The sequence below is a fragment of the Sminthopsis crassicaudata genome, chromosome 3 (genome assembly GCF_048593235.1).
Source record: "Sminthopsis crassicaudata isolate SCR6 chromosome 3, ASM4859323v1, whole genome shotgun sequence".
In the NCBI taxonomy this organism is placed as follows: domain Eukaryota; kingdom Metazoa; phylum Chordata; class Mammalia; order Dasyuromorphia; family Dasyuridae; genus Sminthopsis; species Sminthopsis crassicaudata.
In genome coordinates this window covers 625,349,238-625,637,595 of record NC_133619.1, presented here as the reverse complement: position 1 = coordinate 625,637,595, position 288,358 = coordinate 625,349,238, and the positions used below count along the sequence as shown (strand labels likewise).

The window sequence follows — 288,358 nt, the reverse complement described above, 5'->3', positions numbered from 1 at the left end:
AAAATAACAGTTTACATTCATTTCCCAGTGTTCCTTTTCTGGATGTAGCTGGTTCTGTCCATCATTAATCAATTGGAATTGGATTAGCTCTTCTCTATGTTGAAGAAATCCACTTCCATCAGCATACATCCTCGTACAGTATCATTGTTGAAGTGTATAATGATCTTCTGGTTCTGCTCGTTTCACTCAGCATCAGTTGATGTAAGTCTCTCCAAGCCTCTCTGTATTTCTCCTGTTGGTCATTTCTTATAGAACAATAATATTCCATAACATTCATATACCATAGTTTACCCAACCATTCTCCAATTGATGGACATCCATTCATCTTCCAGCTTTTAGCCACTATGAAAAGGGCTGCCACAAACATTTTGGCACATACAGGACCCTTTCCCTTCTCTAGTAGTTCCTTGGGGTATAAGCCCAGTAGTAGTATGGCTGGGTCAAAGGGTATGCACATTTTGATAACTTTTTGGGCATAATTCCAGATTGCTCTCCAGAATGGTTGGATTCTTTCACAACTCCACCAACAATGCATCAGTGTCCCAGTTTTCCCACAGCCCCTCCAACATTCATCATTATTTGTTCCTGTCATCTTAGCCAATCTGACAGGTGTGTAATGATACCTCAGAGTTGTCTTAATTTGCATTTCTCTGATCAATAGTGATTTGGAACACTCTTTCATATGAGTGGAAATAGTTTTAATTTCATCATCTGAAAATTGTCTGTTCATATCCTTTGACCATTTATCAATTGGAGAATGGCTTGATTTCTTATAAATTAAAGTCAATTCTCTGTATATTTTGGAGATGAGGCCTTTATCAGAACCTTTAACTGTAAAAATTTTTTCCCAATTTGTTACTTCCCTTCTAATCTTGTTTGCATTAGTTTTGTTTGTGCAGAAACTTTTTAATTTGGTGTAATCAAAATGTTCTATTTTGTGATCAATAATGGTCTCTAGTTCTCCCTTGGACACAAACTCCTTCCTCCTCCACAAGTCTGAGAGGTAAACGATCCCATGTTCCTCCAATTTATTTATGATTTCGTTCTTTATACCTAAATCTTGTACCCATTTTGATCTAATCTTAGTATGTGGTGTTAAATGTGGGTCTATGCCTAGTTTCTGCCATACTAATTTCCAGTTTTCCCAGCAGTTCTTGTCAAATAATGAATTCTTATCCCAAAATTTGGGATCTTTGGGTTTGTCAAAGATTAGATTGCTATTTTTATTCACTATCTTGTCCTGTGAACCTAACCTATGCCACTGATCAACTAGTCTATTTCTTATATGCTGTAAGAAATTACAAGCAGGTTGGTTTGGGGAAAACATGGCATGAAAACTTAAAACATGGTATGAAATAGTGTAGAGTGAATCATGCAGAACCAAGGAACGTATACAATAACAGCAGTATTGTTGAAAGAGTAACTGAGAATGAGCTCTTCTGAATAATAAGAACATTCAAATCAACTACAAAGGACTGGTGAGAAGAAGCCCTTCTGAATAATATGAACATTCAAAGCAACTACAAAGGGCTTGTGAAGGAAAATACTCTTCTCCATAGAAAGAACTAACATAGAGAAGTCTGTATTGTAAGGTACCACAAATAGAACTATAGCAAATATTGCCCTGTTCCAGTTCTGGTTGGGAGGAAAGGAGACAGCTCAGAACTCAAGATGTAACAGATATATAAAAACCTACAATTGACACATCCCTGTTTTCCACCTTAAAAACAATATGGGTAATACTGAATTTTTTTTTCAGGTTTCCCCAAAGGTTCTCTACGTCAAATGTGTTCTATTTCCTACCCCACTCTGGGATCACAGTATTAAATATGGAAAACGTCAGGTAACCTACATTAGAGATTGCATAAGTAGCCATGTCTAAGTTTATCACTCCCCTTCCCAGAGGTCATGGTCTCTGTCCTTCTCTGATTCTCATACTCAAGCAGGGGTGAGGGTAGGTGGAGTGAGGGTGGGAGAGGAGTGAGGGAAATGAGGACGTGGCCAGTTACAACTTTCACACCTGATTCCTAAAATAATTCCCCCAGGGTCTTCACACTTACATTGACCCCCTAGGCAGGAATCTAATAGCTTCCTGAAACTGGGAAAAGAGGAACCTGACTAGTTCCCAGAACCAGAAGTAAGTATCCTATGACTCCTAGTTAGGGAAGGGAAGACAGACCTCTCCTCGGCAAAGAGAAGGTCCTTAATTAAAGATTTTGGCCAACTCTGACAGCTTTTAAAATAATTTTACCCACAAGTGAATATTTCAAACAGTTCAAATATCTATGCTTAGCATTTCTGAAAGCTGTTGACCTAGAAAGAGACCAATTTTACTGGCAGCCTGTTTCCAAGATCCCACCCAAGTCACAAGATAAAGGGGAATGGGAAATTCCCATTGGAATTACATGGAAAAGCACTTGGAATCTTTCATTTCAGCTTGACAAATAGATTTTTTTTCAAGTCCATCAGAATTGTGGAAATACATAGAGAAGAATTTCACATGTTTAACATATATTGAATTCCTTGCCATCTAGGGAAATGGGTGGGGGAAGGGAAAGGGGAAACATTTTGCAAGGGTGAATGTTGAAAATCACTTATACATATGTTTTGAAAATAAAAGGTTTTAAATAAGAATAATAATTGTAAAAAATCATACATGTATAATTATATATGTAAAATATGTAAATAATAATAAATGTAAATTTAAATAAAGATTCAGCACTAAGCAATTGGGCTTTCCTTTTCTGAATCCTACACCTCTAGGACTTCCTAGAAGTTTGATTGAGATTTTGAGATATCCCAGAGATACTTTTAATACACCATAGTTTGCATTCACTCTCAGGATAATAACATTGGGTAATCTCTTATCGATGATTTCTTATTCTGGAAAAGAAATACAAAACAATGTGATCTGTAAGGATTAGCAACGTAGCCAAGAAAAAAATTAAGATAAAAGAAACCAGTAATATATGTTGTAAAAAATAAAAAGTAAAACATAATCGTGAAAAAAGAAAATAAAAAGCTTTAAAAGCTAAATTAAAAGTCTATCAGTCCACTCACCAGCTTTCCAAAGTCTCAGCAGTAGTGCCATGTACCAAAAGCTTAAAAATTACATCATCTGAGCTTCAGGTCACTTTCTTCCTTTATAGCATTTGGGGTTAAGTGACTTGCCCAGGGTCTCACAGCCAGGAAATGTTAAGTATTTGAGGTCATATTTGAATTCAAACCCTCTTGACTTCAGGGCTGGTGCTCTATCCCTTCCACCAACTAGCTGCCCTCCTCTCTCCCTTCATTCATCTTTCTAAATGCTGCCTCCTTTCTTCAATAGCTATAGCCTAATTTATTTAAAGGAAAGGGTGTTTAAGTCTCACTAAAGAGCAAAAGAAATGAGACATAATATTCGTGAAGGTCCGGTGCATGGATAGGATTGTGGGCGGCAAACACAAGAGGAGTATGGGAAGGGAAAAGTAACTTTAGTTGACAAGGGAAGAGTCACCTTTGGAGCCCAAAGTTAGGCCTTCCTCCTAAGCTGGGCACTGAGAGGGAAAACTATGGAGGGGGATGAAGGTTGAAGAATCGAAACCTTAAGCTGCTAGGCCAGAGAAGGACTCAGGGTTCTGTCAAGATCGCTTATGTGGGCCATTCTTGCCCAGCAAGTCCCGGGGGAGCCGGAATGGGAAGGGAAGGGGGTGGGGTGGAGGGAAAGGCGGGGAGGACAGGACCGGCGCTTTAAGTAGGCCGGAGCGTGACGCGGCAGAGAATAGTCCTGTGGCTACCGAGGCCGGGGGCTCGCCTCCCCGCAGCCAGAGCAGAACATTGCGCATTAGTGACATTTTTCGGTCAATTTTCCACCGTTTAAAAGCGAGTGCGCCACCCACATGAACCAGGCCGGCTCCAGGGAGGCCCCGGGAAAGGAAGAGGCCCACAATTGGAACTGGCTCTTCTTTCTAGTCTCTGGAGGGCTCGGAGGAAGGGCTGCGGGGTATTAGGGAAGGGGGGGTAGATGGGGGGAGTGCTCGAAAACGAAGGAAGCCGCAGCGGTTGGAGAGGTCTCGGTACATGAAAGAGCTCCAGTGGCCCACAAGCTTCTTGAGGGCAGAGCATGGTTTCTTTTTGTTTGTTTTTTGTTTTTCCCTCTCTGGTCGTAAAAATCACACGCCAGGAGTAGGAAGTGGAGCCAGGGACCATCTGGCCCAACGCTCTCACTTTAAAGACGAGGAACCGAGGTACAGAAAGGTTAGATGAAGTTGAACCCAGGTAGCACGTGGCAGGGCTTCCGAGGGCACACCCACTGCACCACTCGGCCTCTCCGGGGCCTAGCACATAATTATTGAATTGGATCTGAAAGAACTCAGCGGGATCCCTCACACACCTTTTGCTTTTCTGTGGTTGGGAGTGGAGGGGGATGGTTTTAGGTGGGGCTCGGGAAAAGCTAGCTCCTCACCCTCCCCCACCCCCGGAGGTGCCATCTGAGGCCAGAGGAGGAGTGCTAAGGGACGCTTTATGGGAGCTCTAATTCGGGAATGGGGGTTGGGGGAATATCCCCCTCTGGTCCACCCCCGCCCCCAAGGGCCTCGTGACTTAATAGCCCCTAAGCCCTCGAGACCCCGCTGTGAGGAGAGAGGCGCTTAACAAGCACCATTCGGTTGCTAATGGGCCCTGAGCTGAAAGCTCAGTTGGACCCCGAGAGGTTTATGGGGAGCGAGCTGTAATTAGAGGACAAATTACCCCCGCGCCGTTCCCTCCCGGCCCTGGAGAGAAGGGAAGGAGGGGCAGCCTTTCCTCTTAACACTTAGAATTAGGGGGTGGGGGCAGCCGAGGAAACGGTCCCACGGCCCCCCAGGTTCGAAGAGGAGGGGCGCACGGCTAGAGGCTCCCAGCAGCCAGCGGCCGCCTCTTCCCCAGCAGCGGGAGGGCGGGGAGGGGGTGCTGGCGCGCGGGCCTCCCGGCGCTCCAGATGTTTAGCAATTCAAACCCCTGGCCTGTGTCAGGCGCCTCGTGTTTGGCCACAAAGGCCGCAGGCTGAGGCTGCCTTTGTGGACGCCACACAAAGGGGCCTTTCCCACCCCAGTTCCCAACCCTCTCCTCCCCCTGCCCCGGCCCCCTTTTAGGGCCGGCTTCTTAACACTCGGCTACCCCCAGTGTCCTGTTAATCCGGGCTGGCCTTTGTGCCGCCCGCCCCGGAGCCCAGCCCTCCCGCAGACTTCTTTGTCTCGGGCCCGGGCCACAAAAGCTTGAACAACTTTGCGCCTAGTCCATAGAAATTCTCCGGGGCCCCGAGCGCGACCCGGCTCATCAAAGCGGCTGGCCACGTGCCTGGGGCCTCCTCCGCGCCCGCTACCTGGCTGGGCCCAACTCCCGCGGCTCTCACGCATCTCCCCCGGCCCGGTCCGGCCCGGCCGGGCCCCTTGGCCCCGGCTCAGGGGGCCCCCGGGGGAGAATGGGAGGGAGGCGCGGGGAGCAGCCGGCGGGGCTGAAAGGCGGGAGGGCGGTGCCGCGATTTTCCACGCTGTGAGGTGCAGTCCTGCCCGAGAAGGCCTGTGGGGAGAAGGGGGCCCCTGGGGTAGACAGGCCCCATCAATATCCCGCCCGAGTCGAGCCGGGAGGGGCTGGAGAGGGTAAGGGCGAAGGATCCCTCCGAAGTGCCAGATTCTCGGGGTTACCTCGGATCTCGACCTCGAGGATTTAGTCCCAAATCTCTCGATCCGAAATAGGAAGACTTTCAGCTCCCCGCCTGCGAAAAAGTTCCCCAGAGGCTGTTGCCCCGTTGCCCCCTCTGCGCTTGTCCCAAGTCAAAGCTCTCCTGCTTATCTTAGTAGAATCAGGAACTAGGACGATAGTGGCAGACTAGAGAAACTAGACAGACGTAGAGGGATCACTATTTCTTAATATCTGGTCTAATTCAATAGGCTTGGGTTTAGGTACAGGTAAGACTCTAACATGGCTGTCCCTGCATGTAAGAGGCATATTTACCAGTCCCTTTCTCTCTTCCTCCCTTTTCTCTGCCCCTCCCCCCTCCCGTGCCAGGAATACTCTTTCCCTCTTACTTCTGTTTTTCCCGGCTCGCTTCCTTCAAGACCCAGCCCAAAGGTCACCTGTTGCAAGAGGCCTTTCTCAATAATCCCGTCCTCCCAGCTGCAGTTTTTCCCTCCTAAGGTTACCTACTTTCTAATTATTACTTATGTATCATATAAACCTTATGTATCATTAAAAAACGATATCATAATAGACAGTGGTTTTTTATGTTTACATGTAATTTTAAACCACACTAGGACTTCTGAGACACAACGAAGATATAATTTTAGGTACATGTTCTCCCTCCCATTAGAATGATCCCTGAGCGCAGAGAGCAGTCACTAAATGCTCGCTGGTCTTGCCTTTTATCCTCTCGTGGTCCAGTGGAAAGATTCCCGGAGCCAGAGGCCCTGTATTCGAATCCTGACCTGACAAAGGCAAAGGAGAAGAGAGATAAAATGATGTGTATGAGGGACAGCAAGTGCATTTGATCATAGAAAGAATGCAGAGGAAGAAGAGGGGGGGGGGAATTGGGCAATCAACCTGTGTTGTCTTTGGGCGACCTCATTCACCTCTCTGAGCCCCAGGCTTCTCAATTAGGGTATTGAATTAGATCAGTGGTACTCAAGGTGTGATTCCCAAGAAGTTTCTCAAGATTAAAACTGTCTTCCTAATAATAGTAAGATGCTTTAATTTCTAATAAAGACTATCTATATACATATATATAAACACTACATTTTTTAAAATAAAGATTATATGTTTATAAACTATATTTTTAAAAAGTTCTTTGAGGGTTGTTATAAATTATTATTGAGGAAGAGAGGACTGTGGGAGCTGAGTGTGGACCACAACATAACATTCTCACGCTTTCTGTTGTTTGCTTGCATTTTGTTTTCTTTCTCAGTTTTTTTCCTTCTTGATGTTTTTTTCTCCCCTGAGGCTGGGGTTAAGTGACTTGCCCAGGGTCACACAGCTAGGAAGTGTTAAGTGTCTGAGACCAGATTTGAACTCAGGTCCTCCTGAATTCAGGGCTAGTGCTCTATCCACTGCACCACCTAGCTGCCCCATCTGATTTTTCTTGGCAGCAAGATAACTATGTAAATATCTATACATATGTTGGATTTAACATATTCTAACATCTAACATATATCGGACTAACTGCCATCTAGGGGAGGGGGTGAGGAGACGGAGGGGATAATCTGGAACACAAGATTTTGCAAGGGTCAATGTTGAAAAATTACACATGCAGATGTTTTGTAAATAGAAAGCTTTAATAATAAAAATTATTATTGAGGGATTCTGAGACCAAAAAGTTTTAAAACCTTTGAATTAAATGAGCAGCTCAGAATCTAGGATCTTACTTAATTCTTCCTATTGTCTAGATGAATGCCCTGGAATCTAAGCTTGTGAAAGTGGCAAGGAAGCTTGAAACAGCTGTTTGCATAGTTAGAATACACATTTTATTTCATTTGCTTCTCACAACTTTATGAAAAAGGCACTATTATTATCTTCATCTTATTGATAAGGAAGTGAGACACTGAGAAGTTAAAGGATCTATCCAAGTATTATCTGAAGTGGGACTTGAACTAACTCTAAGCCTATATCCAGCAGCCTATATCCAACATAGCCTCGGTTCTCCTCCATGGTCTAGAAAAGCTAAATTGGGAGAGGCTCTTTACCTGAGCGATTGCTTTTATTGTTAATATTACTTTTGGGTCACTGGAGTCCATAAGCAGCTGTCTCCTAAAGGATTGTCAGAAGGATTGCGGTATCACAAAAGGAGGGAGTCAGAGCAATGATGAAGTTATGACTTTTTTGAAGTTTGTAACGTCCAAACTTGTCTAAGTTTTTTTTTTTTTTTTGGGGGGGGGTCCAAGAGATGGCTCCACACACATCACATCCCTATGTGAACCTTATGTTCCAGGTTTTCTTGAACCCTTCTCCCACCGGCCTTCTAATTGTCCTGCTCTCTTATTTAATGCTTAAAGAAGAAAGAGAAAGAGAGACAGAGAGAGAAAAAGAGAAAGAGAGAGAGAGAGAGAGGGAGAGAGAGAGAGAGAGAGAGAGAGAGAGAGAGAGAGAGAGAGAGAGAGAGAGAGAGAGAGAGAGAGAGAGAGAGAGAACAACTTTATGAAAAAAAGTACTATTATCTTCATCTTATTGATAAGGAAGTGAGACACTGAGAAATTAAAGGATCTATCCAAGTGTTTATCTGAAGTGGGACTTGAACTAACTCTAACCCTATATCCAACACAACCCCGGTTCTCCTCCATGGACTAGAAAAAGACTTGCAAACTTTTGGAGGGTTACAAAGGGAGGCTTCCAATTATTTGTGAGGGATTCAGCCCAAAGTTTCCTCTTCAGTTCATCAACAAGTATTACGGTCCAGGCAGAGTGTATAGAGAGCAATTCTCAACCAAAGGATCTGGATTCAAGTTCTACTTGGGCTACATACTGGCCTGGCTATTCTGGGACAATTTGCTCAGAACGCCCAGAGCGTTCTCTAAGACTATATAAATCATATATATATATACATATATATGTATATATATTTATAATATATATTATATATATACTATATTTATATATATTTCTAATATGTTATATATACATTATATATATATAAATTGCAGAGAAGGGGCCAGGCTGCATTGGTAGAGGGAAATTCCTCATCTGGGAGTTTCCTAGTCCAGTAAAATCCCATCTCTGTTCTAAAAATAATGTCCAAGAACTTACCGATTGCCATTTGAAGATTACAATATGTTCACATAAGTAAATATCGGAAATTATATTATAATCAAGAGTCCTAGAATCAGAAGGAATAAAGGGAAAGAACTCCTGAAAGTGGTGATCCTGGAGTTTCTAACAGGAGGAGATTATGAGGGAGAATTTCTCTGGCTTGGGGAACGGGAGATAGAATATTGTGTACTGGGGGCAGCAAGTACGCCCGGAGACTCTAGGGTAATAGAGTAGGGTAACAGAATGAGGCCATAGAATAAACTAAGCCTTCCTTGGGCTGGGTGACTTTGCAAAGGGGAGGAAGAGGCAGCGGCTCTCGGTGTCAGGTCGGGGAGGTGGAGAGTGACGACCGGCCCGGTGTCTCAGCTAAGCAAACAGGAGGTGACAGAGTTAGTCACAGGCCAGGCAGGTGCCCAGCAGCGTGGGCTCAGGCAGAGGGAGGGGGAGTGAACACCGAGGTGTGAAGAGAGCCGGGTGGGGGTGGAGGGAAGCTTGTTTTGAATACAAACTCCTACCTCCTGAGTCCGCATTTGGGGCTCTCAGGAAAGTGGGCTTGTGCTGGGGCATTTGATCCTTTTGTCTCTGCGTTCCGGGGTGTCTTTTAATCGCAAAACGGGTTCCATTGAGCCCCGTGAAAGGCCTCGTTACTGGGAGAGCTAAAGGCACAATAAAGCAATCACGGGAGGACAAATTACTGAGAAAGAGAGAGGGGCTCTTGTAGACCCGCCGCCCTCCGTCGGGAGGCAGGAAGACAGATGGATTATGGTGTCCCCCATTCGTTCTTCCCAGGGCGCAACCCAAAGCCCGTGTGCGCAGTCAGCAGACCCGGAGATTCTGACAAGGGGGACGCAGAAGGAAGTGGGAATCGGAACTGTAGTCCTTGCTTACCACTCCCACCACCCTTAGGCTCCTTGAAATCTCGGAGCTATTGCTCAGCTTTCGGGCGGAGATCTGCTGAGCCTCTCCCTTTCTCTCTGCCCTGCGTTTATTTTTCCGCGGGAAAAATGTTCTTATATAGAACAGGAAGGGCAAATAATAATAATAATAATAATAATAATAATAATAATAATAATAATGATAATAATAATAATAATAATAATAATAATAATAGCCAGTATGGCTAGCTTCTGGAACCTCCTAGTTCTGTCCCTTACCCTCAGGGACCGACCCAGGTCGAGAGGGACTCTCTTGAGGCCCGCTGCCACGCGCTAAGGAAACAATGGGCTGCCTAAAAAGAACTGAGCCCCGTGGGAAGGAGAGAGGAAATTGTAGAGAAGATGATCCTAGAAGAAGCCCTGACATACAGCACACACATCCCCCCACCCATACCTACCTAGGAATAGGGGATAAAAGAGAAAGCTTTCTGCGAGTGCATACCAGCGGCGGCTATTAGCTGTTTATAGAGAGCCTGCAGTAGGGCTCTGTCAGTCAATCAGTCAACTAGTAAACAGCCTCCCAAATATCAGGCATTGTGCTAAACTCTGGAGATTAAACCACCCTTCCCCCCAAAAAAGTCCCAGTTCCACAAGGAACTCCACTCTAATGGAGCAGAAAGTATGCAAATAACTAAGTACAAAGAATACACACATTCTCTTTCTTTTTTTCTCTCTCTCTCTTTTTCTCTTTCTCTTTCTTCCTCTGTCTCTCTTTCTCTGTTTTCTCCTCTGCCTCTGTCTCTTTCTTTCTCTGTCTTTGTCTCTGTCTCTCCTTTCTCTCTCTCGCTCACACACATACACAAGATAAAATGTGGATAATCTCAGAAGGAAAGCACTATGATTAAAGAGTACTGGGGGAAGTTTTTCCTGCCGAAGATGGGATTTTATCCGACACTTTTAAGAAAATCCGGAGGTAGACCGAGGAGAGAGAGTGCCCTAGCCACTGGTGACAGCCCTAGACGTTGGCCACTTCTCCCCGCATTTCCGCGGCCTTGGGCAGGCCCCTCCTCCGGCTTCTCCCCCGGCGGCCACAAACAGCTTTCTCTGGCCTGCCACGGAAACTGAAGGCCATGAATATTTTGCCCAGGGAGGCCGTTCCGGGGGGAGCCGGGCCCCGCTTTCTGGGGCGAGGACACCTGCAGGCGGCAGGTCCGGGCCTTGCACGCTTTAATGAGACATATGTTATTTTATGTCTCAGTTAGGAGCGGGGAAATCGGGCCTTTCCCGGGCTTTGAATTGCCAGAGGCAGAAAATTGCTTTATTGTCAGGACATTAGGGTTACTAATGCGGCGTTGCGGGCGCGGCCGGACCGTGAAGCCAGGGGAGAAAGGGCCGATTCTCGGCCTCTATTGGCATCTTCATCTGGGCTCGGCGGGGGCCGCGCGCTTCGGTCACAGTCATTATCCACGGCCATTCCCGCGCCATCAGAGTTCCGCGGGGAGCGCTGGCTGGGGAAGGGGCGGCGGGCCGCGGCGCGCACAACTCTTTCCACGCGCCCCGCTCCCCTCAGGCCAACCTTTAGCCTCCCGGAGTGGCTTCCCGGGGTGACTTCCCTGGCAAAGAGGAGCAAGGGTCACCGCGAGGCGTGGGGAAGGTCAAAGAGCCCGAGTCCGGCCCACTGCAGAGAGTTTGATTTCAAATCTGCCAGTGGTCAGCAGGCCGCCAATCAGCGCGGTGTCCCGGCCTGGCCCACCGTCCTTCCCTCCCTCTTTCCCTCCCTCCCTCCCTCCCAGGGGGCGGGGGACCAGGACCAAAGCGCGGTATTGACATGTTAAATAAGGGCCCCCTATAAAGGCCGGGCCATCCTGCGTTTGTCGCGAGGACCCCACTGCAGCCGCACGGAATCCAGGGAGAAAATGGTTACCGATTCAGCAGCTCGGGGGAATCTGGCCGTCTGCAGCTTTCGCAAGGTCTTTGGGATCTGGGGTGTGGAGACGTGTGTCCCCCAGGGAGGTGGGGAAGGGGCCCCAGCTTTGCAACAGCTCTCTAACGACGGCTTCCCGGCTCTCCTCAGATATCCAAGCCACTAATGGAAAAGAAGAGACGAGCGAGGATCAATGTATCCCTGGAGCAGCTGAAAACTCTGCTGGAGAAACACTATTCGCATCAGGTAAGCTGGGCTCCGGTCGGGCTGGGGCAAGCCGCGTAGACGCGGCTGACGAGAAGCCGAGCGCCTTCCGGGAGGCGCTAGGGCATCGCCCAGCTAAGCTTCTGCCTCTCGCCTCTGGTCTGTCCCGCAGATCCGAAAACGCAAACTGGAGAAGGCGGATATTCTGGAATTGAGCGTCAAATACATGAAAAGCCTGCAGAACTCCGTTCAAGGTGGGTGCCAGAGGCAGGGGCGGGTTGTAAAGGCTGGGGGGGGGGGAATTGTCCCTCCTCGCTTCTTCTTCCCTTCCTCCTGCACCCCCTCCGCCTTCGGGAAGCAGGCTCTAAAACCCTCGTTCCCGAACTCGTCCCTCAGGTGTCCCTCCGGTGTTCACCAGCGCGGAGTACCAGGCGGGCTTTCGGAGCTGCCTCCACGGGGTGAGCCAGTTTTTGCGGCGCTCGGAGACAAGCTACGGCCTGCCTTGCCACCTGCTGCAGGAGCTCGCCCGCCTCGGCCTCCCGGCCGGCGCCCCGGGCTTCAGTACCACGGACAGCGCCACTCCCCCTTCCAACCCCGAAGCTCCGTCTCCGGCCTTCGCCAGAGGCCCCGCGGCGATGGAGCCTTGGGGTCCCTCTCCCGCCGCCACCGTCCCGCGGCCACCCAGACAGAGGCTTCTCCTCCCCACGGCCCCCAGCACAGCCCGCCCAGTCCCTCCCGAGAGTCCCCAGCCGGAAGTCCAGAGGAACAGCACCTCGGGATCGGGGAGCAGAGGGCAGAGTGTGTGGCGTCCCTGGTAACCCTAGGCCCAAGTACTGCCGAAGAAGAGAACTGTAGGCCCAGAGTGGACCCGGGCGGCTGTTGGAAGGCCGCGGCCCCGGAGGTTGGAGCCCCCGGGCGCCGTCCGTGCTTTGCTCTGGGGTAACTTGGTGGCCCTGACTTTGATGTCCCTTTCTTCTCTCCGCCCGGTGGAAAACCGCCTTAAGAGATCGTTCCAACGACTTCAGGGCTGGAGAAAGGGAAAAGGCTCAAGTCCCACTTGGGGGTGGGGCCCATTGTTGGATGCTATTTAAGAAGAAAAACAATGACAATTAACTCAGAGTTCGTTCTGAAGGAGTAAAGGTCCTCCCATTTTGGGGAGGGTGGAGAACTGGAATACAAAAATGATTCCGATTTTGGAGGGTGGAGAATAAGCTAGGAGTTTTTCCAGGAAAAGTGTCCCAGTCACTCCGGGGAGACCCTCAGCAAGCCCAGTTGTAATTCCCAGTAGCAGGGTAGTCAGCTCCCCTTTTCAGAGTTTGTACATTTCCTGCATGTGAAATAAATAGAACTACAAATTTATCTGTTGGTCTGTGTCTCTCTGACTGAGCGCTTCGATATGATGGGGACCCATCTGGGCTGACTCATCTAGGTTTCAAGAATGGACGCCAGGTCCCTGTCACTTCCTCTTTGTACCTGGCCTCCCAGAGGAGGTGGAGGTTGCTATTCATTTCATCTTGGCTGTGCTGGGTGGGCTGACTGATTTGTGAGGGGGAAACATAGATCCTATTACAGCACTCGTCATCCTGCCACACATACTCATGAAGAGGAGGCCCATGATCCTTCATCCCAATCAGAGATCCCCAATTCCAGCTAATTGGTCTCTCTGATCTCTTCCTCTAAAGCGGGGCCACTCTCCTTATATATTCCAGTTGTTCTGGGACTGTAAAGCACCTCGGCCTTTTGGTCCTGTGATAGATAGTCAGTGATCCTTTCCCCCTCCCCCAAGGGGAGAGGGTGGCTATGGGAAGCTGGTTCTCTGGCTGTAGCCCAGAGCAGACCCCTCACAGCGAGGAGAATCGCTGCCCCGCCCCTCCATCCATTCAGCTGCCCCAGACTTTTGGTTCCCACCAGCACAAAGCGAACTCCAGCCCCCTACCCCCAGAACTGTTGGAACTGAGGGCCCCTCCCCTTAAACCCCACCATCTCCTCAACCCCCAACTCCCAGAGCCTTGTCCGGAAGCTTGATTGAGAATGGTTTTCTAAATTTGTTTTGACCCCATGGAGAGGAGGAATAGCCTAGGAAAAGGGTTTTGGAAGTGGGGATGGAATCTGCCTCCTAGTACTTTGATTCTCCCTAACATATCCATCATCTTGCCTAATGGATCTTTGTCTGTTTCCTTCTCTGTCCTTTCAAGAGGAAGGCAACAGAATCGGTAAAATGTAAACTTTCCTCTTTGCCAAGCCTAACTCCAATATGTGTCCGGGGCCCCATTCCCTCTCCTTCCTTCCTGCTTTCTCTGGGATTTTAGACCATCAATTATTCATTCTTTGATTGCTCCTTTCCCTCCAGCCTCTAATGACTGGCTCAATTCCACTTTTCTATAGCTCTTTGTAAAATGGAAACTTCTTGATTATGTATATAATTGCCAGGTTGTTTTTTTCCTAGTTGGTGAGTAGGTAGGTGGTGGGAGTGAAAAAATAAGGATTTGGTCACTGAAAAAAAAATAGCTTAGAAATATCACCCCTTAACACAGTGTCTGGCACATAGCAGACATTCAATAAATCTTATTGTATTGTATTGCTCTTTCACCATTCCCTACACATAGCCTATCTCTTAACCAGATTTGCATTTTCCTATTACCAAGCTTTTTGTCATGTCCTTCTGCTCCTCGAATGTCTACCCATTCATCTCCACCTGTCAGAATTTTATATATCCTTCAAGGTTCAGGTCTCAAGCTATATCCAAGATGTCTCTTGCTATAATTGGATCCAGTAGAAAAAGAGGGAGATTTGCAGTTAGAAGACCGGGGCTTCAACACTGAATCTATCCATTATTCAAGTACATATTTTCTGTGACCCTAACTAAATGGCTTCAACTCTTCAGGCCTCAGTTTTCGCATCTGTAAAATGAAGAAGGTAGACTAGATGACTTTGAAGAGCCTTTCTACTTCTAATATGTAAAAGATCAAAAAGAGCCCATAAATTATATGAATATAATCACAAAATACTTTTCACACAGATAAAGTCAGATCTAAACAACTGTTAATGGGTAGACTGAACCAATATAATACAAAAGGCCATTCTATTTAATTAACTTTTTTGGTGTCATATCAAACTACAAAAAATTTATTTTATAGAGCTAGAAAAATAATAAAAATAAAGATCATTTTAAAAAGTGGATCCCTTGATTGAATATGATCTATCATTTTTCTGAACCTTCTTGAACTTGATACTTCTTGTTTGTAGATTTTTGTTTTGTTTTGTTTTTTTTGGTTGGGGCAATTGGGGTTAAGTGACTTGCCCAGGGTCACACAGGTAGGAAGTGTTAGAGACCAGATTTGAACTCAGGTCCTCCTGATTCCAGGGCTGATGCTCTATCCACTGCACCACTTAGCTGCCCCTAAACTTGAAGCTTCTTAACGAATTCTAAGTTCTGCATTTCTTGTCTTTACCTTTCTGATTAGATAGTAAGTTTAATGAGGGTAAATCAGGGTCTTTTCCCACTTATTTGTTCAATAGTTATCCACAGACCTGACACACAAGCAAGTCAAGATAGCATCCTCCAGATAGCATTAAACATCTTTGAGAATTCACTTGGAGGGTGAAACAACAACAGTACCTGAGTAGCTATAAAGTAGCTGCTCAATTGGTTTTAGTTAAATAGGTTTTTAAAGGCTTTCTCCATCTGGCTCCTACCTCCATTTCCAAACATTGCTTATTATGCTCCTTTCAATTGTTCCATGTTCAAACAAACAAGGCACTGCCATTCCATCTCCCATCCCAGGCCTTCACAATAGCTATTTCATTTAGACTGTGAACTCCATGAAACAAAGATCATCTTTTGTTTTTCTTTGTATCCCTGATTCTTAGCACAGTGCCTGGCACATAGTATTTACTAAGTGTTGACTATTTCATCCATCCCATTGTCTAGATGGATCTCTAATACACCCCCTCCTAAACTCTTTGGACTTCTTCAGCTGATGTCACCCTTTATTACCTTCAGTCTTCTAACCCTGGAATCTCAGCATTTTTATCTGCTCCAGTAACACACTGAATGTCACTCATCTCTCCTCTTCCACTAGTGGTCTGGATATCTGAGGGTTCCAGTTTTAAAATCCCTTCTGTCATCAGCAATTATCTTCCATGACCTCCAGTTTGTGGAGGGGCCAAGACAAGTCATCTTCATCCCCCTTCTAGCTATCTGGATTTCAATGAAATGCTCTTGCCTGAGTGCCTTCCCTTTCTACCCTCCTTTCAACTCCCTTTTAAATACAATCTTTTCTCACTAAAAATAAATACCTGCAAGGGAATGGCTGTTTCTTTTGCTTTTACTAGTATCCCCACTGCTTAGCAGTAAGTGGTTAATAAATGTTTGTTGCCTGCCTGTTGCCTGGGATCTGCCTTCAAAACTTGGGAAACTTATCCTGATTCCCTTAGCTGCTATGACTTTCTATCTATTTTCTTGGGCAGGTGTGTTTCCTCATTAGAATGTAAAGTTCTTGACTATGAACCACTACCCAATCCCTCTAATTTTGTCCGCCTGCATTTTGGATTTCCCTCACAGGTTAAATGTACACTATTTCAAAGTCCGATTCTTTTTGTACAGCAAAACAACTATTTGGTCATGTATACATATAATGTATTTAATTTATACTTTAACGTATTTAACATGTATTGGTCAACCTGCCATCTGGAGGGAGGGGAAAAGTTAGAACAAAAGGCTTGGCAATTGTCAATGTTGTAAAATTATCCATGCATGTATCTGATAAATAAAAAGTATTAAAAAAAAAAAAAAAGAATGTAAAGTTCTTGAAGGCCGAAATTGTCTGTTTCACTTTTTTTTGTCTTTTAATCCAAAGTATCTAGCATAGTTCCTGGCAGTGGATGATTAATAAATGCTTGTTAAATGAATGAATGTACATGGTCATCTAGGCTCAAATAATTGACTCCTTCGTCAACTTGACATCTGATCATTGGCCAAATCCTTATCATTTGACAACTGCAACAATTTTCACATCAATCCTGTTCTCTTCTGGAGGCCACCTGATTATTTCAGGCCCTTATTATATTTTGGTATAATTATTAGGACAGTCTCCCCCACCTCTAGCCTCAACCCAACTAGTAGTACAGCTGCCTTAATCATTTTCCTAAGACTCAAGTCTGACTCCTCAGATCTGAGAATTCCAGTGGCTGATCTGACTGCCTCTAGCCAATTAGTCAAATAGTATTAATTAAGAATCTGTAATATAGCCACTTCACAACTCTCAGATTGGTTGATGATAGGAAAAGATACTAATAAATGATAGAGGGGATGTGGGAAAACTGGGACACTAATGCATCATTGGTGGAGTTGTGAGAGGATCCAATCATTCTGGAGAACAATCTGGAACTATGCCCAAAGAGCTATCAATCTGTGTGTATATCCTTTGACTCAGCAGTGCCATTATTGGGTCTGTATTACAAAGAAATCACAAAGGAGGGAAAAGGACCCACATGTGCAAAAATGTTTGTAGCAGCTCTTTTTGTGGTAATAAAGAATTGGAAAATGAGTAGACACTCATCAATTGGGAATGGCTGAATAAGCTGTGATATATGAAAGTAATGGAATATTATTGTTCTATAAAAAATGATGAACAAGCTGATTTTCAAAAGGCCTGGAAAGATTTACATGAACTGATGCTGAGCAAAACAAGCAGAATCAGGAATACATCATACACAATAACAGCAAGAATGTGCGATGATCAATTATGAAAGACTTGGCTCTTCTCAGTGATTCAGTGATCTAAAGCAATCCCAATAGACCTTAGACTAAAAATGCCATCTGCATCCATAAAAAGAACTGTGGAAATTGACTATAAATCAACATGTGCTATGTTCATTTCTTTTTTTCTGTTTTTCTCTTTCATTTTTTTTCCTTTTGTTCTGATTTTTCTCTCTCAATATGATTCATAAAGCAATGGGTATTAAAATAAATAAATTAATTTAAAAAATAATCTATAATACTCCAGGTACTGTGCCAAGTGCTGGGGACACACAAAGCAAAACATAGTTCCTTCTCTCTGGGAGTTTACAGTTGAATGGGGGAAGACAACTAACAAAGAAACTATATACCAGTTACACTAGAAATAATCTACAGTTTCAGAATCATGATCTTTAAGCCCCATCCCCCCAATTTGACTCATCTATTTGTTCAACCATATGACTTAAATTGCCAAACTTTACATTCCAGTCAGACTAGACTCCACACATCCTCTTCCCTCCAACTCTATCTGCCCTTTGCTGCCTTTGTACATTTTGGAGGTTTTCCCTCATGTGCACAGCATGCTCCCTCCTCATGGCTGCTTTTTAGAAGCCTGACTTTCTTTGGAGGTTCACATTCAGGTCTGGATGGTGACACTGAGATGCTACATCCAAATTCTCCCTCAAAGCTTTCACTGGCTGATCCCACAGCTGGAACTTCTTGGTTTTTTCTTTCAAGCCTCAGCTTAATTTCACTTTCTACAAGAAGCTTTTCCCAGTCATCCTTTAACTTAGGGTTTTCTGAGACTACCTCGAACGTATTCTGGGTATATCTTGGTGGATTGATGTTTGCAAGTTGTCTCCCCACATTAGACAATGAAGACCATAAGAGTAGGTATTGTTTTCTGCCTTTCATTGCATCCCTGACACATACTAAGTACCTTCTCCATGGAGTCTTTATTAATTACCAACTGGAGGTCACCTTGCCCTTTTCCAATTTTGTATTTTGTTAGGAACCACTCTTTTGTTTCCCTTATACACCACTTTTTATTAGACTTGTCTGCATTTATATCCCATCTCCCTTCAGGATCTTTTAATTGGAATATAAGTTCCTTAATAACTTCTGCATTATTTATTTTGTGGGCAGCTAGTGCCTCACCTTTTAGAGCACTTGATTCTCCTTCATCACCACCCCATCACCCCAATCCCCATCCTTCCAAGTCCAGTCAACTTTACTTGCATAATATATCTCATACTCCCCTTAAGAGGCTGCTATTATATTCAAGCCTTTCACCTGCATTATTACCAGAGCTTCCTAAATGATTTTGAGTCTTCTAATTTCTTTTCTCTCCAAACCATTTTCTATGAAGACATTAAATTGATAACCCTTATAAAATACAGGTTCTTCTTCAATCAAGAAGCTTCAGCAACTTCCTATTGCCTCTAGGATAAATATAAACTCCTCTTTTTGGTCCTTCATAATCTGACACCAGTCTATCTTTCTAGATTGATTTCATACTATTTCCCATTCTAATTATTGTCCATTTCCATTCCTCTCCAAATAGCCGGTTTCAGCCAAACTCCCCAGCTTGTGGTTTCTCACTCATGGCATCCCATATCTTATCTCTCTGTCTTTGTCCAGTCTTGTCCCCTAAGCTGGAGTGTTGTCCTGACTCTATTCTACCTCCCGGTATTTTGATGTATTTTGTGATCTCATTCTGTTAGTATGCTCCCAAAAATAATTTTGAATTTACATAGAATTACTTTATGTACATCTCCCTGACTCCCCAAGTATAATGTGAGCTCTTTGAGGGCAGGAACTGTTTTGGTTTTATCTTTATGTTACCTCAGAATCTTGTACACTGTGTAGCACGTCAGATCCTTAGTGAGTACTGTTGAATTAAGTTAGATTATTATGTTTTTATTGAATCAAATATCTAGTTTAAACTCCTTCCCATGGGACAGTTTGGTGTTTGAGCAGTCTTCCTTCAGCTTAAAAACAGGAAGAACCATAGTAACTCTGGCTAAACCTTACATTGGTCTATGGCCTAGTCCTCATTCCTAAGTGAAGAAGCTGTGGCTGGAGACTGGACCTCCTGCTACCTCGATTTTGCCCTTTCTTTTGTGAGACTTCAAATAGCATGTCTGGAAGGCTGACTGACATCCCTGTGTAGAGAAATGAGATTTAGAACACGTAGACCTCTTCCAAAGGGAGAAACTTCTTTGGAGATGTTAAACATTAACCTGCTAGAGAATATCATCCCTGTGGGGACCCCCAGTCTACTCCAGTCATCAACATGAGACACAATGGATCTTTGTTCCTCCCCTGGACTTCAGGGAATGGAAAAGTTCCCAGATGTAAGTGCAGGATGATAAAGAATAAAGAAGCCAAAAGAAAGAACCCAAAATGACTTAGATTTGTCTAAAACCAGCTACATAAACTCATGAATCAGCTCCACTCTGGACTAGGAATCAGGAGGCTTAGATTATTTTATAAGCCCACCTCTGCTATGAATGTATCTGATCTTGAGTACATCCCTACCCCTTTCTAAGCCTCAAAGAATCAGAGGATTCAGTAGTACTTTATATTCTTCTTTGTGCCAGTCAAATCGACCTGCTCTTTGTACTGAACATTCTATTTCCTACTTCTTTCTCCTTAAATGAATACTATCTCCCCTTACCTCTGCCATTTAACATCCTTAGCATCCTTCAAAGCATAGCCCATCTCCTGATCCCCTAGCATTAGCACTTCCTGTCAGTCTCTGTGTCTCTGTGTGTCTCTCTCTGTCTCCGTGTCTCTCTGTCTGTCTCTGTGTCTCTGCTTCTAACTTTCCACTATCCTTCTTTCTGTCTCTCTCTGTTCCTCTTCCTTTCTTTCCTCTATCCTTCCTTCGGTGTCTCTTTTGTTCTCCCTCCTTCTTAAGTTGTTTGTATTACTTTTTACCGATTATTCCCATGCTTGTATTCCCTTGGTAGGAAAGAAGGAAACAAACATTTACTAATTGTGTTCTGTATGCCAGATACTGTATTAAATACTATACTAATATTATCTCATCTGATCCTCACAACAATATTGTGAGATAAGTACTGTTATTATTATCCCCATTTGACAGTTGAGGGAGTTGAGTTAGACAGAGGTTAAGTGACATTTATTAGAATCTGATCTTGGATTTGAATTCAGATGTTCTTGACTCCAGACCCAATACTCTCTCCACTTTGCCAACTCAATGATTCTGTACAATAAAATATAAGTTCTTTGAGGTAAGGAATCATGACATTTTCCCCTTATTTTCTCAATAACTTTCATATATTAGGCAATTAATACGTGTTTGCTGGATTTGAAGTAGACTCAGTCATTTTACAAATGAGGAAAATGAAACTCATAGAGGACAAAGGGCTCATCCAAAATTGGTCTTAAAAGAAGTAGTGGGACACAGAGTGATGTTTGGAATCCAAGTATTCTGATTCTAAATCCTTATAGGTAAAATCCAGGGGAGATAAAATGGTCCAGTTCTGAAATATTATCATCTTCTAGATAATCTCTTCTTTGCCTTCTTTGCAGGGCTTTTGAGAGACTCAAATGCTAAAATAGACATAAAAGTATTTTTAAAATGAAAGCTCAAATCTTAATTTGTCAAAGGTTATTACCTAGAAGGGATTCCCATTGGAGAGAAGGTCCACTCAGGGAAGGCAAGTGTAATTCACATTAAGATCACTGGGTGGCGACATTGATCACACACAAAGTCTCATACACTGTCATATATATACATACATACATATATATACATACATACATATATATACATATATATATATATATATATATATATATATATATATATATATATATATATATGTATATATTCAACTTCAAATTTGAAGCCTAAGAGAAAATAATGAGATGAGGGAGTGGTAGGGGAAGAGGGATTTCCTGATGGCCCTAGCAGAGAGAAAAGACAAGATAAACTTTACTGATTGTTTTTTTTCTAAACCCTTTCTGCTCCAGACTCATCCCTAAAGGGACTCCCTGAAGTACCTTGGGGAGTTGAAAGTTAGATTGAGAGCAGGACCCTTGGCTCTGTGAGAGCCAGAAGGTATAAAAAAATTTATCATTGACCCCCAACCTCTCTTTTTACTCTTTCTTGGATTTGTCCACTCCTTTTCACACCTACTTAGCTCCAAGTGCCTTCAAAAATTCCTCGCCTTCCCTAATATAGAAATCACTCTACAGAGCTCAAATTTTCGAAAACGGATAGTGAGCTGAATATCTCCAGCTTATTGACTCATTAGTGTATTAAACTCAAATTGCTCATAATGTAATTGATTGCCTTTTATTTTCCTCACTTCTCCATTCCTGTAGAGGGCCCCATTTTCTTTTCAGTTACTCAGTTTATAATCAAAAAGTGATATTTGACTCTTAGCTTCCCATTGCTCAAAATTTCAATCAACAGGGGTTTGTTAAACACCTACTATGTGCCAAGCACTGAGAATATATAAGTGAAAGAGATATAGGTCTTTCCCTAGCCCTCAAAGGAAAAGTGCTTGGTCATCCTCCTTCTCAAAGAGGACCAAAGTGACATCACTAGGTCCAGATCAAAGTACAGTGTGTCCACTGTGAATGATCAGATCAATACAAGCTCAAAAGGTTTTACCACAAATCAAACACAAATAGTCCATATAAACATTTGGATTGGAGATGTCTCTAATTTCAGACATCTCATGGTTCTGCAATTCTGTTTTGCTCATAGAGCACAATGCCTTCCTTGATACGGGTACATCATGCTGGGTGGTCTAGTGCCAGTGTCTCCCATGTGTCACAATTGATCCCAGAGAGACTTTGAGAGTATCCTTGTATCACTTCTTCTGACTTCTTTGCAAGTGTTTGCCTTTTGTGAGTTCTCCATAAAATAGTATTTTTAGGCAAAAATATATTTGGCATTCAAACAACATGGCCATCCAGTTGGAGTTGCGCTCTTTGCAGCAGAGTTTGGATGCTTGGCAGTTCAGCTTGAGAAAGGACCTCAGTGTCTGGAATCTTTTTAAGTCCATTCATATGGAAACAATTCAGTTTCCTGGAATATTGCTGGTAGGTTGCCCAAGTTTCATAGTCGAATGACAATGAGGTCAGCACGATGGCCCTGCAGACTTTTATTTTGTTAGGTAATCTAATACTCCTTCCCTTTCACATTTTCCTTTGGAGTTTCTCAATACTGAACTAATTCTGGTGATACATGTATCAATCTCAACATCTATGTGTACATTCCTAGATGCCAAATGCATTTGGCTATCTGCCAAATGTGGATACATTCTGCCAAATGTAAGTAAATTTATCCATAGCATTCAAAATATTTCCATTTCTTGTAACTGATGGTTTCATATATGGAGGGTGTGGTGCTGGCTGGTGGAGAACTTGTTTTCTTAATGTTAATTGTCAGGTCCTAATCACACAAGTGGCAGAGAATCAATGCATACTCTGTTGCATCTCAGTCTCAGAAGGTGCATTGAATGAATAATCATTTGCAAACAAAAGGTCACGCTCCAACTTTTCCTTTTTTTTAGTCTTGGCTTGTAGCCTTTTCAATTTACTTTACTGTCAGTGCAGTTGCTGACTTTGATGAACTTAATACACAATTACGAGCAAAACACATACATGGTGATTTGGGGGGAGGAGCTGCTTGGGGAATAAAGAAATATTCAATAACTCATACCCATGTTGGTCTCTCCATTCAAAGACCCTTCATGGGGCAGCTAGGTGGAACAGTGGATAGAGAACCAACCCTGAAGTCAGAAGGACCTGAGTTGAAATGTGGTCTCAGACACTTAACACTTTCTAGCTTCGTGACCCTGGGCAAGTCACTTAAGCCCAATTGCCTCAGCCAAAAAAACAAACAAACAAGCAAATGTCCACTTGGCCTCCTAGAATATTGCAGCCCTACTTATTATATTGCAACAGCTTCCTTTTTGCATTCCTAGATTGTGTTTCCATTTTCTCTTTTCTCAAATCTATTTCCCTTAAAGCTGTCCAAAGAATTTTCCTAAAGCACATGCCTGACCAGATGACTCATTTGCTCATAATTACTTGGGTTGATGCCTTTATTAAATTGCTTTGATATTGCATGGTAGCTAGGATAGAGTGCTGGGCTTAGAATCAAAAAGACTCATCTTTCTGAGTTCAAATCTGACCTCAGATATTTCCTAACTGTAACCCTAGTCACTTAACCCTGTTTGCCTCAGTTTCCTGGTCTGTAAAATGAGATGAGAAGGACATTGCAAACCACTCCATTTTCTTTGTCAAGAAAACCTCAGATGGCTTTTCCATGATGTGGAAGTTTTCTGACTTTGCACAGGATCGACTTAACCTAAAAAAAAAAAAAAATTAGCTTTTTCCAGATTTCATAAGATGACAATGAATGATAGGAATACCTTTAATGCTGGGACTTGTTACTTAAAGATCTAAAAGTGTTCCCAAAAATTAAAGTAAGATGGCTATAAAGATGGCTATTGAAGTGGGCTTCCAGCACATTGATGAGGATTTCCTATATGAAACTGAAAAAGAAGTTGGATAGGCCACTTGAGTGAAGATTGCAGATGGAATAGTGGCCAGTGAGGACATATTCTACACAGAGAAGCTTTGGAGTAAACCCCACTACTCTCATATTGGTCAAGCCCTAAAGACCCTCCAGCCAGATGACCTTGACCTCTATATTATTTATTAGCTTATTGCTCTTAAACCTGGCAAAAATCAGATCTCAACGGATAAAAATCACAAAATTATCAGTGATTCCATGGATTTGTGTGATGCTTAGGAGGCCACGGAGGAATATTAGGATATAGGTCGCATAAAGTCCATTGGAGTGTCCAACTTCAACCACAGGCAATTGGAGATGATATTGAATAAAACTGGAATTAAATAGGAACCTGTCTGTAATCAGATGCAATATTATCCTTACTTGAATGACAGCGAATTGTTGGAGTTCTGCAAGTCAACTGCTGTCATATTGGTAACAAACAGTGCTTTGGGATCCCACAGAGTAAATAAAAAGATTCCATTCTCCTAGGTGACTCAGTCCTGGGAGCCATTGCCAAGAATCACAATTGGACTCTAGCCCAGGTTATTTCCTGATATCAGATTCAGTGAGGGGTGGATCAAAGAGAACTTTTCAGTAGTTTGATTTCCAGTTGACTCCAAAAGACACGGAAGTTACTTTTGGTCTTAAGAAAAACCTGCCCCTGTCTGACCCTTGCTCAATTTAAGGAAAGCAGCAACTATCCTTTTAATGAAGATCTGATCTGAAGATTTGAGGTCCTAAGGCACTGCAGGTCCTTTAAAGGAATAGCTTACATTTTGTGGATTTTCATGGAAATTAAATTCAGTATTATGAATAAACCATGCTTCTACATGAAGGCATAGTTTGTTTTTTCTCAATAATATTTTATTTTTCCAAATACACATAAAGATAATTTCCAATATTCATTTTTATAAAATGCTGTTTTCCAGATATTTCTCACTCCATCCTTTATCTCCCTTTGCTCCAATATAGCAAATAATTCGATATAAGTTAAACAAGCACAATACTTTTTTTTTTTTTAATTAATTTTTTTTTATTATATATATATATATTTTATAATATTATCCCTTGTATTCATTTTTCCAAATTACCCCCCCTCCCTTATTCCCTCCCCCCGACGACAGGCAATACCATACATTTTACATGTGTTACAATATAGTCTAAGTACAATACATGTGTGTGAATATCATTTTCTTGTTGCACAATAAACATTAGAATCCGAAGGTACAAGCACAATACTTTTAAATATATTTTTATATTTGCTATATGCAAGAAAAATCAGGCCAAAAGAAAAAAAATAAACAAACAAAAAGGTGGAAATATTATGCTTTAATCCACATTCAGTCTCCATAGTTCTCTTGCTGGATACAGATGGCATTTTCCATCCCAAGACTTTTGGAATTGTCTTTAATTACTATGTTGTTGGAAAAAATCAAGTCCATCATAATTGATTATTACATAATCTTGCTGTTACTATATACAATCCACTCAATTTGCAGTTTCTTGCCACCACAAAAAGACCAAGTCATAGTTTGAAAGCAGTTGTGCTATTAAGCTCTATATAAAGCACCTTTATATAGCATATCAAAGTTAATCAGGCACTTTTCATGCAATAGTGCAAGATTTATCCACTTTTCCCCAAGAAAGGCAACTTTTACTCAGGTAAATACTCAATTGTATCAGAGCTAATATTTGGCTCACAATCTTCCTTTTTCTTCAAATTTTACCATTATACTAAATAATTCAACATATCTCCTCCAACATCTTAAATACTCAATTCCTTAATTTCTTCAACTCTCATGGACTACTTTTTCACTTCACCATCTACATAGTCATGAAGATGAGCTCTCCTAGAAGATCTTCCCTTCAGTTATTTTCATATCCAACATGAATACAGTAATTTCTGTAACTCTTCTGGGATATACTTTTTATGACTACTATGTGATACAAAAGAAAGTCAATCACATATAAAAAAACCTTTTTTTTCTGTTTAAATGCATCCTGGGAGTAGAAATCAATAATTAGAAATCAAGAAAACATATGATAGCCCACTCAAAACAAGGAAGAACACTAGCCATTTTAAGTAAGCTCTGAAATTATTCAAACCCCTGAGGCAAAAATAACATTTAAAAATCTGGGATATGTCTATAATAAAAAAGATTTAACTTTAACAATACTATTCTAGGCATACTTCATAATTTTCTTTTTTCCCCCTCCAAATTATTTTAAATAATAACTCTAAACAAACTTTAAAGCATCAGAACACCCAAAAAGACAGAGTAGAATATTTTCCAGTCTAAGGCAATTTAGAAGGCCAATGGAAAAGGTCTATGGAACCAGGATGGGAAAACAATGTGCCATCCCAGTGCAGCCCCAGCCCCAACTTCAGTCCCAGCACTAGCAAAGCACAGACTCTCTTGTTTTAGCATATTGAATCTTACAGCTATAGAGGGGCAGGGACAGTCCCAACAGCTCTAGGGCAGAAAAATGCTTGTGGTCAGATTCCTAGAAGAATTTCTGAAAACAGCTGCACAAAATTCCTGAAGCTTAGGACAATGCACCCTTAACCCTGAAAACAGAGCCCTTTAACAGAAACTTTTAACAAAGAGTTAAAAGCCAAGTAACAGGCTAGGAAAATGAGTAGATAACAAAAAAAGATGGTGACAAGTAAGCTCAAAACACATACTCAGAGGAAAATAATAAAGTCAAAGCTCATACATTGAAAATTGCCAAGTAAAATAAGAATTGGTCTTATGGAAGGGTTCAAAAGGGATTTTGAAAATCAAGTAAGAGAGATAGAGGAAAAATTAAGAAAAGAATTGAGAGTGGTACAAAAGGAAATAGAAAAAGCTAACGAGGAGAAAAATGCCTTAAAAAGTAAAATTGGCTTATTGGCAAAGGAAGTACAAAAGCTCACTAAGGAAAATAATTCATTAAAAATTAGAATTGAGCGAATGGAACCTAATGACTTTATGAGGAATCAGTACACAATAAAACAAAACCAAAAATTTTTTTTAATGTGAAATATCTTGTTGGAAAAATAACTGATCTAGAAAATAGATCCAGGAGAGATAATTTAAAAATTACTGGTTTACCTAAAAGTTATGCTAAAAAAAGAGCCTGAGCATCATCTTTTGAGAAATTATCAAAGAATATTGTCTTGATATTCTAGAACACAAGAGTGAAATAGAAAATGAAAAGAATCCACCTGATCACCTCCTGATAGAGATCCCAAAATGAAAACTCCTAGGAATATTATAGTCAAATTTCAGAATTCCCAGGTCAAGGAGAAAATATTGCAAGCCTCCAGACAGAAACAATTCAAGTAGAGTGGAACCACAGTCAATACAATACATGGTTTAGTAGCTTTTACATTAAAGGATCAGAGGGCTTGGAATATGATGTTTCAGAGAGCCATGAGCTAAAATTACAACCAAGAATCACCTGCCCAGAAAAAATGTTTTATAATTCTTCAGGGGAAAAATGAATATTCAATGAATAGAACCTTTTGATTCATGATGAAAAGACCAGAATTGAATGGAAAATTTGATTTTCAAATACAGGACTCAGGAGAAGCATAAGGAGGTAATCAGGAATGTGATATCATAAGGAATTTAATAAGGTTTGTCTATTTAAATTCTTACAGGGGAGGATGATACTTATAACTCATTGTAACGTGCTGTTGTCTTCAGAAGCTGCCGATCGCTCTCTGGAAGGAGATCTGTTGTGTCAACTCAAATCTCTCAGACAGATTCTTCTTCCTGTAGAGAGCCTGACTTCCCTTCCTGCAGAGAGCAGCCTCAAGTCTCGTCCAGGCAAAACTCTCTTTTCCTCCAGAGCTGCCCTCTTTTATCCTCCCAGAGAATGGGCATGGGATGATGCAAGGGCTTCTGGGAAGAATTACTTCAACTAATGAACTTGCTCCTCCTAAGCATGCAAGCTCTTCCCCAGGAATTCACAAGCAAAATTCCCAGTAAAGGCCTGAACTAGAGAATTGTCAAGTACCGACTTAGCACTTAGTAAGAACCTAATATCTCATTATCTCATTAGCACTTGGTAAGAACCTAACAACTCATCAGAACTTTCTCATTATTATGGCAGTTAGAAGGAATAAATATAGTCAGAAGGCACAGGTGTTAGTTGAATATCAAGGGGTAATGTCTTTAAAAAGGTGAAATTAAGGGATAAGAGAAGAAGAAGAAATATTACTGGGAAAAAGGGAAAGGGAGAAGTGGAATGATGCAAATTATCTACCATGAAAAGGAGGCAAGAAAAAGCTTTTACAATGGAGGGGAAGAGGAGGAGGAGAGAGTAAGTGAGTGAACCTTATTGTCATCAGAATTGGTTCAAAGAGGAAATAACATACACATTCAATATGGGTATAGAAATCTTTTTTTACCCTGCAGTAGAAGGAGAATGGGATATGGGAAGCAGGGAGGGTGATAAAAAAGAGGGCATATTGGGGGAGGGAGGGTCAGTAGTAAAATACTTTTGAGGAAGGACAGGGTGAAAGGAGAGAGAGAGAATAGAATAAATGCAAGGGGGAACACAGTTAGCAATAGTAATTGTAAAAAAGAATTTTGAAGCAGGTTTCTCTGATAAAATATTATTTCTCAAACATAGAGGGAACTGAGTCAAATTTATAAAAAAATAAAAGCCATGTCCAATGATAAATGATAAATGATCAAATGGTATGATCTATGCCCAAAAAGCTATAAATTCACATATATTCTTTGACCTAACAATGCCACTATTAGGCATGAATATCAAAAGAAATTTAAAGAATAAAGGAAAATAACTTTTATGTACTAAAATATTTGTAGAATCTCTCTTTTCCAGACCAAAAAAATTGGTGATTGAGGGGATGCCCTTCGAGGGGGAATGGGTGAATAAATTATATGTAATTGTCATGGAATATTATTGTTCTACAGGAAATGAAGAGCAGGATGCTCTCTAAAAAATTTGGAAAGTCCAACATGAACTCAAGCAAAGTAAAATGTATTATGTAAAAGGAATAGCAATATTCTGAAATGATCAGCTGTAAATGATTTTGCTATTCTCAGTAGTACCATCATCCACACCTACTCTGAAGCACTTATGATGAAAAATTCTATCCATATTCAAAGAAAAAATTGATTATGTATGAATACAGATTGAAGGATATTCTGTATTTCTATCTCTGTCTCACTTTTTAACTTTATTTTTCTTGAGGGTCTTTTTTATTAGGGTGGGAGATCTATGTTTTCTTTCACAATGTGATGGATGGAAATGTTTTGCATAGCTTCACATGTGGTTTCTTAATGGAAGCTAAAAGTAGGAATAAGGAAGAGAATCTGGAACTCAAAAGTTTTTAAAACAAATGAAAAGAAATTGTTTTAAGTGTAACTGGGGGACAGGATTCTGGAAAGATGGGATGAGTAGGTTAGTAAATTTCAAGCTCTCCTGATTTCCCTAACAAATAGAACAAATTTGCAGCTCAAGATTAACATAGATTGGTGGAAAATCAAGAAGACTTGGGGCAGAACAAGAGTCTTCCAGATACAATCCAAGAAAATCCTAAAAAAAGACGCAGGGCCAGATTAACCAAAGTGAAGTGCAAACACCTCTGGACTAGCTCACCAGAAACAACCTTGGGGATGGATGAGTGTGGCTGGATCCTCAGCAGGAACATAGAGACTTTCATTTCCTGGGATGTATGTGGAAATTGGATTTGAATCCAGGAAGACTGAAGGGTGAGAAGGAACCAGCACACCTGTGAGTGCAGAGGTAACAGAGACGCTGTTGGCTTCAAGTACTTTGTTGGGGGGATCTCTTGGTTTGAAGATCCTGGGTAGAGGGGAAAGCTGAAGTGAAGCTAGAGGGACTATTCCCCCACACCCTAGGATTAGAGGTGCTTACACTGATATCTTTTATTTAAAAAAAAAAAAAAAAGAACTGGCAAAGAAGAAAAAAACCACACTATGCTATGGGAACAGGAAAGAAATAAAAATAAGCTTCTACCCCAGAGTAACATGAAATGGCTTCCTGCCCAGAGACAATTTATAGAACTCAAAAAAGAATTTAAAAATCAAATGAGAGACATTGGGGAAAAACTAAAAAAATAAAAACAAAAACAAAAACCATACAAGAAAAACAAGAAGATTATGAAAAAAAAGTTAACCAACTAGAAAAGGAAGTAGAGAGTCTTAAAAGATGAAATAACTCCTTGAAATTTAGAATTGGGGAAAGGGAAGCCAGTGAAACTATGAGAGACCAAGACATAACAAAACAGATTATAAAGAATGAAAAAAATAGAACAGAATGTTAAACATCTTATAAGAAAAACAACAGATCTGAAGAACAGATCAAGAAGAAAAAATGTAAGTATAATGGGACTTTGCCTGAGAGTTATGACCCCCCCCCAAAAAAAAAGAGGATCTTGACACAATAATACAATAAATAATCCAAAAAGATTGTCCTGGAGTGATAGAACATGAGAGAAAAGTAGAAACAGAAAAAAATCAACCAATCACCACCTCAACCAGATCCTTTGTGGAAAACACATAGAAACATCATTGCCAAATTTCAAAATCCCCAGATCAAAGGGAAAATTTTGGGAGAAACAAACAAACAAACAAAAATTTCAAAATTGGAGATACAATTAGAATTGTTCAGGACTTATCAGCAACCACAATAAAAGACTGCAGGTCCTAGAATCATATCTATCAGCAATCAAAAGAATTAGGCCTGTGGTCAAAAATATCTTATCCATGAACAGACAATTCTCAGATGAAGAAACTGAAAGTATTTCTAGTCATATAAAAAGATGCACATTGTTGGTGGAATTGTAAATACATCCAGCCATTCTGGAGAGCAATTTGGAACTATGCTTAAAGAGTTCTAAAGAGATCTTTTTTTTTTTTTTTTCCCCTGAGGCTGGGGTTCTTGCCCAGGGTCTCACAGCTAGGAAGTGTTAAAGTGTCTGAGACCAAATTTGAACTCTGGTCCTCCTGAATTCAAGGCTGGTGCTCTATCCACTGCCCCACCTAGCTGCTCCCTCAAAGAGGTATTAAAGAAGGGAAAGGGACCTGTATATGCAAGAATATTTGTGGCAGCCCTCTGGTGGCCAGAAACTGGAAACTCATGTGGATGCCCATCAATTGGAGATTGGCTGAATAAATTGTGGTATATGAATATTATGAAATATTATTGTTCTGTAAGAAACGACCAGTAGGATGATTTCAGAAAGACCTGGAGAGACTTACATGAACTGATGCTGAGTGAAATGAGTAGGACCAGGAAATCGTCGTATACTTCAACAACAATACTATATGATGATCAATTCTGATGGATGTGGCCATTTTCAACAATGAGATGAACCAAATCAGTTCCAACAGAGCAGTAATGAACTGAACCAGCTACACCCAGCGAAAGAACTCTGGGAGATGACTATGAACCACTACATAGAATTTCCTATCCTTCTAATTTTGTCCGTCTGCATTTTGGATTTCCTTCACAGGTTAATTGTACACTATTTCAAAGTCCGATTCTTTTTTGTTCAGCAAAATAACTGTATGGACATGTATATATATATATATATATATATATATATATATATATATATTATTATTATTATTTAAGTTATACTCTAACATATTTAACATGTATTAGTCAACCTGCCATCTGGGGGGGGGGGCAAGGAGGGGAAAAATTAGAACAAAAGGTTTGGCAATTGTCAATGTTATAAAATTGCCCATGCATATATCTGGTAAATAAAAACTATTAAAATTTTAAAAAATACATCAAAGATTTGCTCAAGGTAGAGTCTCCTTCCATTAGTGAAGATATCAAACAAATTACCTCATGCCTTAGAAGAGTATCTTCTATTATGACTAAAAACAATGAATCACTATAACAATCTGCTAATGAGAATTTCTGTACCAGGGTAGGTTGATCAATGAATGAATGAATGAATTTAAATAAATAAAACATTTGATATCTATTCACAAAAAAATTCATATCCAGAAAACTTATCTATAATATTGAACAAGAAAAAATGGACAGTCAATAAAATAGCAGATTTCAGCACTTTCTATCAACCAAACTGGAATTTAATAAAAAGTTTAACATATAAAAACGAATATCAAACATAAATTTCAAGGAACTTAATATGGACAGATTGTTTATGTTTTTTAAAACATGGGAAATGAACACCATATGTTTAAGATTGATATCAATAATAGGACAGCTCAAAAGAAAGATTGGGGCAGAGTTAAGGCAAAAATAGTTATATAAATGAAGTGCAGAGGAAGAATGCTCACAGAAACACTAGAGGGGGGAGGAGGGCTCATAGTTCTAAAAACCTACTCACATTGGGAATGGTTCAATAGGCAACACTACATATGTACCTCGAAGGGTATAGCATCTTCCAAAATCTATAAAGAAATAAGGGAAAAGGGATGGGTGGAAGCAGAGGGTGAGGGAAGAAGACAAGGGAGGGATCCATGGGTGGGGGGAGGTTAAGTAATAGCAAGAAAAGTTATAGAGCAGAATTAAAGCAAAGAGTCAACAGGAACAGGAAAGATATGAGTGTATTTATGTGTGTGAGGAGATATGGGTGTGTATATGTATGTATATATCTACATATATACACAAATATATCCTTTTTTAACTATAGCCTCCTTGGGGATAATGGCGGGGGGGAATGAAAGGGGGAAAAGAATAAAGCAGAAAACAAAAATACAATCAAAGGAGCGAGAAACAATGTGCATGAAAAACTATTTTTTTAAATAGATGTAAAAAAGTTTTTCAATAACCATGTGACACAATTATGTACAAAGTAACAGCAATATTGCATGATGATCAGCTATAAATGACAGCTATTCTTAGCTATACAATGATCCAAAACAACTTTGAAGGGTGTATGATGAAAAATTCTATCCATCCCCAGGGTCTGGTGTCTAAGTACAGATTGAAGCATACTTATTTTAATTGAGGTGTTGGGTTGGACTTTTTTTTTTTTTTTGCTTATGTTTTCATTTACATTATGACTAATACAAAAATGTTTTGCATGACCACACATGTGTAACCTATATTGAATTTCTTGTTTTCTCATTTGGGAAGGGGGTAAGGAGAGAGGAAAGGAGAGAACACAAAATTTTAAAAATGAATGTTAAAATTTGATTTTACATATAATTGGGCAAAATATTAAGTTTTTCAAAAATAAAAAATAAATGAAATAAATGAAATGAAGTAAAAAGACAGGAGAGAGAGAACTGTGTGGATCTGTTTGAAAAGTGATTCCTCAGTTCATTTTTGTGTTACTGTTTTTAAAGTTTGAAACTATATAATTTGCTATTTAAAATTTTTTTATGTTAAATAGCAAATTATATAATCTTCAAATGATTATATAATTTGCTATTTAACATAAAAGCATTTATATTAAACATTTGAAGACTGGAGTGATGAGTAAGGATGTTTCATTCATTACAAAACTAAAGATGGATGGTGGAGAAGTAGTGCAGTAGCTTCCATCCACAAACTTCTCCAAAAAGGAATGGAAAATGCAGGAAGTAATACCTATGGGAAAATCCAGGAAGTGTCAGAGTGAGCAATTTTGCCAGCAATATCCACACAAGGAGAGATAGAGCTAATTGCTCATTGGGGATAGATAGAACCAGCAAGGTAAAGAGCACTCCAGCACCTATGACAAGAAGATATCTCAGACTTGAGCATTTCACAGAACAAGTATGAACTGGTAGCTTTGTGACCACTACCCAGTTCTAAGTCACAAATCAATGGAGGAGGGAGAAGAAGATCTTCAAAAACAGTGTTGTTCTTGGGTCGAGAGGCCCTTGGTGGCATATTGTGAAAGGGGGAAGTTCAAAAGCCAGAAGCAGGAAAAGTAGCAGCAGCAGCAATGGTTTGACTCAGAACCCAGGTTCAGAGGATAGTCTCATCTCCAGAATCTACCCAACCTACAGAGAAATAATGAAGACATGAGTCCCAGACCAAAAGGGAGGTGATAATTCTGTCACAAACAGATCTTTTCATCTGCTTGATAGAGACTTGAGTCCTACAAGAGTCTATTCTTGTATGGATTAAAACTCAAGTCCAGAATGTGCAGATCTCATACTAAAGTAACATGAATCAATCTTTGCCTGAAGCAGACTATTTGGGAACAATTGTAGGTACCCAGCTTGTCCTTGAGATCCTAGTATAATACAATAATTCAAAGAGTTAGCCACAAGACCAGCCCAGACCTTCTTTGCAAAAGTGGCAGAGTTCAAACCTTAACATCAAGTTCAAAGTCAAGAAGTAGGCTGGTAGAATGAACAAACGAACAAACAATAAACACAGAAATGAGAGTGACTCCAAAACATCTACAAGTTAAGACTCAAATCAAAACACAGCTTAGGCATAAACTCAACCAGATTTCCTGGAATTTTATTATTATTATTTATTAAGAGTTAAAAATATTTTTTTATTTTTCAAAATACATGCCAAGATTGTTTTCAACATTCACACTTGAAAACTCTTGTGTTCCATATTTTTTTCCTTCCCTTCCCAATTCCCTCCTCCTCTATACAGCTAATAATCTAATACAGGTTAAATTCTTCTAAACACATTTCCACATTTATAATGCTGAAGCAAGAGTTTAAAACAAAGGAATTAATTTTTTAATAAATAGAATAAGAATACTTCAGGAAAAAATGGAAGAGAGATAAGAGCTATGCAAGAAAGATTCTAAAGGGGAAAAAGGAAAGCTTAGCAAAAGGGGGACAAAACTTTGTCCAAACAACAAATTCCCTGAAAATTAGGATGGACCAAATTGAAGTCAATGACTCCACAAGGCAAAAAGAAATGCTAAAATAAAGTCAAGGGCTGAAAAAATAGCAGAAAATGTAAAATATATCATAGCAAAAAAAAAAAAAAAAAAAAAAAAAAAAGACCTAGAAGAAAGATTGAGAAGAACTTTAGAATCTTTAGACTATCTAAATGCAATGACCAAAAAAAGAGTGTATACTTCTATTTCAAGAAATCTTAAAGAGAAAAATGTTTAAATTTCTAAGAACCAGAGGACAAACTGGAAATACAAAGAACTCATCAGTTACCTCCTGAAAGAAATCTCCAAATGAAAACTCTCAGGAGTATTATAGCCAAAAAAAAAAAAAAAATCAGATCAAAATAAAAACATAATAAGCAACCAGAAAAAAATCATTCAAGTCAAGGATCCATAGTCAGGGTTACATATGATTTAATAGCTCCAAAATAAATAAGCAAAAAGCTTAGAATATGATATTACAGAAGACAAAAGATGTCACCTTACAGCTGCGAATAACTTACCCAGCAAAACTGAATATAATGTTACAGAGCAGGGAATGGATTTTTAATGAAACAGAGAACTTCCAAACATTTTTGATGAAAAGTTTCTGGGGAAAAATTTTTAAATTCAAATAATGTAAAAAGGTAAATATGAATGAAAATAGTTTAAAAAAAGACTAAACAAGAATGCACTATTTACATTCAAATATGGGGAGAAGAGGCAGAATCAAGATGGTGAAGTGAGAGGAAGTGTTTTTGCCTAATCTATCCTAACAAACTTCCCCTATGACAACTTAGAAAATTTGCCAAACCTAATTCTGGTTGGGAAAGCCATAAAAAGATCACAATGAGTCATTTTTTCAGCTCAAAGTAGCTTAGGAAAACAGATAAAGAAGTCATCAGATACTAGAGTGGGGCCCAAGAGTGCAGCACAACAGTATCAATGACAGAACATTTTTTTTATTTTTCAAAATACATGCCAAGATTGTTTTCAACATTCATACTTGCAAACTCTTGTGTTCCATATTTTTTTTCTTCCCTTCCCAATTCCCTCCTACCCTATACAGCTAGTAATCTAATACACGTTAAATTCTTCTAAACACATTTCCACATTCCCAGGAATGGAAATTAAGCCAAGATGGAGCACTGGGCCAAGAAAGATCAGGGCAGAAATAGATACTAGGGAACATCTGAATTAGCACAGGAAGGATGAATGGATAACATCTGGCAACTCTGTGAGCTATTACCCAGTTCCAAGTCAGAGAAAAGAAATCTCAACCGAACAGAAACTATAGCCAAATAATAAGCACAGAAGAAATTCCAGAAATGACTATAGCTCTGACTCTAGGAACAGAAAGGTGACATTTTTATGTCACAATTCTTTTTTCTTTTGTTCAATATAGTATTTAATATCATCAATATGAAGAATTTTTCCCTCCCCAGGATAAAGCATTTGACAGTATACTATTTGAAGGGATGAATTCATGTTCCTTGATAGCTTTTTCAGCTAATAATTTTCCTCTGCTCATACATTCTGGATCTGGAGCCTTGAATGAATTTCCATCACAGCTAGGATAAGGTAAAGTATTTCCTCCTGTATATGTTGATTCTGGACTTGGGACAGGAGAAATACACCTCAATGAGCATTAGCCACACATGTGAGCCTATAGTAAAATAACCAAAGTAGGAGACCAAAATCAAAGGAGAACCACCAATTAAGTCACTGAACCTGCAGAACCTCCCAGAAGACTGACAGTGATTCAGTCCTGTAGCAATCTATTTAAACTGAACTACATTATAACCAACAGACTCAAATCTATTTCAATAACTTGAATAGTCTGGATTGTGAGAACTCTATGGGAGTGTACTAGAGAGAGGAACAGACCTCTCTCTCTCTCTCTCTCTCTCTCTCTCTCTCTCTCTCTCTCTCTCTCTCTATTACACCACTTTAGAAGCACTGACAACTTGTAAGCCCTTAGACAGAATTGTGAAAGCAGCAAAAAATCACAGGAAAACAGAAATTCAGGGTAGACATTTTCCCCTCCCCTCCTCCGCATGCTGAAGGGAGCAGAGACCAACATTGACATGAAGTTTAAAGTCAAGAAGTAAATTGAAAAAATGAACAAATGAAAAAAAAAAAAGCAGACCATTAAAAAGCTTCTGGGGTGATAGAGAAACTCAAGACAGAAGACTAATTTGAGGGGGAAGGAGGGGAAAAATTAGAACAAATGGTTTGGCAATTGTCAATGTTGTAAAATTACCCATGCATATGTCTGGTAAATAAAAACTATTAAAAAAAAAAAGACTAATTTGAAATCATTTGCAAACAGAGTCTCAAAGAAAACTGTAGATTGGACACAAGCCCAATAAAAATTCTAAAAGCATTAAAGAAAGAGATAAAGAAGAGCAAAAGATGATATTAAAAATCACTAGTCTTCTGTAGTTCTCTCTGAGCCTCTGAGAACTTAAGCTCCTGCCTCCAGTTCTCTTGTCTTCTCTGCCTCTGGCTGAATTGAATCTAGCTGAGGCTCCTAGCTTATATACTTTACTTATATAAACCAATCATTTATCTATCTATCTTTTTTTTTTCCTTCTGAGGCTGGGGTTAAGTGACTTGTCCAGGGTCACACAGCTAGGAAGAGTTAAGTGTCTGAGACCACATTTGAACTTGGGTCCTCCTGAATTCAAGGCTGGTGCTCTATCCACTGCACACCTAGCTGCCCCTTAAAACAAACTTTAAGGATGTACAAACATATTTATGGCTCTTTTTTTACTATGACAAAACATGAGAATTTGAGGAGAGTATACAAAAATTGGCAAATGGAAGAAAAAGTTATGATATTTAGATCTGGCAAATCCTATTGTGCTGAACCCTTATCAGCATAATGACCAACCAGGATTTCAGAGGACTAGTGATGAAACATACTAACCACCTCCTGGTGGAGAGGTGAAGAACTCAGAATGCACAATGAGACAAAATTTTTTGGTCATAGCCAATATGGAAATTTGTTTTGACTGACTATACTTGTGTTTTCAGCTGGAGATCAGGAAGGAGTGGAGTGGGAGCGTGAGAAGAGGGAGTTTGTCTGATTCATACAAAGAAATATTTTTAATTCTTAGGTACTGGGAGTTTTATCTCATAAAGGAAAGATGAATCATTGAGCATCAAGAGGCTCTGATTTGAGCTATTGAAGGAAGAACCCAGTAGGAGAGGAGACAGTGACAACAGGAGCAGTTAAGGGGACAAAACAAGAGGAGAAATGGGACAAAACCCTAGCAAGAGGAATAAGCTGTTAGGAAGGCTTCTGCTGTTTGGGAGAGGCTACAGATAGGCTAGGAAAAGATACATTGAAAGATAGTTGAATTCTGTCTATTAGATTTACATTGTTCTCTACTCTCCTTCTCTTTTGTACTTCATCCCCTTACCATATTGCCAATTATACCCAGCCAAGCCTCAAACTTGGATGACCCCCATCATTCATCACTTTTGTGTGTACACACATTCTATTGAATGAAAGTGGAGAAACGGATCCATTCTGACTGGATCCACTACAAATTTATGTTATACAATTTCAACTTGGTTCTCCCTGCTACTCTTCTACTCTGCAAAGTAACTCTTCCAAATTTTGTCTCCTTCCTTTTGCTCTCCCAGCTGAGAATTTCATCTCACATTTTATAGAAACAATGAGGTCATTCGCTGTGAGCTCCCTCTTCTCTCCTCTCCTTCATCTCCTATCACTCTGGTGAGTGATAGCACTAAATCAATGTTTGCTGATTGATAGACAGTTTCAGAAAGTGAAACTTCTCACTGTGTGTTCACTGCCCTGTCATGTTCTCTTTGGTTTAAATGGGAAAAGACAGGTTGAGTTGAGGAAGAGCTGGCTGAGCTTCTTTGTATCTAGCAGTTTCGAGTTATATTTGCTACACTGTTAGAAGAAACAGATTGGACACTGTAGCGAACAGTGGAGTGAAGAAGTAGTTTAGGAGTCTTTGTTTAGGAAGCCTGTGTGTGGGGCTTGATTCTTCTCTGGCACAAATAAAACTGTTTATCATTATAAAAGTATGAAAAAGTATATAAAAGTATCTTTTTTATAGGGGATTATTAGTTAAAAGAACTTGTTGCTGGATCATTATACACTTCAACCATGATACTGTATGAGGATGTATTCTGATGGAAGTGGATATCTTCAACATAGAGAAGAGCTAATCCAATTCCAATTGATCAATGATGGACAGAATCAGCTACACCCAGAAAAGGAACACTGGGAAATGAGTGTAAACTGTGAGCATTGTGGTTTTTTTTTTTTTTTTGCTTTGTTTTGTTTTGTTTCTTTTCCCAGATTATTTTTACCTTGTGAATACAATCCTTCCTTTGCAACAACAACAACAACAACAACAAAATTCGGTTCTGCACATATATATATATATATATATATATATATATTGTACTTAAGATATACTATAAGATATTTAATATGTATGGGAATGCCCGCCATCCAGGGGAGGGGGTGGAAGGAAGGAGGGGAAAAATTCAGAACAGAAGGGAGTACAAGGGATAATGTTGTAAAAAAAAAAATTACCTATGCATATGTACTGCCAAAAAATGTTATAATTATAAAAATAAAAAAAAAAGAACTTGTTGCTGCTTTATCATTTGGAGAGCAAAAGAGGAGCAGATAGATGTAATAGAGAGGATTAGAAAGCAAGTGGTTAGGAAAAACAGAAACAGCTTCCTGCAGTGCCAATTATTCATGGAAGGACCAAGACATCAAAACCTGTATTCCAGAGTTGTGATATTCCTCAAATACATGAGTTGTTCTCACTCATGTGCCTCTTTGCTAAAGATATTACATGCATTGATGGAAAACAGTGATTCAGCTTTATGTGTTATCTAATATAATGATTATTCCTGAATTGCCTTATGTGGACCATGAAGAATTGATTACTATTGATTTTACCTTATTATTTAACGATAGGGTTAAGAATCAATATGTCATCATTGTGATGAATTTTGTGTAACTTGGAATCCCACTAGTGGGGGCTCAGGAGCTACAGTGATGAGTAGGGATTAGTGTTAGTGTTTCGTGGTGATAGTTCTCTGGGAAGTAAGACCTGCCAGTGTGCAGGCAGATTGGGATGATTAATGGGTTAAAGATTAATAGGTGGTCCATGTTGAGTCCAAGAGGCAAGATTGTTGGGTCCACATATCAGGGCACAGAATATACCTATTATGTAGTGCAGAAACCATTTGGGATTTATTGGCAGTGCCCTTTGCATTGGCAGACACTCAATGGTGAAATACATCTGGGGTTTATTGGATAATCAGTGTAATAAGAATCCACTAGAGAAAAATGTTTTGAATTTTTAAAAAATAATTTTCCAATGTGTTTTTCCTTTTACAAATTAAACCGTTCCTGGAATGTAATTTGTAATTATTTAAATATTTAGATGTTAATGTCTGTTGATTGATTCTACCTATTGTTAAGTATAGGGTGCTGATAAGGACAAACTAAACATAATGTGTAGAATGTAACGTGTAATCAAATGTAATGTGCAGAACATGGGTTTATAATAATGAAGATAGAGGCATACAGAAAGCCCTTAGTTAAAGAATGCCATTTACTTGAAGAATAAAGATATTGAAGTTGTTTTATGGACACTGGAAATTTTTACTATAATTTGAATTATTAAAAGATTTAAAGAGAAAAAAAAAACTTTAACCAATTTCTATAAATTAAATGAGAATGTATGCCATTCTACAATTCCAGTTAGGAAGAGGTTTTCAAGAATAATTGAAGTCTTGATTACCAAAACTCTTACTGGGGAGACGAGAACACTTCACAGAGTTAAAATGATGTTAATTAGAAAGAGAATATATGGAGATAAATGGTAAGATTAACTGGGAAGCAAAAATTGGAAATTCAAGAGATAGCTTTCATATATTAAGGAATGTCTTCATGCCACAGAGTATAATAATACATCAGGATTCAATCACAGACTTATGTTAGGATATTTCTTACAGAAGAAGCCATGTCTGTAGGGATGATACATAGGATATTGAGTTAGAAATGTTATGGGAGTTCTACACTAGCAGTGGCTAACCAAGTTGGGAAAAGAGTCTCTGAAAAGTCTTAATCATAGAATTTAGAATCATGCAAAATATAAAAATTATAATTCTTGAAATCATTTGGCAAAAAAGCTCACAAAGATTTGAAAGGCAGTTGAGTCTTAACAGGACAGAGTCCATAAGCAAATACTAATTTCACTAAATATTCTATCTAGCGAAAGAGATGGAAGACCCTTTGAAAAGTCAACTGCAAAGACTAGTATGGAAAAGCAGTACCTTACATTACTATTATTATTGAAGGTGAGGTTGTAGGGAGCAGTGCTTAAAATCAAACAAATTCATTAAGAATATTGGAATGTAAGGCATTAATGAGCATGAGAAAACAACCCTTCTGAAGGCTCTTGGTAGAAAATTTTCAAAGTGTGATCCTCAGACCCTTAGAGGTCCTTGAGACCCTTTTAGATGATCCCTGAAAGGTCAAGATTATTTTCATAATAATACTAAGATGTCATTTGCTTTTTAAAATATTATGCCAGACTTGTTATGCCAGACTTTTTTCACATACTTTAAACAACACATCATAACAGATTGAATGTAGTAGTAGACATGAGATTCCATCTGTCATCCATTAACTGAAATATTAAAGAGATATTTAAAAATAAACAAAACAATGCCAGTCCTCTCATTAAATTCTTTGGAAATATACTTTTCATTAAAAATGTTACTTATGATGAAATGTAATAGGTTTTTTATTTTAAATTTAAATCTTTTAGACTAAAGAGTTTGAGAATTGATGGACTATTATTACCATAGATATGAAATGTTTTATTTTAAATATTTTATTTTTGCCCAATAAGATGTAGAATTTTTAGCATTCATTTAAAATTTTTTTCAGTTCCAAATTCTCTCTTGCTTCTCTTTCCCTTCTCTCTCCCTGAGTTAGCAAGAAATCTGATGGGGTTATACATGTTAAATCATGTAAAACATAATTCCATGTTACTCAATGCATGGAAGAAAATTTGAACCAAATAAAAGAAAAGAAAGCAAAATAATAATATGCTTCAGTCTGCATTTAAAATTCATTAGTTCTTTCTCAGGAGGTAGATAGTATTTTTTATCATTCAGGATTGTCTTGGATTACTGTATTACTGAGAATGACTAAGTCATTCACAGTTGTGCATCATACAATATTGCTGTTGTGGTATACAAGATTGGTCTGGTTCTTCTTACTTCACTCTGCATCATCAGCTCATGTAAGTCTTTTCAGGGTTTTCTTAAAGCATCCTACACATCATTTTTTTATTGCAAAATAATTGCCAGTTAATGGGCATCCCCTCAATTTGCAGTTCTTTGCCACTACTGGAAGAGCTGCTATATTTTTGTACAAAAAGATCCTTTTCTTTCATATTTTTATATCTATATCTATATATCTTTGGGAAACAGTCCTAGTAGTGTCATTGCTGGATCAAAGGATATGCACAATTTTATAGCCTTTTGGGCATGGTTCCAAATTGCTCTCTAGAAAAGTTGGATCAGTTCACAATTCCACCCAATTTTCCTACATTCTCTGCAACACTTATCATTTTCCTTTTCTGTCATTTCTCTAATTAATAGTAATTTAGAGTATTTTATCATATCACTATAGATAGCTTTGATTTCTTTATCTGAAAACTGCCTAATCATATGCTTTGATTATCAGTTGGGGAGTGACTTGTATTTTATAAACTTGAATCAGTTCTCTATATAGTTGATAAATGAGGCCTTTATCAGAGATACTTACTGTAAAAATTCTTTCCTCAACTTTCTGCTTTCTTTCTAATTTTAGTTGCATTAGTTTTACTTGTGCAGAATATTTTAAATATAATGAAAATTACTCCTTATATATTTCATAATACTCTCTGTCTCATTTGGATCTAAATCATTTTCTTGTCCCATAGATCTGATGAGTAAGCTATTTCATGTTCCCCTAATTTGCTAATGATATCACTCTTTTATATTTCAATCTTGTATCCATTTTGACCTCATCTTGGTATAGAATATGAGATATTCCTTTATACCTAGTTTCTGTCATACTATTTTTCAGTTTTTCCCAGTAGCTTTTGTTAAATAATAAGTTCTCCTAAAAGCTTGGAACATTTAGTTTATCAAACACTAAATTATTATGGTCATTTACTATAATGTATTTTGTACCTAGTCTATTCCACTGAACCACCACTATTTCTTAGCTAGTACCAGATTATTTTGATGATTGCTGCTTTACAATACAATTTAAGATCTGAAACAGCTAACCAACTTCCTTAAAATTTTTTTCATTGTTTCTCTGGATTTTCTTGACTTTTTGTTCTGCATGAATTTCATTATTTTTTTTCTGTCTCTATAAAATAACTTTTCAGTAGTTTGATTGGAATAGCACTGAAAACGTAGATTCATTTAGATAGAACTGTTATTTTTATTACATTGACTCAGCTTATTCATGAGCAATTAATGTTGTTTTTTCCCATTGTTTAGATGGGAATCTGAAAAATGTGGTGTAACTGTGTTCATATAGTTTCTGGATCTATCATGGCAAATAGACTCCCAATTTTTTTTTTTTTTTTTTTGTATTACCTATAGTTATTTCAAATGGAATTTCTTTGTTTGCTGCTGCTGGGCTTTGTTGGTAATACAGAGAAATCCTGATAATTTATGTGGGTTTATTTTATATTCTGGAGCTTTGACAAAGTCATTAGTCATTTTAATTAGTTTTTTTTATTAGTCTCTAGGATTTTCTAAGCATACCATCATATCATCTGAAAAGAGTGATAGTCTTATTTACTCAATGTCTGTTCTAATTCCTTCAATTTCCTTTTCTTCTCTTATTGCTTATAACTAGCATTTCTAGCACCATATTGAATAACAGTAGTAATAATGGGCAAACCTGATTTTACTGGGAAGTTTTTAGCTTACCTTCATTATAGGTAATGTTTGCTGATTTTAGATAAATTCTACTTATTTTAAGGAAAGTTCAATTTATTCCCTATGTGCTCTAGTTTTTGTTTGTTTGTTTGTTTGTTTTTTGTTTTTTGTTTTAAGTAGGAATGGGTGTTATATTTTGTCAAAGGTTTTTTCTGCATCTATTAAAGTAATCATGATTTCTCTTGGTTTTGCTATTAATATGGTCAGTTATGCTAACAGTTTTCCTAAAATTGAACTAGCCCTGAATTCCTGGTATTAATTCCACCCAGTCATACTGTGTGATTCTTTTGACATATTGCTGAATTCTCCTCGCTGGTATTTTGAAATTTTTTGTAGCAATATATATTAGGGAAATTGGTCTATGGTTTTCTTTCTCTGGTTTTGAACTTCATGATTTAGGAATAAGTACCATATTTGTATTAGAAAAGGTATTTGGTAGAACTCTTTCTTCACCTATTTTCCCTAACAGTATTAGGATTAAAGTTCTTTAAATGTTTGGTAGATAAGATCAAAATGGGTCCATGATTTAGGCATAAAGAATGAGATCATAAATAGATTAGAGGAACAGAGAATAGTCTACCTCTCAGACCTGTGGAGGAGGAAGGAATTTATGACCAGAGGAGAATTAGAGATCATTATTGATCACAAAATAGAAGATTTTGATTACATCAAACTAAAAAGTTTCTGTACAAACAATACTAATGCAAACAAGATTAGAAGGGAAGTAACAATTTGGGAAAATATTTTTAAAAGTAAAGGTTCTCTGTACAAATAATACTAATGCAAACAAGATTAGAAGGGAAGTAACAAATTGGGAAAATATTTTTAAAAACAAAGGTTCTGACAAAGGTCTCATTTCCAAAATATATAGAGAACTGACCATAGTTTATAAGAAACCGAACCATTCTCCAATTGATAAATGGTCAAAGGATATGAACAGACAATTCTCAGAGGAAGAAATTGAAACTATATCCACTCACATGAAAGAGTGTTCCAAATCACTACTGATCAGAGAAATGCAAATTAAGACCACTCTGAGATACCACTACACACCTGTCAGATTGGCTAAGATGACAGGAACAAATAATGACAAATGTTGGAGGGGATGTGGGGAAATTGGGACACTAATACATTGCTGGTGGAGTTGTGAAAGAATCCAGCCATTCTGGAGAGCAATCTGGAATTATGCCCAAAAAGTTATCAAACTGTGCATACCCTTTGACCCAGCAGCGCTACTACTGGGATTATATCCCAAAGAAATACTAAAGAGCGGAAAGAGACATATATGTGCCAAAATGTTTGTGGCAGCTCTTTTTGTTGTAGCTAGAAACTGGAAGATGAATGGATGTCCATCAGTTGGAGAATGGTTGGGTAAATTGTGGTATATGAAGATTATGGAATATTATTGCTCGGTAAGAAATGACCAGCAGGAGGAATATAGAGAGGCCTGGAGAGACTTAAATCAACTGATGCTGAGTGAAATGAGCAGAACCAGAAGATCACTGTACACTTCAACAACAATACTGTATGGGGATGTATTCTGATGGAAGTGGAAATCTTCAACATAAAGAAGATCCAACTCACTTCCAGTTGATCAATGATGGACAGGGGTAGCTGCACCCAGAGAAGAAACACTGGGAGGGGAATGAAAATTGTTAGCACTAATATCTGTCTGCCCAGGTTGCATGTACCTTCGGATTCTAATGTTTATTGTGCAACAAGAAAATGATATTCGCACACATGTATTGTACCTAGACTATATTGTAACACATGTAAAATGTATGGTATTGCCTGTCGTCGGGGGGAGGGAATAGAGGGAGGGAGGGTAATTTGGAAAAATGAATACAAGGGATAATATTATAAAATATATATATATATATAAAAAAAAAAAAGTAAAGGTTCTGACAAAGGTTTCATTTCCAAAATATATAGAGAACTGACCCTGATTTATAGGAAACCAAACCATTCTCCAATTGATAAATGGTCAAGGGATATGAACAGACAATTCTCAAATGATGAAATTGAAACTATTTCCACTCATATGAAAGAGTGTTCCAAATCACTACTGAGAGGAGAAATGCAAATTAAGACAACTCTGAGATATCACTACACACCTGTCAGATTGGCTAAGATGACAGGAACAAATAACAATGAATGTTGGAGAGGATGTGGGAAAACTGGGACTCTGATACATTGTTGGTGGAGTTGTGAAAGAATCCAGCCATTCTGGAGAGCAATTTGGAACTATGCCCAAAAAGTTGTCAAACTGTGCATACCCTTTGACCCAGCATTGCTGTTATTGGGATTATATCCCAAAGAAATACTAAAGAGTGGAAAGGGACCTGTATGTGCCAAAATGTTTGTGGCAGCTCTTTTTGTTGTAGCTAGAAACTGGAAGTTGAATGGATGTCCATCAATTGGAGAATGGTTGGGTAAATTGTGGTATATGAAGGTTATGGAATATTATTGCTCGGTAAGAAATGACCAGCAGGAGGAATACAGAGAGGCCTGGAGAGACTGACATCAACTGATGCTGAGTGAAATGAGCAGAACCAGAAGATCACTGTACACTTCAACAACAATACTGTATGATGATGTATTCTGATGGAAGTGGAAACCTTCAACATAAAGAGGATCCAACTCACTTCCAGTTGATCAATGATGGACAGAAATAACTACACCCAGAGAAGGAACACTGGGAAGTGAATGTAAATTGTTAGCACTACTGTCTATCTACCCAGGTTACTTATACCTTCGGAAGCTAATAATTAATGTGCAACAAGAAAATGGTATTTACACACATATATTGTATCTAGGTTATATTGTAACACATGTAAAATGTATGGGATTGCCTGTCATCGGGGGGAGGGAGTGGAGGGAGGGGATAATTTGGAAAAATGAATAAAAAAAAAAAAAAAGAAAAACCTATATGAAATGATACAAAACAAGAGCAAGCAGAACTAGGAAAACATTGTACATAATAACAGCAATATTTTTCAATGAAAAAAAAATGTTTGGTAGATTTCACTTGTGAATCCATCTAGCCCTGAGGATTTTTTCTTGGGGAATTCTTTGATGATTTATTTAATTTATTTTTCCAAAGCAGGTTATTTAAATATTCTATTTCACTTTTGTTAGTCTGGGAAAATTATATATATATATATATTTTAATAAATATTCATCTATTTCATTTAGATTATCAGATCTGGCATCTAGTTAGGCAAAACGGTTGATAATAATGGTCCTGTTCATTGGTGGTAAATTCACCTCTATCATTTTTGATGCAGATAATTTGGTTTTCCTCTTTCCTTTTAAAATTAAACTCTTGGTTTATCTTTTATTTTTCTCATAAAAGCAGATCCTAGTTTTATTAGTTCAATGTTTTTCTGAATTTCAATTTTATTCATCTCTCCTTTCATATTAAGTGTATTCTATTGTGAACTTGTGCTAGGGTTTTGTTATGGAGGGACAAAACTCAAAAATTGTTAGGGTATCCAGAATCAAAGGCTGGTGTGGAGGAGGAACAGGGGGGAGAATAACTTGGTAGACCGAGCATCATGGCAAGGCCTTCTCAGAGAAGGAAATAGGAAGTTGGGAGTAGAGAGAAGGGATAGATTTGAGACAGAAAGAGACAGAAGTTGGAAAGATAGTCCTACTTTGATGGTCCTATATCAAACTAAGCCACATTATCATATTTCAATATTAAAATGGCACAGGTCACAACTCATCCACTTGTTCTCATCCTATATGACACCTACACAATTGTACCATAAATGCTCCACAGGCTGATCACTTTCTAACAGACAGGGGGCTCTTTCTACTTTCTCAACAATTTTGATGCAATTTAAGTCCTTTTCATAACCAGTTGTTACCCCTTGCTTTTGTTATATGAGGTGGCTAGCTTGGTAGAGCAGAGCGCCCTGGACCTGGGGTTCAAATTTGGCCTTGAATACTTGCTATCTCTGTGACCCCTGGACAAGTAACCACTTCTGACTCAGTTTTCTCGACTGTAAAATGAGGATTGTAACCTCTTCCTCTCAGGGTTGTTGTATGGAATCCAATGAGATATTTGCAAAGTGGTTTTCAGTTGTGAAAATAATATATGTGACTATTATTATTATTATTATTACATAGTTGGCCCATCTTTTCTGGTTTTATTTCTTTGATGACATCTTTCATGACACTTCTTGTGTGCAATTCATCTTGATAGCAAGCTCCAGTCTATCTAGACACCCACCATGTGTCTCTCCATTGTTTTTAGGTGCCCTGAAGTTTCAAGTCTCTGGACATCACAGTATTCTACGCTTTGCACATATATATAATCATAGGAAGAATATTCAATGTCAGAAACATAAGGTTTTGTTTCAAACAAGGTCATTGAAAGGGCTGCAAGACTTCCCAAATCACAGAGTCCTGATTCAGTTTAGGGGATAGAGCTCTAGATTTGAAGTCAGTGTTCTCTTCCTCAGAGTCAATTATGGATCAATTTATTATTCCTCTTCATTGTACAAGATATATGTAGTGATTGATCAGCTCTGTGGGTGGTCTAGCCAATTGCAAATCATAATTCTTGTGTGAATAGTTAGACCAACTCTCTTTTACATAATTCTGTATTTCAATAAAGACACATTGGATCATAAGATTATAGATTTAGACCAGGGAAGGCTTTTAGAAATAATTTATCTCCCAACTTTTCATTTTAAAAATGAGGGAACTAAGGCTATGGCCAAATGATTTAAGATCACATGGATAGTTAACTGGGGAAAACTGAATTTGAATATGGGCACTCTGCATCAAAATATTTTGTTATTGAACTAAACTGCTCTCGTGTATTAGGATTTGATATAATCTGCTCAGTGTCAGCTACAAAGAGGCCTGGATGTAGCCCTAGAATTATAAATTATAAACAACTGGGTTAAACTTCAAGAGGTAATGAAATATTAAATTTGAAGCCCCCAAAACTAATTTCATCCCAATTTACCCTTTACTTCTAGGAAAGGTGATAGAGATACCCACAGCAATGGAGATTATGAAGCCCCCAGTTTTGGGCAAAGACTGGAAACAGCCTCCTTAACCAAAATTCCTTAGACAGGTTAGAAGAGTAAAAATGACATGTGAAAATCAAGACTTTTGTTAAAACTTTGGTACTTATGTTTCACATTTTCTATTTTCCCTTTAGTTTTTTCCACTTGAAAATTTCTAGATTTGTCTTGGATCTCTCTTGGATTCTTCACTGAGGTTATGAGCTCCTAAGGGTTCCCTTCCATAGGTAATTTACAAATATATTTTTCCAGCCTTAATCCCCCTTTCTTTCTCTCTCTTCCTTCAGCCCAGTATCACCAAATACCTGCTGGACATCTACTTTTTTGAGCACCTGAAATACCATGTGTTTGGATTTTCCATTTTCTTTGTCACCCTCCATCCTGTAATCGTAATCTACCACCATGGATTTTCTATCTTCTTTGTCACCCTCTATCCCATAATTGTCCCTCTTCTACACCTCTCCAATTCAGTTGATAGCACCATCAGTCTTCCAGTGTCTGTACTCAGGGATTTATATCATAAGGGAGATAAGATAAAAGAGGGAAAGTGGTCAGTTGGGAATGAAATTTTGACCTAAGACAAAAGAGGGGAGCTGTAGAGTAGCTGATTATTACATTCAATCAACTGCCAAATTTTGTTGATTCTAATTCTATAGCATTTCTGGAATTGGTTCCCAACTCTCTACTCACAGAGTCCTGATTCAGTTTAGGGGATAAAGCACTAGACTTGAAGTCAGGATAAACCATTAAGTCGGATTAGCCACTGTCTCCCCACCTGGCAAATAATTTTGTCTCTTAACCTCAGTTTTCTGATCTATAAAATAGTAATGTCTATCAAATGTTTGGTTGGGTTTTTTTGTGATAATCAAATGAGATAACTGTAAATAAATTAATAAATGTCTATTATTCAGGCTTTTATCACCTCTTGCCTGGACCTATTACAAGAGCTGCCTTATTGGTCTTCCTTTTTCTATCGTTCTTCAATAGTCCATTCTTTGTGCAGTGACCAAATCAGTATTCCTAAAAAACTAGATCTGACTCTTACTATGCAAATTAAACAAAATCCAGAATCTGGCATTTAAAGTCCTTCACAACCTAACGTCCATCCACTTTTACAGTTTTAATTAATCATATTCTTTTGCACACTGTAAATATGATTATGGTTTTCACAATTATTGATATATAATGAATATACTAATAATTTAGATTTCTCAGAGTTCCCTTTTCTGGCTTAGGAGTCAGAAACTCACAATGCAGCCTAAAATGATCAAACATCCTGATAATGACTACATTCTTAGATTGGATTGTACCTGTGTACAATAAGTGAAATGAATCAAGGACTACAGGAAATTTCCCATCACAGAACCCTGGTTCCGTGCCCTGGAGTGATCAGGACTAACAAGATATGGGACAATTCAAGAATTGTTATCCATTCACAGGTTTGTTATGGGAAATTGATCACGCCCTGAAAATAATTGGATTTCTACTTGTGAATAAAACCTCTACCTATTCTGCACCAAGTGGAGGTCTCCTGTCCAGGAGAACTTCCAGTTTGCAAATTGTATTCCTCACTCTGAAAGTGATTAATTAAATAGCTAATTGATCTCTAAAACCTGTCTCCATGCCTGCTTTGTGTTTGTGTTCTGTGTAACTGTGTGTGGTTCCAGTTATTCAGTTTAGAGACCAAGCCAGTTAAATTGTGTTCATACTCTATTCTGGTTAACATTCCATCTTCTGTCTGGGAGACTTGGCAAAGTGATTCCCTCAACTCTGTCGCCCTATCTACCATCTCTAGCTTCCTTCAAAAGAGCTTAGATGTACTCTCCTCTGTAAAGCCTTCCCATGACCAATGGTTTCTCCATTTAGAAACTATTTTCATACTTTATATTTACTCACATATTATACACAATTTGCACACTGTTTTGAGAATAAGCACAAATCTATTTTACCTACGATACCTAGCTGTTTGCAGACCCTACTTCATATCCCATGCTGCCATTCACTCCAGGGTCTCGCTACGTACCTCAGACTACAATAGCTAAATAAACAAAATCATTGCTTCTAGAAGGGATATAACAATCCTGTCCTTTGGTTCCACTCACCACTTCCTAGCTGAAAATTTCCTTCCTTGCTACCCTCTTTCCCATAGGGTTGGTGTCCCCCATTGGACTTCATGACGGGGGCAATTTCCCTTTTGTATTTATTTCTCCACTACTTGACATATAATAGGTATTGAAGAAATGATTTTCAAATCCAATGACCTTAACAGAATGTAATTTTTGTTGTTGTTGTTGAGGCAATTGGGATTAAGTGACTTGCCCAGGGTCACACAGCTAGGAAGTGTTAAGTGTCTGAGGCCTAATTTGAACTCAGGTCCCCTGTGACTTCAGGGCTGGTGCAAAATATAAATTCTTAAAGGTTTTTCATTTTTCCCTGACAGATAGTAGGTACTTAATGTAGGCACTTTGAATAAAAGTTTTTTGAATTGATGTAGCCAGAGGTAAAGGGGATTTTGCCAAATGTGGAAGGGGATAGATTGAAGGGGCCAGAAGAATGGAAGAGGGTAAGAGAGGTCCTTGCAAGTTCCAAGGAAGGAACTGGTTCTGGTTATAGGGAAGACAAATAGCTGGCATCAAACCATTGGTCCTCAGTTGACTGGGGATCATTCAATTGGTTTTCAGAATAATTGTTTTCTAGCCCCTGGATATATTTTAGGTGTGCTGTGGTATATCAGAACATTCAATTTGGCGCGTCTAAAAACCCAAGTTCATATCCCATATCTGACCCTCATTACTGCTGTGATCCTGGGAAAACTACTTAGGCTTTCTAAACCTCAGTTTCTTTATCTGTAAGATTTTATAAAACATTATGTTTTGCTGATGTTAAATGGTCTAATGGTTAATAATCTGGTGGACTTTTCCCAATGTGGTGCAAGATGATTCTCCATTTGAGAGCAACTGGAGTAAATTAGGGGAATATGAAGTCAGGCCTATAGAGCTCATTGAAAATCATTTGGAGGGAGCTTTATTCAGTCCTGTACAGAAGAGAATTGGCAAATTGTCCCAAAAAAAGGAGAAAAAAATTATAAACAAGTCCCCAGTGTCCTGGGTTGGATGCTCCCCACTTTAGAGTAAGCAAAGACAATCACTTTGTATAGACAAACCAGTAGAAAGACATTTGGGGTGCATCTTGACAATGTGGATGCAACGGACTCTTTACAACTGCAAAATACATACACAAAGCATAGTTTGAAGGAGTGACGTGAACCCACAAATACTAGTGTGAACATCACGGTCATTGTGCAGAGGAGAGGGGCCTGAACCTGGAACCCCAAAAGTGACAACAGCCCCCAGCTGGTCAGGGCATCGGCCTCTCCCCACCTGGGATGGGTATTTCTGCCGGAGTTTTAATGTCTTATTTCAATAAGATGTAAACGGCTCCAGTTGAATGTCTAAACTCCTTGAAGGGAGGGAAATTTCTTTACCTGTCTTTGTATATCAAGGGCCCAACATAATGCCCAACTTATAGCAGGTGCTTAATAAATAAATGCTTGTTGGATGAGATTTTTTCCCCCTAAAATTGTGTAAAAACTGGGGTCAAAGAGTTAGGATTTTGTGCTCCGCCGGCATTCACCTCCAAGTATTGCCATTTGACTGTTTTGATGCTATAAATGTGTGTGGAAAAATAGACGGTATTACAAATTTTAAACAATTGCTTAAAGCCATATCTTTCCCCTCGCCCTGGGTTGAAGGGAAGCAGGAAGCAGTCACCTACTCCAAAGGAGGTCACTGACTGCCCAACATTTGTTCAGTCCTTAAAGGCACAGCAGCATTTTCTGGAGAGATTCCTCCAGCTCTAAGAAAAAAAAATCAGCCACAGTCTGATTGCTATTTACACTGTATGTGTGTGTGTGTGTGTGTGTGTGTGTGTCCCACCCACTCCCACCCCCATATTGTGGCTGCAAAGAGTGACCTGAGAAGTGTGGTCCCTCCCAGCAACCGAAATCCCTCCGTCCCTCCCTGCTCTGGAGTCTTTTGAATTGCTCGAGAAGGAAAGATTCAGGGGGGGCCTTTGTACAGGTCCAGCTTCCGGATCCTGCTTCCCACTTCCTGTCCCCTGCCCTGGGAGATGCTGCCAGGCTTGGGCATCTCCACTATGATGGAGACCAGAGTCTTGGGGTGGTGTGGGGCAGGAAGGCCCGGCCCCTGACCTGTGAGCCAAGCCCGACGTGGGAGAGGAAGACTGAGCCGAGGGCTGCTGGGAAAGGCCCCCCGCCTACATATTGCTCAGTGCCCTGGTCTTGCGCCTTTCTCACCCAGGATACCCACTGTCTTTCATCGAGAGAGAACATCTGGACATCGGGCCCCTGAATCAAGCCTGGAGATTTCCAGTGCTCCCCAGATCGGCCTTCCCCATGTGACCCACTGCCCGGTGCTGTACACACAAAGGATGTGAGTCCTCACCACAGCCCTGAGAGAGAAGTAATGGCACCCCCCACGGATGGGGAAACTGAGGCAGGTGAGAGGGACGCAGCTCGGGCTTTTGCGTGCCCCTGTGCTTTTAGAAATCCCAGAAAGGATCTTTTTGTCTCTCCTTCCACGGCCCCAAGGGGCGAGAATACAGGGTTGGGGGAGAAGCTGGAGCTGTATTAATTATGGGTCACAGTGGAAAATGGATGGATCAAGTGAAAGGAGGGAGGGGGATACAGGGGAGAGACAGAGGGAGGGAGGGAGGAAGAGAAGACCTCGTGTTTCTGCCCCATAAGGGACCCTGGGCCCAGCGCCCTTCCCACTTCTCTCCCGCACGTCTGAGCCTGGCCTGCCTGCGGGGGCGGCCCTGCCCTCCACCCCGGTCCCAGCGCTTCTGCTCCGCCGGGCTTCGTGGGGGGGCAGGTGAAGGAGAGGAGAGAGTGATTCTTTGGTGTTTTTACTCAGCTCCGACCACCCCGAAGCCAAGGCCCGTGGAACAGCGGGAGGAGTCACGAGCTCGGGGCCCTTCCCGGCCCTCGGAGGGGAGCACTGCCTCCCCACCCCCTAGGAGGCCGAGCCCAGCGAGTCAGAATGCAGGGTGATGTACCCCGAGGACTCGGAGGGGGAGCTCAGGAAGCTGCTGTTGCTGCCTTTGCCCCCCACCGGCCGCAAGCTCTCCGAGTCCCCCCAGGAAGCGCTCAGACTCATGCGGAACCTTTTGGAGTCCGCGTCCAGGCCGGTCCGGCGGGCGGCGGGGGCGGGGGGCGGCTCCTCCCGCGCGGGGGCTTCGCAGAGCTCGATGTGGATGGAGCCCGGCTGCCGCCTGCCGTCCACGGGGAAGAAGCCCGGGGCCTGCAGGGCCCGGGGCTGGAAGGGCCCCGGCAGCGCCAGGAGGCAGCCGCGGCCCTGGCCCGAGAAGCGGCGCAGGGCCTGCGGCTCCTGCCCGAAGTCCGGGAGGGCGAAGCCGGCCGCGGGGCAGCCGAAGGCGTCGGGGAGCACCGAGGCCGAGGCCGAGCGGGCCGGGCCGCGCAGGGGGCTGCCCAGGGGCGACTCGTCGATGAAGCTCACCACCTCCTCGCGGCTGAAGCAAGCCAGGTCCCGGCCGCAGACCTCGTCGCGCGAGAAGGGGCGCAGGGACAGGAGGCTCTCGGCCGAGCGCCGCCGCTTGCGGTAGGGCGGGACCTCGGAGAAGGCCAGCAGGCTGGCCCGCCGCCGGTCCGACGGGGAGGGCAGCACCAGCTGGGCCAGGGTGGCCATGTCCTCGCTGGAGCCCCAGGGGCGGTGCAGGTAAGCGGGCAACGGGACGGCGGGCCACATGTCCGTGTCGTCGTGGGAGTACCGTCTGGTGGGGGGCACCTGGGCATAGGGCACAGGGAGAGCCGCTGGGGCGGCCTGCGCACCCCCTCTCCCCTCCCCCCCCCCCGTGTCTTTGTCTCTCTCTCTCTCTCTCCTTCCTCTCTGATTCTCTTTCCTCCATCTGTCATACATACCATTCAATCCATCCCCATATCTCATCTTTCCATCCATCTCTCCACCTACTGTATCCAATCAAGTGTATCCACGTCTAACTTATCTCTATTTAACCCAATTACCCTTGTATCTAATCTGTTCATCCATATTTTGTGATATTTCTGTAATCAATTGCTCTTTTATCTTTCTAATCCATCCATTTATCTGCCACCCATCTTTCCCTCCACCCAGCCAGCCAGCCAGCCATTCATCCGCCACCGAGCCTCGATCCCATCCATCCATCCATCTCTCTATCTAATCTATTCCTGTCTAATGAGAACTCTGTGATCTTTCTCTCTACATCTATCCACCTCTATCTAATCTATTCATCCATGTCTATTGATAGATCCCTCATCCATCCTTCCTTCCCTCCCTCCCTCCCTCCTCTCCCTATCCACCATCCATCCATTATGGATGTTCTTAACTTTTTCTTTTTTTTCTTTTCTTTTTTTTTCTTTTTTAACACGAAGCCAGTGGTGCAATGGATAGAGTACTGGGCCTGGAGGGAAAACCTGAGTTCCAATTCAGCAAATAAATTGTGTGACTGTGGGCACTTAAGTGTGGGCTTCAGTTTTCTCAGCTATAATATGGGGATAATCATAGTATCTACTTCATAGGGTGGCTATCAGAATCAAATGAGATAATATTTATAAAATAAAAAGGACTTCGCATGGTGCTTAGCACATAGTAGGTGCTATAAAAGTGATTATTTCTTTGTACCAGGAGCCCCTTTGGCTTTCTGTTGCAGCTTTTGGATGACCCCCTTGGAATATTTTTAAATGCATAAAATGAAACATAAGATTACAAAGGAAACCTACTACATGGAAATAGTTATCAAAAGGTTTTTTGGGTTTTTTTTTTTTTTTTGTTTGTTTTTTTAACAACCAAATTCAAGGACCCCAAGTTAAGATCACATGATCTAGAGGGAAATAGAATCAGCTAGGATTGGAAATGAAGAATAGGCTTCTGGTGCTGTGTAATTGGAGAGAACTTACAGGGTCTCATGTATCCCAATTCTAGGGAAGGATGCTACCTGTCTGTTTTCTTGGAAAATGAAATGGAAATAACTTTGGGGACTATCTTTTGGTTCTCAAAGAGAAGAGGCAGCTCCCTGGGGGACTGTGGGCAGTGGGGGCCGCTCCCTTTCTTCCTTCTTTCCCCCTCCCACTCCTGTTACCTGAAGATACTGCATCTTGTCCTCCTGGATGGGCTGCAGTGGGTAAAGCTGAGGGATCCCCCTCTCCAAGGCAGAGAAGTCATACTTGGCAATGTGGTCCAGGGCAAGGAAGTCACCCCTGTAGCCGTACTCAAAGGGGCGCTCATACATCAGGTCCGTGTGGAGGCCCCCATCCAGGCTGGTCTCTATGAGGGGCAGAGGCTAAGAGCTGAGCCAGAGGCCTTAGAAGGGGAGGGGGACCCTGGGGTTCTTGAAGGTCTGTCCCTTTTCCCCAAACTAGGAAGGGCCTTTTACCATCGGAACAGGGGGAGTGCCTCAACTGAAGAGACCTCCTCAGGCTGTAGAGGAATAGGACACAAGTCTTGGATTTACACGGGAATGGAGACTGGGGAGCTGGGATCCCCTCATAGAGTCTGGAAGAGAGCCCAGGGACCACTACCGGAACTGGCAAGAGAGGCCCTGGGTTCACCTTTTGTATTTATTTGTGCAGTTGCTTCCCCTCAACAGAACATAAGCCCCCTGAAGGCAAAGGATAGTTTATTTTTGTTTCTGGATCTCCAGTATTTAGCACAAAGTGAACTTTGATGAATACGGCTGAGGGAACATCTGCTGAGTGAATGGCTTTCTTTCCCAAGCAGAATGCTCCAATAACCAGCGCATTTAATTTAAGCTTAAGATTGCCTTCTGAATCATCAGACAGGGAGTAGGCTATGAAAGCATTCTGCACCTCTCTGAGGTTAGCTTAGAATGGGTGAGTTGTGTCTGGTCACTAGGGTAACCCTCCACTGACCAGAAGATTTCATTAACCAGAATCCCATTCCCTGGCTGAGCTCCGGGACAGGGTGTGAGTGCGGGGTGGGGGGTGGCGGGGTGTATAAAGAAATACGTTTTCATCAGATTGGCCATCAAAAAATGAAAGGCTTCTCTGGTCATCAAAGGGAAGCCTGGATAATTACACAAAGAATCTGCGGCTGTCTCATCTACCTTGTATCTAACTAGGAGTCTCCTCCATAGTAAGCCCAACCAGTGCTCATCAGTCACAGACTTCTAGGAGGGCAAAATGTGGAAGGGGAGACATTTCTGCTCAGTGTCCTTGGGCTAAAGGGATTCTGGCAGCGACCCAAGGAAAGGCAGTGGTCCTGGACTCAGAGGACATGGGTCAGCTCCTACCTGACACTATCTGTGGCCTTGAGCAAGTGACTTCTGACCCCCATACTGACCCCCCCCCCCAGGCCCTCGGAGCCCCAGCACTCACCTTCATCTGTTTCGTCATTGGACATGAGGGCCACACACTTCTCCCAGACAGCCTTGATGTCGGCCCGATAGCGGTCACAGGCCCACAGGAAGAGGGGGAGCAGGAGGGACTGCACCACCGAGCACCAGAGCATGCACAGAGCCATCCAGGTGTAGGAAGTATCTGACTTGAGGCTGGTAAAGCTCACCACCTGTGCGAGACATGGAGGAACTTTCAAGCCATCCTGTGAAAACACCATTCTGAGGGGTCACTGCTCTGCTCAAGAAACTCCAGGGGCTCCCAAGCGCCTCTAGGAAAGAGCTCCACATTCCTCTGTTCTCCAGGTCAAGCCCCTCCCATCCTGGCGCCAAGCCACCTAAGCCACCTTTCTGGCCTTTGTTGCACATCATGTTTTGAGAAACCTTCTATTGTATCAAAATGACTCCGGCACAGTTTTTTACCATGAAGTCCCATTTCTTGTCTCCAAGTCTGCAGAGGCCAGACTCCCTCCCTCCTCTCCTCTGCCCCCGAGAGTGCCAGTTCCCTTCAAAATGCAATCTGCTACCACCTTCTCATCAGGACTGAATGGATCACTGAAACTGCTAGCATTCCCAACAAACATCTACTGTATACCAGCCATGGTGTTGGGCACTGATCAGTCAGTCAATAAACATTTATTAAGCCCCTTTTGTGTGCCTACCATTGGGATAGGTGCTGGAAAAAAAAAAAAAAAAAAGTAAAAAATAGTCTATGCCCTTGAGGAGCTTACAATTAATGGAGGAGACAACACGAAAACATCTGTGAACAAACAAGCCATAGGTGGAATATTTTGTATGAGCATTGGAAATCTAAAGACAAAAACAAATGTACAAAATATTTTATGTTTTTAAATATCCAAAAATATTTTGTCTATTTTCGAAATGTGTGAAAAAATTTTATCTATTTTTGGAAATGGAAAAATATCTTTTCAAAATAGGCAAATTTATATTTCTTTTTAACTATACAAAATATTTTTTATATATTTTTAAATATAGCTAGGAAGTGTTAAGTGTCTGAGGTCAGATTTGAGTCTTTCACTCATCAAAGTCCCATGTCACTATATGATCCTACAAAGGTCTTTTGAATGCTCTGGGGCCATTTTCCCATTTTAAAAAGTTGACTTGAGTTGAGTCATTTTTTCAGTCACCTCCAACTCTTTGTGATCCCACTTTGGCTTTTCTCCACGAAGATCCTACGTGGTTTACCATTTCTTTCTCAGTTCATTTTACAAATGAGGAAACAGGCAAATAGAGTTGCCCAGAGTTACAAGTATCTGAGGCCAGTTATGAACACTGCTGGTCATCCAGATTCCAGGACCAGCACTCTATTTGCTGAACGACCCAGCTGCCGCTCTTCTAAAAAACCCAGGAATGGCCATTCCTGTCCTTCCCTATCAAATGAGATAATATTCATAAAATGCTTCACGTAGTATCTGCCATATAGTAGGTGCTTGTCCCCTTCCCCTTCTTCCCTATATAAAATGAAATCACAAAAGTGACCTACGTGGAGATTTTGAGGAAAAGGTACCCAAGCCCAGAGTGCACAGAATGGGCATCTTCCTGAGTTCAAATCCAGCTTCAGACACTGACTAGTTTAGGTAAATCACTTCACCCTGCTTGCCTCAATTTCCCCATCCGTAAAATGATCTGGAGAAGGAAATGGCCACCGCTCTAGTGTCTTTGCCAAGAAAACTCCCAATGGGATCATGAAGAGTGGGATCCAACAACTGAACCGCAGAAACACAATTTCTCATGAAGCTTCTATTGTTACTGAATTTTCCCTAATTCTTCATGCGTATCACTTGATGTAGAGCCAAGAGAACTGGGCTGGGTATGAATGAACATCTGGCCATTGAGTTATGGCCATCCACAAGCATACGTGACGTTCGCTCTGGGAAGCCTGGACACTCAGGAACTTTACTTGGGCTGCTTCTAAATGCCAACAGTATCCAGATGGATTGCCTTTGGCATCTGCAAAGTTCTCTTCTTGACCCCAAACTTCATGGGATGAAACAACGGTCCATTTTTCTAATGCCAGTGTTCTACCCATTTGGCTTCATGTCCCTGAGTCACAGAATATTCTAACTTCTCAAGAATTAAAAGTGACCCAGAGGGCAATGGAGAGATGCGTGAAGATTCCCCTTTCCATTCCTAGGCATGGACTGTCCCTAGTACCTGGAATGGTCCCCCCTTTCTTATCTAGGAGATAGAAATTCTGACTTTTTTCCAGACTCAGCTCAAGATCTGCCTTTTGCAGGAGGCCTTTTCTGGTCTTCCATACCAGATACTTGAGCCTTTCCTTCTCTAACTACCTTACACCATGCAAAAGAAACACGAGATGCACAAATTTAGAGAAGTGTCTACTCCAGATGTTCATATTTGTGCCCAACCTGTAGTAGAGCCTTCCACACTCAAAACTGATTTGATTAGCCACAAAGCAAAGGACAACCAACCTTCTCCCAACATTGCTCTCTATCTTCTACCTCCATTGCTTTGCAATGGAAAGCCATGCACGCCCTCTGCCTAGAATGGATTCGTCAATTGATAGGGTCCCCCTTCCTAACTACTTTCTACTTAACTCTCTTGTGCCGTTCAATCTTTCAGTCATGTCTGATTCTTTGTGAACTCACTTGGCAGAGTTCCTGGAGTCGTTGGCCATTTCCTTCTCCAGCTCATTTTGCAGACGAGGAAATGGGAATAAATAGGGTTAAGTGACTTGTCCAGGGTCATACAACTAGCACGTATCAGACTTGGCATTCTATCCACTGAATCACCTAGTGCTCCCAACTTGTATTCCCTCTGCTTTTATTTGTTCTTTAAGAGTACTGTCTCCCCTAAGAACACAGAAGTTCCTTCAGAGTAGGGGTTATTTCATTTTAAAAATTTATATCCACAGTTCTTGGTACAAAGTAGGCCCCTCATAAATATTTGTGGACTGGCTGACTGTAGGTAACTTGTACAGTCCTGTGTATTTACATGAGTCATTAGAATAAAAGCTCCTCGAGGGCACATATTATCTTTGATTTTCTTTAAATCCCCTGCACCTAGCACATGGTGGTCTGCTCATGGGAAGTGAAATTGTGAAATGCTTGTAAATTGACTGATTGATTAATGAACATGAGCAGGCTGCAAAAAGAGAACAAGAACTCACAAAAGGAAACCAGTATGAAGGATGGTATCCAAGAAACATATGATGAAAAAGAAGATGACCTGATCACAAAGGGAAAATCACAATTCAACTGATAGATGTCTATAGTACCCTTGTGATATCAAGAGAAAACAAAAATGGTCCCGGGATGCTGGGTAGGGAAGGGTCTTATGGTCAACCTATGGGAAGACATGGACTGAGAATCCTGCGATGGACAAGGTTTGGTTGGGCAGTGATCTGCCCTGGTAGAAGGAATCCCATGTAACATGAGCAGATCCTGTGGAGTTTCTGAAATCGGGGCCTGATCTTCTTCATACTATGTCCATTCTCTCACAACAACTCTGAGCAGCAAGCAGCATTAGCTGCTTCTTAGTGATGAGGACCTTTAATTAGGATCACACAGGCAGTTCATGGCAGAGCTGGGACTAAAATTCCCAGCTCTATGCTTTCTTAAAAACACATGATCTCCCAGTTACTGACCCACTGCCATCAGTTGGCCAAATTTTGACTGCCAAAGGTCTTTCCCTTTTTTAAAATAAAAAGTTATTAATATCTTTTATTTTTATGTTATCTAGATTTCCTCCTATATCCTTTTTCCCTTTTCCTTCCTTAAGAGGCAGCTAGGTTGCCCAATGGATAAAGCACTGGACCTTAGAGTCATGAAGTCCTGAGTTCAAATCCAGCCTCAGACATTTACTAGCTCTAAGATGCTGTACAAATCACTTTACCTTGTTTGCTTCAGTTTCTTTAGCTACAAAATAAAATAACACTATCTACCTCTCAGGATTATCATAAGAATTAAAAGAGATGTTTGACATATACTGGATTATTTGCCGTCTAGGGGAGGGCATGGGGGAAGGGAGGGAAAATTGGGACACAAGGTTTTGCAAGGGCTAATGTTGAAGAATTGTTTATGGATATATTCTGAAAAATAAAAAGCTTTAATTAAAAAAAAAAGAATTAAATGAGATAATTTGTAAAACATTTAGCACAATGCTTTGCACATAGTAGGCGCTTAATAAATGCTTCTTTCCTCCCAGAGAGCCATCTTTTATAGCAAAAAGTGGGTCCTACTTTTAAAAATCTATAAACTTAAACTTAGTGCTGGGTTATGAGCGTGGATAGACTATGGGAGATAATAAGAGGAGAGAAGGGCACAGTGTAATGTTGGAAATGGATTCATGATGAATTGGACATGACCGAATGGCTGAACACTACGGGCCAGGCACTAAGGGCTGAGAATGAAAGAATCCTTACCCTCAAGAAAATTCCACTCTACTAGAAAAGGAAAAGTCAGCCCTAGTTCTCCAAGGGCAGAGATTGGGTTTGTCTCCATTTATCAGCCAGCCCAGAACCCTAGGCAGAGAGGGGACTGACAGTGGACATGGAAGAGGCTGGGAATGCCGAACCACTGCATTGGGAAAGCTCTGTCCCAAATGGGATGCTTTGGATAGCTTCCAAATGGACCTCCCGCCCCCTGTAGGAGAGCCTCAGACCCATCCCCCACTCTAAAAATGACAAGGAGAAGATGTGGGAGAAAGCGTCCAGTTGACCTTCCCAGCTCCTCAAGGGGAGAGCAGAGAGAGCCAATCTAAGTGAAGGGTCCTTCGCCTGGTGTTCATGGATCCCCAGTGGGCCCGTTGATAGATTTCAGCAGACCACCGAATGTAGGTTTTCTCTGTTCCGAGACCTGTATTTCAACATTACTGGTTTCCTTTGTAGTCCTCTATATTTTATTTTTTGCATTTAAACAATTGATTCTAAGAAGGGGGACTGCCCTAGGGGAACATGACACAAAAATGAGGGGGCTCAACCAAATAACCCACAGGTCTCTTTTAGCCCCGTGTGACCCACTAAGTCACTTTCAGTTTCCTCTTCTATAAAATGCAGGGTGGGACTAGATGGCTCCCAAGTCTTTTCTAGATCTTTTCTAACTCCAACCCTAAGTTACGGACTTTTTGGTGTGTGTAATTTACTTTTCCTGGAGCTGTTGCCACTGATTAATTCAAGATGACAGGAGCCAAAACCAGCTCACCCAGACCTGCCCCAACGCTTCCCTGCTGCTGGGTCAGTGCAAGGGCCGTGGGCTGGGACCGGGCTGCCAGGCTGATGGAGGCCCTGGCAAGAACAGACAGAGGCCAGCTCCCGAAACATGTGCTTTTCACCCTCGCCACCTCGACCCAGGCCTTTCAGCCCAGGGCAGCGCGCCAGCTGGTTCCTGGACCCGGCCGGGGCGTGGAAGGGACAAGGGCACAGCGTCTCCTTCTGAAGCAGGGGGAGGAATGTTGCCTCATCCTTTCCCTTTTCTGAAGATGAATCCCAGCTGAGGCCATTAGTGACGAGTTGGGCCATTTAAAATGTGTCATCTTCAACAGGAATCTGCTTTCCCCTTTTAAAACAAAACCTCAGACTTCCTTTTTTTCTCCAGGGATCCTTCACACTCTGGCTCCTTGGGCTGCTAGGCCCCCGCTTCCTCTGGCCGCTGGGGAGGACCAGGCTCCGCCAGGAGGGAGCTTAGAGGTCAACCCCAACCCTGAACCACTGAACCCCTGGTCCGTTTCCACTTCTGTAAAATGGATCCCTTCCAACTTTAAAACTTCTATGCTCTTTAACACGGCTCATAAACGTGCGTAATTGCTGATATCGCAGGACCAGTGAAATCACCAACTGTCCATGATCCCCTTTCCCTTTCAAAATATGGTGACACTGTATTTCAGCTGACACCTGCGGGGCCTCCCCAAAGCCTCCCGCGCCTCCCCCAGAACTTTGAGGCGCCTGGTTTTGTCCCATGTGTGATTCTGAGTCTGGCCGATGGGCGGTGACCCACCAGCAGCTACCCAGGGGTAAAGCTCCGGAGCTAAGGGACCACCAGAGCGCTTCGGGCTTCCCCGCCTCCCGGCCCCCATCCTCAGCCCCCCTTGCTCACCAGCACGGGGAAGCCCATGAGGCAGTCGTAGAGGAAGACGATCCCGGCCACCAGGTAGGTGATCTGCAGGGACGTCTTGAGGGGCTCCGAGCCGTCGATGGAGGAGCGGCGCTTGCCCTGGGCGTCCTCCACCACGATGGTGGGCACGTTGAACTTGTTGCGGTCCAGGTTGCGGCCGGCCTGCAGGGAGAGGGTCTGGAAAAGGGTGATGGCGGTGCAGACCACGCCCATGGCCACGCTGCCGCCGATGAGCAGCAGGAAGCAGACCCCGAAGCCCAGCCCGATCTCGGTGACGATGAAGCGGCAGTCGTGGGCGTAGAAGCGCTCCGTGGTGTCGTGCCAGCCCACGGCGGGGAGGGTGGACAGGATGAAGGACACCATCCAGATGCCCATCACCGTGTGCACCGCCTGCTTCTTGGTATTGCTCAGCCTGGGGGGAGAGAAGCAGCCGATCACACACGGGGTCTCAGGGGGGCCCCCCACCGAAGGGATGGCCCACCGCCCTTACCCCCCCCCTGGTCCTGAGTCCACACTAGCCACGCTTTCAGGGGGATTCAAGAATATCAATGTAGCCTATATAACCACTTGCCAATTTAAGAAAAGGGGAAAGAAGGGAGGGAGGGAGAACAATCTGGAACTCAAAATACATGCTAAAAAAACCTGTCTTTACAAGTAATTGGGGGAAAAGAATGCTACTAAAGGATACAAACTTTTTAAAGAATATTAGTGCAGGAGTGAGGTCCTGTTTATATGGGGGTTAATGTTTATAAAACTGCCTCCTCCCGGTCATGTGAAACAGGAGGCAGGAGAATCATCATCCCCTTTCTAGAGAGGAGGCCCTCGGAGATAGTGTGTGCTGGGGTCCTGGAGCCAGGAACGCGCTCTCACACAGCGGCAGTTCCAGGATGAGAACCGAGGTCTCCTGTCCGAAAGCCTGGTCTCAACTGTCCTGATGCCCCATCTTCCACCCCCGGCATTACCTGTGACCAGGGTGACCCTTGGACAACCTCTTCTTTCTTGAGGATGGGTAAAATATCTGTGCTCTCCCCGGTTTGAAAGACAAAGACCCAAGACCCCAAGAAGCCGGCATTTCCCTCCTTCCTTCCCCGCCCAGGTCCTGCGCTAGGCCCAGAAGGAAAGCTCCCCTGCATTAACTCCTGCTTCAAAAGATCCCCCAAGTTCCTTAAGCCTTCCGACAGTGACTGGCTCTGTTTCAAATCGATTTTATTCTTTCATCAAAATATGGAACATGAGCTTGGCTCCTGTCCTCTCAAAACCCTAGGAGGGAAGGCCAGGCCCCTCTCCCTCCCTGTCTCCGGGACAGAGGCTGTGGTGGGAGGGTCTGGGTCCCCTCTGCCTCCAGGGTTCTCAGTGGAGCTAGAAAAGAACAGGCAAACACCTCATGCCCAGGCTCCCACAGTGCAGATGTTCCCTATGTAGGTCAGAGCTCTCCCCGTATACAGCTGATGTCCACCACCTATCAGAAAAGGAGCCCCCTGGGCCGGGTTTGTTAACTTAACTGGCTCATTACGGGTGGTTAGCAGAGAGCAAAAAGGCTAAGCCCAGCAAAGGGGGCAGGAGGTTAAGCAGGAAAGGGGGACCCGGCCAAGGACCACTGTCACCATCGCCAGCCTCCTTGCTTTCTCCAGGACTAGAGAGCAGCTCTGGCTCTGCTTTTAGTCAGGAAGACAGACTGGCTGCTCTCTGCCTGGGGACCAGCCTGGCAATCTGGGGGGTGGTCCCCTGCTGGAATGGCTATGCACTTGCTTGTCCTTCTCAGGAACCCCTTGGGCCTTTTCAGGTATAGTAGCAGGACCTACATGATCTCTGGCTAAGCTAGGGCCTCCTTTCCACAGCCCTCCCTCTCTCTCATCTTATCTATCTTCCTTCCTTCCCTCCTTCCTTCCTTCCCTCCTTCCTTCCTTCCCTCCTTCCCTTCTTCCTTCCTTCCTTCTCTTCCTTCCTTCCTTCCTTCCTTCCTTCCTTCCTTCCTTCCTTCCTTCCTTCCTTCCTTCCTTCCTTCCTTCCTTCCCTCCTTCCTTCCCTCCTTCCCTCCTTCTCTTCCTTCCTTCCTTCCTTCCTTCCTTCCTTCCTTCCTTCCTTCCTTCCTTCCTTCCTTCCTTCCTTCCTTCCTTCCTTCCTTCCTTCCTTCCCTCCTTCCCTTCTTCCTTCCTTCCTTCTCTTCCTTCCTTCCTTCCTACCTCCCTCCTTCCTACCTCCCTCCTTCCTTCCCTTTTCCTTCTTTCCTTCCTTCCTTCCTTCCTTCCTTCCTTCCTTCCTTCCTTCCTTCCTTCCTTCCTTCCTTCCTTCCTTCCTTCCTTCCTTCCTTCCTTCCTTCCTTCCTTCCTTCCTTCCTTCCTTCCTTCCTATCCTGACTTAGGAAGCAGAAGAGAAAATAGGTCAGAGGCCTACAGAGGCCTGGGAAAACTCCCCTTTCTCCGAGGGCTAGGGCCTTAATAGTGGACCTATGTCAGGAATGGGCATAGTGGGCATGGTGGGCCAAGCCAGAAAATCAGCCCAAGACCGCAGTATTTTTCATTTTGTCTTTGTCTCCCAATATGGAGGAGGAATTTGAGTTATCATAAAAGACTAAGGGTTGAGACAAACTATACCTCATCTCCTGGCCCTTGCAGTTTGTTCACAGGAGCATCAATTTAGGTTTTGAAGGAACCTTGAGGTCAGTAAGCCTAACCTCTCTGCATCCTCACCTCCCCACCCCTCAATACCAGATTTTACAAGTGGAGAAATTGAGGCACAATTAAGTGACTTTTCTAGAGTCACAGCTAATAAGGCAGAATTTGAATCTGGGTCTTCTTGACTCCACATCCAGTGTTCTATCCACTACTGAGATTTTCTTCTTAGTTTTAAGCTCTTGGGAGTTTGGTGTCCCACATAAACCTTGTACCCAGCTAGCCCAGCTTCTGACTTAGTTTCCATGCCCGTTTCCAATGGTCTGAAACTGCAATTCTCCCCAACCAGCCTCGAGTCCAGCATGTGCCCAGTCTGGGGAAAGGAAGGGGGATGGACTAAGTCTCTTCTTACCATTCCCCTCACCCCACCCCCTGACACACAATCCCTCATCGATCTTCCCAGGCCTGATTAAGCAAGCTTCAGTCCTCCCCCAGCCCCGAGTCACTCATTCAGCGAGGTCTTCACTGTATAAATCATGTTTAATAGGATAAATATAAATGTAAAATATGTCTAAATTGGGCCACAGGGGAGAGGGGGGTCCTAGGGCTCCTCCAGCTTGGTCTCATTTTAAAGTGAAGATAATGATAATAACACCAATAATGCACATACCATTTTAAAGTTAACATTTTACACGTTATCTCACTTTATCATCATAACCACCTTGCAAGGTAGGTGCTAGTATTATTATCCCCATTTTACAGATGAGGAACTTGAGTCAAACAGCCATGGAATTGACTTCCCATGAGTCATGCAGCTAGCAAGCATCTGCGGCTGGATTTGAATTCAGTTCTTTCTGCCTCCAAGTCTAACATTACCTACTATGCCAGCTCTATCATAATGATAGGTTGTTTTCTATTTTACACATCCCTTTCTTTCTAATACTTATGTGTGATATGTAGTTCAAATTGTATCATTTTGTGGATGAGAAAACAGGTGGAAAGTGATTTGCTTAGAGATGCACATATATTGTGGGGAGACTTGAACCCCATGTCGTTTTTAATTTGTAACTAATGTCTTTTGTTTACCAAACATTAATTTCTCTCTCACACACACATATGTGTGTGTGTATATGTATGTATGTATCTATCTTGTATGTCTGTCCATCTGTCTATCTCTCCCTCTTTTTATCTGTCTCTCTATCCATCCTTCCATCCACTCATCCATGTCTATCTATTTACCATGTCTGTCTGTCTGTCTATCTCTTCATCTCTCTTTTTATCTGTCTGTCTCTCTATCCATCCATCCATCCATCCATCTATCTATTTACCATGTCTGTCTATCTCTTCATCTCTCTTTTTATCTGTCTCTCTATCCATCCATCCATCCATCTATCCATCCATTTATCTCTATCTATTTACCTTGTATGTCTATCTGTTTACTTTGTATGTCTGTATGTCTGTCTATCTGTTTATCTATCTGTCTCTATCCATCCTTCTATCCATTCATCTATTTGTCTATCTATTCATCCACCCATCCATCCATCTATCCATCCATCCTATCTGTCTGTCTGTCTATCTATCTATCTACTTTTCTGTCTATTTTCCTCCCTTTGGACCAGCAACCTCCCTTCTTCACCTTCAAGTGAGCCTTGGACACAGGTTGCAAGAAAAGGGGAAAAAGCCGTCAGTAAGACTAACTGCAGCCACAGTCCCAGCCATGCAGTCGAGAGCGATGCATTTCACGGACAAAGTGAGGGCCCTGCAGCTTTTGCTGCTCACCACCTCTGTAACTGTGGGCCCATCACTCCGCCTTCTGCGTCTCAGTTGCCTCATCTGTAAAAGGGGTGGGTTGTGTCAGGTGGCCTCTGAGGTCCCTTTGACTCTCCAGGGCCAGGGCTGGCCATTAATATTGCTGAATTCTCCCTATTCCACCTCACCTGTCTATAGGCTCACAGGCACCTATACCTGCATACGTGTAAGTCAGGAGCCTCAATCCGCCACGGATGGGCTGTCTCAGGTCAGATGTCACTTCCCAGCTCTGAGCCTCAGTTTCCCCTTTTAGGAGATGCCATGTGGAGAAAAGGTCCCTCCTAGTTCTAAGATAGCAGAGTTCTGGATGTAGAGGTAGCAGGGAAGGGGCTGGATGAGGGCATCGAGGGGCTCCCCTCTGAGCTAGAACAGGCCGCCGGGGTCTCTCCCTGCCCCATCCCCTCCCCAGACACTAGCTCCAGCCCACGCCCAGACTCACCGGTAGTTGACCGGCCACCGGACCATCCACATGCGATGATAAGACAGAGAAGTGACCGAGAAACAAGTGACCAGGGTGAGGGTGTAGAAAGTGGACACGAACACTTTGCAGAGCCCCTCATTCCATTCATAGTCGGAGTGCTGGCGTCGCAGCTGGACCACCGCGTACATGGTGATGGGGATGGCGATGTTGAGCATGTGGGTGCCGGCCAGTGTGCACAGGAGGAACTCCAGGGGCTTCCATTTTTTCTGCTTGGCACTGACACTCAGGATGCCCCAGGCGTTGGCCAGCAGCGAGACCCCAGCACATGCCAGCCAGGCCACGGCGTTCCTGTGCAGCCCCTCCTCATCCTTCATGGTGCAGGGCGGGGGCCGGGCCACAAGCCCAAGGGAGCTGGCTGGGGACGGACGCACGCAGGGCCGGGGGCAGCACAGACATCCTCCAGGGGAGCCCCAGGGCTCCGGGCAGAGAGCAGAGCCCCTTAGGGAGGGCTGGTCACCAGCATCATGGACCACAGGCTAAGGGACCTGGGGAGATGGAGAGAGGGTGAGCGCTTTCCAGGAGCCCTGGACCAGGGCTGCCCTCCTCTGTGCTCAGCCCCAGTCTTCTGATCTATGGCCTATAAACCCAGAAACCTCCAAACCCCTTCAGTGTGAAACCTGAACCCTCCAAACTGTCCCCCCCCGACCCTGCTGTACAAATGTCTCCTCTGCCCTGTGCAAATTCTGACCCGTTCCCCCATGCCCCAAGCTTGAAACCCCTTATCCTCCTCCCTCTGCCTAGTTCCAAATCTTTGACTTGTTCCCCTTGCGCCAAGCTCAGAATTCCCAATCCTGCCCCTCACGCCCCCTCGAAAACTTCCAATCCGTCCTCTTCAAACTAACTCAAAGCCCCAAACCCGTTTCTTATGCCCGTCCCCAAATTCTGACCCATTCGTCTTGCGCCAAGCTCAGGACCTCCAATCCTGCCCCTTGGGTTCAGCATGAAACCACCCACCACACCCTTTGAGCCGGCTCCAAGCCCACAGAGTCTCCACTGCCTCTGACTCTCATCCCCTGCCGCTTATGCCCAGTCTGAAACACCTGATTTTTCCTCTTTGTCTCAGCCCCTCTGGCTCATCCTTAAGCCCACCCTGTTCTCTCTGTACAGAGCCCCTGGCCTTGCCTTTCATGGGCAGTTTGATCCCTCCAGAATCCCCTCTGCTTCCAGCTTGAGACCCCAGAGTTGGGTCCCCTGCAGCTCACAGCTCTGAATCTTGCCCGTCAAGGCCGTTCACAGCAAGCACGGAGCCCCTAAATCTGCCCCTTACAATGATTGCTTGGCCCCGGACCCCTTCCCATCAGACCTCCTTGACAGATCCCTATCCATCTTAACCCTCCCGACTAGCACAAGGTTTGCACCCTGCCACCCTGCACCATGCTCCTAGCCTCTGACACAAGGTGTCCCTCTCCATACCCACTAGGCACTCCCCGCAGCCCCACAGTGGGACAGCATCCCCCGCCCTGGCTCTCTGCTCACAGCCCATTCTCCTGCTTTGGTCCAGAACCGCTTCCCTAAGTACTTAAAGTACTTTCCTCGGCCAACTGAGCGGGCCCACTTATGGCCAGCCAGCAGTCACAAAGCAAAGTGGGAGGGAGGGATAAGTGTGGCAGGCTCTCACCCCACCCTGCTGCCCTCGGGGGCAAACCCAGCCCACTCTGCTGCCATTTCTGATTGCCAGCTCCCTCTGAGGCTGGCTCAGCTCTGCTTCCAAGGGGCATCTGCTCTGCCCAGCCACACCCCGCCCACTCAGGAGCCAGCCACTTGTGGGAAGGAGCCCAAGGACTCGGAGGTGGTCAGCCATCAGCAGGGACCGGGGCGGCAAGGGCCTTCCTTCCTGTCCAGCAGATGGAGACTCAGGACAGGCAAATGGTCACAGCTGGGAAGTAGTCCCTCTCTGAGATGGGGGCTCACACAGACATAGATCTACCCAGACACCTCAGCTACAGACACACACATTCTCTCTTTCTCCTCTTGAGTCTATTATTCTCTCTCTCCCTCTCTGTCTCTGGTGTATGTTTCTCTCTGTATCTCCTTCCCTTCCTCCCTCTCCCTCCCTTCATCTCTCTCCTTCCTTCTCTCATTCCCCTCCCTCCTTCTCTCTCTCTCTCCCTGTCTCTTTCCATCTCCTCTCTTTCTCTGTCTCTCTCTTTCTTCCATATTATCTAGAATTGCAGTGGTGGCTAGGCCAATGGGACAGTATCCAGCGTACAAGGATCTGTCCCATTGCTCAAGTTCCCTCCCTCCAAACGCACAGTCTCCTGTCCAAGGACAAGTACCTTCCTCACAACCCCTCAGTCAGTCAATAAGCATTTATTATGCTCCAACTACGGGCCAGGTGCTGTGCTAAGCTCTCAATAGTCTCCTGAAACTCTCCCATGAGGTCAGATCAAATCCCAATGATTGCCCAATGGAAGTTAAGAGGCCTAAAATTCTTCCTGTCAGGAAGGTCATTGGCGTCAATGTGCAGGCAGAAATCCAACCTCAGACACTCAACGCTTCTTAGCCGTGAGACCCTGGGCAAGTCATTGAATTAATTAATTGCCTTACCAAAAAAATCCCCAACAAATCAAAGAAGAGATAGTATGTGAATTATCATTGTAGATGGTACAAGAATGTAATGGATTCTTTCTGCACTGTGAAAAATGCGGATGATGAGGGAATTAGGGCACCAGGGAGATATACATACATACATACATACATACATATATATATATATATGTAAAGTAAAACAACACCCACAGTGATTATAACCATGCAAATGGAAAGAACACAAAAACCAAGCCAAGTGACCAAGTTTTGACTAAAAAATAAGAAAAGTACCTTTCTTTTTTCACTGGGAGCGGAGGCCTATGGAAGTGGAATACTTCATATACAGTTAACCCGGATTGACATGTTCTGTTGTTTTTTCTAACTGCTCCCCCCGACACACATCATCTTGGTTACGAGGGCGGGCTCAGCACTTATATATTGGGTAATGAATGTGGTGGAAACAAGTAGGTAGTTTCGATAAGGAGGGAGGGAGGGAGAAGTCGATCTGGGGGAATAAGGAGCGCAGGGGTGGGGAACTTCTCTCTGCCAAAGGCCATTTGGATATTTATAACCTCATTCACGGGCCGTACAAAATTATCAGCTTATAGAACTCACACAGTGGGAGGCTGCTGTACCTAGCTTTCAGCTCATCATCGCCTGCGGTTGCCTTGGCAAATGATTTCATGGTGGGCCAGACAGAGGGGGAGAGGGAGAGAAGTCCGGGAGGACAGATTTTCCTTTTCTCCCAGAGTCCTCCTGGCCAGGGAGTCGTTGAACCCATTTTAAGAAAGTAATGAAGAGGTACGAAAGCTGGAGGGCTCCGATTTGCCTGTCCTGGGGAGCTGGACACATCCCAAGGGTGGCCCTTAGCGATCCCAAAGCGGAGTTCAGCAGCCGCTGGCCCCGATGACTCTGCAGCTCCCGGACTGTCTGGCCCACTGGCCACCATCTCCTCTAAGCGTAGTCCTTCTTCCTACTCCCTCCAGGTCAGAGAAGCTTAACGATGACCATCCCTCACCTCATCTGCAGATTAACAGTTCACAAAGCACTTGCAGCTTCAAAACCTTCCAGATTCATCCTCTGGAGAACCCAGGGGGAGACAGAAACTCATTCATTCCCTAACAAGAATGTTATATCCATCCTCCTTTCAAGGTTGGCAATGCACTTTGCACATGCAGTCTCCTTTGATCCTCCGAACAGCCCTTCGAGGCAGATGCTGTTATCTATTTTGCAGAGGACTTCATGGAAAAAGATGAAATACTTGTCCAAGCTTGCAGTCTGAAGCAGGATTCTGGACTCGCTCCAATTCATTAGCCACAGCATGACCTAGCCTCCGTGAGCACTTATTAAGTGAGCAGACACAGCTTTCCTACAGTGATCACTTTCCCTTATTCTTACCCCTTAGAGGGAGTCCCTAAACTTTTTGGGGACCACTTTGGCAGCCTGCTGAAGCCTAAGGGAACCCCTTCCAGAAACAGCATTTTGTGACCTACATTTACACGGAAGAAAATGTTCCATTTCAAAGGACAAGCAACCAGCATTTACTCTGTGCTAGAGGAAAACTAGGGGGCACAGTAGGCTTGGAATCAGAAGGACTCACAAGTTCAAATTCAGCCTCAGACACTTCCTAACTGGGCAAGTGACTTAACCCTGTCTGCCTCAGTTTCCTCATCTGTAAAATGAGAAGGAAATGGGAAACCTCTCCAGTATCTTTGCCAAGACAATCCCAAATGGGGTCATGAAGAATGAGGAACTATAGAACAATAATAGGATGTGTTAAACTCTAGTAATAGCAGAAAGACAGCCCCGTCCTCAAGACACACATAAAAGCAAGCTGAAAGGTGCAGCCCTTAAAAAGCACTTTCTAATTCACTACCTTCCAGTTTCATCCTCTCAAGAACCCAGGGGAAGACACAGAAACTCATTCATTCAATAATAATAGTAATATTTATATACCCCGGAAGGAGGAGGATCAGCATTCTAATTTGACCTGAGACCTTAGATACTAGCAGGAGACCTTGGCTAAATGATTGTCCTGTGCAAAAAAAAAAAAAAAAAAAAAAAAAAAAAAAAAAAAAAAAGAGGGGAAGCAAGCTGAAAAGTGGGGATGGGAAAGGACCTGAGCTGACAAAAGTCCAGAGAAATCTTCAGTGAAGCCTGGATGGGGGAGAGGGAGTCTTCTCCTTTAAAATATATATATATATATTTTTTGGGGGGGGCTGGGGCAATTGGGGTTAAATGACTTGCCCAGGGTCACACAGCCAGGAAGTGTTAAGTGTCTGGTTAAATTTGAATTCAGGTCCTCCTGACTTCAAGGCTGGTGCTCTATGCACTGCCCCCTAGAGGGATCTGAGGCTTTCCAAACCCCCCTTTTTTTAGTGAGCCCTAAAATGATTGCTGTCTAGGAGAGAGGGTGGGAAGAAAGAGGAGAGGGAAATGTTTGGAACACAAGGTTTTTTGCAAGGTGAATGTTGAAAACTATCTTTGCATGTATTTGGAATATAAAAAGCTATTATTATTATTATTATTTATTTATTTGCTATTATTATTTTAAAAAATCTAATCCCCCAAAAATGATGCCAGATCAGAAAGGGCTAACCCCAAGATTGATAACCCCATGACCACAGGGTAACATTGAAACGTAAAAAGCTACCTCTTTAAATCTCTGGTCCACTAAGCTCTATTAAGTCCAGAATAAAGTAATCCAGCCTATTCTCCTTATTAAACAGATGAAGAAATGGACAAGTTGCACAAGAAAAAAAGGCAATGAGAATCTTTATTAGGGGCAGCTGGGTGGCTCAGTGGATAGAGCACCAGCCTTGAATTCAGGAGGACCCGAGTTCAAATCTGGTCTCAGACACTTCACACTTCCTAGCTGTGTGACCCTGGGCAAGTCACTTAACCCCAGCCTCAGGGAAAAAAAAAAGTCCGCATTAGAAGTATGAACAAACTAACCCTGTCCAAGGTGGAGATGGTGGGGAATCCTTGCCAGAAGCTGGGAGTCTCGAATTTGGGAAAGTGGAATTGCACATGGATTTCAGGTGTGAGGTTTGAGGGTTGGGGAGCTTCTGGGTCCCCGGACGAGTCAGGGCTCACGGACTGGGTGCGTAGACATTGCCTATAGACCCGAAGCTGAGACAGTTGGGTACAAATCATCCAATCACAGAACAGCGTAGGGTCTGCTGCATTCCAGCTCCGTTGCCATCTCAAAACTATTCTTCCCAGCCCCAGCCCCGTTCTAGCTAACGCGCTCTAGGAAAAAAGCCCCGAACCGAACAAAAGAACGCACTGGAACAGGTCCTTCAGGCCGGGGATGCTGCTCTCCGGAGCCCTTAGCCTCTCGGGGCCTCAGTTGTACCGATGTGTATAATCTAGCGGGTTCCTTGGGAAGGTTTCCAAAGGGATTCAGGGAGTCTCACACCTTTACTGATGGGGAAATTGTTCTTATTTTAATATTCCTCCTGAATCCTCCTGGGACTCCCCACCCCCACCCACTTTCTCTCCTCGCAGCCCAAAGTGGATCCCAGGGAACTCCGGCTTTGTTCGGGCGCAGAGGGATCCCTCAGCCGGCTCCGGCCCGCAAGCCTACAACTCTCAGCTCGGGGGGTGGGGCCGGGAGCTCTTAGGTCAATTCGAAGAGTCCGACGGCCAGAGCGGACTGGGGGCCCCGCGGGGGGCGGGAGGGGCTGACTTTAGAAGGGCTCCCCTGGTAGTCCGAGGGGCCCCGGATCCGGGGTGCTCTCCGAGGGCTGCCTTCTGTCTCTTCTGCTACGGAATGTCAAAGGCCGGGGCGGGGGCGGGGGCAGTGGGTGGAGAGTTCCCTATGAATCAGTCTCCTCCAGAGAGATCAATCCCGAAGCAGGATGGAGAGATCCTCGCCCACCCTCTGGACCACACAAGGCAGCCCCATCCCCGCGCCTTCACCCCAATCTCCGCCAGATCTCTGGGGTGCGACCCCCCCCCTCCGAACGCCGAGCCCGCAGTCGCGCCGGCCTCAGTCCAGCCCCGCGCCGGAGGCGGCCGCCGCCGCCCCCTCTCTCTTTTTCCCAGACCTCCCGCCGAAGCGAACGCCGGGGTGCCCCGGAGGGCGTGGGTTAGCGCCGCCCCCGGACACGCTTCCATCCAGGGCGCTGCTCCCGAGCCCGGGTCCCCCGAGGGGGCGGCGGCTCCCGAAGGGGCTTGGACCCAGGCAGAGGCCCCGGGCTCTCTCCCCAGGAGCTGCAGCCAAACAAGATGCCCGAGGCCTCCTCTTCCCCGGGCACGTTCCGCGGGGGGAGTCTCGGGACCCCGGTCCATTCTGGGGGGCTCTCTGCGGCGTCAATGGCGCCCCCGGAAAAAGTTCTCGCAGGGACCATTTTAGGGGAGCCTAAGCTCCCAGGGGGCAAACCCCCCTGGCCCGCAGCAGGCGACTTCGGGCCGGTGGCGGAGGGGAGCCAGCCCCGCTTCCCAAACCTGCGGTGGGCGGAGGATCAAGGCCAGCTCCCCATCCCGGGCCAGCCCCCGGAAGATGAGCAGAGAGACTGCCCGTGGGCTGCCTCGGAGGGGAAGCGGGACTCGAGGGGGCGGACCAGAGGAAGAAAGGAGGGTGGAGAGAAAGGACGAGGAAGAAAAGGAGGAGGAGGAGGAGGAAGAAGGGAAGGAGGAGGAGAAGGGGGAGAAGGGGGAGAGGAAGATGGAAAGCGGGAGAGAAGAATGAGGGGAGAAATGGAGGAAGAGGAGGACAAGGAAGAAGAGGAGGAAGAGGGAGAGAAGAGCTAGAGGAAAAGGGGAGAGGAAGAGAAAGAAGAAAGGGGAAGAAATAGGAGGAGGAGGAGGAGAGGGACAGGAGGAAGACGGGAAGAGGAGGAAGAACGAAAGGAAGAAAGGGAGGAGGAAGAGAGGGGAAGGAGGAAAAAGGGGAGCAGGAAGAGAGAAGGGGAGGAAGAAGAGGGGGAGGAAGAAGAGGGGGAGGAAGAAGAGGGGGAGGAAGAAGAGGGGGAGGAGGAGCTGGGTTCCCCGCCCACCCCGCCCGGAGCCCCCCTTCGCTCCCGCCCTGCCCTTCTCGGGGGCCGCCGCGTCCCCCCTTGACCAGGGCTCAGGCCCCCACGCGCCCCTCGGGCCTGGGGCGCTTACCTTGCGGCTCCGTGCCCGGGGCTCCCAGTCCGCTCCCCACGCCTCGTTGCTCCGGCCCCCGCAGCGGCGGCGGTTCCCCTGGCCCGAGCGCAGCCGCGGGGGTCGTCCCCCGGCCGGGGGCATCCTCTCTCCGCGCCGCTGCCCGCCGTGCCGTGCCCTGCCTGGCGGCCCCCGGGCTGGCAGGGCTTCGGGCGGCAGCCCCTCTGCAGCGGCGCCGCGCTCCCCAGCTGGCTCGCCCGGGCTCAGCCCGCCTCCCCTCTCCCAGCGGGAGGGCAGGCGGGGGGGGGGGGGGTGGGGGGGAGCAGGGCGCATGCCTCAGCCGAGACCCCGCCCCGCCCCCAGCTCCGCCCCCGTCCTGCCCCGCCCCCGGCAGAGAGGGGGGGACCCATCCTGAGAGGCGGGGTCGGCGCGCCCGGCGGCCAGAGAGCCTGGAATCTTTCCCCTACCCCCTGTGACCCCCGGCTCTCGGGGCTCACGGGGATGCGGCCGGGAGCAGCCGGCGTGGGGAAGGGGTGGGCTCCCGAGACCCCTGCCTCGTGGGGGCTGTGGGACTGTCACTGGGAAGCGAACCCGCAGCCGGCGGCCAGGGGTGACCCCTCTAAGCGACCGCTGCCCTCCCTGCGAAGTTCGGGCCCTGGGCCGCTCCCCCCACCACAGAGAAGCCAGGCCATTCGCGCCCCCCCCCCCCCGGAGAATCCGGCCCCCGGCCCCGATGCCCCTTTATTCTGCCTCCTTCTGCCCCGTCCGGTACCAACCCGGGTCTGTGCCGCCCCGGGGGCCCACGGGAGACTAAGGTCCTGGCTCAGCCGGGGGAAGAAGCGTCAGAGGCTGGGGTGTCTCCGACCTAGAGCTTGGTAGGAGCCTCGCTGGTTATCTACGCCCGCTTAATTTTAAGGGCCTGGAGACTGGACCAAAGTCACAGACGAGGAAGGGGCTGGACTCAGTTCATTCCAGCCTCGCCCCCTCCCCCCTTAAGCTGTCTACCCCCACCCCCACCCCCCCATCCACGGTGAGAAGCCGGACGTGTAGCACTGAAGAAAGGACTCAGGCCCGGGGAGCTTAAGCAGGGCTGCAGTGGGCTGGGTCCGGAAGCCCAGTCCCGGCTCTGCCGGGACACCTGGGAGCGGGCGGAGGGGGAGGAGCCGCCCCTCCCCTCAGGTAGCAGGTATCGGGACTCATCTTTGGCCCCAAGAGCTCCATTTTGCTGCCGGTCTTGGGGATGCTCCTCTCCGAGTCATGCCCGACTCTTCCTACTCCGTTTGGTGTTTTCTTGGCAGAGGCTGGCCCGGTTGGCCACTTCCAGCTCATGTGGCAGATGAGGAAACTGAGACGAGTTAAGAGGCGTGCCCAGGATCCTTCAGCCCGTGCCCGTGACCTGTGTTCCAGCCACACCTGTGGCCCCCTCTCTGTCAGGAAGCGCTCAGGGCCGGAAGGCGCCGGGGACCTGGTGCAGCATGGCTCCGAGGGACCTTGGGTTCTCCGACTGTAAAATGGCCGGGCTGAGGGCTAAGAAGCCGTCCTGACCTAAAACTCCCATCGGACAATCTGTAACCGGAAACTGCCTTGTCCCCCAATAGAGCGGATGTATCATTCTCGGCGAATCTGCTCCGTTTTAAGTCCCCATCCCCAGTGAGCATTCGAGGCGTATGAGATGGTGGGGCTCCTTGGTCCTTGAAACCAGGCCCTAACTCGGGTTGTGTGGAGGCCCGTTCCTGGGAAGCTTCAGGATCCGTGCCCAGAGAGCAGGCACCCGTCCCAGATCAATGAGGATCCGTGGAGCGGCTCCAGCTCAGGGCTGTTCATCATCAAAAGGCAACTTGGGGCCCATCCCGGTTCTTGGTGCCTGGGTTCAGGCCCAAACTAAAGGAGTAACCCCGTTCTCCTCGGAAGGAGACTAAGGACCATTTTCCCCTCAAATCGGACAACTTCAGCTCAAACCTGGGGTGGGGTCCAAGGAGGGGAGAGGAGACACCTTTTAGAACGGATTCTGCAGCTCCACAAGGGTGCCGGCCCAGAGGACTGCTCAAGAGAGAGACCAAGAATCTGTTGAGGCTAAAAATAAATCAGCCGACATCCCACTGTAAAAGCAAAGGCCCAGCCCTCCCCCACCCCCCGGGGAGGTTTCAGGGTGGCTTGGAAGACAGGTAAAGGGCTTTCATGGAGAGCATCTGAACATCGCACAGACAGGCCAAATTTCAACAGGGAGCCCTGGGTATAAATAGAAAAGCTAACAGTGGGAAGCAGCCGTACACAACTCTTCACGTAATCCAATGTGACATTTATAAGTCAGACATTTCTCCCCCTCTTTCATGAGTCACAGGTGATTTAGTCACATGGAGACACTGGCCCCATTACATGGTGCCTCAGGGCAGGAGAGAGCCAGGATCACTAGGGTCTACTCGAGTTCCCAGCAGGAGATTCCCTGACCCTGCAGCCCCCATGCGAGTCCGACCAGCCACCTGCCACAGCTCTGCTTCCACTGACATCCTCTGAATCTTCATTCAGGGAGGGCCCCGGCTTAATTTAGGTGGAGAGTGGAGGTCCTCGCCTCCCCCAAAACACTGGTTTTTCCCAGGGACTTTGGGATAGTGCCAGTCCTTGTACTGGGAGCCAAGAGCAGGTCTGCCTTCCATGAATTTGCAGATGCCTCCAGAGAGGACATTTCCCACCCCACGACCTGTCTGGCTGTGGGCTTAGCTTCGCAGACCCAGGGCCTGGATGAGAAGCCAGCTTAGGGGGTCCAGGGCCCCCTGGACCATTGGGGGACCTGGCTTGGCCCTGCTCCCCTGACCCCCTTAGCTGGTTACTCAGTGTGCTACCCCTGTACCACTGGCAAGTCCGAAGCAGTCACATCAATACTAGAAAGGAACAGATGCAGCAACTCTTAAGGAGATATTTAACATGAATTGGACTACCTGCCATGTGGAGGAGGAGGGGAAAATTTGGAACAGAAAGTTTTGCAAGGGTCAATGTTGAAAAATTACCCATGGGTATGTTTCATAAATAAAAAGCTGTAATAACTTTTTTTAAAAAAGAGAAAATTAGAGGGAAAACCAAACATTTGACAGGGAGAGATCTGGGGCTGGTCCTCTAGTGAGATGGGCCACCTTTACAGGACACTGATGAAGGGCTAAGCGTGTACGGGAAGCAGTTTTCTTCTTCCTGGTAGAAAATGAGCTTTTCTGTTTGGCCGTCCAAGCCCTTATAGTCCAGCTTTCTTACATCCTGCTCCCAGTTACACTGGCCTCTTTGTGCAGACACGTCCTGCTGTCCATGATCCCATTTGGGGTTTTTTTGGGCAGAGATGCTGGAGTGGTCGGCTATTTCCTTCTCCAGCTCATTTTGCAGATGAGGAAACTGAGGCAGACAGGGGGAAGTGACTTGAAGCCAGCTTCTACCCAATGTGGTACCCTCACTCCTTCCCCATTTCACCCCCAGCCTCCTTGCTCTGTTCCTCAAATGAGACCCTCATCTCACTCTGACGGTCCCCTCTGTCCTGGACCTCTATCTCCCTGGCTTTTAGGTCCCAGCTAAACACCCCCCTTCAGAAAGCCTTCCCTATTTCTCTTATTACCTTGCCCTTCAAATGCCTGAACAGAATAGCCCCAGAAATGGGGGGAGCTCACTTTGAGGGCCATTTAGATGCCCAGAAACATGAGCTGTCCTCTACAGGAGAGATGAGCGAGCTTGGATGGGCCACTTCATTTGTGGGCACAGTTTTGTGATCCCGTTACCTCTATCTTTAAGCAATCCTTCTGGGCCTAGGACCCAGAACTTGAGATTGGGGCTAGAATCTAACTCTAGAGATTCTGCCATATCATTTAACTAAAAGCTTTAAAGGTGCTAGGCCCCGACACCTTTCGGGGACTATTTTCTGCCTCTGGAACTGCTGCTTTCTAGGTCCCCAAGGGAACCCGTGTGGGAGCTGTTTACGGCTGGCCAGGTAGTGACTTCAGCCCCCCCTTTTCTGGGCTGCCTGAGCTGAAGGCCTTCTCTGCTGTTATCGCCTTTCCCCATTAGTCTGCTCCCCTTCTCTGCACTGAGCCTTGGCTGCTGGCCGGCTTCCCCGGTTCCTCTCTAAAGCAGCTTGTGCAGAGGTTCAGGGGTTCCATCCCACAGAGATAACTTTTTTCTCTTAAGGCAGAGCTGGGTGGATAAGAGCTGTGGGCATGAAGAATTAGGATAAACGGGGTCTTGCGCTGCAGGAGCAATCTGCCTAGTTTCCGATGACAGAAGCCTTGCCTCACACTTACAAATGGCTGTGCAGAAGACGGGCCAAGCTGTGGTGACAAACTTTGCCAGGAGTCCAAGCGGAGCTGGGGTGGGTGGGAAAAGGCTATCTTCCCTCTGTCAGAGTGGCTTTGCAGGGGTGAGGGCTGGGCTGAGGAGGAGAGTTCAGGCAGCCATCTAGGGTATTGAAATACTCCATTCAAGGGAAAGGGACCCACATGTGCCAAAATGTTTGTGGCAGCTCTCTGTAGTGGCAAGGAATTGAAAACTTGAGTAGATGCCCATCCGTTGGGGAATGGATGCATAAGGGATGGGATATGAAAGCTACGGAATATTATTGTTCTGTAAGAAGTGACCAGCAGGATGATTTCAGAGAAGCCTGGGGAAGAGTTACATGAACTGAGACCAAGTGAAAGGAGCAGGACCAGGAGATCATTGTATACTTCAACAAGACGACTATACGATGATCAATTCTGATGGACGTGGCTCTTTCCAACAATGAAATGATTCAGCCCAGTTCCAATGGACTTATGAAGTAGCCAGAGAAAGGACTGAACTGAACTGAATGAAAACATAGCATTTAACTCTTTTTGTCATTCATTGCTTTTTTTTTTTCCTTTTTTTGATCTGATTTTTCTTGTGCAGGAAGATAATTGTATAAATATGTACACATATATTGGATTTAACATGTATTTTTATCATGTTTAGCATATATTGGATTATTTGCCATCTGGAAGGAAGTGGAAGGGGAATCTGGAACGCAAGGTTTTGCAAGGGTCAGTGTTGAAAAATTATCCATGCATTTGAAAATAAAAAGCTTTGGCGCAGTGGATAGAGTGCCAGCCCTGAAGTCAGGAGGACCAGAGTTCAAATCTGGCGTCAGACACCTTACACTTCCTGGCTGTGTGACCCTGGGCAAGTCACTTAACCCCAATTGCCTCAGAAAGAAATAAAAATAAAAAAGCTTTAATAATAATAAAAAAGACAAGAAATATTCCATTCAGATATAAGGAGAGAGGGAAAGCATATCTGCCATCCACCTACCAAGTATTTCTCAAGCATCACTTAGGCAGCAGGACTGCCTGATAGTGATGTCTCTTAGATGTGGAGGTGCTAACATTGACACTGTTCCCATGGCAACAGAAACCCCCAAAGCGGAGTGGGGCCCCCCTCGACTTTGGCTCAGCCTGCAGAGGGCCCGAATTGCACCGGCATATTCCTTCAGGAAGCAAAGACCACCAGTCAGAATGATTAGCTCCAGCCACAATAACTTTATTAATGTCATTGTATTCTTTATATAACTTACAATGGTCACAGTAGGATTTCCTAAGGTTTTCAATGGAATGACTTGAGATTGTTTGGAATAATACTGTATAGCATTTATACTGGAGTAATATAAATAAGCTTTGGTGTATACATTTTCGGAATATACTGTAGGTTAACACTGCATTACAAAGACTTCACAGAACACCAGTTTTTGACGTGAATAGCATTTCTTGGTCAAGGGAACCAACGGACTCCTTCCCAGCTGCATCTTGTGGGGGAGGGTGGCTGGGGCTCGGGGCGGAGGTCACTGCTGCTGTGGGGTGGCATCTATCTGGGCCTGCCGCTTGGCCTTCATCTGCAGGTATCGGCCTTTGCCCTCTTCAAAACGCTTCTTCTCCTCTTCGGTTTCTACCTATGGACCGTAAAAAAGGAGAAGGGTCAGAACCCTAAACAACATCTTTTTCCTCCTAATTAAGAAGGATTTATTTTCTCTCTTACTTTTCTATCCCTTCCCCCTCTCATCTTCAGCCCAACCCTGGAGGAAAAAAAGAAACACAAACTTTCATAATAAATATGTTCTAAATAAATACAAGTCCTATTTCTAAGTACCCCTCATGGACCCCCTGAATCTATGACCTTTTAGTCAGGAGGGCGTCGTGTGCTTCAGAGTCCACTATCTTCCTACCTCTCTCCCCCTTGACCCCTCAGCTCTTTCCCAGGCCATCTCCCCTCCATGAGCCATTCCCAGGTCTCTTCTCCATCCCGACATCCATCGTACCATCCTGTCTCTGTGCAGCTGTTCTCAGGGCATGTTACCCAGCCTCCCCTGGGTCCTCCTCCCCAGGGGCTCATTTCCTCCTTCCTTCAGCCTCCCAGCCCAAAACCAATCCTTGGGTTCTAAAGACAAAACGACACCATTTGCCTGCAAACTCCCTCTTCTCCCCTTGTCTCCTAACACTCGGGTGCCTTTTGGCCCTCTCTCCATCCCTGTCTCACCTGCGGCCTTGCTCCTTACCAAGGCCAAACAATCTCATTTTCCCCCGACTCCTTCAACAGACTGGCCCCTCTTTCATCCCAGCACACTCCTCTCATCTCTCGCTCAAACCTGCCCTTCTCCTCCCCCATCCTCCTAAATCCTCAATCCTTCCATCCCTGCTACCACCCTCTATCTCTTCTGACAAAAAGGCATCTACCTTTTGATTTTTTCATCTCATTATTTCACCAAAACTCTTTCCAAAGTTTGAGGAAAAAAAAAACCACTGGATTTGGCCATCAATCTTCATTCTCGCCAACTTTTTATCTCTGACACTTTGGATCCCTTCTCTTTCTCTTTGATACTCTTTGGGTTTTCAGAACCGCCCCCTCCCTCCTGGTTCTCCTCCGACCACTCCCATCCCCTTTGCTGGCTCCCTCTTTTCCCTTAGACTGCTTTGCTTGGGAACCTCAGTAGCTCCAAAGCTATCCAGTCTCCATCTATAGCTGCCCTTTTAGACATTCTGAACTGGATGTCCTCCTTCTCCAGTTTTTCTATTACTCCTCCCTCTCCATCATCCCTCCTCTCACTCCCCCAGGTCCACCCTCTTGCTAGAGCTTGTTGCCATATCTCTAGAATACACCACCACCTCCCCACTCCCCCCTTGCTCCACGAGCTGCTGCTTTACCTACCTTGAGTCCCCTCCTCACTCTAACCCATCCCCAACCCAGCCATCAAAGAGCTCTTCCTAAAGAGCAGACGTGACAACATCACTCTTCAGCAAACTTCAGGGATTTTCTATCCCTATTTGGGATCCAATACAAAAGGCCTCCATAACCCCTGTGGCCGTCCTACACGACTTCCTGTACCAATCCTGCGGCTCCAGCCTCCTGGCTGTTCCTCATCCTGGCTCTGGGAATCTTCTCTCACCGAACATCTGGTGCCTCCTCATCTCCACCCCCGGCTTCCCCAGCTGCCTTCCTTTGGTCCCCCCCTAAGTCCCACTACCCCTAGCACCTTCCCTCTGCTCATTCTTTCTTTCTGGTTTTCTTTTTGGAGAAGACAAACAGTACAGAGCGTTCAGGCTCCTCCAAGGCAAGGGCAATCCTTCGCCACTGTCTGTACTCCCAGCACTCGGCACACTGCCTGGCACAGAGCTCAGACTCCATCTTTCAGAGTTAGTCGTTTTGACCATGTTGTTTTTACGAATGGCTCTCCTAGTTTTGTTCATTTCACTGTTTCAGTTCACATAATCCTTTTGAGAACTTTCTTTTTCAACCAACTTCTGGTGTTTCATGTGCCTTAAGAATCTGACCTCTAAGGCCTTACTAGAGAGAAGGGAAGAATGGCTTCCTTCTACCACAAGTAGAGGTTGCCTGTGTATCTCTAAACCCAACCTAAAGTTTCCAAGTCCCCACATCTCCCCTTCTAAAAAGGCCTGAGAAACGAGAACGTATACTCAGGAGAACATCAGGAAGCCACTCCTGGGATGCCTGTGACAAGGCAGCAGTCAGGATTTGGTATTTCTTCCTGGCAAGGATGCTGCCAAGGTTGCCGGGAACCCATGAGAGTGGAACAGTGGAGACCAATGCTGAAGATTAATGCCAAATGAGGTCTCATAGGCCCTCATGGCCATAAATTCAGCCAATTAGTGAATCTGAAATGCCCCAAGTATAATTTATATCATTTTCAACTACAGTTCTATATATCAGACTGAGATTCTCCCCAGCAATGTTTGTGATGGGGAAAAAAAAAAACTATATAAAAGTGCATTAAAAAAATGAATGAATTGGTGCACAGAACTTAGAGACAGAGAAATTGATCAGCGATCAACTAGTCTAGCAATTCTCTAAAACCCTTTTGAGGAGTCCACAAGGTCAAAAGTTCTATATTAGATTCAGTGGACTTACCAGTTCCCAAACCCTCGACAATCCAATTCCTACCAAAAGACCCTAAGTTCCAGTTTAAAGACTTTATACAATTTACTCTGAAGTACAACATCTTCAAGGAGTCCAGAAGCATAGAGAAGAAAAAAAATCAGTCACTCGGGGCAGAATCTCTTCCTTTCTAGCAGCTATTTTACATTTTGAGTGTTTTACAGATTAACAGTGTATTTGCAAAGATGATTACATCAGTTTGAGAACGTAATGTCAGGTTATACCAAATATTTCCTCCCCCTCAGACATCTCTGAAATTGTTCTCTAAATGTCACCAGGTGTAATTGTCAAAACCTCACATAATCAGAGCCTATGAAAACTTAAGGGTATTTGATGAAAATGAATATTATTGCTGCTGGTAGTTCTCCTCCCTTTTGAAACCCCCAAGGAAACCTGGCTGGATTTTTTTCCAAGATACTGAGAATTCTCCCTCACTCTAAGTTCTCTCTTCAGCTGGCTATTTTCATCAAGTTTCTAAAGATAAAAGCAATTTTCTCTAAAATACCTTTTAGTGAACTAATTAAAATAGGGAACCAGCAGATATTCTTTGCTTTCCTGAGGTCTGAGAAAATTTGTGGCCTCGTACATTAGCTCCTAGATTTAAATCTGGGAAGGGAGCTCAGAAGGCCAACTTAATCCCTACCCTCTATAATATCCCCCTACAAGTAATTGTCTAATGTTTGCTTGGAGATATCTGGTGAGGAGGAACCCATTCTACCTTACTACAAGTCTTTTTCTTCTACTCTAAATTTGTTCTATTTGAGCAGAATGAGTAGCAGTTACAAAAACAATTCTTCTTCCACATGACAGCTTTCATGTTTCACTAAGTCTGATCCTCTCCTAAGCGAAACATTTCTAATTCCTCTAAGTGTGTAGACCGTTAAAACACCATTATCTAATCATGGCTAGTAATTTATTATGGCTCTCCTATGTTTTATCTGTAACTTGATTTTCTAAACTCGTGTAAGATTTTGTATTTATATTTATAAAATTTCATCATTCTATTAAGAGTTGAAAATTCAAGTCTGTGAAGGTCCTTTTGAGTCCCAGATCTGCTATCCCACAAGTTAAGCTATTTTGTATCTTCTGCAACTTCATGTCATCTCTACCTTTTATCCAAGTCTTCAATCTTTTGGCACTTACTTAACTGTATTATTGTACATCTCTCCGTCTTATCCACAAGAACAGCATTAGAAAGCTTGTCAAAAGCTATGCTAAATTCTAGGTACGCAATCTACCAGTCTAGTAAGATCCACTCCTGTCAGGAGAAGGGAAATCAGATTAGCCTGAAGAGGAAGTCTTCCCTGCACTCTGAAATCCACATTTCTTTTTCTAGATACTCACAAAATCAGTCGCTTGGACTTTGTCAGAGATCAAAGTCAAGCTTAGCAGTTTATAAGATTTCTTTTTCTTCCTTTTCCCTCCTTTGTTCTAAGATCCTTGGCTCCAAGGAGGCAATGACATTGGTCAGTTTTGGTGCCTTGGCAGGCAGTCATCTGTGGCTCATCATGACTTCAATTCACCAAGGCAGCTTGTGGAGTCCCATCTAGAGCAAAGATCCTTCTCTAAAATGGAGGGCTTTGTCTTTTTCTCAGTTTGTTATCAATGATCCATCTGGCTGGAGGCAGAGATCCCAGTCTTTCTTGGATACTCTCTTTTATTCCCCAATATGGCTTCCTTCCATTTGTCATCCTTCTTTCCCAGGCGGAGCTTTCTCAGACCTTGAGCACTCCTAACTCTATTCTTCCAAGCCTGCATCACACTTCTACCCTCAATCACCTCCCCTTACTTCCCCTGTTTGTACCAGTCTTCTTAAATCTAAGTTGGTCTTTGTGACTCTGCAGAGCATTTTTACCAGTTCTCCCCCCTTTTTTGTCATCAGAATACTTTCTTTTTGTAGCATTCCTAACATCATCTCGTTTTTCCTGAAGCAATTTCCTTTGTAGAAGTTTAGACTATGATGGGATCCTTCCATCTTAACCCTTTGAAATCTGTCCTCCCATAATCTCCTGCACAGCTCAGATGATGCTCAGTTTTCTTGGCCACCACCACAAGGTCTGAAGTGGGGCAGCCATTTTCCTTTAAGGTAGTAATCATTTTTACTTCAGTAACCAGTTCCTCCTTATTGGAAAAAAGCGAATCCAGAATAAATTTTCTTGGGGCTTCTTTCGGTTCTTGACGAATCCAATTATCATTAAGAAAAAGTCAAGAAAGTATCGCTTGCTCCGTTGGCACAGGGAAAGCTTATGTCCAGATCGCTGAAGGCGTTCATGGGGTATTATTTGTGCCCCTGTCATCACCAGAAATGGACTAAGGTCATCAGTTCTGACAAGTTCTATGTGGATTCCCAGAAAGATAACTGACTTTTTATTTTAATGGTTACTTAAAGCTGCCATCAAGCTAACAGACAATTTCATGTTTTCTATTAACTCTTTCACAAGCACCATACTCTTCCCTTTGGCTGTTGTCTTGGGGAGCCTCAGCAGCGGGTGATCTTTTTTTTTCTTCTTGGACAACACTGAAGGCTTGCTCACGCTCAACTTTTTGAACTCCAGACTTCTGGCTTTCTTGGCCATTCTACAGAGAGACCTCCATGATGGCCTTCTGGGATTCAATGGCTCAGTAAGTCCTTTTCTTTTGTATTTCTTCCAAGGATAACTTCTTGTGTTTTCTCCCATGAAAGACACTTCAAACGCTCTGCTCTGGGTTCTCCCTTTTAAAGAAATCTAAATTCATATTTTGCATTCAAGAACTTTTTTCAAGCTTTTCCATTGTTCTGAGCATGGATGCTCCAATTGCCCAAATAGAACTATCCACTGAAGTTGTACAGTTTGATTTTCGTGGCTTATAAATACTAGGGAAGTGGCAAAGAGTAAGAGGCAGCTATGAAAAGGTTCCTCCTTGTTGTCAATGCCAATAAGCTCAGAATTCTTCAGCAGAGACCACTACTCATCTCTTTTTCCTCTAACCTCCTGGGAAGCCATATTACCCTTCTTCTTTGGGGTCCTTTGTTCCAGAAAAAAGGGATGTGAGCAAAGTCTGCAAACTATAATTAAGTTCAACTTTAATTGCAAGCAAAAAAAAAAAATGAACTCTTTAGTTTCCATATTGCTTATATTTTTCCCTGTCTCTCTCCCATGCAGAGATATATTCTTTGCCAAGAAACCCACAGATGTAGAACGTTACAAATGATGCTCATTTTTCTTAATATATTAGTTGATTTTGTTGAGTTTTTCTTTCCTCTTTTAAAAAATCTGTAAGAATCCTTGCTATTTTATACTCAGCTTTTTTTTTTTCATTTCATTGAACTCCAAATATTCAATGGTTCATTATCCCTCTTTTCTCTTTGCCATTTTTTCCACCTTCAGCCTCCTGTCACATAGCAAGATCACCATCTGTCTCTTCCAGATTTTTTCATTTTTTTTTACTGAGGCCTTAATTTTTTCGAAAACATTCTACAAGATTTGGTTGAGAGCACAAAGGTGTTCTTTGAGTCCCATTACCTTCTCTTTTAGGAAGCAGCCTGCTCTCTGAGCATAGATAACAGCTCCCTGGCTTTCCCAGAAACAAAACATCACCCCTGACTCTATGTAAGTCAATGCAATATTCTTATTGCTTTCTATACTTGCTGGAAATGAGATCCTCTCAAGTCTTCTCTCTTCCTTTAACTTGGGAAGGTCATCCCAGCCTAAAAGAAGTATACCCCTCTCTCACTCACATTATGCCAGAACTAGGAGGAGGAGAAAGATCCTGAATTTAATTCTCAATCACAGAACTGACAAACACATGAACGCAGAGTATCTAAGTAGAGTCATTCATTTTGTGAGTGTCCCTCATCTCCAACCATGTGCTTTTGCTGTAGAAAGAACCTGGGATCTCCCACTACTCTTTAGAATTTACTGACCCAACTGTAATATCTATTAATAAAAAGTGGGGATAGTGGTGGTTTACAGAAGGTCCTGGCCAGAAAGAGGTCAGGTAATCATGGCCGAGATCAACAAGAAATCTCCATATTAGATAGATGCTGCATCATTTCACGCCAACTTTACAGGGGAGTTGCTGGCTGTCTACCAATCCTGGTGAAAATGGTTTGGCCAAAGTGCAGCTAGGCCGAAACAGGAAACAAACACAACTCCCTTTTCCCATTGTCTATTGGCAGGTTTCTATCTATATTCCATACTGTGACTCTGTTCTCTTTATCTTGTATGTGATGGTTTCATTTATTCTTCTCCTCCTGAGAATCCTTATTACAATAATAATCCTTGCTAAACTAGTAACAATCGATTTCAACCCTGCAATAATACTATTAGTAACATCATTCCTGAGCATACAACAATCCAATCTGATCCCAATCCCAATGTACTATATCTATGCTAGGAACCGGTGACAAAATAACAACAATAAGCCTCCTTGGCTGAGAGCTAAGACACCCCAGCTCTGATTCCAACACAGTCATTCACTTGTGGTCTATACCTGGGAAACAGAGACACACATGTTTCCCACCTTCCTGCCTTCAAGTTGAGGAGATGTGGGAGGTGATTCCTTCTACTGAGCACTTATAATTGCCAGAAAAAGTCCTCTGAGGTCAGTTCAGATTTCACCTCCTTCCCCAAGCTTTTCCCAACGACTCTGACCCTAATCTTCTCTGAGCTGCTATTGAGCTACTATAGATATCCCTGGTAATATCTTAATCATGTTAAATTTTTCTCTTCACTAGAAGGCAAACTTCTCGAGCAAAAATGACCTTCCCCTCTGTCACATTGCTCAGAACACCTCACAGAGTCCAAAAGCAGATCAGGGGATAAGTATTAAGTTGAGCACACAACCTTTTGCTATTACACTTTTTCTCCAAAAACTCAAGGTTCCCTAGAAGTTCTCATCCATTTGAGCGGGCTTCATGGGGCCGACACTGCCTATTTCTACACAGACATATGGAAAAACAGCCGCACAACCCTTCCCTATGCCCTGGAGAATAGAGTGTAACAGGGGTATAACCGATGATCTATAAAACACATAGGCAGAGCTATTCCAGAACCGTAATAAACAGCACACTTTACTTGACCAGTTTGCAAATAGCTCGGCTTTGCTGTGTCTACAGATACCCTGTGCCTGGTGTTTCCAGAGCTAAGAGAGGATAAGAGGAGGAAGATCGATTACGGGTTTATGTCCCTGCTAAAAGCTTCTTTTTGCTCTGATGTCAGGCTGGCACAACTGCCCAGGATATCTTGAAAGTGTCTTTATAAATAAAGGCAGCCCAGGGGCAGAGTGGAATGAGTTTGGAATTCAAATCCAAATTCACATTTGGCCTCAAATACTTATTAGCTGTGTCATTCCAGGCAAGTCACTTGACCACTGCTTGTCCTGCTTATTACTTCATTTATTAAGTGGGAATAATTCTGGTATCTACTTCCCATTGTTGCTGTGAGAATAAAATGAGAATATTTGTAAAGCACATAATCTGGCACACAGTGGGTATATTATATATCATACATATAATATGTGATATTAATACAATAACAGCAACCACAAATCCTGGATTTTCAGTAAGGTATTCATTCCCTAAGCATATCCTGGCACAGATGTAAACTTGGGCTGAAGAGGATAAAAGTCGCTGCTCACTTAAAAAATGCTATTTCTCTACTTCCCTTCTCATTTCCAACTCTATTCACATACATTAAAGGAGGGAAGCTCATGGGAAGCAGGTGAAGGTGACTTCTCTACAGGATGAAAATCTGAATTAGGAAGGGGAAAAAAAAAAAACATTTACAAGCAGTAACAGGAAGAAACAGCATGGATTCATCCTGGAAGGAAACTCCAGGTGGGGAACGCCTGGTTCGAGGAGCAGCTTTGATTTTGCAGAGAGAATGGGGGTGGGGATCAGGATCTAAGGAGATAAAAATCTCAGGGAGTAAAGATCAAATCTCTTCTTGTCCCTTAACGTTCAAATGAGTAAACAGAGTCCTCACTCAGCCGCACACTACTAGACAGACTCCCCTGCTGGCTGGGTCGGCATTAATGAGCTTGTGCCGGGCTTTTTCTTGCATCTGAAATGCTGCAAGCCCAGCAAAGAAACAAAGCAGATGCATTTCCAGGAAACATCTGCAGGCTCCAACCCTATCCAGATGTGAGGACTGCTGTCCTGTCCAGATGACATAAAACATGGGCCTAGATTACCTTCTGAGGAGATGAAGCGCTAATTTAATCAAAATTGACCCTTCCTTCCCTGCAGTAAGACCTCGGCAAGGGTAAGACACTCCCTTGGGGGGGGAGGAGTGATGATGGGGGAGTTATCATTCCTATCACTATGGCCCCAAATGGTTAGCCGGCCTTTGACAAGGAGCCACCTTGGCTGTGTTTCACTATAATCTGCATCATCCATTGAGGATTTACATAGAAAATATTTGGAAGGCCAGAAAAAACAAACTTTCCCATCTAGGATGGGAAGAATGGATTGAAGGCAGGCCCACTTTACCAAAGGGTGATGGACAAGCCCTCGGGGAAAGAGCATCTGTGTGCTCTCTGATTAGCAACCAACGCTCCCCATTCTTCCCCCTGGTACCCACTATGGCCTTTAGTATCTGACCTATGTCATCACGTGCTCCAGCTCCCTGAAGGTCTGCAAACCTTGGATTTCACGCTGGCCAAGATTCTGATGCAAAAAGTACAATGGAAACTGGATGATGAGAATCAGAAGGAAAAATGTGCACCACAGCCTGTCTGCCCACCACAGGGCCAGTGTCAGGAAGCTCCATGTGCTGGCTGGGCCTGACAAATGTTTTTTAATTCTCTTCCTCCTCCAAATATGTTAATAACTAAATTGCTGCCAGGAAAAAAAAAAAAACAAAACCCTGCATTTAAAACATCCCCGGCATATTCACAAATGTGCACAAAACCCACAGAGCAAACACTCGCTTGAGGTTGCATTTCCCAGGAACTGCAAAAAGCCACCCCAAATGACCTTAAATAGCTTTTTCTTTTTTTCTTTTTCTTTTTTTTCCCTGAGGCTGGAGTTAAGTGACTTGCCCAGGGTCACACAGCTAGGAAGTGTTAAGTATCTGAGACCAAATTTGAATTCGGGTCCTCCTGAATTCAGGGCTGGTGCTCTATCCACTGCGCCACCTAGCTGCCCCCCTTAAACAGCTTTCAATTCCGTCTTCAGGAGGGTCTGATATCAGGGACTGTCACGTGCATTTGCACCTAATACACCCGGATCGGATGGGTCCGAATGACCTGGTGCTAAAGCCCAAAGCTTAGGGGGAGCGGGCTGGGTCACAATCTCTGTCCATGACCATTTTCTGCCCCATGACAACAGAGCTCAGAGCTCCCCCATATGAGGACCAGGATGAAAAGGGAGAACAGGCTCTTCCCCGGGGCATTGAGGCTGCAGAGGGACTTCTCAGAATCACCCCCGAAATCTTGTTCCCTACACCATGATGAAACTGGGGTTTAACCTGCTGGGGGCTGAAACAGAGCACATCTCTATGCTTAGCTTGTTGGAACTTGATGCCATTTTAACCAACATTATTATGATGAATAAAAATTAGAAATTAGAGGCCAGAGGTTATTCCTGCGTCTCCTAGCCCCTAAGCAGTGGAACGGTTTCATTCGGTAGTAGAGTCCGGAAGGCTCTGCCTCCAATTTGAGAGAAAAGAACAGAGACCAAGATCGGCCGGTTTCTGCTAGCTTGGCAGGGATGCCCAGCCTGGCCGTGGCCCTACCAGGGGGTTGGACCATCCTGACCTCTGTAACTGCCACAACAAAGAACAAAGTAGGCACCTCGTAAACTCCCCCAACTGCAATGTCCCAACCCAGCGTTCCATAATCCTTTCCCTCTGGGTTCACCAAGGAACAGAAAAAGGTGAGTTTTCTTCAATCTGGCCCAGGATCCAAGAGGTCCGGGTTTCAGCATATGGCAAAGAGGACCAGGTTGAGGCTAGAATGACTATGACAAAATTAAGAAACCAGATCTTCTCTGAATGAATGAAAAAGCAAGTATTAAGTGCTTGGTATATACAAAGCACTGAAGATACAAAAGGAAAAATCTATCCCGCTCTTGAGGAACTGTTATTTGTGAAGAAGTGGAAAAGAGTACCGGCGTTTCCATGATAGTTCCAAAAAGCCAAGCAAAGCCAAGCAAACAAGTACATTTTTGTCCTTGTTTGAGGGTGACAAAGGGTGGCTACAAGGTGTAGGAGCCCAGAAAGATTGAATGCAAATCCAGCTTCAGACACCTCCTAGTTCTGTGACTCTGGGCGAATCATTGAACTGCCGCTTGCCTCAATTGTTCAATGGGGATGATAATGGCACCTCGCTCCCAGAGCTGCTGTGAATGAGGTATTTGTAAAGCACTGAGCACAGTGCCTGGCACATAGTGGGTATTACACAACTGCCGACTATGATTACTGTGGTTGTGAACATAGGACAATATCAGGTAGAGAAAGGCAAAGATAATTATCCATGATGGTTTTAAAAATTGTTTTAAAATTAAATTTTACAAAATTATGAATGTTAATAAATACCAAAATACAACAGCTAACATTTATATAGCACTTAAATTTTTTTTTGTATCTATAATATATTAAGATTTGCAAAGCACTTTATAATTACTGTTTTCAATGAACTAAATGAAAGTTGGTGATGAGAACCATCACAATGTGGAAGGGAAGTGCTCTTATTATCCATCCTATTTTACAGCTGAGCAAACTGAGGTAGAAAGAGAGATAAAGGAACTCATCTAGGGCTAAGAGCTAGGAAGTCTCAAGGCAGGATTCAAACTCAGGTCTTTCCGAGCCCAAATTATATCCACCTGGCTGCCACACGGAAAAGGGGATTTTACATGAAACTGCAAATCTCTCTTTTTTGATAGTGAGCCAATTCAACTCTTGACTTCCAAAGCCATCCTACCTGCCTCTATCTAATTCATACTAGCCTCCTTCTGTGCCCAGGTCCTCTTTTTTTTTTGCTTTCTCCTTCTCAATTCCTCCTCCTTAAAATAAACACCTCCCAACAGACCCAATCTCCTCGGTCGGCCCATCAGAAGACATGGATCTCATTCTGTCTCTCCCTCTCAGTCCACTTGGTAATAGGAAACAAGCAGCTCTAGGAGTGAAAAGCGATGCGATTGTGGTCTCCTCCAAGGCTCCATCTGTGTGGGAGGGTCTGGGGCTCCAAACCATGCCATGAACACTTGGCCAGTGGAAGGATACAGGAAGGGTTGCCACAGAGGACCACCAGACCAGGAGGGGGGCATTTGGGCTTGACGAGAGAACCCTTCTGCCTTTACAACTATGAGGACTGATGTGGAACGGGCTCTCTCTCCTGCCCACAAGATCTTCAATAACGTCAAACCAAATTTCCCAAATTTTTGGGTGAAAAGGCCTTCTGAGTGGAAGCTTAAGCAGCCACGTTCTCCTTAAGCCTGCCAATCAATCTAAGCACCATATGGAACTCTGGGAAACCTGCCCCAGACTCTCCACTCACTTCTAGCCTAGTGGTGGAGACGGCAGAGGCCAGATGCACACCAGATCCAGGTTCTCTCAGCAGGGACCAATAACAGGGCCTGGGAAACGGTTCCTGCAGAAGGCAGGGGCCAGAGATGCTGAGAGCTGCAGGTGAGGAGGGAGCAGAGGGGAAGGCAGGGCTCAGGGGGCCAGGAGCTTTGAACACCAACCACCGGGGAGCCCGATAAACAGCCGGAGGACCAGGTGACTTTGGACAAAGCTTCCTGGCCGGGCAGGACTACAGCCTACGTGGTCTCCATGAAGTCTGGAGAATTAAAGTGACCAAAATAAGGAAGCTCCCAAGCCAGGTTCTGGCTCCATTTTCAGATTGTTAAAAATAAGGTGAGAGTCCCGACAGGAGCCACTGCTTTGTGCTGCCAACATCGCAGCGTTTGAGGAACGAAGAGCCCGGCGAAGGAGAACACACAGACGGAGACAGAAGCTCCTCGTTCCCACGCTTCTGGCAAAAGGAGGCTGAATCCCAAGCACCAGCGAGATTCCTGCAGTCGCTGCCAGAGTCCGGCATTAGTCAGAACGAGAGACACTAACTAGAGACTTCTCAGGGAGGTTTCTTACACTTCTCCTTGACGTTCTGGACCGGAGCCATCAGCCAGGAGCTACCCTGAGACACAACTAATAATTCTTAATCATGAATATGCAGGAAGCAGTCCAGAAAAGCTCTGGCCGAGGAAGCAGCCTAAAACCTGGTAGAAAAGGAGCCAAATGGAGTTTTCAAATTTTCTTCTCCTTTCCAAGCATGGTGGCATCTTGGAAAACTTGTGGCATTTTCCTGAAGCTCCACATTTTGAGAGAACGCCCAGACAGAAAGACGAACAATATTTTGCCTCATTATTGTCAACAAAAATGTATTGAGCGCCTACCCGACGCATGTCTCCATGTTAGGCGCTACTATATACATTAAGACAGTATTTAAACATCGTAGACTTCTCCACGGCTCTAAGCGGAGGGCCAATCCCCTGCGGCTGAGCCATCCATCTATGAGGTCTTGGCTTGCTTGGTGGTGAGAAAATAGGGGTTTATAACACGATTGTCAAGACCAACCCAAAAGAGCCAAGTCTATATGTCAATCATTGACACAGCAGGTAATTTAGGGCACAAACAAAATTAGGGCAGGCAAAATAAGGGCAAAAAAAGGGAGGGCCAAGAGAGAAGACCATAAATCATAGAAGACCATAAAATTGGAATATCACACAGAGAATCTGCTACCACTGACGCAAGGGTGTGAGCCAGCTCAGGCCAGAAGGAATTAATGCCTGAGCCTAAGGGCAAAGGAAGAGAAGCGAAGGGGCCTGAAAGGGCCAGCTGAAGGCGTATTCCAACAAGCCTGGCAGGACTTGTATAGAAAATACATCAATCTCCAATACTTACTTGTCACATGTCAAACACACAGCAACAGAATTGAGCAATCGCCCGGGGACAGAAGTTACCAAATCTGCCTCTGTGACCGAAGCTGTTAAGCCACGGGCCACGGTACCAGCCTTCCACTAACAAACAATTCAGGGCTTCAAGGAAAGGATCCAAATCATAGAAACATGGTGTTTACCGCAAAAGGACCTCAAGAGTCTTGGAGGCCAGCCCCCTTCATTTGGGACTTGTCTCAAGTCAATCTGGGGTCTAAGGCAATCTTGCCACTGAACCACACTGGCCCCTAGAAAACGAGAGGTTGGGGCAGCTAGGTGGCACAGGGGATAGAGCACCAGCCTTGAATTCAGGAGGACCCAAGTTCAAACCTGGTCTCAGACACTTAACACTTCCTAGCTGTGTGACCCTGGGCAAGTCACTTAACCCCAGCCTCAGGGGGGAAAAAAAAAAAAAGAAAAAAAATGAGAGGTTTCTGGTATTCCATCACAAACCCAACGTTGGGGGAGGAAGGATGTTTCTCTAGAAAAGATTCACCTCAAGGTTCATCAACAGAGGGGAAATTCATCTCAAGTAACAGCAAGAGTAAGAAAGTTGTGTTTGTCACCTACTAGCCAGGAGATCTCTGCTCCAGCTCTGCCAGAGGCAGCCTCTCTGTAGCTCCAAGAGCAAACAGGGAGTTAGCAGGGATTAAGCAGTCTAGGGCTATTAGTTCAAATATATTTCCCCCCCATTATTCGAATGACTAAGTGGAACCCCCGTTTTACAGCTTGCTTTGGATTTAACATAATGAAACAGATGGCTAACTGGCATGTCACACACCCCCACACCCCAGATGTCTCCCTAAATTTCCATTTCCTCCTCCCTGCTAAACAAACACACAAAAAATAAATAAGTGGCAGGAGGGCGGGGGGAGTAAAGCATCCTTTTGGAGGAGTTAAGATTTTTTTCCAAGTGCCAGAGGTGGGTGCCGACAATAAATCTGTGTCTACAGAGTCGGCCTTCCTTCTTGGGGCACAAACTTCTCTTAACAGCCTGGGGGAGGGCAGAAAAGCTGGCTTACAGGAGAACCCACAACCTGGACATCAGAGAAAACGAAGCCAGCCATCTCTAAGCACTAATGGCAGGCAGAATGTGGTGTTAGACGAGTGTCTTGTGGCCTACAAGAAAGCCCACAAGGGCGGCCCAGGACAGATCCAAGGGGCAGCCAGAGATCCTGCTTCAGGCCCAGCTTTGCCACTGGACTCACTGCTGACCCCAGACTAGGCAGGTAACCTGGCTGCAGGCCCTTTCCTTCATCTTTAAAGGAGGAATAATGTCTTTCCCAACTACCTCCACTGCGTGGTTGGTTCAGAATCAAATGGAATCATATAGTTGAAAGCTCTTGGGAAACAAAGGTGCTTAAACACATAAATGTCAGGGCTCATTTGCTGACCTGACAGTATGGGAATCTGCCTAGCTTGCTTTGAAGTGACTTGCTGGGTTTGCTGCTTGGGATGAGAAACTAAATGTTGGCCAGAGGGACTTGCCCAGGTTCCCTGAAAGAGACTTGGAAACACAATTTGAGTAGCCCACTTCTGCCTTCCCCTTAGACATGTATGCTTCCTTTTCCCTTAGTTACGTTGTGGTTCCCTAGATGTCTTCCTCCCTCATTCCTCCCTTTCCTTCTTCCTTCCCTCTCCCCTCCCTCTTTCCTTGTACCACTATCTTTCTTCATCCCCTCTTCCCTCTTTTGCTCTTTTCCTTCCTTTCTTTCTCTCCCTCCTTCCTTCTAACTCCCTCCTTTTCCTTCCTTCTCTTCTTTCCTTTCTTCCCTCACTCTTTTTTTCCCTCTCTTCCTCCCTTGGTTTTTTTCCTATCTCTCTTCTTTCTTCCTTCCTCCATTCCCCCTTTCTTGCTTCCTCCCTCCTTCCGTGTTCTTTTCCTTCCTTTCTTCTTCCCCTCTTCCTTTCCTCTCTTCCCTTTCTTTACTTCCTTCTTCCACCCCTCTTTCTTTCCTCCCTTCCCCTCTCCCTCCCTTCCTCCCCTCCTCCTTTTTTCCTCCCTCTCCTCCATCTCCAAGCTGCTGTCTTCTGGGCACTCTTCCACTGGAGGGGGAAATCTGTGCTTTTCCAATCTTACCATCACAAACCAAATGTTTTAGATTTTCCATTTTCTGTGCTTTTGAGAACACACATTGAGAACTTGGCCCATACAGCAAGTGACAAAATTCCACTCTTAGTAAAATCAATAGCTTGTCCTTTTTGTAATTAATGAATGTCTAGTGCAATGAGGGTTTCCAGCAGTGGAACAACAATTTCCTGTAAGCCTGAGGGACCCAGGCTTTCTTAATTAGTGAAACCATGCAGAGTAACCTCGCCTGAGTCTATAAGAGGAAACCTAAGGGGCCTCTGGACAATAATGAATATGAGGAAGACAGGTACAGATTATTGGGGCTATCGAATGCAGCCCAGTGTGCTCGCTGCATGCAGGGGAAGTGGCCTGTAAATGCCCCAATGCAGCTGCTCCACATCCGAACCTCCCAGTACCACTTGGCTGCCTCCAGTCACCACTGTCTATGCAAACTTCGGCTTTTACAGACATCTGCCAGGGACATCTCTGGCACGGTTTGGCCAAGGAAGCCCTTCAAGCAGGCTCTGTGCCCTGGCTCTCGATCACAGTGGCTGGAGGGACACTTGCCACGGCACAGTACCACCATCCCGGGTGGTGTGCATCTGGATCAATTAGCTCTACGGCAGTTCCTATGGAAACACGGTCTGAAAATGGCAACCTCTTGTGGGGAGCAGCCGGAAATCTCGGAGTGAGATCATAGCTGAGAGTCATAAATACCCCTCCCGAGGGGTCTTCTCCTTCTCTTGCTGAATGCCTAAAAGTACGGTCCCGAAAATAAAATGGTCCTACGTGCCACGGTGAGGGCTCTGCTAATCCAACTTCAAAGACTCCAAAATAAAACTAAGAATTAAATGCATTTAGAAGGAAAACACTAATAAAGACGCTGCTGCTGAAATCCAGTATACGCCAACAGCACACGCCCAGTCTACCCCCACCGGCTGCACTCTGGCCATCACATGGACCCTCTGGTAGACACTGGGAGCCCAGGATTGTCCTAGAAGCTCAAGGCTGCACGGAGCACCTCAAGGCCCCAGCACCATCTGACTCCAAACTCTTCTCTTCTTACCATATACTAGAGCTATCCAGATAAAAACTGTTCTACAGTCACGTCTTTGCCAGGGATTTGACCGACAGTAAACAGAAGGCAATAACGCGAGGAGGGCATTTGTACTGATTGAAGCTGAGGGTCATGGGAATGAGGGCATTCCTGGCATGAGAGAAGGATCAATGAAAGAGCATGCAGGAAGTGCTTGGCAAATGCCATCCGAGACAGCCCGGTGCCCCTCTGCAAAGTTCTCCTAGTACCTTCTCAGCTCCCGGAGCCCCTCCTCACGTGGGGGTGCCCTTCCCGCTCCAAAGGAGCGGCTGTCAGGGGGACAGGCCCCTTGGGCTTTCAGCCTTCAGCATTCACCAGAAACCAGCTGCTTTTCCTACCCGGGCACAGCAGCTATTGGAAGCCCTGCCCTCTCTTGGAGGATACAGTGAGAAGGGTGAGGTGAAAGGACTCCATCAATGTGAAGATTCTTGCGACCAGAGGAGAGATGACTTGGAAGAGCTGACCACAGAGCACAGGACTTACACAGGACACACTCCCAAGTATTTTCGAGGTCTATTTTTGCAGTTAAACAACAACCTTGCGGGCCCAATGGTTTCCTGTCTGTAAAAGGGTCTAGGCAGGAGATTGTAACGGGGGACCCACGAACGGCTTTTATCTAACATTTTGAAGACTGCATTTCCACAGGATTGGCTTCTTTTGTAATCTTTCTTTGTTCATTTTACACGTTTAGAAACATGATTCTGAGCTCACTGTTATTGCTACACTAGTCCAGGATGCCATAAATGGTGCAGGTTCAGGAATGACACATGGCCATGCTCCCATGACTCTTAGAGATGGGCAGTGGTGGCAAGATTTCCCATGTGTAGCTTTTTGAGACAATCCCAGAGCAAAGAAGCTTGGGATGCAGCTCAGCACCAGCACCTGTTTATTGTGTTATCTTGGGAGTAGTGTAAGAAGCATTTTTCTGCCCCTGTAATTCACTAAGTGATTTTTTTGTCAGCACAGACAGAAGCCCTGAGGCTCACCACCCAGATTCAATGACCCCCCCCCCCCCCATGGCTTGTTTTTCACACCTTAGAGATGGGACTGGATGAGAGAGATGTGTTTGTCACCACCGGTCAGTAAGCTTTTATTAAGCACCTACTGTATATGTCAGGTACTGTGTTAAGCTCTAGGAATACAAAGAAAAGCAAAAGATGGTCCCTGACCTCAGGAAGCTCACAGTTCGATGGGAGAAACCACACATGGATGATTACATAATACAAACGAGCTAGATACAGGATAAACTACAAATAATCCATAGAAGGAGGTGCTCAAATTAAGCAGGATCAGGGAAGCTACTTGCCTCCTGTCTCCTATCTGCCCCTTCCCACAGCTTCCAGACTACCGCTTTGAGGGCCCCCATGGAGTTCCAACAGCTTGAGAGGTTTCCTCACCAACTCCCGGGTGAGGCTGGAGCCAGAGATTCTCCAAACCTGCCCTGCCACTCTGATCCACCTACTGTGGTTGGGGGCTCTCCTCCCTGGCTCCCTCTAGTCCTTGGTTCAGGGACCACATCCTGGACCAGGGCCCTAGAGACAGGAGCAGTCTCTAGTTCTCCACTGCCCATCCTGCTCGGGCTCCGCATTTGCTTGTGTTGCTCTCTGTGAGATCCTTGGGGGCTGGGTCTCGATCGATGGCGTTTTTGTCCTCACTGGGGACATCCCTCCCCACCAGGTGCTCGGCAAACACTCGCCATGGACACCGACAACTGCCACAGTGCTCGTTTGTGAGAGTGCTTGTGGGAAATGTGCCGGGCACTTGCAAACCGTCTCTTTCCTCAGCATACCCCAAAGCCCATGATCCTCAAGGGCCTGGCCTTCCTGCCTCCTCCCCAACAGGCACCGCCTTCCCCATAAATTTCATTGAGCCTTATCTAGGGCAGCAGAAATTCACCCCAGTTTGGGTGAGGTATTATGGGTAGAGGGAGGACCAATTTATCTGTTTCAGCTTCTTCACCTCCTCTAGTTTATGACTCAGTCAGTGCCCGTGTCCCGTTATCTACCCCCATCTCACCCCACCCCCGCGTTTGATTTTCAAGTGGAGTGGAAATCACGGGCCGTCAGGACTCAACTGAGCACTGATCAATCACACAGTGAGCTGTGGGGCTGGAAAACGAGAGCAAGTGGTCACTCATCCCTCATCACGGGATGGACTTGCTTCCACATCAAAACTGAGAAAAGAGTAACCATTCCATGATGGGCCAACAGAGGCAAATATTAAGCAGATGACTCCTATCTGCGGGTTGGCAGATGGTCGCGAGAGCACAGCATAAAGCCTCTATCGGAAATGGCAAAGCTACCCGAAGCAGCTCACCGAACTTTCTGAGGAACAAAGCCTTGCCGAGACCACTGCACAATTCTTCCATTAGTCAGCAATTTAACTGCTCCCAGGGGTCATTTTAGCTCAGCCAAAGAAGGAAATGGATGCAGAGGCTATGCTAGGTAGGCACGCCAAACCAATGACCCCAGCTGTCCTGGAGGAAAGAACAGATTTCATCTTCGGCACGTCATTCAGAGGGATTCATGTCACCTTTATGCCCTCCCAGAGGTGGAGGGGGGAGTTCTTGGTTCTTCCTTTGCCCCGTGGGGCTGCCAGTCAGACAGATACTACTTGGGATAGGATGATGATGGGAACCAACAACTCTACTCCTTCCAGAGAGAGGTGTGTAAGACCACTAGGACTCGGCATCTTCCTTATCTCGCAGCTGCCCAGGCACAGTGCCCCCCCAGAGCACAGTGCCCCCCAGACCTGTGTCCTTTGTCCATAGCCTCTTCGTGCCCCCAAGAAATCCTGCCCGTTCCCATCTACTCTCCTACCTCACTCCTAGGAGTTCTGGGACTTTTCACCCACCCAGCAGCTGAATTCTTTGATGTGCTGTCTCTCTCCCCCAATTAAGAGTGAACTGATTAAGGCTGATATTTGAGATTCAGTGAAGAAAAAATTAATGCCATGAGAAGCTGCTCTTCCTAAGACAGTGCCAGAATAATTAGAGATATATCTTATCACGGGGATCAGAGATCTAAAGCATCTGAATAACCGTGAGGAATACAGTGCCTAACTACGCTCTGACCTCTATATCTTATCCACTAAAGTCCATTCATTGGTCAATGAATATGTATTAAGGTATGTGCCAGGTATGGTACAAAATGAAATAGTTCTTGACCTTAAGGAGTTTATGGTCTATTGTGGGGAAATAAGTCCACAGATAAAAACAAAATAGGTACAGAAGCAGAGGAAGGACTCAGCCTTGGAATCAGGAGGAACCTGGGTTCAAATCCACAGACACTTAAGCCTTACTAGCTGTGTTGACTTTGGGCAAGTCACTTAACCCCAGTTGCCTCACACCCCCCAAATAGGAAGTAGAATGTGTCCCAACTGGAAGGGAGAGGGAGGAGGAGTGCTATGGATGGGGAAGAGGGAGCAGGCAGGCAGAGGGGGGCAGGGAAGAGATGGGCCCAGGTCCAGCACAACCCAGCTGCAGGACTGGACCGACTCTAGCCTACCCTGCTGGTAGGGGAGCTGTAGAAAAGCTGGCTTCTGGTCTCACTGGTTAGTCCCATGAACCCGGACAAGTGAAGTTCTGAACCAACACATCAATTAACTGAGCTCTGGGTGGAGCGCAGGGCAGTGGTCTGCACAGCCGTCAGGGACAAAAGTTCATTCTGCACAGGATTAGATTCGTGACTGGGGTGGGGTGGGGGGGAAGGTGGGCGCCGGGCTGCGTCCATCAGCTCTGCCCTCATCAAGACACAATCTCTGGGTCCGCCACGATCCAGCAGGGCCGAGCGCTACCACTGCTCGGACACCGCGTTCTGCTTATGCAAATCCAAATGCTCTTTCCCACCGCCTTCCGTGACAACCGCTGACAAAGTGTTCTTTTCTGGCTGGATGTCACATGGGACTGGTCACCACCTGGCTAAGGTTCCTCATCACTTGTGTTTGCTGAGCCGTCCTTTCTCTTTGTGCGAGCTCGGGTAAATAGGAACGGCCACCCTCGCTTGCCTTGCTTCACTTTGTGTTGTTTGTCCCTCTCTCGTATGAGCCCTGGTTTCCCCACCAGACTGGGGGCAGCGTCCTGAGCTGGGGGGCCTTGCAGCACCTCCGCTCACTTGGGAGACATCCACTTTTCCACTTGGTGGGAAGCAGGCGGGCTGTGGAGGGCACAAGGACCCCTGCCTTCCCCGAGCTCTCGGGTCACCCCGGTGGCCTCCCAGCCCCACAGCCTTCAGTGACAGGCTGAGGCTGCTGCCTTTGGAGCGCAGGAAGTGAGGTCTCGAGCAGAGCCCACGGGGGCGTGGCTAACAGGCAAGGCTACCCAGGTGCCCAGAGCCTCAGAGGCCGCCCGCCGCTTCCCGCAAGGTTGGCTAAACAAAGAACCAGCCAGAGCACCAGAGGCCTCCCAGGCAGGGCCTCAGAGCAGCCCGGGCCCAGGATACCAAAGGCGCTGTCTTCTGCAGCCACGAGGGGCGAGGCCACAGGGCCTCCCACACGGAGGCACCCCGAGCAGGGCTCCTCGCGTCCAGCAGGGCAAAGCTCAGCGGCCGTCGCCCAAGCGCCAAAGGATACCAAGGGAGAAGGGGGGTCACCCAGGCACCAGGGCTCTCTGAAAAGCACCCCCACAGGCTGCTGACTAATTTCTAATTAGTCTGCAAAGCGCTGGGAATGCTAAAGGATGTAGTTCTTCCAGCAGGGCATCTACCCAGCATTCAATACTCATCAAGAAACAGCCCAAAATGCTGCGCTGCATTCCGTGTCTGTCGCCAGCAAGCCCTGTGGCTGGGGGGGAGGGGGGAGAGCTAAAAATAGAGCCTCGGCTGAAGAGCTGACAATAGGGAGTGGGGGAGGGACGGGCAGGGTTCTGCACCAGTGTACAGGTGTGCCGAGCTGCGGCCCCCAAGTCCCACGGAGCCCCCGGCTCAGAGGGAAGTGAAAGGACATAGTGAGATCCTCAGATGCAGAAAACCCTATAGAGGTGACCGTGTAGCCGGACTAGTTCTTCCTCTGTCGTCCCCCCCCCCCCCCATCTCTCTCTCTCTCACACACACACTTATCCTCATTCCAGAGCAACACAAGCTTGTATTGTCAGTTTTCCAAGTGGACGGACTAAGAATAATTGCTTTTGAGGACACCAGCTACGGCTCGCTGCATTCCCAGGACTCCCCCCTTCTCTGAAATCGGATGAACAGCAGACCACCAGGGCACCTCTTCGAGTATCATGGCTCATACTGAATTAGCAGGAAATACCCGCCTAAGCTAACCCAGTTGTTCGGTCTGGACAATGCCAGCGAGTCCCCAAACAATTCAATCAAACACATGGATGATTCCGCCAACTCGAACAAACAATTGTCAATCAAGTTGGAATGCCCCCTGGGAAATAATGCATTTTATGGCGGAAGAGTCGGGGGCAGCCTGGGTCCGAGCTGCACCAGCCAGGCGCTGGCCGGGGGCTGTGGATGGGTCCTCTCGGAGCGCGAGCTGGGCCTTTGCTGTTTCCTTATTGACAGAATGGATTTATTGATGGCAGGCGGCTCCGCCAGGGTCCATAGGACAAACACCACCAGCTTAACGCTGTCCTTCCCACTGCAAACATACAGTTCCCCAGTGGAGTGCCAGCCTATGGAGGGCAGAGACGGGTTCAGTTTTGTCAGCACCCAGCAGGGCACTGGCACATGGCAGGGACGTGAACGCCACTGAATTAAACTGAATGGGTACAAAGGTTGTTACAAACATTTAAATGCTTTGTCAGCTGTATTTTTTTAACTGTAAAATACAAATACAAAGCTCCAGACACGGGGGCTGCTGGGTAAAGATAATGATAGCTAACATTCACATAGCACCTACTCTGTGCCGGGCACATGGTAGGTACTTTACAATTGTTGTCTCACTCGATCCTCACAATCCTCCTGGGAGCGAGCTGAACAGAAGACCAGTTAGTTGGAAGTGACGAATGTCCCCTCTATCCTAGCACCACTGACTCATGGGGGCTGGCACCCGAGAAGAGTAGAAGGGGCCCCTCCGTCCAAGGCCCAGACTAGTGGACCCCCCCTTTTTGGCTCCTGAACGAGCCAGCACAGCCACTGCCGAGTCATGGGGCAGGGGAGCGGGAATGCCACAGGTAACGGTCTTCATTATGAGGGAAGAATCAGAGCTACAAACTGGAGGCCAGAGGACCGGGCGTCCCAGGGTGGTGCCTCAGAAAAGGCCCGGACCTTGGGCCTTCATCAAGGATAACGGGCAGTGGCCCCCAAAACTGTCCCCTGAATTTTAGGCACCGGGGCCATGAGGAAGATGCAGAGATGGATTCCGCTCCAATCGGGGGTCTGGATTCAAAGAGATTCACTGTTGGTGTAGCAGGATGGTGCCTTGGGAGCCCCCCGGGTACCTGTTTATTAATGACCTGGGCATAGACGGTCTATTTATCATTACCAATTACTAATTATCATTACCAATGGTGGGAGGGAAGATCCTGAGAAGCTAGAAGGAGTCCACAAATTATGGCTGAGGCTAGACCACACTTTTTACATTTTTATATACAATAAAGTTGTATTTAAAAACCAAAAAAGTCATTATCAGCTTGCAAACTGCACAAAAGTAGGCAGTGAAGCAGATTTAGCCCAAATGCCTGGGTTTGAGTACTGGACTGAACCAAATGAAATTCAACAGGAATGAATGTAAAATCTTCCATTTAAGTATTAAAAAATATATAGCTCCACAAGTATGAGAGAGAGACATGGCTAGATGGCAGTTCTGAGAAAGAGCTGGGAGGGTCAGCAGACTGCAAGTTCAGGATGTCCACAAAGTGACAGATACAGCCAAAAAGCTGTTGCCCTATTGGGCAGAGCTTCCAGGAAAAGGAAGCTCGAAAGCCCTCTGTACTCTGCCTCTGTCAGGCCTACCAGCATGAATGCCAGAATGCATTCTGGGTAGTTGGAAAATATCCAGAGAGGGGCCACCAGGTTGCTGAAGGGTCTTGAACTTATGTCATTTGAGGGTGGACTAAACTAGACATGTCTGGTTTAGGAGAGCCAGAAAATGGGATGTTAAGCTTGGTTTATGTATTTATGGCTGTGACAGTATAAGTCTTTGGTTCCAGAGGTGAAGGGCAAAGGAGCCAGTTCTAACTGGACATCAGTGTAAGACTTTCTCGATAATGAGCTGCTCACAAAGAACCTGGACTCCTTGCCTCCAAGGTCCAAGAGAAAAGGCTGAATGACCACTTGGGTAATGGGAGGCGGGACTCTTTTCATGCATGGCTCAGACAAGGTGTTGGTCAAGGTCTCCCCTCCCAACTGTCAAGTTCTGTGACTCAGTGAAACAGAGGCTGTCCATCCAGGCCATCGTTGACAGCCCGCATTTAGCAAGCATGAGTTGTGTGCCAAGAACAGGGCTCACCTCCAGGGGAGGAATCCAGCAGGGCTGTAGACTACATAAGACATACACAGACACTACCATGCACAGTCAAGTGTGTTCAAACTAGATCAAACAATCTTTCGCCAAGCCCAAGGAGTAAAAGGTCATTACCAACTTAGGGTGGGAGGAGAAATCAGAGAGGGCTTCCTGGAAAAAGTGACACATATGGGGGTATGGAAGTGAAATACAGTAATCGCTTCAAGGCAAGAATCAAAATCCAAAAAAAAAGATCAACATAGCAGAATAATTGGCTGAATCTGATAAAATTAAACTCAAGATAGTAAAGGGTTAAGTCTGTACTTGTAAAATCTAAAACCGACTGTGCAATTACAATTTAGGGAAGTGAGAGAAGAATTCATTTTGGACTCCTCTTCTATTCCAATCAGTCTTATTAATTTGATAGAATCATATCCAAGTTCTGTGAGCTGCAGATTCCAAGTTCACTTGCTTAACTCTAGGAAGTTAATAAAGGCCCTCCCACCCTCGTTTTGCCGTAAGATGGTGACCAAACTCAGCGTGGCAGAGATCATGGCTACATGCAAGATGCTTTCATGCCTCAGGACCAATCACTTGTCCAGTAAGATCAGGTGATCATCTTATGACCACTTAGGTCACTGACTGACAGTTTCAGCCAATTTCTGACCCTGTTGGTATTCGTATTTTAGCTTATGTGTTATATGCTGACCAATGAAATTGCTGTTCTATATTTAGCATATCTGTAATCCTATACAAGTATAGCCCTAATGGGGCTCAGATCATGAGGATACTGTTCCCTTCCTTAGGGAGGACTATGCACCCTTTCACGAGTTCTGTCTCAGTTTCTTTTCATGTAAATGGGATCATTTTAATCCCCACAGAAGACATGGCTGGACAATAGTCCCAAGAGGTCCAAGCCAACAATGTAATGCAATAGGTTAACATATAAAAAGTTAACATCATCAAGTCTAACCTCTGTCTGGGGCTGTTTGTTACTTTTCTCCTAGGCGGGTCCTACCAGCCCCTTCTTAACACTTGCTTCCCTGCTCTTGGCCCATTCTCCGCTCCAGGGACACTGACCTTGCCATCCTCTGCCTCTTTTCTCTGGGCCCTGTGGCTAGCTGGTCCCTTGGTCTGCAATTCTCCCTCCTCCCCTCCATCTTTCAGAGACCTTGGCTTTCTTGGAACTAAGCTCCTTAAACAGTTTGCAACCCACATGAGATCTCATAATTGAATGTGAGAGTCGCAAAATTCTGATTTACTATCAGTAAATGGCAGATTTGTACACCTGTTTTATATATCAAACACTTGGGAGTCATATAAAAATTTCTCAGGTGAAGGAGTAGCGAGTACAAAAATTTTAAGCAGCCCTGGCTTGACATTAATGCATTTTTGGTGGAGTTGGGAACTGATTCAGCCATGCTGTAGAGGACTTTGTAACTACGCCCAAAAGGCTATAAAATTGTACATACTCTTTGATCTAACAATACCAGTAGTAGGCATAAGAGAATTAGGGGGAAAAAAGGATCTATATGTACAAAAATAGTTTTAGCAGCTCTTTTCTCCGGGCAAAGAAATGGAAATTGAGGGGATGCCCATCAATTGGGGAATGGCTGAATAAAGTGTACAATGTGATTATGCGGTAATACTATTGTTCTATAAAATGAGGAGCAGGATGCTCAGAAAAATATGGAAAATCCTCCACTGAGTTCATGCACAGTGAAAGATATTGTATATAAAGTAATAGCAATGTTGTGGGATGATGAGCTATAAATGACTGCTATTCTCAGCAATACAATAATCTAAGACTATTCTGAAGGACTTAAATGCTCTCCATATCCAGAGAAAGAACTGATTGAGTCTTACATATAGTGAAGTAGCCTTTTTTTAACTTTTATTTTTCTTGAGGATTGTTTTTGAGGGTGGAGGGGGAAGATCTAGTTTTTTTCACAATGACTTTTAGGGAAATGTTTTGCAGAATTTCACACGTGCTTTTCAATATGGGGGGAGAGGAGGGGAGGAAGGGAGACAATCTGGAACTCAAAGTTTTAAAAACAAATGTAAAAAATTGTTTTACATGAAACTTGGGGAAAAACAAAATATGAATTTTTTTTTTAAAAAGCCCTGGTTTAGAAACTCTGCTGCAAACCCATCTTCAGCAGGAGGTCTTCCTCCAGGTTTACTCAGCCTGTCACACAGCTACTTGCATACTCTCTCTCATTAGACTAGGGGTTGCATGAGGGTTATATCACTCAGCTCAGCACATAGCAAGCTCTGGACAAGCCCTTACAGACTGACTGGAGGGCTGATGATGACATTCAAGGTAAGGGAGGTGACTCAGACCATCGCTGGGAGGGTCACCCTCAGCCACTTCTTGGGCGCCACCTTCATCAAGTATGTTAAGGAAAGCTGAAGCACCACCAGAGATGGCACAGAGATGGTGCTACCCGACAATCATTGCAAGAAACTGGGCTGGGGCAAGTAGAGAAGACCGCCCTCAATATCTGAAAGACTCTACGTGGACAACGTGGCTCTGGCACACCGGAACCAAAACACAAAAGGAGGCCTGAAGAGCTGCCTTTAGATTTGCCATAAAGAGAAAGGTCCTAAAACTCTGAGAAGAGTCCAGAAGTGGAACAGACCCCAAAATCTTTATTAGGTTGGAAAAGGAGATTTTGCTGAGATTGGGTTGGATTAGGTCAGCAGGGTGCTGAGTCTGAAAGAGGTGATTTTGAGGGTGAGTAGCCACACCTTGAAAATTAGCATATTGATCCAGCCATTCTGGAGAGCAATTTAGAAGCAAAGGGCTATCAAACTGTATATCCCCTTTGATCCAGCACTGTCTCTACTGGGTCTGTATCTCAAAGAGATCATAAAAAAGGGGAAAATGTGCAAAAATGTTTGTGGCAGCCCTTTTTGTAGTGGCAAGGAACTGGAAACTGAGTAGATGCCCACCAGCTAGGGAATGGCTGAATAAGGTATGGTATAGGAATGTTATGGATATTATTGTTCCATAAGAAGCGATCAGCAGATTAATTTTAGAAAGGTCTGAAGAGACTCGAATGAACTGGTGCTGAGTGAAGTGAGCAGAACCAGGAGAACACTGTACAGAACATAGTACACAGCAAGATTATATGTGATGGACTTGGCTCTTCTGAGCACTGTGGTGATTCAAGGAAATTTCAATAGATCTGGGATGAAAAATGCCACCTGCATCCAGAAAGAGAACTATCGAGACTGAATCAAAGCATAATATTTTCATTTTTGTTTTGTTTTTTCTCTTTTGCTTCTTGCACAAACTGACAATTTTGGAAATATGTTGAAAACTGCACATATTTAACCTATCAATACATTACTTGTCTTGAAGGGGGAGGGAAGGGAAAGGAGGAGAAAAATTTCCAACATAAATCTTATAGATTCTTTTTACATGTATTTGGAAAACTAAAATCCTATTGAAAATTTTTTAAAAAAGAATTTTGGTAATATATAGAGAACTGACTCTAATTTATAAGAAATCAAGCCATTCTCCAATTGATAAATGGTCAAAGGATATGAACAATTCTCAGAGGAAGAAATTGAAACTATTTCCACTCATATGAAAGAGTGTTCCAAATCACTACTGATCAGAGAAATGCAAATTAAGACCACTCTGAGATACCACTGCACACCTGTCAGATTGGCTAAGATGACAGGAACAAATAACGATGAATGTTGGAGGGGCTGTGGGAAAACTGGGACATTGATGCATTGTTGGTGGAGTTGTGAAAGAATCCAGCCATTCTGGAGAGCAATCTGGAATTATGCCCAAAAAGTTATCAAACTGTGCATACCCTTTGACCCAGCAGTGCTGCTATTGGGCTTATATCCCAGAGAAATACTGAGGGGGGGAAAAGGGACCTGTATGTGCCAAAATGTTTGGGGCAGCTCTTTTTGTTGTAGCTAGAAACTGGAAGTTGAATGGATGTCCATCCATTGGAGAATGGTTGGGTAAATTGTGGTATATGAAGGTTATGGAATATTATTGCTCTGTAAGAAATGACCAACAGGAGGAATACAGAGAGGTTTGGAGAGACTTAAATCAACTGATGCTGAGTGAAATGAGCAGAACCAGAAGATCACTGTACACTTCAACAACAATACTGTATGAGGATGTATTCTGATGGAAGTGGAAATCTTCAACATAAAGAAAAACCAACTCACTTCCAGCTGATCAATGATGGACAGAAACAACTACACCCAGAGAAGGAACACTGGGAAGTGAATGTAAATTGTTAGCACTACTGTCTATCTACCCAGGTTACTTATACCTTCGGAATCCAATTCTTAATGTGCAACAAGAAAATTGGATTTACACACATATATTGTATCTAGGTTATACTGTAACACATTTAATATGTATGGGATTGCCTGTCATCTAGGGGAGGGAGGGGAAATTTTGGAAAAATGAATACAAGGGATAATGTTAAAAAAAATTACTCATGCATATGTACTGTCAAAAAAAATTCCAAGTATAAAATAAAAAAAAATAAAAAATAAATAATTTTTTTAAAAAAGAACTTTGGTTCATGGTAAAAAGAATTTGGCAAATGCTAAAATCAAGAGCTTGATTTCATGTTTTGATTGCCTATACTATACTAAAAGCAATGGAGAAAATGTTAAGGATACAGATTAAATTTTAAAATGTGTTCAGGTATATCATTCCAGAGTCCTCACTTGAAAATATACCAAGAGCCACTTGTTAAACATTAAACAGAACATTTCTGGGCTAACTGGCCTTTAAGGTCCTTTCCAAATCAGACATTACATGACTATTTCAACTAAGATTCCCACATGGCCACGCTAAGCAATGTGGTTCATTTCTCAACAACCATTCATGAAACATTTGGTCTGCTGAGATGGAGACTAAGGAGCAACATGCTTCCTGCCTTCTAGAGTGTAGAAGGGAATAACAAGATGATCATAGCAACAGGAAGAAGAAAACCTTGGAATTTGAAATGAGAGGAAATCTGTTTATTGTCGGTGTACGTGGTTTGGTGGTGGGGTTTTGTTCAAATAAGCTCATCGCCGATTCTTAAATGTGTGACATCTGACAGAAACCAGTGATGAGCATGGCATGGACCAGACATGAGGGAGCAGATGGGGCCTGGGGGGAGGAGGAAGTGTCTATGGAGAAGTTTCTCAGAGTTGGTAGAATGCCCAAGTGATTCTGCTTGAACTCTTCCACAAAAGTGCCAGTCACATGGCAGACCCAATACGTTTGGGATTTAAGAACTGGCTCTGGTCCAGAGCGATGCTTCGGATGCTTTCCAGCCTCCCCTCTAATCCAAACTTCCTCCCCTACACAAATCCTCCTCTTATCAACTGTTAACAACCAGAACACCCTGATTTACTCTAAGGGTACTGATTTTCTTATTGGTCCATGAAAGAGACTAATGGGATAAAAACAGAAGTTCTAAAAGAGGGACCTGATCTTCATTTAGCAGGTGGGACACTACCTCCTTTCTCTGTTTTGAAGTACTTCATAGTAGAGGCTGAGGAGCTCCTGAACCTGTAAAGTCTCAACCTTTAAGCACAAGCACAAGAGAGAAATCGCCCAAGAATGAGAAATGTCCCATCCGACGGCCTCCCAACATTCCTAGGGTGAGAGGCTGAATGACATAGACATTCAAAGATGCCAGCAAGAGTAACTCGATTTATAATGCAAGTTGGGGAGCTCCAAGCTGTCAGCCTGAGCAGGCAGGAAACCGGCCCCAGTGACCAAGACATTGAGCCTTAATTGAACATCAGAGCTGGGCAGGATCTTGGAGATCATCAACATCCAATATTTGCCTGGAGGGATCACCACTGACTGAGATCACTTAGGGATGAGCTGACAAAGCTGAGACTAGATTTGTCATCTTAGCAAAGGAGGCTCTCCGTGGCCTTTTGGACACCTTCCACAAGGTCAACCAGCACTCTTTCAGAAAATGACTCAAAAGCATTTTATAAAATACCAAGAATTCCAAGCTTCATAAACATGATCTCTGCAAGCAAGTGTGTATCATACACACACACACACACACACACACACACACACACACACACACCCTCTAAACAAAGCCAAAACACTGCTAACTGAATTCTTTGGTTTGCTTATGGCCACTGTAAATGTGATCTCTTGGGATGCTCTTGAGCCAGCCGAAGGAGCTGCTTCGATATGCTCAGCAGACAGCAGCTGTTAGTCTGGTTTTTGCACAAGGACCTGCTGACAGAAGGGCATCTAGCCTGCAGCTTAGCACCTCAGAGGATGGTGTGGGGGCTGAGGGCCGTGTCAGAAGGCAGACTCGCACTCAGGTCCTCCTGACCCTGAAGCTGGCTCTCTCTGTGGGCTCTGTCTCAGAGAGCCGGGCAGGGTGCCTTACACCACTGACACAACAATGACTACACTTGGCCAACACATGTCACTGCCGGACGCCCTGAGCTTGAGGACGCCCCACTATGTGACCAGGGGGAGGAGGCAAGCCAAGAAAAGCACACCAAAGCCAGCTTCTGCCTGGAACCCCCCCGAAGCCCGGATCCTGGCCTACTCACCAGCAGCTGAGGGACGGGCAGCGTCTTGCCTTCTTTGCTCAGGGACACATAGGTGACAAAGGCACTGGCAGCACGGTATCTCCCTTGGGAATGCAACGCGACAGGATCGGCATCCACTAAAACTTCAATCTCCATGGACTTATTGCTCGTGAAGGTCATGCGCCCGGAGATGGTGATGACACAACCTGAAAGGCACCAACAGGCTCATGAGCCCTCAGGGCACAGCCCGGAACAGAGGGGGGAAGGAGAATCAGGGGGATGTTAGGTAAGGGCGACCTAAGAAACGTGGTAGTAAGACAGCCAGAAGATGCCTCTTCTCAACAGTGGTCATCTTTCAGCTTGGTGACAGCCGTTGGGCCGAGCCCGCCAGCACAGCCGGTCACCGAAGCCCCGGGGAGCAGCCACTTGTCCCTGGGCTGAGCTGGGCCAGAAGCCAGGAGGCAAAGATCTCGTCACTGTGAGAGGCGGGCACAGAAGAGACGAAGGGAAAAGCAGAGGCTCACACTGCCAGAGCCCTACAATCAACAGAATCTTTCTAGATCCTCTAAGACAACTACTGATCCAAGCTCAAGAGGTGGGTTAATAAACAAGGCATGTTTAGTAGGCCAGGAGGAGAAGCATGTGAGGGGCAGACTGCTGTTAGGGAGGAGACAGGCAGCCTACAGACGAAGGTTATTCTAGATGAGGTGCTGGGCTGTTCTGGGCCAGAGTCAGAGCTATACTTACATCCATTGCTTCGTGTCGAAATGAAGGAGTCATTTCTGGGGGGAAGGAAGGAGCCCCGTGGTCAGCAACGAAAACCATTAGGAGAGCAACAAGGGTTAACGTACTCACGTTCAAATGTCTGATAATTAGGGGAAGGAAGACAGCTAACAATATTCTCAATTCTAAGGCAGAGAGAGGAGCAAATTGTCTCCAATAATCATTACAAGTTGGGATCTCGGCTCGGGCTATTTAACATGAAGGCCCAACTCAGTTACCTTTTAGAGGCTCCAAATATAAGGGAAAGGAGTTTGGGCACAAGAAATACGCCAAGAACTTTCATCCTTGAAGTCACGCCTAGAGGTCCGAATCCAAATGGTGGAAGCCAAGCCCAGACCTCCTGTCCTTGTCTGCTACAACAACACTGCTCGTTTGCCACTTCTTTCCCATCCACACAAAGCAAGGGTTGATATTAATATTAACAGCTGGAGAAACTGAGGCTGCTCACAGTGAGAGGACGTGTGTCAAGGCCAAGCCACGAGCTCTCTGTCCAAATCTTTCCCCCATGCCACGAAAAGCCCTAAAGCTGACAGTGCAGCAAAGCACATCACTGTTTGCTCCAGCTCCTCCTCAGGGACACCTTCCTAGCTAGCCAACATTCAGGACTGCTTTTCTATCTGGCTCCTCAGCTCTTAGCACAGACACTGCCTGGCACGTGGCACTGAATAAATGCTTGCTGACCCAACCAGCTAAAGGCGATTTCCCCTCCTCAGACCCAGTGCACCCGGACTTATTTTATGTTGCTGCCTATGCTTGTTCACCTCACGCTGGGATAGAAGTTCCCCAAGGACAGGAATTGTGCGTTGGGTCCCCAGTGCCCAGTTCAGAGCCTTGCCAATAGGAGAGGTTTGACAAATGGTGGATGATGTGAACCGAACATAGGCTAGACTGGAGGAAAACCAGGGGCTGTCAGCTGTGGACTGCAGAAATGAAAGACTTTTCTCGCCTCACTGCAAAAAGGACCACAGAGTTTGTGACCTTTGACAGGAGAGAACCTGCCTGATGCATGTGCTCTACAATTGTCTTTGACATCATTCTACCCAGACTCCTTGGTGGTGGTGGTGGGGGGGATGGACTCTACTGCTTTTAGCTTCCCCCATATCATTCAGTCCATCACCCACCTATATAACCTGGCCCAAAGAGATGGCTTCCATCTCAGGCCATGTGTTGGGACAATCAGTATGAGCATTTCCTGCCCCGTAGCGTTACAAAAAGCCAGGTCAGAGCCCTTAAGAATCTCAATGGCCCACAGTTCCACGTGGACCCCCCTCCAGACTGAGCCGGCTTTGTGTCACACCGTTCTTGGCCACTGCGAGCTCAGCACCTTCTTCCTTCCTCCCTGTTGGCTGCCGGTGCAGTTTTGCGATAGCATCCACAATGCTAATAAAAATAATAATGACTTCTGAGAGCTAGGAGAGGCTTGGGGGTCATGGAGACATGGGAGCAGATTTAAGATAGGCCACTGAGGAAATCTTCAACATAAAGAAGATCCAACTCACTTCCAGTTGATCAATGATGGACAGAGGTAGCTACACCCAGAGAAGAAACACTGGGAGGGGAATGAAAATTGTTAGCACTAATATCTGTCTGCCCAGGTTGCATGTACCTTCGGAATCTAATGTTTATTGTGCAACAAGAAAGTGATATTCGCACACATGTATTGTACCTAGACTATATTGTAACACATGTAAAATGTATGGTATTGCCTGTCGTCGGGGGGAGGGAATAGAGGGAGGGGGGGTAAATTGGAAAAATGAATACAAGGGATAATATTATAAAATATATATATATATATATATATATATATAATAAAAAAAAAAAAAAAAAAAAAGAAGAGGTTTGTTGACTTCACATGAGTGGCAAAGATAATAAAATATTAAGAACCAAAAAAAAAAAAAAAAAAAAAAAAAAAAGATAGGCCACTGAGTCAAGCTCCCCATCTGGTCCCAGCTCACTGCCAGGCTTCCTGTTGCTGTCCAAAGGGACGGTGCTGATTCAAGGCTCCACAAACAATGCACAAGTGTCACAGGCAGCCCGATGACCTGTGTGTCCCAGCTATCTAGTCCCTTTAAACTAACTTAAATGTATTTCTCAGGAAGGGGCCTCTGCCAGGGCAGTCCCCCATTCTGTCTATGGCCTTCTTGCCTTGCTGTGTCCAGCCTCCTCTATACTTCCATAGACACTGACATCTCATTCTCTGCCACAGGTCGGTCTCAGTCTTAGTTCTTGGCTCCTTTAAAGGCAAGTTTTATGTCGACAGGAACGAGCTCCAGTTTTCTAGTTTTACGCTGGGTTATACATATCAATACAGGCCAAAGAAATCACAAATCAGATATATGACATAGATCTGTCACAACTGTCCTTTCTGAAAGTGCATCTTAAAGTTTCTCATCATTCTTTTGTCTCTTCCTGTCACCCACTCATAATTTGTAACATCATAAAGTGGTCATCTGGTCAATGAGTCATGCAGATCTTCCAAATGCTAACTCATTTTATTATATGTGATGTACAAAATATAATATACAAGTGTATATTATACTCATATCAAAAATCACATTCATTAATTCACTAATCTCGGCAGAAAAGGCTAACTATTGCAAATCTGTCAAGGTAATGATGGTGGATACCATTTTCCTCCAATTCTAATTGTTTGAAAACTCATGTTTTATCCTTGGTGACAAATACCACCAGTTGTTTTCCTTGAAATAATAAGCTCAGTTACTTAAATTTTGGTAAAATGTCTGTCAAATTGTCAACACTGAATGACCATGGTTTATGAGTTGATTTTTCATTATGCTTTTCACCTCTGAGTACAGAGTGGTCAAGAATGAATGGAAGGACTCTTGTACTACTGAAGTGATTCATACTTAGGAAGATGTGACCTGCTGCCACAGATTCTTTCCTCGGCCGGTTCAGTTCAACATGCTTGGAAAAAGGCACAAAAATGAAATGTTATATGTTTTGAATGTTACGAAGTTGGCAAGGAGGATCAACATGTATCTTTTCACTAACTAGCTAAGTGACCATAACAAAAGTCCTTTCCCCTCTAGGTTCCTGGTATCCTCATCCCAGGTCCCAACAAAATGAAAGAGCTGGGCTGGATGATCTTTCCTTCAAAGTTGAAAATGTATAGAAATATCCAAAAAAAATCTCAAGCAGTGGTCCTCAAACTTTTAAATAGGGGGCCAGTTCACTGTCCCTCAGACTGTGGAAGGGCCGGACTATAGTAAAAACAAAAACTCACATCTGTCTCTGCCCCTCAGCCCATTTGCCATAACTGGCGGGCCGCATAAACGTCCTCAGTGGCTGCATCTGGCCCACGGGCCGTAGTTTGAGAACCCCCCTGCTCAAGAGGCTAGAATGCTGTACTGAACTTAACTAGAACTTAGAAGGGATAAATTATTTAGTCCTTAGAACTGTAAGGTCAATAGGCTGTAAGAGTCAATAGGTCTCACAAGATAATGTCACCCTCTCCTGAGATGACCCAGAAGGTGTCTAGAACAGTCACATCACAGTGTGATCAAGATGCCAACAAGCTTCAAACGTGCAGAAGAAAGTAATCTAGATGTTGGGGGAACTAGGAAACCATGTTTTAAGAGTGAATACCCTGGGGTCAGGAAAAAGTATTGGAAATTCTTTCACTTACAAAAAGGATTTGATTTGATTTGCCCCCAAATTAATCAAACTGAGATTAGTTGGTAGAAAATGCAGAAAAACCAATTTTAGAAACAACTTAATCAAAGTTATCCAGAAATAGAGTGGGTTCCCTCAAGAACTAGTGAGTTCCTTTTTCCTGGAAACCTTCAAGCAGAGACTGGATCAATGCTCCTTGGAAATGTTTAAAGAACCTTGGAGATCTAATTCTTGAAATTCTATTAATTCTACTTCCACAATAGCCTCACACATTTCCTCTCCTTTGCACTCCTTATGTGTTAATTAGATCTTTTGAGAAGGCTTCTTAAAAGGTTTTCCTCCCTTAAAGTCACACTATTCTTCCATCTTCCTTTCATATCAATGTTAGTTAATAGACATCATTAATCACCCTTAACAGGATAGGTACTATGCTAAGTGCTGGGGATACAAAAAGAAACAACCAAGCAATCTAATGAGCATCCTTTTCTTTAAAAAAAAATTTTTTTGGGGGTGAGGCAATTGGGGTTAAGTGACGATGGGTCGCACAGGTAGTAATTATCACGTACCTGAATCAGCATTTGAACTTGGGTCCTCCTGACTCTAGGCCGGTACTCAATTCCACTATGCCACCTAGCTGCCCCTTAAGCATCCTTTGCAACTCACTATCTGATAAGCATTTAATTACTGTTAAACTAACATTTAGTCCACTTTCAGACACTATGTGAGGCACCTCCCCCAGACAAAACCCAAGTTTCCTAGTCTGTCACTGTGACCGTTGGCTCCAACCTCCCTTTGTCCCCTTGCAGGACACTCTGTCGACTCCATCTGCCAGTCAAATTGGACTTTGAGCCACTGCCCAATTCTGTCCTGCCTGACTCAGCTGAGCGTGATCTGCAAAGCCTCTAACAACATCCCACGCCTACAGTGGACAAGCTGCCACTGCCCGGCTAGTTGAAATCCTACTTTTCAAGACACTTGTATTGCCACAGTGCATGAAGTGCCAGGTCTGTAGACTTTGAGATACCACTACACATCTGTCAAATTGGCTAGAATGACAGGGAAAGATAATGCAGAATGTTGGAGGGGATGTGGGAAACAGGGACATTGATACATTGTTGGTGGAATTATGAATACATCCAGCCATTCTGGAGAGCAATTTGGAACTATGCTCAAAAAGTTATCAAATTGTGTATCCCCTTTGATCCAGCAGTGCTACTACTGGGCTTATATCCCAAAGAGATCTTAAGGGAAAGGGAACTGTATGTGCAAGAATGTTTGTGGCAGCCCTCTTTGTAGTGGCCAGAAATTGGAAAGTATGTGGATGCCCATCAATTGGAGAATGGCTGAATAAATTATGGTATATGAATGTTATGGAATATTATTGTTCTATAAGAAATGACCAGCAGGATGATTTCAGAAAGGCCTGGAGAGACTTACAGGAACTGATGCTGAGTGAAATGAGCAGAATCAGGAGATCATTGTATACTTCAACAAGATCAATTCTGATGGACGTGGCCCTTTTCAACAATGAGATGAACCAAATCCAATAGAGCAGTAATGAAACTGAACCAGCTATACCCAGGGAAAGAACTCTGGGAGATGACTATGAACCACTACACAGAATTCCCAATCCCTCTATTTTTGTCCACCTGCATTTTTGATTTCCTTCACAGGCTAATTGTGCACTATTTCAAAGTCCGATTCTTTTTGTACAGCAAAACAACTGTATGGACATGTATACATATATTGTATTTAACTTATATTTTAACATATATAACATGTATTGGCCAACCAGCCATTTAGGGGAAGGGGTGGGGGGAAGGAGGGGAAAAGTTGGAACAAAAGGTTTTGCAATTGTTAATGCTGGAAAATTACTTATGCATATATCTGGTAAATAAAAAGCTATAATAAAAAAATTATTTCACACACACACACACACACACACACACACACACACACACACACACACACAGTGCAGGGTCTGGAATCAGAAAGACCAGAGTTCAAATGTAGCCTCAGACACTGACTAGATTGTGACCCTGGACAATGCACTTCCTCACCTGTAAAACAGAGATAATAATGAGCACCCACCTTCCAGCGTTGTTGTGAGGATCAAAAAGAGACTTAAGAAAGAAAGGACAGATGCTTATTAAAAAATTTTTAAAAAGTTCTTTGAGAGTAACTGTTTTTATATTTATATCCCAAGATTCATTCTGACACATAGTAAAAGTGTTGACTAGTTGACTATGAGAGTTTCTTGAGTCAAATGAAAAAGATACTTGACTTGTTCATTAGCAACCAGCTAACTTCATGACCCTATCCCTCCACAATAAGAGCATCATCAGTAAAATGAGGTGGGGCTAACTTGGAAGTCTCTTCCAGCTTAGAACGCCATCATCAGACAAAACGGTAAGATCTCCAAGTTCCTGTGTCTTGGCTGCTCTTGCTGATTCCAGAGCCAGTGATCTCACAGGCCCAGGTGGAAGGGCTCTTGTTGGATTGGGGAGGGAGGAGATGGTGTTACTACCCCAGCCACCTACTGATTAGGAAGAGACAACGTGGGTGTGATCCACGTTCCATCAACTTTCTCTGCCACCTGTGTGCCTCTCTAGGCTGTTCCTCACACAAGACACTCCATCTTCTGACAGAACCATCTCACTTGATATTGCTCATGCCGAGAACATTCTTCCTCCTCATTGCCTCCTTCCAATCTTCCCTAAAATCACACCTTCCCAGCCCCTAATCTTAGTTTTTCTATGTTGTTCTCCACATTAGACAGTGAGCTCCTCGAGACCTGAGGGTTTTTTTTTTAATCTTCCTTTGTATCCCCAACACTTCAGCACAGTGCCTGAAATACATTAACTGACCTACTGATGGTAACAGAGGGTCTGCAAGTCTGCAAGAAAAAACAGAGTTGGCCAGAAGAAAGGGTACAAGCAAAGCAACAGCAGCATGAAAGAATGCAAGTCTTTGAATACATGACAGAAAAGAGAAGGAAAGGCGGGGAGATAGAGAACAGATGAAAGGAATCACAGTACTTCCAACTGGAGACATTCATAGTAACCACATAATCCAACAGATACCTGAAAAACAACCCTCTCACTTTTTAAGACTTCCAGCAAGAGGGCTATCTATTACTTCCTGAGGCAGTCCTTTCTACTCTGAGGAAGCTCTAATTTTCTGCAAACTTTCTTGATATTGAGCCTAAATTTGCCCCCTTGAAATTTCTCCCCATTGCACAGGATCCTTCTCCAGGCTAGCCCTTTAAATATATATAGTGGGACAGCTAGGTGGCACAGTGGATAGAGCACCAGTCTTGAATTCAGGAGGACCTGAGTTCAAATGTGGTCTCAGAGACTTCCTAGCTGTATGACCCTGGGCAAGTCACTTAACTGCCTCAGGGAAATAGAAATGTATAGCATATCTTCAGTCTTCACTTTTTCAGTCTCCAGATGGCATGAACCTGTGTCTTTTTCAGTTGCATTTTTTTCCACAGGCAACTTAATATCTCCCTTCTCAAATGTGTGCTAAGAATATAATTCCATCAATGTAATTGAATTAGGGACTAGGGTACAGGGACTAGAGTATACCTTGATATCCTCAACTCTCTTTCTGGAACTTCTTCCATGTCTCCCTACCACTTACTTAAAGAGTCCAGAAACATTCTTGGAGACCAAAGCCCGCAGTCCCCTCAGACTCCTAGGGTCCCTTTCATAAGAATTGTCACCAGACATCCCCTCTACATGTGATGCTCTGGAAGCTCCTTTTTGAACATGAGCACAGGACTTTTCCTTCTAGTAAAGCTGACCTGATTCAATCGGGCCCAGTTTTTATCTTGGCAGGAGCATCTTGGAAACTGAATATCCTTTGCAGGGCTATTTCTTCCTCCCAGCTTTTTATTACCTTCTGTGCCTGAGAGTCCTGACAAACCTGTTCAATAGCACAGAGCCAAGCACAGATCCCAAGGGCATCTATCAGAGACCTCTTTTCAAGATAAGTCTTGAAATAATAATGGCCCCGGAAAAAATTACCTGAACTGATGCTAAATGAAGTGAGGAGAACCAAGACTTGTTGTTATGCACAACAAGATTATGTGACCGACTTGGCTCTTTTCAACAATGAGGTGATTCAGGTCAATTCCAATAGACTGCATTCACAGAGAGGACTATGGGGACCGAATGTGCATCACCACATAGTATTTTCAACTTTGTCGCTTGTCTTTTTTCTCTCGTCTTTCTTCCTTTTTTGATCTGATTTTTCTTGTGCAGCATGATGAATATGGAGATATGCTTAAAAGAATTGCATATGTGTAACCTATATTGGATTACATGCTCTCTAGGGAAGAGAGAAGGAAGAAAAATTTTGCAAAGGTGCGATTGTTAAAAACTATTTTTGCATGTATTTTTAAAAAATTCAAGGCTATTATTTCTAAAAAAGAAATTAACAATGGTCCCTCTTTTGAGTCCAGTTATTCAACCAGTTCAAAATCCAGCTCACATCTTTCTATTTTTTTTTTCTATAAGGTATCACATAGTTTGCTAAAATCTAGATTTAATGCTAATTAAATTTATAACTTTGACAACTAAGTAAAACAAAAATGAATCTGCAGGAGATATGAGTTCCAAGAACCACCTGGCTGGGTCACTACTTTGTAGGTTCTTGTGACAGAGGCTAGAGCTGGGGCAGTGCTCCTCCTCCCAACATCAGGGAAATGGGAAGTGGGAAGAGGTAGTGGTAATATGGAACTCAAGGTTGAAGTCTGGAATCTCAAAGGGCTTGGATCTCAGGAGTTAGGGAGGAAGAGAATTGGAACTTAAAAAAAAAATTGTTTTTACGTGTAATTGAGAAAAAAATTAAATACTAAAAAAGATCAAAAAACAAAAACAAAAAAAAAACCCTGTGATGAAAACAGGACAGGTATTATTCTCTTCACTGAAAGGGACTTATACATGTATTCATTACTATATGTCAGGCATTATACTAAGCGCTTTATAAATAATCTCATTTGCTAAGGTAACAATCATAATGAGGTCAAGGTCAGAGGGCATACAAGTATTAAGTTATTCTAGGAACTAAACTCGGGTCTGCTGCCTACACACCTAGAACTATTTCTATTTCTACCCTTGCCTCCTGCAAACTTCACACAAGCTTATCACAACATAAGCAGCTTTAAGTTTGTAATGATAATATGCTTCTGTTAAAAAAAAAAAAAAAAAGTTGATATTTTCAAGGGTTTTCAATAAGTTAAAATGTCACTTTGCAGACTAATATGCCTTTCTATATAACCAGGCCACAAGAACATCAACACAGTACAAAATAGAGAATTTTTTTTCTTATCTCAAGAAAAGGATCTCCAGCAATTTCAATAAAACTTCTATGAGGCTGAAGGATATCTGACAGATAATAATAATAATAATAATAATAATAATAATAATAATAATAATAACAATAATAATATATAATCCCCAAAGTAACAAACACCCTTTTAAATAGCATGTATTTCAGTGCCCCTTCCCGCCCATACCAGCATCCTTTCTGGGTTAGTGTCCTAATGAAAGCAATTTCTGCATTCACCTTCACTTCCATCTGGCAGCTTAGCTGCCTTACATCAAACATGGCTTTTGAATTCCTGCATAGTCCATGCTGACCCCAAAAATGCAGAAAAGCAAATGCAGAGTGGAGAGTTTGTCCTCACAGAAAGCTGAGCAACTGCTTTCTTGTGCACCTTTCCATTCTCTATCAGAGACAGTGAAAGAGATGACAAGATTATTATTCTTACAAGGCATCTGAGCCAGGAAATATGTATGACAGTTTATACGTGATTCTATAAGCAAATGTATCTACATGGGCAGAAGCATATCAAGTGCTCACTGGCACTAATAATGAAGTTAATGAGATATATTGACCACTGAACAAAAATTCCTTGGGCCATCCAGCCCTGTATGTGTTATCCTTTTTTTTCCCCTAGTGAATGTCACGTCAATAATTATATAATATCCTGGCAAAGGAGGAATACTAGGTAGAAGAGTCCCTGGTATCAGGATGGTCCAAAACAGACACGGTAGACAGTAAAGAAGGGGTTATCAAATTCAAGTAAAAACGAGCTCATTAAATCATATATAAGGTGCCTTCTTAGGAAACCATAAGTTAACATGACCTATATTCTACCATATACAATTATTATTAAAATATTTTAAAAATTTAAAAAAATTTTATGAAAAGTAAGATTTCATTAATATATTTTCCCAATTACTTTTTAATCTGGTTTGGGAGTGTTGCAAGCTGTCAATGAGGCCCAAGATCCACAAATCTGACATCTCATCAATAAAGGGATCAGGTTTATTTATAAAGAGTCAGATCTGCAACTAATCTGCCTCACAGCATAAGCTCATTCATTTAAGGATTTATTAATCAACTGGACAAGTTTTCTCTTCATGATATTTGACAAGACTTAACTTGGTAACTGTAATGTCTGGGCTAGCTTTCTGGAGGTCCTCAGGATCAGCCCGAGTCCTTGGTCTTAGTGGAGAAGTGATGAAGGCAGGAGGGCCACCAGGAGGATGGTCAAAGATGGAGTCTGGTGTCTTTTCTTGTGTCTATGGCTGAGAGAGTTCTTCTAGGTTCGAGACTCCCTCAAATACCTCAGTACCATTACATCACTACAGCACACTGAGCAGCACACCCATTACATCACCATACTAAGGACTAAGTCTATGCTTAACTAGAAGTACCTTGCTGACCTAGATTCAAGTATACTTTTTCAGAGCTCCGGCCCTTTACCTTACAAAACACTGATTTCCAATACTAAGGGATATATAATATTATCAATATTGTACTAATAATACTCGGCTCACTTCCCCCCGCTGCCAGAGGCCCCCCTCTACTCCTAGTTCTTTACATGGAGGTGACCATATGCAATACAAGTTCCTTGAAAGGTAGGGCTGGGGTTTCTCATTTGAGATGCTGGGATCCTCAAGCTGGAATCATATGATCGTATATCCAAGGGTTGAGCCCTTCTGTCCCAGCCCTTCATTGTATGGGGAGAAAACTTGGGGCCAGACAGGAAGGAGAAGGGGCCCAGCCACAATGAAAGCCCTGAGGCTTCTGGCGTGGACTTCCCTGCTCATCCCATGTAGCTTCTCCAGGTTCTCTGTGGATCATTCTGCAGGTATAGCTGACATTCCTGAGCTATTTCCTGTGTGTGTGTGTGTGTGTGTGTGTGTGTGTGTGTGTGTGTGTGTGTGTGTGTGAGAGAGAGAGGCAGCCAAGTAACTTGGCCAGGGTCACACAGCTACTAAGTGAGTTGGGTTAACTCGGGTCCTCGTGATGCTCTGTCCACTCCAGCTTTTTTCAACTGACTCGAGAAGATGGTCACCAGAGGCATTAGGGACTGCTTCGGGTATTTCTGTTTATTATGGAAGGAAGGAAAAGACCTAAGGTATCTTCTCCAAAGACTACAAGTCTGAAAATATTCCTGAACAGACAGTTTTATCAGGTTTTTTGTGAGGAGGCTGTCTGGAAATGTGTGTGCGTGGGAAGAATCTATAAATAATAAATGACACCTTTTGTGAGAGTGTGTGTGTACGTACATGTGCACACACAAGCCTACACCAACCCATCCAGACATTATTTTCCTTTTCCTCCAGCATATGCACTTATATCCTGGGCAAGAAATGCACTCAAGACTCTCTGAATGAACACAATAGGCCTGTGGGTTGGCAGGAGAGTTTTAATCTTTTCAATGTGCAAAGAATACAAGATAATAAGCCTTCTACCAACCATCTCCTTCTCCCTGGGGGTCTGAAGATAGTTGCTGTTCCAGATTAGAACCAGAGATAAAGAGATCTGCATCTTGTGGATATGCAGATGTTTGAGACTCTAGATGAAGGGCTAAAGCTTGGAGCTCTACCTTCCAAAATGACACGAAATGACTCGAAAACATGGGAAGAACCATGCTCAAGGGAAGTAGCGCAAAGGCCACCAACCCACGATGTTTGTTTTCTGATCAAAGTGCTTTGTTCAGTGCTATCAAAGGCCTTGAAGCTGCCCACCATCCAGCTCCTTCCTGCTGCTGGCTATCCTCACCACAGGTGCCAAGTGTCTGCAGCAGTGGGATGAGGGCCAAGGCCCAGGGGCATCTCCCTTTCATTTTCCCCCATTTCCAAAAGGTCACCATATAGGGCTCCAGCTCTCAGAAGGTTCTTTGCCAGCACCCTATAAACAAGGTCTGGAAGGCACACAAAGCAGAACATGTGTGGGAGGAAGAGCGAGTTCATGTGCCAGGATGTTCAGCAGCCTCTGCTTTAGGAACGGACTGACTTGGGTGAAAAATGGCCCACTGGGAGGGTTGGGTTAAAGCACCCTGCACTGATAATTGCCTACACTCTCTTCCATTTTCAGCATGCCATACATATTCGTGTACACAGGCCAGGGAAAAGGACTTCCTTGAGGCCAGGGGCTAATTTTTGCTATCGTGTCCCCAGGACCAATCACCATGTGTTACACATAAAAGACTCTTCATAAAAACTGAATTGACTCGAGTTCTCCCTAAGATTCAAAGGGAGACAAATAAATCTCAATGACTGTAAAGAATCTTGTGGAAAAGAATTTTATGCATACTGCCTTTAAAACTGAGGCACAAGAAAACTTTCATAGTATATTTCAGGAAAAAAAAAAATTTCCAGCTTCTTACTCCACTACTCCCCACTTAATTCAAACTGCAAATCCAAATAATATTGAAGTTTCACCTCAAACCCTGAAAAAGATAACCAAGGAAGGCAAAAAATGAATATTAAGAGGGGTTGTGGTAAAATAGGCACAGTGGAGTATTGTGGGTAGAGCTGTCAACCACTGATACCATTTATATTTAATGTAAGAATTCTCTTCAAACAAGAAAGACCTGGAGACTATTGCACTATTCTGGCTATCAATCTTTTTCACAGATGAACAAATGGGGATGGTGAATCTTGCCAAGAATCTGGCACCCCAATACATAACAGCAGGACTAGTGGATTTCCTGAAGGGAGAGACAATCAAGGGATGGCCTATAGAAACCATTTCATCCGTTCCACCCTTGTGCTGGAATAGAATGTCAAGACCTGCTGTGACTTTCTCTGTGAATGAAAAACAAAACAAAACCCAAACAGCTGAGCCAAGGCAGAGGCCTCTTTGGTCACCAGGCAGGGTGACCTGATGTCAGACTCCATGGTTGGGTAATGTGCAAAGAGCAAAAGCGACCTCCCCGATTCTGGACCCATCAGCCAGACCCTTACATCCACTACAATCTGCTGAGCAATCCGCCTGGTTGTGAGCCAAAGGCCGAAGCCAGGAGCGAACACTTCCCCAGAACGTGCCTTCTGCCCGCAAACAATGCAGGATGGGACTGGCCAGCATGCAGCCATGACAGCCAGGATTGCACCCAAACCAGCTGCCCTGATTGAGAAAGTTCAACCTCCTGAACCCAGAAGAAGCTGCTTGGCAAACCCAGATCATTCCCCTGGTATCCTAACCAAGATGATGATGGGAAGTCCCTGGCTATAAAGTCCCAGGAACCACTGGCTGAAGGACTTGGGGAAGTATGGCCTAGAGAAGCACAGACAACACGTGACTCCAAACATTTGGAGAAGAGCTGTCAGGTGGAGGAAAGATTGCATTTGGCGCCAGAAGTCAGAGCCAGAAGCAAAAGGGGACAACATGAGGAATCAGAGTTCCTGAAAAAATGAAGGACTTGCTTCAAGAAGGGATGACTTCCTCGCTTAGGTACCTCTGAGCTGGACAAGACTGGGCCAGCTGTTTCCCTCTGTCAGCTTTAGTTTCCTCATCTGCAAAGCAAGGACAACAGTAGCTACCTCATGGGGCAGTTGGTAGGATCACAGAAGGAAAACATGTATGTAGCAAAGCAAGTAGATCGCTGGGACACACTGAACAACTGAGAATCAGAAATAATGGAACTTAAGAACACACAAGTGTTCAATAAACTGGAATATACAAATTATTCAAGAAAGAATTCCCCACTTGATAAAAACTGGTAAAAATGGAAAGCAGTCTGGCAAAGACTGCATTTAAACCAATACTTTTTATCGTATTTCAAAATATACTGTTAAAAGAAACATAAATGTAATAGTAAAGATTATTCTCTTAAAAAACTGCAAGAGAAATATCACATACTTCTTGTAACAATGAGTAGGAGAGGTGTTCTTAATCAAACATGGGATAGAGGTAAGTACAAAAGTTAAAACAGACAAATGATTGCAAAAAATTGAAAAAGCTTCTGCACACACAAAATTAGAATACCTAGCATTAAAAAAAAAGTAGTTGAAAGGGAAAAAAATACTTACAAAATTTCAAAAGATTTGGTATCCAACATATATAAAGGACTTCATTTACCATATTACCATATACATATAAATGCATATAGGAAAAAGCAAAAACCATTTCCCAAAAGTAATCAAATGATACAAAGAAAGAGTTCTCAAATAGCAAACTATTAATAGCCATATCAAAGAATACTCTAAATCATTAATAACAAAAGAACTGCAAATCCAAATAATATTGAAGTTTCATCTCAAACCCTGAAAATTAGTCAAGATAATCAAGGAAGGCAAAAATGAATGTTAGAGGAGTTGTGGTAAATAGGCACAGTGGAGTATTATGGGTAGAGCTGTCAACCACTGCTACCATTTTGAAAAGCAATTTGTAATTATGCAAGAAGAGACTAAAATGTTCATTACTAGGCTCATATATTAAGTAGCCTACTGATAAAAACAAAGTCCCTAAAGACCAAAATATTGATAGCAAAAAATTGTAAGCAAATTTCATATCACCAGTTGCAAAATGGAAGCAATGGAATATGAATGTGCTGTAACAAAGCATATGATGAATACCGAGAAGTATAGAAATGATGGAGACTGAAGTATGTAGAGAATCAAGAAAACGATATATACAATGAGCACAATAAAGTCAATAAAGAAACACTCAAAAAATAAAAAATGTATTTTGAACAATTATAAAAAGCAAGCATGACTCAAAAGATATGGCAAGCAAACTTCCATGAGTATTATACAAAGTGCATATTTTCAGACTTCTTTTGAATATACTGATCAAAGTACTATTTGTTATATGAGATGGCTCTCTGAGAAAGAGAAAAGGATATAAGTATGGTGGTATTAAAAAACCCAAAAGATCAAAAGCACTTTGTAAATCTGAAGGCACTCCATAAATAGAAGCTATTATTTAGAGCTTGTATACAGTATATGGGTGAATGCTCTGCATTATTTTTAATCATCAATGATTTCCATGACAACTATCACAATCACAGGAATCTCAGGTGACAGCAGTAGGCTCCTTTCTCTCATCATTTAAGGCCAGGGTGAACGGCTTTTCCACAAAGCCTTCCCTGCTTTCTCTGCTTGGTAATGACCTTTCTCCTCGTCTCTCATTTTGTTTCTGCATTCTCTAATGTATGTCTACTTTGTGATGCTGTGCATCATAGCTATCTTACAACTCTTGACTCACAGGTCTTGCCCAGCTCTAACCTCTCTCCACTTCCAGGCTTGCATCTCCAACTGCCCTTCAAATGCCTCTGATAGGAGGTCCCACAGGAAGTGTTTAACAGGATGTCAAAATTAGGCTCATTATCCATCCCCCAAAGTCCTCCCATCATCCTCATATTCCTCCTGCTGTGGAGGGAAAATACCTCCAGGATTTCTACTTTTACAACAAACCTAATCTATGTCCCCTTCTCTCCTCTGACATTGCCCCATTATAAGCAGACCTCTTCCCCACCCCCATATATATATATATATATATATATATATATATATATAAAAAATACGGATTTCCTTATGCAGGTTGGATCATACCGTCCAAACTCTAGTGACATTTGTCACCATAGCCTGTAGGATCAAATACAAAATTCTCTGGCTCCTCCTCTCGTCCAGGCTTCTTGCACCTAGCACCCTGATCCTCAGTGGATCCTTAGGCTCCAATGGCAGTTTTTATGCTTTATTCCCCATGGCCACAGCTCTTTCCCCTCTCAGCACTCCCTCTTAGTTCCCTTCCAGTCTCAGCTAAAGCCACACCTTTTGCAAGAAGCCTTCCCTATTCCTCCTTTCCCTCAGCTGTACCCCGAGAGGGCCCCCAATGAATCTTGCCTCTTATTTGTACGTTCCCTTCCCTATTACAATAAATAAGATGTCTTTGAATACGGGGGCTGTTTTTGTATTTCTCAATCTCCGGGACCTAACACAGTGCTTGGAACATAACAGGCACTTAAATGCTACCTGACTGCTAGACTGTGATGGGCATGACTTTACTTTTCTGTGTGTTTCATCTATAAAATGGGAATACTGGGCTACTCTTTGCTCCCAGAACTGAATAAAGGACTCCAATTTTTGGCATAGAATCCTTTTAGCCATTAAAAAGGGGGCAGGAAACCTACCTGGTTTCCATTCTGCACCTGCCTGCATACTGGATGTATTTCATAAATACAGGTGATGTGCTAGTCCAAAAAGCACAATATCTCACGCTGGATTAGTCCCATACACAAGCCTGAGCCCAACTGAGAAGGCCTTGCTTGGCGGGAGCCAGACACAATTTCCCACAGAACAAAGTTGTGAATTACAGCAGATTTTTAAAAATCACTTGGGAGCCCAGGGTGGCAACAGAGAAGGGATGGAAAAGGCTTAAATCACACAGTCCACAGATTCATTCTGCCAAACAAATGAGTATTTCTCCTGAGATCAGTGGCCAAGGTTTTAGCAAAATATCAAGGAGATGATAAAAAGCAAAAAAAAAATAGGCTGTGACCATCCCTGACCTTGAGTCACTGAGGGGAACTTTGCCTGAACGACCCTGACCTCAGCTTGGGACTTCCACAAACTGCCACGTACTCGTGGTCTGGGGTCTCCAGGCTGCACACGAACCAGTCAGCGTACCGGCCTGACACCAAGGTGGCTGCATCCTTTGGGCCCTGCTGCCTTCCTGCTCTCCAGGTTTCTGCCTGCACATGCTCAGAAATGTCACTCCCTTGTCTTCTGCCAGATCCTCATTTTTTATTTATTCAGAGGCAACTTCTAGACTACAGGCTGACTGGCAGAAGGCTGATCTTAGAAAAAAATGGACTTTTGTTCCCTGGAAAACTTGGGGTCTGTGAAGCTTCAGAAAAAAGCCAGTTTTTTCCTGTTCAACCCTTTGGCCCAACACACTGTCCACTGGAATCTTGATGGATCTGTGTGGGGGAATGGGGGAAGGAGCGTTTAACATAATACTTTCTCTTCTTCCAAACCCTATGTAAACTTTCCCATCATGGTGTAAGCAGATAGAATTCACCTTCTCGTACAGGTGGCACAGTTGGGTACATCCTCAGTGGCAGAGGTCTAAAAAAGGCCTCCTTGGCCCAAATAACTTATTCCTCTCCTTTCTCACTTCTTCCATTTCTTCCATCCTCTCTGCTGAAAACCTTGTTTTCATAGTTCGCTGTTGGAGGCTATTCTGCCGGGAATCTCCTTCGCTTTACTCCTCTTCTTACATCCTTGTTCCCCCAACTCATGAGGACGTGGCCCTTCTTGCCCAGGCTAACCTCTCCATGTGTACCTTTGATTCATTGCAACCCATCTTTTCCAGCAGACTGGAAACTCACACTCATCTTCGCTCTCTCCAGTTTACTCAGCTGCTTCCAGGCTATGTGCCCATGCCTTTTAAGCTTTCACTTGATCTGTTCATCCCTACCAGCTACTACCTGTTATTTCTCCATTCATTCATAGCCTCTTCCTCCCTTTTTCTGACTCTTGCAGTCAGACTTCTCTGATCCCATCATTCACTTTAAACTGTTCAGTCCAACCTGACTCCCTCAATTGCCAAGTCTAAAAGTCTTTCCTCAATCTGAATTCTTGACTCTGCAGAAGTCTTTAATACATTGATCACTCTCTTCTTGATATTGCACCTGGATTGGGACTGCTGTGGATCTTCACCCCACGGCCACCTCTCCTCTCTTCTCCACTGTCTTGCGTGGTGATTTCTTTAGTTCCCATGGATTTAACTCTCATCTCTATAATAGAGATGATTCACAAAACTCTTTAGCCAGTCTCTCCCTCCTGATCACTAATATGGAAACTCCAACTCTACTGGACATCTGGAATTAGATCCCCATAAACATCTTAAATTCAACATGTCAAAAACTGAGCTCATCTTTTCCTCTCCCCACTCTAATGCTCGGTTACTGCTGAGGGCACCATTATTCCTCCCGCTACGAGGCTTGTCATCCCTGACTGCTTAGTTTCATCCTCCATATGTCATCTGTGGCCAAGTCCTGTCGATTCTCCCCTCTTAACATCTCACAGACACTCCCCACCCTGGGGGCCCTCATCACCTCACACCTGCACTAATAGTTTGCTGGTAGCTCTCTCCTGTGCAGTCCTTCATTCAGCTGCCAAGGTGATCTTCCTAAAGCAGAGGCTTGACTATGAGACAGACAGACTCCCTCCCTCTCTCTTTCTCCCTCTCTCTCTTCAATAAGCTCTAATGAGTGGCTCCTACCCCCTGTCTAATCCTCAGTTTGGCTTTTAAAGCTCTTCATAATCTACATCCCAACTCCACCTGGGAGGCTACCCTCCAAATCCCAGTTCCTTGCATAAGGATATTCCATTTCCCAATCCACATTTTCCCTGGTTGTCCAGAGGGCCTAGAATGCAATTCTTCCTCACCTCTACTAGCCAGCCTGTTTTAAGCCTTTGATAAAATTCTCTCTCCCCAGGGAAGCCCTTCCTAATTCCAATTCACTCTCTCCAGATCTTACACAATTGTAGGCACATTATCTCTTTTAGAAATAAAGGGACTGTTGTTGCTTCTTTTGTACCTCTAGCACTTAGCACAATACCTAGTACACAGTAATTGCTCAATAAATGCTCACTGACTGGCAGGCTGACTCTGAATTGCACTTCTCTAAGAGCTGTATTTTTATTATTATTATATTACTTTGCTGAGGCAATTGGGGTTAAGTGACTTGTCCAGGGTCACACAGCTAGGAAATGTTAAGTGTCTGAGGCCAGCTTTGAACTCAGGTCCTCCAGACTTCAGGGCTGGTGCTCTATCCACTGCGCCACCTAGCTGCCTCTAAGGACTATATTCTTCCTACAACAGGCTACATAACTTCCTGGAGGAGAGGGCTTCCATCATTTTTATTTTTGTACACCTACTGTCTGGCATGATGCCTGGGGACGAGGTTTTTTCAATTTTTATCATATGTGAATTAATTTATATTCTATATTTGTATTTTGTACATGTGATTGGATTTTTATGTGAATGAATTTGTAAAATCCTTTTGTAAAAAAGGGTTTGAAAGGAAAGGAGACAAACCATGGGAAGGTAATGCATACAATCAAGGAGAAAAAAGGATCACCAGGGCCTCTCACAGACAAATGTAACCAATTTGCCATTTTTCCGAAGGCCCAGCCTTAGGTAAAATGAGCTCGAGTCAGTTAACATCTGAACTCTGGTGACTAAAGCTCACTTACTATATAAAATCCTAGAGCTGAAAGGGACCTCAGAATCCTTCAAATTTTAACGTTCAGAAAACCATGAATCAGAGAAGGTTAAACACTACCCCGGCATTAATAAATAAGGCAAGGATTCGAACTCTGGCCCTCTGACTTTGGATCTGACGTGCTTTCACAGTTTTCTGGGACGCCAAGTCTTGCTTCCCTTGAGGGAGGTAAGTGCTTGAATGTGAACATGCTCCAGATTCGCTCCAACAAGCAGCTGAGGATAATACATGAATACACTGCCCAGCTCTCCAGGACTCCAAGGCACTTCTGAATGATCACAAGAGAAGTAAGCCAAAGAGACAAGCGCCAATTCACACTTTTCCTCCTTATGCACTAGAAAAAAAGGTGCTTCTTTTAGCTCAGTCAGTCTAGTGGGATTGGCTCTTCATAATGTTGGATGAGCTTAACCAAATTGCACTAGAAGTTTCCTTTAAAAAAAAAATAAAATAAAAATTTAAAAATCACTGAAAAAGTTCCCCACATCTAGTTAATTACCCTTCCTTTAAGCTTCCCTATAAAGCTACAAAATTGGCATCAAAAATGGCTTCTAAATGTCACAACATTAATCCTTCAATAAAAAGTAAAAACAGGTCTTGTCCTCAAGGCGTTTACATTGTAATGAAGGAGACAACATGAAAAAACAACAAAAAATAGTCTTCAGGAGGGAAAGGCCTCAAAAGCTGGGAGAACTGGAAAAGGCCACTGGGAGGACTGGAAAAGGCCACCTGCAGAACATAGAGTTTGAGTTGAGTTGGGAACATAATAAGGGAAGCCAAGAGAGCATCCCAGTTAGTCAAAGGTAAGTATCACGGGATCTAGAAGGGAGTGTCTGGCTCATAAGAGAATGTGGAATTAATAAATGATCAAAGGATATGAATAGGCAATTTTCAGATGAAGAAATTAAAGCCAACTATAATCATGAAATAAATGCTCCTATAGATTGATTTTATGAAAGCCTGAAGAGACTTACATGAATTGATGCTAAGTGAAGTGAGCGGAGCCATGAGCAATAACAAGACTATGGTGATGATCAACTATGACGGATTTCAACAATGAAGTGATTCAAGGCAATTCCAATAGACTTTGGATGTTGGAGTCATCTGCATCCAGAGAGAAAACTATGAAGACTGAATATGGATAAAAAAGTAGTATTTTCACCTTTTTCTTGTAATTTTTTTCCTCCTTTTGATCTGATTTTTTTCTTGCACAATGATAAATATGGAAAAATATTTAGAAGCAGCGCACGTTTAACCTAAATAGGATTGTTGGCTGTCTAGGGGGAGGGAGAAAATTCTGGAACACAAGGTTTTGTAAAGGTGAATGTTGAAAACTATCTTTGCATGTATTTGGAATTTTTTTAGGTGTTTTAAATCACTATTGAGAAGAGAAATGCAAATTAAAATAACTCTTAAGGGATTACCTCATATCTGTCAGATGGCTAAGATGACAGGAAAAGATGATAAATGTTGGAGAGGAGATAGAAAAATTGGGACACTAATGCATTGTTAGTGGAGCTGTGAACTGATCTAGCCATTCTGGTAAGCAATTTGGAACTTTAACCAAAGGACAACCTAATTGTTTATACAACTCAAAATGTTCAAAAATGAATATTGTAAACGATCTTAACAAATTGGAAAAAAAAATAACATATTGTTAAGTTAAAAAAAAAAAAAAAGTGAACGTGAAAAGGAGCAAAGTAAAGTGTGAGAAGATTAAAAAGGGAAAGGGCTGGACCAAAAGGGCTTTTAACGCCTCAATAGAAACTTCTTATTTTGGAGGTAAAAGGAGTTTTTTGAGTATGTGTGAGGGGTGAGGGACTCGTGGGGGGGTAGAGTGGGGAGGGATCATAGATCTATGCTTTAGAAAAATCATTTTGGCAGCTAAATGGAAGATATTTTGAAGAGCTGAGAGCCTTGATACAATCAGGCCAATAGAAGATCTCTGCTAACTTTCGAGTAGGCAATCTCAGCTGAATAATTATGGGAGAATAAAAGAATAAAAAGAATGATTATGGGGGGCGGTTAGAATTGAGTGAAAAGAAAATGAGGGGATCTAGTGTACATATGGATTCCCAAAAATTCTAGTCAAGGAATGAGGAAATTATTGGAGGACAAGCAGCAGGAATGGTCAAATCATGTCTTTTCTGAAGGACTAAGATTTAGGCCATATTTGTAGCCAGCAGAGAAGGAACCAGTAGATAGGAAGAGATCAGAGAATCTTGGGAGAAGAGATGGGTGAATAGATCAAGGGGGCATGTAGAAGAGTCTGTCTTGTCAAGAAGGGCCATTTTTTCTCTTCTTCAGACATAGGACCAAAGAAGGTATCAGGGAAATAGTTGAGTAATGTGAGATGAGGATGGAAGAAGTCTCAGCTTTGACCACCTTGTTTTTCACTGAAGCAAGGGGACAGGATTTTGTGGTTAAAATGGTAGGGGGTGAGTGGATTGGGAGGACAGCAAGAGATTTAAAACAAAGTACACCTAATGTAGAAGAAAGAATAATTTCTGTTTCATGGTGACCATGTCAATGTGTTTGTAATAAATAGACTGATTCTGCACGGAGATTCCCGCTGTCATTTGGATTCATTAATTAATCAATCAATCTGAAATGAATCATTGGATAACGTGTCCTATATCAGACTGGAATTCGGTTTTTCATTCAAAAATTAACCTTTACTAATTACTTTTTTGTAAATTTGATTCAATTAGCAAAAGCCTTTGAACTTTCTTTTAATATGAACATTAGTGATAGGGCTAATTAAGATATTTAAGTTATTAGGCTTCCTCATTTCAAAAAAGGCTGAGTCTTTTTGCTATAAATTATGTCAATTTGGACGAAGTTTTAGAAACCTGTGTATGGAAGGTTTTCTTGATTGACTGAGTAAGCATCAATCAGACCATCTGAAGAGAACACACACAAAATGCAGATACCATAACTATCACTTACTTAGGGCAAAAGCTCCACAATTCTGGTTCTTTCACTTACTCAGGACAAAAGCTCCACAATACCGATTCTTTAACTAAGCAGTGAAAACTTTTGATGTAGTGCTTCATAAAGGACTTGACCTTCATTATCTTATTTGATCCTCCCTGTCCAAAGGATGGATTGTACACTTCCCATCTTCCTTTAGAGGAAGAAGTTGGCACAGAAAATAGTGAAATGACTTTCACAAGATCATGAGGGTCATGTCTCCCAAAGAGGGGCTCTCTTTCCACTAGATCAGAAATTTTTACATGACTCCTTAAGTATATAAAATTGGTATACAATGAAGAGGTATTCTGATGGAAGTGGATATCTTCAACATAAAGAAGATCCAGCTCACTTCCAGTTGATCAATGATGGACAGAAACAACTACACCCAGAGAAGGAACACTGGGAAGTGAATGTAAATTGTTAGCACTACTGTCTATCTACCCAGGTTACTTATACCTTCGGAATCTAATACTTAATGTGCAACAAGAAAATGGTATTTACATACATATATTGTATCTAGGTTATATTGTAACACATGTAAAATGTATGGGATTACCTGTCATCGGGGGGAGAGAGTAGAGGGAGGGAGGGGATAATTTGGAAAAATGAATACAAGGGATATTATAAAAAAAAAATTGGTATACAAATCAAACATTTGCTGGTAATAAATCATAATTTTACAACCCCTACTTTGTTATGAAGCACCATCTAGGGTCACAAACCGTAGTTTAAGAAATTGGACACTAGATCACATCAGTTTAAGGATGAATAATCTTGATGGTGACTCAAAATAGGGCAGTGAAAGAGACATGGGACTTGATTTACTGTCAGCCAGTTAAAAAACTAGCTGCCTTGGGTAAGATGTAGTATGTCATGGTTACTATTTTGAGGCACTGGTTAAAAGGAGACAATGGTTAAAAGGAGAATTCAGGAGACAAAAACCTCAACTTGCTCTTTTACTCCCCAATCCAAAATACCCATTGAAATGTAATTAATTTCTTACTCTGGTTGTCTACTGGTGGCAAGAAGGCTTCTGGGTCACTCAAGGCCCAGCAAGCTGGAAAGCTTTACAGAATGGAGTAGAACAATATACTGTGAATGTATTTGCCATCCAAGAATTAGCCTGATGTTGGCGGAGAGAAGCTCTTTCTCAGAAGCTTGATGACCAAAAGGAAATAATTTTGCCTGTGAGCAACTTGAAAGGGGCTATGATTTACATCAATGAAAGGACACCCCCCCGCCATCTGGAGTAGGATTCTTTCAGAATTTTAAAGGTAAATAACTTTGAGCCACCATCTAGATGTCTTCAGATCCATTCCTAGCAATTAGTTCAATGGATAAGCATTTTGTAAACATTTGCTTTATACCAGGAAGTGATTAAAAGGGAGCAACAAAGATTGGACCATCCTATGTGTTTGAGGTGGGGGAAATACAAGTCTACATTCAGGTGCTTGTCCTATCTTATATAGGAGATGAAGAACAGGCACTCATGCATTGGAGACTAAATTATGGTACAATGAGAATAACAGAGCAGGGGGCCCAGGGGCTGGGCCAGTGCTTCTGTTTGAATCCTAAATGTCTGCAAAGAAGACAATGTCCAGGGCATAACCTGGAAAGCCTAGATAATGGCTATGTGGGCTATGGCCCCATATTGATCTCACTAGAAACGATGTTTTCTGATGCTCACCGTACCTCTCCATTTATCTGGGCCCCTGGCAGCTAAGCAGAGCTGCATAAATCGGGCCCCCCCACTTCTTTCCATTTATCACTTCCCACAGCAGGGACCTGTCCAATATGAAAGCACCTCTGGATGATCTAGCGTTTGATCTCGCCATCTCCAGAATCAATATCAAACTCACTCAATACTTATGTCCTGCACCAGTTACTTTTAGGAAGGAGGGACTGAGCTCAGAGAGCAGGCGGCACAAGGATAAATCACCACACATCAAGATGAGAAAATCGCCTCAGATCGTCAGCTCAGCAATAATGGATGACAGGCTGGAGGTGAATTATGCATGAAATAAGCTGCAGAGGGCCACGCTCGAGCTTCTGGCATCTGTATCCAAGCATGATTTCTCAGTGGACGGTCGACTTGTCAATGCTCAGTTTGCATTTTCATCAGGGGGAAAACAACCAAAGGCAGAGAAACTGGGCCCATCATCTCCGGGGCACCTAAAGAGGTTTCTTGGTTTCTGTGTACTGAACTCAGTTATCATTTAAATTACAGATTATCTTTTCTTAGATGGATGAAATATCCCTATTAGGTTGGCCAAAAGAAGGGAAGGGGGGAGCAGAGTGTGTAGCAACAAGGTTTGTCAGTTGCCGTTTAGTTGGGTGATTTTATTGGTGCATAGAACTCTGGGAGGCAGCTGTGGTGCAGTGGATAGAAAGGTGACCTCTAGCAAGGAGGCAACTCCTAAGACCCTAAGCTGCTCCGAAGCTGCCAAACCGCATTCATCCAGCAGTTTTTTATACCCGTGAAATCACAGGCCCAGGCAGATGGAAAGTCCTCAGGTCCTGACAGGATAACAGACTTGTCCAGGTCATACAATCGTATCAGAGAAGAAACCGAACCTAGAGTCTCCCTGACTCCAAAGCCAGCCATAACCTATCTTATGAGGGCGATACAGAGACCATTTAAGTGGATCGGTTTCTGTTGATCCTGGGTCTTCAAGAGGAAAAAGAGCATTGCTATTAGTGAGCTCAGGACCAATGAAGGATAAAATAAAATTAAGAGCGGCCAATCTCACAGAGGAGTTCTCGGCTCAGTGGACATCCCCCATCTTTGGCCTCTGATCACTAGCTTGTTATGGGAGATGGGAGAACGGCACCCTGGAGCTTGAAAAGCAGATAAAAAGAAGTCATGGTGAAGGAAAGAGGCGGGCCCAGCAGCCCACTCTGCTTTCCTGCCTAAATGGTTTCATTACCTTTCCTGATCTTGTCGTGAAAGTTAATGGCATCCACCGAAGCTGTGACAATGTTGGTCTTGCAATGGCGGGCAGCCACAATCCCAGCTACTTCATCCATGAGCTTCATGGTAACACCTGCACAGAGAAAAAGAGGCCCAGGCTAAGTCACACAACAGCCACAGAGCGAGTGAGATGCAGATGCAAATGTGTATCCTGGAAGAAACTCATAAAACCCCAACTACCTCCTACTAACTTAAGGGCAAGGTCTGGAGCAGCAGATAAGGCTTGTAGGAACATGTTTGAAATTGGCATCTTGTGGTATATGGATTAAACTGTTATTCCTTAAGACATTTAAATTAAGTGCTCACGGCATGATTGCCAACCACGCCAGGGAGCTTCACTCCTAGAACCGGGCTCTGTTGGAGAACACCAGAAGACGTGGGGTCTTTAAATCTTAAAGGGGACCCTGCTGGCCAAGCTTGACTCTGCCCCAAAGAACAAAGTTTTGGAGAGCCTTTGGCAACATCAGGAGCAGATTTGCTTCTCGTTCCCTGCCCTCCTGTCCTCAGCATTCAATAGGAAAGGCAAGGGAAAGGAATGAGCATTTATATAGTACCTACTACATGCCAGGCATTGCACTAAGCACAGACCTGGGAGGGAGATGCCATTATCATCCCTATTTTACAGATAGGGAAACTGAGGCAAACAGAGGCTAAGCCATCTGTCCAGGGTCACACAGTTATTAGGTACCTGAGGCTGGATTTGAACGCAATGATTATGGGCTGTAAGCCCAGCGTTCTAGCCATTGTGCCCCGCTGTGAGACGCCCTGGATCTCTCTCAGAAACTAAAAAACACTTTACTTCCTTTATATCACTCTCCCAGTTTCTAGTGTTTATACAAAACTCAACCAGATCTCCTGATGTAGTGGAGAAAATCCAGCGTGATAGGAGCTGGTGCGATGCTGGTTCTGTGGGGCAAAGCACTTCATTGCCCTGGTTTCAAGCCTTCCTGGCCCATTTTCTCCTCTCCATAGCTTGAGAGCTGGATGTATAATCCCTAAAGTTCCTTCCCACCTTCAATCTTCTAACCCTACATTGGCAGTGGTGAGTTTGGGGAACTCTCTATTCTTCTACAAGGATGTCAGTTATTTCCCAAAACCTCAAGAGGAAGAGATGCAAACATGTGGAATTATAAGGCATTTGGGACAAAGCCTGTCAAATCACAGAGGCAGAGGCAGTGGGAAGAAAAAGAGCTCATGGCCTTGATGATGACCAAGGGCAGCCATGATTTGGCCTTCAGATGGCATCCACAGGGCAGGGGAGGCACCTTGGGCTGCACCAAAGTCCCAGGACCATCCAGGGAGCCTCTCAGCTTGGCTCACCACACGAGCCTTGTCTTAGACTGACCCGGCCTTGCAGAGCGCAGTCACTTCCACACCGTGACGGCCCAGCAGCCGCAGGGCCTATCCACACACAGCCGCCTCCCTTTGTGGGGCATCTCCCAGGATCGGGACCAGCCACAGTCATGGGGGGATGCTGAGCATAGCACCCAACATACAGGAGGGCTAACTTAATAAATGCCGATTGTCTTGACATGAGCTTACACTGGAATGAGGGAAGGAGGACTTACAAAAACATGAACAGCATAAATTTAAGTGAATATTACAAATAGATACCAAATTGCTAAATACAAGGTAGTTTCTCAATTTGGTGGGGAGGCAAGGAGGAGGAGGGATGGGTTAGAAAAAGCTTCTTGCAGAAAACGGCACCTGAGTGGTTTTGGAGGGAGGATTTTGTGGGTCAGAGGTGAAGAGGGGGCAGATTCTAGGGGTGAGGGATGGCCAAAGGGAAGACATGGGATGGAGGGTTAAAGACAAGGAAGAGAGGATGGTTAGTTTGTCTGGATCTGTTAGTGTAGGAGGAAGAAGGGTGTCCAGGGAGGCTGGGAAGAGAGGACAGGTCCAGGATGCGAAGAGCTTTCAAAGCTAAATAGAGGTATTTAGATTTTGTCCTGGAGGCATGAGGAAGCCACAGGATTGACCAAGTAGGAAACTCAGAGACAGCTCTCCACTTAAGGAAAATGACTTTTACAGCAGTGTATAGGATGGCTTGGAGAGGGAGAGGTGAAGCATTAAGACCCAGAGGGAGGCTGTTGCCATAAGTGAGGCAAGAGGCATGGAGGGGCTGAACTAACAAGGGAGCTGGGAGAGGGCAGAGGGCATCAGGCCTTATGAGGGGAGAGCTGGCGAGTAGATGGATGGGGTGAGGGTAAGACCAAGGCTATGAACCCAGCTCATTGAAAGGATGACACTGCCCTTGAGAGACAGAGGTGCAGGTCTTCAAAACAGAGTGTCAGATATGCTGTACATGTTGAGTCTGAGATACCTGGGATGCCTAAACTAATTGGCAACTGGTAATGCTGGGGAGGTCAGTCTGGGAGTCACCTGCAGAAGGAATACTTCCATCCCTACCAACCAGCGGAGACGACGAGCAAGGCTACAGAGGGAGGGGAGAAAGGACCTCCTACAGGACCCTGAGATTCCCCCAGTGAAGGGTGGATGATGTGGGTGTGGAGCTGAGGAGGAGCATTCGGCAGGTGGTGAGAGCAAGAGACTAAGGTCACACACACCACTACCACCCAGAAGTATCCGACAAGAGAGAGGAGGCTCAACAGCATCAAGTGAAGCGGCCAAGTCGAAAAGGCCCAAGAAAAGACACTCAGAAATTCAGAAAAGAAGTTTGGAGAAGGGAGTTTTAGCCAGACTGCAAAGGGTTAAGAAGAAAGAGGAAAAGAAGTGGAAGTAGAAGTGTGGTCAGCTTTTTGAAAGAGTTTGGCTGAGAAAGGGAAAAGAGCCCAGGTGTATATGAAGGGGTGGAAGGAGAGCAGGAACCAGCCCAAATGATTTTAAAGCACTTAAGGTCTACTTTAGGAAAATGCACATTCTATTTCACCACTCAGTATCTTTGTTTCCTCATTTATATAAATGAGCTAGACAGGGATGATATGCCACGGGGTTTTAGGGAAAGGAAAATTAATTTTTTAAAAAGGGGTTATAAAAAGTTCCTCTGCAAATGACAGCTGTGGTACAAAATGCTCCTTAATAATCCACAAGAATATTCTAGTAAAACCTATATTAAATTTAACACACAGGCAGGTGGTAGGAACTCCACAAAGAAGTGAACTAATTCTCCCCTGAGAGAAGGCCCTGATATTTCTCTGAATTTACAAAGTGATCAAAGAATATGGCACAAGAATAGAAAAGGGCTGAGTGGAAGACACTCTGATATAAACTTTTAGGGAGAAGCTTCCAACCCAATCCCAAATACCACTGTCATTTTGTACAAATGGTTCCACAGAGCCGTCATAAAAGTTACCAAGGACGGAAGGAGCCAAGAGCTAGAAAGAACCACAAACAGATTTAACCCTCTAATTCTCTTGAGGCAAAGAGCCAGCCCTAGAAGGGTAGAGATCTATCTAGAAGGGCAGTCTTGAGACAATGAGCAGTTTTCTTTTTCTAAGGTCTTGGTCCTTGTCACCGTTAGAGAATATATGTTACAGGATTTCCTTCTGTGAAAAGTTTTTTGTTTTTTTTTTTAAATCCATTAACTTAAGATTACTAGGCATTTCTTTGTCGAAATCCAGTAATATTCTTAGAAGCATTCTTTCTAATAGTAAGAAAAGTGACCATTCATGGGTTCTGGTGATTGGGAAGTTGCTGAACAAATTGTGATAAACAGATCGTTTATATTCGTCTCTGTGGATGATGTAGCCCAAGGTTCTGTTCAAGACCACCTTTCTCCTCCTCTCATATTCCCAAAGACGGGTCATCTCTATGCAGACAAATGTCAAATCTACATTCTGCCCATCAATCTCTCTCCTAAATTTCTGGTCCACATCACCAGCTGTGTTATTGGACACTTCCAGCTGGATCCCATAGGTATCTTCAACTTCTCACATCTTAGAACTCATTTCTCCCAAACTCGCCTGTCTTTCAGTCACCTAGAGTAATCCTTCTCACTGACCTCATTCAGGATTATATCCACAAAATCTCCCACATCTGACTCTTCCTTCCAGTTTCATTACCTCTTACCTGGGCTATTTGCCAAGTGAGTTTCCAATCCATTCTCTAACTACTAGATTCTCCTCAGTGTTAAGTCCAATCATGTCACTCCCCTACACAACAAACTCCAGTGGCACCTTTGGACACAGATACACACTCCTCTGTTTTGCATTGAAAGCTAAGCCTTCACAACCTGGCCCCTCTGCTTTTCCTTTCAAGTTTCCTTCCATGCTTCTTTTAAGTGGGACCATTGGGGCTTTCTTCCTGTTCTTCTTTTGGTTACGTATTAGTTCAGGCCATTGCCCATACCTGGAACATACTGTCTTCCCCACTCCAGCTCCCAGAACCCCTCGTTTCCTTCAGGACTCTGATGAGATGCCACCTGGCCAGGTAAAGCTTTTCTTGGGGTGCCTCTGCTAAATCTCCCTTAGATTCAATGTGAGTTGGATCTATACTTCTCCATACAACAGCAGAAGAGCAGGCTGAATTATCTTAAGGAAATGCAAGCTCTTCTGAAGATCTCAAAGGAGCCACACGAGCAAAGACCTATTCTAACACTAGCATTGGGCTGCTCTGCATCAGCACAGCTTAGAACACAATAGTCTTTGAAGAATTAAAAATGAATCCCAAATAGGGCAATTGGTGGCTGTGAACAGGCTGCACACTTAACAAAAACCAAAGGAATTACCCCAAATAAGCCAGGAAGACAAAGCATGAGCTGAGGTGGCCAGACCCCCAAATGGAGCCTTCAGATCTAACTGCAGTTTGACTTGTGTGTCATGGCCCCTTCTAGCAGTGAAGTCTATGCTCAGAATGATCTTTCTTTTCCTGGGGGGGAGGAATTCCCAATCTATTCTTACTTGCACACCATGTTAAGCTCTGAGGATACCAAGAAAGGCCTGTCCTCAAGGGGCTTCCTTTCTAGAAGGAGAACAATAGTTACTTAGGCAGATAGGAGATCAGGGAACAGAGATGGGCTGGTCCCCATGTGAGGGACAGGAGAGGTGATGTCCTGAACATGTCAGAAGACAGGCAAGTCTGAGGGAAGCCTTGGTGGACCAGACTTCTGGGAGGACACCAATTAGCACTCCATCTGCATCACTAGAAATCTCTTCTGAATTGAGAAAACTGCAGGTACATGTGGACATTTTGGATGTTCTTAGATGTATATTTGGTTTCCTGCAATAGAATCCCAAGTTCTTCCAAAATGGACCAGTTTTATTTTTGTCTTTGTATTTCTGGTGTCCAGCACAGTGCCCAGCAGGTTGCAGACACTTTAAAAATGCCTGATGGAGTATAACTGCACCATGAGAAATGACTACTATAAAGAATATTTTCAAGAAATATGAGGAGGATTCTATGTTCAAAGAAAGTACAATGAGGTCAAACCAATTACAGTTATCTAAGGGGAAAAATAATCACAATGATGAATTAATAAACATTTAAGCACCTACTATGTTTTAGGTACTGTGCCAAGTACTAGGGACACAAAAAAAGCCTATAAAAGAGTCCTTCCCCTCAAGGAGCTTACAATCTAACAACAACAAGAGTCATAAACATAAAACATTTTGTACTTTCAAAAATTTGCTTTCTTATTAAAACATTTTCAACTAAATAAGTTTACAGTTTCACAGATAATTCTTGTTTATGCATTTGAATTTTTTTTAAATGAATTACTCAGAAAGATTTTAAATTAAATAATAGCCAAACCTAGACTTCCTTTCTGCTTCTTTTGTTAGCATGGATCAGAGGTGTCTGAATTAGACATAAAAAAAAGCTATTCCAGTGACATAACACAGCAAGGAAGGGTGAATCTAGTCAAATCTACAATGTGCTTAAACACAATAGTCAGTCAAAAAACAACTTCACCCCAAGGCTCTATTCAAAGAAATAGAAAGAGATGGAAAAAGACACCTAACAACCTAACGCACATCACCTAGGACATTTTGTAAAGTAAAAGTCTCTCTAAGGCTGAGGGAAGGAGGGAGAATGTTTCAACATTAAGAATCTGCTTCTGTAGGAGGGGAAAGAAATTGTGAGGAAAAAGAAGCTAAAATGGCTGGAAAAAACCAAGGGAATTACCCCAAATAAGCCAGGAAGACAAAGCATGAGCTGAGGTGGCCATACCCCCAAAGGGAGCCTTCAGATCTAACTGCAGTTTGACTTGTGTGTCATGGCCTCTCCTAGCAATGAAGTCTATGCTCAGAATGATCTTTCTTTTCTTGGGGGGGAGGAGGAATGAGTTAAGTGGCTTGCCCAGAGTTACACAGCTAGTTTTAAAGTGTCAAATCTCAGGTCTTCCTGACTCCAGGGCCAGTGTCTTATCTACCTCAATGTCCCAGAATGATGTTTTTAAACACAAATAAAATGGACAGAATTACAAAGGAAACCAGTAATGCTGAAATACAATAATGATTTTTTTTAAAATCATGGATCTCAGGATAAAAATTAATTTAAAAAGGAAAAGGACTAATATTGAGAAATACTGTAAGACATTATTACAATCTCTCCTTCACAATGCCGATATGGCAGCAATCCCATCAAATCCAGGCAATTCCCTACTTGAATTTGTTATCCAAAATTTGTATCTGTTTGGTTTGGGTCAATGAAGAGGAAGTCAGATGGATCATATGGAATTCATACATTTTCAAGTGCAAAGAATTTATTCTGATTCAAGTTCAGTAGATAGGTGGATGAGTGGATGAATACACAGACAAATGGACAAATAAGTAAATCTCTTTGCAATTGAAACTATTGTGAAAGCCCAGAGATGATTCTTATAACTTCTTTCTTTCCCATAGCTATCTAAAATATTACCCAACTCTGTAAGAAGTGCTTATAAGAAACTGAAATTTGCTCAGGTTAATTTTTTCTCAAAATTTACTTATTTTTACTGCTGCCTTGTTTTTAAATCACATTTTTTTTTGTTTTGTTTTGTTTTTTATATCTCCACCTCCTTACTGCCATCCATCCATACCTCCAAGATTAAGAGAGGAAAAAATTATAAAACACTAACCAACCCCAGCCACATCTGAGAATGTATGAAATATTGTGCTAACACATCAGGCTTTCCCCTACCTATAAAATTATCCCTTTCTCTCCAATGATAAGGACACGCATTTTTCTCAACTGTCCAAAGCTCAGTTTTTAAAGGCACTGAAATTATTTTTCTCTATCAATAGCCTATTATTAAATTAGGATTAAAGTTCTTTCTATTTCCTCATTCACAGACTAACTCCATAGGTCAGACATTCAGTCTCTGAAAGGCATTGATGATAGAAAAGATTGGTCAAAGCCTGCCTATGCTTTTCAATCTTAGGCAGGACCCCAACTCAACTAGACCACTTTATTTCTGTTTAAGAGAATCTAATAGAGATGAAATCTTGCCTTAGGAATAAGCCCATGTCAATGCTCCCTCCACTGCACTCTGGGGTAACTCAGCTTTTAATGGAGAAAATCAACCCAAATTGCTTGGTTAGAGATGAATTCTTTTGTCCAGGAGGCTGGAAGTCATTGACTTTTGATCAAGTCACATTCTCAGAAGGAACTGAAGACTTTTAGCCCCCCTCCTTATTAACTGTTCACCAATCAGGTATTTAAACATTCAATGATCTCCATGGTTTGGTTACAGAGAAAGATCATTGATCCTTAATTTATTATCAGCTAGCCTAATTAATAAATTGATTATTATTTACCCAGAAACTGTCTCGGGCTTTTCGTTCGTCTCAGAACTGATTCTACCCTATTCTAAATTTTGTGGGTCTTAGTAATAAATCTTCCTTTTTGTTTGCTTTCCTCAATATCTGTAAGTAGTCTAAAGCAGAACAGCTAGCCATAGTAAGACAGGAGCTTACGCCTTCACTTACATTAAGGAGGTACATAAAGCATCATCACTGGCAAGTTTCCAGATTATTAGTATAAGTGATTTATCTTCAGTCACAAATCCAGTACATGTTGAAGCATAAGTTGAACACAAGATACTTTATTCCAAATCTATAGTTACTTCTATTACTTAACATAGTCTGTGAACACCTCTTTAAATATATGTTACCAACTGTTTAAAGGGAACATTCCATGACTTTCATCTTAAAATGTTTTGAAAATGCTTCTTAAAAGGGCCTCTTTTCTAGGAACATCTTGGAAGTTTTAAATCATTTAGAGCCAACAATTGGCATCCCAACTATGAGAAAATAAATTTTGCAAATTGCAGTCTTCCAGGTCCTGTACGTATAATCTGAGATTTGAAACAGAACTGATGACAACAAAATTGTAGGATTCACCATCCCTGGATATTTCAGTCGTTTGAGGAAATATGGGAAAGAAAGCATAGTCTTGCTTGGCTGCTAGCATGTAGATAAACATCTGGTACCAAAGATATTTTTGAATGTAACATTTAACTGCCTTAACAGATCTTTAAAAAGTGTTGACAGCATGTTGACTGGTCTAAAAATAGGTGTCGAATGTTTATTTTTTTTCCAAAGGCAGTGACTGGTTGACTAGGTCATGTTTCTCGACTACCCCAAAGTGGCAGTTAAGGAACCACCATTTATGGAGCCAAAGACGACTGCCCGATGAGTAGACGTTTTAGTTATTCCATTTCTATATTTAATCTTAACTGACAGAATGAGGGTCTTAGATTACTATATTAAGAAAATCAGAGACACTTCATCTTATTTTAAACAAGCCACCCTTTGTGTTAACAAACAAGGGATTATTTTAAAATCAGATTTAGCAACAGACTCCCAAAACAGCACTGGCCTCCTCTTCCCTCTGTTATAAATTTACCTGCGTCTGTTCTTCTGAATCTGAACCAAGCACGGATAAATATTAACCAGAATAACTAAGGCACTAGTGTAGTAGAGATAATGGGTCTGAAAAAGACTAATTTGCAGAGGTGGGCAGTATTGGAGGGGGGTTAATCATGGCAAACCTCCTACAGGCACTGAGGATGCACTATGAGGGCGAGGGGGGGAAATGGGAAAGGAATACTCCCTGTTTGAAAGAGTACTCCATCAGGACATAGGATGTGAAGATAATAAAAATGAAGCAGTTGATGAGACAGGGCACTAGAGCTCAGAGGAAGGAATCAGGAGAGATTTTTCATGTATAACAGTAAGTTTTAGTCGTCACTCAATTGTAGGAATATTCTTGTGCTGATGAAAATGAGATATAAGAAATTCAGAAACATGTGAAAAGATGTGTATGAACTGATGTACAGAGAAATAAGTAGAACCCAGAGACCAATATGATTACGAAGGTGCAGAAAGAAGGATGTCTCAATTCTGAATAATGGGAAAAGATTCTAGAAAAGAATAAATGAACCATATCATCCTTTGTGGCAACAGAGATGTAAGGGACCGCTAGCCCTAGATGTTGCCCAATAAAATAAGATGTATTTATTTCTCTTATTTTTCCTCAGAGACAAGGCAAAATTCAACGTGAAGGGGACATGGGAAATGACCCTAATATACATACAAAATGCATTAATTACATACATATATTTCTAAATATGACACATGACACAGAGTAAATTAGCTTTTGGAAGCTTTTTACCTGGCCCAAATCATAGAATTCCAGACTTTGTAAAGGAATCTTCTGAATATCCCTAAGTAATAACTGCCTCCAAAACAGCTCTAACCTGTTTTTATGAGTCCAGCCTCTGTTTGAAGGCCTCCAGTGAGGGGGACACCCCCTGCCTCTCCAGACAGATCCTTCTCCTTTGGGCCTGCTTCCTCACAGTAAGCCTCCTTTAAGCAGGATGCTATTTCCCATCCATCAGTCCTTCTAGTCATGCACCCTTGGGCCACAGGGAACAAATCTAAGCTCTCTGTATTCCACAGGGAGTCCACTGTAAAGGCAATTTCATATACTAAAGCTAAAATGCTTCACTTGTTTCAGACTTGCCCAAAGTCTCCTGTGGTCTGAAATAAGCCTTAGCTAATTTTGTGTTCCATATTTAAGAAAAGCATTTTTCAAGTTGTAAAAAAAATGCCGTTCTCGGATCACTGCCTCTACCTGGAAACAATAAATTTTCCAAGGATGCCAAACTCTTGATGGTTAAGAGCTATTTTTATGACAGGGTGGAGGATGGGATAGGGATCGTTATGCATGTACTATTCATTCCTTCCTTCATCGTGGTAAATGAGAATATTAGAAGAAGGTGCCCAACCTTCCATGTCAAAGACAAATTTGGCCAACAGGAAGGGAAGCTTTAATAAATGATCCAGAAGAGATCCTGGCCCAGAAGTCAGTTTTCAAGGCCTATTCACTGGCTAAGCATCTCCACTGGAAGGCTTTCTAAACTGACAAATGACCAAAAATTCAAGGAGGGAAGAGACTGTCGCCCAGCAGTGGAGATACACTGGCCTCTCAGCTATGGAGGACGACGAGAAACAGCCACAGTAGTTAGGCCAGGGAGATCTTCCTTGGGGAGCGAATAAACACTAAATCATACATATGTGGACAATCACAAGGTGAGTTGGATGTCAAGACTGCATTCCTGGTACCCGGGACTTTGATAATCATAAGAAATCATCAACCAAGCAACGTTAACCAATCTTCCTCCACAGGGACACGCAGGAAAAATTCTCTAGGGGAAAACTGAAGCCAAATCCAAAAGCTGGAAGGAACCCTATAAACAGATCCAAAGAAATTACTCGTCACAAGCAGCTCAGAATTTGAGCTGCAAAGCCCAAAGCCCACTGAGTCCACTGTGTCTTCATTACAGCATGCCCCCCAGCCTTGGCTCAGGGTGGTGACCTCTTGACTTCCCTCCCTGCTCCTGCTTCTGCCCCCTGGGGACACAACCACCAGATCTCATTTTTCTTCCACATGACAGCCCTTCCTACACTTGAAGGCAGCAATTCTCCTGAGTCTTCTGCTAAACATTCCCAGCTGTTCACCCTATTCCCCATGACACCGACTGGCTGCCCAATTCTGGCTGTTCTCCAGCTTATGTCCTCCTCAAACTGCGATAGCCACTGGACCAAATACTACTTCTAAAGAGACAGCTTCTGACAAGGTCAGAGGCCAGCAGGAAGACCACTCCTGGCTGCTAGATCTCAATACATCTCAAATCCACATCACAGTTTTTGGATACACACATCCCATTGCTGGCTCAATGGGACGCCACAGATCACTAAAACCCACAGAGCTCTTCCAAAATTGCCACCTAACCACGGCTTATTGGTACGCAAACTTAAGATTTATTCCTACTTTCATTTTATTGCATTCAACCCAATGTTCTAGTCTATTGAGGTCTTTTTTGGCTACTGGCTATAATTCACTGTGTTGGCTATTATTTCTCAAGGCTATGGCATCTGCAGATTTAATGACCATAACTAGCTTCAGCCATAGTTTATAGGCCTTACTACCAGGCTCTCTGGGCATTGAATCTTCTGCAGATTTGGTAAACATGTAATCTATACCAGGGGTTCTCAAACTACGGCCCGTGGGCCAGATGCGGTCGCTGAGGACATTTATGTGCCCGCCAGGTTACGGCAAATGGGCTGAGGGGCGAGACAGACTGTGAGTTTTTGTTTTTACTATAGTCCGGCCTCCCACAGTCTGAGAGACAAAGAGCTGGCCCCCTATTTAAAAAGTTTGAGGACCACTGATCTATACTATCACCCAAGTCAATAAGAACGGTAAAAGCACAGACTCCTGGGGTATTCGCTGGAGACCTCCTGCCACACTGATATCGAATCTCTTTGAATCCAGACACTCAATCGGGTTTGAATCCATCTAACTGTATGTGGTCCAGTCCGCATTTTTCCATCTTCTCTCCATGTAAGATGCCAGAGCAAAAGCTTCACTTCTGCTCATCTATTAGCTGAGTAATTCTATCAAAGGCAGGCGCTGAACCTAGCTGAATCTTCTCACCTCCCATTCTTTCCGGCTCTTTGTAACCAAGTGCCTCCTTTCGAGATGCTTGCCAGGCATCTTTTCAATGAGCCATTGCAGGATTTCCCCAAGGACTGAAGTCAAAAACACTGGGCTAGGTAAATACTCTGCTCTCTTTCTCCACTTCCTCCTCCTCCTTTTAAATACAGGGACAGCATTTGTTCTTTATCAGTCTTGTGGCATTTCATTTTCCATCTTTCCCCTATCTGAGGCCAGAGTGGATATCCAAGGATCTCATTCCATCTGGGTCAGACAATTCTCGATGTTCTCAATCATCTTGAGTACAAATTTCTCTCAATGATTTTCTATATTTTCCAATTGCAGAGAAAATGGAAGCAAAATCAGAATTGAGATCTTTGACATCAGTTATTTCATCCATCCTACATGAAGGTCCCTTCTCTGATCCTTTTTTCTCCCCACCAAAGCTAACAAAACCTCTTTGCTTGTGCTTTACTTATCTTGTCATCCTCAACTTATTTATTCTCAGTATGGTCATTCTGGCTCTCTTTTTGTAGGACTGTTATCTGCTCTTGCTTCCAAATCTAAGCCATTTAAGTTTCTGGTGCATCCAAAGATGTCTCTTCACATAATTCCCACTTTTCCTCCTCATTATAACTGCTTCCTTCTGTTCTTTAGAATGTCTTCAAGAATGACAATGATCCCTCTAGACTAGAGCATCTTCTATTCCAGTAGTATTGTAGTCCATAGTTCACAATCAATCTTACCTCTAAATACTTTAAATTGGCTTTCTTAAAAATCTAGGGTGTATTATACAACCTATGCTTTGATTTCTCTATCATTAACACAAGGAGTGATCACTCACTCCCAAGAGTTCCCCACTCTTAATAAGCATTAGACCCAGAATAAATTTCCTTTTGTCGGTACCTTCTACTTTTTAAAGAATGAAATGATTACTACGGCAAGTTCTGAGTTACTCTGCTTTTGGCTGGGAGTTCCAGCAGCTGCCTATAATATGTTTTCTGCCAGAATTGTGATCTTTTCCCATAATACAGAACAGATATTTCCTTTTTCTGTTCAGATAGATTGTAGCGTACTCCACTGTCAAAATGATTTGATTTGGTTTTCTCTGCAACTGACCTGCAACCAAATGTTTCATCAAGTTTCTCTCTAACCCCTTCAGCACTGAGGCAGTGCTTCCATTCTCCTTTTCCCTGGCCAGTTTCTTTTGCTTAGGGTAGACCTCTCCAGAGCCATTGCCCACTCCCAGACTTTACCTTGGTCAGTCTCAAGGAACAGCTCTATGATCAAATTTGCCTCCTTTCCATCACACCCTCTGATTCCACTTTCTTGTTGGCTATACTCTGGATATTTTTGGGTAGTTATGTAGTTTTGTGTAGTTGTGTAGTACCCATGAAGCCATGGGTTTTTTCTAGGTGGTTCCTTCTAGGAACTCCCGCTTCTATCAACAGCTATTTACTGTTCACTGTTACTCCTGTGTTATTACCAAGCCTAGATGGTAAATCCAGGCTTGTCCCTTCTTGAACCTTTTTAGTTTAAAGCCTTTTTTGCTTAACATTTGCAAGGCCTACAGTAAATACAATTTTACATGAGGGTTTGAAGAGATTCTGTGGGATTCTTAGGGATCCTGGTCTCAACTGCTCCCGGATTACTATTCTTAAATTTAGTTTTTTTCTCTTTTGGAGATTTAAAAAAAAAAAAAAAAAAAAAAAAAAAGCTTTTCCATAACCAGCTAAAAGCACAATAGAAACAAAAGAATTCAACACTACAGCTGGCATTCTAGAGTCATACAGTTATTTCTTCCCTTCCAGTCTACATTTCACAGTACAAGGTGCATAAAATATAGAGTATACGGCCTTTTCTACTTCTTAGGCCCTTCCTGCTGGAAGCATCGGTGTTTCCAATGCAACTGCAGTACCAAGTGACTAGGCTACTGTGTTCATCACAGATCAGTGGGGGCAAGTTGCTACAGAAGCTCACAGGTACCATCTTTGTTATTCAGTTCGTAGCCAAATTTTCCTAAGGACATATAAATATACATATATATTTAGATACATATAAATATGTATAGCCTTTGGTCCCATTTCTAACCTAATGTCAACAGGGATAAACAATGGCCCATTAAACCTAACTTATATTACAAGAAGCTTCACTACTATCACTAACCTATATTATTCCTTTCCAGAAGAAAATTAACCCATAAAACCTATGGATTCTGTTGAATTATCAAAGTAACTCTAGACCTAGAACACAACCAACCCTTTTAAGGCAGAAAGCTTGACGGGAAAGGTGGGAGGGAAGGAAGGTCTTCTCTGATAGACATGTTTGTAGACAGAAGATTGAAAAGGTAGAAAACAACGGAATCCTGGCAACTCATTTTCTGAAATACAGAAAACTTGCCTCCAGGGACAGTCAACAATCACTTTCATCATGTCATTAGGAAGACTCACCAGAGCTCCTGCAGTTCTCCAGTTGTAGATAATCTCTCTCATTTCTTTCTTTCAGAGTGTGTGTGTCTGTCTATCCGTCTCCCACACAGACACACATATCTAGAGGCTATGGCCTGGAACCACCCAAGAAGATTCCTTCCAGGAGGCTAATGGAAAGGCTCCCCAAGAACCCCAAGCAAAGACCACCCTGGTAAACAGACTCAATCCCACAATTCCCTACAGATGCTTTACACAGCTTGTTACTGTGAATACATCTGTTTAAGCAACTTACCAGATTTCTTATAATTCAAATTGTGAAATCTGCCAACACTTTAGGGCATAGCCAATCCTTCAGTAGCCAGTCCAACCCCCCCCCCCCATCCAAATGCCTGCCAAAAGCCTTTCCCAGAATGCACCATCATATGCATCTCCCAGAATACATTATACCAGTGGTCCTCAAACTTTTTAAATAGGGGGCCAGTCCCCTGTCCCTCAGACCATTGGAGGGCCGGACTATAGTAAAAACAAAAACACTTTGTCTCCGCCCCTCAGCCCATTTGCCATAACCCGGCGGGTGCATAAATGTCCTCAGCGACTGCATCTGGCCCCCAGGCCATTGTTTGAGAACTCCTGCATTATACCATATACATCCCACTTGCCAGGGGATCCTCCAGGATCCATTTAAGATAAACAAGAAACATCTCCAAAGTGGGTCTGGGGAACTCAAATTTCTTTTCCCAATCATCATTCCTGAGTAGGAAGGAGATATATCTCTGAAACGTTATCTTGCTGAATTTTGGGGTGAAACAGAATTACTTTTCAGGAAAATCAATTCTAAGAGGCTGACAACCGAGCAATAAAAGCAAATTAAAGTATCCCTTATTCCCATTCCTGTTGAAGGCCCCTGATCCTCGAAGCCTTGTTTATGCCTAACTTGGAGGGTGGCAGACAAAACCCGCACAGATATGGTGCCAGGGCAGAGCCTGTGTGATAGGAAATCATAAAGTCCATAGGTTCCAATGAGGAAGTTTGGGGACCTGAATCCAATTGAGCCCATCTCAGGGTGGGAGGTAGAAAAGGCAGATCCACATGGGAATCCACTCGGGAATCCCAGGATAATGGTTTCAGAAAACTTCTCCAAGGAACTAGGAGGAGGATGGAGGGAAACTTGTGCCCCTTTAGTGCCCCATACTTCTTCTCTTCCTATCCTCCACCATGGACCCCCACCGCCATTTCAATCTTCTGGCTTTGTGGGTATGTCAAAAGAATCAGAAAATTCTAAACATTTCCTTCCAGGGGTGTACAGCACAGGCTTCCCTGCCCACTAAGTGTAAACGGAAGTCCAGAGAAACTTCACTCAGTTGCTTAAATGAAAGAGGAAAAAAGCATAGATCCCCACCTCCATCCCCCCCCCCAGAGACTTCAAAATAAGCATCTGACCAGAGGAGAGTGCTGGGCAGACAATACAATCCCAAACTGGTTACAGGCCTGGAGACCCAGACTGCTCCCCTTTTTCTACATCAAACCTTCTATAGGCATTTAAATTAATATCTCAAGATTTGGGGGTGTGGGTTTTTTTTTTTTGTAATACTGTTTTTTCAGAATGAAAAGCAGATAACAGCTCGATAATAAAGGGGAACTATAGCAACCAAATTCTCAACCCCACCCACTGACCCCTGGCAGCACAAAGTTTGCTTACTTAAGCTCTCTCCTCCCCGGAGGATAACAGAGATACTGGCACAGGGAGGAAGCCATTTCTCCTGGGGTGCTAGTATTTCTGGCTCCCACTGAAAGTTTTTCCGATACCAGATGTTTCCACTGTCATTAGAGCAGGATCTGTCGGCTCCAAGATGGAGAGTCTACGTCAGACTCCTCCTCCCCATCCCCAGATTAGTGAAGCCCTGATGCAGCAACAAGAGGGGCCCCCAGCTCCCCCAAAGGGAGGGCCCGAGCCCATGTCCTCGGCATTCTCTCCAGGACTCAGTGAGCCAGCAAGTGTTTCCAATTTCCAATGTTTTGGCTGGTGCTCTTACCACCAACAGAGCAGAGCGAGTGACTCAGATTGCCTTTCCAGAGCTGCTCTCCCCTGATGTTGGGGTACCAGCAGGAACCCAGCACACCAAGGGCCACGTGCTTACTAAAATGGGGAGAGCAGCTCTTTGTTGCCAAATGAAAATTAGTCTCAGCAGAGACGGGGAGTCGTAAAGCTTCTTACCAGCAAGCAGGAGGAAGGGAAACACTTCAGGGAAGGCAGGCCAGCCTCCACAACTAGTCACTTCTTCAGTCTTGGACTGAAGTCCCCCCCATCATACACAGAAAAAAACTGATGCTCAGGAAAGACTTGGCCTCTTTTAAGGCAAATATAAAAACTGAGATAAAAGGCATCAGGGCCCCTTCCTGTGGTTTCCAGGCGTGGAAGGGGATCCTGGGATCTCAAAGCCCATGATAACAGTAGCTTTGTCCGTTATCCCCATCTCCCCAGTGAGCCACTGAAGCCCCAAGGATACTCTCCCAGAGGCTGCAATCTGTCACTGGTGTCCAGAGCCCACCCTGGTGGACCACTGAAGCTAAGAACCAAAGGAAGGAAAGCCAGTCCAAGTGAGTTAATAATGAAACAACATGGCCGCTGCATGGACACGATCATTTAGAGATGTTCCCCAATAGCCAACTCTCAGACTCAACCCAGAATGATGCAAGAGAGGAGGAAAAGCAGCCTTCTCTGCCAAGAACCTCAGACAGCTTGTGGACCAGAATCATGTGGCCACACAGGGGCAGGCACTAAAAACTGAGAGCCAGGAGTCTGGGGAGTATGGGGCACTAGTGGGGACTGAGTTCTCCCTCCATCCTCCCAAAAGTTCCTTGGAACAATTTTCTGAAACTTATCCTGGGATTCCCATGTGAATTGTCTTTTGTATCTCTCAGCCCGAACTAGGCTAGACTGGATTCAGATCCAAGAAAAGGCTCCTAAACCTCTCTTTGTTTTGCTCATGAGACTCTATGATTTCCAACCGCACAGACTCAGCCCTGGCACCACATCTCTGCCAGCCCTTGTCAGCCACCCTCCAGGTTCGACATAAACAAGTCTCTCGAGATAGGGGACAAGCAATCTGTCAAATTCACAGACTGTGGGCAGGAGTTTTTGAAGCAAAGGTAAACAGCACAGAATTTATGAATAAAGACTAAATTAAGAACCATTTCACTTGATTTTTTTTTTCCTGCAAATGGAAGCTAGTGAATTATAGCTCTGTAAAAGTCTTGATACAAATTATTTCAGATCCTGTATTTGTTGACAGCTCTTTATAGGAAAATACGAGAAAATTACAGCTTTCAATTATTTTCAATATGGTGTTCATTTCATCCACCAGCTCCTGGTGAGAGCCTGGATACCAAGAGCAGATGATTGGGTTTGGTAAAAATTATTGGACACGTTTTCAAAAATTGCAGGCACAAAACCTCCAGGAAAATAGCGGCAAATGATGTATTATATGAAGCTGCTATACAAATACTTCCTAAACAAACATGGGCAAAATGTGCTTGTAGACATGGAGACTCAGTGAATGCATCACAGATCATGCTCTTAGATTTCTATGGAAAATTCTGAAAGAGTTCTATACCTGGTTGAAACCTGAAAGGGCCTTTTAATCCTTTTAGTCCCTGAATACCCCAGCAGCCTCTCCAACACTAGGCAGCCTGGAGGCCAGAATGGCCTTTGGATCAAAGGAAGCAATGAAAGAAAGGCTACGTTGAGGTGGAAACTTCCAAATAGGTGCAATAAGAGACTTACTCTAGCATGGAAGTTTCCATTTAAATTTCAGAAACACAGCCACAATGAAGGCGCATGGCTCATCAGGGATCTGCATTCCAAAAGGCTCAAGAGTCCATCGTCTTGGCAATTCAGCGTCAGGCGGTTCCACTCGCTCTCATCACGTAGAGGCCCAAACACGGACATCCCTGCTCACTGCACCACACAAGGAGGGCAATGGTGGCAGCCGGTGAGTGGGCCCTCCAACCCCCTAGGAGGACTGCAGTGATACCAAGGGAGAAATGAGACGCCAAAACCTCATCACACAACACCACACAGCTAGTGATCAGCAGGACCAATCCTCGAACCTCTCTGAGGGGTTAATTTTCACCGTCTACACTTGCTTGCTCAGTCCCAGCAAGCAAGTTTGGGGAGTTTCATCTATTTCAATGAGCTGTCCCACTTTTCAGCTTAAATGTCTCTCTCACAAAATCGGCGATTGATACCTTGCCCCGATCAAAAGAAAACAAGAAACTATGTGCAGCCAAATCAATAAAGGGCATTTAAAGGTACATTGTGATGCTGTATTTGTCCATCTGCCTTTAATTTCCAATTTTTACGGACAGAAACCAAAGGCATTTCAGTCATTTATTATGCAACCTCTTAAAAGTTTAAATTTATACTTCATTAAACACACAAGAGCCTAAATTGGGTCACACTGCAGTACAGTTTCCTGAGGGATATGACCAAAAAACAATAGAATGGGAAAACAGCAGCCGCCGCCATTTCCATACCTCCATGCACAAAACCGTGTAGAGTACAATCAGATGGTCCCACCAGGTGGATCAAGGTGGACTGGCTGTAGCTGACAGTGTATGGTTCTGAAATGAAAACATAAGATCCAAGATTAGTTCACAGTTTATCTGCTCCAAGCTCTTTTTGCTGAGTTCCTTAAACCAAATGACTAGAAACCTCCCCCCCCCCCCCCCCCCCCCCTGTATGCTGAGCTTGAACCTTAAAAAAAGTGTCATTGAAAAAGGCAGGTATTCTGCAGTTACTCCAGAAATTTCTTGTTTCAAAACAGGCTCTGGGGTTTTTGATGAATGGGTGAAAACTCCTGGCAGTGAAATATAGAAAATGAGGGGAGGCAGAGACGTCCCTGCTCGTTGTACCACACAAGGAGGGCAATGATGACAGCCAGTAAGTGGGCCCCTCCAACCCCCTAGGAGGACTGCAGTGATACCAAGGGAGAAATGAGATACCAGAGAGTTGGTAATAAGACTAATGTTGGGCTTTTTGGCAATACTGAGACCATCCAAGCCCTAGTGCCGTGACCGCCTTAGCAGCACACACTGGTTAAGAGATGTGGGACTTCTCCTTGATCCCGTTTTCCTGATTGGACTGATGTGGGGTCCATAGTAACCCCAGAATATCTTCTTCTATCAGGTCATTTTTGCTCCGAACAGTTGATTCCAGAATATTTAACTCTCCCGGAGCAGAGCAAATGCCTTAAAGCCCTAAATGGGGTTAATGAGATGCAAGGGACAGAAAGTACTCAGATAAAACTAATCTAGTCCTCAGGAATCCTTATTGTGGGAGTTCTTAGATTGGGGAGTTAATCAGTACAGTGGAGTTCACCACTACTAACTGCAGAGGCAATGAGCTAACTGGCTGTGACAACTATCAACCATGCAATTTTTTAAAAAATGCATCCTGGAACTTGACTGACAGTGCTTAGGTGTTTAGATGCAAGAAAGCAGGACTGCTTGAAATGGATCCTGCAAGGAGCCCAGGTTTCAATTTATCCAGAAGACGATGGAGACAAACGAGCAATCTGGTGTAACCAGCAAGGCTTCATGTTATATGGCCCTCCCAGTAATTCTGACGCTGTGAAAGGGTCTTGCCAAACTCATTAAGCAGATTTAATGCACCATGTGGACAATGGGAGGAAAAAGTCCTCATGTTTATTCACATTTATTTTCAAACTTCAAAGCTTTAAAGGATTCTCAGGATTAAAATTTAAGGGAAGTTAAAAATACTGCCTATGTGTGTGCTTAAGCCTTTGCAGAGAGGAGGTCTCTGGGTAATGCTACACCTTAAGAGCCTGGCGGGTCTGGTCCAGGCTGCACTTCGTGAGTGGTCTCATCACTGATCGACGGAGAGTGGTTTAATGCATTGCTCCTCCCATCTAACCTCAGGCCTGATGACTCTGCTTTTAACAGCGGTCTGTACACCCGAGGGTCATGCTATCACCTGTCCCTGAGCCTTTAGAGAGTTAGCCTGGGAACACCAAGTAGACATGAGCAATGACTGATGGGATCTCTCTTACACAGACAGACAGACAAACACCATCACATCACGACATCGAGACCTCTCCAAGAGGCCGCTTACCTTTAGTCTGCCTATCTGCGAAGCAGGCGGGTAGAAAACAGAAAAGGCATTGAGACCAACAAACGCTACCATCTGCTCTGTTCTCTGTTCAAACAACCCTGGAAGAACGCTCACTTTGCAGTGCCACGTTCTCCAGATCTACTGCTCCAGCTCATTGGAACAAGTGTTTGATCAACCAAGAGAGCAACATCTTGACACCCACACAAAATATTATGAACTATTTAATTTGAAAATGGACTCAGCTGAGATTTCTAAACTGTAAAGCCTTGTTTCATTTAACTTAAATGGAGGTAACCTGAAATGCTCTTCCCATACCAATCAGATGGGTCACCATTGCTCTTTTGAAAAGGATTAATTAAGGTTTAAGCCAAATTATGGCTTTTTATTTCAGTTTCTTTCTATAATTTATCAACTGTTCTATTTAGAGACTCCCAAATTTTAAAATGAAAAAAAAACAGTGTCTGACAATGGGCTTTCCCAGGGGAGCAGAGCTGATCCCTTTTTATAGTTACCATTCCTTGGCTCCATTAACCACGTGAAAACTGAGAAAGGCTAAGTAGAGAAACTTGATTCAGTTTTCTACTTCTAGAGGAAACCAAGAGAATTAAATTATAGCTAAAACAGGTTCCCAACTTGCCTAAAGTCAATTATCACATAGCTAATGAGTCAGGGGTCAAATCTGAACCCGGGTCCTCTGTCCTCATTCTATTCCAGTCTGGCTAAAGGACCAGATCTTGTCCTGAGTGTGCCTGAGCTTTGGAGTCACTGCTCCTAAAGCAGCACAGAGCACACGAACCCCATCTAGGAGAAGGAGAATTAAGCTGGGTAATGAGGAGAGCAAGGAAAAGAGTCAATAGAAGAGGTTCAAAATGCAAAGGCTAACTCAGAACTGTTCTCCAGCACATGAAAGGCAGTTACACTAATGACGCCTCCACTAAAGTTAAGTGCTAGAATTCAATTAGGAAGGTTTCAGAAAGAACTCCCACCTCCCAGGATAAGCCCTGGCAATGAGGCGGGCAGATTAATCCAGGCCTTCTCCTCCAAGCTAGTTAACCAAGAAGATGGGCACTAATGGGTTAGTGGGGCATGGGGACAGACTAAAAGCCCCCAGAAACCTAATCTCTAACACACACTAGCTGGTAATGACTTCCCATGAGCACCACAAAAGCGGCAGGGGCAAATCAGAACAGTGGATGAAACAATCATCACGCCAGCACTTTATCACACACATTTTAATTTAAAAAGCCTCTGTAATAAAAACGAATTCATTTTTCATCCTATTTGCCCACAGAGTATTTGACTTTATGGGAACCCAAAATGCTCAAAACTACCACTTAATCAAATCATCTCAAAGCTTTAATAGAGCTCTCATTTGTAGCCGAAAAGCCTGAGATTTCTCCAAATTCTCAAGGTAACTTTTTTCCCTTGTGATTGAGATGGAATGGAGAAGAAATCCTGTCAATTGTTACAGACCTTTCAGGCTGTCTGTAAAGAGGCCTCAAAGACTAGTTTATCCCTTGTGACATGCTGCTAAGAAAGGTAACTTTGCTACAAATATCTGACACTGTCCTCTGTCCTCAAAATTTGAAGGGACTTACAGGACTTTCTGACACTTGGAGGACAGACGTGGATATGGACTGATCAGAGGTCCAGGGACCATGCTAAGTTGGGAGAGGCTTGTTACCAAAGTCACAGGCTGAAGAATGATTTTTAGACTCTCTAGTGGTTCTTAAAAGTTTGATGCTAAATTATAAACAGATGGCAATCTGTATCAATGGAGGAAGTATACACAGAGATAAAATTTCAATCTTCAAGCATAAAGAGATCTTTGAGGGTAAAGATTATCACCCTTCTGGTGATTTTAATCCTTTTGGTGCCCTGACATGTTCAATCAAATATGCTGCACGAAAGGCAATTAATGCTTTTTATATCTTTACCACCCCCAAAAAACATTCATTTCTATTAAGATTGTCTAATTCACCTTAAAGCTTCACTAGTGTCTTTCAAGACATTCAGCACATACTTTCTCTTTACTCTCTAATTTCCTCTCATCGAGGCCGACCCATAATTCTGCATCAATTAAGACATTCAACTATGCCAAGAAACAAAGGTTTCTGACTTATGCTAGTCAGATGGTGGCCCTTAAGGCTATGTCTCTGGAGACCCAATTACAGGTGATTATTACCCAGCTTGTTGGGTCCTCTCCAACCTCATCCTTCTTGGGGGAAAAAAAAAAATCAAGAAACCCTGATAAGTGGTAGCAAGAGAAATAGGAAAAAAAAAAAAAAAAAAAAAAAAAAAAAGGGATTTCCTTAAGAAAAATATTTGAAAGATGGATTCCAATAGATCACGGAAAGGTAAAAAAATTTTCAGAAAATCCATCTAAGTATCTCAAAAAATAAAATGCCATCTCTAAGTGACAAAGCAGAGTACAACAGAGGAGAATCTCCTGCACATATTTCTGGACATGGCTGAAGTGGGAATTTGTTTTTTCTTGACTAGGCATATGGGTTACAGGAATGTTTTCTTAATGGGGGGAGGAGGGAGGGACAGAAAATAAGTGCTTGTTAATTTAAAAGAAAATCTAGAGCACCCTATTTACAATCAGATCTCACTGGAAAAATTCTAGAGTATGGGAAAATGTAATAAAAATATGAACGAAAACAGATTGATATCATGAACAAATTTGGCTCCCCAGAATAATTAACACTGTCATAACCAAGTAAATGCTTCAACGTGTGGCTCTATAGCATTGTTCATCATATGACAAGATTTATACTTTTGTTCCTGATAAGAATCAATATCTACTCAGAAATGCCAAGGACCAGATCTGTGACATGACTGGTACAGAGAACTCCCCGTGAGAAGTGGCAATTCAGTGTAAATTGTGACTCCTCTGAACTTAAGAGAATTGCCACTTGAGAGATCTGTGATAATAAGCAGGAACAAGAGGTGAGCTGAGCCCAAGTGTGTGAGCCTCCTTAATGACTACATCACTCTTCCTCTAATGAATGATCTTCGTAGATCTAATGGGGAAAAATACCCACCAGCTCACTGGCATCAACAGGCACTTTCAATTACTATGGGCCAAAGGTTGTTTTCTAAACTTGCTAAGTGGGAACAGGACTGAGTCAGCCATAGTTTGTGGGCCAACCATATTAGTTTCGGACCAGGAAATCTGGAGAACACCTGTCTTACCCAACACAGAGAAATCCACACAAGTAAAAATTTGGGCAAGGAAGCAGACGAGTTCCAATTCTACTTAGCTAATCTTGGTTTTGTGGTGTTGTTTTTTTAATAGACGATTCCTCAAAAGCCAAAGATGTAAAAGAAACTTGAAATACACATCCTTTCCCAAAATGACGAGGCCTTCTGTAACGTGAATAACCATCCCTAATCAATCTACTCTATACACCTGGATTTGGGTACACTAGATTTGCTTTCCAAGGCCACACCTGTACACAAAGAATGAAACAGTGAAAAGAAATATGTGTAACAGGTGAAGAAGAACCATTTATGGAACAGAAGCAGTTACTATGTACAAAACAGAAGGGATTTATAGAGGAAACACAAAAGTCCTGCTGCTGGTTCATTTGTTTGTAAATTTGGGGCTGGCCGATAAAGATAACGAGCAAAGAAAAACTGGGAAGGAGGGGCAATAAAAGGAAAAGGACCCAAACTCTCTGAATTAAGAAACAGGGAATGTGCAATAATTTTCTTATGATCAGATCCTTATAAACTGTTTTCTAAGGTTTTGTAAACTCTCAGCACAATGCCCCATAATTCAATGCTGTACCCCTGGTAAGCACTGGATAGCTGCTGACAACTCAACTCCTCCAAGGCCTGGCCCTGGCAATCCCTCATTGAATCCTTGCTGTGAGAGCGTAAGTTCACACTCTTTTATTGAGCTGCTGGGGGAGGGAGTGGAAGACAGGTTCCAGGTCTTCATTCAACACCTTTAGAGGTGTAAGAGGGTGCAGATGGCATCACACCCAAGGGGCTCCTTCTTAGCCCTGGAGCAGGCAGCTTGGCCCTTTTCTGTGAAGGCAGTGAGGCAACATAAATACCCAAGACAATTAACTTAATAAATTACTATTTCTATAAATAACCAGATTAGCAGCACTAAAGTAATTACTGCAACAAGCTGCTGGCTGTTACCTGGGTTAATAGAAGGCTGCATCACATCCCCGTTCTTCCACTTGGTTTCCATACGTTCCAGCTTTTGAGCTTCATATCTCTTCCTGCCCTCCTCCTCTTGTTCTTTTCGAGTGTACTGAGGAAGACCACAAGACACAAAAGTCACATTCTGCCTGGCTTCAAGGTGCCTCTTTTGGGGGCCTAGGCCTGGAAAAGGCCACAAAACCCCTCAGCTGCTCAGAGCTGCTGGTCAGACTCACCAGGGGAACTTTCCACATGGGGAGGAAGGTGGGGGAGGGGGGGCGGCAGTTAAGATGATTCCTAATGAGTCACCCAGGAGTTCTGAACCAAGAAGTTAAAATCCACGGAGAATAACATTTTCACATTAAAATTGGGTCTTGAGAGTACAGTAGTTCAGCTACTAATGCTGAAGTTCAGCAAATATATAATCCCGTTTACAATGCATTCTCCAGCACGTCTGCCGCTGAACCTTCGTTGGCCATGCTGGAAAGCCATGTCCCTCCTCTCTCTGTGGCATTTCAAATTCTACCTCCTCCGAGAAGCTCCCCATCATTCCCAAGTCACAGGCATCCGACTACATGTCAGTCTCACTGTTCTAACTCCAAATCTTTTTCTCTTTGGGACTTCCATTTTCCCCCTTCTAAATGTCTTAATTTTGTCACAGATGAAACTGCTGCACTTAAATGAATGTTGCTCTTCCCAGTTTATGAGACAAAGGCAAACTCTTACAAAAGTGGAAGAAACCATCAGCATTATAGAAAAATGGCAGCAGTTACATCAAGAATCATTACCAAAAAAAGGTTGGAATAAAGGCAGGGAGAGAAGGAAGAAGCCCCATTATCGTTCTAAGCAGACCGTCCATTCTGTCATCAAAATAAAATGTTACATTGGTGGGAGATCCCATTTCTACTGTAGGATCCCAGGCCGAAAAACAATTTGCTAGCCTTCATTTCCACACTCCCCCCTCAAAGCTCAAGATTTCCCTCCTTCAGCCAACTGTTGTCTCTCTGAACCTTACACTTCCTTTCCCACACAATTCTGCCTGTGTTGCAGCTGTACCTCATAACCCCTCCATAAACCAGGATTACTCTGAAGACTGGGATGCTTGGCTGAGTTCTACAGCCCCAACCTTCCCCAATAGTCTTCTATCAAGGGAGACTCATTCCAGGGGGCTTTTTAGAGTCTGACTCAAAAGCCTGCAACCTCAATTTTCCCACTGATAGTGAGTTCTCCTAAGGCCTTTTGTTTTTGGGGAGGGGAGTTGTTTTTACAGTGACTGAGCACCAATTTGTGGTTAATTATCCATTATCTTGGGTTTGAGAACACTAAAGAAGAATGAGACAGAAGCTGAGGGGCTCGAAAGGAGAACAGTCACAAAAGTGAGTGTTTTAAGTTACAATGAACAACTAAAACTTTTCCTCCATAAATCAAATGGTTTGAAAAATGTTCCACAGTCAAAAGGGTTCTGCTGTGAGAAGAGAAATTGTGCTGTGTCCATCTAGGAAAACTGATGACTAAACGGAAAGCTTCTCTGGAAATGTTTGTTTAGGAAAAGAAAAAAGCCAGGGTGCTTTAGGGAAGGGATGAGAAAAGAAATCTTGTTTCTGCTTTCTACAGTAACACAAGAATAACAGCTGATATTCAGATAGCACTTGAAGGTTCGCAAAACACAATAAACAGATGCTCCCCAACAACCCTTTGAGGAAGGTTCTTTTATCTCCATTTTATAAATAAGGAACCTTAGGCTCAGAAAAGAGTCACAAATGCAGTTAAGACCCAAAAGCAGAATTTAAAGTAAAGTCTTCCTGACTCAAATGAGTCCAATCTTCTCTCTGGTAGACCATGCTGCTTATGGAAAGATTTCTTAGACTAATTTTTTATACCTCAATGCAAAGAAGGGCCCAGGGCATAAAGTTCTTTAATGTGTTTTGAAAATTATAGGGCAGAGGGCAGCTAGGTGGCTCAGTGGATAGAGGACCAGCCTTGAATTCAGGAGGACCAGAGTTCAAATCTGGCCTCAGACACTTAACACTTCCTTGCTGTGTGACCCTGGGCAAGTCACTTAACCCCAGCCTCAGGAAAAAAAAAAAAAAAGAAAGAAAAGAAAGAGAGAGAGAGAGAGAGAGAGAGAGAGAGAGAGAGAGAGAGAGAAAATTATAGGGCAAATCAAAAGAATAAATATTTTAACTATTGAGTTGCCAAGCCACATTAACTATGATTAGGGGCAAACTAAGTAGATTTGAGATAAAATAATTCAGCGAGTTCATCTTAAATGGCAACTGCCATAACCTCAAATTCCCCCTCAGAATATTAAAAAAAGTAATTCTAAATGATCAAATATAAAATCCTGTCTGACATTCAAAGTCCTCTCTTTCCACTCTTCCTATACCTTACATCCCACCTTCCATATTCTAAGAGTTCATTATTCTCTGACTCGCCTCCATAGTGGAATGTTCTCCCTCTTCATCACTGCCTCCTGGACCTTGCTGCCTTCCTTCAAGGCCGAGCTAAAATCCCACCTCCTACAGGAAGCACTGCCAAACCCCCTTAAGCCTAGTGCTTCCCTCTCTGATTATTTCCAACTTATTCTACACAAGTTGTTTTTGTGTTCTCCATGTGATTGTGAAGCTCCATAAGAAAAGTGATTATCTTTTTTTTTAGCCTTTTTTTGTATCCCCGCTACTTAGCACAGTGCCTGGTACACAGTGGGTATTGAATCAATGTTTGGTTTTTGTCCTCCATTTTCCAAGAGGACAACTAACATCACAGGGTGCTGTCTTGACCGCTGCATGAATTGGATTTTAAGCAAAGCAGAGTTAGTTGCCCCTTTCTGCCAGAGGCATCCAAACCCAGCAGCAGGACAACCATCAAGACAACCGGCGGTGGCCGGGATGCAGCAGGTGACCTTGGTGACTTGGAGCAGCTCTAACTGCTCCTCAGAGCTTGCCCCCTTCCACGGCTGCTGGAACAAACTTTTTCTTCTGCCCATTCCACGAGGGCAAGTTTTCAACACGTGGAGTGACTGACAGATTTGAGGTCTCGTTACTCTCAACATCATTTAGCCCAGTTGAGACTGGCTTCCTGGGTTGTAGCCTCTGTACATGGTCCAGCTCCTTGGAGCCACAGGTGAGAACTGGCTCAGTATGGACCCCAAAGGTGAATGGACAGCCCTGAAAAGGGCTCAGTAGCCTTCACAAATTCACATTTTTCAACAAATAAGAGACACACTTGGCTCTAATTTAGGATGCAGTCCTGAGGATCGATCACATCTAAAGCCAAAGGAACAATCCCTCTTGTTGCCTCCTCAGAATATTGGCCAATTCAGGTACTTGCCTATTTTAAAATGGCATGTTTCAAATGCACCTGTAGGTTCTATCCAAGCCTTGGCAGGTGTGGGGGAGTTCAATAAATAGTAACATAAGAATAAGCTTCCAGATCTAAATCTTCTTTTCCATCTGGAGCTTCCCCACTTACAATCAGAGGCATGGTTTAAAATACACTCCTCTAAAAAGGGCAAAGTTGATATTTATGTCTTATCAAGCCCAACTAAACAATACGGGTAAAAAAGCTCCCGTTTGCTCTTCTGTGCAGTAGGAGGAAGAATGCTAATTACTGGAAGAAGGTAGGAAGGAGGAGGATGGAATCGTGGTCTGCCACATCCTCTTAAGAGCGCTGGCTCTGTGCCATGCTCTTCAGAAAATGGGCCAATCCAAGGGCCCGCCCACATCCCCACCTTCCCCACCATCCCTGAAGGAGCCCCTCTTTGGCTCCATAAGGTGGGGACATCCATCTGGGGCGGAATCTCATTTCTGCCACTGGGGATTGAGCATGGGACATGGGGTAAAAGCTACAGCTCTGGGCCTCAAACTTCTTGCAAATGAGGAGACTAGACTAGATCTTGCGAAGGTCCCTTTCAGCTTTAAATATGAAATCACGAAGGCTAAGTGAGGGGATAAAAGGAATTTCTATGTTTTTAAGTCTTTGACAAACAAATGGCAGTTAAATAAGTACTTGTATCACCCCGTACGATTGATTTCATATAAGGGGCAAGAAAGAAGCCAGGAAAAAGTATTCAAAAGTTGTTTCACATTGATTCAGACCATTCTAGGGAACTGCCAGTCTTTTAGAAACTCCCTGCCAAAGCACAGTAATCATAATCACTTGCTTATAAATTTTTGTATTAGTTTCCTGAACCACCAAAGAGTTAAAACTACAGAGTCAATAGTTAAGGAGACAACATTTGAACCCCTATTGTCAAGCATAGACACACTTAAAAGGTAGAAAACAATCATCTCTGTTCATTTACTTAACTCCCATGGACGGCAAAATTGTTTAGTTTTTTGAAAATCTCACTGAGACTTTTTAATATCATGAAGATTTCTAAATGTAGACCCTCTCGATACCCCTATAACAAAAAATCAAGAGAGATCAGCTCCAATGGAAACACAAGGCAAGGACTGCTCCCCATTCTGGAAACAGCTTTCAGAGCACACAATCCATATCCCACTGCTATGACCCTCTGGAGAGGGCCCGGGAAAGAGTGCCAGTAACCAACCTGTAGCTGACCTGGACTACATGGATGCCCCCCCCCCCCACATCTCTGTGAGCTAATCAAGAGGGACAAAGTGGGGAGAGGGGCTTTCTGACTGCCCAAAGGCACACAAGGAGGCAGAGCCTCAAAGTCCCTCCAGATCCCTCAAGTCCTGCTGCGGCTCTCTCCTCTCTCTCCTTGCAGATTCATGTCTGAGGCTCGGAGCACTGTTCCCGACTCATTTCCCCGGAGCTGAAAGGGAGATCACAGAGCGGCTGTGCAATCGCCCTGGCCTTTCCAGGGAGAGGGAAGTCCTGCTGGCTGTTCTCAGGAGCCAAAGGGGTTGTCTCAGCAGCTGGGCTCAGGTCCCAGGAGGAATGCAAGCTGGCCTGTGCCCCCCCCATGTCTCAGTGGGGCCCAGGGCCCCCGCCCTCTTGACCATGCACCCCCAGAATGACAGAGCAGAATGATGTGGAGCAAGAGAAGAAAAATGTCCATCTGTGTCACCAAATGAGCAGCAGCATGCCGGGGGCTGGGGAGTTACCCACAAACTTGGGGGTGAGACAAGCGCCAGAGGATGCCAAGGTGAGGAAGCAGATACAAGCTCACCCAGGGGGGCCTGGGCTTCAGAGGTGAAGGTGAAGTCACTTGCCCAATGTCACTCTCCCAGTACAGGGGGAGGGGGGCCAGGCCCTGGGTTCAAGGAGCCCACACCAGTGCTTACCCCTCTAGGCCCCTCCCACAGAGACCCAGCCGCATCAAACAAAGGCCAGGCGGCCCCACCATCACGGCAGGCCCTGCTGGTCCTCAGGGACCAGGCTCACAGGGGCACCGGGCCCGCCCCCCCCCCCAGCTGCCCCCAGCTGCCCCCAGCTGGTCTGGGCCTAGGGAACTTAGTTCCTTGAAGACAGAAACAAACCCCAGGACATCTTACCGATAAAGGAGGGACCTCAAGCACCTTGTCCACATTCTTCAGTGAGAGGGGAACGTACCAGAGCGCTGCCTTATTGGTCACTCTTCTAGCACCTTGGGAAGAAGGAGGAAGAGGATTAGAAATGCTCTGCGGAGGGGCACACAAGGAACAGGCAGCTAATTATGACATGGAGGAAGGGAAGGGCCATTTATAAGCACCTACTATGTGTCCGGCCCTGTGCCTTTACATATATGATCCCCACAACAGCTCTGGAAGGTGAATCCTTCTATTATTCCCATTTTACAACAGACAAAATTGAGAGAAACAGGGGAAATGCCTTTCCCGGGGTCACCCAACTAGGAAATGTCTTCTCGGGCTTCCCAACTCTAGGGCCAATGCTGTATCTGCACTCTGGGATTCAATTATGAAAACATTCCCCAAGAGCCCACTGAGGACGTCCCCACAGCGCAGCAGCTCAGTCTTGGTGGCAGCTATGTGCTCTGGAGAAGGCCTTCTTGGGGAAAACCTTTCGGGGAAGAGGGGAGACAAAGGCCCTAAGTGTGCTCCATGGGCTTCCCCAGACTAGACTCTTGTCTTCACAGATTCATTTCTTACTCAAGACACCTTGCTGAAGAACACAAGGTGGAAACACAAAATGGCTCTTGCCACATTTCTTCTCCCTCTCTTCCCCTTCCACCTCCCCCAGACTAAACACTGCCAAAGGGAAACCATCAAGCACCCCTCAGACTCAAAGAAGAGAGATTTCCATATTACTCATACTATGGAATAACTAGAGGCCATGCAGCGTAGTGGTGAGGGGGCCGGCTTCACGCTCCGCCTCTGACCCAGGCTAGCCATGTGGACGTCCGGCCAATTCTTGGCCTCTAAGAATTCTCCCCTATACCCGGCAGCTTCTCATTCACGCCATGCAAGTCCAGCTGGGTCATCTGTAGTCACCATTTGGAATTACAGGCAACAAACGTACAAACTATGTGGCTGAATAAGAACGAATGTCTCAGGTTGTAAAGGAGGGCCAATCTGCATTAGAGAAGCCCGACACTGATGACATCACAGATCCAGTCTCCCTTTCCCAGACCCCACATCCTTGTAAATAGAGGAGTATGCCAGGCGGCTTTCTGGTGACTGGTTAATGTAGCTGGGTGTGAGCAGCTTCCGCACAGAGACAGACAGACAGACATGGATGCCCAAGAGCCAGAGAAGCTGGCTTGGGACGCTCAGACCAGCCTCCTCCCCTGGCCATGACAGACTAAGGAATAGTGCCTTTTTACAAAGCAGGAAAAAGCACTGGTGCACTAAACCAATTACACACAAAATCATAGCTATTTAGAGCCACTATCATCAGAGTTCCATTCCCTCCACCCCAGGAACTTCCTGAAAGTAGGAAATGTCATGCTGAAAACTTGGATTTGCAGGCGGGTTCCTGCAGGCTCCAGTTCTATTGTCAGACTTCTTGAAGAGACGAGAGAGATGGGAAGATGGCAGCAGACTGTGCCTTTGAGTGATGTGTCAACAATACGCAAAACTCCCACAGGGTACAAGATGCCAAGGGGGAAGGGACAGCTGGTATGTCTCTGTGTGACTTCAGGACAGCTCTGCAAGCTGCCACGTGCCTGCTAAGCCAGTGGAGTCACGATTAGGCCAAGTGATAGCCTAGGGTAGCAGAATCAGAGGGGACTGGCAATCTGGGAGAAAAATTTTCAAGGCTGCTTTAGATAGCTGCTAACTGACAGGTCCAAATGCAGCAGAACAGGAATAATAGTAATAATAATGGTGATAATGATAATAATAAACAAGGAAATAGAGAAGATCCTGGGCCTTCTGTGCCTAGGTCTCCAGGACCACCTCAAGCCTGTTCCACCAAGCTGATCACAGGCCTTTTCAATCTATTTCTTGAATTAACCACAGCCCCGGCATCAAGCCGAGTCTCATCTGCACAATTAAAAAGCGGTCCAGGAGGAAAGCATGCAGCCAGAGCTCCCGCGGAACTCACAGTCCAGTTCTAGCATCCCAGCACCTCAGCCACTCAACCTGAACCCAACTGGGTGATTTGAAGAAAGTACCATCACTGTCTGAGAACTAAAGGATAGGCGTATAAAAAGGAACACTGTTTTCACTACTTTTTGACTGGAGAGTGAATCTGACAACCTGCTTTGGGGAATAAAGCTTTACTTTGACTCAGCTAACACTCCTGACAAGCTGGTTCCCGTAGAACTGGGAATGGCCCTCTTCTAGGCCAAAGGGAGCCACATGCACTAAACGATGAACATCACGGTAATTACACTTCTTCCGTCGCTCAATGAAAACATCAAAGACAACTGTAACTCTGAAGAGATTCTTAAAAATCTTACATGAGGATCATCTCTGTTGTCTCTTGATCACTTCCACATTAGTTCACGATTCTGACACTCTTAATAGACAAAGAAACATTCACAATAGTAGAGATCTCCTTAGCTGTCTCACAGTGAATATGCTGAAGGGTTTTGTAATGAATTCTGACTGGAAAGAAGATATGGTTCCATAAATAGGAGGCACGTGGGCCAACAAGGGTCTTCCCTTTATATTTATTTTCAAAAACTTTATACAAAGACAGGAAACACTTTCAAAGAAAATATGCAAAAACATTATACAGTTTCTATAACTGAAATTTAGCCTCATTTTTTTTTTAAAAGGATATTCCAATCAAATTAATAAGAATATTACACATAGATACCCCACTGGTCCCAGTCAGTATATGATATAGAAAGGATTTAAAAGTTTAAGATGTCACCAAGATTGAAAGGAAAGTGACCTAGCAAAAATGGCTAGACACACTCATTTCTAACACCATCCCTAGAGTAATGTGACCCCCCTTTTCCTCCTGTGCTAAGTTGACAGAGATATTGTTTGGAAAGCAGTTATTTAACTTACATCTTCTTTTAATTAGAAGTTTTTTGCTCTGATTTCATGAACCATCTGTTATGCTCATGCAAAGAGTCGTTGGTGGGGGCTCAGGACTGTGAATGTGAATAGATGCTGATTCAAAACAGAACTGGGAAGCAGCCGGGGGTCCCAGAGTCACATGGAGAATAGAAATATATAAAGCATAATGCTTCAAATGGGAAATATAAATACATAAAACATGCTTCCATGCTTTATTTAAAAATTATAGCAGTGCATGTATTTTTTTAAAATCACTTCAAAACTTTTATAAAAGTAAGACAGTGTCTGTGTGCAAAGAATTCATTTTTAAACTTAAGACAGCATGATGTATATACATCAAGAAACAAAATAAGGACAATACAAATTCTAATCATATTTCAAACTGGCTTAGGCAATAAATGCTGGTAAAGTTCAATAGGCCCTCCAGAAGAAATCAGTTAACTGAAAGAGCAGACAAGGATCTGTAGGAAGTCACAATGAACTGTGCCTTCTGGGATTTGAAAGACAGATAAGAGAAAAAGACAGAGGGAGAGGGGGAAGACAGAGGGGAGAAAGAAAGAAAGAAAAGAAAGAAAAGAAAAGAAAGAAAGAAAGAAAGAAAAGAAAGAAAGAAAGAAAGAAGAAGAAAGGAAAAGAAAGAAAGAAAGAAAGAAAGAAAGAAAGAAAGAAAGAAAGAAGAAAAAAGAAAGAAAGAAAGAAAGAAAGAAAGAAAGAAAGAAAGAAAGAAAGAAAGAAGAAAGAAAGAAAAAAGAAAGAAAGAAAGAAAGAAGAAAGAAAGAAAGAAAGAAAGAAAGAAAGAAAGAAAAGAAAGAAAGAAAGAAAGAAAGAAAGAAAGGAAGAAGAAGAAAAGGAAGAAAGGAAGGAAGGAGAAGAAAGGAAGAAGAAGGAAGGAAGAAGAGAAGGAAGGAAGGAAAGGAAGGAAGGAAGGAAGGAAGAAGGAAGGAAGGAAGGAAGGGAAGGAAAGAAGGAAGAAAGGAGAAAGAAGAAGGAAAGAAGAAGGAAAAGGAAAGAAAGGAGAAAGGAAGGAAGGAAAGAAGGAAGGAAAGAAAGAAGAAAGAAAGAAGGAAAGAAAGAAGGAAAGAAAGGAAAGGAAAGAAAGGAAGGAAAGAAAGGAAGGAAAGAAAGAAGGGGAAAGAAAAGAAAGAAAGAAAAGAAAGAAAGAAAGAAAGAAGAAAGAAAAAGAGAGAAAGAAAGACAAAGAAGAAAGAAAGAAAGAAAAAGAAGAAGAAAGGAAGGAAGAAGGAAAGGAAGAAGAAGAAGAAGGAAGGAAGGAAAGAAGGAAGAAGGAAGGAAGGAAGGAAGAAGGAAGGAAGGAAGGAAGAAGGAAGAAGGAAAGGAAAGAAAGAAAGAAAGAAAGAAAAGAAAGAAAGAAAGAAAGAAAGAAAGAAAGAAAGAAAGAAAAGAAAGAAAGAAAGAAAGAAAGAAAGAAAGAAAGAAAGAAAGAAAGAAAGAAAGAAAGAAAGAAAGAAAGAAAGAAAGAGAGAGAAAGACGATTTTCATTACCAACTATTAGCATCTTCAAAGTGGAAGAAGGGTTAGATCTGGAATCAGAAGATTTGAAACTGAGCTGTTTCTCACTCCCTATGTGTGACACTGGAGAAGTGACTCTGGCTGTAATTTCTCATCTGCAAAATAGGCAGTGAGGTTAGATGTCTACAGCCCCTCTATGATCGTAATCATAACCACTTCTGCTTAGTTTTTCAAAGTTTCAAAAATGCTTTCTATACAGCTTCTTGTTTGAGCCTTACAATATTAGAGACAGGTACTGTTTAAACTAATTTTAAATATAAACAGAGAGGTGGTCCATGGTCATTCAGTAAAAGTAGAAGCCAAGAGTGGCTACAAATCTAGTGCACCTTGGGACTATGTGCATGTCATACCACTATGTGATAGACAGACAGTGCAGGTATGAAGTATGATATCAAGTTCTTTGCAAAAACAATGCAATAAAAATCAAAAGGGAAATGGAAAAACAATCGTATCTAAAATCCCTTATCTAAAATATTTGATGAATTTGATTCAAATATATGAATAAGAGCCATTCCTCAATAAATAAATGGCCAAACTATGAATAAATGGGCAGTTTTCAGAGGAAGAAATATAAGCATTTCTTAGATGTGAAAAAAATCTTCCAAATTGCTACTATTTTTTAAAATACACAATAACACAACTCTGAGATTTCACTTCACAATCATCCAACTGGCAAAGATGATGGAAAAGGAAAACGACTTCTGTTGGGAGTGGTTGCAGGAAAACTGACATGATATGATGCTGCATGGTTGGTAAAGCTAGAAATTGGTCTCATTGGTGTGGAAAGCAGTTTGGAATTGTCTCTCTCCCTTCCCCTTCCCCCAAAGCATTAATTGGGTATAATCTTTGACAGTGATAGTTCTACTCTCAACCAGTTCTACATCCTAAAGAGATCTTTAAATAGAGGAAAACATACTTATGCACATATATGCAAAAATTATTTATAGCAACTTTTTTATTATGGAAAAGAATTGGAAAACTGAGTGGGTAGCTCTTATTTGAGAAATGGCTTACAAAATATGTTAATCACCTATACCTCCTGACAGGTAAGTGACTTAAGGTGGAGACATAATTTTTTTTTAATGTGACCAACACTAGATCACTATTGCTTAAAAAAATGCAAATTAAAACGACTCTGAGGTACCACCCTAATACCTCTCAGATTAGCTAAGATGACAGGAAAAAATGATAAATGCTGGAAGAGATGTGGGAAAACTGGGACACTAATACATTGTTGGTGGAGTTGTGAAATGATCCAACTATTCTGGAGAGCAATTTGGAACTATACCCAAAGGGCTTTCAAACTCTTTGACCCAGCATTGTTACTACAGGGTCTGTATCCCAAGGAAACCATAAAAGAAGGGTAAGGACCCACATTGGCAAAAAATGTTTGTAGCAGCTTTTTGTGACATCAAATCTGCCCTCAGACACTTAATACTTCCTACCTGTGTGACCCTGAGCAAGTCACTTAACCCCAATTGCCTCAGGGGAAAAAAATTAGTTGATTTCCCCCCAAATCATGGCTGCAAGAGTAATCAACAAACACTACTGAGAATGGCATTACTGTTACTGGGCATATTAAATTCCTGTGCTTCGATTCCTGAAAAACAGTGGCAAGTTACACCTTTTCCAGGGGAATGGAACAGCTCCTTTCTGGGGCCACTTGGGAGGCACCTTCAGCCCTGGTTTCCCAGCTTGGCTGTCCTGTGCTGACCCCAGCAGACCAAAGCCAATCATAGAACAGTGACGAGGCCCTAGGGACAAATGCTCTTTCTTCTGTGGATGCTCAGGCGAGCAGCTACTTACAAACAAATATGCAGGCAGTTTGCCCCCCCTCCTCAAGGGCTGGCTTCTAAGCAGTCCTGGGAGACCCCTCATCCTGCGGAGGCTAATTAAGGTATTTCTACACTCTCTCTTACCCCAAAGGCCCTGGCTTGGATTCCCGCCTGCTGACAAGCAGACAGACCTACCTGCCCTCCTTGCCATATATCCCAAGGCCCAGGGGTGAAAGGGCATTCATTCTCTGACCCAGCCACTCAGAAGGCTCCAGGTTTCATAAACATCAATGTTTCCCCTTAGAACACCCTATAATCAGCCTTTCTGAAATGTCCAGTTCAACTTAAATTCCGTCAACCACCAATGTAAGAAGAGGCTCATTAAGTCCCCACAAAATAAAGAGAAGTTAGCAGTTCAGGATTGGACCAACCAAATGGGCATTGAGATCCCAGATTCTTAAATGGATCACAACTCCATACGGAGTCTCATAACTGAATGTGGGTATCATAAAATTATGTTTCATTATCAGTAAATGCTTGATTTGTTGATCTATTCTATAAACCTATATGTAAAAATTTCTCAGGAGAAAAAAGTGTATTGAGTGGGAAACGTTTAAGAAGCCCTGACCTAGAGCACATCCAAGCCTATGGTAAACTAATGGAATAACTTGCAAACACTATAGGGGTCCTGAGAAGACTCATTCTCCAAGTTTTTCATATTTCTAGGATTAAAAGCTCTTGCATTAGTTCATGACTGCAAAGGCATATCTTAGAAAATAATGGAGCCAAAACTGATTTAATGCCATAATTTAATACCAAACTATAATAACAAATATGAGCTCTCAATGATCTAAATAAAAAAAAAAGGTAAAGGCTTATACAAAATAATCAAAAGTAAAATGAGCCAGAACCAAGAGAAATTTTATACAGTAACAGTAATATTATTTTAAATATGACTTTAAGTGAATGTCATTTAGACTATTGTAAATATACAAATTAAAAATAAAGGACATATGAAGAGGACACTATCTACACCCAGAGAAAGCACTGATGAATAGAAGTTTGTATAGAATGATTATAATTATTTATATCTTATGGCAGCCATCGAGGGTGGGGAGCAGGAGAGGAAGGAAGAAAAAAAGGAACAAAAAAGAAATTTACATGATTATTATTTAAAAAGGATAGCAAGTTGTACATAATAGATTGCAGTTTCATGTGCAATCATCTTTTTTATTATACTCTATTATGGAAATGCGCATTGTATTCCATAAGTTAAAAATAAAATAATTTTTTTAATAGCAGCTTTTTATTTTCAAAATACACCCTTGCAAAACATTGTGTTCCATAGTTTTCTCCCTTCCTCCCCACCTCCCTTCACTCCTAGACAGCAATAATCCAATATAGGTTAAACATGTGCAATTCTTTTATACATTTTCCCACAATTTTCATGCTGCATCAAAAAGGAAAAAAAAATGAGAGAAAAAACAAACAAGCAAGCAAAAACAACAACAATAACAACAACAACAACAAAGGTGAAAACACTATGTTATGATCTACATTCAGTTCCCTTAGTCCTCTCTCTGGATCCAGATGGCTCTCTTCATCATAAGAAGTCTACTGGACCTCATTGCTGAAAAGAGCAACATCCATCACAATTGGTCATCACATAATCTTACTGTTGCTGTGTACAATGTATTCTTGGTTCTAACTCACTTTACTCGGCATCAGTTCTCTCCAACCTTTTCTAAAATCAGCCTTCTCCTCATTTCTTAAAGAAAAATAATATCCCATAATATTCACATCTTATTCAGCCATTCTTCAACTGATGAGTATCCACTAGGTTTCCAGTTTCTTGCCACTACATTTTTGCACTTGTGGGTTCTTTTCCCACCTTTGATCTCTTTGGGATCTAAGCCCAGTAGTAATACTGCTAGATCAGAGTATGTACAGTTTTTGATAGCCCTTTGAGCATAATTTCAAATTGTTCTCCAAAATTGTTTAATCAGTTCACAACTCCACCACAATGTTTTGTGTCCCAATTTTCCCACATCTCTTCCAACATTTATCATTATCTTTTCTTGTCATCTTAACCAATCTAAGAGGTAAGTAGTAGTATCTCAGAGTTGTCTTAATTTGCATTTCCCTAATCAATAGTGATTTAGAGAATGTAATAAAATAAAATTTAAATAAAGAAAAAGACTTCACCAAAAATGTACTGGTGCTTTTGGCTGAATTTAACATAAACAAAAACATCACTGTCCACAATTCAAACAAGAATTCTGAATTCGAGTAACGGGAAGTTTCTACAGATTCATTCATTCATTTAACAAACTTTTTTAATTTCTTGAGTTGAAAATTTCTCTCTCCTCCTCAATCCCTGAGACTGAAAACAATTTTATATAGGTTATATGTGTGCAAATATGTAAAATATACATATTAATTGATCCCAACATCCTATGAAGCAGGCACTCCCACTTTACAGATGAGCAAATGGAGGCTTGGCAGGTAAAGGGCTGGCTGATTAAGATAGTGAAAATTATGCTTTGATCTGAATTCAGTTCTTTCTTTGGATGTGGACATCATTTTTCATCCGAATTCTTTGGAATTTTCTTGGACCATTGTACTATTGAAAGGAGCTAAGTCAATTACAATTCATCATTATACAATATTATTGTACAATACTTAAGTTACTGCTTTCCTAGTTCTGTTCCCTTCACTCTGCATCAATTCATATGAGTCTTTCTTACAGCACAAAAATATTCCATCACACAACTTATTCCCCATTTGATGGGCATGCCATCGATTTCCAATTCTTTGTCACTACAAAAAGAGCTACTCTAAATATTTTTGTACTCCTCCCCCTTTTTAAAAAAAATCTCTTTGGGAAACAAACCTAGTGGTATATCATTGGATCAATAATTGCTGGGTGATCCTTTGGGCACAGTTCTAAATTGCTCTCCAGAATGGTTGGATTAGATCACAACTCCACCAATTCTGAGTATTCCCACATGCTCTCTAACATGTATGATTTTCTATTTCTGTCATGCTGGCTCAATTGATTTCTTAATCATATTTTCTTAATTACCTTGGACAAAGCAGACATTTAATAAAAGCATGGGGATGTGAGCTGGCCTGCAAAGGTCACTCAAGCCCTGGAGAAGGTTACAAGGTACAAAAAAGCATGCACAAATGTAATCTACAAAAGCTGATAATTAATTTGACATAAAAAGGTAGAATTATATATGATATGAACTGGCAGTCTTCAAAAGAAATGTCATCATATGAAAGAATGCCCCAAGTCACTATTATGAATAAGAGATCCAATTTTGATGTTCTCATATCATATTAGCAAATATGACAAAAGAAAACTGCAATTATTGGGTAGGTGGGGGAGAAGAGGTGCTCTAAAGGTACTTTTGATGGAGCTATGAACTGTTCTTAGAGTATGATTCAACATAACTACACAGAATATGGCTCAACAGAATTATATTAGAAAAGGCTATAATAATACTGACCCAGGAATCAAGCAAGAAGCCTTCACTTATGCTAAGGTTTAGGGATGGAAAGGAAGAAGTAAACACAGTTCTTCCCTTCAAGAAGTTCTCACTGGATTAAGAGAGACAACATATCAGTACAGCCAAAATAAATACAAAATCACCTTGGAGGAGAAGGCAAAGGAGCTGGAGGGACTGGAAAAGGCAGCATGTGAAATGATTCCTAAAGGACACAGAAATACTAAGGGGGCAGAGGGGAGGAGAAAAAAGCACAGGAAATCCAGCTGGTGCAAAGGCGTGGAGTTGCAAGATGGCACATCATCTCTCAGCAGCAGCAAAGAGGCAAATTTGATTGGAATTGAGTGCACAGAAAGGAATAATGTGCAAGAAAACAAAAAAGATGCAAGGTCTCTGGTTGTAAAAAGCTTTAAATGCCCAACTGAGTCATTGCTATTTGATCCTAGAGGTTAACTGAGCTGATGGGTAGAGAGGAGTGAAGAGGTAAAGTGGTCAGACCTAAACTTTAGGAAACATCACTGTGGAAGCTGGACAGAGATGGAGTCCAGAGACCAGAGCCTGGAGGGAAGGAGACCCAACCAAAAGACTAGTAGGACGGCCCAAGGGAAAGATGATGAGGGCATGAGCTAGGGGTCAGTCACAGGAATAGAAAGAAGGGAGCAATTGGAAGAGCTTTTGTGGAGAAAGTTGTGACAAGATTAGCAATGGATTAGTTAAGTGGGGTGAGATTAAGGAATTGAGGGCATATATCCCAAGTTGGGGGATCAGGGACAAAGGGGAAAGTCTTCTAAATAAAATATTGAGGGCAAAATATGTTGTGGTAGCAAAGGATGCCTGTTACTCAGGGAATCACCAAAAAAAACTATTGTGTATAAGAAAGGAACAGAATATTCTCATGCCTTTAGAAACAATAAATATGAAGAATACAGGGCACTGAAAAAAGACTATGAGATTATGCAGCGTGAAGTGAGCAGAACCAGGAAAACAACAGGCACTATGACCACAGTGATGTAGAACACAATTCTGGCCCAGGCCAGGCCAATAGAGAGCTGGGAGAAGTGATGCTGCCCCCGCTTCAGTGGGCAGAACAGAGCTGCAGAATTAGGTACACACTTCCCATAGATCCAATGCATTGGTTTCATTTGCTTACCCGTGCTCTGCTACAAGGGAGCCTTCTCTGGGGAGGGACAGTGATATTAAAAGAGCACATCAAAAAAAAATTTCCTTTAAAAAATACCAAAGAGTCCACGGTTACAAACACGATAAAGCAAATTAATGGTGGTGCTAAAAATAGAAATAATGAAGTCAGAAATAGGAACAGACTTAAGGGAAAAATAACGAGCTCAATCTAGGTCATTTGGAGCAGCAATGGGACAACTAATTGGCTATGTCCTAGAGGCAAGTGAAGATACCGAAAACTTAAGGAAAAAAGCTATGAAATAGAAACAGGTATTTGTTATCTTTATGTGTGTGTGTGTGTGTGTGTGTGTATATATATATACATACACACACACACACACATAAAGATAACAGTTATAGGAATAAGTGAGATTACCCAAGCAGAGAGTAGAGGAAGAGGAAAGGGCCAAGTACAGACTTGGGGAAAAGTCACTTTTAGGACGTAAGATGACAAGGAAGGAGCAGTTAAAAAGATAGAACCACAGTGTGAAGAAGGACCATTGAGGAGAGAGGTAGGCCCACAATGTGGCAGAGGTCAAGGGAATCTGGATTTGGTAAGGATGGGGAGAGGTGGAGAGAGGAAGGGGAAGGAGGGAAGAGAAGGCTTAGCCAAGTGGTGGGGTAGAGAGAAGGAAGAAAAGGAGTAACCCCGTGAAAAGAAACTAGGCAGGGAGGCTCAGGATGTGGTATAGCGGAAGGGCGAGACAAGGCTGTTCTAGCCCTGGGTGATCCTCGCACCCGGGAAACTCCAGGAGAGGAGACTCTGAAGGCATCCTCGGGAGGCTGGGAGGAGGCTGGAGGGGGGTGCAAGGGGAGCCTGAGTAAAGGACAGAAGGAACCTCCTTCAGTAACCACTGACCAGGGTGGGTGAGGTTCATGCTGGCTGCCCCGGCCACATCTGCACGCAGGGCTTTCAGGAGCACGTGTCCCCGTGTTTGATCCCAACAGCCTGCAAAGAGGGCACTTCAGGCACCATCATTCCCACTTTACAGATGAGTAAATGGAGTCTCGGCAGGTAAAGGACTGGCTAATGGCCACCCTGCTAGTCTCCCCAAGTAGCTCAGAGTCCAAGTCCTTCAAGTCCAGAATCCCATTCACTATATACTGGTGAGCAGGAGGAGAAGAAAAAGCTTTAGAGAGAAAGGAACTGGTTTGGGATAAGGACAAGGCAGCATAATTCATGGCAGAAAAAAATCAGCTCAATTTCAAAATTTTTTTTCAAGGGATAATAGCAGTCCTGGAGCAGAAAAATAGTAATCAAATGCAGGAGGGAGTTTACCAGGATTAACAATACTTGCAATTTAGGGCTATTAACAGGCTTCTGAGCTGAGGCCTGGAGTCAGGGAGATTCATCTTCCCAGATTCAAATCTGGCCTCAGACACTTCTGAGTTGCGTGACCCTGAGCAAGTCACTGCTCTCTGTAAAATGAGCTGCAGAAGTTAAGGGCCAACCATCCTAGTACCTTTACCAAGAACACCCTAAGAGGAGTCACAACTGAATGGAAACAACTGGGCCAACCATCCTAGTACCTTTACCAAGAACACCCTAAGAGGAGTCACAACTGAATGGAAACTGAACAACACAAAGCTCCTGAGCTGGTAAAATGTCATTTTCTTCATTCCACTGCCAAGTTCAGTTCAACTTAAGTATAAGGAGAAAGAGAGTGATGGGGAAGAGGTGATGGAACTGGAGCTGCCTGAGGATTTAAAGAATCATGGATGAACAGCCCCAATAAACTGCTAAGTCCTAACATCAAATCCTTAGCTGCTGTCCCTGAGGATAAACGGGCAAAGGTAGCTCTGGAAAGTCAAGATGCCAATGGCAGAGCAGGCTTAAGCTGGCTGAAGGAGGACTGACACAAAGCTGTGCTCCTTCTGCCATCCCATCATCATATCCACAGCACACCAAGTCCAAGGACTTCCTAAATGCTCTCTTTCCAGAGCAGACACCAGAGAAAGGGAGGCTCCTAAGACAATAGGGCACTTTCCCCATCTAAGACAATGAGCTCCCCTTAAGCCTCTGTCTCCCCGTATCTCCTTTCTGGTTACCTCAACATCCTTCTATCCAACAGCCTGAATGGTTTTCCAGTTACCATAACAATGAAAACTGACTGATGGAGATCGCAAGATAGAGAACAGAAGGGGCCTGAGCCTAGACAGAAGGTAGCTGGGTAACAGGAGGGTGAGCCACAGAAGCTCTAGGGGCCCACTCTACTCATCTATCAAATGGAGATACTGAAAACACCCACAACTCAAATAAGATGTGTCTAAAGAACTACAAGATTGGAAGCTGTTTTTCCTAAAACACAAGGGGACTACTAAATGAATCTATTCATATACCTAATCATTTACCTAAGTTTACAATCAGGTTCCAGTATGTTCTACCTCTTTCCATCTTTTTTTTCCCTTAGAAAACCAAGTATATCTAAAGCCATTCTTTAATTCTCTTAACATGCCCTCTAAAAATAAATTTCCATTTAGAGAAAGGGATTTATTTGGGTAGAGCTAAGTATCCTTGCTACCTTCCCCCAAAACATCCCTCAATTATCTAAAACAAAGAATTATTCAGACAGAAACAACTTCTAAGAAGAATTAAATTGTATAACTTCAGAGTTAGAGAGAGACAGCATGGGCTAATGGAGATATATAGATATAAGATAGAGAGCCATGCTCTCTCTGTCTTTCTCTATGTTTTTCTATGTGTGTGTGTGTGTGTGTGTGTGTGTGTGTGTGTACATATATTTACACATATATATAATATAAATATATGCACATCTTTATAATACATATAAATTTCTATATATCTATATATAAAATAGAGAGCCATGCTCTGTCTCTCTTTATATATAAATACGTATATATATATATATGTATATATTTACACATATATACAGTCTAAATACACATATTTTATAATATAATAAAGTATCTTTTTAATAAGTAAAAATTTCTTCATATATAATATATAAATATATATTTGTAATATATATAATCTTTATAATATCTATATAAAGTTCTACATATCTACATATAGAGAGCTATGCTCTCTGTGTCTCTCTTTATAGATAAATATATATGTGTGTACATATATATATACACACACATTATATATACATGTATAAATACACATACTTTATAATAAAATATCTGTAATATACAAAAATTCCTTCATATAATATATATAAATATATGTTATTTGTAATATACATAATCTTTATAATATATATAAATTTCTCTATATCTAGGACAGGGTGAATCCTACAGTCACTCATTCCATGGACCTTTTGCCAAATAACTTCACTCTGGCCACATCTGCCAACCTCCTTCCCCTGTTCAAGTATCTTATCTTAGTGAAGACCAGGAACTCACACATGCACACTGAGTCAGCTTAGCTGCCTTCTCAGGCCTGCAGACTTCCCACAGTCCTTGCTGATCTAAATTATTCACTGCAATCTAGCTCCATTCTCTAGACTCTGTTCTGATCTTCAGCTTATGCTGAAAGTAACAAAATGCTTCATGCTAAGCAGATACCAAAAAAATGTATTGCAGAACTGAGCCAACATTTGGCTTTATGAATATTCTTACTGGCACTTATTTGGAAGGGGAAACTGAAACTTGCTCACATAGCGAACAAGCAAGCAGCAACATTTGGCGAAGACATTTAATAAATATCATGGTGATAATGAGACAATCAGAGAGTGCTTTAAGCTAGAACCAGAGGAGAACCAGTATCATTACTTTAAGGATGAGGGGGAAGAAAAATACCTGCAGGTTGAGACAGTGGACAGAGGAGGAGAGAGTCTTTTATCATTGAAAACTCAGCTATAAAAAGAAATGTCTGTATGTGTAAGAACCATCACATCCTCCTGCAGTTGCCATGTGGGAAGACGAAAGCGCGTTACCATGGTTACCACTGCCAAGGAAGAGAGTATTCAGATCAAGCCGGAGTCAAAAGGTTCGTCCCAGTGAACTCAAATTCAGGTCTGATTTACTGGTACCCAGAATAGTAACCAAAAGGGCCTAGAATAGACCACCTCCAAGGGAGAGAACAACTCTGTTTCACAATTCTATACACAAACCTACCTCCCCTACAGTGCAGAGAAATAGGACAGGAGATCAGAAACAGACAATAAGCACTTCCCTTCTTCCCTCATCCCATAGCCCTCCTAGGCAGCCCTTTCCCATCCCAATTCCATAGGGAAGGTGGCAGCTAGGACTCTGCCACGGACCGACACTCTAGGAACAAGAGATCCGGGAACTTACCTGTGAGGATATTTTCCGACATCACAGTGACCTGCACTTCCACCGAGTGCTTCGAGGTGTAAGTAATCTCGGCACTGACGTGAGCCACTTCTCCAATGCACATGGGGGACAGGAAATCGGTGCGTTCCACCCTGGCCAAGGCAGCCACACAGGTCTCCTAGGAGTCACCAAAGACAACTGGTCAGATCCATGCTGCCCCAGGGAGGCCCCTCACTTGGCCTCCCTGCCCCATGCTCTCGAAGTCGGCTCGATAGGTCTACACTCAAGTAAGAAGAGCTTCTCTGGCAACTGCTAGGATTAACACTCACTCCCAGCTCTGACTCCGAGATGACCTTTTGAGCCTTATGTAGCCCCCCAAAAAACTCTGCAGCCATTATAGTTCAGGAGGATTCTTTAGGTATCAATATCATTTCTTACTATGATCTTTTTTCCTGCCTCTTCCCAAGGAGCTATTATTTATATTAATAATTTTTTTTAAAGAACTAATTCAGCAAAAACACAATCAGAGTGTCTAACCTCAAATGTATAGTTTGGCCCACTCAATCCACACCTCTACAAGAGTGTGTATGAAATGGTCTTTTTATTTCTCTTCTTTTCAGCCAGCTGAGGTTACCATGACTTCAGAGTTTTGTGGTTCTTCATCACTGAGGTCACTCTATTTACTATTGCCATGGGGGCTGCTGAGGACTTCATTCTCCATCAATCCCTAAGTCTTCCCATGCTTCTCTATCACTGTTATCACTTCTTGTTCAGTTATTTCAGTCATGTCCGACTCTCCATGACCCCATTCGGGGTTTTCTTGGCAGAGATACGGGAGTGACTGGCCTTTTCTTTCAGTTCATTTTACAGTTGAGGAAACTGAGGCAGAGTGACTTGCCTGGGGTCACACAGCTCAGAAATGTCAGATCTGAACTCATGAAGTCTATCCACTGCACTACTTAGCTGTTTAGCAACATTCCCCGTAGGCACTGACTTTATTTATTATTCTTGTTTCCTACAAAAGAGCTGCCATAAATATTGTGTATATGAGGTGCCTTTTTATTTCCCATCATAGACTTTACTAGGGTACAGAAGGAACAGTGGGAACTCTGATTCAAACAACAAGGGCATTTTAGTCACTTCTGTTGTATAATTCCACATTGTTTTTTTCCCCAATTCACAGATCCACCCAGAGTCAGGAGACATTTAGGACTAGAGTCATTCTTTCCATAACCCCCTAGAGAATGTTTAACTACTTAATTCAAACCGCCAAAGGGCCTACCCTGGGTAAGGGGTCAGTTGCTAAGGGTGCAAAGATGGAAAACCACAGGTCTTGACTCTAAGAAACTTGTAGCACAACTGAGGCAACTGATCCATCCCCAAACTCAAGCTACTTGAGGATGTTTTTGGGTGACATCCCACACCCTCTTTACATATTCATTAACCATCTTCCTAACTGCAGTGAAAACATTATGCTCTGGTAGAAAGAATGCCACAATAGGATTCGGTAGGGTTAAATTCGAGATCCACCTAGCCCTGGAATCCCTAAGCTTGTCACAACTTCCCTCAGGATCTAACTTTGGGAATGGTTAAATTCTGTTGGTTTTTTCCCATCTACCTCCTGCTCCCTGTCTGAGCTAAGGCTCAAGTGAGAAGGCAGATAAAAGTGCTTAATAAATAATAAGATGCTATAAAAATAGAAGAGCTCTCGGCTTTATAGTTAAGATGGCTTTGACCTACTCCCTTAATAGGGCAGGCCTGGCTGCACAAGCACAAAGCTATTCCTATTAGTAAATGTGAGCAGCTCATCTTAGGGAAGACATAACTATTATAATACACAACTCTACCTAATGGAAACATTTCTGCATCCAGGCAGACGCCACTGCCAGTGTGATGTGAAAACAATTTCCTTCTAAAGAAATTCTGTGTATCAGATAGGCTCACACATCTTTATACAATCAATTGTCAATTCAATAAAAAAATTTTTTTCACGTAAGTGTTTATCTGCTAGACTGCCATTCCTCCCCCCCCCCCCATCTCTCTGGAATCATGTTAAATATCATTCAGAGAAGCTGGCATGCTTTTCAAAGTGTCTTTTAGTAGCTTTGGGGAATTTTAGAACGTAAGGTTCTTTTATTTTGTTTTATAAAGAACGCTTTTGAGAGTCTTGAATCCTGGGCTGATGACAGGCTAAATTTCTCTAGCCTCACACATAGCATTTCTCACCTCAGTTTTCCCATTTGTAAAATGGGGATGATAAGAGCATTTATCATCTCCCATGGTTGTTTGTGAGAATTAAATATATGCAAAATACTTTGCAAACCTAGATCCTAGTTATTAACTTCACAGCATATTCTTGCATAATCTACGTTTAAGAACGTGTGCCATTGTGGCAATCATTTTACTTTTTTCCCTGAATGAATGAAAAGCATTTATTAAGTGTTTACTATGTACGAGGAACTTTGCTAAGCCTTGGGGGCCCAAATGGAAAAACAAGAGTCTCTGTTCTTAAGTAATTCACATTCTAACGAGAGAAACAACATGAGAAAAGGTTCAGCTGCAAAGCAGCTGGGAAGGTCCCGTGTTCTTTAGGAGTCAGCATCAAAGCAGATGTCATCCTTTGCGTGGCAACTATTCCCCAGTCCCTCCCATGCTCCAGAAGTGTACGACCGCCCCCCAAAAAAGTTCTCCCAAAAATCACTTTTCTCAGTTTTACAAATATCTGGTATGGATGTCAGGGGTATAACTGATAACCCAGCGCTTGCCTTCCGGGGCTTGGAGGGTGGCGAAGGAAGAATTTAGAATTCAAAATTTGAAGGGGATGTTAAAAGTGAGTAATATATGGAAATGTTTTAAAAACAACATTGCTGTTCAATCCTTTTGTCGCATCTGATTCTGTGACCCCTTCTGGGTCTTCTTGGCAGAATTACTGGAGTAGTTTGACATTTTCTCCTCCAGCTCATTTTACAGAGGAGGAAACTGAGGCAACAGAGTGAAGAGACATGCCCAGAGTCAACTGGAGCCATATTTGAATTCAGGGAGATGAGTGCTGACTGCAAGCCCAGCTCTCTACGCACTATGGCGCCCTCTAGCGGCCCCCTCTACCCTGATTAGATCTTTCTGACTTCAGGCCTAGTGCTCTATACACTATGGCGCCCCCTAGAGGCTTCCTCTGTCCTGATTTGATCTTCCTGATTCCAAGCCCAGTACTTCATCCATTATGGCGCCCCCTAGCGGCCTCCTATGTCTTATTGTAGGAAAGACCAGCAGATACCCAAAGTACAAGAGAAAATCCGAGGAAAGAGCCAGTAATAAAACCCTTTTAACTAATAATGTGAAGATTTTTGCTTGACTAAGCATATGTATTAACAGGGATCTTTTTCTTCTTTTTTAGTAAAAGGGGTGATAATGAAGAGAAACTGCTTGTTAAGTAAAAAAAGGAAAATTTAAACATGTTAAAAAGATAATGGAATTTCAGGTCTAACCAACAGCTCTGGGTTAATAAGCTAGAATTGTCCAGATGAAATAGAGATCCTAATGTAGGGAAGAAGATTTTACTTTCCAATTACCTGAGGATTGGTAGAATGAGATTATATGCGCTAATCTTGGGAATATTGTCCTTGAAGGGCATCCAAAAGGACAAAAGTAAGGGGGAGCAGAACACTGCGATCAGTTAAAGACAGACTGATCACTGAGGGAAAGGGGACAGAGCAGAAGTAATATCTTCAACAATCAATTACACATGGTGGATAGAGACAAAGACATGAGGACTCCAAAAAAACCATCACAACGTGCCTGGGAAAGAGTCCTGATGTAGTACTGACAGCGACCTTCAGACACTCAAACCTCTGCAGGAATCTCTACCAAGGAAGAGAAGCTAATGGCCTCTTGTCTTGATTTAATAAAACATGTTCATTCTCCTTAGAAAAATCTAGGAGCCACGAGAAAACATGCACACAATGAAAGAAAAGGACCATTTTCATCTTAAAATATATGGAAGGACAACAACAATACTATATGATGATCAATTCTGATGGATGTGGCCATTTTCAACAATGTGAAGATCCAAATCAGTTCCAATGGAGCAGTCATGAACTGAACCAGCTACACCCAGCAAAAGAACTCTGGGAGATGACTATGAACCACTACATAGAATTCCCAATCCCTCTATTTTTGTCCACCTGCATTTTTTATTTCCTTCACAGGCTAATTGTACACTATATCAGTCTGATTCTTTTTGTACAACAAAACAACTGTCTGGACATGTATACATATTTTGTATTTAACTTATACTTTAACATATTTAACATGTATTGATTGGTCAACTTGCCATCTGGGAGGGGGGGGAAGCAGGGGAAAAATTAGAACAAAAGGTTTGGCAATTGTCAATGTTGTAAAATTACCCAGGCATATATCTGGTAAATAAAAACTATTAATAAAAATATATATATGGAAGGAAAAAAAAATCTAACATTTTATCATATATAACCTTAACCTTGGAAGAACAAGATTTTAAGAATTTAATAAATAAGGTATATATGGACTATGCTGGGCACTTTACAACTATTATCTCATTTATCTTTCACAACACCCTGGGAAGAGCTATTACCCATTTTACAACTGATGACACTTGTAGAGAAATTAAGTGACTTTTCTAGGGTCACACAGCTAAGGAAGTATTTAAGGGCAGAATTGAAGTCCTGACTACAGGCCCAGTCCTCTAGGACCATCTTCCTTTTAGAAGAAGAAATAAAAGGACAGGTATCTCATGTGGGACCTGCTATGGATATTCAGGAAGTCTTATTTAGTCTGTTGGGAATGATCTTTGGCCTGGAAAGGACAGAATAAAAATGGCACATTGGGAGATGACAGCCAAGATCATAAGGAGAGTATAAAAGAGCCCCAGTACTTTGGGTGAATGAACAGAGGGGAGTGCAACAAGGAGAAGAAAAAAAAAAAAAAAAAAAAAGAGAGAGAGAAATCTACAGGAAGAGGAAAATGATAACTTTTTAAAACTGGGTCAAGAATCAGTCATATTATTCACATGACTGTTAGTGAGCATCAGGTAAAGGAACCACAGTAGGTCCCCACCAGCCAACTTAGCTCCCCCAAAAACATGTCTTGTCAGACAACTTTATTTCCCCTAGATGATCCGATAGGTCAGGGGATTCTGCCAATATTGTTTGCCTTGATTTGAGAAAAGCATTTCCTCCGAGTCTCTTAGACAAGTTCTGCGGCAAATATTTGGGGCAAGCAGTGATACAATGAGGTATATTCTGACTTGGTTGAATGGCTTCCTCTCAAGAGGAGAATACCCTAGGGTTTGTGATTGGTCTCATGTGGTTTAACATATCTTGATCAATAACTTGGTCAAAACACAGAAAATAGCTTATCAAAAGCAAAGAAGACATTTATCAAATTTGCAAAGAATTCAAAGCTGAAGATAACTATCAAATTAAATGAGAAACAAGCCTAGAAAAGATATATAAATCTTGGCAGACTAGATTTATATATCACACCAAAAAAATCTGCTTCCCAAAAGATAAGACAGACAAGGCTAGACAACATTTATCTGAAAAACATGAAAAGAAAACTAGTTAAGGGCAGCTAGGTGACGCAGTGGATAGAGCACCAGCCTTGAATTCAGAAAGACCAGAGTTCAAATGTGGTCTCAGACACTTAACACTTCCTTGCTGTGTGACCCTGGGCAAGTCGCTTAACCCCAGCCTCAGAAAAAGAAAAAAAGAAAACTAGTTTAAAAAAAAAAAAAAAAAAGTAAAGAGTATGCTAAAGCAAACATAAAATGCAGTCTTGAACCCATCAAAGCCCAATATCCAGGACCATAGTCTCTATGCTTTTTGTCACATGTAGACCATATCTGGAGTTTTTCATAGGCACATTTTATGAAAGACACCGATAAGCTCGAAAGTATGCAGAAGAGATGGCCACCAGGAGTGTGATGGGGGCCTTGAGTTCCTGCCACAGAGCATCATTTGAAGAAGATGGGCATTTTTAGCCTTGAGTAGATTTATGGGAAACGTGATGGCTGTCACATAGACTTGTTCTCCTAGGCCCCAAAGGGCATAAGGAGGAACAAGGGGAAGTTGCCATAAGGCTGATTTAAGCTGGATCTGAAAAAAATATATCTGAAGAAAATGTTCTAACCTTTAACAGCTGTGCAGAGCAGCACCGATGGTCCCAAAGGGCGGGCAAAGACAAGATGGTTTTCTGTCTTGTATTTCAAGAAGGGTTGGCCATCAAGCTGATCTGATTCTAGGACTGTTCTGTTCTAGAGATGAGACCATAGCACCACCTACTGGCAGCTGGCAGTGGAACTAGGGCTCTCCGAATGGGCTCAAATCAACCAGCCTTTATTTAAATGCCTAAGTCCATGCCGGGCACAATGCTAAGCACTGAGAACATATAGACAGACAAGACAGTCCGGGCCCCTCAAGGAGCTGACATGCTAATGCGGGAGAGTCATGCAAGGACAGAGAAGAAGTAAGAAAGGGAAGATACCGGGGCTAGGAAAGGATTCCTGGAGAAAGTGGGAGTTTAGTTAGGACTTAAAAGAAACCAGAGAAGTCAGTCATCCGGGTGGAGGAAGGAGAGTGTCATAGACATGGCAGATAGCTGAAAGAATGAGCAGAGCCAAGAGAGGAGTCTCTTACTCATGGAACAGTTAGAAGGCCATTTCCACTGGATCTAAATATATGTGTCAAAGAGTAAGGTGAAAGACTGAAATGCAGAGAAGAACTAGGTCATAAAGGGCTTAGAAAACCAAATAGAGGATTTTATTTGCTCCAGGAGGGGTAAAAGGGAGCTACAGGAATTTACTGAGTAGAGGGTGATATGGTCAGCTTTAAGAAAAATCACTTTAGTGACTGAATGGATGATGGACTGGAGTGGAGAGAGATTTGAGGCAGCAGGTAAACTTCCCAGGAGCTTCTGCAATAGTCCAGGGATGAGAAAATAAAAACCTGTGCCAGGGTGGGGGCAGTGCCAAGAGGAGAAAGAGGGTATAGGGGTGTAAGGTAGAAAAGACAGTGAGATATAGAGGAGCCTGGGGGTCTGGTAGAAGTTTGGAAGGCAGGAAGGTTTGGGATCAGTTTGAGACATGTTAAGTTTAAGATGTCCATGGGATATCCAGTTTAAGATGTTCAATAGGCATTAGTAGATTCAAAACTAGAGGTTAGGGCAGATGAGTTAGATTTCAAGATCATCAGAATAAAGATATTTGAATCCACAAAGGGAGAAAACTACAACAGAGTCCACACACACACACACACACTCATGTACACAAACACTTTCTCTCTCACTCTCAATAAGTATCTCCCAGACTTTCTACCTTTTGTAGATACTGGTTTATTTGGATTTTGTGCATTTATAATTTTTTATGTTTACATGTTATATGTATTTTTTTTTTAATTTTAAGACCTAAAAGAATGGATACTCTTATGGAAAAGATTCAATTTCATGGATTCATGACTCATCATATACTTCAATCAATTCCACATGCATTCAAAGGGTTAGGTACATCTAAAATACAAGTAAGAAATTACAAGAAAATATCTTTAGCCCATCTAAGAAACAGATTATCAGACCAAAAATGCATGGATTCAAATATATTAATTCAAAATTTAAAATGGAAAGAAACAGAATTGGGAAAATAATAAACAAATTTAATGGATCACAGATTTACAGTTGGAAATCAGAAAAAAAGTTTTCAAAGTTAACTATCTAAATAAAATACATGAAAACATACAATACCAAATTTCCACTTAAGTTTAAAACAAAAGGTGCTATTTACAAACAAGGAAATAAAATTATATAAAAATGTACAGTTTAACTTTTTAAAGTTTTTAAAGAACTTTTATAACACATTTATAAAAAATATGCAGATAATTAAAATGATGCAGTGGACAGTAAGTCAGACTTGAAATCAACAAAGAACTGAGTGCAAATGTGGCCTTGGACATTTTCTAGCTGCATGACTCTGGGCAAATCACTTAACCTTTATCTGATTCAGTTTGTCCATCTGTAAAATGAAAGATGATTACAACAGCACTATCTCTCAGGATTGTTGTATTTATAAAGTGTCCAGCATATAGCAGATGCTTAATAAATGCTTGTTATCTAACCATCGGCCAACAACATTTAAACAGTTTTGAAGGACTTAAAAATTCTAGTCAATATAATGAGCAAACATACTTCCAGGGGACACTTGAGAAGTATAATATCCACTTCTTGATAAAAAAGGTAATGGACTAAATAAAGACGCAGACTAGGAGTTTTGGAACTTGAGGAATTTGCATATTTATTACGAGGATTTGGATTTTCTTTTTCCAATGGTGAAAAAGGAGAATAGAGGGGGAAAAATAAATGCATCTTAGTTGAAAAAATGAAATAAATTTAAAAGGTTGTGTGTTTTGTTTTGTTTTTAATGAAAAAGGTAGATTCTATCTGTAGTATCCCTTTCAAATCCAAATGCCAACATTTGGAGTAGATGCTTAGTATTGAATATTTTTTTAAACATACAAGTTGCCTAATTTAATTAATAAAGAATTGCTTAAGAGTTCTTGTTTCTCCTAAGCTAAACTTCAGAGAGAGGAAAAAAAAAAAAAAGAAAAAAAAAAGAAAACACATTGCTCTGAAACAGCATAGAATAAAGTCACTAGAGCTCTGGCCGGTGATGAAAGTAGGATTAGACACAGACGAAAATGTCTATAAAGCCCAAAGAAAGGCTCAGGAAAGTTGTTTGTGGAGAGGAAAGGGGGGGGGGGGGGGAACATTCTCCTCCAGTTCCTCTCCTAGAAAAAGAGTCAAAGAGCTAATAAGCAATGAGGTTTGAGGGCTGTCAGAGGGAAAGGGGTCACTCACCACCTGATAACATGTGGGTTGCTGCTTGGGAAATAGTACACTGCAGGGTCCGCACGAAGCAAAGCACCAAATGTCCTGGGAACAATCCAATGACCTAAGCTATATAGCTTTCAGGAGCTTAAACTCTAAATATGCCATCATGAAAAGGGTTTAAAAGGTGCCTGTGAACAAATTTGTGTGACCTATCAAAAACAGCCTTGCTTCCCTCCACTTTGCCCTGTTCATTGGGCAGCACCATCCTCCCAAGTCACCAGGACAATGACTTTTCCCTCTTCCTCACGCACTATAGCCAGTAAGTTTCAAGTCTTGACCATTCCACTTCTCTGACTTCTTGTGCTTCTTCTCTTTTAACCCCGCTCTCCTTTCTTGCTCCAATTCCTTTCCCCCTCTAATACATCCTCTACAGCAGGGGTCCTCAAACTACAGCCCAAGGGCCAGCTGCAGCCCACTGAGGACATTTATGTGGTCTGCCAGATTATGGCAAAATCAGACCGGAAATGACATTCGACCTAAACTCACATTAGCAACACACACTTCCGGCACTGGGCTGAAGCAGCGGAGACAGAGTGTCCAGCCCTCCAACAGTCTGAGGGACAGTGAACTGGTCCCCTTGTTTAAAAAGTTTGAGGATCACTGCTCTACAGAACTGCCTGACACCCCCACAAGACAACACTGACTCTATGCCCCCTACTTCAACATGTTCAGTGACCCCCTCTAGCACAAAGTTGTATATCTTTTTAAAACAGTATCTTTCAGCCCTCTACAATCTGGCTACCCCAATATTTCCAGTTTTATTTCCTATTAAATCCCTTCATATATTCACTATTCCTGTCAAACTAGCCTCCTTGGATGACCCCTATTCATAAAGGTTGCTCTCCTGCCTCTATAGGGCCTCCACAGCTGATATGCAGCCCTTCTTTCTTTGAATCCTGAGCTTCCTTTGGAACAACCACTTGTGCCACCTCTCCCTATCCAAGGCCTTTCTGGATTCCTACTAGATGTTAGTTGTCCCATCCCTCTTGGAATTCTTTTATATTATTTGGCATAAACCTTGTAGTTCTTGTCTGTGTATTAAGAAATGGAAATCATTCAAGGACTGGGATTATTCTGATTATCCAGGTATCTGTAGTACTAAACCTGGCGTCTCACACACAGAATTAAGTATTCTTAACATCTCTGCTGAGATGAACATGAGTGGCAAACTTTGGGCTGCCTTCAGCAGCACCTTCTGCTATCCCCAGAACACAGTGCTTTCAACACCAAGGCAGTCCAGCCAATGTTTTCTCAGCACCTAACTACTGGCTTCCAACCAGGAAATCCAAAAGAACAGCTGCAGGTGAGTCAGAAAGGAGGTGATCTCACTGAATCACAGGTTCTCTGATTCTGGCAATAAGCCGCATAGTCCTAAGGCTCAAAGGCCACACTTATTACTCCACGGCACCTATTTAGCTTAATGAGTTTTTCTGGCTGACATTCACAATCTTCAGGTGGCTTTTTTACAGGCAGCTCCTCGGGAGCTCAAATTTTGGCCTTTTTTTATACAGTTCTCTCTTTACCTAAGTAGACTGATTGGCAAACCACTATATGACAATTTACATAATGCAAATTTGTCCTTAATGAGCTGCCTTTCACATAGCCTAAATTAGAAAGGCATATGCAAAGTAATACCTTTATGTAATTGCCAAAATGTTTTAAAATGCAGACATACCAAATACTATGCTATGATAATTAGGAAATGAAAAGTAAAGCACGCACAGTACTGTACAGAAAGTTAACACAGGTATGCAGCACATTGCCCCTTCCCCATCCACTGTATCTTGCCTTTTATCACTGGTGTATGATCCTATCAAGAAATGTTTGGAGAGTAGGGCTCGTTTTTCCCTTTTATGTTTGATGATACTGTTCAACTTCAGTCATATCCAGCTCTTCATGACTCATCTGGGGTTTTCTGGAGATACTGGAAGTAGTTTGTCATTTCCTTCTCTAGCTCATTTTACAGATGAGGAAACTGAGGTAAAACAGGGTTAGATGACTTGCCCAGGTCACAGAGCTATTAAGTGGCGAAGGGCAGATTTGAAGTCAGTCTTCAGGGCCAGAACTATCTATTTGCACTATCTAGCTGCCTATATCCGACAATGATAGCGAGTTGTATTTTCTCAACTAGTTTTTGAACTTTAAAAAATCTTGAGGTATTTGAATCCATCTTTTGAATACAAGAAAAAATTCACCCCAAATGATGAAATATCTATGCCAGCGGCTTCATTGTGAACCTTTTTGGTTTGACCTCACGTCCTGAATCTTCCCTTTTTCTTTGGCATCTTTTCAGCTATGAATGAATTTCTTGAACTGTTGCATGAGGATCAATCAACTCATCCACATCATTCTCACCCACTTCTAATTCTTATGCTAAGTTTACTCACTTCTTCAATTATTTCATTTTTATCAAATCCATGAATATAGTGCCCAGTTTTTTCCAAACTCTTCAAATATTGTTTGTTATCCAGATTGTATGATAAATATGACTTCCAGAAATCTCTCAAATTAACTCCTTATCTGCATCCAAAGCTGCAATTGTTTAGGCAAAAGTACTGCTTAAAAAATATTCCCAGTCATTCCCAGAACCATAGGTTATAGTAATGGGGTAAGCATTGGGGTAAGTAATAAGGATAGACCATTTTTACATTTTCATTAAAATCTTTCAGATGAGATAGTTGATCTGGAACATTCTCCAAAATAAATAGAATCTTAAAGACATGCCTTTATCATTGCAACACTTTTTGACTTTTGGAACCATAGTTCAAACCTGATAAGAGTTATCTCTGCCTTAGTTTTAGCAAAATAATGCCCAGGTTGTGGTGCCATTCCTTTCAGTGCTCTGGGATTTTTTTTCTGAGTGGTGCATTAGAACAAGTTTTAATTTGCAAGTCCTAGGTGCATTCCCTCCACGCAAAAGAGTAATAACCCTTTGTATCTGAAGCTTTATGGCCCACAAAGTTTGTTCATTCACCAAGATGTAGATTTGAGATGGCATTCTTTAATAGACTAGTTTCATCTACATTAAAGAATTATTCAATAAGTAAGAATTTGTTCTGGCAAGTAGGACCTCATCTATTCTTTTTTTCAGGAAAACTCTTGAGAACTTCTTTGCTGCTTCAATATCTGCACTAGCAGTCTTTCCCAATACTCATTATGAAATCCCGTATGATTTTGAAATTGTATAAACCAATCACTGCTTGCTGTAATATCTATGTTCCTTCAGGGTACTTAACCTTTAAATCTTCAGAGATTTTGAGTCTTTAGTTGAATTGTGAGCAAGCTTAAAAGAACATTCTTAGTTTGAGCTTCTAGCCACATAGTTAAATAGCTTCTCATCTGCAGGATAGCACCAGTTCATTTCTTGTAAGCACTGCCTTTTCCAAGCTCTCTAATCTGAGCAGCATCCTTCACTATGGTATTCATGGTTAGAAAACTTAAATTCATGTATTATTGATAAGTTTTGCCTCTATGTTCATTTTCATTGCCAAATCTATTCTTATGCTTACAAGATAGTTTACCTTTCCTTTCAAGAACGTTTGCTGCCAGCCATGGTGAAAATATATGAATCACCAATTGTGATGGACTTGGCTCTTCTCAACAATGCAGCAGTTCAAGGCAATTCCAATAAACTTGGGATGGAAAATGTCATCCACATCCAGAGAGAGAACTAGGGAGACTGAATATAGATCGAAGCATAGTATTTTCACCTTTTGTTGTTTGTTTTTTCTTTCTTGCTGTTTTTTCCCCTTTTGCTCTGATTTTTCTTGCACAACACAATAAATATGGAAATATGTTTAAAAGAATTGTACATAATTTAACCTATAGCAGATTATTTGCTATCTTAAGAAGGGAAAAAATTTTCGAACACAAAAATTTTACAAAAATGAATGTTGATCTGAGATATCACAACACACCTGTCACAGAGGCCAAGATGTCAGGAAAAGATAATGATGACTGTTGGAGGGGATGTGGGAAAACTGGGACACTGATACATTGTTGGTGGAACTGTGAAGGGACCTAACCATTCTGGAGAGCAGTTTGGAACTATGCTCAAAAAGTTATCAAACTGAGCATATCCTTTAATTCAGGAATGTTTCTATTGGGATTACATCCCAAAGAAATCTTAAAAGAGGGAAAGGGACCCAACAAGTGCAAAAATGTTTGTGGCAGCCCTCTTTGTAGTGGCAAGAAAATTGGAAACTGAGAGGATGCCCATCAATTGGAAAATGGCTGAATAAACTATGCTATATGAATGCTATGGAATACTATTGTTTGTAAGAAACAACTAGCAAGATGATTTCAGAGAGGCTTGAAGAGACCTACGTGAACTGATGCAAAGTAAAATGAGTAGAATCAGGAGATCGTTATACACAGCAACAAGACGACTATATATGATGACCAATTCTGATGAGCATGACTCTCTTCAACATTGAAATGATCAGACCAGTTCCACTTGTGCAGTGATGAAGAGAGCCATCTGCACCCAGAGAGAACCATGGGAACAGAGGGTGGAAAACAGTATAGCACTGCCACTCTCTCTGTTATTATTTGCATTTTGTTTCTTTTTTCTCAGTTTTTCTTTTTCTTCCTTCTTGATCTGATTTTTCTTGCACAACTGGATGGCTGGGGGTTATTATTATTATTATTATATTGGGTTATTATTATTGGATCTGGCATGTATTTTGGCATATTTGGCATGTATTGGACTGCCTGCCAGGTGGGAAGGAGGGGAAAATTTGAGGCAGGGCATTATACAGGGGTCAATGTTGGAAAAATTACCCATGCATATGCTTTGTGAATAAAAAGCTTTAATTTTTAAAAAAATGAATGTTGAAAACTATCTTTACATATATTTTGAAAAATAATACTATTTAAAAAAAGAAAAGACATGGATCACTATATAGTACAGAGAGAAGTACAGTATAATTAACTGTCTACAGACATGAAGGAACTGACTCAGGCTTCTCAGCTTTCTACCACCATTTACTTACTCAACATATAATAGCATCTGCTTTAAATAAAGAATTTTTGTTAATTTTTTTTGGAATGTAGATTTCTTTCAGTATTTTTTATGTAAATCTGAATTTTTTAATGAGAATTTAAGTGCAGTATCTATTTTTATATATCATATATCTTATATGTTATACATACTCACACTATGGGTTTGTTTTTAAGACAAATTCAGATACTCTACAATAAGAATCCCTGCTCTAAGATACTGAACTTCATTCCTCTTTTTGATTTCTCCTCCATTTTCTTCTAAAAACAAAGTCTCTTCCTGTAGCGAGCTGTCGTCTCTAGAAGCTGCTGGATCGCTCTCTGGGAAGAGATCTGCTGTGTCTACTCAAATCTCTCAGACAGATTCTTCTTCCTGTAGTGAACCATTGTCTCCAGGTAGTTGCTGTTAACTCTTGTCCTTAGAAGTGACTTCCCTTCCTGCAGAGAGCCCCGTCAAGCCTGATGCAATGCAGAGTCTTTCTCTTGAATCCTGGCTCTGAATCTCCTCCAGCTCTTATCCTTCTCCAGGCCGATCTGCCCTCTGCGCCCATTGCTGTCTCTTTTTATCCTCCCAGAGAATGGGCGTGGGATAATGCAAGGGCTTCTGGGAAGAACCACCCCAGCCAATGAGCTTGCCCCCTCTATCAAGTCAACCTGAGTTCTCACCTTGTAACTATCCAGACAACCTCAGTTCTCACTTAGTAATCCTAACATCTCCCCCTTTCTTTTGATTTAGAACATAGGACAATCATGACCTTGAAACATAAATCCATCAATATGGGAAGTATTACAGATAATTACATAAATTACATAAGCACATAGTAACATAGTAACATAACACATGCTAGAAGTATATAACATAATCATAATCATAAATTGAAAATTTATAAATGTCCATAAGTCCATTGTCCATTATTCTCATCTTGTGTGAGGAAGTCCAATGATTCCTGCTGGTTTTTAAGTTCTTTAACAGTCTTCTTATTATCCATGCTCTTTCAGTGTCAGATGTTTCTTAGATCTTCTCCTTTATTTTGAGGTCTTTCTCTTTTTCTGTCTCTCTCTGATGGACAAGGCGAATATGACTCGTTGGCACCCATCTGATTCCTTCTCCTGCTGAAGAAATACAAGCAAACCCTCTCTCCCAGGCAGTTAACCTATCTAATTATTACCTTCTATTTACCACTTTCTAAATCTCTTCTCATCATCTGGCAATTACATTGGAATTGTTTGCACTGGGCACAGCCCTGTTGGTTTAAAAGGCCTGTATTCTCCCCAAGTGTAATCCATTTTTGCAATCTGATTGCCTTTTGACTGACTTATCAGGTAATCCCTTTCTGCCATGTGATTGCTTCTCTGCTGATTGATTAAATCAGAGTCCTGGCCTTCTAAAGGCTCTTTAGGTGTAACATCAGCTGCCATCATGCCCCAAGTCTTTTTTGCCTGGGGCCCTGGACCTGGGCCCCTCATCCCATTTCCCTGAATTATTCTACACTCTGATGCCCAATGGAATCCTCTGTTGCATTTTGGACATGGGGTTTTAGGTCTTCTCTCACCCTGTCTTCTCACTGTATCTCCATACCTACACTGAGCTCTTAGATGTCCAATTTTTCCACATTGAAAACATCGCCGAGTTTCTCTAGAAGGCCCTTGCCAGGAGGGACCCTGTCTTTCCACATTCATCATTGTCCGGGTGTAAAAAGCATTTGTTCCCACTGTAGCACAGCGTCTTATGATCTCCTCTAAAGGAGCATCTTTGTCTAATCCCCATATAATTCTTTTGCAAATCTCGTTGGCATTTTCCTTAGCCAGATGTCTGGTCATTATTTCTGTAGCTGAATTTTCTCCAATAGTTCTTTTGACAGCAGTTTGCAAACGTCCCACAAAATCTGCAAAAGGTTCATTGGGACCTTGCTGTATTTTAGTGAAAGCCTCTCCACGATCTTTCTGTCCAGGAAGGACACCCCAAGCTTTTATTGCAGCCTTAGCAATTTGCTCATATATTGTCATGGTATAATTAATCTGTTCTGAATTCTCTCCATACTGACCTTCACCAGCTAAGTGCTCAAAAGTGAATTGTGTGTTAACTCCTATTTCCAAATTGCATCTGACTTGAATTTTACATAATTCATGAAATTCCGAAAGCCATAATAAATTTTCTCCAGGTTCCAGGCATATCCTTGCTATGGATTTCCAATCATTCGGGGTTAGGACTTCATAAGACAAACCATCTAGTAACATTTTGACATAAGCTGATGTAGTCCCATAAAGGGTACAACCTTTTTTCAAATCCTTAATTTTATTCAAATCTAAAGGTGCATATCTTCTCCTTTTTTTACCTACAGAGTCAATATTTTCAATCACAGGATATGCATGTATAAAATCACTTATATCCTGTCCTTCTCTCTTAGCTTTAACCAATGCTTTTTCTAATCTTGTCATAGGCTTAGGCTGCTTCACAGGCAATTCTGTTTGTGTTTCTGCCTCTTCCCCTCCTCCTTCTTGCTCCACCCCTGAAGGGTTAATTGAGGGAGGAGATGGGAGGTGCTCCTGTTGCTGTTGCTCAGAATTGTACTTAACTTCATTGTTATCTGATTCATCCTTTTCACCTATTTTAGTTGACACTTCCCCATTTTGCTCCTTCATCTCTTCCTTTAGAATAACATTTTTTAAAGCCATTTGGATTAAATTGTAGGTATGAATTGTATCTTTGGAAACTGAGTTTGGTCTGGAACCAAAGGGTAAAATGTCACAAAGACAATTGTAGTGTTCACCTAATTGCTCTCCTACTAATTTCCACTCATCTGGATCCAATTCTTCTTCCAGAGAAAAAGAAGGACATATGACCTTCACAGTTCTTAAAAGTTCAGTAATCTCCTCTAAAATTATAATCAATCCTTGGCTTTTCATAACCTTGATGATGCTCTCTAAACATTTTCCTTGAACAGAAGGTGTTTGCCCCATTTCACTATAAGAGATTGCTGGTTTAGCCCTTAACAAGTTCCTTATTTATCTATTAGCACACTCACTTAATCTTTAACAAAGTTTCCTCGTTACTCACGGTTCTGGGTCAGAGAGACTGAGATCTAGATCAGAAGCTTTTCCACTGGAATCAGGACTGTGTCTGTCCCTGTTTGGGTGCCAAATTGCGAAGGTCTGGTCTAGCTCCTCTTGTCAGAATAAGCAAAAGTCCTTGCCCCACGTTGGGCGCCAAGTGTAGCGAGCTGTCGTCTCTAGAAGCTGCTGGATCGCTCTCTGGGAAGAGATCTGCTGTGTCTACTCAAATCCCTCCGACAGATTCTTCTTCCTGTAGTGAACCATTGTCTCCAGGTAGTTGCTGTTAACTCTTGTCCTTAGAAGTGACTTCCCTTCCTGCAGAGAGCCCCGTCAAGCCTGATGCAATGCAGAGTCTTTCTCTTGAATCCTGGCTCTGAATCTCCTCCAGCTCTTATCCTTCTCCAGGCCGATCTGCCCTCTGCGCCCATTGCTGTCTCTTTTTATCCTCCCAGAGAATGGGCGTGGGATAATGCAAGGGCTTCTGGGAAGAACCACCCCAGCCAATGAGCTTGCCCCCTCTATCAAGTCAACCTGAGTTCTCACCTTGTAACTATCCAGACAACCTCAGTTCTCACTTAGTAATCCTAACATCTTCCCACCCTAGTTCCCAAGATTCATGCTGGGAAGGAAGCAGCCAAAGGTCTCCTTTTTTTTTTTTCTTCTTTTTTTCTAAGACTGGGGTTAAGTGACTTGCCCAGGGTCACACTGCTAAGAAGTATTAAGTGTCTGAGACCAGATTTGAACTCCGGTCCTCCTGAATTCAAGGCTGGTGCTCTATCCACTGCGCCACCTAGCTGCCCCACCAAAGGCCTCCTAACAGTGGACAGGGCTTGCAGAAGACCCAAAGAAGCTGGGGAAAAGAAGAAAAAAGCCACCCAATCCCAGTGCCAGAGACACTACATCGATACCTGTACTCTGATTTGGGATGGCAAACAGGGTATCCAAGAGCCCAAGCTTTCCCATAGGTACCAGGCAAAGCCTGGAGTGATGCCAGCAAATACTTACTCCTTTCTGGCTGTTACAGTGTCGGGTACTGATGATAGCCCCAGCCTCTTCAATCATTTTCAAAATCGTCCCTCCATGGACATTGCCTGCAATGTTGGCGTCATCTGGGCGCATTATCCTGTGGGCAGACATAGCAGAGGTGAAATCTCTGGGAGGGCTTGGACATAAAAAATTAGCTCAAGGGATACAGAATGTCAGTAAGTTCCAGCTGCCACAGCCCCCCCCCCCCAAAAAAAAAAAAAAAAAAAAGGAAGAAAGAAAGAAAAGAAAAAGAAAGAAAAACAGTCTTCCCTCCATTCCTAAGAAAAGGAAAAGGAAATGTTAAGAACAGGCACGTGCCTCCTAGCTTAAGAAAGCTGGTAAAGGAGGCCTCAGACTGAGAGCTGCTGCTCCTTCTCTTCCCACAGGAGGGGGCACAGTATAGACAGAAAAGGAATAGTTTTCCCTATCGCTGGGACAGCCTCCAGCCTCAGCGTTCCAGGAGTGCTGCAACCTGATGGCGAAGGCCAAGGGGAGTGTTGGGTCATGGACCTGAGACTGCAAGAGCACGCCAACACTTTATGTCAAGCATGACCAAGTAGTATTCAATTAGTCCTGAAGTGTCCTAAAGCAATGGCATCATCCCCTCAGAGATCAGCCATCCAAGTTCTGAAAGACTGAATGTAACCCTGGAAGATTTCACCATCCGTAGGTTCAAGCCTCAACTTTAACCACAGTGGGGACAAGCTGCTTAAAGTTCTTGGCTCACTTCCCCAAACCCCTTGCATCAGTTTCCCTTTCAATGAAGTAGAAGCAAGGCACTTCTAGAGGGGAGATTTTTTAATTGGCAAGTCCTGGAGAGGTCAAGAAAATGAAAATCTCACCAGGAATCCAGAGAAAAGAACAGAAAAGGCCAAAGGACCTGAACTCCAATACAGTCAGAGCAACATGAGATGTTTCATGATTGATATGTATTGCAAGCGGTAGACTCGTATGAACTGATGTATGGATTAAGCAAAATGATGACAACAATTTTGTAAAAAGGAGCTCATTAAAAAGAATTCTGAATAATTGAAAAACCAATATTGGTCCATAAGAATCAAAAAGAAAAATGCCTTCCACATCTTGCCACGGACAAGGAGGCAAGAAACTAGTAGGGTAGAAGCCTGTGTCCATTTGTTGATGGGGTCATTGCACTAATTGAATTGGCTCATTGTTTCTCCTTGTTACATACAAGGAAGAGTTCATTCTGGAGATGGAGAGTGGGAGAGGGGAGGATGAAATAAATGACTCAGCTAAAGACAAAGGACATTGATAAAATGAATTTTTTAAATAACATTAAATCAAAGAGGTATTCAATAAGCATCCCCCTTGTTTTTGAGATTTTACTTATGTATTATTCTCCCTTCTTTATAAAAGTTTAAATCTGCTCAGGCCAGACAGGTTTATTAGACCAAAAAGAATAAATGGATTCCAACTAAAATTATCTTTTCTAAAGCAAGTGAGCCCATGAAACATTTCCTGATGTTTCCAACCCACACTCATCCTCTTCTCCTAGGAACTTTCATGTCTCTTACCGTCTAGACTGCACAATGAATATTTTTATATCACTTATTTTCTAATGGTTTCATTCAATATTTCTAAAATGCTTTAAGGCTTACAAAGCACTTTCTTCATAATTCCAAGAACAAGTATTATTACTTAGTAGCGCTTCTTATGGATAAGCAATCTGATTCAGGAGACTGCCAAAAGGGGCACAATTAGGAAATATAATTTGAATTTTTGTCTCCTTACTCGAGTCCAATAAATAAACACCAATTACTTAAAACATCTATTACATACTAAGCAGCTAGAACTAACAACAGTAAACCAGTCTCAGGAGTTAGAAAAGCCTAGAGGTACAAGTCCCTCAAGTTTTGAGGGCCTCATCTGGGGCCCAGCTGCACAATGGGAAATTTCCTTCCCAGAAGTCCCTTATACCATTAAAGTACAGGAGCAGTACCCATTCCGCATCCAAAGCGCAGGCCTTGGTGACTTCAAATTAGGCCCAATGCCTACATGCTGTAGAGTAGGGATGGGGAAACGTCTGACCACAAAATCATTTGGTCTGACAAGGCAACCTCAGGTGACGATGAGCCGAAAGCTAGCATTTACAACCTCCCACTGCTCATAATTTTGTATGGCAGTGAAATGATGTCATAAATGTCCAACTGGTCTTTGGGTCAAAAAAGGTTCCCCAGCCCTGTTAGAGAGGAAGCTTTGATCTGAAAACCATCAGATGACATCTCCAAGAGGTAGGACCCTGTAGTCCTGCCCCTGTAAGCAAGAACATGTGCACTAGGATCACAGCCAATATTTCTGATTCTGACATGAAAATGTCAGCACTAAAATTAAAACATCGCTGGGTGAAATCCATGGTAACCGAGTGGGTTGATTTTTTTTTTCGTGTTTTGTTTCCTCTTTACAACAGAAGCATCTAAAATAACTGTTAAAGAGGAAGGTACAGGCTAGCTAAAAAAAAAAAAAAAAAAATCACCTTTTCTATAAAGAATCCTTTCCAGGATCTCTATTTAAGAGGCAGAAAGGTCTGGCTATACTTCTGAGTAATGCAGGCCCAATGGCCCCAACAGAGCAATCAACCAGAAAACACCCACCCACAAAACTATATGGACAATGAACAAGTCCACTAAGCTTTTACGTTCAATACAGTCAAATTAGCTCATAAATGGAAGGCAGATCATTCAAGAAAAGAAAATAGAAGTTCAGTTCTTCATTCAAATACAACTCACCCCCCCCCTCCAGATACTAAACAATGCACAGAATAGATAAACACTGGAAGGAAGCTCAGGACACTTGTCAGAACATAAGCCAAAGGGAAATGGAACATGGGCCTGGGAGTCAAAGAAAGTTGGATCCTGACTCTGTCCCTAATTTCTTCTGTCACCTTATGTCATTGTACATATTAGGGGATTGGGGGAGAGAGAAACAAAGATAGAGAGGGGACAGGATAGAGATAAGACAAATAATCTCTAGCCTTTTTACCATTCTAGATTCTACTGAAAACCTTAAGATGAAGAGATAGGCAATCTTGAGAGTGGAGGCGGGGAAAGGGGTGTCTGAAAAAGTGATAGGAGATGGCTTGGAAGAGAAAGGGAGAGCTACCTAATTTCCAGAAAAGAAATATTGTTAACTAAGCCTGATGGAGGAATGCTCAGGGAGTTCTGGGAGTAAAACAAAGGCCAATTTCACTGGAAAAGAGTTTATAGATCACGGGCTTTAGAGACCATCTAGAGTCATTTTACAGATAAGGAAACTTAGGCTCAGAAAGGCATAGCCAGGATTCAAATCTAGGTCCTCTAACTCCAAACCTGTGGGTATTCCCAATTTTACTAAGGAACAGGGTGGAAAAATTGGGAGGGGGTAAGGCTGTAAAGAATACTTAATCAGGTAAGACAAATAGTCAATACTTGTTCTCTAACAGTAAAAACTATACAGAACATAAACTGAAACCTAACCATAATCCCTTAAATCACGGGCTAAGCATAATAATGAATTAAATTCCCTAGAGTGATTGTATCAAATTCAATTAGAAACAAGAGCCATTATGAACACTACTTATGTTTTACTGTTATTTTTGTTGTTGCTAAATATTTCCCAGTGACATTTTAATCTGGTTCAGGATGCACTTGGGAGAGTGCAGAGTGAAGTGTTTAACCCTTCTGCCCCAGTGTACTAGGAAAACACAGATTCAAAGGATTACCCTCACTCGCTGTTTCTACATCCCAACCAACTGGATCTTTCTGAGAACTGGAGAACTACTTTATAACTAGACAACCCCAGGAACACTTTTTGTTCCAAGCTAACTCTAGCAGACAACATGGACCCATGGTCATATGATAAAGTTAAAGAATCAAAAGCACCTAGACTCTTAAGTAATCACAGAATCCCAGTTTTGCAGCTAGAAGCAGTCCTCAGAAGGCCAGCTAGTCAGAAGCATCAAAACCAAGGGTTCTCAAACTCCAGCCTGCGGGCCAGATGCTGCCTGCTGAGGCCGGTTATGGCAAATGGGCTGAGGGGCAGAGACAAAGTGTGAGTTTTTGTTTTTACTATAGTCTGGCCCTCCAACAGTCTGAGGGACAGTAAACTGGCCTCCTATTTAAAAAGTTTGAGGACCACTGATCCAAACAATCTGCTTCTGGGCAAGCACTGGAAAGGTGGATCAGCTGAACAAAAGAGGTTCACAATCGAGGGAGGAAAAACAAAAATCCCAAAGTATCCCAAACCCGAATAAAACAGATTACTGCTTTGTGGGCTTCAAAAGACTGAAGGAGCCATGATAAGTCCCCTGGGCAAACCAGAGCCAGTAGCAGCAATAGCCACATCTGGTAAGGAGTCCACCCCAAGGATCAGCCTATTATGATTCAGCCCACCAGAGGACAGATCCATTAGCCAAAGAACTAGCATCCATCAGTAACAACAAACTCAAAACCAAACTCAGCTGGGAGAAAAGGACCTCATTGTAGAGGATTTTAAAAATCTTGAGCCCTTGCTAGATTCCTAGGTAATTATCCCTAAGGGATAAGTGATAAGTTAAGTGATGTCCACTGCTTGATTTATATTCCCGTAAACATACAGGATGGGAGTTTGTATTAGAAACCTCAACCCTCAGGTTATGATGGAGCATATTAGACTTTGAGGTAACTATGAAAAGAAGTAAAACCACATACTTTTAAAATGATGGAAGGTGAGTGGAAAAGTCATCAGCCCTCTGGCAACCCCAAGCCCCACCTCCAACCTCTCCCCAGACAGTTATGTACAAAGGGTGCATGGGATGGAAAGTCCAGAGGGAGCCTTAGGGGAGCACTATTTCACAGAGTGTTCCAGTGAAAAGGGACCTAAGAGGCCACAGATCCAACCCAGATCTAAACAAGAATAATCCCTTTTGATGAAAAGGAATTCCTCACTTGGGCAGTTCTCATACCTTTAAGTTTTTTTACTTCTATCATCATCAAATCTGCCTTTCCAAATCTCCCACCCATTTCTGGAGGCCCAGCAGAGCATGTCTAATTTGTCTTCCCTGCTTTGGTCCTTCAAATATTTGAGGATCATTATCATGCTGTAATTTTTTTAAGCCAAAAGAACCTACATTTTCAGCAATTGGGAAAATGGCAGAATAATCTATGTAATATTCAAATAAAGGATTATCTGATAAAGAGTAACAACTATGAGAACAGTGAGAAATCTGAAAAGGAATATAGGGCCTGAATAATCTGGACTCTTCAATTTCCAGTTTCAAAAAAATGCCTGAGGCACTGGAAAATTAAGTGCTTTGCCCAAAGCCACGATGCCAATGTGTTGAGAGACATAACATGAACTTTTAAGTAAAATTGGGCAAAGAAAATTGGGCAAAGAAAGCTGGAAAGAACAAAGAACAGCTGAATTGTTATTCTTTCCATTTGCCATAGTTTCCCATATTAAAATTCACTTTTTCCAAGTAATTATAAAGTATTCTCAATGACTTTATTTGAATGTTTTACATTTGAATTTGTAATTAATTATTTAAATAAACTAAGCTGGCTTATAATAAGACAAAGCATCATGAGAATCCTAATACTAGGAAAACAAACTGGACGCCCAGCCCATCGGCCACCACTGTGTTTCAAGTATAAAAAAAAGATCTAAAGAGGAAGTGTGGGGTTGGACTTCCAGTTAATAGGGACCAGTTCCAGGAAGTTTGCCTCTGTGGTCCTCAGCAAGCTCTCAGTTCCCCACAATTGGCATAGTTCCCAGCAGAGAGCTGGTGAAGAATGAGGCTATACATTCTATTCTTCCACTATTTCATCTGTCACTTCCTGAAAGTGGCCCAGCAGACCTTCACCCCCCCCCCATCCCCAGTCCCAGATCATACCTGCAAAGCTGAGAGGCCATCCCTAAGGGGGAAGTTACCAGACCAAATGGGGAGCTGGGCAAAGGCTGGGGAGTGGGGCCAATTCGGTCCAACTGAGCCAGCAGCTCTGTCATTTACAATTGCCCAAATTATGAGGCATTCCTGACGAAAGCCCTTTCAGGCTCCTCGCCCGCTGAGTCTGGTGGAAGGCATGCTGACTTCCTGTACTGTCCAATCTAACTAGGAAGAGGATGTGTACCAATCAAAAACTTGCCCAGAGCCAGTTTCCATAGAAACCTCATTTAATAATTACAACATTAAAACACTTCATGGAGCAACATGAAATTAAAAAGTCAAGAGTCTGAGCATTTATACTTAGTGTTAACTAATCAGCGTGCACTATTATACCACCACTATTAGGTCTACTAACCTCTAAGTTTCCATTTATGAACCGATATAGCAACCAGCTCCAGAAAAACAAAACGGGGAGGGCACATTGGTGAGCTATCTATGCAAAAGTCCAGCTTCTGACAGTCTTGCCAGTGTCAGTACTTTTAATAATATTTAATAAGTATTAAATAATAATAATAATAATTATTATTATTATTATTAAATAAAAATTTAATAATTATTAAAAGTACACTACTTCTAAAATTCTGGACTAACTACAGGGACAATGTTACAGAGAGCGCCCCCCCCATTCAAAACAGAATAAAGTTATGGAAAAACCCCAATTAATTAAGTCTTATCAGGAAGTATTTAGCTCAAAAACAAACCTTAAAAGGAAAATGACTTCATAACAAGCCTCAGCAGCCTATCTCTCAGTTAGTAGAAACCCCCATAGTAGTACAAACCCTAATACTATCCTGAAGCCCCCCCCCAGCACCTGCCCTTGGGAATTATATAGTCCCCTGAAGAATGTAGCTACTGGGGGGTGATGTGATCTTGGAGAACGTTGTGAAAGAAAAGGTCCATTGAGTTATCTTTCAAGCCCGTCTGGTTCGTCATCCAAAAGTCTGGGCTGCCACCTCGCAGCTGGACTCGGACAATGAGCACTTCTTGAGTTTCATGAAAGAAGACCCCATTACCAGATTCTGCAATTGTGTTGACCCCAGTCCCATGAGTCATCCTGCTCTGTTCTTTGTTCAACTCCACCTCTTACAGTTTTCCCTATAAAATGACCTCTTTGCTCTTTCCCTCTCTTTGAATTTAATCTGCTTTAATTGGTGTTACAATTATAACAACACTTAGCCTCAACTTAGAAATTATCCAAGCTTCTAAATTCTTTTGGGACACCCACACCACCAGTCTGGAACTCCAATGTATTCTTAGGGATGCCTTGTACCCTTGCCTCTCCTTATCTGGGACTTGGACCAAAAACAACATACAAATACATCTGAGCAGTCATCAGGCGATTGAGTCCTAGATACAACTGAAACAGGTCTTTGGGGATTGTGGAAGGGCCCGGTATACTCCTGGCTCCCCAAGCCCCTCTCTACCCAGGCCTGCTCTCCCCGGCGGCGCCTCATGCTCCACTCCAGAACAATGGGGGCAACGGGAGGGAACAACAAGCACTTACACAATGTGCCATGTATGGTGCCAAGAACTTTAAGGTTTTTCCGACTCCAGGACCAGTTCTATACACTGGTCACCTAACTGCCTCTGGCAATCAGATTAATATTATTCACAAAAAAAAATGTGAACTAACAGCCTTTACTCTCCCCAGTGACTATTTCAATTTAAAAGACCAATTTCAATGATAAGCTGGTGAAATGACCTTTCTTAGGGAAACAGGGAACGGGAAACAATTTCCCTTTGGCCCACAGCAAGAGGACTTCATCTCCGAAAGATTCTGAACCCCTGAGACTTGTATCTCCATTACACAAGATCAGTTTGTTCTCCATACTCCACACCCATTCCCAATCAGGGACAAAGGAAGAAGAACAAAGGTCAGCATAATTTTTTCCTTGCTTTTTTAGTTCCAAATTTAACATCAAATAAATGTGCATTTTCATACAGAGTAAAACAGAAAAAAGGACTATGTGAAAATACAAGTCTTTTGTGTATCATTTGCTTTGCTTTTCAAGTATATTGCAGATTAACGAAAATTCAAGCAAAAAGACAAGTGGTAGATAAAACTAGAGGTAGTTTTTATTGATAAAAAACTATCCTGATTTTTAAACAGAAAAACTAAATGATATTGTCAACCAGATGGTTAAGATAGCTGGCAAATAGGGCAGGCTACAGACAAGAAAATCAGGAATCAACATAAGTTTAATTTCAAAGTGCAGGAAATGCAAGCAAGGAGGGGAGCTAGATATCTGGGCTGGGTCCCGCCCCCTGGGGGGAGGGACTAGGAAGGGACACCTCAAACACTTATACCCATGGTTGCACAGTGAACTGCAGCCCTGATGATGAGGGGTAACAGCAACAATGTGATGTGACAAGTGATGGATACGGCAGTGCTTATCCAAGCTCAAATAATACCTGGTGCCAGGTCAAAGCAATGCAGTAATTACGTAATTTTGCCAAATGGTGAGATCATCCCGAGGAGCCCAAAGGATTGTGGGTATGCCAAATTCAGCTTGCTTGCTAGGGTCTTAGGACTAGAAAATAGGGTATCTCCAAAATAATCTGACAATTACATATAGCATATTTTAAATTCATATTCTCAATTCACTTCCTGTTTGACCCTGGACAAGTCATTTAAAACCTCTTTGCCTCAATTTCCTCATCTATAAAATGAGTGGTGAAACAACTCCAATATTTTTGACAAGAAAACCCCAAATGGGATCCTAAAGAGTAGATGACTGAAAAACTACTGAACAATTGAAGACATTTCTTATTCCTTTATTTGCATATAGATTAAATCATCAGTACAAAGCACTGAAGGCAGAAATGGTTTTTTATCCTCCCCCTCATTCAATCTCCATCCCTATCCCAAACATTCTGATCCTGAACAATGAATAAAAGAGCTCTTAGATTCTCATTTGAGGCTCTTAAATTCTCATTTGGGCTATTTTCAGGAGCATTCAAGTCCCTTCTGCAGCTCTTCTGCCCCAGTAATCTAAATAAAGGAAACCAGTGGAAAACCAAGGCAGTTCTTAGCTAAGAAGTGCCTGAGGCTGGATCCCTGACACCAGACAGCACAGAGCTGCTTCTTTTAACTATTCCTTTTCAGTAAAATATATGGTAAAAGACCATGTTCTCATCGGTTTGGGAAAGGATGCACATAACATGGATGGTGAACGCAAGGGAATACTATTCTACAAAACAGCAACTGGGGAGTGGTTGAACCAACTGTGGCTTGTCAATGTGATGGAAACTTGGTCTGTCCTTAACAAATGACAAAAAGGCTGACTTCTGAGAAATAAAAGATGTGCATGAAATCTTATGAACTAGCAGTTACACAACAAAGATGAGAACAAGTTAGAACAATCTTAGAACTCTGACTAAAGGAGGGACCAGTCAGGACTTTGATTCCTCGGCATAGAGGCGGGCAATGGACCAGAGGCAGAACCAGACATGTCTTCCCAGATGTGGTCACTGGGCTTGTTGCATGGGAGAGTTCCCGGAGCTATGCGATCTATGACTGACGGGGAGAAAAGAACCAACCAAAAAATGCAGAGAAAAAAACATGAGATGGAACACAAACAGCAAAATTATTACTTTAAAGATAATGTATTGGGGGCAGCCAGGTGGCGCAGTGGATAGAGCACCAGCCCTGAATTCAGGAGGACCTGAGTTCAAATCTGGTCTCAGATACTTAATACTTCCTAGCTGTGTGACCCGGGGGGGGGGGGGAACTCTTTAAAATATTTTCCAAAAGAAGTCTACATGATTATGGAAATAATTTTGCATGACTAGACATATATAACCTATATTGAACTGCTTGCTTGCTTTCTCAATGGGGAGTGGGGATAGGAAGAAAGAAGGGAGAGAATTATTTTACAAAGTTTTAAAAACTCAGGCCCCAATCCTGCAATGACCTAAGATTCTAAGTTACAGAAAAGTTATTTATCTGTGCAGATGTGGTATATCAGGTGAATTCTCATACTGATTATGTGAAGTAATTTCAAACTAAAAATAAGAACAAGCATTATTGGGAGAGGGGGGGAGATAGGTTGTTTCTGGCAAGGACCCTTCTATATAACACTATTCAATTTATTTTTTCTTGAAATCATATGCTTTATACATACCTAAAGTCTTAATAAATATACATATGAGGTGATTCCGGCCAGTTCCAATGGACTTCTGATGGAAAGAACCATCTACACACACAGAGGGCTGTAGTGACTTAAGTGTGGATCACAAAATAGTTTTTTTTCCACCTTTGTTGTTTGCTTGTTTTTTGTCTTATTTCTCTTTTCCTTTTTGATCTGATTTTTCTTGTGCAGCAAGATAATTGTGGAATTGTTTATAGAAGAATTGTACATGTTTAGCATATATTACTTGCTGTCTAGGGGAGGGAGGAAAAAATCTGGAACACCGGGTTTTGCAGGGGTGAATGTTGAAAACTAGCTATGCATAAATTTTGAAAATAAAAAGCTTAAAAAATTATTTTAATTGAATTCAATGAAAACAATTCAATTAAAAAAACTGAATGTTAAAATTTGTTCTTACATGTAACTAGGGGAAAACAAAGTACTAAATAAATGATCAACACAATTTTAAAAAGAGAGCTAAATAGTATTTTTTAAAAGGTCTACAGCTACGTAACATCCAGGCCCACAAACTTTGAGGAAAAAAACACAGTTCATCTCATTATAAACAGGGCAAGACAAACGTACCAGGCTTTTATTACCTGAACTAATCAGCAAGACTTATGGGAGCCTGACAACCTGCTATCAATATACCCATCAAGAGAGTGATATTTTAAGCCCTCAAGTTCAGCTAGGGAGAGACATGAAAGCATGGAAGAAAAAAAAAAAGGTGACCAAGATGGGATTCAGAAAGAAAAAACCCACAGATGGTCTCCATGTCAAGCCAGGGGCTGGTAAGTGTGTTTATCCCTCTGAGGCCTTGCCAGGGCCCAGGAATGGCAGCCTAAAGGCCCTTGGACAAACTCAGGGATCCAAGAACCCCGAGCAGAGCCTCTCGAGCACACTGAGGGCATCCCCCCAGCAGCATTCCCACATTGCCCACAGGCTGTTGTTTGGTTTTCCATTTGTTGCCACATGGTACATGAGAAGGGCACACACAGCATTTGTGGCAAACAGTGAACTCAAAGTAAAAAACACTGGCAACTCAAATATGAGGCTTGGGGTTTTTTTAAGTACACACTGTAAAAAGCTCCAGACGGTGAGTCCATTAGAACACCTGCTGAAGTCACGGGAGTTTTGGAGAGGACAGTTTGAGTTGAGCAATATTGGAGGCCAGAGTAAGTGAAAGGAGCATCTTTTTCCAAGACACAAAAGGAAGAAAAGATACAGGATGAGAGCTTGAGGGAATGAATCTGGAGTGGGTTTACTTGAATTTCCTGGGGAATATTGCTCAGATGATTCCTTTAAGACTATCTAGAAATTCATCTACATGAATGATCATGTTAGCCAGGGGAGTACCCTGGGTTACAACTGGTCCTCTTTGAACCTTAGCCCTTAAAAGTAATTCTGCCAGCCTCTTGTTTTCCTTAATCTTTCTGCTGTTGCTAATATGTCAACCAACTCTCCAGCTACAAACTTCCCCCTCCCTGCAGTCCCACTGGATGCTCACTCCTGCTGCTCTTCCTATCTGGCTGATTCCTTCGAGGTCCCTACTGCCGTTCCCATCTGTTACCTCTTGGCCCTGAATGCAGATTTGGCCAAGGCTCAGTCTTCTACATCTACTCTCTGTAAATAGGTCCTTTTCCTTGAAGCCCTTCATTACTTTCATGGATTTGTGGATCTCTAAACAGAGAACTCTCCAAGCTTTTTCACTCAATCAACAAAGGCATTGTTTTAGGATTTATCTTGTCCTAGGCACTGGACTAAGTGCTAGGAAAAAAACAAAACCCCAATCCCTGTGCCCATAAGGAACTAACATTTAATGGGAGAGATAGCACAAACATAAATCAATGCTACAAAATTAGAACAACAAAGCTTAATCTACCTCTCAGATCTGTGAACTGGAAGGTATGTGGCCAAAGAACTAAGAGTACTTTATGGAATGCAAAATGGGTAATTTTGATTATATTAAAGTTAAAAAGGTTTTGTGCAAACAAAACCAAGGGAGACAAGATTAGAAGAGAAGCATATATTAGATTATTTGCTTAGATTAAACTGGGGGGAAAAAATTTACATCTAAGGATTCTGATAAAGGCCTCATTTCTAAAATATAGGGAGAGGGGCAGTTAGGTGGTGCAGTGGATAATCACCAGCCTTGAAATCTGGCCTCAGACATTTAACACTTCCCAGCTCTGTGACCCTGGGCAAGTCACTTAACCCCCAATTGCCTCAGTAAATAAAATAAAATATATAGAAAATTTATAAGAATTTTATAAGAACACAAGCCATTCTCCAATTGAGAGTCAAAGTATATAAATAGCAAACTTTCAAATGAAGAAATTAAAACAGTTTCTAGGCATACGAAAAAAATGCTCTAAATCACTATTGATCAGAAAAATGCAAATTAAGACAACTCTGAGGTACCACTACACATCTCTTGATGATAAAATAATTATGAATGTCAGAGGGAATGTGGAAAAACAGACACCAATACATCGTTGGTAGAATTGTGAACTGACCCAACCCAGACCAATTTGGAACTATGCCCTAAGGGTTATCAGACTGTGCATACCCATTGATCCATCAGTGTTACTACTAGCCTTATATCCCAAAAAAGATCTTAAAGGAGGGAAAGGGATCCACATGTGTAGAAATGTTTGTGGCAGCTCTTTTTGTAGAGGCAAGGGAACTGGAAACTTAATTGGAGAATGGCTGAGTAAGTTTTGATATATGAATGGAATGGAATATTATTATTCTATAAGAAATAACCAGCAGGATGATTTCAGAAGTCTAGAGAGACTTACATAAGCTAATACTAAGTGAAAAAGCAGAACCAGGAGATCATGGTACACAGCAACAAGAAGATTATATGATGATCAATTCTGCTGCATATGGCTCTCTTCAACAATGAGATGATTCAAACCAGTTCCAATGATCTTGTGATGAAGAGAGGGGCCTATGGGAACTGAATGTGACCATAACATAACATAGCATTTTCACTCTTTGTTGTTTGCTTGTATTTTGTTTTCTTATTTCTTTTCCCTTTTTGATCTGATTTTTCATGTGCAGCATAACTGTATAGAAGAACTGCACATGTTTAACATATACTGGATTACTTCCCATCTAGGGGAGGGAGTGGGGGAAAGAGAAGGAGAAAAAAAACTTGGAACCCAAGGGTGCATGCTGAAAACTATATGCTTAAGTTCTGAAAATAAAAAAAAAAACTTCATAATAAAATTAAAAACAATAAAATATAAAACAAATCAATGCTACAAGATTACCAATCTGGTAGTAGCTTTGGGAGATTTGAAGGATGGGGGGAATTAGGGGAAAGAGACAAAGAAGAAAGGTACCCCACAGGAAGTAGCGCCTAAGCTAAGTCTTAAAGGACATCAGGAATTCTAAGAGATGGAGTGATGACCAAAAGTATCCCAGGCATGAAAAGCATAGAGAAGAGATAGAAACAGGACAGAGAAGTAACAGCAAATGGACCTGGACCAGAGTATGCAGGGGGAGTAACGTGTAAAAAGAAAGGGATCATGCAGTGGATAGAGCACCAGCCCTGAAGTCAGGAGGATCTGAGTTCAAATCTGGTCTCAGACACTTGACACTTCCTATCTGTGTGACCCTGTCACTTAACCCCAATTGTCTCAGAAAAAAAGGGGGGGGAAGGGGTCAGAGTGTGAAGTATAAACACCAAGCCACTGGCAAGTAGAAGGATGCTACAGTGGGGATCTGTGCTCTTAGGCAGCTTCTTTGGAAGAGGGACAGAAGAGGCTGAATGCATCGCACAATTATTACAGCAACTGTACAAAGGAGGTGATGACATAAGCCTGAGCTAGTTGGGGGCTGTGTAGAATGGCCTAAGGAAGGGATATTTTGGCAAAAATAATAAGATCAGGCAGTGGACTGGAAAAGGGGGCAGCTGCTCAGTGAAGTGTACTGGGAGCTGGAGTACCAAAGGGTCCAGGATAAGTTTTTGGAGGACTTTCAGCTAATGATAAGGGCATGAATAAAAATGCATTGAGAGCTGAGAAGATACAGACTGAAAAGAAAGCAGTCACCAAATCCAAAAAAAGGGAGGAGGATCTAGGAGCAGTCCACAGTGCTAAAAGCTGCAGAGAGAATGAGAACAGGCCATTAGATTTGGCAATGTTTAGAGAACGTGGTTGTAGTTGGCTGATGGGACCAGAATGCAGCGGTTTTGGAAGCAAACAAGTGGAGATGAAGTGGAAGCCCCTCGTGTAGCTGGCTGAGTTTATAGCCAAGAAGGAGAGAAGAAATACAAGACCAAAAGCTTTCAAGCACAGTCAGATCAAGTCAAGAATTTTTAAGAATGGATGTGTTGGGGGAAGCTGAGAAGGAACCAGTAAATAGGTCAAGCCTGGAAGGGAAGAAACTACCTTTAAAATAAAGATGGCGGCCTGGGACAGACCTGAAGATTGAAAGCTTTATCCTTTCTCTTTATCAGACATAGTAATGAGTACAGAGAGCAGGTGTGGGAGGAGAAAGGCACAGGAGAGATGCAAGATAAACACGGCCAGATAAAGGAATATAAATGGCTGATGGCCAGGTCAAGGGTCAGGTAAGGTAGATGGAGCAGGGAAGAGAAGCTGATCAATCAGGGCATTTGAGGGACTAGCAAAGTGCCTGTTCAAGTCTACCAATTGAAGGCCGGAGTCGGGGAAGAGAGGAGAAAGGCTGGGTGCCAGACCCTGAGAAGATGATCCTGGAGGGTAGGGAAGGGAATATGCACCCCACAGGCCAAGGGAGAATCTAGATGTGGCGAGGAATTGCAAGAAGAATTAAACTGAGTTTGTATAAATATATACAGCCAGTATTGGAAAGCCTCGTGCCATCTGGGAGAATGCATCTCTTGAGTGCCAGTCATGTGGACAGAGCAGCAGGGACAGCAATGTAAGACGGACTTTGTCCATTATGGATTACAAGGTCCAGAGCGCACTGTGAAGGGGCTCTCTGGAGCAAGACACAGAGGGTGGCAAGGAGGTCGGGCTGAGGAGTATGGGAATCAGGGGAAAAACTGGGGGCGGGTAGGTCTTATCAATCTTGGGGTTCAGTATCACAAGGATGGGGAAGAGTAGGAGGTAACTATTGAGGAATGAGTCATGAGAGGTTCCAGTACAGGCCTCGAATACCCAGTGGGCAGAGCTGTTCACCTGTGGGGTTTTGGCAGTTGTATCTGGAAGCCAAGAAGAGGCAAGAGCTAGGGGGTCCCCTCCACTCACATCTCTTATGCACACCACCATCTTTTTCTTAATTTCACTTTTTTCCTCAATGACATATAAAACAAAAAAAATTTAACTTTTTCTTTTAGAGTTCCAAATCCTCTCCATGCCTTCCCCCAATTTGAGAAGGCAAACAATTTGATATAGAAGAATATACGTGCACAGTCACGAAAACCATTTCCGTATCAGCCATGGATCCCCAGCTTCCCTCAGAGGAGCCTGGGAGGTCCAGTTCAAGCCCACAGAACTCCCCTGGACTAGGATAATAGACCCCCACTTGGTCTCCCTCCAATTCAGTCCTTTCCTTCCCCACACAGCTAATAAAATGATCTCCCTAAAGCACAGATGTGCAATGAGCTCCTGCTAAAAAAAACTTCAGGGATTCCCTCTTGTGAAAGGGAGAATCCCAAGCCTGGAGACAGAGCAAAGGTACAAGGAAAGGAGATGGAGCCATTGTGGAGGGATCGTAAGACTGCAAAAGTGAGCTTTAAAAGCCAACCCAAGGAATTTGACAAGAAGTCAGTGTTTATGAGCCGTGGAATAAAATGGTCAGATCTGTGAAACAGCCGCAGGGAGGGTGGCTTGGGCAGGAAAGCAATGACAACATCAAGGTGAAAACTGAACTAAAATAGTGGCCCTGTGACAGATCAAGAGAAGGGCGATATGGAGAAAGACCTGGGCAGGTGGAGCGGAAGCCAAGCTTGCTCGAGTCAGGGTGCCAGTGCCTTCCAGAGAACGGCTTGGGGGCAGGGCTTCTGCTTTGGGCCTGTTTAGGTTAAAATTGCTTCTGAGTCTCCCCTCTGGAAATGCCCCCAGGAGGACTCAGCCCCATGGGATGCTGGCCATAGAATTCACTTATTGTGTCCAAGTCAAAAGTCATGGGGTGGCAAGCACAATTTACCACTCCCAGGAATCCGTGTTGTATGCTTTAAATATTTCTGGTTGAATTCTTGAATTCTGGACCTGGCCCTACCACTACTAACTGCCCTACCAGGACACTGGGCCCTGTCACTTTTCCTTTCTGTGAGACATGGGGAAAAACTGGCCAAAAAAAGTTTTAGGAAAGGAAGAGAAGATTCTAGCACTTTTGTGTATGCCGGTCACAAGGCCAAGAAAGTCTAGAACTCTTTGGAGAGCCAACCGGCCGTTCAGATGTGTCCTGGGGCTGAACTGAGTGAAGAGTCAATCTGGGCTGGGAAATGTTCTAACAAAGAGCCTCATCCCAGGGAACGGGCCATCTCTAGAAATAATAGCTGTACCTACATATGTACACAAGCATCTATAAGTACCCAGTACACATATATACATACACAGGCACATGTACACATGTATATACGCATGCCCTCACACACACACATATACATTTATACTTCACATATACATATACACACAGAGAAACACACACACACAAGCTCTCCTCTGCTTCAGAAGCAATGAGCAGACCGAAAGCTGCAGTCTTTGAAAGGGGATGCGTGTTCAAACGTAAGTTGACCTCAGTTGCTTCTAAAATCCCATTAAATAAAAGAAAAGCTGAGTCAATTAGAACCGAATGTTCCAATGCAATTAAGGAAGACAATGAAAAAATATGAAGAAATATCACAGGCCAGATTTAAACCCACATAAAGCAGAGAAATAAGATTCAAACTGATAATTTTTTAATGTTGAAATAAGCACAAGGACAGCTGGACAAGCCAAATTGGCAAAGAAGATACAGAGATTAAATAATATTTACCTACTGACTTTTTTTTTCACATCAGCAATTGTAAATATTTAAATGATCTCCTTAATGTCTAAAGTTCTCAAAACAAGGGGAGCAATTCTAAAAGCCTTTCCAACTGGGAGATTTCAAGTCAAGCAGGCTGAGGGAAACACTGAGTCAGGCAGCAACTAGTCACTGCTGACAACTTTCCTCATCATAGGTTCGTAGGTTTTAATAATCATTACTAAAATACAGAATTTTAAGTTCTTTATGTATTTATTTAAAACTCAGATGCAAATAAGTTTTTTTTAAAAATAGAGAGGAAAAAAAATTATTGTCATGTACCCCAGAAGACCATCAGGAAGGATTCAAAATATGTAGCGATAAATTTCCGAAGACATTTTATTCATAATTGTCCATCTTTGCTTCCTTATAGGTTTTTCTTTTGTTCTCTGCACTTTTTTTTTCCCTCTCCTTTTAAAAAAATATCTTTTTCCCCTTTCCTCCCCCTGACCTCCCCAAGCAAGCTATACAATTAAGCATGGATATATTTAAACAAGTAGATATACATACATACATACATATAAATGCACACACATATACCTACATATGCATATACATGTGGATACACGTAAAACCATATTAATGACTGACGTGTAATTTCCCTTGATTGAATTTTTAAGTTTGATTTTGTCTAAGATCAGTGATTACCATCCTTTATTTTTTCTAATAAATTCTACTCCTGATCATTGTTATGTTTGTATACATCTTCTATCCAATCCCTGCTAATTCTTGTACTTTATTTCTACCTGTCAATTTGCCTTGATATTTGTTCTTTGTCCTTCATTCTCGAGGACCACCATGACATGAGGGAAGTGATCCCAGGACACGCATGTGAGCTGGATGTCAGGGAGGGAGGGCTGAGCTTGCAAGGTCACCTGCCTCCCTTTCCCCTCCAGAGCCATCTGGTCCCAGTGGCCAGAAATAGATCAGGAAGACCAGGGATGGCCCTGGATACAGTGGGGCCTTTTTAAGGCAAGGTCAGTGATGGAGGCTAGGTAGCAATTGAGGCAAGCAAAGAATCTCTTTCACCTCCCAAAAAAACCAAAAAAAGCAAAGAAACCACAAACCTACTCCCACTGATCTAAACACCCTTGTGGCCCCCTCCTTCCCTCCCTCTTTATCCCTTTTCCATTAATCTACACACACCCCATATCCCACTCCCTCTACACAACCACATGTATCTATGAAAGGGGCAGGTCCATAATACAGGATTATTCTTAGATCTTCTGATAGTTCTCATGGTTAGCATTTCTTGGGACAATACAGGCCTCTTCGGTCTGGTGAAAACAATCGTTTTCTCAAATCTTAGGGGGGGTGGCTCCCCTGGGGGGCACAGAACCATAGACTGTGCCAGAACAGGAGTATGATCCCTGTCAGTGACAAGGAACAAGTTTTGTGAACATGCAATGGGAAATAAGGGGAGCTAAATTCCTTAGTGACACTTTGCCAGAGAGGGAGACCATTCCAGGGCACAAAGGATTATTGATTTGCCAAAATCAGAGAACAGCCTGCTTGCTGGGCCTGAGCTCTGGGAAACAGGATTATCTCCAAAATATTTTTACATTTACATACATCACATTTTAAATTCGTAACCCGGAGAAGTACGGGCTATTATTATTTCCATTTTACAGATGAAGGAAAGGACTTTACCAGTGTCCAAGGCAGGATTCAACCTCAGGCCTTCCTGACTCCAAGTGCAGCAACACTCAATCCACTGGCATTCAGCCGCCATCTGAGCTCAGAGGGACCTCGGAGTCCACCCCGGCTGGCCCTCTTAAAGAGAAGGCCTAGAGAGCTGGCCAAAGCCCCACAAGCAATACCTGGCAAGAGATCCCGTGCAAGGCCGAGGAGCCCTTCCCTCGTGCCAGACAGCCAAGAGCTAAAAGCAGTTCTGGGGCGGGACTACCAACGGTCACCAAACTGACCCAAGATGACACCCTAAGCGGCCCACAGAAGACCCAAAGCAGGCGTTTCCAAGGTAACCAAGAGGAGGAAACTGAGTGAAAGCCCATGAACTGGGGAACGGCTACACAAAATGGCGAGTCACGGAATTGTTAGTGCACCGGGACATGGCAAATGCAAGGAATACAGAAAAGCTCCAAAAGCCAAGCCGAAGTGGCAGAACTAGGGCAATACATACTAGAAGTATGTATATATTTTATATACGTATATTTTTATATAGATACAACACACACATTTTCTATTCACTTTATGTGCTGCATCTTCTTCAAGCCTCCATGGGGGAAAGTACTGGCAAGAATATTCGTCTTCAATGCGTTTAGACATTGGTGTCTTCCTGGAACAGGAAGGAACAAAGTCTGCTCTTGGCAGATATATATGTGTGTGCACGAGTGTGTGTCTGGGTGTGTACACTCTCGTGCAGTTCTCACCGATGTGAGCAGGGATGTCCATGGCCACCCTCCTCTCTCTATCTCCACAGCCTAAATAGCTTCAGAGCCCGGGGCCCCTGGAGCAGCTTCAAGGTCCCAAGCAGACCTCCCCCCCCTCCAGCTTGGAGCTCCACCACTGCTTTGCCTGGGAGCTGGAGCCCATTCTGCTGGAGTGAGGAGAGGGAGAGACAATCTATATAAAAAGAACTGTTTCTGAATAGTAATATGGACACACATATTAAATATTAAATGGACAATTAAATGATGACGACCTAAATGGAAAGAATTTTACAAATTAAAATTTAAATTAAAAAAAAAAACTGCCACTGATCACTGATTTTGGCTGTGAAGGAAGATTAATGGGACTGCACCTCCCTGCCAGGCAGCCTGTCTCTCTCCTTCCCTCCTCTGCAGAGGGAGGGGGTGACCTGTGGACCCCCAGGCATGGTTGATGCCCTCAGTTAATTGAGCTGAATGGGACTTTGTTTCCCTCTGGAAGAGAGGAGATAAAGGTGATATGTAAAAAGATGTTAATTTAGAAAAATAGAAAAAAAAGGATGGTGGTCATCTCTTCCCTCAAGTATAAAGTCCCCATTTGATAACTTTTCTGCAGTTCATTTTGCAAAAGCAGCCCACAAGGTACCAGACTATTTTCCTGAAGAACTGGGGAACCCTGAGGACCACTGGTCACTCAAGAGTGGGCACTGACCAACACCCAGAAATCTGTTTGTGGCATTACACATAGCACCCCCTCACAATCAGAGGCATAATATTATTTTTCTAATATTTTCCTCCAGGCTATCAAAAACATGACAGATTTCTTGGTAGCCATCAGACAATCCTAAAGGTGATAATGGTGAAGGGGGAGGGAGGAATGGGGGGGAAAGGCAAAATGGCAGTCATTCCTTTATCTCCTCACAATTTCGACTTCAGCCTTCTCCACATAGCGAATGGGTGGGAAAGGAAAAAAGTATTCATTAAAGCACCTCCTCAGGTGCCAGGCAGTGTGCTCAAGCACTTGACAAATCTCGCTTCAGGTGATTCTCACCAGGTGCCATGACTGGGCCCATTTTTGAGCACACTCAGTCAGACCAACAGATGCAGCGAGTTGTTCACCATGCCCACCTAGTGATGGCCTGAGGCCAGATGGGAACTCCTGGGTCTTCCTGCCTCCAAGTCCAGCACCCATGGGCCCCAGACTAGCGAGTTTCCAGAAAATCTAACAAGTGCCCTTGGGGGCCCAAGGCCTTTCTTCCCATCAGCCTAGGTCTGCAGGAGACTGGGCAGCTCCGAGCTGCTGCTCGCACCCCAAACAAAGTCCTGAAGGACTAGCTGCCCCGCTCCAAAGGGCTCCTTCTCCAGCTGGAACCAGCCATCGCTGCCTCCCACTGCAGGACTTACAACCCCCCTTCCCCCATACACATACACACACACTCCATATACACGTCCTGCACTTCCCCCTTCAATTCTTCCCACATGAAGGGGTGAGGTGAGAATACTCATCTCACCACACAACAAAGGAAAAATTAACCATTGATGTTCTTGGAAGAGAAGGTGGTGAAAGAACAAAGTCTCTCCTTCTTACAACAATCCCTCCATGTTCTCCTTCCAGAGGCTTTCAGGGCAGCAAGAGCCCTAGGGGGTGTCTATATGATGGGTGTGAATCAGAGAAAAGATGCCCAAAGAAGCCGTGCTCCACCAAGCTTGGAAACCCAGGGCTAAGTGCCCATCACCAGCTGAAGGGCCGACAGGTTGCTCGCTCTCAAGCCACAAGGGAAGTGGCAGGGAAATGAGAGAAGAGCCTGGCTCCCATTTCTGTAATGCGGACCATGTGTTGGAGATCCAAAGGCAATGGCAGAGCAGCGCTTCTGCCAAGCACTACTAGTCATCTTTACCTTCACACGCAGGCAGATTGAGCAAGAGCCAGATGGGCTTCTCATTTTTATACCTTGAGCAACTTACAAAGAGGAAACTAGAGAGGAGAGTGAAGGGTGGAGACCAAGAAAACTAAGCCGAAGGGAAAGGCTCCAGGGAAGACATTTGGGAAGGGTCTCCCAGCTCCATAGGGGCCAAAAGCATCCACAAGTGGAGGCTGGGAGCCCTGGACAGAATTTCTTCTTCCAGGACAGTGATGATATGGAGGTGGTAAGGGAGGTGAGGTATCAGCGGCAGAACCTCCCTCCCTGATTCCAGCCATGACGCATAGCTGCTCACAACAATCTGGCAACAGGACCAAGAGTAAACTAAGTTGGTAATGAAGCTTACAAAGGCCCGGAAACAGGGCCAACCCCAGAAAACAAGCCAGGACAGTGAATCACCCCAAAGGCCTGCAGCTCCAAGGAGACCCAGACGGGTTTGTCCCTGGGTGTCTATGTGAGAACGGAAGGCCAAACTGGAGGAGTCCATACTCACCCGCCCTCAGCCTCTTTTTGCTGTAAAATGCCTGTCTGGGCCACGAAGCGCCCCAGTCACATTTCTCATGTCATCACAGGACGGGAGAAGGGCTGCCTCGTGCCAGCTCTTACCTTTGTCTCCATGTCTCCCTATAAGGCCCGGGCCCCAAAGCAGTCTGGACAGCCAGGGGCCTGAGAAGAGCTCTGCGCCTCACTGAGGCCAGAAAGCCAAGGGCTGGGCCGGCCAGCTTCTTCATCGGGACTTCAGTCAAGCAAGATGCTCAAGAAGAGGACTAAGCTCCCTCCCAGAAGCTTAGCCTGGAGCTAATCCCAGACCTCTTCCCGTGACCTGCTTCCCCAAACAGCAGGCAAAGCCACCGCTAGGAGGCTCTTCTCCAGAGCCCCTCAGCCAGGAGCCAGCCCTGGGCTGGGCCTGCCCACAAAGCAACCGCCCATGGTTCCCCGGGGGATCCCTCCCACCCCACCCCACCCCACCCCCAAGCTTCCTACCAGAGATTAAGCACAATCTGGCCAGCAGGTGTCGGCCGTGTTCCCTCCAGGTGACCTTGGAGGCTTCTCAGCACACTCAGGAAGGTCTCCCAAAGCAAATACAGGACTCCACATTCCCACCCTGGCTCTGGCAACTCAACCAAGGGGTGCCATTTGGGGTGAGGGACCCCGCTACAGCCTCTGAGCCCCTCAGAGCACTTGGCATCTATCTATGTACATCACCTTATCCAGGTATCCTTACTTCAGAGCGCGTGCGAGCACACACACACATTACCTTATCCAGGTATCCTTATTTAAGAGCAGAGATCTGAACCCAGGACTCTCCTAATTCAATGCACATGGACCCAATGGTCAGGTCCTAAGCAATAGATGGCGAGCAGTCCAAGAACCCCAGAAGAGCTAAAAGTCATCCCTCAAGTGAGCAGGAGGAAACACCCCAATCTCAGGGCATCAGAGTCAAGGGCCAGGCTTTGAGCCTGGTACAGTCTCTGGGGCCATGAACCAGACTTTCCAGAGCTCACACTTCACAAACAACGAGATCTTAGCCAGGAGGATCTAGGCCAAAAGTGTTTGTGACTCCATGAAATCACTTACCACTGGACAAGTTCTTCTAAGGGCATGTCCCACTGGCTTGGGGAGTGGCAAGGGAAGGTCTAGAAAGTATCAGTTGTGCATGCAGACATTCTGCCAAGATCTATTTACTTTGGCAAATCTGTTAAGCCCTGAACTTCAGTTTTCTCATCTGTAATATAGGGATTAATACCTGCCTCTCCATATTCTAATAAGGTTTTTTTGTTAATCTAGAACTCTAATTTCATCAAAATAGGTAACTCCTAGGATGAACATTCCCTCTACTCACATAGATGGGCACTTTATCTGTACCTTAATAGTCTTAATGGGGCATCTAGGTGGCGCAGTGGATAGAGCACCAGCCCTAAAGTCAGGGGGATCTGAGTTCAAATTTGGTCTCAGATACTTAACACTTCCTGGCTGTGTGACCCTGGGCAAGTCACTTAACCCCAACTGCCTCAGCAAAAAAAAAATTGTCTGAAGAGAATTGCCTAGAACACTAAAAGTAGCTAACCATTTATATAACATTTGCTGTGTACCAGACACCACGCTAATACCTTACAATTCTTATATCACCTGGTTCTCAAATATCCCCAGAAGATAGATGTAATACTGTTCCCATCTTACAGATGAGAAAACTGAGACAGTTTGTTAAATGATTTGCCTAAAGTCACATAGCTAATAAGTTGTCTGAGGCCCCATCTGAACTCAGGTCTTCTTGCCTCTAGGCCCAAGCACTCTCTCCACTGAGCATCCTACCTGTCCTATTAGGAGTTAAAAGTTTTACATAGTCACAAAGCTAGTCTAAACAAGTCAGAGGCAGCATTGGAACCCCAGGCCACCAAGGCTCTCAGACTGGCCCACATTCTTCCCAGAACAAAGTAAACATTTAATAACTTTTTACTACATTAACATTTCGGAGCCTCCATTTCTCAAGTCCCTGTGAGAACACAGCAAAGTCTGGTTTCCTTCTCTCATTCTTTCTCTTGAACCATAGTATTTAACTTTGGATCTCGAATTATTATCACTCTGCATGAGAGCACACCCTACACACAACCAACAGTGCCTTCTCAACTGATGGTCTTCGAGACCACTGGGAGGCCGCACAGGATCTGCCAAGCCAGGGTGCCAAAGGCAAGGCCAGGGCGTGGTATTCCCGGCAGAGGCTGCCACGAGCCACTGCGCCCGGTCTGCCCCAAACAAGGTTATTAAGATTTTAGATGGGAAAGGGCTACATAGACACATCATCATTAGGATCGTTATCATTTTTACAAGTTAACAAAATAGTTCAAAATATGGCAAAGGCCAATTGCTTAGTTCCTCAGGAAAAAGTGAAGTGGCCTGTGTATTACCTGACCCTTGGAAGCCAATCTGCCCAAGCAAAGTTGTTGCCTTTTAAAACCCTCCTATCTAAGCCGAATTAACTCAAGTTGCATTTTGTGACAACTCTTTAAAAAGTTTATCCCTGTAATTCATATTCTAAGTGCTTTGTCCTTAGCCAGCTTCTCTTTCCATATGAGAAAGAAGATACCACTGAAGGAGTTACGACAAAATGTATCAGGTCTACCCAGGTTTTCTCGCGTAACCTACACCAAAGCTGAGCCAGCTATTTATATACCGAGAAAAAGAAGGAAATCTGGATTGAGGCGGAAAACATCTTGGCTTCTAATATGATAAAGGTATGCTGGCCAAGGCATTTGCAGAACTGATAATTATTTAAGTCTAAAACCCATTTCCTACTGGTTAAGTGGTCAAAGGGAATGAACCAACATTTTTTTTTTTTTTTTTTGCTGAGGCAATTGGGATTAAGTGACTTGCCCAGGGTCATACAGCTAGGAAGTGTTAAGTGTCTGAGACCAGGTTTGAACTCAGGTCCTCCTGAATTCAAGGCTGGTGCTCTATCCACTGCGCCACCTAGCTGCACCTGAACCTGAATTCTTACAAGAAGAATTACACTATTCCCCACCATCAGAAAGACCACTTCAAAATCCGAGCAGAGTGGCCACTTAGGCCAAATCTACCATTTGGCAAATAAAAAACTGAAGCTTAACAGTTAACATTCGTCTGAATGATTTGCCCCAAGTGGTAATTGAAAGAAATGGGGTCATCTGGGCCTTGGCCTGCAGTGTCGGGTGGTCTGGCACCTCGAGCCAGCTAACAGAGGTCAATCAAAGGGAAGATACAGGCCCACCAAGGCACCATTGGAGGGGCTCTCAAAAGGCTCCAACTGCCCTAGAAAGTGATTGGGAGTTAGGTCAAGGGAGAAATTCGACAACAAGACAAAGCGTGCAAAGAGGTCCCACCTAAACTAAACTGGTTGGAGCAGTGCAAAGGAGGTGCCCGTGGACTGGGCAGTGGCCAATCAATCACGACGCACACTACTGTGTCATAAGAAAACAATATGTGAAGGACTCGGAGAAGCACGAACTGATGGAGTGAAGCAAGCAGCCTCAGGAAACAGTGCTCCCAATGACTGGTGATAATGGTGCTCCCAATGAGAGAGAGGAACTGGCCAGAGCCTGGTCCCAGGCACCTTCCTCTGTCCTCTTTCTGTCATCCATCCAGCAGGCCCTCCGGCCTCCTCCACATGCTGTCACTTCAGAAGCACTGGTGTGCGTCCCCTCATGGAAATTCAAACAGGAAGGCCCACCATAAAAAACTCAAACTGAAGGCCACAAAATTATGGGACAACCCCATTCACGCAGTCCCTTTCTGCAGTCAGGTCAAGTTCTGCCTCAGCTACCAGCCCTATCACCCCGGGCAAGTTCCTGAATCCCTCTACCTCACTTTCCTCATTTGTAAAGTAAGGATAATAACAATCCCTACTTCCCAGAGTTGGGCTAAGAATCAAATGAGAATTGCAAATAATTATGAAGTGCCTAGAACACAGCAGGCACTGTATCAATGTTAGCATGACGACAATGCTGACTATATTTAGCCCCAAGAAATAGGATGCATTTCTACCCTTTTCTTTGCAAAGGCAGGGAAAGGGGAAAGATGCCTCAGTCAAGTGGGGGAAATCCGGTCAGACTTGGTTAATATGTTGGTTAGTTCTGCTAAGCCACTTTTCTTTCCTCCCTCTTTTTGTTGAGACAATTAAGTGACTTGCCCAGGGTCACACAGTGTCAAGTCTCTGAGGCTGGATATGAACTCGGCTCTCCTCCTGCTTCGGGGCGCCATTTAGCTGCCCCCTCTCTTACTTTTTGTCTTAAGGAATGGCTGTCTGGGTAGCAAAAGGAAGGGGATGTTTTAGAAAATAAAGAGAGAAAGAAAGGGACTGGCCTTGTGATTTCAGTGAAGAGAAAGGAAACTGAGCGTCTGGCACTGGTGGTGGTGCTCAGACTATACACATCACTGCCGTCCATGGGGTCGACTTAGCAAAGATACTGGGCTGATTTGCCATTTCCTTCCCCAGTAGATGAAGGCAAACAGGGTAAAGTGACTTGTCGGGGGTCACACAACTTGGAAGTGTCTAGTTCGGTGTCTGAGGCTGCAACAGAACTCAGGTCCTCCAGGACTACTACTCTATCCACTGAGCCATCTAGCTGCCCTGCCAAGCGATTTATTGACTGACAAAAACTATTTTGATTAACAAAAAATTTTGAAGAAAAAACCATTTTAAGTTGTTGACCTTTACTTCAATACTGTTACTTACTTAGCAACTCAATGTGTAAATCCTTATCTCTGCAAAGCCTCGGTGAGATGAGATTCCTAAGTTCAAATTTATTTATTTAATACCACTGTGTACAGAGTACCACAAGTCTTATGAAGGGCCTTATTGCATACACTGAAGCTACACTTCATACTGTTTAAATCAATAGAAACCAAACAAACCCCTTGGGGACTGAGAACGGAACATCTTATACTATGGCCCTAGATGTAGTTTCTACTTGGGGACTGAGAACGGAACATCTTATACTATGGCCCTAGATGTAGTTTCTAAGAAAAACTAAAAATTAAAATTATTCCCCCCCTCACCATTCTCCAGAATGTCTCCATTCAAATAAAAGGGTTTTTTCCCTTCCTTTTTTCCCTTGCCCTTTGCAAAGAAATGGGGGAAAGGAAAGTTAAGTGCATACTCATTTCTTTTCTTTGGGCCCAAATATTATCACCACCACCATAACATTCATATAGTGCCTGGTTTGTGCCCATTATAAGTGGGGTCCCAAAAAAGCCAGAATTACCAAGATAAAATAGAAAAAAACATATCTAAATCACCACCATCAAAATCACCTCTTGGTCCAGAACCAAAAAACAAACTTGTAATTGCATAATTGTGTCCAGAGTCCAAAATCACTATTAAAGGTACTTTAGGAAGGAAATCAATTGTCCAAGTTGACTTTGGTTTTAAGCAGCAAACAAGTGGGGCTTGCTTAAGACCCCATCTTTAAAAGTTAAGTTTGTTAACAGTACCCGGCCCTCCCCAAAAATGAGTCTCCCTGCAACAGGCCCCTCTCCTCCCACTTCAAAGTCATTCCTTTTCAAGTTCCCAACTACAACTCTATTCCAATTCTTCAAAGATTCAATGGTCCTAAGAGTAGAGAACCTTCATTCTGGCTTATCCCAGCAACAGATCATCCATCCATCTTATCACTCCATCTATCCGTCTTCCTCTTGAGCAACTAAACTGTTTGAAGGGAAGGACCTATTTCTGCTCCTTTGAAAGCCCCATAAGCATCACCAGATGGCTTGCAAAGACACCCAATTCAATAGTAGTTTCGCTCCTTACTTGGGGGGTGGGGGGAAAGGGGAATCCGCTTTTCCCTACTTTAGACTTTAGAAACTATCAAAGAAAAGGGATGTGAAGTAGATTGAAGTTAGCTGGTGGGGCCTGAGAGATAATCCAGTCCAATTCTCTCATTGTACATATGGGGAGATGGAGACCCAAAGCGGTCCTTTGCCTGTGATGCTCCTAGTTGCTGGAGCAAAAGGTCCAGAGACTTGTGTTGCCTAGAGCTGGCTCAGGTTACTCACCACAATGAGTTAGAAGGACGGACGGCTCGGGCCAGAGGGCAACGTGGACTAAGGCCAGAATCCTGCCCCATCACTTACTAGTGGGGTAGGGCCACATAGGCAGGGCTCTATTTCTCAAAAGCAGGATGCAAATCAGTGGAGACAAAGGATCTGGGGGGAGAGCAGCTGGTCTGCTGCGCCCAGGAGTCCTCTTAGGGAGTGTCACAAAAGCACGGGCTCCTGAAGAGGAGAATCAAAAGAGTAATTGTAAAGCACTTAGCACAAAGCCGGGCCCAGAGCAAGCACTACAGAGGCTGACAGAGGAAGCAAAGAAACCTGGCGGCTCCGGGGAAGAAAATGTACCACAAAAAATGGAGCACGCAGCCAAGACAAACACAACCAGCGCCGCCGCTCCTTCCTGCGTGACCTTGGGTGTCGCGTCGCCCCGTCCCGCAGGACCTCCGCTGTCACAACCATCACTGCGTCCGAGAGGGACCGAGGCCTGAGAAAGGTCACGGGCCGGGTCACTGCCCAGCGAGCACCGAGAGCATCCCGGCAGGGGGGGTCACTGAGGTCTCCTCTCCCGGCCCGTAAGCCAGGGCTGGTTCTGGGTTAGTGCCCCCGGCTGGAACCTTCCTACCTGACATATGAGTAAGGTCAGGAGAAGATCGGCGAGATGATTAGGACGCAGCAAGCCCAGAGCTCTGAGTGTAAGAAGGAAAAAAGGTAACAGATCTCCCTCTCCTCCAGCCAGCTGACGGTAGGACCCCTCCTCTGGCTCACCACGTTGAGGGGGGCCCCAACGACTGGACAGGACCCAGACCTGGGGCCTCCCAGACTGAAGCCCTGGAGGGGTGGTACATCACAGGGTTGGACCAAAGGCAAGGCCAGGGATGCTCGGGCGGGACAGAGGGAAGAGGACAAGGGGCTGAGGGGCAGGAGGGGGGCCCTGTAGGGAGAGCTGCACAAGGTAAACAGACTGAAGGTAAAAAAAACAAACACTCACTGCGCCCCAGGTCCCTGAGGAAAGGATTTGGGCCAAGAACGGACCTGCTCATTTTGTTTGATCATTTTTTTATTTGGGGGTGGGGGAGGGATGAGAGTGGAGCTCAGGCCCAGAGAGGCCCGGCCCAGGAAGAGGAAGGGGTTATTCGGGGGGAATCAGGAGGAGAACCAGGGAGAAGGCAGGGGGTTGGGGCAGAGATGGCATCCCTGGGTATGGGGCAAAGCCTCCAATGTGAGCGGTACCGTGGGATGGAGCCGGGGGAGGGATGGGCTAAAAATGGGGGGGGGGGGGGAGGCAGGAGGGTGACTCCGGGACGGGTGACGGAGGGGACAAGTGACAAGCGCGGCGGAGGATGTCTCGGTACTGGGGGGGAGTGAGGAAAAGGGGGGGCGGCTGGAGGCTCCTCTGGAGGGAGCGTCAGGGGGTTCCGGGAGACCAGTGGGAAAGGGAGTTTGAGGGGGGGGATGAAAGGTCGGGGTTCATCCCGGGGAGTTGGGGGAGGGGAGCAGATGAGGTGCCGCGGCGGAGAGGCGGCGTGGGGGAGGCTCACTTTGGGGGGTTCCATATTTGGGGATGAGAATCGCAGAGAACATGGAAAGGCCTGGGGCAGTGGGGGTTGGGAACGGGGTGGGGGGGAGGGCGGGGGACGGAAAGGAGGTTTGAACGAGGCTCTAACTGGGCGGGAGCGGTGGGGGGAGGGGTTGGAATCACCGGGGCGGACCGGACCTCGGGCCGGGGCCGGAGCAGGAGGCCTCGGGGAGGGAGCGGCGCGGGCCGCGACGGGACAGGGCGGAGCCGGACCACAGGCCGCCCGGCCGTGATTCGGGCGGAGCCGAGCATCCCGCTCCCCGCCGGCCGCGCCGTGGCCGCGGCCTCCGCCGTTACCTGCTGATCTGGATGGCGGACGGGGACGCACTTTCTTCGCCCGACATGATGTCGCCGCTCCCGAGGTGCTGCGGGGACTCGCCAGTTTCCGAGTGGCCCAGGGAGGAATGAATGAGGCCGGGCGGCGCCATGGAAGGGGAGGGAAGGAGGGAGAAAGGCGGGACGGGGCGGGGCGGCCTCGCAGAGGGGCCAATTGAAAGGCTTCTTGCAGGCCCAAGCCCCGCCCCCGGATTCAAGCCGCTCCCCACACTGCCGATCCAGGCGAGCCGGGCCCTCCGCCCTTCACTGAGCAGGCGCCGCCCTCGGAGGGCGGAAGGAGAGGAGGGGACAGCGCGCAGGCGGGCGCCCGGTGTCCTCGCTGCCCTTGCTCCTTCTGCCTGCAGAGAGGAAGGCGTTCCGCGAGGAGCCGGCGCGCGAGCGCCGCGGGGCGGTTGGGTAAGAACTGCCGCCTCCCCAGCGTTCCGCGACGGTTGGCACCGGTTTCAAAGCCCCGCCCACGGGAGAACGCGCTCACGCGAGCCAGCCGCCACGAACGGGAGCGGGCTTTGCGGCCCGGGGGCCTCGTCCCGGCTCTGCTCGCGCGGCCCTGCCTGGGTCACAGCCCTCGGGGCCTGACGTGTCAGAAGTGTTGGCCAATCCCGGAACAGAGGCGCCCCTCACTGGGACTGCGCGGGGCGCCGGGCCGAGAGCGCCCGCCTCCCCAAGCTCAAGGTCACGGAATCCCGCGGCCTCAGTTTCCTCCTCAAAAAGCCCCAGACACGGTCACCTACCACCGGCCCACTACAAACCCCGCTCTGTGCGCCAGGGTCCGAGTGCGGGGCGTCCTGCCCTCGGGGGGCTTACAGTCCGACCCGAGGCGATTACCAGAAAAAGTACCCGAGAACGTCCGCGGAACCGGGCCCCGGCAGAGAGACCACGTGCTCGCTTAGGTTACCTCAGCCCTTTAAAAGGGAGAGATAGACCGAGGCAGGGAAGAGAGAGACAGAGACAGGAGGGAGATGCAGAGACAGGAGAGAGACACAGAGACAGGAGGGAGACACAGAGACAGACGCAGAGACAGGAGAGAGAGACGCAGAGACAGAGACAGGAGAGACAGATGTTTATGGGAGATCCAAGACATTTTCTGTTTTTTCTTCACCAGTTTCCAAGCCTCAGGATGGCGTGGAACAGAGCCCACTTTGCTTACCCAGAGTGGTTCACGTTGCGGTTCTGGTCAGAAGGCAGGCGTTCTTCTCTTTTGGGTGGGGATGGTCCTGGACTCTCATTGGAAATCTGGGGAACCCATATGGGGATTAAGAAGGGGGCACCCCAAAAGTCCCAAACCGGTGTCAGGAGGTTTCTCGAGAATTTGAAGGCTTGAATCCATCTCCTAGTCATGGGGCAAAGTTTCTTAGCGGTGGGAGCCCATTCTTGTTGAAGAGACTGAAGCGAGGAGATAGTTATCCACTTTCAGTCGCGGACACGGGAATTCTACGGCCGAGGGAAAGGCTGGGGCGGGATCGCCCCACGAGGGGAGGGAGGTCTTGGGAGACTGAGGCAGGTCCCACAGCAGAGCCCCGAGGTCAGTGGTCCCCCATCACATCGCATCCCATCCCCTCGGAATCACGCTCTTAAATGAATGAAGATGGCCCAAGAAACTAGCACTGAAACTCAGTTATCTAAACTTCAGACTGAAGCTTAAGGACTCCTCTTGTTAAAGGAATACAGGACTAAGAATTCTCTACACGTGCACGTGGACACCTTCTCTCCAATTTCTAGTTTTGAAAGATTACGGAAAGAGCTGAAAGATAAAACTTGTCTAGAGGCCCTCAGCCCGTAGGTTTCAGAAGCGGGACTCGAACCCTCTCACAGCTGCTGCGGACGAGTCCGTCCTGGGGGAGAGAAGTTTGTCGTTTGGGTCGGGAAGGCTTGTGAGTTAGGGTTTACAGTCCTCTTCCAAGCTCCCTCCCCCACCAATCTCAGAAGAATTAGTTATAGGCTCACACACGGATTTGGAACGGGGAGGGATTTTGTTATTGCTAGTTATGCCCAATTTCGTGACTCGGTTGGAAGTTTTCCGGGTGGAGATGCTGGAGTAGTTTGGGATGAGTCAGGTGACTTTCACGGGGTCACCCAGCTCGTGCCTGAGCGCCGATTCGAACTCAGCCCTCGCCACTGCTGCCCCTAGCGGCCCCAAACGGGATTTTCGTTTGAATTTTTAAATCTAGTTTAATTCCCCCATTTTACAGATAAAGAAATTAAAGCTGAGATGCATTTTGTCCCAAGGTAGGCAGGTCTCCCCTAGACCCACAGAGGAGAGCCGAAGGGAACCCCTCTCACAACTTATGGAAGGAGATCTCTGAGGCTCTGACCGTGGTCTCCCACACAGTAAGCAGCAGGGTCAGCACTGGAAACCCAGGTTTCTTAAATGTTTTCAATTTTATTTTCGTTTCCATTACAAATCCTATTCCTCTCCGTATCACTGAGGAGGCAAGAAAAAGAGAAGCCAGTATAAGCGTGGGTTATGGTGGTGTTAGGTCATTGTCACACCTGACTCTGTGACCTCACGGATCTTAGAACACCTGGATTGGCCTTGGAGTTTTCTTGGGAAAGATCACTGGGTTGGTTAATCAATTCCTTCTCCAGGGAAGGAAGGCAAACAGTGCCTATGAATGAGGTCACAGCGTCTGAGGTTAGATGTGAACTCGCCTTCCGGACTCCACTCCCGCACTCCGCTCCCTGAACCTGTCTCCACAAATACAAGTGTCGTGTGTGTGTGTGTGAGAGAGAGAGAGAGACAGAGAGAGACAGAGAGACAGAGAGACAAAGACAGACAGAGACAGACAGAGACACAGAGACAGAGACAGAGAGACAAACACAGAGAGACAGAGAGACAGACAGACACAGAGAGACAGAGAGACAGAGAGAGAGACAGAGAGAGACGGACAGAGACAGACAGAGATAGAGACACACAAGAGAGAGAGACAGAGACAGACAGAGAGCAGAGAGAGACAGAGAGAGAGAGAGAGAAAGAGACACAGACACAGACAGAAAGACAGAGAGACAGAAACAGAGACAGACAGAGAGACAGAGACAGAAAGACAGAAACAGAGAGACAGAGACAGAGACAGACAGAGAGAGAGAGACAGAGACACAGAGAGACAGACAGAGAGACAGACAGAGACAGAGAGACAAACACAGAGAGACAGACAGACACAGAGACAGAGAGACAGAGAGAGACGGACAGAGACAGACAGAGACAGAGACACAGAGAGAGAGAAAGACACAGAGACAGAGACAGACAGAGACAGAGACACAGAGAGAGAGAAAGACACAGAGACAGAGACAGACAGAGAGCAGAGAGACAGAGAGAAAGAGACAGAGAGACAGAAACAGAGACAGACAGAGAGAGAGAGACAGAGACAGACAGAAAGACAGAGAGACAGAAACAGAGAGAGAGAGACAGAGACAGACAGAGAGACAGAGACAGAGAGAGACAAAGACAGAGACAGACACAGAGAGAGGAAGAGAGAGAGAGAAAGAGAGACAGAGACAGAGAGAGAGGAAGAGAGAGAGAGACAGACAGACACAGAGACAGAGACACAGAGAGAGAGGAGAAAGACAGACACAGACAGAGACAGAGGCAGAGAGAGAGAGACAGACACAGAGACAGAGAGACAGAGACAAAGACAGAGACAGACCCAGAGGCAGAGAGAGACACAGAGAGACAGAGAGAGAGGAAGAGAGAGACAGAGACACAGAGAGAGACACAGAGAGAGAGAGGAGAGACAAGAGACAGAGAGAGACACAGAGAGAGAGAGGAGAGACAAGAGACAGAGAGAGAGAGAGAGAGAGAGAGAGAGAGAGAGAGAGAGAGAGAGAGAGAGAGAGAGAGGAGAAAGACAGAGACAGACACAGAGACAGAGGCAGAGAGAGACAGAGAGACACAGAGAGACAGAGAGGAAGAGAGAGAGAGAAAGAGAGACAGACACAGAGAGAGAGACAGAGACAGAGAGATAGACAGAGAGAGGAAGAGAGAGAGAGAAAGAGAGGAGGAGGGAGAATAAGCTTCAATCTGCACTCTTGAGTCCATCAGTTCTTTTATCTGGAGATGAATAGCACGTTCACCATTAATCTTCTGGAATTTCCGTTAGACATTATGTTAATCAGTTACTAAGTCTTTTAAAGTTGATTATCTTTACAACTTTGCTGTTACTGTATAACCTGCTCTTACAGTTCTGCTCACTTGATTTTTTATTAGCTCACACAAGTCTTTCCAAAACCATCCTTTATTTCTCACAGTATCCCATCTCATGCACGTACCACAGCTTGTTCAGCCATTCCCCACCTGATGGCCATCCCTTCAGTTTCCAATTTGGGGGGGAGAAAGAGCCTTTATAAATACTTTTGTACAGATAGGTCCTTTTCCTTTTTCTTTGATCTCTTTGGAGCATATACCATAAAAGGTATATTAAGATTAATACTTTTATTTCCAGTACCATAAATTCCAATTTCCAAATTGCTTTCTAGATTGGTCAGATGGCTTGACAGCTCTACCAACCACTCCTTAATGTACCTATTGTTCTAAAGTTCCTCCACTACTTATATTTTTGCTAATCTGTCCCCCTTAGCTAATCTGATGGGTGGGAGATATCTCCCTCGTGTTAATTTGCCTTTCCCTACTCATTGTTGATTTAAACACTTTTTTTATACAATTAATGTTTGGATTTCTTTCTTAGAAAACTGCTCATATATTTGACCATTTATCAATTGGGGATCTGTCTCTAGTTTCTGCTAAGTATCTTCCAGTTTTCTCAACAGTTTTGTGCAGAAACATAAGTTCTTGCCCCCTGTGAGCTTTGGATTGATCAAATACTAGATTGTTTGGGCTCTATTTCTCAGATTTCTTCAGATTTCAAGTGTGTGTGTGCATAAGTTGCTTCGGTAAAAGAGAATTCTTTGAAGAAAAGGGTTTCCTTTGTGGCTTTGTAGGCTTGCACCTGGTACAGTTTAGACATTCAATAAATGTTTTAAATTGAATTGAAAAATGTATGTGCTATGTTTCAAACTTTAGAAATTCTTCCTACATATAGATTTGAATAGGGATTCATGGGCCTTTTGCAATAACTCCCAACAGGATAAAAACCCCTGATTTTGTAGATGAAGAAACAAGAGTTAAACAAGTCAAAGCAACATAGCCATTAATGGAAAAACTAGGAGTATAGTAATGAAATACAGTCATAGCTTGTTTATCATAACTTGTTCACTATAAACTGCAGAAGAAATTAGTATCTTCTCTCCATAATCACACCTCATTAAGGCCAAAGAGAGGCTGGGTTTAGACTTGAAAAGAGATCATCTAATCCAGAAAATTTTAAGCTTGTTTGTGTTCTGGACTCCCTGACTGATCTGGTGGAATCCTTTCCTAGAATGTTTTTAAACTCATAAAACTCATGGATAGTTTTCCGTTGAATATCCTTATTTTTTGCCTGGAACAAAAACAACTTATTGTTGTTTTGAATATTTTATTTTTTTCTAATTACACATAAAAACAATTTTTAACATTCATTTTTTAAAATCATGTGTTTTCTTCAATGTTGTATGAAGAGGTATTCTGATGGAAGTGGATATCTTCAACATAAAGAAGATCCAACTCACTTCCAGTTGATCAATGATGGACAGAAATAACTGCACCCAGATAAGGAACACTGGGAAGTGAATGTAAATTGTTAGCACTACTGTCTGTCTACCCAGGTTACTTATACCTTCGGAATCTAATACTTAATGTGCAACAAGAAAATGGTATTTACACACATATATTGTATCTAGGTTATATTGTAACAGTAAAATGTATGGGATTGCCTGTCATCAAGGGGAGGAAGGAGAGGGAGGGGAAGGGATGATTTGCAAAAATGAATACAAGGGATAATGTTATAAAAAAATACTCATGCATATATACTGTCAAAAAATTATAAATAAAATTAAAAATAAATAAATAAAAATCATGTGTTTTAATATGTAAGATGATCAAGGAAATCAAAAGTTAGGGAAAAGATATTTTTTTCCCTTCCAAAGTCACAAAGCCTTTGAATTCTAAAGGATCAAAGAACCCCAGGTAAAGAATCCTTCATATAATTTAATCTCTTCATTTTTAAGCTTAATAAACTGAGAACCAGAAAAATAAACTAGGTCACACTGTAAATCTCCCCATGGAAAGAGAATGAAGGTCACCTATTCTTCTCACACAGCGTGAAATGAAGCCATGCTGTTTTGCTTTGTCTGTCTTGTATCTGTTCTTTACTATCTTGCATGAAATAGTACTGCAGACAGAACAGACTAATACCTTATGAGCTTCCAAAGGCTGGGAGAGGACTAGCAAAGTGGGAATAGTCATGGAATCCCTACATATGATTAGAACTTCAAGTGGGAATTTCATGTGATGAGGTTCATTACCACCAACTTGTCTTCAAAGAACCAATAGGACCTGTGACCCAGAAGATACAAATAGCTTTTTCACAGAAAGTAAATTAATCAACTATGGGGTGTCCAAATAAGCTTTCAAAAAAACCCAAAAAAAATGGTAATAGTATTAAACTTTTCCAAATGCATGCACCTTCACAAAACCTCTTGTTCAAAGTTTTTCTCCTTCCTCTCCCCAAGAGAACAAGCAATCCAATATAGAATAAGCATGTGCAATTCTTCTAAACATATTTCTACATTCATCAGGCTGCACAAGAAAAATCAGATCAAAAGGGAAAAAAACAATAAAAAGGTGAAAGTACTATGGTTTGATCCACATTCAGTCTCCATAGTTTTCTTTGGATACAGATGGCATTTTCCAGCAGAAGTCTATTGGGCAAGTCACTTAACCCCCAATTGCCTCAGCAAGAAAAAAAAAAAAAAGAAAAAGGAAAATTACTCATCGGAGAGTTCTTTGTATCAATTAAATCACAATTTCAGTTCCTAACCTGATCTCTCTAACTGTTTCTTTGGCCAGACATATTAAACACATCGTAAAGCATTCACAAAAAGAATGAGATATGGATAAAATTAAATGGTTGCATTTTGTTTATTGATTATTTTTCATTATTTTTTAAATCTTGGCTTAATGTGTTTTGTTAGAGAATTCCTAAAGTCTGCTTATAAGGTTTTTTAAATTATTATTATTCTGATGAGTGATTTGAATAGCTATAATGTTTGGAAAAGATGTTTCAGAAAAATATGTATATCCAAATGAAATAATTGCTCTACAAAAAAAGTCAGAAATAAGTGTTTAGACTTAAGTCTCCTTTGTCCACTGTGTTCTTCACTATCTGGTGCATTAGCTAATGAATCTATATGGAGTTGAAACACAGAATTTGAAACTGGAAAAAAAAATTACTCTAGTGGTTATACTTGCTAAATTATGAAATTCATTTGTCAGTTCTATCCACTATATCTATACACAGAGGTTTTTGTTGATATCCAACTGATAAATTCCATTTTCTCTGATGTCAAATGTTATTTATGTATGTGTTCAAAACCCACGAAAACTTTTTTTTTAGAAGAATTTTTAATAGGTTAGAAAATTCTGTTTCTAATCTTTAAAATGTGCAGTTTTTATACATAAGATATGTATCATTTTTATCACCAAAGTACATCAGGATTTCTAATTGTTAATAATAGTTGTTTTTTTGTTTTTTTACTTAGAAGATTTTGATGTTAGATATAATGTTCCTGAGAGTTTTCAATTTGAGCTTTCTTTCAGGAGGTGACAGTAGGTTATTTCTATTTTAATCTTGTCCTCTAGTTCTAAGAGATGAGGGCATTTTTTTTTTCTATTAAGATTTCTTGAAATAGTATGTTTAGGTTCTTTTTGAATCCTGACAGATAGTCCAGTGATTCTTAACTTTTTTTTCTCCTCATTCTGTTTTTTTAGGTCAGTTACTTGCATTAAGATACCTTACGTTTTGTTCTATTTGTCACTCTTTGCACTTTATTATCTTTTGTCATCTCTTGAAATTGTTTGCTTCTATTTGCTCCATTCTAATGTAGTGAGAAATAAAAGCTCCCATACATAGGGAAAGACACCAGGTATTTAAAAAAGAAAAAAAAAAATACATGTGCAAGGGCTATCCTTGTACAGATGGAAGGCAGAATAGACATTTCTAGCTTCTCCTTTCATCAGTCTCCAAGGAAGACTTTCATTCCTGCCAGGAGGAAAAGCAGGAGGATGGGGCCAAAAGTCATTCTGCTCTTCAGAGAGAGAAAGGCAAGGTATTAGTATTAAATCTCTCTGGTCCAGATGGATTCACATGTGAATTCTACCAAACATTTAAAGAACAATTAGCCCCAATGTTATATAAATTATTTGAAAAAATAGGGGATGAAGGAGTCCTACCAAACTCCTTTTATGACACAGACATGGTACTGATACCTAAACCAGGTAGAGCGAAAACTGAGAAAGAAAATTATAGACCAATCTCCTTAATGAATATTGATGCTAAAATCTTAAATAAGATATTAGCAAAAAGACTTCAGAAAATCATCTCCAGCATAATACACAATGATCAAGTAGGATTTATTCCAGGAATGCAGGGCTGGTTTAATATTAGGAAAACTATTAATATAATTGACCATATTAATAATCAAATTAATAAGAACCATATGATTATCTCAATAGATGCAGAGAAAGCATTTGACAAAATCCAATATCCATTCCTACTAAAAACTCTTGAGAGTATAGGAATAAATGGACTATTCCTTAGAATAATCAGGAGCATATATTTAAGACCGTCAGTAAGCATAATATGCAATAGAAATAAACTGCAACCTTTCCCAGTAAGATCAGGAGTGAAACAAGGTTGCCCACTATCACCATTACTATTCAATATAGTACTAGAAACGCTAGTCTCGGCAATAAGAGACGAGAAAGAGATTCAAGGAATTAGAGTAGGAAATGAGGAAATCAAACTATCACTTTTTGCAGATGACATGATGGTATACTTAGAGAACCCCAAAGACTCTGCTAAAAAGCTACTAGAAATAATTCAAAATTTCAGCAAAGTGGCAGGATACAAAATAAATCCACATAAATCCTCAGCCTTTTTATATATCACTAACAAAATGCAACAGCAAGAGATACAAAGAGAAATTCCATTCCAAACAAATGTTGAGAGTATAAAGTATTTGGGAATCCATCTACCAAAGAAAAGCCAGGAATTATATGAGAAAAATTACAAAACACTTGCCACAAAAATAAAGTCAGATTTAAATAATTGGAAAGACATTCAGTGCTCTTGGATAGGCCAAGCGAATATAATAAAGATGACAATACTCCCCAAACTAATCTATTTATTTAGTGCTATACCAATCAGACTCCCAAGAAACTATTTCAAAGACCTAGAAAAAATAACAACAAAATTCATATGGAAGAATAAAAGGTCGAGAATTGGAAGGGAACTAATGAAAAAAAAACTCAGAGGAAGGTGGTCTAAGTGTACCTGATCTAAAGCTATATTATATAGCAGCAGTCACCAAAACCATTTGGTATTGGCTAAGAAATAGACCGGTAGATCAGTGGAACAGATTAGGTACAAAGGATAAAAAAGGGTACATCTATAGCAATCTAATCTTTGACAAACCCAAAGATTCCAACATTAGGGATAAAAATTCATTATTCGGAAAAAACTGTTGGGAAAACTGGAAATTAGTATGGCAGAAATTAGATATGGATCCACACTTAACACCATATACCAAGATAAGATCAAAATGGGGTCCATGATTTAGGCATAAAGAGGGAGATAATAAATAGATTAGAGGAACAGAGGATAATCTACCTCTCAGACTTGTGGAGGAGGAAGGAATTTATGACCAGAGGAGAACTAGAGATCATTATTGATCACAAAATAGAAGATTTTGATTACATCAAACTAAAAAGTTTCTGTAGAAATAATACTAATGCAAACAAGATTAGAAGGGAAGTAACAAATTGGGAAAATATTTTTAAAAGCAAAGGTTCTGACAAAGGTCTCATTTCCAAAATATATAGAGAACTGACCCTAATTTATAGGAAACCAAACCATTCTCCAATTGATAAATGGTCAAAGGATATGAACAGACAATTCTCAGATGATGAAATTGAAACTATATCCACTCACATGAAAGAGTGTTCCAAATCACTACTGATCAGAGAAATGCAAATTAAGACCACTCTGAGATACCACTACACACCTGTCAGATTGGCTAAGATGACAGGAACAAATAATGATGAATGTTGGAGGGGATGTGGGAAAACTGGGACACTGATACATTGCTGGTGGAGTTGTGAAAGAATCCAACCATTCTGGAGAGCAATTTGGAACTATGCCCAAAAAGTTATCGGGCTGTGCATACCCTTTGATCCAGCATTGCTGCTATTGGGCTTATATCCCAAAGAAATACTAAAGAGCGGAAAGAGACATATATGTGCCAAAATGTTTGTGGCAGCTCTTTTTGTTGTAGCTAGAAACTGGAAGTTGAATGGAGGTCCATCAGTTGGAGAATGGTTGGGTAAATTGTGGTATATGAAGGTTATGGAATATTATTGCTCTGTAAGAAATGACCAGCAGGAGGAATACAGAGAGGCTTGGAGAGACTTAAATCAACTGTTGCTGAGTGAAATGAGCAGAACCAGAAGATCACTGTACACTTCAACAACAATACTGTATGAGGATGTATTCTGATGGAAGGGGAAATCTTCAACATAAAGAAGAGCCAACTCACTTCCATTTGATCAATGATGGACAGAGGTAGCTACACCCAGAGAAGAAACACTGGGAAGTGAATGTAAATTGTTAGCACTAATATCTGTCTGCCCAGGTTACATGTACCTTCGGAATCTAATGCTTATTGTGCAACAAGAAAATGGTATTTACACACATATATTGTATCTAGGTTATATTGTAACACATGTAAAATGTATGGGATAGCCTGTCATCGGGGGGAGAGAGTAGAGGAAGGGGGGGATAATTTGGAAAAAGGAATACAAGGGATAATATTATAAAAAAATATATAATAAAAAATTTTAAAAAATCTCTCTGGTCCCTTAAATATGGCTAATCTAGGGGATAGGATCAGGCTCACTCTAACTTCTGATTGCTGTAGCCATTTTAATGAACAAGGACCTATATATCTCTATCTAGCGCTATATCCAGTGTTTGACTCTTTTCCCACCAAATAGCAATCTCAAAATGAACATATCTAGCAAATAGCAAAAAAAAAAAAAAAAAAAAAAAAAAAAAAAAAAATACAAACCTCATTTATTCAAATCATAGCAAAAGAGAAATCATAGAAAGTGTACATAGGAGAATAAATACCAGATAATACATAATAAAGGAGTCTTCCCACTGGAAGCAAGATAACTCAGCTCAACCAAAAGAGTTCAAGATCTCAAGGGAAACCCCTTCTCCAGTGTAACAAACTCTGAACAGGAACATTTTGGGGACTTATAGATCCTTTGTTACCTTCCCAGAGAAGTTTTCTTCAATTATCTGAAGTTGGATTGGTTTCTTCCAACTTTCCTCTAGAAGCTGGAAGCCAGACGTGGTGAAAGCAACTCAAAGTTCAAAGCAGACTTGAAACTTGAAGAGTTCACAAGGGGATCCTTTGTCACAAGTCACAAGGGGACTGAAACTTGGAGTCCCCAAAAGGGACTGGGGAAGGCTGGAACTTTCTGGTCTCTCACTAACTCTGTCCTATTCCTCTTTATCACACAGCACAGCTTTCATCTCTGCCAGTGAGGGGAGAATCTCATACCAATGGACTTTGGGAAAGGGGTTACACCAATTTTTAAGGAGTTGGTTGCTTGTTTGACCTCTTAGGTCAAACTATTGATTCCCTTTCTAATTCTTTCTTCTAGAGCTCTGATTTTTTTTCCCAAGATTTTTGTTTTTCTGTAACAATTTCATTTATAACATTTTTATTCTTTAAAAAAATTCTTTATTCCAGGAATGCTACTTAATTTTGTACCAAAGCTGTGTTTTTCTTTGAGACTTTGCTTATCGAACATCATCCTCTTCTTCATCTATGTCTTAAACCACCATGTCATCTAACAGCTGTTTATGGTGGTGGTCTTTTTTGTTTGCTCATTCATCCAGCCTACTTTCTGACTTTAGGTTTAATGTTAGGGCTGGGTTTAGTTTACTACTGAAGGGAAAGTCTGCGCCGCTCCTATTACCGCTTTCTTGGGTTACAGAGTGCTGTTATTCCATAATCTTAGGGCAGCTCAGACTGGGGACTTATAATTTGATCCAACATAAAGTCTTAATTATTGACTCCTGGTCTGAGCTCTGAAAAATGTTAACCTAAACTTGGGCATAAGCAATAATAGAATGATCCTTGCTTAGCTCCTATCATTCTTTAGTGAACCAAGTATGAGCTTCCTTTTGGTCTGGGATTCCTGCTCTTGTTATTCTTTAGGCTTCAGAAATTAGAATTAGAAGCTGGAACTAAGACCCTGCTCTGCTTGGGGTGGGATGGGGAATAGTTCTGTGCCATACTACTGAATTTATTTCTCTCTCAGTACCTGGCCCAGAGTCTATGACTGTTCCTTATGCTGGAATATCTTTCTCAATCTTTGCTGGATCTGTGACCTAAATAAAACTGGCAGTGGGTGGCAAAGCTTGATAATAACCTACACAAAGTTGTGGTGTCCCAGTATGGATCTTGGACTTAACTTGCTCTGGTGCCTTCTCAACTAGAGTACCCCAAATATACTCTTCCTTGCCAGGACCTAGCTCCATTGTTTCATAGACCCTGTGGCCTAGACTGAAAAATTTCTCTCTGTAACTTCTTGGATGTGTTTTCTAAATCTGCTTTAGAGATTTTCTATTGCGGGAGCTCCTTGTTCTTCTTCCTACCCCTGCATTTTGATTTGATAATTTTGAATTTTTTTTGACCAACTTTTTATCAAATCTAATCAAATTGTCACTATTTTTACCTTATATTCTGAGTGATAAAAAAAAACTCATGCTAAGAATAGAAGTATCAGAGCAGCCATTTTCCTATTACTAATTCATGAAGTATTAATATTTTCTTCAGATCTCCTGTTATTTTTTTCCTATATCATCTGGTATACCCCTAGATTGTAAGCATCCAACTTCAGAGGCCACTACTATAGAATATAGAAATATAAGAAGATGGGATCTCTGCCTTTAAGATATTCCATCTTATTGGGAGTCAAAACATAAATGTATGAAGCAGGTACAAGTCAACATGTGATTATATACCAAAGTGGTTTGGAACAAAGTGAGTGACTTTAAAGCAAAGGGAGACTTTAAGAGAGGCTGCAATAGTTCTAGGAAGTGGAGGGTTCAATCAACCAAAAAACCAAAACGAAACAAAACAAAACAAAACAAAAAAACCAGATTACCTGAAAATGAAGGAAATCTCGGTGGGGCAATAGATAGAGTTCCAAGTATGGAGTCAGGAAGATTCTTCATGAGTTTAATCCAGCCTCGGATACTAGTTAGTGACCTGAGCAAGTCACTTAATGCTGTTTGCCTTAATTTACTCATCCACAAAATGAGATGGCAAACCATTCCAGGAGCTGCCAAGAAAACTCCAAATGAGGTCACGCAGAGTCACTTCAGTAGTGACTAAACAACACCTGGGAAAATTCTGTTCTTTAACAAGAACTCTGGAAAATAATTTGGCAGAAATTAGGTTTAGGTGAGAGGAAGGGAGTCATAGAACAATATTGTTGTGTCAGGTGTCCTGCCTTGGAAAGAGAAGCGATACCATTCCAATAAACAACAGACACTTCCCTTACAGAGAAGAGGAGAAAAGCTATTTCTGTCTCGTTCCAGTATGGTCTGCTGAGAGGATTCTATCCTGAAACCAAATCCTTATAATGAAATCAGTGATTAACAAACTCCCCTGTCACAATCTTCCATGTCAGAGATTTTGAACTCTTGACATCATTCTATCTCCCATTGCCTGATCCCTTGTTCCCATCCCCCTCAACCCCCTTCTCCCCACATCCCAGCCTAAAACTAACCATGCTCTCTACAACGCCTGCCCGATAGGCAGCAAATTTAGTTTCATCTTAAAGCTCTTTCCCACTCATTCCATCATTGTCTGAGACCTGGCTCCCTCCTGATGATGTAGCTTCCCTTTCTAACACTTTGGCTTGGCCCTCATCCCACCCATCCCTTCAGCACCTCTCCCTGGCTGAGGTGGATGAGGTAGAATATGCCTTGTTCCCCCTTTCTGTCCAAATTCTCTTTCCCCCGCCATTAGTAACCCCTTCTTGGAAGTTCACTTAGCCCATGTCTACCATGCAATACAAATCCTAGTAGCTATGTCGATTGACTTTCAGACAACTTCCCTCCTTTCCTGGATGAGTTAAGAGTTTGACTCTACAATCCTCCTTTCCTCCTCAACTCTTGCTCTCCTACGAGAAGACTTCAGCCTGCATATTGATTCCTCAGACACCCTGACCTCCCAGTTCCTCAAGTTTGATTAGTTCACATAATCTATGTCTCCATGCACACTCAGGCACACACAGACAAATGCTTCATCTTTTAATCACCCATAAATGCATCACTTCCACAGTGAGAAATTCTGGAAGTCCTTTATATAATCGATAATCACTCCACTTCTGCCTCTGCCTTAACCTGAATTGACTCTTCTTCTACATTGTGACCTCTAATATTTTGACCCCCTAGTTCTCTACCAGACCATCATCCTTGCATTAGCTATATATTCATCCCTTCCCTATCTGGACCCCTTGGGGCTTCAGTTCAATTCTATATGGTCTTTCCCTGAGTCTCTTATCTCTTCATGATATCAAGGAATCCTACCCCCCAAAACCTCCCCCCTGGATAAACATCATCTGACTTTTTTCCTACCAACATGTTACTGAATGAAACCGAAGAAAACTGTAAAACTATGCTGATTCTATATAAAACTATGCTGTAGTGTCTACTACAAATTTGTTATATAACCTCAAATGGGTACTCACTGCTGGAAGATAATCCTTTTGTACCTCTTCAATTAGTAGCTCTTGCAAACCTTTTTATTCGTCCTCAAGTATTCCAAGGCTTCCAAGGCTTTCCTTCCCCCACCTTTTTGGAAAGAACCATGCTTTATATTTTGTCGATATATGATATCTATAATATCAATAAAAATTGAGATCATTTATCTCTTATCTTCATCTTACAAAATCCAGATGCCTTCTGCCACTAGGTTCTACTTTACCTTCTCTTTGCCAAGGTCAACCTCTCTGCATGAACAAGTGTGAACCATGCCGTACTTCCTTCTCTCATTCCCATTCCCATTCTCTCACTTGTCTTCGATATCTTTTTTCCCCCCCCTGAGGCTGGGGTTAAGTGACTTGCCCAGGGTCACACAGCTAGGAAGTGTTAAGTGTCTGAGACCAGATTTGAACTCGGGTGCTCCTGAATTCAAGGCTGGTGCTCTATCCACTGCACCACCTAGCTGCCCCTACTTGTCTTCAATATCTCCCTATCTACTGGCAGCTTCCCTACTGCCTGCAAACATACTGACATCTCATCCATCCTCAAAAAACCTCCCTTGATCCATTCATCACCACTGGCTATTATCCCACATCTCTCTTCATTTTTGTGGTGAAACTTCTTGAGAAGGCTGTTTATAATGTTTCTACTTCCTTTCCTCTAATTCTTTTCTTAACTCTTTACAGTCTGACTTCCAACTTCATCATCTCTTCAGTTACTAACAATTTGTAAAATTGCAAATTGATCTTACTTCTTTTTTTGTAATAGCATTTTGATTTTCTCCAATTATAGGTAAAAATAATTTCCTCTCATTCCTTCCCCTTCCTCCCCAAGGTAGCAGAATATGGATTTATACATGTACAATCATGTTAAATAAACATACTTCCACATCAGTCATGCTGTGAAAAAAAAAATAGAACAAAAGGAAAAAAATAAGAGAAAGGAAAAAAAAAAAACCAAAAAACTGAAAAAATGTTTTGATGTGCATTTGGACTCCATAGTTCTTTCTCTGAATATGGATAGCATTTTTCATCATGAGTCTTTTGGAATAATTGTCTTAGATCATTGTATTGCTGAGAAGAGCTAAGCCTACTAGAGTTGATGTTTATCATTATACACTTCAACAATGATACTATATGAGGATGTATCCTGATGGAATACATAGAGAAGAGCTAATCCAATTCCAATTGATCAATGATGGACAGAATCAGCTACACTCAGAGAAGGAACACTGGGAAATGAATGTAAACTGTTTGCATTTTTGTTTTTCTTCCCAGGTTGTTTTTACCTTCTGAATCCAATTCTTCCTGTGCAACAAGAAATTCAGTTCTGCACACATATATTGTATCTAGGATATACTATAACACATTTAATATGTATGGGACTGCCTGCCATCTAGGGGAGGGAGTGGAGGGAAGGAAGGGGAAAATCAGAACAGAAGTGAGTGCAAGGGAGAATGTTGTAAAAAAAAAAAAAATTACCCATGCATATGTACTGTCAAAAAAAAAGTTATAATTATAAAATAAAATTTTAAAAAATACTAAAAAAAGTTCATGTTAATGTGTACAGTGTTTTCCTGGTTCTGCTCACTTCATTCAGCATCAATTGATGTGAGTCTTTCCAGGTTTTTCTGAAATCTGCCTACTCCTTCCTTATGACACATTATTCCATTGCATGTATATAGCACAGTATTGCATTACACTCGTATGTCACAATTGTTCAGCCATTCACCAATTAATGGACATTCCCTCAATTTCCGAGTCTTTGCAACCACAAAAAAAAGAGTTGCTATAGTTTTGCTCATGTAGGTCCTTTCCCCTTTTTTATGATCTCTTTGGAATACAGATCTAATAGGGGTAAGCTAAATCAAAGGATATGCATAGTTTGATTGCCCTTTGATTTGCTGCTTTTTTATTGCTGAGGCAGTTGGGGTTAAGTGACTTGCCCAGGGTCACACAGCTAGGAAGTATTAAGTGTCTGAGGGCAGATTTGAACTTGGGTCCTCTTGACTGCAAGGCTGGTGCTCTATTCACTGCGCCACCAGCTGCCCCATTTTGCTTCTATTTTAAAGTCCTAACAAAGTTGGAATAGGTTAAATATTGCTATATTGGTTAAATATTCTCCCTGCCTTATGAATCTAATCTCCTTACCCTGTAATTTCACCTTTCACCAACAAGCTGGAGAAACTTGCCGAAAGGCCAGATTTTTGTCTTGTAATTACCTCTATTCTCCAGTATTTGGGATACCCAGGGAGGTGTGAAGTTGGGATCTGGGAAGCGTTCAGGGAGGACTAGGACCTCTGTCATGAGAGCTTGCTAAGCCCTTTCTAGAGCGACCCCGAAGCCTTTCGTGTCCACCTTTTACCCAGTTCTGCCCTATGGCTTCAAAAAGCACGTGCAGCCATCACATCCCAGGAAAACCATCTTGGCAGTCAGGCTAAACCAGGTTGAGGGAACTAATAGGTCTCCAACCCACTGGCGCACTGAGGGGCGTTTACTCCCAGCATGTGGAGACTTTTCCTGGTGGAGTGGGCAGACGAGAACAAGCTGTTCCTTGTGAAGGTGGCTAAGGCCGGCAGCGTGATGTGCAGCCCTTCGTCATGCATTACAAACCCCAAAGCCATCCGCCGCATTCTGGGCCGTCCCCAGTCACCTTGACCTTTTGTCCAGCTTTTATCATTTTTGAGATGATGCTTTTCTCACCCTTTTACTTATTAGGAAGGTTACTCCATTTCTTCTAAGGGAGTCTTGCCCACAGTAATAGATGGAATGATCAGTAGAATTAAAATCACTCATTCCCATCCATTTAAATTCACTTTTTAATCATTCCAACAACAGCCAGTTTACTTTGATTTGTGAATCTTACATTCCAGGTTTCTATGTTGACTGACAAATTTATAAGACCAACACCAAGTCAATTCCTACTGACTAGTGGGAATCAATTATGAAGTAAGCATTGACATATTAAGCATAAGTATTGACACATCAGAAATCAGCAAATATTACAAAGCAGTTGGATTTATTCCTTTGTTGATTGGATAGACTTAAGAAAGTAGTGGAGAAAATGTTAATTGTACATCTTAAATTGTAAAATGTTTCAGGCTTTTTCCCTCTAGAGATGGTTACTAAACATTTCCCAGCATGCCACTGCCCATTTTGCAATGGGTAAAGAAATAGTTTTCAAAAAAATTGTAAACGTGACTAAAATGAAACTGGAGAGAAGGAAAGAATTTAGAATTCAAAAAAGTGTTTTAAAAAATAAAGTAAAAAAAAAAAAGTTTGCAAATCCTTAGTAGCCATATAAAATCTTGCTTCCAATCATAAATGATTAAAGCAAATGTCACTTGGATCAACTATAAGGTTTCACCTTATACTCAAACAATTGTCAAAAATGACGAAAAAAGGTATCATCAGTGTGGGAGGGGCTGAGGAAAGACAGAACCATTGACAATGGAGTTATGAATTGGTCCAAACATTCTGGAAAACTATAAGAATGCAATTCACTTTTTAAAAAGTGAATAAAATGTCATATCTTTTGAACAAAAGATCTTACTGATAGATATTTAGTGCCAAGAAGTCAATTATAAAATGATAAAATGAAAGATCTTACATACATCAAAATATTTGTAGCATCTTTTTTTAGTTGTGGTAGCAAAGAGCTGGAAATAATGTGAGCATCCATCAATTACAGAATAACTAAACAAATTGTGGTATCTTTATGTGATATTGTCCCTTAAGAATCAATAAATATGAAGAATTCAGAGAAAAGCATGGGGAGACATATGAATAAATGCAAAAATGAAATAAAACAGAACAAGGAAAACATTTCACAATGACTCTTAAGAAGACAAACTAAAAGAAAAAACTATAGTTACTGGAAGAGATAGTCAATCATAAAATTTACAACCATTTATCAAGAACTTACTATATGCCAGATACTGTGCCAAGTGCTTGAAGCTTAACATCGAAAAAAAAATTAGATCTGGGCAACTGCTCTCATTTCTTCCTTGAAAAAAAGAGGAAGCCAGAAAGTTGTTTGAGCTCTCTCCAGTTTCCCTTGGAAACAACATGAAACCAAGTCCCTAAATAGATGCTGGAACCTACAGAGAGAAGGAACACTTTTCTAGCCCAGAATAGCTTGAAAGGACTTCAAGGAAGGTCAGTCTATCTTGGCTAAAAAAAGAGCAATATCCAGGCAAGCCAGGAGAGAATCTTAGCCACAGCACAGATCAGCAACCAAAACCCCTTGGTCCTAGCTCAATAGTGGCACAGCAGACCATGAATGGAACCCCTAGTCCCAGAGCGGAAAGCAAATTGACAGCCTGGGAAAACAGGCAATCCCATGTGGGACAATGTTGGAATACATGGGACAGCTGCCAATGACTGCTGGAGAGCCAACCTAGAACTTACAGAATGGATCTCCTTTTGTGAGAGGATGATACAAGAAGACTGTGAGGCAATTGCTGTTCTGACCTCTGACTGAGAGGCCGTTGCATGGTCTGACCACCTTCCTCTTCCCTCTGCTTGCATTGTCTGACCTCCTTCCTCTTCCTTCTGCCTCCAATTTATCCCATTCCCAGTCCACAACACCTGCATCAGCAAAGGTGCAACTCCTTCAGATGTTATGATCCACAGCTGTGGAGGTTCTAGGAGAATTGACCTGTCCCTTAACAGGACAAGGTCCCACTATTTCCTGCTTCAAGCAAGTCATAAAAGACAAGAGGTCCCTGCACTCAAAGTCAAAGCTGTTCAAGAAACTTGAGGGAGCACCCCTCTGTGCCCCAGGACCAAAACTCAACTTTAAAAGCCATGAAACAGGAAAGAAAGAAAGGAAGGAAGGAAGGAAGGAAGGAAGGAAGGAAGGAAGGAAGGAAGGAAGGAAGGAAGGAAGGAAGGAAGGAAGGAAGGAAGGAAGGAAGGAAGGAAGGAAGGAAGGAAGGAAGGAAGGAAGGAAGGAAGGAAGGAAGGAAGGGAGGGAGGGAGAGAGGAAGGAAGGAAGGAAGGAAGGAAGGAAGGAAGGGAGGGAGAGAGGAAGGAAGGAAGGAAGGAAGGAAGGAAGGAAGGAAGGAAGGAAGGAAGGAAGGAAGGAAGGAAGGAAGGAAGGAAGGAAGGAAGGAAGGAAGGAAGGGAGGAAGGAAGGAAGGGAGAGAGGAAGGAAGGAAGGAAGGAAGGAAGGGAGGGAGGGAGGAAGGGAGAGAGGAAGGAAGGAAGGAAGGAAGGAAGGAAGGAAGGAAGGAAGGAAGGAAGGAAGGAAGGAAGGAAGGAAGGAAGGAAGGAAGGAAGGAAGGAAGGGAGGGAGGGAGGGAGGAAGGGAGGAAGGAAGGAAGGGAGGAAGGGAGGGAGGGAGGAAGGGAGGGAGGGAGGAAGGGAGGAAGGAACAAGCAAGAAAAAACAACAACAAAAACAACAACCATAGAAAGATCAAAACACTGACTCAGAAGAGGACAAAATGCTTACATGTGAGACCTTATGAGGTTGGTCTCAATCCCAAAGAGCCTCTTGAAAGAGCTCATAAAGAATTTTAAATAAGGGGGCAGCTAGGAGATGCAGTGGATAGAGTGAAGTCAGGAGGACCTGAGTTCAAATGTGACCTCAAACACTTAACACTTCCTAGCTGTGTGACCCTGGGCAAGTCACTTAACCCCAACTGCCTCAGCAAAACAAAACAAAACAAAAAAAATGTATAATGTTTTTAAAGAATCCTAAAAAAGTATCTAATAACTACTTGAAAAAACAACTTTAGCAACATTGCAGGACATAAAATAAATGCACATAAATCATCAGTATTTTGTATGTTACTAACAAAGCCCAAAAGGTAGAGATAGAAAGATAAATTCCATTTAAAATAACTATAGACAGGATAAAATATTTGGGACTCTACCTGGCAAGCAAATCCACTAATCATGTGAACATAATTACAAAACACATTTCACAGAAATAAAGTCAGATCTAAATAATTGGAATAAAATATCAATTGCTGATGGATAGTCTTGAGTTTAAAAAAAAATGACAACTCTATATAAATTAGTCTATTCAGTATCATACCAAACTATCAAAAATTTATTTTATAGCACTAGAAAAATTCATTTGCAAAACAAAAGGTCAAGAATATCAAGGGAATTAAGGAAAATTTTCAAAGCATGATGGCTTCACCATGCCAGATTTATAACTATTATAAAGTGGCAGTCATCAAAATCATCTGGTGCTGGCTAAGTAATAGAGAGGTTAGGCACACAAGACACACTAGTCAATGCCTATAAATAAACTCAAAACCCATCTTCTGGAACAAGAATTCATTAACAAAAATTACTGAGGAAACTGGAAACTAGTATGACAGAAACCAAGCATAGACCAACATTTCCCTGTGCTACCTGAAAACTGACAGCTGTAACTTTGAGGAAAACATGAAGGTACCAGGAGTAAGCTTTGCCACTAGGCAGATGGGAATGTGACTAAACCAACAGTGATAATCAGCCAAGAAGGGGACAAAGCAGCGATGAGGACTCCAAGAACCTTCAAGAACACAGGAATCAGCTTCCACTTGGGAGAAAAACTCGAAACAACTCCAGATAATAGGCACTGCAAATATTATGGGAGCTTGGATGGTGACAAGCTAATAATTTATGTGCAGAAATGGGGTGGCAAAGAAACAAACTGTCAGAGAAATGAAGGCGGCAAAATGGCTATGACGCTTACCTTCAGAAAGGCAGTGACTGTCCATCACCATGAGAAGGTATAAACAGTATCATGATACTCCCTTATCTGGATGAACACTTCAGAAGAAGTTTTTTTTCCTATCATTCTGATATGACTACCACCATACTACTGATGTAAATAGCACTGATCTTGACTTGGAAAGTGATATTTTTTAAAATGTTGCTCAAATCAATTGTCTCATTTGTAAATTGAATATTTACAACAACTTTGCATGATCTTGGAATCACATATTTTACAAAAGAAAATTTTTTATGATTCGTGGGAGAAATTCAAGTCAAAGATTAGGGAGCAGCTAGGTGGCGCAGTGGATAGAGCACCAGCCCTGAATTCAGGAGGACCTGAGTTCAAATCTAGTCTCAGGCACTTAACACTTCCTAGCTGTGTGACCCTGGGCAAGTCACTTAACCCCAGCCTCAGGGGGGGGAAAAAAAAAAGTCAAAGATTATATGTTAGAAAACAAAGATTGTGTGATGATCAACTATGATAGACTTAATTTTTCTCAGCGATACAGTGGTCTAAGACAATTCCAATAAACTTTGGATGGAAAAGGTTCTCCATATCCAGAGAAAGATATATGGAAACTGAATGTGGATTGAAATATACCATTTTCACCTTTTGTTCTGTTTCTTTTTCATTTTTTCAAAATTTTTCTTCTTATTTTTCTTTCCCAATATGATTCAGACGAGAAAGATGTTAAAAAGAATTGTATATATATAAAACATATCAGATTGCTTGTTGTCTTGGGGAGGTGGAAGGGAAGAAAGGAAAGGAGAAAAAAATTGGAACTGAAAATCTTACAAAAATGAATGACGAAAAGCATTTTTACATGTAATTGGAAAAAATAATATCTATTAAAATCATTTTTAATTTAAAAAAAGAAAATAAAGGGAGAAGAAATGGAAGGAGTGTTAGATTTTATATTCTTAGACTCAAAGGTCACTGCAGATGGCAACTGCAACCATGGATGCTCACTTCTTGGAAGAAAATCTATTGCAAATCTAGATGACCTTCTAAAAAAGTATCTTCGCTTGCTGACAACGATCAAAGCTGTGGTTTTTCCATACATAGACACGTAGAGCTATGAGAGTTAGACTGAATGCTGTAGAATCATCTCTTTCAATTTGTGGTGCTAGAGACTTTTGAGACTTTCCTGGACTTCAAGGAGATCAAATCAATCAATGGTTAAAGAAATTGATTCAAACTATTCATTGGAAGTCAAATACTGAATCTGAAGCTTAAATATGACCACATAATGAGAAGATAGGACTCATGGAAAATATCCTGATGGTGAGAAAGATTGAAAACAAAAGAAAAGGGATGGCAGAGGATAAAATAGATAAACAGTGTCATAGAGGCAACAAGCATGAGCTTGGGCAGGCTTCAGGAGATAGTGCAAGGATAGAGGGAACTGGTTTACTATATGTGGTCCATGGGGTCATGAAAAGTCAGCTGAACAATAACAACAATCTTTTCACCATTTAAGTACTGTAAAGGGGCTCTTATTTTTACAAATTTGAATCAATTCCCTATATATTTGAGAAATGAGACCTTTATCAGAGAAATTGCTGTAAAAATCTGTCCCCTGGTTTCCTGCTTTCTTTCTAGTTTTGATTTGTGCAACAAGTTTAATAATTGCATGTGATCAAAATGATCTATTTTACTTCTTATGATTCTATCTCTTATTTGGTCATAAACTATTCCCTTATACATAGATCTGACAGGTACATTTTTTCTAGACTCCTTAATTTATTTATGATATCACCATTTATATTTAAATCATTTATGCATTTTGACCTTATCTTAGTTTGTGGTGTGAAATGTCAGTCTATGCCTAGTTCCTGCCAAACTACTTTCCAGCTTTCCCAGAAATTTTAATCAAATGTTGATGTCCTAAAAGTTTGGATCTTTGCATTTATCAAGTACTAAATTACTATGGTCATATACTATTATGTATCAGATATTTAATTTATTTTGTTGATTCTCCACTCTTATTTTTTAGCCAGTACCAGATTTTTTTTGATTTCCACTTTGAAATATAGTTTAAAATCTAGAGCTGCCTTTATTTATATTTGTTGTTAATTATCTTAGCTAATTAATTAAAGGATTTTCTAGGATTCTCCAAGTTTACTACCATATCATCCACAAAGTGATTGTTTCATTTCTTTACTGCTTGTTTTTACTCCTTCAGGTTCTTTTACTTATCTTATTACTATAGCCAGCATTTCTAGTACAATCTTGAATAATAGTAATGATAACTGACATTCTTGCTAAAATTTACTCTTGGTCTTATTGGGAAAGCTTCAGGTTTATCTCTGTTATCGATAAAGGTTGCTCTTTATTTAAGATGACTGCAATTTATCATTTTAAAAAAGGCTCTATCTGGCCAAGCAAATATAATAAAGATGACAATACTACCTAAACTAATCTATTTATTTAGTGCTGTACCAATCAGACTCCCAAGAAACTATTTTAATGACCTAGAAAAAATAACAACAAAATTCATCTGGAAGAACAAAAGGTCAAGAATTTCAAGGGAACTAATAAAAAAAAAAAAATCAAATGAAGGTGGCCTAGCTGTACCTGATCTAGAACTATATTATAAAGCAGCAGTCACCAAAACCATTTGGTATTGGCTAAGAAAAAAACTAGTTGATCAGTGGAATAGGTTAGGTTCACAGGACAAAATAGTCAATATTTTGTTTGACAAATAATCTAGTGTTTGACAAACCCAAAGATCCCAACTTTTGGGATAAGAATTCACTATTTGACAGAAACTGCTGGGAAAACTGGAAATTAGTATGGCAGAAACTAGGCATGGAACCACATTTAACACCATACACCAAGATAAGGTCAAAATGAGTCCATGATTTAGGCATAAAGAACATAGGATAATTTACCTCTCAGGCCTATGGAAGAGGAAGGAATTTGTGACCAAAGGAGAACTAGAGATCATTATTGATCACAAAATAGAAAATTTTGATAACATCAGATTAAAAAGCTTTTGTACAAACAAAACTAATGCAGATTAGAAGGGAGCAATAAATTGGAAAGACATTTTTACAGTTAAAGGTTCTGATAAAGGTCTCATTTCCAAAATATATAATTGACTCAATTTATAAGAAATCAAGCCATTCTCCAATTGATAAATGGTCAAAAGCTATAAACAGACAATTTTCAGATTGAAACTATTTCTACTCATATGAAAGAGTGTTCCAAATCACTATTGATCAGAGAAATGGAAATTAAGACAACTCTGAGATACCACTACACACCTGTCAGATTGAGTAAGATGACAGGAAAAGATAATGACGAATGTTGGAGGAGATGCAGGAAAACTGGGACACTGATGCATTGTTGGTGTTGCTCCATTCTGGAGCACAATTTGGAACTATGCCCCAAAAGTTATCAAATTGTGCATACCCTTTGACCCAGCAGTGCTACTACTGGGCTTATATCCCAAAGAAATACTAAAGAGCGGAAAGAGACATATATGTGCCAAAATGTTTGTGGCAGCTCTTTTTGTTGTAGCTAGAAACTGGAAGTTGAATGGATATCCATCAATTGGAGAATGGTTGGGTAAACTATGGTATATGAAGGTTATGGAATATTATTGCTCTGTAAGAAATGACCAGCAGGAGGAATACAGAGAGGCTTGGAGAGACTTACATCAACTGTTGCTGAGTGAAATGAGCAGAACCAGAAGATCACTGTACACCTCAACAACAATACTGTATGAGGATGTATTCTGATGGAAGTGGATATCTTCAACATAAAGAAAAACCAACTCACTTCCAGTTGATCAATGATGGACAGAGTAGCTACACCTAGAGAAGAAACACTGGGAAGTGAATGTAAATTGTTAGCACTAATATCTGTCTGCCCAGGTTACATGTACCTTCGGAATCTAATGCTTATTGTGCAACAAGAAAATGGTATTTACACACATATATTGTATCTAGGTTATATTGTAACACATGTAAAATGTATGGGATTGCCTGTCATCGGGGGGAGGGAGTGGAGGGAGGGAGGGGATAATTTGGAAAAATGAATACAAGGGATAATATTATAAAAAATATATAATAAAAATTATTTTTAAAAAAAAGTTATCAAACTGTGCATCCCCTTTGACCCTGCAGTGTTTCTACTGGGCTTATATCCCAGAGAGATCTTAAAGGAGGGCAAGGGACCTGTATGTGCAAGAATGTTTGTGGCAGCCCTCTTTGTAGTGGCCAGAAACAGGAAACTGAGTGGATGCCCATCAGTTAGGGAATGGCTGAATAAATTATGGTATATGAAGGCTATGGAATACTATTGTTCTGTAAGAAATGACCAGCAGGAAGAATACAGAGAGTCTTGGGAAGACTTAAATGAACTGATGCTGAGTGAAATGAGCAGGACCAGGAGATCATTATACACTTCAACACCAATACTACATGAGGATCAATTCTAATGGAAGTTGCTTCTTTGGCAATGAGAGGATCCATATCAGTTCCAATTGATTAGTGATGAACAGAACCAGCTACACCCAAAGAAAGAACCCTGGGAAATGAATGTGGACTGCTTGTATTTTTGTTATTCTTGCCAGCTTATTTTTATATTTCTAAATCTGATTTTTCTTGTGCAACAAGAGAACAGTATAAATATGTACACATATATTGTATTTAAGATATACTTTCACATATTTAACATGTATGAAACTGCCTGATATCTAGGAGAAGGGATGGAGGGAAGGAAGGGAAAAGTTGGAACAGAAGTGATTGCAAGGGACAATATTGAAAAATGACCCATGCATATCTTCTGTCAATAAAAAGCTATTTTTAAAAAGGCTCTATTCTTTGTTTTCTAGTGTTGGGTTTTTTTTAATTATTTAGTATTTAATTTTTCTTCAGTTACATGTAAAAACAATGTTAACATTTGTTTTTAAAACTTTGACTTCCATGTGACCCTGGGAAAGTCACTTAACCTCAATTAACCAGAAAAAAACCCCCAACAACAATAACAAAAAAACTACAAGTTCCAGATTGTCTTCTTCCTCCCCTCCTTCACTGAAAATGCAGGCAATTCAATATAGGTTATACATGTGTGTTTACTCATGCAAAAGTTTTCCATAATAATCATGTTGTGGAGAAAAAAATGTAGACCAAAATATTCTCAAGAAAAATATTTTTTTAAAAACTATGCTTCAATCTGCATTCAAGGACCATCAGTTCTTTTTTTTTTTTTTTTTTTTTGGAGGGGGGGTATGGATAGCATTTTTCATCATACCTTCAGAATTATCTTGGATCATTGTATTGCTGAGAATTGTTAGGTTATTTACAGTTGATCATTTTACATTATTGCTGTCCCTTTGTACTACAGATCATGAAAGTCTTTCCAGGTTTTCTGAGAACACTTGTTTGGCATTTTTTAAAAGCGCAGTAGTATTCCATCATAATTCCATATCACAATTTATTCAGCCATTTCCCAATTGATGAGTATCCCCTTGATTTCCAATACTTTGCTCCCAGGAAAAAAACTGCTGTAAATATTTTTGTACATATAGGTCCTTTTTATTTTCATTTTTTATCTCTTTTGGGATATAAAACCTACAAGTGGTATTGTTAGGTTCAAGAGTATGCGTGGTTTTATAGCCCTTTGTGAATAGTTCCAGATTTCGCTACAAAATGGTTGAATCAGTTCACACCTCCAACAACAATGCATTAATGTCTCATTTTTCCCACACCCTCTCCAACATTTGTCATTTTCCTTTTCTACTTTCTAGTGTTTTTAATTAAAATGTGTGTTGTATTTTGTCAAAGACTTTTTCTGTATCTATTGATATAATCATATAGGTTGTTTTGTTTTATTATTGATAATATTGAACCAGTCCTCCATTATAAATTTACATTGTAAATCCCACCAAGTCATAGTATATGATCTTTATGACAGAGTGTTGTAATTTCTTTAGTAGTATTTTATTTAAAATTTTTGCATTGGCATTCATTAAAGAAATGGGTCTAAGGTTTTCTTTCTCTGTTTTTGGTCTCCCTGGTTTAGGAATAAAACTATTCTTGTGTCATAAAAGGAATTTGGCAGGATTTCTTTGTCTTTTTTTCCTAATTGTTTATATAGTATTGGAATTAATTATTCCTTGAATGTTTGGTAGAATTCACTTATAAATCCACCTGGCCTTGGGGATTTTGTCTTAGGGAGCTTATTTATGTGTTCAATTTCTTCTTCTAAGATAGGGTTATTCTTTTAAACTGGGCAGTTTATATTTTGTAGATATTCATTCTTTTTTTTTTTTTTTAGAGTTATCAGTTCTATTAGCATTTAAATGAGCAAAATAGCTTCTAACAATTGCATTAATTTTACCTTCATTGGAGATAGTCACCCTTTTTCATTTTTGATAATAGTAATTTGGTTTTCTTCTTTCTTTTTAAAAAATCAAATCAACCAATAGTTTATCTATTTTGTTATGGGTGTTTAAAGAAAGCCATCTCCTACTTTTATTTATTAGTTAAATGGGGTTTTATTTGTATATTTATTCATCTTGCCTTTGATTTTTCCTCTAATTTATTTATGATCTCATTCTTTATGCCTAAATCCATGGACACATTTTGATCTTATCTTAGTATGTGGTAAGTGTGGGTCCATGCCTAGTTTCTGCCATACTAATTTCCAGTTTTCCCAGCAGTTTCTGTCAAATAGTGAATTCTTATCCCAAAAGTTGGGATCTTTGGGTTTGTCAAACACTAGATTGCTATTTTTATTCACTATCTTGTCCTGTGAACCTATCCTATTCCATTGATCAACTAGTCTATTTCTTAGCCAATCACCAAATGGTTTTGGTGACTGTTGCTTTATAATACAGTTCTAGATCAGGTACAGCTAAACCACCTTCATTTGAATTTTTTTTTCATTACTTCCCTTGAAATTCTCGACCTTTTGTTCTTCCAGATGAATTTTGTTGTTATTTTTTCTAGGTCATTAAAATAGTTTCTTGGGAGTCTGATTAGTATAGCACTAAATAAATAGATTAGTTTAGGGAGTATTGTCATTTTGATTATATTCGCTCGACCTATCCAAGAGAACTCAATGTCTTTCCAATTATTTAAATCTGACTTTATTTGTGTGGAAAGTGTTTTGTAACTTTGCTCATATAATTCCTGACTTTCCTTTGGTAGATATATTCCCAAATATTTTATACTATCGACTGTTATTTTGAATGGAATTTCTCTTTGTATCTCTTGCTGTTGGATTGTGTTGGTAATGTATAAAAATGCTGAGGATTTATGTGGATTTATTTTGTATCCTGCAACTTTGCTAAAGTTCTGAATTATTTCTAATAGCTTTTTAGCAGAGTCTTTGGGGTTCTCTAAGTATACCATCATGTCATCTGCAAAGAGTGTTGCCTTTGATTTTTTCAAGATTTCTATGTTGGTGTTTAATTGGGGACTTTTAATTTGTTCTTTTTCTAGTTTTTACTTGAATGTCCAGTTCATTGATATTGTCTTTCTCTCTGTTATTGATGTATCTATTTATAGGTATAAATTTTCCCCTAAGCTTTGGTTGCATCCTACAAATTTTGGATTATTCTCTTGCAGTTCTATTTAATGAAATTACTGATTGTTTCTATGATTTATTCTTTAACTCATTCTTTAGGATTTGATTATTTAACTTGTAATTTTTAATCTGTGCTTCCATCATTCTTTACTGAATGTAATTTTTATTGCATTATAGTTTCAAAGGAGTGTATTTAATATTTCTGCTTTTGCACTTTTAGTTGTAAGGTCCTTATGTCCTAATGCATGGTCAGTTTTTGTGAAGGTAAAATATACAGCTGAGGAAAAGGCATAATCTTTTTTATTCCCATTCAATTTGCTCCAGATGTCTAATGATATCTAATTTTTCTTTGGCTTCTTTTTAAAATTTATTTTGTGGTTAGATTCATCTAGCTCTGAGAGGGGAAGGTTGAGGTCCTCCACTAGTATAGCTCTACCATCTATTTCTTCCTACAATTCATTTAACTTTCCCATTAAGAATTGGGATGCTATGCCATTTGATGCATATATGTTTAGTATTGATATTACTTTATTGTCTATGGAAGATGTAGTTTTCTTTAAGAAGATGTAGTTTCCCTGTTTATCTCTTTGTTTATTGTTATTTAGCCATTTCAATCATGTCTGACTCTGTGATCCCATTTTTTTCATTTTCTTGGCAGAGATATTAGAGTGGTTTGTCATTTCCTTCTTTAGTTCATTTTACAGATAAGAAAACTGAGTCAAAGTTAAGTGACTTGCCCAGGATCACAAAATTAGAGTGGTTTCTCATTCCCTTCTTTAGTTCATTTTAGAGCTAAGGAAACAGTCAAACAGGGTTAAATGACTTGCCCAGGATCACAAAACTAGTCAGTGTCTGAGACTGGATTTTGGTTCAGATCTTTTTAACTCTAAGCCCTATGTTTTATTCCTATTCAACCTAGCTGTCCTACTTATGCCTTTTAATTAGGTCTGTTTTTGCTTTTGCCTTATCTGAGATCCTGACTGCTATCCTTGCCTTTTTTAATTCCGCTAATAAGACTTCTGGGGTAAGATAGACTTCTATTTTCAACTGAGTTTTATATTTATGCTTATAATATTGTGTGTGTGTGTGTGTGTGTGTGTGTATTTCCCTCTTTCAACCAATTTAGATGTTGCTTCCTATCACCATTTCCTCCTTTACTGTAAAAGTGCTCTCTTGTCCTTCTATGTAAGATGTTTCCCCCCATTATTCTTCTCCCTTCTCACTTTTCCCAGAACATTTCTTTTTCTCACTATCCATTTTTTAATATCATCCTAACATAATCAACCCGCTCTTATACTCGATTTCTATATGGAATCCTTCTAACTGTCCCAATGATGATAAAACTCTTAAGTTACATGTATCATCTTTCTATATAGAAAAATAAACAGTTTAACTCTATTGGGTCCCTTATAATTTCTCTTTCACATTTGCCTTTTTAGGTTTTTCTTGACTCATATTTGAAAGCCAAATTTTGGGAGCAGCTAGGTAACACAGTGAATAGAACACCAGCCTTGGAATTAGGAGGAGCTAAATTCAAATCCAGCTTCAGACACTTGACACTTAACTAGCCATGTGACACACCTAGGCAATCACTTAATCCTAATATCTTACAAAAAAAAAAAAAAAAAATCAGTGATTCTTGGAAGTTCTCTTTTTCAGTAAATAATTCATTTTTTTCCTTGAGGGATTTTACTTAGTTTTGTTGGGTAGGTTATTCTTAGTTGTAATCCCAGCTCTTTTGCTTTCTGAAATATTATATTGAACCCCTCTGCTCCTTTAACATAGTAGCTACTAAATCTTTTGTGATCTTGACTGTGACTGTACAGGATTTTAATGTTTTTTGGTTTTTTTTCCTAATTTCTAATTTCTAATTTTTTAATTCTCACTGACCTGGGAGCTCGGGAATTTGGCTATAATATTTCTGGGAATTTTCATTTTGGGATTTCTTACAAGTGGTGGTCAGTGAATCTTTTCAAGTTCTATTTTACCCTGTAGCTCTAAGATATTCATGAAATTTATGTTGATAATTTTTTGAAATGTGATATCTGGACTCTTTCTTTGATATGATTTTCAGGTAGTCTAATGATTCTTAAATTTTCTCTCCTTGATCTAATTTTCAGGGCAGTTATTTTTTCATTCCTTTTTCTTTGTTTTATTATTTCTTGATGTCTCCTTGAGTCATTAACTTCTATTTGTCCAATTCTATTTTTTAAAGAAATTATTTTCTTCAGTGAACTTTTGTATGTCTTTCTTCTACTTGGGTGATTTTGGTTTTTTTTAAGGTGTTAACATTTATTTAGTACTTTTATGCCTCTTTTACCAAGCTGTTAGTTGTCTTTTCATAATTTTCTTCTTTTACTCTCATTTCTTTCCCTAATTTTTCCTTTTCCAGTCTTATTTGATTTTGAAGATCAGTTTTTAGGTTTTTCAAGAATTTTTATTTCTTTTTGCTTCTGTCCAATTCGCCTTTTTCTTTCAGGATTTGCTTGTAGCTATTTTGAATTCATTGTCGTCTTCTAAGTTTGTGTCTTGATCTCCCTATCATCATAGCCTATTTTTGTTGTCAAATTCTTTTGTTATTATTGCTGTTTGCTCATTTTACGGCACTGTTTCTTGATGTGGAACTTTTTATTAAAGCTGGGCTCTCTTCCTATGGGGGAGAGGTCAGGCATTGTGTGTCAAGCTACAGACTTTTTTGCACTGATATTTTCAAAACTTGTTGGGAGTTTTTGACATTTTCAAGGTGGTCTGATCCGGGGAAAAGTTTGGTCAGTGCTCCCTTAGTCTGCATTCTGGTTCTTACTCAGGAAGGGCATTTGATTCCTTTGAATTGCAATAGATACTGCTCCTCAGGGCCTGGAACTGATTCTGTTCCTCAGGGTCCCTCATCCCTTGTGACCAAAAGTGCTACAAAAATTCACTGTTCAAGCCTTCTACTCCTTCTTGACCAAAAGTATTCCTTAAATTATGTCCCAGAAGTAGAGTTAGAGAATGTAGTTACCAAATAGAGTCTGATCCCACATCTAGTGCTAGCACAGGAATGCCCTGTTTCTTTCTCAGAAGTTGCCAGGTCCTCTTGAGAGTCCTGAAGCTGCTACTACTTCTGTCACCATTCCCTGGTCCTACTCCTGGTGTTTTATCCATGTGGGCTTCAGGTCAGCCTCCACCCACCTCACCCATCACAGATCTCATTTTCTGACCTCCTAAGTTGTCTTGGCCTAGAAGAATGCCTCATTCTGATTTTATTGTTGGCTCTGTCATTCCAGAATTTAATTTGAGGTGTTGTTTTAAATGTATTTGGAGAAAAATTTTGGGAGAACTCAGCTCATTGCTTTCTGTATTCCTCCATATGTATTCTCCATCCTCATCCCCAGAAGACAACAAGCATTTTTAAAACACATAATATAGGTCAAGCACTGTTCCAAGTGCTCAAAAAGCAAAACCAAAATTCCTGCCTTTGAGGACTCTACATTCTATTTAGTATCTAAGCATATCCAGGTATTTATTTCTTTTAAAAACTTGCTTTGGGGGGGGGGGGGCAGTGGATAGAGCACCAGCCTTGAAAGCAGGAGTACCTGAGTTCAAAGCTACCTCAGATGCTTAACACTTCCTGGCTGTGTGACCCTGGACAAGTCACTTAATCCCAATTGTCTCAGCAAAAACATACCAAAAAAACCCTTGCTTTTTAAGGGTTGTTACTGGTCAGTTGTTTCAGTCATATGACTAATTCTTTGTAACTCCATTTGGTGTTTTTTAGGCAGAGATACTGGAACGGTTTGTCATTTTCTTCTCCAGCTTATTTTACAGATAAGGAAACTGAAGCAAACAAGGTGAAGTGACTTGTCCAGAGTCACACAACTAAATGTAACACAGGTCACACAGTAACTGTCTGAGGCTGGATTTAAACTCAAGAAAAGGCAAATTCCTAACTCTGGGTCCAGTACTCTATTGCCTGAGCCACTGTTGTTTCATTATATTAATTTTAAAGTAGCATTTTCTGTGCCTCATCCTCCCAAAAAAGCAAATCAGATTAAAATGGGTGCCAGATCACACGAGTGAGGCATCTTACCACCATCTGCTGGCAGCAACTTCATAATGCAGGCGAAACTACGTCCCCGTTTCACAAGCTGGGTAGAGATCATCCAGTCAGTACCAGGCACTGAGCTGCGCTGACCACAAACACCACAGGCACAAATGTCAGATGTAACTTAGTAAAAAGACAAAGCTCAGACCTATGGGCTAATTTTGTCAGCCTATATATGAGAGAGAGAGAGAGAGAGAGAGAGAGAGAGAGAGAGAGAGAGAGAGAGAGAGAGAGAGAGAGAGAGAGAGAGAAGGAGAGAGAGAGAAGGAGAGAGAGAGAAGGAGAGAGAGAGAGACAGAGAGAGAGAGACAGAGAGAGAGACAGAAAGAGACAGAGAGAGACAGAGAGAGAGAGACAGAGAGAGACAGAGAGAGACAGAGACAGAGAGAGACAGAGACAGAGAGAGAGACAGAGACAGAGAGAGAGACAGAGAGAGAGAGAGAGACAGAGACAGAGAGAGAGACAGAGACAGAGAGAGAGATGACTGCTTGAACTCCTCAGAATTAACTTCTCAGACACTGGTCACTGGCTCAGGATCCGAATATGAATAAACATAATATATATATATATATATATTATAATATATATTAATAGATAATATATGTGTTTATATATAACATAAATATATATTTGTATTATTTATAAGCATATAGTATATTAATAAACAACATGGAAAGGCTATTAATAGATCAAGGATACATACAGGGTTAGTTTAGGTGGGCTAATTTTCTTGGCAGAGATATTAGTTAAGTGAGTTCACTTGAGGGAAGGAAGGAGTTTACTAAGTCCCAGATACTGTGCTAAGCAATCAGTAAACATTTCTGAAGTGCCTACTATGTGCCAAGCACTCAGCACTTTACACAAACACTCTCTCATTTGATCCTCACCACAACACTGAGAGATGAATGCTATTTTTACTTCCATTTTACATTTGAAGTAACAGGAAGATAAAGACACAGCTAGAAAGCCCTTGAAGCTGAACTCGAACTCGGGTCTCCCTCACTCAGGGGCAAAGCTCTGTCTACTATGGCACCTCCTAAGTGCCTCTGAATGCAGCTCTCCCTAACTTCTCCTATCCTAGTTAGATTAAAAATCTCATTGCATTGTTTATTTGTATGTAGACAACATTGTGATTAATAAACTACAAATTCGTTATAAGTAGTTCTGAATCCAAAATCTATTTTTGTCATCACGTATTTTCTTAATTAGTGGAAATTAATAACAGCTCACCTGAGACCCATTCTCCTGAGAGGTAAGATCACTGACCACCATTTCTTGGGGCATCCAGGCTATGTATGCTAGCTTTCTGCTGCTCCAGACTGCTCTAGCTCCTGGACAGCAGCCTCGGCCCAGACAGGACACACTGCAACTCCCCTGCCTCTTCGCTTCCCATGTATTATGTATGGGCTTCTTCCATGATCCTAGTCTCTGTGATACCCCAGGGACACTGTGTCACTGCTCTCCAGGAGACTGCCTCTTTGTCCCCCTCCCCCCATTTCTCATCTTCTTCTTATGTCTTGTAGTCCTTAATTAGAATGTTTGCTCCTGGAGGGCAGGGATTGGGTCATTCTTGGGATTTTTTTTTGGGGGGGGGAGGGGGTATTTTTATATCCTCAGCACATATTACAGTCCCTGACAGTAAGTACTTAAAGTACTTAATTCTCTCTGACTCTCTTTCTCTCTCTCTCACACACACACACACACACATCCTCTTTCTTTTTCTCTCTCCCCCTCTATCACTCTGTGTGTGTGTGTGTCTCCTCTGTCTCTGTCTCTCTGTCTCTCTCTTTGGGTCTCCCTCTGTCTCTGTCTCTCTCTGTCTCTATCTCTGTCTCTCTCTGTCTCTCTGTCTCTGTCTCTTTCTCTCTCTCTCTCTCTCTCTCTCTCTCTCTCTCTCTCTCACACACACACACACACACACACACACACACACACACACACACACACACACACATCCTTTCTCTTTCTCTCTCCCCCTCTATCACTCTGTCTGTCTGTATGTGTGTATGTCTCCCTCTGTCTCTGTCTCTCTATCTCTCTCTTTGGGTCTCCCTCTGTCTCAGTCTCTCTCTGTCTCTGTTTCTCTCTCTCTGTCTCTGTCTCTCTCTGTGTGTCTCTCTGTCTGTTTCTCTCTCTCTCTCTCTGTCTCTGTCTCTCTTTCTCTCTGTCTCTCTCTCTGTCTCTGTCTCTCTCTCTCTGTCTCTGTCTCTGTCTCTGTCTCTCTCTCTCTGTCTCTCTCTCTGTCTCTCTCTCTCTCTCTCTCTGTCTCTCTCTGTCTCTCTCTCTGTCTTTCTCTCTCTCTCTCTCTCTCTCTCTGTCTCTCTCTGTCTCTCTCTCTGTCTCTCTCTGTCTCTGTCTCTCTCTGTCTCTCTCTCTCTCTCTCCCTCTCTCTCTCATTCTCTCTCTCTCTCTCTCTCTCTCTCTCTCTCTCTCTCTCTCTCTCTCTCTCTCTCTCTCTCTCTCTCTCTCTCTCACACACACACACACACACACACCCTTTCTCTTTCTCCCCCTCTATCACTCTGTCTGTGTGTCTCCCTCTGTCTCTCTTCTCTGTCTCTGTCTCTATCTCTCTCTCCCCCTTGTGCTCCATCTTCTCTGTTCTTTTTCTTCGCTCTCACACACAAATATATCCTTCTCTTCACCCATCCATATCTTTATCCACCCATTTATCTATTAATCCATCATCTATTTCTATCATTATTTATCGTTCTATTCTTGCACATGTAGAGCCAGTCAGAAGAAGGAGTACCTCAAGTCCTGTGTCAAGTCTTTATATTTAGACAAACAAGAATCTATGTCAATGGGTTGAAACCTTAGACCCCTGGACCAATTAATTCTAGAGAATGGTTTTAGTGTCTTTTTAGGAGAAAAAACAAAAAAAACCAAACTGGTCTCGCCTATGCGGCAGGGACTTTAGTAGATGTTACTCCTATCACATCAGTAAACAACGGTCTTATAAGGACAGTGCAACTACATGGAATTCCCAATCCCTCTATTTTTGTCTCCTGCATTTTTTATTTCCTTCACAGGCTAATTGTATACTATTTCAAAGTCCAATTCTTTTTGTACAGCAAAATAACTATTTGGACATATATACATATGTTGTATATAATGTATACTTTAACATATTTAACATGTATCAGTCAATCTGCCACCTGGGGGAAGGGATGGGGGGAAGTAGGGGGAAAATTGGAACAAAAGCTTTGACAATTGTCAATGCTGAAAAATTACCCATGCATATATCTGGTAAATAAAAAGCTATAATAAAAAAAATTAAGGACAGTGCAAACTGAGACCACTGGAGAGAATGATAATTAGCATTTTGGTTTATTTTAATCCCATCATCTGAAATTATAGAGAGTTTTTTTTTAATTTTCTTTTAGTTTTTAAATGACTACTTCAAGATTCTTTTCTAAATAGGTTCTTGACAAAGCTTGCTTTCTTAAAAGAAAATAATAAAATCAGCAATGTAACCATAATGCATCATTTCTCTAATTTAAAAGGAGGTCAAATTTCAAGCCATACAGTGGAGTCCAGATGACTACCAAAACAAGGGCTTTGGGACTATGGGCACCTGTCCTCATTCCAGAGCTCAGAATTCTGTTTTTGAGCCTTAAAAAGACAAAAAACAAGTGAGATTGTGGACCCCCACCCCCTCAGCTAGTAACTGGGGACAATTTAAAAATACTTAGCCTTTCCCCATCCTACTGAAAATATCCTCAAGGCATATACCCACCTGCCCCCCCCACCCACTGTCAATCTTGCCAAGTGTCTTCTTAAACTTTCTCTAAGTCACATCTGGAAGCTATTGATGAAAGACAGCATGAATTCAAGATTAATTCAGATTTTCCCACAGTCCTTCTCCTATTACAGTAAGGAAGGAGCCAAGGTATAATTATAAATTTCTCAAAGGCCCTGGGGGGAAATTAATGACATGTGTTTCATGCAAGAACTGATTGGAGTCTAAAATGCCAGAGGGATCTCATTTGTTGGAGATGTTTTCATAAAGGCTTCAAACGACTTTATGAGTTGTGAAAGACGTACCAGACCGAAACTGAGATCCCAGCTCCACCCCTACAGGTCCCAGAGACTGGGGCTTCCTAGGATAAAAACTCAAATCCCTTCTTCCCTTCCTGTGAGTCTGCTCCACCTGAAACCTGTTCTGGGGTGACGCCCATTTTATTTCCTTATTCCTTCCTGGCCTGGAGTTTCCCCAAAGAACCTCTTCATGCTTTTTAAACTCCAAATTTCACACAACAAAAGAGAATAATGTTTTCCCACAGTAGCACAGTAATTAGGGCAAGTTCACTTCAAATGCACTGTGAGAATGCAGAGTCCAAAAAAAGTTCTAAATGGCCTGATTACCTTCTCTGGTTTGGTTTATCCGGATCAGTGGGGGTGAAGGGACTTCTTGGACAGGTAGTTCCACCAAGGCCTTAGAGAGTTAGTTACCTGGGGTTGTGAGAGGTGGCAGGATTGGCCCAGGATCATGTAGACTTTAAGTGTCCTGTACTTATTTACATCCAGAGCTCCCTGTTGCCAAGGCCAGGGCTCTATCTAGTTATTGATTACTTTTATTAATATCATTATATTGAAAAGATCTCTTTTAAAGCTTCCCTCTTGCCACACAGTCATAAACATGGAAGGCCAGAGGTTATATGACTTGACTAAGATCATACGGCTGAGATTGCTTCTGGGTCCACCAATGACCCATCTTTTGCTCTCTCCAGAGCATTGTGCCATCAGCCCAAAAACCACTAAGGGACTTTGAAATATTTCTGTAAATAATGGTAATTAAGTTCAATTAAATAAAGTCTTGTTGCAGTCTCCCTAGTAGGGTATTGACAGTTTCCTTTAAAAACAAATTCTAATGTATACATACATTGTATTTAAGATATGCTTTAACATGTTTGACATGTATGAGACTGCCTGCTATCTAGGGGAGGGGGTGGAGGGAAGGAAGGGAAAAGTTGGAACAGAAGTTTTTGCAAAGGTCAATGTTGAAAAATTACCCATGCATATGCTTTGTCAATAAAAAGCTATTTAAAAAAATTCTGGCAATGAAATATTTCTTCTCCCTCTCAGCAAAGAAGGTGTAGACTGCAGTGGTCCTCAAACTTTTAAAATAGGGGGGGGGGCAGTCCCCTGTCCCTCAGACCGTGGGAAGGCCGGACTATAGTAAAAACAAAAGCTCACACTCTGTCTCCGCCCCTCAGCCCATTTGCCATAACCCAGTGGGCAGCATCTGGCCCTCAGGCCGTAGTTTGAGAACCCCTGGTGTAGAGGAAGGGAGCATTACTAACATAGAGTGCTATATAGTTAACTGGAAATGGGATAAAGGATAAGGAAGGTATATCCAAAGGAGACTATGTTGTCATTTTAAAGACTATTATTTTATTTTCAACTTTATATTCTCTCCTTTCCTCTTCCATCCAAGGAACCAAAGTATAACTTTAAATTTCTCAAAGGCCCTTGGGGGGAAATTAATGACATGTGTTTCATGCAAGAACTGATTGGAGTTTAAAAAAAAAAAAAAGAACAAATTCTGAGTTTTTCAGAAATGGTTCATTTTAATCTTTCTTCAAGATTCAATTCAGCTGAAGTGCCACTTTCTTTTTTTTTTTTTCCTGAGGCTGAGGTTATGTGACTTGCCCAGGGTCACACAGCTAGGAGGTGTTAAGTGTCTGAGACCAGATTTGAACTCAGGTCCTCCTGAATTCAAGGCCAGTGCTCTATCCACTGCGCCACCCAGCTGCCCCTCAAGTGCCACTTTCTTAAGGAGCCCTTCCCGGATCCCAAGTATAAATGCCTTTTGGGGGGCATTATCTCCTTTTCACTGGATATGTTTTTTTCACACATTATTATTTGCACTTGTCTTTCCTATTAGAATGTAAGCTCCTTAAAAGTAGGGACTGTTTTTGCCTTAGTCCAGTGCCTGGTAGTAGTAAGTTCTAAATAAATACTTATTGGCTGATGGATTATTTTGTGTCCGATCACTGTTCTGTATACCCACCTTGAGATTTCTAAGATCCCATAAATGACAGAGGATCCCAGGATCTCTTTTTCTCTCAGAAATGTTACTTTTCATCTAAGGTCAGAATCTTCTTTCCCTCTGAACTCTTGTCAGGCTTCATTCCTGAGGTGAGCTGCATGGGTCACAGCCTGCTGTCTGCTCCATGCCATCCCCGGGAAAGTCTGACTGAAATATCACACACGTGTGCTTGTGAGCCAGGTCTTCTCACCCCATTCTCACGCTCGCGAAACTATTATTCCAGCTTTTATTACAGCTCCTTTGAGTGCCTGGGGCTTTGCCTAGGACTCTGGAAACCCTGAGTGAAACTACTTAGTCACTGGGAACCACAGTGGGTGGCTGAGCTGCTGTTCTTCCCACATGCCTGGGCAGCCACTCAGACACAGACATCCACCCACAACCAGGAACTCACACACACCCAGTTATCTGGAGTCCCTGAAATGTACAGCCAGGGAGTCTTAGAGCCACAGAAGCCCTCAGGCGGCAGGGTTTTTAATGAACACAAATAACCATACACACATCTCCTTCAGGACAGAAGAAGAAAGAATTATAGTTCTCTTTCTTAAGCTGTACTTAATGTGGGAATATGGGAAGACAAGCATATTAATACACCGTTGGTGAACTTGAAGCTTAAACCAGTCATTTTTGGTGGCAGTTTGGAATTAGACAAAAAAAGGGACAAAACTGTTCATATTTTTTGACCCAGTGATCCCACTACTAGACATATAGCTCAAAGAGGTCCCAAATCACAGTGTGATCTAAATGTTCCAAAATGTTCATGACACTTAAATGACAGCAAAAATTGGGATCAACGTAGGTAGCTATCAATTGAGGAACGAGGAAAAAACTGATATCTGAATGTGATGAAGACTTATGGGCCAGTAAGAAATGATGAATGTGAAGAATTCAAAGAAACCTGGAAATAAGGATAGGATTCGAAGAAAACCAGAGAATACAAAGTTCACTATGACAACATGAATATAAGAGAAAAGATCCCTAGGAGAAAGCAATAGAGTATCCTATGGGACCATTTTTAGTTTTAGTCTTTCATTTATTTTTAGTCTTTCTATCCCATGGGGCCATTTTTAGTTTTTCATTTATTTTTTTTAGTCTTTCATCTATTTTTAGTCTTTCTATTACATGGAACCATTTTTAGTTTTCCTTTTTTTTTTTTTTTTTTTTTTTTTTTTAGTCTTTCATTTATTTTATTAAATAAATGAAAGACTAAAAATGGTCCCATGGGATACTGTGCTGTTTTGACCATTTACTTTAGAAATCTACCTTGACTTCCTCTTTATGGGGTAGGTTAAATGATGAATCATGATGACATGTGTCTCTCTACAATCTACAAAGCAGCTATTTCTAATAAATGTAAGAATAAGTTTTAAAAATAATAAGTACCTAAAATTAGAGGATGTTCCCACTTCTTCCAGAGAACTCCTTTAACCAGACCAAGAAACTGCTCCAGAAAAATCTCAACAATTTAATCTCATCTAGACCTTAGAGGATCAGCTTCATTTTTTAATAACTCAATTCCTACTGCCTCTGAGGCTATGGATCCTAATGCTTGTCTCCACCCACAATAGATATTCCCAGATTGATTTCACGGATGCCCACCTCTATCCTGATTTTATTATACACCCAGTTCCTGGTTAAATCTTGCAAATCTTAAAGCACGGTGTAAATGCTAGCTATTATTACCATTATTATTAGATAAACTAACAGGAGACTCTGGGACAACCTGGGATTTAATCGATTGGAGAAGAGTAATTTGTAAACATTTATTACAGGAATCCCCTTTGGCAATCCGGTACTTTGCTCTTACTTTCAATGAAACTATTCTTGAGAGGACTGTGGGAACGGAGTGTGGATCACAACATAATATTTTCACTCTTTTTCTTGTTATTTGCTTGTTTTTTGTCTTCTCATTTTTTCCCATTTTGATCGGATTTTTCATGTGCAGCATGATGTTTGTGGAAATATGTATAGAAAAATTCCACATGTATTGGATTACTTGCTGACTTGGGGAGAGGGAAGGGGAAGGAAGGGAAAAAATTTGGAACACAAGATTTTGCAAGGGTGAATGTTGAAAATTGTCCATACATATATTTTGAAAATAAAAAGCTTGAATTAAAAAAAAAAAAACTACTCTTGACTTCATGATTAATTGGTACCAATGTAGCAGGTGTAGACCTGCAAAAAATATTGAGTAATTTTCTGAAAGACTTATTCAAGGAAGCAAGATTGTATGGTGGGAAGAAAGAACCCGAGAAAGAATCAGCCTAAGGTTGGATGTTTGGCTCTGAAACTAAGGAGATAGGTGACCCTGGGTAAATCATTTCCTCTTTTTAAATATGAATTTCCACACTTGTTTAAAAAAAAAAAGAAAGGAATGTAATTAAGAGATACCTGTATCTCCTGCCCAAAGGATGCTCATGATGGAGCAATGGCTCGTCTGAAATCTTGCAGTGCAAAAGCAGCTCTGATTAAATGCTTGAGGAATAGGATTGAACATAAATGGGAGCTATTATTACTTCTCACCAACAATGCATTCATCTGGAGGATGAGTTTCTTTATTCTCATTTAAGTGATTTGAACTGCATGTCCTGTGATGCAAAGAGACAGTCTTATGGAAGTTTTTCCTCAGTCAAGTTGATCTAACAAAGCAAAAAGACTACAACCAAAGGATTCATGGAAGCAGACAAAGAGTTGCCATCAGAGGAATTGGCCATTATGTCAAGAAGTAAAAAACTTTCCTTCTTGACATTTTAAAATTGAATCATCAACAGCTTGATGCAGGTACCCACCAAAGAAAAGATAGTTGAAATGATCGTGAAGCAGATTTCTTTGCCAAATGCTACCCATCAGGACTCTTCACAGCCTGCTGTCTCTTCCCAAAGAACTGGGTTGATTTCTGTGGGGTAATAATAAAGGGATACCCAGAAGGCTACAATGACTGCCATACCATGTTTCTCCCTTGGCTTGTTTGTTTCACAACAACAAGAAGCTGTGGGGCCAAACCCTTCTGGGTAAGTCTTGCCCGTCAGTGCTCTATTAGGAAGTATAAGATTCATCTTCCAGCCTCAGGCAAAGGACCTAGTCCAGGCATGCAACTGTCACCTTCAAAGGCTTCAACTCTTGTGTCTTTTGGCTCACATCCCCACTGAACTACCAGCTCAGAGACTCCTGGGGTGTGTGGGGGGTGTCAGGCTTGCGTTTCCACATATTCTTTCCATTGCTCTATCTTTAGCTATGATTTAGCATCAGTTCCACAGGAAGTCACTGAGGTGTCTAAATAGAAAAAGATTACTAAGGACCAAGAGAAAGTGGCAGTCCTAGTTTAGGGAGCAAGGAGTGAGCTTTGCCAATTTATTTATTTATTTATTTGTTTGTTTGTTTGTTTGTTTGTTTGTTTATTTATTTATTTATTTTGCTATGAGTTACAAACCTATACAAAAAAAGTTTCCTTTCTGTAGTGTCTAACTACAATAGAACTTGATCACTTTACATAGCACACTAAGGTTTGCAAAGCACTTAACACATATTATCTCATATGAGTCTCATCTGTGAGATATTATCTCCATTTTACAGATGAGAAAACTGAGGCAGACTGAAATGAAGTGACTTTCTTGAGGTCACATTGCTAGTAAGAAGCACTTAAATCTATATTTTCCTAACTCCGAGATGGAGAGCTCTATCCAATACAACAGACTACTATGCAGTCACCACTTTTACATTGACAAGAAGGGATCTTTAGTTGAATTAGGAAGGCTTTGCTAGATGCAATTTACCTTTCCCTAAATAAGAACTTAGTGCTGTTAGAATCAGAATTTCTATCTGAAAAGAATCCAGATATTACACTTTCATCTTACAAGATAGAAAACTGAGGCAAAACAAACAAACAAACAAAAAAAACAACATAGAGGGGCAGCGAGGTGGCGCAGTGGATAGAGCACCAGCCCTGAATTCAGGAGGACCAGAGTTCAAATCTGTCTCAGGCACTTAACACTTCCTAGCTGTGTGACCCTGGGCAAGTCACTTAACCCCAGCCTCAGGGGGGAAAAAAAAAGAAAAAGAAAAAGAAAAGAACATAGAATCTTAGATTTATAGGTAGAAGGAGCCTCAAAGGTCATATAGTCCAACCTTCTCATTTTATTAATGAGAACACAGAATTCCATGTGTCTTTTCTAAGATGATAAAGGCAGTAATGATAGAATTAGAACTCACATCTTCCAGTGCATTGGTCCTCCCACTACAAAATTTTATGTCTCTCTTGTCTTTCTACCTAGGAGATTAACTTACCAGCAGATTGGGTTTTTCCGAATGAATTGGAGAAGAAACCAAGGGATCACATTGTAAATTATCTCTGTAAATGCTCAAATAGATTCAACTTCCTCCTGAAAAAATTACTCAGAAGTAAGATAAGACGATACTTCATACAACAAAAGATTCAAACACATTGTTGATGATACTTTATAAACACAATATGCTTTCCACCCTCTAGGTGCAGGTTTTGTCCCTCTGAGGATGATGTTATTAAAATGAAATCCGAAAAGTAATTGATTTTTTGGAGAGCAAGCTCTGCCACAAGAAGATACAAGTTATAAGAAAACATGAAAAAACTCTGTTGAAAGGGATTCTGGCTCTGTACCCTCCTCTATAAACCTTTTTTACTTATTGTCTTCCCCTTTAGAATGTGAGTTCCTTGAAGCTGAGGATGCCCTTTCCCTTCTCCCATCTTTTATTGCATCCTCTGTGTAAACAGAGATCTTGGTATACAGTAAGCACTTACTAAGTACCCTATCTGTCTAGCTACCAAATTGTGCCTGTAGCATGACATTTACTCACTAACCCATTCATTTAATAGACTATTTATTAAGCACCTGTTATGGACAAGACCTTGTGTGAGGTGTTATGGAGAATGCAGAGATACAAACATGAGTCATAGACACAATCCCTTATCCCAAGAAGTTTACAATATAGTCCCCCATAATAAATGGAATATTATGCAACTCAATAGCTTCCCTATAGAAGGAAAGTCTGTCAAGGAGAAACAATGATTTCTATATCCTAAAGCACCTAATCAATAGCCTTCTCCTTAGACTCATGGATGTAAGTCTTTCAACCAAAAAAAAACCTCAGATAATAGTGGCCAGAAAATTCACTTGTTAAATTATCCTCTTTCTTAACCCAGTATAAACAGGGTTTTTACTATAATGCGGGCAGCTAGGTGGTACAGTGGATGAAGGGCTAGACCTAGAGTTAGAAAGATCTATATTCAAAGCTCAGACATTTACTAGTTACCATCCTTGGGCAAATCCCTTAATCCTGTTTGCCTCAGTTTCCTTTTCTATAAAATGAACCCGAGAGGGAAATGCCAAATCATTCTAGTATCTTTGTCAAAAGAACCCCAAAAACTAATTTTTGGGGGAGGGAGAGAGGAAGGCAGAGGGAATATTGCTCCAGGACTTCCACCACCTTACCTTGGACCTCATATCATGAGGCTGTGAATAAACCCTGAAATTAGGGCCACAGAATTAGACTCAAAGGTAAGTAACAAATATTAATACTTCCCAAGATTTTGATAAGTAGGTAACTGAACACAGCAAATTCAAGTTCTCCTTCAAGTCCAGTTCTTCAAATCTATGATTTCTTCAAAATGGATTTGCAACATCCTCTGAAATACTGCCCACCTCCACACTAATGTGAGCTATATCTGAGTCCAAGTTCAGGATGTCCAGGCAATCCAATTATTACACAAGAAACAAGAACAGAATCTCCAATTAAATAACAAAACAATTTCAAATTCTCCCACAGGTCCAGTTCCTCAAATCTATGCTTTCTTCAAAATGGATTTGCAATACCCTCTGAAATACTGCCCACCTCCACGCTAATGCGAGCTGTATTTGATTCCAGGGTCAGAATGTCCAGGCAACCCAATTGTTACACAAGAAACAAGAACAGAATTGCCAATAAAATGAACATTTCAAATTCTCCCACAGGTCCAGTTCTTCAAATCTATTTTTGCATAATCTGGAATGCTATCTTCAAAATGGATTTGCAGCATTCTCAGAAATACTGCCCACCTCCAAGCTAATGTGAGCTGTATCTGATTCCAGGGTCAGGATATCCAGGCAATCCAATTATTACACAAGAAACAAGAACAGAATCTCCAATAAAATGAAAGGGGTAGGAGTGGGGGAGGGAGAGAGGCAGGGAGACGGAGGGAATATTGCTCCAGGACTTCCACCACCTTACCTTGGAACTCATATCATGGGGCAGTGAGTAAACCTGAAATTAGGACACCCCAGAAGGCATGCAAACCTGATCTTCCTGCCTTGGCCTCAGGTGAAGAACATCAGGACCTGGAAAGGGAACTCAGCAGCAGTTAGTCCTATGGCCTAGATCCTCTTACCTACACTGGATGTTAAAGGTAATCTTGGAGAAAAGAAATAAAGGACAATCAAAGAAAAGAATGAGAGCTTAGAAGCAGACACAAACAAAATAGCTTTAGAACCCACATGTGGAATTTATTAGATTCTTTCTAAAAATGCAATTTGTACAAGTAGTTGTTCAGGTGTGATCTTGATTCCATGTATGTAGAAATGCACACGCTCAATAAAGGTTTCCCAGGTACAAAGTAACAAAATACAATTTTTTTTTTTTGAAAAAATATAATCTTCAACATCTCTGTGAAGGAAGAGGGGTGGGAGAATTCATTTTGCATTTGCGTGTTTGTCAACAGTCAGGCTTTCAGTTATGTTTCTGTAAGAAGTAGAGGGGAATGGCTGGCAGGAGAAATCAGCAAGGTGCTTTCTCATTTCTCCACCAGATTTTGGCAATGAATTCTCTAGTGTTCCCAGAGAGTCAGAGAGCACAACAGGAGAATTCCTCATTCCTGCTCTTGACTGGTTTTTCTGAACTCATAATATCCAGGTACTAGAAATATTCTTAAAGAGTTCAATTCATCCTCGTCACCAGCAAACATTTATTTGGTTGATTTCTGTGTTAAGGCATTTCAAAAAAGGGTACATAGAAAAATGTACTTTCATTGCCAGAAAAAAACAAACAAATAAACAAACAGAAATATATTGGACTTTAGAACTAATAGGCTCTTCTAATGCAACCCTGACCCCACCCCAAGGGAGAAGATGGGCTGTGGAGGGGGATCCTTGCCCGGGCCTGTCTCCCTACCTGGGGCAGGCCAGAGCAAAAGCAACAAAACATGGCTGGTTTCACATCTGACAGTGGAAACTTTAGGACAGGAGGAAGAGGAGCAGATAGCAATATGTGGGTGAGGGGGATGGGAAGGAATACAAATAACTCTTCTTCCTTTTAATTTTGAGAATGTCACATAGAAATCTGAAGTCCTAAGCTTAGAATTTGAACCCAAAATTTCTCACCTATATACAAAGCTTTATATATCAAAGCATCAAAACGATAGCTTTATCTCCAGGAAGACTCTTGGTCCTCAGGCAGCTAATAAAAACTTCAACTATTTCTCTGGGTCCTTACCTAGAAACCCCAGATGCCTTTGGTCTGGTAGATTCCTTCTCCCTGTGTTTGAAGACACCAGAGGGACTGGGAGGAGATTTGGGAGGTCTGGTGGAGGAAGGCTAAAATGAAGGAGAAAAATTGGGGATCTGGAAACAAGAGTCATTCTTTTTAGTGTCATTTCTTGCAACCCAAAGGGGAAAAGAAAGAAAAGAGAAAAAGGTCTATGGGAACTAGTTACTTCCCAGAAGCATCATCTGGACTCACGTTCTCTCTCTAGCTCTGAGTGCCAGGACTGAAATGCCATTACTCCCAAGAGGCTCAATTCTGGGTAACTGAGCAAAGCTCCTGAGGCGTCAGGCTCCCAGGAGGTTCTAGTTTGCTGGCCCACAAGGTCCACAGGGTCCTCCTGCATGTGGTAGCCACTCAATAGATATGAGTGGGTGATGTGTAAGGCAGAGCAAAGGAGGTTAGTGGGGAAAAAAAAGTGAGCTTCTGGGATGAGGATCCAGAAACGATTGTTTGGATTCCCCGTACCATGGGGCCTTGAGAAGCTCTTCCCTGGGTGAATGGCTGTCTCTTTCCAGTCCCTCTTCCTCCTGTCCCTGAGTTTCCTCTGTCAGCCCTGAAACCCATGTTTTTCTGCTTTTACTCTGGCCTGCCCCAGGTGGGGAGACAGGCCCGGGCAAGGATCGCCCTGCACAGCCCATCTTCTCCACTGGGGTGGGGTCAGGATTGCATTAGGGCAACTCTAGTCCTGGCGCTGGGGGCCAAGGTGGAGAGAGGTCAGCCTGCAACCTGCTGCAGGGAGTTCAGGCACTGGACAAGCTCCCCGGTCACCTCTTCCGAAGAGGGCTCTCCAAGAGCAAAGCTCCCCTCCCAGGTCCGGGAGATCTTCTGCCTCCAGTGGAACTGAGGCTCACTCTGAGGCCCAGGAGAAGCCAGGTCCAAGCTCAGGGCAGAATCTCCCTGTCTCCTGGGCACTGGGCCCTTTCCTGCCCCTCCTCCAGCAGCAGAGGGATACTGGGAGCCCGGCACTCAGCCAGAGGCTTTGTGGGAAATCTAACAGAATCAAACCCCTTAGGCCGAGGTGAAGAAATCAGAAGCTACAAAGTGCAATGATAGGAGGCTGGAAGATGGAGGTGGGAGCTGGAGAATAGGGGGGCAAGGAACCCCCAGGTTTTCTATCCACTTTTCTTCTCTCCCTGTGATTCCAAATAAATATAGGTCCGACAGAGGTCTCGCTCCCCTCTCGGGGAGCTAGCTACCAGGGGCGCCAGAGTCCGGGGGGCGGGGGGCCGGGAGGACCGCCGCCGGATGCCCGAGGAGAGCAGGCCGAGCGCATTCTCTCGGGGGAGCCGCAGCGCGGGTCTTTGGGGCTGCCGCGGGAGTCCGGGAGGAGGCACTGGCCCGAGGCGCTCCGGTGCAGGTGCTCCAGGAGTCGGCCGCACACGTCGCGGTCCAGGAGGCTGCAGGAGGGCAGGAGCCGGCTCAGGCGGCTGAGGCAGGCCCGGTAGCCCTCTCGGTAGCTGTCTGCTAGGGCTGGGGAGGCAAGAGGCGAGCAGTCAGTCTCTGAGAGCGCACGAAGGGACAAGGCGGGGGCGGGGTTGGGTGCCGGCTGGGACGCCGTTAGCCTAGAGGTCACTCACTGGGCGCCGCGGGGCCGTGGGACGCGGGCAGCTCCTGCAGGAAGCGCACCGTCATTTCTAGGATGTCTGCTTTCTCCAGCTTCGAGTAGCGGGAGCTCTGTGGGAAGCAAGGTGACAGGGCGCTAGGAGGCCGCCGCGCGCCGGGCTCGGCCTGCTCCAGAGCCCGGGACCCCCGGCCCGCCCAGGGGGCCGCCGGGAGGTCCCCGCTTTCCACCTCCCGGCTCCCTCCGCGCGCTCCCCCCGCCCCGTGGGCGCGGCTCACTCACATCCTTGCCGATAAGGGGCAAGATGAGACCCTTGAGCTGGCTCAGGCTCTCGTTGATGCGCGCCCGTCGGCGTTTCTCCATGAGAGGCTTCAGGGTCTGCGGGACAGGGAGGTTGAGGCAGACTCGCTCCTCGCCACCTTTCCCCCTCCCCCGTTCTCCGCCCCCGCCCGCCCGGCGGCCCTCGCCGGCTCCCGCGGCTCTCACCTTTCGCAGTTCGGCGGCGTCCCCGGGTCTTCGAGGGACGCCCATCTTGGGCTGGAAGGCGCTCCCAGTTTCCGGCTCGGCGCTGTGGGGAGACATGCAGCTTCGGGAGCTCCCAGGCGGCTCGGGCCAGCTCGCTAAGCCGCGGGTGGGACGCCGAATGCTCCCCGGAACATCTCCACCTAGGCTTTAAGGAACCGCCCCGCCCTCCGGCCCCACCTCCTGGCTTTGTTCCCGCTGGGGAAGAGAAGGGCGAAGGAGCCTGGGAGGGATGAGAAAGGGGTGGATCCCCGGGGAGGAGAGGGCTCGGTGGCGGCCCCATCTGCTCGTGACCGCCGCGCAGGCCGCGAGACGTGCGCCCCGGGGCAGAGAGGCTGCAGACGGGGAGGAGGCGCCCCAGGGGACCGAGCTCAGACTGGGACGCCCGGCCGGGAGTGCTGTGGGAGGCGTCCAAAGGTTAGGACCCGGAGAGGAGACAGCGATGACGGGGTTTACCTCAGCGCCTCGGAAGGAAGGAACTCCCCTGCTCCCCGAGAAACCCAGCCGTCCCATTTCCACCCCGCCTCCTAGTCCACCATGACCCAGGGAAGGCTGCTCTCACGCCGGAGGAATTGGGAAACAGGGCCTGCCCGCCCTCAGTCCGTGCTCTGGGCTGCAGCTCCTTCTAGAGATCCGTTCTCCGGGGCCCGGGGATTCCGGCCTCCTCTCGGCTCTCAGACGGTCTCTACCAGGGTACACTCCCCCTCCCCCACTCACCCCAGGGCTCCCCTCCGAATTAAAGCTTTTTTTGCCTTGTTCCAGGGTTTTTTTTTTTTTTTTTTTTTTTTTTTTTTTTAGCATTTTAAACGTGTTCCAGAAATGGGAGCGGAAGCCAAATAAGGGGCTACTTGGGGAGTCCTTAGGTCACACCCTGAAAACTTAGAGAGGAGGGATCCCTCTAGAGATTTCCACAGTAGGAGATAACTCTCGGAGCCTCGCCCAGCGTCCATATCGCGAGTCCGTTGCTTTTGGAAGCACACTGGGCGTCCCCAACTCAGCTGTGCTGGGCGGTTCCGTAGATAATTCTCCCTCTCTCCCCCGAGCTTAGAGCCAGATTTTGTGGCTGAGGTGCGTGGGGGGAGGGCAAGGGGAGGGGAGATATGGGGAATAACCAACGGCCGAAGCTACCGGCCGAGGGATGCTTTCGACTCCCGAATCCGAACTGTGTTTGAAGCCGGGTTCACAGCTGTTCCCAGATGTAACTTCAGAGTAAAGGCAGCGGGGAAGAGTCTCCAGACCGAGCTCTGGCAGCTTCCCCAATTAGCCCCGGGGAACCTAGAAACAGTGCCAGCTTCCGAAGTCGGAGGGCTTGGGCTGAACGCCCCATTCTCGGGAGCCGGGCGCTGTCCCAGGTGCTGAGCGACTCGAGATTCCCTCCCTTTGGCTACTGGAAGAAGGGTCTGAATGCCGAGCGCTAAAGAAAATACCAATGGTGGAAGCAGGTAGAGTCAGATCGAAGCAGGGATCCCTCTCGGGGGGACGAGATCCTGCAAGGAATCAGTCAACTGGCATTTACCAAGCGCCTATTATGTGCCAGTCACTCTAGAGGGGGTCACAGTCTAAGCAGGGAGAATGGCACACAACTGTATACACCAACAGTGTAAATGCAGGATAAACTGGGAGGGATATCAGAGGAAAGGCTCTAAGATCACGGAAGACTGGGAAAGGCTTCTTACATAAGGTGGGACGGTAGCTGAGACTTGGAGAAAAACCCGGGAAGCTGGGAGGCAGAGATGAAAACAGAGTTTCAAGCATGGGAACGAAAGCTGGGACATGGACATGTTCTGCGTGAAGAACAGCGGGAGGCTGGACCGAGGGGGGAGGGGAAGTGGAGAAAGAAAGGTAGCAAGGAGCCAGGCTAGGAAGAGCTGCTTTAAAAGCCAAGCAGAGGATTTTCTATTTGATCCCGGAGGTAATAGGAAGCTACTGGAGTTCATTGAATCCGGGAGCGATATGATCAGACCTTCATTTTAGGAAGAATCCCTTTGACAGCTGAGTGAAAGATAGATTCAAGTATGAAGAGACTTAAAGGAGGGAGATCAACCAGTAAAGACCAACTATATATATATATATATGTGTGTGTGTGTGTGTGTGTGTGTGTGTGTGTGTGTGTGTGTGTGTGTGTGTATAGGTATATATATACACACATATATGTGTATATATAGGCATATATACATATATATGTGTATATATACATATACATACACACATTTATAGATAGATAGCCTTCATGAGTCCATTTCTATTTAACTTTGTCATCATTACACCAAAGAAATCACAGGAATAGTTCCCCCTTCCACTTTGTTGGTCTCCTTACACTCCAACACCCTCCACCCCTATTCTGTGGTCCAGCGAGAGTGGTCTATTTTCTGCTCTTTGAATATGATACCCCATTTCCTGACTTTTTTCTCCACTAATAGTCCTCCATGCCTGGAATTCTCTTGCTCCCCCTCTTATGGCTTTCCTGGCTTCTTTTACAACCCCAAAGGTCTTCTGTGGGGAGTTTCCCATTCCCCTTTAATTTTAATGTCAAAGACCAATTTTCAAAGGAAGGGTAAGTAGGTTTTAGAGCGGGTACATTAAATGAAGTTCTCTATTCTGGAAAGAGAAGCTAACGCCCATGAGGAGTCGATTGTCTTGTCTGGGATATCAAAAGAGGGTATCTGGGTACTAAGAGAGCCACATGAGGGCACTAGTAGGTGGAAGACAGGCCATGGGAAGGATGATGGAGAATGCCAAAACTACACTTTACAGACTTGGGAGAAGCAGCGACAGCTCTGAAAACAGAAGATCCTACATTCTCTAATAGTTCCTTATTAAGTTTAGGATTATGATATGATATGATCCTCTATTTGGGATTTAAAATTTTCACAACTTGCATCCAAGCCACTTTTCCGTCTTAATGATGTCCTTTTTCCTGTTTCTCTACACCTCATTCCATCTTCCCTCAGAAAGTCTTTGTCCACGTCTGCAATTCATTTCCTCCTCACCTCTGCCTCTGAAAATCCCTAATTTCTTTCAAAGGCAACTAAAAAGCAACACTCTATATGAGTAAGTGCTTAATCATCCCAGATGCTAGAGCCTTCTCCTCCCAAGTTTGCTCCAGATTGTCAGTTGTGTGAAGAAATAATAGATTTGACAATTAACTGGAGATATCGTGTGAAATTGGATGAGGAGTTCAGGAAGATACTCCGGTTGTTAGCCTGGGTGACCTGAAAGATAGATTTCTCCTCCATAGAACCAAGGAAGTTGGGAAGATAAAAGAACTGGGAAGAGAATAGATTGGTTTGGGCATTTTGAGTTTGAGATGACTAGAGATGTTCGGGAAGCAGTTGCTGCTGCCAGTTCCAACTGCCTGCTGGGAGTCAGGCAAGAGGCTGAAAACGGATCCGTCTACCTGGGAGCCATTGGCACTGAGATGATCGCTGAAGGCAGTGAAGCTGGTACGGTCCCCAGTGGAACGAGCTTAGAGGGAGGAAGGGCCCAGGAAAGGGTTTGAGGGGACACCCGCAGTCAGCAGTGGCCTTGTTGGAGACCTTGGAGCCTGCGGGGACTGACGGTTCCCACCGGAGGGAAGGTGTTATGGGAGTGGCTCAGTGGCTCTCCCGGGTAGGTCTCGGCCACTGCTGTCCCTCAGCTAGGGGAGCGGAGGACGTCGCCTCCCCGGACAGCGCCACGCTGTGGCATTTTCCTTCAGGTGCCTGGGAGAAGGCGGGGGCAGAGAGGCGGTCCGCGAGGACTCCTCCCACTATGTCTAGACTGACAAATTGGCCTCCCGGAAAGCCTCGCCCGTGGGCGCTTTGCAAGCGTGCCCCACCCTCCCCACGAGTTTAAGCTGCAGTGGGCCTCTCGCGAGGGAATTCAATCAAACAGGGTTCTAGCATTGTGACCCAAGTCTGCCCCCTCCCCCCCAAAAAAATGCCCTCAAAGATCCCGGAGCGCTTAAAAGGTCCGGCGACTTGGGTTCGAGACTTGGCCCGCTTGGATGGAGTCACTTTCCCCTTCTGTGAGACTGAAAACGAGGGCGTGCAATGGTCACGAAGGACTCTTCCAGCTCCAACTCGCCCTGGATGTTCAATGCCACCTCATTTGGCCTCTGGCAGTCCCCTCCCTTTCCATAGGTATGAAATGGGTTGAGAGCCCAAGTTGTTCTCCCAGAACTGGTTCCGTCCCCGTCAGTCCCCGAAGGCTCCAAGGTCTCCGACAAGGTCACTGCTGACTGCGGGTGTCCCCTCAAACCCTTTCCTGGGCCCTTCCTCCCTCTAAGCTCGTTCCACTGGGGACCGTACCAGCTTCACTGCCTTCAGCGATCACCTCGGTGCCAATGGCTCCCAGGCAGACGCATCCGTTTTTAGCCTCTTTCCTGATTCCAGCAGTTCACTCTTGGCCGGAGGCGCCGGCTTTAGACCGCTCTTGCTAAAGGGGTCTGCTCCATTCTTCCCTAAAAGGTGGTCGCAGAAGGCAGGTTTCCAGGCATAAGTTGGGCCAACCAATAACTGGTGTGGAAGCGTGGGGCAGGAGCGGCAGGCGGGGTGGGGAGACCGGAGTCCCGCTCCCAAGCTGTCGGTCTGGACGCCCCTCCCCCTCGCTGGGTGAACCTAGCCCAGGGCTGAGGGCTGGGAGGAGTCCGAGCCGGGGGAGGGCGGGATCTGCGGGACCTCCCCGGCTGTCGCAGTTCCAGGGCCCCAGAGGGCGGAGGGAGGACGGAGCGGAGGAGTGGGAGCAGAGAGGTCCACTCCTCTAGCCATCTCCTTCGATTCGGGGGCAGAACGCAGACCCTTCGGGCTCCGAGACAAACGAGCTAGAGACGAGAACTGGGACAGTTAGACTAGAGGAGCCTCTCCTGGGGCCGAGGACCCTCGGGGTGGGTGGGGATCACCGGAGTCCAGGGCGGCCTGGACGCGGCCCCGAGAGCCGGAGTGCGGGTCCCGGCTAAGACCACCCAGCGCATGGCGCCCCCGGGACGCTGAGGGCCACCATGGCCCTGGAGCGGGCATTGCAAGCGTCGCGTCAGGGGGACCTAGAGACCCTGAAGGCGCTGCAGCGGGCCGGCTCGCTGCTGCCCACTCTGCGGGACCCGTTAGATGCCCTCCCCGTGCACCATGCGGCCCGGGCGGGCAAACTGCACTGCCTGCGCTTCCTGGTGGAGGAGGCGAACCTGCCCGCCACTGCCCGCGCCAGGAACGGGGCCACTCCGGCCCACGACGCCGCGGCCACCGGCCACCTGGCCTGTCTTCAGTGGCTTCTCACGCAGGGCGGCTGCGGAGTGCAGGTGAGTCTGGTGGAGCGTCTGTCACCCGTCGCAGGTCCATTCCGGGGGGCCGGCCCCCTGACCCTTTCCCCGGGCGGCTTCCCCTGCACCCTTTCTCCAGTAACTGAGACTCCCCCCTCCCCAATCCTCCGTCAGACTCCCTAAGTAGATATCTTCCTTCAGGACCAAGGAGAGTAACAGACGACCCCAGAGTTAAAGCCGCGGCTTGGCTGACGCCGCCAGATCCACCTCTGGCTTCAGGGACCAGGGCAAGGGGGACACAAAGTACTCTAAAACGATTTCCTAAGCCTGGAACTTTGTCCTCTCGGATTTTTTCCCAACTTTCCTCTGTCCACTAACTTTATCTTCCCTGCCACTTCCTGACTCTCACAGCGAGCCTTGCATCTTATTTCATTCATAACTTCGTAGCAAATTCTACAAACGTTTGTGGCTAGAGGTAGTAATACTCCATCCCCAGGGGATGGCCCTAAGAGAGAGACAGAAAAAGGCTGTCCTGCTTCCGTCAACGATGATAGAGCTTTATCTCCTAGAGGAGAAACTAGGGAGTGGAAGGACATAATTGAAAACTTCAGATGGGAATAGGTATTTATCTCATTCTATCCTTCTGGAACCTCAATAGTCCTGAGTTCCTCAAATATAGTAGCCACCAGCTCCGATCCCATCACCCAGCCCAAGCCCGGGGCGGCCAAACGATTTATCTGGAGACCCAGAGATTACATTATGCAGAGTCTGTGTCCAGATCCGGGTTTGTCCGGATCTCTGGGCTGGTCCTATGATCGGGCCCAGAGGCTACCGAACAGACCTTAAAGGAAGGTCCTCCTCATCTTTGACCTTTCTAAAGCCCTTGAAACTGCATATAACCTTTTGATTACTTCCTCTCCCCCATCAGGTTCATTGTAACCTGTTTTCCTTAGAAAAAATACTAGAAAAGGAATGGAATGACTCAAGGTCTCCTCCATCTCTGCTCCTTGTTCCGATCCAAAATTAAGGGCTGAAAGAATAGGCATTTCCCATCCCTTAAGATGCAAGGACCAAAAGGAAGGGATGACCACAACCTTGTTCTCCTTGTGCTATAAAGCCCTAGGAGATAAACAGCTTGCTGCGTGAAGATTGGCAGGTGGTAGCCTGGGATGTACCATTAGCAGCTTAAGAAACAATTTAGTGCTAGAGTGACAGGTGGGATCACCAGAGCCTTTCTAGCTGAACTCATCTCTCCTCCCCCACTCCATCCCTGGGCCAAAGGCTAGGTCACTCAAGAAGGTGCCCTAAGAGGGCTTTTTCACCATGTAAAGACAATAACTCACATGAATATATTTTATGGTTTCTAAAAATGCCTTCCTCGCCAAGAACACTATTCAGGGCAAATATCATTACAATTTTATAGATGAGAAATTTTGAATATGCTAAGTAATTTGCCCAGAATTATATACCAAAGTCTCAGAGCTAGGTTTGAACCTCCTGACTTCAAGAACACAATTAACTTACAACAACCAAGACTTCTCCCTCTAATAAAGGACTGGAGGCACTGAGGGCCAGAGACGTGAGTCTCCACTACAAGAAATGTGAATGGACTGGTGGGGTCAGACAAGGACAGGGAGTAGGTAGTAAGAACTTTTCCATTCCTGGACTGCTCCCCTAGCACATGGGACTCTGTGACCATTACTACTTCTCTGTGCTCATTGGAGCCCAGAAGGCTGAAATACCAATTATCCATTGTATTCCTAAAGCAGTCTCTAAGGTTTAAGCTACTGGACCAAGGGGAAAGAGGGAAAAACCAGCTCTAGAGATGCTGCTAAGCTGAGTCTCAGTAGATGCTCACATCTTCTGCCCTGATTGTTATTATTTTTATTAGCTAAGCCACCATCATATAGCTAGCTACCCCCAAGTAGCTCTTCAAAAAAACCAGCTGCAACTGCAAAAGCCTAGAAAACAGTTTTATTCTGGACTTCTAAAAATATTTTTTTAAGATGAATTAGATAAAATAAGTATATAAATTTATAAAAGAAAATAGAGTTCCACTTCCAGTTGATCAATGATGGACAGAAACAACTACACCCAGAGAAGGAACACTGGGAAGTGAATGTAAATTGTGAGCACTACTGTCTTTTTACCCAGGTTACTTATACCTTCGGAAGCTAATGCTTAATGTGCAACAAGAAAATGGTATTTACACACATATATTATATCTAGGTTATATTGTAACATATGTAAAATGTATGGGATTGCCTGCCATCAAGGGGAGGGAGTAGAGGGAGGGAGGGGATAATTCGGAAAAATGAATACAAGGGATAATATTATAAAAAAAGTTACTCATGCATATATACTGTGAAAAAATTATAAATAAGAAAAATAATAATAAAAAAAAAGAAAAGAAAATAGAGTTCATCAAAGTGAGATTTGAAATTCTTTTAGATGAACTATATAAAATAAGTTTATAAATATATAAAGAAAAGAAAATATGAAAGTGAAAAGTGGAATGATTTAGTAGTTAGAGTTAAGCATGGGAGTCAGGAAACCCATGGTTCAAGCCCAATCACTTATTTCATGAGTCTAGACAAGCCCTTTAACCTCTTTTAAAAATTTTTTATATTTTTTTTCATGAGGCAAGTGAATGACTTGCCATGGGTCACACAACTAGTATTACGTGTCTAAGATTGGATTTGAACCCAGTTCTTTCTGACTCTAGGGAAGGTGCTCTATCTTCTGTTATCTAGCAGCCCCCAGCCTCTTACCTTCTTGGTATGCTCAGGTAATTCTCTATGGGCATGCATTGCAAAA

General features: G+C 42.8%; 5 protein-coding genes and 1 pseudogene across 26 annotated transcripts in view; 3 read left to right on the top strand and 3 right to left on the bottom strand.

Annotated features, from left to right (window-relative positions):
* Positions 1-11,718: 11,718 nt before the first annotated feature.
* Positions 11,719-12,575, top strand: HES3 (hes family bHLH transcription factor 3). Its single transcript, XM_074302571.1, has 3 exons — positions 11,719-11,799; positions 11,930-12,011; positions 12,154-12,575. The coding sequence occupies exons 1-3, from the start codon at positions 11,719-11,721 to the stop codon at positions 12,573-12,575; spliced, it is 585 nt and encodes a 194-aa protein (XP_074158672.1).
* A 10,053-nt stretch (positions 12,576-22,628) lies between these two features.
* On the top strand, positions 22,629-24,790 carry LOC141562551 (aldo-keto reductase family 1 member C1-like; annotated as a pseudogene).
* Positions 24,791-51,933: 27,143 nt separating this feature from the next.
* On the bottom strand, positions 51,934-76,251 carry GPR153 (G protein-coupled receptor 153). 4 transcript variants are annotated; one of them, XM_074307781.1, is made up of 7 exons: positions 75,995-76,251; positions 74,172-74,308; positions 68,312-68,838; positions 63,434-63,863; positions 57,343-57,532; positions 56,088-56,272; positions 51,934-54,757 (listed from the first exon to the last, which is right to left on the bottom strand). In XM_074307781.1, exons 3-7 carry the CDS (start codon positions 68,665-68,667, stop codon positions 53,966-53,968), a joined length of 1,953 nt encoding a protein of 650 aa, XP_074163882.1. In that variant the 5' UTR covers positions 68,668-68,838; positions 74,172-74,308; positions 75,995-76,251; the 3' UTR covers positions 51,934-53,965. The 4 variants fall into 4 exon arrangements, with proteins under 4 accessions (XP_074163882.1, XP_074163883.1, XP_074163880.1 ...); XM_074307782.1 differs by having other exon boundaries at positions 74,172-74,303; XM_074307779.1 differs by lacking the exon at positions 74,172-74,308.
* Positions 76,252-81,475: 5,224 nt separating this feature from the next.
* On the bottom strand, positions 81,476-233,396 carry ACOT7 (acyl-CoA thioesterase 7). 14 transcript variants are annotated; one of them, XM_074307783.1, is made up of 10 exons: positions 232,492-233,254; positions 201,523-201,640; positions 183,571-183,727; positions 168,393-168,484; positions 162,928-163,042; positions 158,770-158,784; positions 157,173-157,259; positions 138,284-138,400; positions 112,448-112,632; positions 81,476-81,902 (listed from the first exon to the last, which is right to left on the bottom strand). In XM_074307783.1, exons 1-10 carry the CDS (start codon positions 232,680-232,682, stop codon positions 81,795-81,797), a joined length of 1,185 nt encoding a protein of 394 aa, XP_074163884.1. In that variant the 5' UTR covers positions 232,683-233,254; the 3' UTR covers positions 81,476-81,794. The 14 variants fall into 14 exon arrangements, with proteins under 14 accessions (XP_074163884.1, XP_074163886.1, XP_074163887.1 ...); XM_074307785.1 differs by lacking the exon at positions 232,492-233,254 and adding an exon at positions 231,306-232,204; XM_074307786.1 differs by lacking the exon at positions 232,492-233,254 and adding an exon at positions 223,514-223,767.
* Positions 233,397-277,168: 43,772 nt separating this feature from the next.
* HES2 (hes family bHLH transcription factor 2) lies at positions 277,169-280,477 on the bottom strand. The gene is made up of 4 exons (XM_074306419.1): positions 280,273-280,477; positions 280,069-280,164; positions 279,803-279,899; positions 277,169-279,695 (listed from the first exon to the last, which is right to left on the bottom strand). Exons 1-4 carry the CDS (start codon positions 280,366-280,368, stop codon positions 279,418-279,420), a joined length of 567 nt encoding a protein of 188 aa, XP_074162520.1. The 5' UTR covers positions 280,369-280,477; the 3' UTR covers positions 277,169-279,417.
* Positions 280,478-285,002: 4,525 nt separating this feature from the next.
* Positions 285,003-288,358, top strand: part of ESPN (espin) — a 57,004-nt gene continuing 53,648 nt past the window's right edge. For all 6 annotated transcript variants that reach the window (XM_074306414.1, XM_074306413.1, XM_074306408.1 and 3 more), the window contains exon 1: positions 285,003-285,580. In XM_074306414.1, the coding sequence (XP_074162515.1) occupies positions 285,287-285,580 (294 nt within the window). In that variant the 5' untranslated portion in view covers positions 285,003-285,286. The remainder of the gene's footprint in view (positions 285,581-288,358) is intronic.

Coding starts and splice junctions, on each gene's coding strand:
- HES3 (XM_074302571.1), top strand. CDS start 11,719: ATGGAAAAGAAGAGACGAGCGAGGATCAATGTATCCCTGGAGCAGCTG. Junction 11,800..11,929: donor AGAAACACTATTCGCATCAG/GTAAGCTGGGCT, acceptor TCTGTCCCGCAG/ATCCGAAAACGCAAACTGGA. Junction 12,012..12,153: donor CCTGCAGAACTCCGTTCAAG/GTGGGTGCCAGA, acceptor CTCGTCCCTCAG/GTGTCCCTCCGGTGTTCACC.
- ACOT7 (XM_074307783.1), bottom strand. CDS start 232,682: ATGACTAGGAGATGGATTCAAGCCTTCAAATTCTCGAGAAACCTCCTG. Junction 201,641..232,491: donor CGCAACGTGAACCACTCTGG/GTAAGCAAAGTG, acceptor GTCTGCCCACAG/GATAATGCGCCCAGATGACG. Junction 81,903..112,447: donor TGCCCGTCCCTCAGCTGCTG/GTGAGTAGGCCA, acceptor TACGGTCCATAG/GTAGAAACCGAAGAGGAGAA.
- HES2 (XM_074306419.1), bottom strand. CDS start 280,368: ATGTCTCCCCACAGCGCCGAGCCGGAAACTGGGAGCGCCTTCCAGCCC. Junction 280,165..280,272: donor ACGCCGCCGAACTGCGAAAG/GTGAGAGCCGCG, acceptor CCTGTCCCGCAG/ACCCTGAAGCCTCTCATGGA. Junction 279,696..279,802: donor CCACGGCCCCGCGGCGCCCA/GTGAGTGACCTC, acceptor TTGCCTCCCCAG/CCCTAGCAGACAGCTACCGA.
- GPR153 (XM_074307781.1), bottom strand. CDS start 68,667: ATGAAGGATGAGGAGGGGCTGCACAGGAACGCCGTGGCCTGGCTGGCA. Junction 63,864..68,311: donor CGGTGGCCGGTCAACTACCG/GTGAGTCTGGGC, acceptor CTCTCCCCCCAG/GCTGAGCAATACCAAGAAGC. Junction 57,533..63,433: donor TCATGGGCTTCCCCGTGCTG/GTGAGCAAGGGG, acceptor TGTCTCGCACAG/GTGGTGAGCTTTACCAGCCT.